This window comes from Ranitomeya variabilis, chromosome 1, assembly GCF_051348905.1.
Source record: "Ranitomeya variabilis isolate aRanVar5 chromosome 1, aRanVar5.hap1, whole genome shotgun sequence".
Classification (NCBI taxonomy): Eukaryota; Metazoa; Chordata; class Amphibia; order Anura; family Dendrobatidae; genus Ranitomeya; species Ranitomeya variabilis.
In genome coordinates, this window is record NC_135232.1 from 585,803,533 (window position 1) to 586,040,892 (window position 237,360).

The 237,360-nt window shown below is 46.4% G+C and overlaps 3 protein-coding genes across 3 annotated transcripts; 1 reads left to right on the plus strand and 2 right to left on the minus strand.

Moving 5' to 3' along the window:
- Positions 1 to 47,438: 47,438 nt before the first annotated feature.
- PRPF3 (pre-mRNA processing factor 3) lies at positions 47,439 to 136,752 on the minus strand. Its single transcript, XM_077257803.1, has 16 exons — positions 136,597 to 136,752; positions 97,477 to 97,653; positions 97,254 to 97,384; positions 97,028 to 97,171; positions 96,683 to 96,763; positions 96,097 to 96,317; positions 95,699 to 96,005; positions 95,436 to 95,602; positions 95,283 to 95,365; positions 94,564 to 94,707; positions 93,776 to 93,875; positions 93,493 to 93,606; positions 82,512 to 82,630; positions 49,426 to 49,509; positions 49,200 to 49,261; positions 47,439 to 48,165 (listed from the first exon to the last, which is right to left on the minus strand). Exons 2-16 carry the CDS (start codon positions 97,619 to 97,621, stop codon positions 48,019 to 48,021), a joined length of 2,049 nt encoding a protein of 682 aa, XP_077113918.1. The 5' UTR covers positions 97,622 to 97,653; positions 136,597 to 136,752; the 3' UTR covers positions 47,439 to 48,018.
- A 1,240-nt stretch (positions 136,753 to 137,992) lies between these two features.
- Positions 137,993 to 186,533, minus strand: DCST1 (DC-STAMP domain containing 1). Its single transcript, XM_077287263.1, has 16 exons — positions 186,249 to 186,533; positions 179,278 to 179,403; positions 179,097 to 179,171; positions 177,233 to 177,361; positions 177,012 to 177,151; positions 172,695 to 172,875; positions 172,359 to 172,502; positions 171,827 to 171,948; positions 171,579 to 171,736; positions 168,113 to 168,212; positions 166,203 to 166,298; positions 165,989 to 166,115; positions 165,502 to 165,621; positions 163,381 to 163,523; positions 138,445 to 138,558; positions 137,993 to 138,285 (listed from the first exon to the last, which is right to left on the minus strand). The coding sequence occupies exons 1-16, from the start codon at positions 186,319 to 186,321 to the stop codon at positions 138,043 to 138,045; spliced, it is 2,091 nt and encodes a 696-aa protein (XP_077143378.1). The 5' UTR covers positions 186,322 to 186,533; the 3' UTR covers positions 137,993 to 138,042.
- A 5,934-nt stretch (positions 186,534 to 192,467) lies between these two features.
- On the plus strand, positions 192,468 to 232,527 carry CTSS (cathepsin S). The gene is made up of 8 exons (XM_077257809.1): positions 192,468 to 192,734; positions 222,639 to 222,768; positions 223,094 to 223,216; positions 228,542 to 228,703; positions 229,104 to 229,328; positions 230,047 to 230,212; positions 230,438 to 230,540; positions 231,790 to 232,527. The coding sequence occupies exons 2-8, from the start codon at positions 222,640 to 222,642 to the stop codon at positions 231,887 to 231,889; spliced, it is 1,008 nt and encodes a 335-aa protein (XP_077113924.1). The 5' UTR covers positions 192,468 to 192,734; position 222,639; the 3' UTR covers positions 231,890 to 232,527.
- The last annotated feature ends 4,833 nt before the right edge of the window (positions 232,528 to 237,360 follow it).

Genomic DNA, 237,360 nt, shown 5'->3' on the forward strand with positions numbered 1-237,360 from the left:
AAGTTCTCGGTGATTCACCCGGTTTCTTTTAGGCAGGACGCGCGTGTTATACGGTGGCCTGAGGCGAGTGGGTACTTGTGCAGCAGGGGCCAACAGGCGGAAAACGGTTCTCCGGTCACAGTCTTTGTAGGGAGCAGCCGGGACAATGTAGCGCTGTCACGGTGCTCAGGGGACAGAGCACACAAATTCCCCTGCTGCACGCTGCGTCTTCGCGCCAAGTCTCTCCCCCGTTTCGCGCACTCAGCCCTTTTTATCCTCACTCCACCCCCTGCCATCAAGTGCAAAGGTTGTTCTGGGTCTCTAAGCCTTCCCCTAGGCAACAAAGTTGACAGCCCTGACAGTTCCAGCCCCGGCATGAAAAAGGTACTCCCAATCTGGGCCCTCTTCTTACACTCCCCCTCTCCTTTTGCTCGCCTTTCAATGGGCGAGAGTTCTGGTAGTTTGCGTTGCCAGCTTGTTGGACCTTGGACGACTTGTTGCCAAATAAATTGGTCCTGATTGTATCTATTGGGGGGTATTCCAGATGTGGCCTGCTCAGAGCGCCTTAAGTCAGAAGGAGTAGTTGAATCAGGTTAAGTTGTTGAGTCGGGATGAATAGACGAGGGTGGGGACGCGCCCATTTCCACAGGAACTAACATTTCAGGAGCCTCAGAGGCATCCGGAACCTGTCCTACTTCCGAATCCTCAGACGACTCTTCGTCTTCACACTCAACAACAGGCGAAGGGGGTATTTTAGGAGCACTTTCCTCTTCCTCAATTTGGCTGTGATTTTTTGACATTCAAGGACGTAGCATATTTCGATGGACTACTCGAGTGGGGGCAGCTTTCTCTCCTTCAGGTTGGATTTCATAGGCGGGCCCTTCTGAGCTGATTCTTCGCTTTACTCGATATAGGGTCTTTTCCCAAAGGTATTCCAGCTTATCCTTTGGACGCTTGTCTCGAACCAACACTCAATCTTCGGCCTGGAGAGCTATCCCTCGCTGAGGAGCAGTCTCCGGGTGTTCGAGTTCCTGGAACCTGGTCTGCACCAAGCGATGCAGCATCTGCAGCTGATGTCGATATTCTCGGACCCAGGTGGATCCGTGGGTAGTCCTCCTCTGGGTCCAGTTCTAGCTCAGTGATCTCTCTTCCCAGCCGACCAAACAGTAGGAAATAGGGCATGTGTCCAGTGGTGCGGTGTACTCGGTTGTTATATACCCACACTAATTCAGGCCATCGGGCCTCCGGTCTTCCTCTAGTGTTTTTAACATTTGGATAAGAGTTCAATTGAACCGCTCACAGGCTCCATTTCCCTGAGGGTGATTTGGCGTCGTCCGCGATTTTTCGATCTGGTACAGGCGGTGCAGCTCTTCCATTACTCAACCTAGGAAGCAAGCATCTTGATCAGAGTGGATTCTCTTCGGGCAGCCGTACATTTGGATGAAATTTTTACAGATGACATGTGCGGTGTACTCGGCAGTTTGGTCACGTGTTGGGGTTACAACAGCAAACTTAGTGAAATGGTCCATCATCACTAGACAATGTTTGTATCCCTGGTGGGCCAGACCTATAGTAAAGTATATCAAAACTTGCAGAGGTGCGGAGGTGATGATGGTTTGTGTAGGAGCTCTTTGCTTCAGGGGTTTAGCTAATTCACAGTTTCTGCATTGCCATCAGGCCTCTTCCACGGCGGCTTTTGAACGAGGATGGTAAACCAGCTTCTCTAACCACCGAAAGGTCTCCTGAGCAAAGTTAGCATCTCTTTCGTGTGCCTCCTTAGCTATCTTGGGCAAGTGTGTTTCGGGGAGGACCACCTGCCAGGTGACTCCCAGTTCCCGCTGTAACTGGATCCTCTGGTATAAAAGCCCATTCTTCAATTGAAATCTCTCCCACTGTCGTATGATTTGCAGAGCCCCCGGGGGCAGGGCATTTCTCTCTCTCACTTGAGCAAGCTCCCCATCTTCTTGCTGTAGCCAGACCCGCTCATCCCAGGACTGCCTGAGTGTACTTTCCCGAGTGGCTGCCTGTACCTGATCCTGTGTAGCTGCCAACGTCCTGGCAGTATTACGGAACTCAGAAACTTCCTGTGCCTCCAACTCTTTGTCCCGATTGGGCCTTGGTCCTTCATGAGACACCCTGGACAGGGAGTCAGCATGAGTATTTTCAACCCCCCTCTTGTAAGTGATCTTAGATCGGAATTTCGCCATTCGAGCCACCCAGCACTGCTCTCGGGCCCCAAGTTTTGAGTTTTCTAGATGGGCCAAAGGGTTATTATCGGTGCGGACTAAGACGTCAGAGACGGACAAGTATTCTGCAAACTTCTCAGTCATGGCCCACACTAATGCCAACAGCTCCAGCTTGAACAAACTGTAATTGTCTGGATTCCGTTCGGAGTCATGCAAGGATCCACTCACGTAAGCGATCACCCACTCTTTTCGGTGTTGAATCTGAGATAACACAGCTCCGAGTCCATGCAGGCTTCCATCAGTGTGGAGAATAAACAGCTGGGAGAAATCTGCATAGGCTAACACCGGTGCTTCCGTTAAAGCCATCTTCAGCGCTCGGAACACCTCCTCTTGCCGCTCCCCCCACTGGATAGTCTTATTCTTCGCCCCAGATGGCACCCTTTTCAGTAGTTCCAGCAGCAGGTTCACAATGCGAGTAAAGTTCTTCACGAATTGCTGGTAGTATCCGGTGATGCCCAGGAAGGCCCAGACATCTTTCACGGGTCTTAGGAATGGGCCAATCTTGCACTGTGGCAATTTTCTCATGGGACGGTCTCACCCCTTTTGCAGAAACAACATGCCCCAAGTACTCAATCTGGGTGTGGAATAGATGACATTTCTGCGGCTTTACTTTTAACCCGTGTCATTGAAGACCACTCAGCACCTGTTATATTCTCTGCAGATGTTCCTCAAACGTTGCTGCATACACCATGATATCATCTAGTTAGATAAGAGTGTCCTAGAAGTTTAAATCACCTAGGCACCTTTCCATGAGTCATTGGAACGTACCAGGGGCATTAGCCAGTCCGAACGGCATCCGGCTGAATTCGTGCAGGCCCATAGGGAGTATGAAGGCCATCTTCTCGCAGTCCTGCCCATACATAGGCACTTGCCAATAACCACTGGCGAGATCCTATGATGAGAAGAACTTCGCGCTCCCCAGCACAGAGAACGATTCCTTTATCCTGGGTTAGGGGGTAGGAGTCTCTTACCATGCAGGCATTCTTTTTGGGGTAGTCCACACAGAAATGTTAAGTTCCATCTTTCTTTCGCACCAGCACGATGGGAGCAGCCCATGGGCTCTGACTCTCTCGCATGACACCATTTTGCAGCATCTGTGTCAGCATCCCCTTCACCTCTTGGGACATTTGTGATGGGATTTGTCGGTATTGTCTGATGGGTGAGACATTACCAGTTGGAATCTCACGGATGATTGCCATAGTGCAGCCGAAGTTGTCCTCATGTCATGCAAACACATCTTGGTATTGCCCTAATAAAGCCTCTACTTGTTGGACCTGCTGTGGCATGAGCTCTGTTAGTTCTGCCCACATTTGTTCCAGAATACGGCGTGCCTCTCGTAGGTGTTGAGGTTGTGGTGTCATAGACGTGTCTATGGTCGCAGTCCTTGGATCCCTGTTTCAGTGTCAACTGAATGGCTTGTGGTGGTATCAGTTCTTCGGGCATACCCATAACTTGCACAACTTCACTCTGAGGTGAGAGCGTGAGATTGTCTTCTATTAGATTTACACATTGCACCGGGACTGTCCCATTGAGCACGGTGGCTAATGTCCACGCAACAAGGAGCCCTGGAGGTATTTGCTCCATAGAAGCTGGCTCTATCCGAATCTCTACTCCTTCTAAAGGAGTTTAGGCTTGAATGGGCAGGGTAAGTATGGTCTTTCCTGGAGGAAGTATGAATTTGGCTGCGGCTGGGGCAATCACTCTCCCCAGCATCTTCCCGTCACCAGAGGTTTTTTGAACTTGAGCCGTCCGGATGAGCTGTTGGAACACTCTTTTACGGAGTGTGCAGACTCCATTGTTTAGGGAACACTTCTGGAGACTCATTAATGAGAGGATTTCCAAATTTCTTCAAAATGTTCATCCCCAAAGTGACAGCATGTCTGTTACTAGCGTCTCTGGCAGTTCTCACCACCCCCTTTCGACTCAGATCCTTACAACAGATGGTGATTTGCATTCATACCACCCCTGGGAACGGGATGGGTAGGTGGTTGGCAGCCAACTTTATTACCAGACCCCATTCGGGTCGCATCGCTTCAGGAAAATGACAACAGAAGTACGCCTCAGGCATCGTAGTCACCTGCAAGCCGGTGTCAACCAGACATCGGACGGCCTGACCATCCATCTCAGCCCAGATGAGATGGCACTGGGAAACTAGACTTGTGGGATTTATAACTCTCCTTCTTGACTGTTCAGGCTCCAGGCGGCGTCCCCCAGCCTCGGAGCCCTCTAGTTTAACGGACGGCGCTGCTGAGGTCAGCTTTGTCGTTTACAGCTTCGTGCTATATGTCCCAATTCACTACAGTTTTAGCATGTAGGGGGTTCTGTTCTGGGAGACACCCTAGCTTCACGACGAGATTCAAAAACAGTCCTACCCCCGAGCAGGTTGGAAGCGGCTACTTTCTTCTGAGAATCAGCCAGTTCTTCTCATATCTCCTGGATTTCTTTCTGCAATTCTTCGACCCATCTGGGTTTGGTGGAAGTTATTGCAGATACCTCCCTGCTCTGAACCTTCCCGGCCGGGACTATCACCCCCTGCTCTTGCTCGAACGTGCGTGCTTCACTCCCCACTTCAGAGAAGGTCATACGTGGGTTCACATGTAAGCGCTAACGCAAGGCCTGCTTCAGCAGTACGTCTTGCAAGTTGTCACCAACTGGTCCTGCAACACTATGTCCGGAGACCCTATACCCCTGCCATCTTTCCTAGTAATGGCATTGTGGATTTCTTGAAGCTTGTTCATGTACTAGGTCACTGTCTCCCCCTCCTTTTAAACCCAACAAAATAAACACATGCGTAACTCCCCTACGTCCGTGGGGTCCCCATGTGTCTCCTCCAGTATCAGTAACAACTTTTCAAGAGTATCCCGTTTTCGGGGGGGCCGTAACACGACAGAGTCCCTCGCCTCTCCATCTAAAACCATCATGGCAACCTCCGCCTCTAATGCAGACGTCATGGGGTGCATCCTCATCATTCCTCGAAATCGCTCAGTCCAGCTCCATAGCATGGTGTTATTTCCTGTAAACTTTGGTAGGTTACTTAACATGGCACCTAGAGATATGCTGGAACTTGCCTCCCCCCACTGTGCTGTTGGACTGCATCCTGCCGACTACGCCAAGTGTGAGCAGATTGCTGGATGCAGTAATGGACAGGAGGCAGAGCAAGGGTTAAAATTAACTTTACTAAAAACAGGGATATCCTCCATGCAGAGAAAGGGAACAGTATGGACAAGAGGTATTTACACGCTCGCTACACCAACGGAGAGAGTAAAGGCAAAGGGTATAAACAATGTTCAACAGTAATAAACTTATCGGCCCGACGGCTTTAGAATGAGGAGCCGCGGGTGTACATGATGATGCCGGCACGGTCAGCACGTGGTGGAAACGATGAAGGCTTGTAAGCGTCAGTGCTTTAGTCCTGGGCGATGGCGGAGTGTCCTTGGTGTCTGTTCCGGGGTACGGAGTAACAGGAAGAGAAGAAGTACTGTGCACTGCCAGAGCTGGACAAAGCTTGGCAGAAGTCAGTGGGTAAGGGTAAAGTTCAAGGCACCCCCCAATCTGGGCCCTCTTCTTACAGGTTCATGCCAAACCACCGCACATCCACACCCTGCACAGCCTTATTCAGAGCCATGTCTACAACACAAAGCATAGGAAGATATACGCTTGTTTTGTGGACTTTAAACGGGCCTTCGACTCAGTATGGCATTTGGGCCTGTACCTGAAACTGCTTTAGGGCGAAATAGGAGGAAAGACCTGTCAGCAAAAGCTACAACACCAAGAACAGCTGCAGCGTGAAGGTGAATGGGGAAAGAACGGCTAATTTCCAGCGGAGTCGAGGAGTAAGGCCGGGCTGCAGCCTAAGTCCAACGTACTTCAACATCTACATTGAAGAGCTGGCCACTGCTCTGGAATACTCTGCGGCACCAGGTGTGACCCTCCACGACGCCAAGGTGAAATTCCTGCTGTATGCTGATGACCTACTGCTGCTGTCACCAACTGAGAAAGATCTCCAAGACAACCTGAAAATCTTGGAGAAATTCAGCTCCACATGGGAACTACCCATCAACCCAATGAAAAGCAACATCATGGTGTACCAGAGGAGAAAGATCAGATCAGCACCCTTAATTTGTGCAAAACAACTGTGGTCTTACAGGACTAGACAAATACACCTACCTGGGCCTGGAAAGGCCCCTGTAAGGGAGCTTCAAACAAGCCATAGAAACTCCGAAGGACAAGGTCTGAGGAGGGTGCTGTTCTTCAGGGCTCACTTAAATAGTAGCATTCTGAGCTACCATAATCAAAGTCATGCTATATATAGATGGTCCCCATAAACCAGGACCCCGAAACAGCTCACCCAAACCCAACCATCAACCTGACAAAAGCAAGAATCAGGAAGATCGTAGATGAGGGGCAGGAGAGGTACGTTAGGGACTGGAAGAATGAGATCAGCATCTCACAGAAAATGACAATGTACCAGAGTCTATAGAGAGACTACAGACTGGCTCCATATCTGGAGAAACTCCTGGACCCCAGAGACCGCCAGATCATGACCCCGTATAGACTCAGTGCCCACAATCAGGCCATCAAGGTCGGCCGGCACAGACAGACCTATAAGCCCAGGGAGGACAGACGGTGCCCACACTGACCTGGAGGCCCTTGAAGATGAGCCCACTTCCTGCTATACTGCACCAACTACTCAATTCAGGAAAGTCTCCGATCTATTCTCAGATTTCCACTCTATGAAGGAGAAAGAAAAAATATATATCCTGCTGGCACAAGAGAGTACAGTGGAGATAGCAGTGTAGTATGTGAGCACATGGCATAAACTGATGGAAAGACAACTATGAAATGCCATGGGCTTCAATAGCCTCCACCCTGGATGTACCCCATCCATCGTACCCACAGTCCCCATTCATCATCCCCACAGTCCCTACTCCCTACACTGTGCACGTGGTTTGGCAAAGTTTGGCAAAACTTATTTGGTCGTGCCAATGAAGCTTCTTTGAATTTAAATATGGAGGGGAGGGGAGAAGATAGATAGATAGATAGATAGATAGATAGATAGATAGATAGATAGATAGATAGATAGATATAGATAGATATAGATAGATATAGATAGATAGATAGATAGAGCTCTGGCAAAAATTAAGAGACCACTGCGAAATGTTCAGTTTGTCTGATTTTTCTTTATAGGTATATTTTTGAGTAAAGTGTAAATTGTTAATTTACTCCATAAACTTCTGACATGTCTCCAAATTTCCAAGCAATACATTTTTTATTTTTTTTTCTGAAAAGAAGAAATGGTCAAAATGAAAAAAAAAAAAACACAAAAAACAGTGCTTTCAGACCTCAAATCATGCAAAGAAAACAAGTTCATAATCATTTAGAAACAACAATACTAATGTTTTAAATAAACCCAGGAAGAGTTCAGAAATCAATATTTTGTGGAATAACCATGATTTTTAATCACAGCTTTTATGCGTCTTGGCATGCTTTCCACCAGTCTTTCACACTGCTTCTGGCGCAAAAATTTAAGCAGTTCTTCTTTGTTTGATGGCTTGTGACTATCCATCATCCTCTTGATTACATTCCAGAGGTTTTCAATGGGGTTCAGGTCTGGAGATTGGGCTGCCTATGACAGAGTTTTGATGTGGTGGTCTCTTAATGTTTTCCAGAGCTGTATATTATATACACACATACACACATACTGAATGGAGGAGAGGGTATATATGAGAGGGTATACCGTGGGGAAAATACTGTTTGATACCCTGCCGATTTTGCTAATTTTCCCACCTACAAAGAATGGAGGGGTCTGTAATCTTTATCGTAGCTACACTTCAACTGTGAGAGACAGAATCTAAAAATAATTTAAAAAAAAACAAAAAAAAAAACAGAAAATCTCATTGTATGATTTTTACATAATTAAATTTCATTTTATTAAATGAAATAAGTACATGTGATTCTCACAAAATTAGATCATGAAAAAGTTAATTTATTTAAATTTTTCAATACAAAAAATAAAACTCGTATATTATATAGAGTAATTACAAGCAGAGTGATCTATTTCAAGTGTTTATTTCTAATGTTGATCATTATGGCTTACAGCCAATGAAAACCTTAAAGTCATTTTCTCAGTAATTTAGAAAAAAGGTCCCTTAGTCTGTTTCAGTAGGCTCCATAATCATGGGGAAGACTGCTGACTTGACAGATGTCCAGAAGGCAGTCACTGACACACTCCACAAGGAGGATAAGCCACAAAAGGTCATTGCTAAAGAAGCTGGCTGTTCACAGAGTGCTGTATCCAAGCATATTAATGGAAAGTGGAGTGGAAGGGAAAAAGTGTGGTAGAAAAAGGTGCAGAAGACACCGGGATGACTGCAGCCTTGAAAGGATTGTTAAGAAAAGGCCATTCAAAATTTGGGGGGGATTCACAAGGAGTGGACTGCTGCTGGAGTCATGGCTTCAAGAGCCACCAGACACAGATGTATCCAGGACGTGGGCTACAAGTGTCACATTCCTTGTGTCAAGCCACTCATGGCCAACAGATTACGCCAGAAGCATCTTACCTGGGCCAAGGGAAAAAGAACTTGACTGTTTCTCAGTGGTCCAAGGTGTTGTTTTCAGATGACAGTAAATGTTGCATTTAATCTTTAAATCAAGGTCCCAGCATCTGGAGGAAGAGTGTAGAGGCACACAATCCAAGCTGCTTGAGGTATAGTGTGAAGTTTCCACAATCAGTGATGGTTTGGGGAGCCATGTCATCTGCTGGTGTAGGTCCACTGTGTTTTATCAAGACCAAAGTGGACGCAGCCATTTACCAGGAAATTTTAGAGCACTTCATGCTTCCCTCTGCTTTTTGGAGATGGAAATTTCATTGTCTAGCAGGACTTGGCACCTGTCCAAACTGCCAAAAGTACCAATACCTGGTTTAAAAACAACAGTATCACTGTGCTTGATTGGCCAGAAAACTCGCCTGACCTTACCCCCATAGAGAATTTATGGGGTATTGTCAAGAGGAAGATGAGAGACACCAGACCCAACAATGTAGACGAGCTGAAGACTGTTATCAAAGCAACCTGGGCTTCCATAACACCTCAGCAGTGCCACAGGTTGATCACCTCCATGCCATGCCGCATTGATGCGGTAATTGATGCTAAAGGAGACGAGACCAAGTATTGAGTGCATTTACTGAACATACATTTCAGTAGGCCAACATTTCGGATTTTAAAATCATTTTTCAAGTTGGTGTTATGAAGTATTCTAATTTACTGAGATAATGACTTTTGGGTTTTCATTGGCTGTAAGCCATAATCATCAACATTAACAGAAACAAACACTTGAAATAGATCACTCTGTTTGTAATGACACTATACAATATATGCGTTTCACTTTTTGTATTGAAGAACTGAAATAAATTAACTTTTTGATGATATTCTAATTTTGTGAGAAGCACCAGTAATTGATCAACTACCAACCAGCAAGAATTCTGGCTCTCACAGACCTGTTAGTTTTTCTGTAAGAAGCCTCCTACTCTGCACTCATTACCTGTATTAATTGCACCTGTTTGAAATTTTTACCTGTATAAAAGACACCTATCCATACATTCAGTCAATCACACTCCAACCTCTCCACCATGGCCAAAACCAAAGAGCCGTCTAAGGACATCAGGGACAATATTGTAGACCTACAAAAGGCTGGGATGGGTGGGCTATAGGACAAAAGGCAAGCAGCTTGCTGAGAAGGCAGCAACTGTTGGTGCAATTATTAGAAAGTGGAAGAAACACAAGATGACTATCAATCTTCCTCAGTCTGGGGTTCCATGCAAGATCTCTTCTCGTAGGGTAAGGATAATTCCAAGAAAGGTCAGGAATCAGCCCAGAACTACATGAGAGGCCATGGTTAATGACCTGAAGAAAGCTGGGACCACAGTCTCAAACATTACGGTTAGTAACACACTACCTCTTCATGGATAAAAATCCTGAAGGACATGCAAGGTCCCCCTGCTGATGCCAGCACATGTCAAGGCCCGTTTGAAGTTCACCAATGACCTTCTGGATGATCCAGAAGAGGCATGGGAGAAGGTCATGTGGTCAGAAGAGACCAAAATAGAACTTTTTGGTATCAACTCCACTCGTCGGGTTTGGAGAAGGAGGATGAATACAACCCCAAGAACACCGTCCCAACTGGGAAGCATAGTGGGGAAAATATCAAACTTGGTAGGTGCAAAGGGGACAGGATGACTACTCCGTATATAAGGGAGAATGGATGGGGTCATATATAGTGAAATTTTGGCCAACAACCTCTTCCCCTCAGTAAGGCTACGTTCACATTTGCGTTGCGTCGGGCGCAGCCGCGGCGACGCATGCGTCATGCGCCCCTATATTTAACATAGGGGGCGCATGGACATGCGTTGCACTTGCGTTTTGTGACGCATGCGTCACTGTGGTGCATGCGTCAGGGCGCAGAGGACGCTGCAAGATGCAGTTTTTTCTGCGCCAAAAACCATGCAAAAGTGGACGCATGCGTCACAAAATGCTGCGTTGTGCATGCGTTTACATTTGCGTTGTGCATTGCGTCGCCGACGCAGCACCGCACAACGCAAATGTGAACGTAGCCTAAGAGCATTAAAGATGGGTCATGGCTGGATCTTCCAGCATGACAACTACCCGAAACACATAGCCAGGGCCACTAAGGAGTGGCTCTGCAAGAAGCATTTCATGGTCCTGGAGTGGCGTAGCGAGTCTCCAGACCTGAATGCAATAAAAAATCTTTGGAGGGAGTTGAAACTCACTGATACCCAGAAAATTGAAAGATCTGGAGATCTGTATGGAGGAGTGGGCCCAGAGGCGTAGCTAGAACTTTTGCCGCACGGGGCTGTTCCCGAGTTTGGCGCCCCCCCCCCCCCCCCCGGCTCAATACACACAAAGGTTACCAAAAAAGGTCAGGACAACACGCACAGAAACAAAACTCTTTATTGTTTAACCGAAACTTTAAATTGTCACTTTGGGAGTAAAGTTGATTTTAAATGTTGTAGAATTTTACTTTTCTTGCCTTTCTGTTTGCACAATCGTTGACAACATCATCAAAGTCTATTTCTTCACTCAGCTGATGTTCAATAGACAGAATGGCCATATTTCCTTAACGCATGGCGCTCATTGTGGATCTTAGGTAATTTTTAATCAGCTTTAACTTGGAAAAACTCCTCTCACAAGTAGCAACACTTACAGCAATAGTAAGAAAAATGCGAAGGAGTATGACAATATTTGGAACTGAGTTCTCTAGACCAGAGGTCCCCAACCGCCGGTCCGGACCGGGCCGTTGGGGTTTTTCAGCCGGTCCGCGGCGCCGCTGACAGCTAGCTCCGTGGCCCTGCGCCTGGTCAGAGCTCGCACTGTGTGGATTTATAATGTTTTCTGCCGTAGCCGTGACAGCTCGCAGCTCCCGGCAGAGAACATTATGCAGGACGGGGTGGGGCGTCGGGCGGGTCTTAGTGACGCAGCCCTCCACAGCACAGCGGGGCGGGTCTTGGTGACGCGGCCCTCCTGCGCAGCATGGTGTGTTCCTGACGGGGTGGGCCTCACTGACACGCCCCCGGCAGAACATGTTATGTGGGGCGTGCTGGGGCAGCAGACTGGCTTCAGTGACACGGCTCCCGGTACCGGTGTTCAGTGTGTAGCGCTGCTAAGCAGCAGCGCTATATACACTGACGCTCAATGTACAATGCTGCTACTTAGCAGCGCTGTACACCGAGGTCCCGCCAGCATCCTCCCCATACAGCGCTGTCTGGTGCATATAGCAGTGCTAGTAGCAGTGCTGTACACTGAAACTCAATGTACAGTGCAGCTACTCGCAGAATGTGCTCAGGCAGGAGCAGGGACAAGCAGGTCATGTGTGTCCAGCGCTCCTTCTGCTAGCTGCGAGTTGGAGGGGGAGGGGCCATATGACCAAAGCCCCGCCCCTGCCCCACCGGGCCATGGAAAACTGGTCTTGCTTAAAGTCGGTCCCTGGTGCAAAAAAGGTTGGGGACCTCTGCTCTAGACTGTATTTTACAATAAACTGCAACAGTTCAAGCGGACTATCCTCCTTCCATGTCTCTTTTTTGTCTTGTGTAACAGCAACATTAAGAAAACTTTTAAGCCTTTTTCTCTAAATGAGGAACTCTTCCTTATTAATATCATGGTGATCTTGATTTAGCTGACACTCATACTTCTCGTCCAAAAGGTGTGATGGAGTAAGGAAGGCATATTTTTCAGCAAGAGCATGAAGCTGTTGAAATCTTGTTGTTATTTCCTGGATCACTCTGTCCAACGAAAGCTACATTTCTCTCATCAACTCCGTTTCATATGGCAATTTCTTCTTTCTAGAGCGGCGATCCATATCTATTCCCAAATCTTCACAAATTTCTTTTGCATAAGCTACTGAATGCTTAACTAATTCCTCTCTGTTTTCTGTTAAAAATGCTTTTAATGCTCCAAGTTTTGTGTCACATTGTTGGATATTTAATCCTTTGGTCTGTAGGTAGACCTGTGTGTCATTAATTTCTTTAAGCACAGATTCCCACAGGCCAAGAAAGCACAGGAAGGAAAAAGATTGTAATGCAACAAGCAACACGCCAGCATCTGAATTGGTAACTCTATTTTCTTCTTCACCAGTTAAATGTTCTACAGCCTGTAAAATTTTGGAGTAATTTTTTTCACTGCACTCTGCACTTTCTAATACACGCTTGACACTTTGACCAGTGACTGAAATCAGAACATCCCAGCGATGGGTAGAAGAAGAAAAAAATGTGAACAAACGCTCCACAGTTCCAAAAAATGTAACCGAACTCAGTGCAACAGAAGCTGCATGTACACCTGCCAAATTCAGAGAGTGATTTGTACATGCAACAAATTCAGCTTTTTTGTTTATTTCCTTAATGCGTCTCTGAACGCCAGTATGTTGACCAGCCATTACAGCAGCATTATCATATGCTTGTCCTCTACAATTTTGGATGTCAATTCCGTATTTTTCTAATTGTTGCAAAATCACAGTTGAAATACTCTCTGAAGTTTTACCTTTTATTTCAATAAAATCAACAAATGATTCCACAACCTTAACTTCATTTCCATTGATCATAATGTAGCGTAAAACTTGGCACATTTGATCCTTATGAGAAATATCAGGGGTGCTGTCAAATATCATAGAAAAATACTTTGCTATTTTTACTTGCTCCACAACTTTGCTTCTTACTTTCTCTCCCAAAATTTCTATAAACTCATTCTGAATTGTAGGAGAGAAATATGATGTAGCAAACTTTTTTCCCAACTTGATTCTTAGAATATGTTCACGTAGCACTGGATCATATTTCGCCAACAAATGAACTAATTCTAAAAAATGTCCCTTATTTCCAGTTGATTCAGGTTCGTAATCAGTCTCATGATGGATTACTTCTCTGTGACCCCGTAAAGCCAAATTTTGTTTAGCCAGGAATCGAATGATATCCAACAATCTTGAAAGTATCTCCCTCCACTTCTTCACATTATTTTCTACTTCTTCCTGTACTTTATCAATTGTTACGCCACGTTGGAGTCTAATTTCTAACTCCTTCCATTTTGTGAAACATTCTACATGGGCCACACTAGATTCATGGTTGTATACTTTAGGATTAAGTTTCCACCATGTGTTGAATCCATTCACTGAATCAAAATTAGACTGACTTGTTTCTGCATCTGCAAATAGTCTGCAACAAAAGCAGTAAAGGGCTTTTTTGGAAGGAGAGTACAGCAACTATGACCTCAACATTTTTTCATTATTTGGCAGAGTTTTAAAAAACCAGTTGCGTGTAAGTTTTCTGTTTTGTCCTTTGATTGATGCACCCTCACAAACCACTTCAGCAAAGTCTGAGTCTAGATGCTGAACCACTGATGCACCTTGACGTACCAGTAAGATCCTTGTATCATCATTTATTTTACTTGGCCAAAGACCAACATCCTTTAAATCAATAGCAGGAATATTTTGATCATCACACTCCTCATTGCTTCTTGAATTTGAAGGAGCACTTGGGTCAATGTCTTGGACATCACACTGCTCATTGGTTCCTGAAGTTGAAGGAGCACTTGTGTCTAATGCTGTGAATTTAGGAATCTCCTCAGCAACAGGAGTAGTGGTATCGCGGCTGAGATATTTTAGTAGTGCACCTTCATTTTTTTTCAATTCTTCCTCCTTAGCCTTTTTCTTTTTTCTAAACATTGCACTACTTTCTTTTCTTCACTTCTTTTTATCTAAGCCTAACAAAATAACAAAAAAATAAAGTAAGGTCAGACCAGGGCCCGGGCCACCAGGATGGCACTCCTGTAGCCGGCAAAAGAGCGGGACTGGTTGCAGACACTCCAGCATTCCCAGAATGACGTCACTTTCTGCCTATGTCTGGGTGCTGCTACACACAGTCCCACCCTCCCACCAAATGACCAATCGGCCCGGCAGCGGAGTACTTGGTAAAGCCTGTACGCTGAATTTGAATTCTGCTGCATTTTTTAGAATAAAAAACAATGCAGCAGGAATAAGACCTCAGATGGATCATGGACAAGTTAAATTCTTTCGCCGGTGAATGTTACCATCACATGATCGGGACTGCAAAAAAAACAAGTTCTGCTTACCTGACCGCGCTCCTGCTCTCTCCACGCAGCTGAAGCGTGCACTCGCCGGTGACATCCACGCTAAGACTGACGTCAGCTGCCAGCCTCAGATTGGCTGGCGGCTGTTAACTATTGCGGGCCCGCACGTCAATAGCGTTAAACAGCTGCAGCGTCGGCCGTGGCCCGGTGACCCACCACCCGCATTGTGCTGCCCGGGGCGCCCGCCCCCCCCTTCCTACGCCACTGAGTGGGCCAAAATCCCTGCTGCAGTGCGTGATAACTTGGTCAAAAACTGAAGGAAACGTCTGACCTCTGTAATAGCAAACAAAGGTTTATGTACCTAATATTAAGTTCTATTTTTCTATTGAATCAAATACTTATTTCATGCAATAAAATGCAAATTATGTAAAGATCATACGATGTGATTGTCACAGGTGTGTAGACAGTCGCACTGCATCTAGCTACAGAAGGTCTTTGCATTTGGCCTTGCAGACACCTTCTTAACCAACCTGACTCTTTGACCCAGTCAACCTTTCTCCGGCTCTAATTGACACACCTGGACCGGGGGTGTTTATAGACTCCCAGCCTGCTGCTGGGAGTTGCTGGTGATATTTCCATTTCTCCCTGTTGAGGCTTTGAGTTATAGCAGTCCGTCCGTTATCGTCCTCTTTGGTGTCGCTGGAGGACATCTGTGTTACATCTGAGTTTACTCAAGATAAGTGTTCCCCTTGTTCGTCTATCCCAGTTGTCTTTAGTGGTAGTGGGGATCGACTAGTGCTTACTTCGTCATTCCCCAAGTAGTGCTTATCGCCAGGGTCAGGCAGGAATTAAGTTCCTGCTCGGCAATAGGTGTAGAATCTTTATGACGTTTAGGGCAGACAAGATGACTTTAGATCTGTCTAGAGGTCTCCACTCCCCCCTTCACTAGTGTTGGACTCCCTTCCCCTCGTCCCTTCGTGTTGCACTTAGTCTTTCGTACACTGCGTGTGACAGTGATTTTCTGGATTATTTTTGTAGATTCTGTTTCACAATTGAAGTGTACCTATGATAAAAATTACAGACCTCTCCATTCTTTGTAGGTGGGAAAACTTTCAAAATCGGCAGTGTATCAAATACTTATTTTCTCCACTGTAAAATATATATTACACAAACAAGCACACACTGAAGTGAGGATAACAGTGGTGTGAAAAAGTGTTTGCCCCTTCCTGATTTCCTATTCCTTTTGCATGTTTGTCACACAAATGTTTCATATCAAATAACAAATGTCAATATTAGACAAAGATAACACAAGTAATCACAAAATGCAGTTTTTAAATGATGGTCTTTATTATTAAGGGAAAAAAAATCCAAGCCTACAGGGCCTTGTGTGAAAAATTGATTTCCCCCAAACCTAATAACTGGTTGGCCCACCCTTAGCAGCAACAACTGCAATCAAGCGTTTGTAATAACTGGCAGAGTCTTTTGCAATGCTCTGGAGGGAGTTTTGGCCACTCATCTTTGCAAAATTATTTTAATTCAGCCACATTGGAGGGTTTCCGAGCATGAACCGTCTTTTTAAGGTCATGCCATAGCATCTCAATCCGATTAAGGTCAGGACTTTGACTAGGCCACTCCAAAGTCTTAATTTTGTTTTTCTTAAGCCATTCAGGGGTGGTCGTGCATTTTAGATCATTGACCTGATGCATAACCCAAGTTCGCTTCAGCTTGAGGTCACAAACAGATGGCTGGACATTCTCCTTCAGGGTTTGTTGGTAGACAGCAGAATTCATGGTTCCATTTACCACAAGTCTTCCGGGTCCTGAATCAGCAAAATATCTCCAGGCCATCACACTATCCTCACCATATTTTACTGTTGGTATGATGTTCATTTTCTGAAATGCTGTGTTACTTCTATGCCAGATGTAATGGGACATGCACCTTCCAAAAACGTCAACTTTTGTTTAGTCACTCTACAGGGTTTTCTTCCTAAAGTCTTGGGCATCATCAAGATGTTTTATGGCGAAACTAAGATGAGTCATTAAGTTCTTGTTGCTCAGCAGTGGTTTTCATCTTGGAACTCTGCCATGCAGGCCATTTTTGCCCAATCTCTTTCTTATGGTGGAGTCATGAACACCGACCTTAATTGTGGCAAGTGAGGTCTGCAGTTCTTTGGATGTTGTTGTAAGGTCTTTTGTGAACTCTCGGATGACTCGTCGCTTCGCTCTTGAGGTCAGTTTTATCAGCCGGCCACTCCTGAGAAGGTTCACCACTAGGGTTGAGCGAAACGGATTGGTCAATTTCATAAGTCGCCGACTTTCGGCAAAGTCGGGTTTCGTGAAACCCAAGCCGATCCCAGTGTGGGATCGGCCATGCGGTCGGCGATCTTCGCGCCAAAGTCACGCTTCGTATGACGCTTTAACCGCCATTTTTCAGCCAATGAAGGAGTGTGGGCAGCGTGATGACATAGATCTCGTCTTGCTTTCTGCGGCGTCACAGGGGGTGGGGGTATAAATGGCATCTTACCGTTTTGGATGTAGCAATTTACACTGTCCGGAGAGAGAGAGAGAGAGAAGAAAAAAAAAATATCCCCTTTGACTTGCATTGGGTTTCGTGTTTTGGTCGGCCCCCCCTGACTTTTCACAATAATCGGCCGATTTCACACGATCCGACTTTTGAGAAAGTCGGGTTTCACGAAACCCGACTCGATCCTAAAAAAGTAAAAGTCGCTCAACCCTATTCACCACTATTCCATTATTTTTTCACCATTTGAGGATGATGGCTCTCACTGTGGTTAGCTGGAGTGCCAAAGCTTTAGAAATGGCTTTATAACCTTTTCCAGACTGATAGCCCTCAATTAATTTTTTTTTCACTTGTTCCAAAATTTCATTGGATCGCGGCATGATGTCTAGCTTTTAATGATCTTTTGGTCTACTTCACTTTGTCAGGCAGATCCTATTTAAGTGATTTCTTGGTTGAGAACAGATGTGGCAGTAATCAGGCCTGGGTGTGGCTAGGAAATTTGAGCTCAGCTTCCCAAAAATGTGATAAACCACAGTTAAAATAAATAAATTAAGGAAAGATCATGCTCAGAGCATGATCAGCAACTTTTTCAGTGCAGAGCTGACAGTTTGCATAGCACAGGGATTCTACTGCATCCCCATGCTATACAAGTGATCAGCCTGCAAAATATTAAAGTTCCATAGTGGGACAAAATAAATAAAGTTTTTTTTAAAAATTGTAAAAAAAAAAAAAATAAATCTATATATATTGAATCCCTAAAAAAATTATGAAAAGTAAAATATAAACAATAAAAGTACACATATTTGGTATAGCTGAATCCAGAACAACTCGACCTATGAAACGATCCCACCAGTTAACAGCTTTGGTGAACACCATAAAAAAATGAAAAAGGTAAAAAAAAATAAAATACTTTATTATCATACTGCCGAACAAAAAGTGGAATAAAATGCAGTAAAAAATACATATAAATAAACAAGGTACCGCTGAAAACGTCATCTTGTATCTAAAAAAAAAAAAAAAAAAGCCGCCATTAAGCTCCATCAGTGGAAAAATAAAAAAGCTACAGCTCTCATAATAAAAACATACAAAACTAAATTTTTTTCTATGAAAGTTTTTACTGTGTAAAAGCGACAAAACATAAAAGATATACCGTATATACTCGTGTATAAGCCGAGATTTTCAGCAAATTTTTTTTTGTGCTGAAATGCCCCCCTCGGCTTATACACGAGTCATTATCCAGAAAGCCAGCGGGGGAGGGGAGCGGCGGAGCAACGGCAGGAATCGACGGCTGTGACATCATACTCACCCTCCTTGCTGAACGTCCCTGCATCTCCATTGTACCGATGCGGCAGCACTTCCTGTGCTGAGCGGTCACTTGGTACCGCTCATTAAGGTAATGAATATGCACGCGTCTCAACTCCAATAGGCGTGGAGCGCATATTCATTACCTTAATGAGCAGTACCACGTGACCGATCAGCACAGGAAGCGCTGCCGCATCGGGACAACGGAGATGCAGGCACATGCAGTGACGGCGAGAGGAGGGTGAGTATGACAGGGAGGACAGGGTAGCAAAGGGGGAGTCGAGCTGAGCTATGCATACAAGGATGGGATGGGAGGGAGCCGAGCCATGCATACAAGATGGGATGTGGGGAGCCATGCATACAACAGGGGGAGCCACACAGAGCAGGACAGGATGGGGGAGCCACACAGAGCAGGACAGGGATGAGGGGACAATACATACCCTGCTTACATTTGAGTCAATAAGCTTATTCAGCTTTCCGTGGCAAAATTAAGTGCCTCAGCTTATACTCGGGTCAGTTTATGTTTGAGTATATATGGTAAATGTGGTATCTCTGTAATCATACTGACCTGAAAAATAAAACTGCCTTACCAATTTTACCACACGCGGAATGACAAAAAAAACATACCAGAAGATACAGCCTTACCAACACCAACTCAGATCACAAATGCACAAGCAGGATGCAGCAGACCCCAATTATAAAGGTGGGGAAAGCACAGGTGCTAATTACTGATGAAAGCAGCCACTCACAAGCTTACCAATTTATGGAGGGCGTGGCTACCTAGTAAAAAAAATCCACACAAATGAGGCTTGAATAGAACGCCAGTCACACAGGTACATGTGATGCACAGTGTTCGACTTGAAGCCTATTTTTACTAGGCAAACACCCCCTGCATAAAGTAGCAGGCTTGTGAGTGGCTGCTATCATCAGTAGTTTGCACCTGTGCTACTCCCGCCTTTATAATTGGGGTCTGCTGCATCCTGCTTGTGCATTTGTGATCTGACTTACTGTTTTGTTAAGTGTTTTTTTTCTGGTTTGTTTTTTGAATTTATGTCCACACGCGGAATGACAAATAACAAAAATTCCTGAATTACTGTTTTCTGTTAATTCTGCCTCCCAAAAATCGGAATAGAAAGCAATAAAAAAAAAGTCTAATAAATGGTACTAATAAAAATGTCAGCTCGTCCCACAAAAAAAAACAAGCCTTAGAATGACTGTGGGCTAAAATATGGAAATATTATAGCTCTCAAAATATGGTGATGCTTGCAATAAAAAGCATTTTTTAGTGTGTGACAGCAGCCGAAGAATAAAGTCGTCTAATCACTTATACCGCACAAGGAACGACGTAAAAAATAAATAAACCAATTCTTCACCTGCTGGTGATTTTTTCATTCTGTCTTCCAAAGATCACAGTAAAGCTAGGCGCACATTTGTCCTGCGCTCTGCGCTGAGCGCTTACACTGGGGTTTCTGTGTAAATCTCTGAAATATGTGATTCAGATGGCACCCCCATATGAAGATTCCCTATAATGAGGCAGATGGAGGCACTGTAGACATCATCTGACCTGTGATCCGGCAGTGTCTGTCTTTTTAGGATTGCATAACAGTGCTGTCAGCCAGAGTTTTGTGCACTTCTGAAAATGCTGAACAGAGGCCAGACAGAATCCAGAGTAACTCTGCTGCCTCATTATAGTGAATGGCTCCCTTGGGAGTTTCATCTGAATCACGTCACTCTTAGATTTAGATGGAAACCCCAGAGTAAGTGCTCATTGTAGTACACCAGATAAATGTGATCCTAAATGTTTTGTAAAATGTTCCCAATAAAAGCTTCAGCTCAATCCACAAAAAAAGCAAGTCCCCACTTAGGTCTGTCATCTGTTAATGGAAATATAGGGGACTTCCAAGAAGTAGTAGTAGTAGTAGTAGCAGTTGTAGCAGTAGCAGCAGCACAAAGATTTTGGAAATGGAAATGGTTCTTCACCCTCAAAGAAATTCAGCAAATTCTGCGCTCCCAAATCCCCACTGCCTCCTGAGCCCCACAGTGTACCTAAACCACATATAGCATCCACATGTTTGGCATTTCTGTAGCAAAGAGAGCCCACCTAATTTATGGGTGCACATCTCCAGAAGCATGAGCTGGGCACAACGTACTGGTCACTACAGCGTATTGGTCACTTCAACGGCAGTTTGCAATTTTCACTCTGCAACATTCATCGCTGCTTGTTTCTGGAAAACACCCATGTTCTCAAAATTATCAGTAGACCTGTAGATAAATTCCCAAAGGGGTATAATGTACAAAATGGGGTCACTTGATGGGGATTCTGCTCTTCTAGCACTTAGTGGCTTTGTATATGCAGTCCGCAAACTATTCCAGGTAAATCTGCGCTCCAGGAGGCAAATAGCGCTCTGCCCCTCCAGAGTCTCTCTGTATGGTTAAGCAGCACTGTACAGCCACATATGGGGTATTGCCACGTTCAGTAGAAATTGTGGGACAAATTATGGTGTCATTTTTACCTACTTCTGGTGTGAAAATGTAAAATCTGGGGCTAAAACTAAATTTTGGTGGTAAAAATGTGGTTATTTTGTCTTCACTGCCCAATGGTATAAAATTCAGTGACACACCCGTGTTGTCAATATGATCACTGCACCCCTAGATGAATTAATTGAGAGGTGTAGTATGTAAAATGGGGTCACTTGCGGGCAGTTCTGTTGTTCTGGCACCTCATGGGCTCTACCAGTGGGTCATGGCACCTGCAAACCATAAGAGTAAAATCTGGCGCTCCTTGCCTTCAGAGCTTTGCACTGTGCCTCAAAAATATTTCCCGATTACATGTAGGGTATTGGCACACACAGGAAAAAATGGACCTCCGTTTGTTAAAAAAAAAAAAAAAAAAAAACTCCTATTATTCCTTAGAAAAATGTAAAAACTTCAGGCTAAAAACATTTTAGTGGTAGAAATGTAATTTATTCTTTCTTCACTTCTCAATGGTATAAAATTCTGTGAGGCACAAGTGCTGTCAATGTGATCACTGCACCAGTAGATGAATTAATTGGGGAGTGTAGTTTGTAAAATGAGTTCACATATGAGGGGGGTCCTGCTGTTCTGGCACCTCAGGGGCTCTGCCAATGTGACATGGCTCCCTCAAACCATTCCAGCAAAATCTAAACTCTCTCAAAAGCAGTATTCCCCTACATATGGGATATCAGCCTACTCAGGAGAAATTGCACAACAAATTGTATGGTGCAATTTCTCCTGTTACCCTTATGAAAAAAACAATTGGGGCTAAAAACATTTTTGTGGGGCAAATGTGATTTTTATAATTTTTATTTTCACGGCTCAATGCTAGAAACTTCTATGAAGCACCTGGGGTTCAAGGTGCTCACCACACATCTAAATACTTTCGTTGAGGGGGTCTAGGTTCCACAATGGGATCACTTGTGGGCTGTTTCGGCACATCAGAGGCTCTCCAAATGGGACATGACGTCCCCTAATGATTCCAGGAAATCTAACATTCAAAAAGTCAAATGATGCGCCTTCCCTTCCGAGCCCTGCCGTGTGACAAAGCAGTAGTTTTCTCCTACATATGGGGTAACAGCATACTCAGGAGAAATGGAGAAATTGAGTTACAAATTGTATGGTGCAATTGCTCCTGTTATCCTTATGAAAATGCAAAATTTGGGACAAACTTTTTTTGTGGGGAAAATATATTATTTTTTTTATTTTCACGTTCAATGAGGGGTTTAATTTTGAAAATGGTGTCAATTGTGGGGGATTTTCATTGTTTAGGCACATCAAGGGCTCTCCAAACGCCACATGGTGTCCGCTAATTGTTCCAACAAATTTTGCATTCAAAAAGTCAAGTGGCGCTCCTTCACTTCCGAGATCTGCCGTGCGCCCAAACAATGGTTTTCATCCACATATGGGGTATCAAAAGGGGGTAAAACGAGGATTTAAACTGCGCTGCTGAATGATTCAAGGTCCAAATATGTAGCCATTAGATCGTGGATTTATTCAACGCGTTTCAAAGTACAAGATTTCTTCATCAGGACACCACAATATTGTGGGGTATCGGCATGCTCAGGAAAAATTGCACTACAGATTTTGGAATGCACTGTTTCCCTGTTACCCTTGTGAAAACAAATAAATTGGGGTCTAAAGTAATTTTTTTATGAAAAAAGGTAAATGCTCATTCCCCCCCACATTCCAAAAATTCCTGTAAAGTGGCTGAAGGGTTAAAGGGAACCTGTCACCGCCAAAATCGATGGTGAGCTAAGCCCACCGGCATCAGGGGCTAATCTACAGCATTCTGGAATGCCGTAGATAAGCCTCCGATGTATCCTAAAAGATGAGAAAAAGAGGTTAGATAATACTCACCTGGGCGGGTGGTCCGATCCGATGGGCGTCACGGTCCGGTCCGGGGCCTCCCATCTTCATGGGATGACGTCCTCTTCTTGACTTCATGCTGCGGCTCTGGTGCAGGCGTACTTTGTCTGCCCTGTTGAGGGCAGAGCAAAGTACTGCAGTGCGCAGGCGCTGGGAAAGGTCAGAGAGGCTTGGTGCCTACGCACTGCAGTACTTTGCTCTGCCCTCAACAGGGCAGACAAAGTACCCCTGCGCCGGAGCTGCAGCGTAAAGACAAGAAGAGGGCGTCATCTGATGAAGATAGGAGGTGCTGGACTGGACCGCGACACCCATCGGACCGGACTGGGACTGCCCCTGGGTGAGTATAATCTAACCTGCTTTTCTCATCTTTTAGGATACATCGGGGGCTTAAGGTACCTTCACACTAAGCGACGCTGCAGCGATACAGACAACGATGCCGATCGCTGCAGCATCGCTGTTTAGTCGTTGTGTGGTCGCTGGAGAGCTGTCACACAGACGGCTCTCCAGCGACCAACGATGCCGAAGTCCCCTGGTAACCAGGGTAAACATCGGGTTACTAAGCGCAGGGCCGCGCTTAGTAACCCGATGTTTACCCTGGTTACCAGCGTAAATGTAAAAAAAAACAACACATACTCACATTCCGGTGCCCGGCGTCCGCTTCCCTGCACTCCTCCTGCATCCTGTGTCAGCGCCGAACATCTCCGGCATCTTCCACAGAGCAGAGCGGTGACGTCACCGCTCTGCTTTACGGCCGGCACTTACACAGGATGCAGGAGTGCAGGGAAGCGGACGCCGGGCACCGGAATGTGAGTATGTGTTTTTTTTTTTAACGTTTACGCTGGTAACCAGGGTAAACATCGGGTTACTAAGCGCGGCCCTGCGCTTAGTAACCCGATGTTTACCCTGGTTACCAGTGAAGACATCGCTGGATCGGTGTCACACACACCGATCCAGCGATGTCTACGGGAGATCCAGCGACGAAATAAAGTTCTGGACTTTCTTCTCCGACCAACGATGGCACAGCAGGATCCTGATCGCTGCTGCGTGTCAAACACAACGATATCGCTAGCCAGGACGCTGCAACGTCACGGATCCCTAGCGATATCGTTTAGTGTGAAGGTACCTTTATCTACAGCATTACAGAATGCTGTAGATAAGCCCCTGATGCTAGTGGGCTTAGCTCACCTTCCATTTTGGGGGTGAAAGGTTTCTTTTAATAAACTTTTTGAATGCGATTTTGAGCACCTTGAGGGCTGCAGTTTTTAGAATGGTGTCACGTTTGGGTATTTTCTATCATACAGACCCCTCAAAGTCACTTCAAATGTGAGGTGGTCCCTAAAAAAAAAGATTTTGTAATGTTTGTTGGAAAAAGGAGAAATTGCTGGTCATATTTTAACCCTTAGAACTTTATAATAAAAATTTTGTTTAAAATATGTTGCTGATGTGAAGTAGACATGTGGGAAATGTTATTTATTAACTATTTTGTGTGACATATCTCTCTGATTTAAGGGAATAAGAATTTAAAGTTTGAAAATTGCAAAATGTTCGCCAAATTTTTTTCTTTTTTTCCGCACAAATAAATGCAAGTTATATTGAAGAAATTTTACCACTACCATGAAGTACAATATGTCATAAGAAAACAATCTCCGAATCAGAGGGATCTGTTGAAGCGTTCCAGAGTTATTACATTATAGTGACACTGGTCAGAATTAAAAAAAATTGGCCTGGTCATTAATGTATAAAGCATTAGATAAAGATAACACAAACCCAAAACATAGTTTTTAAATGAAGGTCTTTATTATTAAAGGAAAAAGAAATCAAAACCTACAGGGTCCTGTGTGAAAATGTGATTGCCCCCCCTTAAAAGATAAGCTAACTGTGGTTTATCACATCTTTGGGAAACTGATCTCAATTTCCCTAGTCACACGCAGGCCTGATTACTGCCACACTGATCTCAATCAAGAAATCACTTAAATAGGACCTGCCTGACAATGTGAAGTAGACAGAAAGATTCTCAAAAGCTAGACATCATGCCGTGATGCAAACAAATTCTGGAACAAATGAGAAACAAAGTAATTGAGATCTATCAGTCTGGAAAAGGTTATAAAGCCATTTCTAAAGGTTTGGGACTCCAGCGAACCACAGCCATTACCCACAAATGACAAAAACATGGAACAGTGGTGAATCTTCCCAGTAGTGGCCGGCAAACCAAAATTACCCCAAGAGCGCAGCGATAACTCATCTAAGAGGTCACAAAAGACCTCACACAACATCCAAAGAACTACAGGCCTCACTTGCCTCACCATAAGAAAGAAACTCGGAAAAAATGGCTAGCGTGGCAGAGTTCCAAGACGAAAACCACTGCTGAACAATAAGAACAGAAAGGCTCATCTCATTTTTTGCTAGAAAACATTTTGATGATCTCCAAGACTTTTGGGAGAATAATCTGTGGACTGCCAATACAAAAGTTTAACATTTTGAGTGGCAATGTCGTTCCCAGTGTCAGAAAGCTGGGTTTGCGTCCTAGGTCATGGTTCTTCCAGCAGGACAATAACCCTCAGACATACTTCAAGAAGCCCCCAGAAATGGATGGAAACAAAGTGCTGGAGAGTTCTGAAGAGGCAGCAATAAGTCTGGATCTAAATCCCATTGAACACCTGTGGAGAGATCTTCAAATTGCTGTTGGGAGAGAACGCCTTCAAATATGAGAGACCTGGAGCAGTTCACAAAAGAAGAATGGTCCAAAATTCCAGTTATGCATCTCTCTCCACTCTCATAGGCATGGAGAGAGGTGAATATTCATTCCCTTAATGAGCGGGGACACGTGATCGTTAGGCCACAGGAGCTGCTTGCACTGGAACAAGATGCTATGGAAGGTAAGTAGGGTGTTTTTTTTTTTAATGCAGACAAGGACGGGGATAAGGAGCCATGGAGACAAGAATGGGGAGAAGGAGCCATGGAGACAAGAATGGGGAGAAGGAGCCACGCAGATAAGGATGGGGATAAGGAGCCACGCAGACAGGGATGGGGATAAGGAGCCACGCAGACAAGGACGGGGATAAAGGAGCCACACATACAAGGACGGGGATAATGAACCATGCAGACAAGGATGGGGATAAAGGAGCCATGCATTCAAGGATGGGGATGAGGAACCATACATATAAGGATAGGGATGAGGAACCATACATATCAGGATAGGAATGAGGAGCCATGCATACCAGGATGGGGAAGAGAAGGCCATGCAGACCAGGATAGGTAGGAGGGGACAATGCATACCCAGCTTATACTCAAGTCAATACGTTTTCCCAGTTTTTCGTGGCAAAATTAGGTGCCTCGGCTTATATTCGGGTAGGCGTATACACAAGTATATACGGTACTTCATTTTCTGGGTGCCAACACTTTTGGCCATGACACTATATATACTGAGGGGAGCAGGTGGGTATAAAGCTATACACTATATACACACACACACAAACATACACTGCGGGGAGGAAAGGGGGTATACAGCTATATACTGAGGGAAGGATACAGCTATATACTGAACAGAGGAGAGGCGGTATACTGCTACAATATATATTGAGGGCAGGGGAGAGGGTATAAAGCTATATCCTATCCTATGTCCTCCAGACACTGGGACCTTGATTTCCAAATGAAATGCAAAATTTACTTTCATCTGAAAACAACACCTTGGACCACTGAGCAACAGTCCAGTTCTTTTTCTCCTTGGCCCAAGTAAGATGCTTCTGGCATCATCTATTGGTCATGAGAGGCTTGAAACAAGTAATGCGACACTTGTAGCCCATGTCCTGGATACGTCTGTGTGGTGGCTCTTGAAACAATTACTCCAGCAGCAGTCCACTCCTTGCGAATCTCCCCAAAATTTTTGAATGGCCTTTTCTTAACAATCCTTTCAAGGCTGCAGTTATCCCGGTTGCTTGTGCACCTTTTTCTACCACACTTTTTCCTTCCACTCAACTTTCCATTAATATTCTTGGATACAGCACTCTGAACAGCCAAATTCTTTAGCAATGACCTTTTGTGGCTTGCCCTCCTTGTGGAGTGTGTCAATGACGGCCTTCTGGACATCTGTCAAGTCAGCAGTCTTCCCCATGATTGTGGAGCCTACTGAAACAGACTAAGGGACATTTTGCAGGTGTTTTTTGTTAATTTTTCTAAATTACTGAGAAAATGACATTAGGGTTTTAATTGGCTGTAAGCCATAATCATCAACATTAACAGAAATAAACACTTGAAATAGATCACTCTGGTTGTAATGACTATATAATATACGAGTTTCACTTTTTGTATTGAAGAACTGAAATAAATAAACTTTGATGATATTCTCATTTTGGGAGAAGTACCTGTATATACTGTGTAACGGGCTGGGGGGTGGAACCACTGTGCCAAAGCCCAAGGAGGACCCGGAGGAGTGTGACTAGGAGCCTCACCCAATCCAACCACAGACACAGCAGTTAACGACACCGTAGTCCGTGGAGAGACAAGCAAGGTGATCCAGGTGCAATTCCATGACTGGCCTTGGGAAGATGGCAGCTGACCCCTAGGAACGGATAGCTGGAATGGCCTGGGCAAACGCCTGACAGATGCAGGCAGGCAGAGGTGACAGGAACTGCAGGTGCAGACAGGACAATCTGACGGAGAAAAAGAGGAAGGGTGCGCACAGTGCCTGGAGACCTGCTAGGAGTGCATGCACCCCGGGCAGCAGCAGACCCGGAAGGGGCAGGACAGGAGCCTTGGCAGTGAGTATGCTGATGTCTCTGCAGGGAGAGACTGCAGGCAGAGATGCGGGAGCTACAGTAACCCCCCCTTGCGCCCCCTCTTTTTTCAAGCCTATCAGAAATTTCTCCAGGAGGAGAGGGGCTTGGATGTTCTCCCCGGGCTCTCAGGACCTCTCCTCAGGACCAAACCACTTCCGGTCCACAAGAAAGAAGGTCTTTCCTCTTACCTTCTTGGTGGCCAAAACGTTCTCTACCTCGAAAACGTCCTCAGCACTGACAGGAGTCGGAGTGGCACCAGGAACCTTGAAGAAAGAACGGAGGACAACAGATTTGAGAAGAGACACATGGAAGGAATTGGGGATTCGCAAGGAGTCGAGTCCGGGAGTTTTAGTTTGTAGGCTACTGGATTAATCCGTTTAAACACCTCAAAGGGACCAATGAAGCGAGGACCCAATTTATAGGATGGTGTCTTGAGGCAGATATACTTAGATGATAGCCAGACCTTATCTCCGGGATGAAACAGAGGAGAATCCAGATGTCCCTTATCCACGTGTCTTTTCATCAGTTCACAGGATTTTACCAAAGAAGCTATGGTATCCTCCCAGATCTCAGAAAAGTTCCTGACGAGGGAATCGGCAGCTGGAATATCGGAGGAGACAGCCACAGGGAACGGCAGTTTGGGCTGTTGACCATAGACCACAAAAAACAGATTTGGGCGAAGACTCACTCACGTGGTTATTGTAAGAGAATTTGGCCCAATGCAGGAGTTAAGCCCAGTCACTGTGAGGAGCATTGACAAAAATGCCGGAGAAAATTAGTCAGGTTCTGATTGACTTGTTCTACTTGGCCATTGGACTGAGGATGGTAAGAAGATGAGAAATCCAAAGTAACATTCAGTAGCTTACTCCTGAAACGAGAAGTAAACTGGACACCTCTGTTGGAGACTATGTGAAGCGGTAGGCCACGGAAACGAAAAATGTGAAGAATGAAATCTTTTGCCAGTACTAGTGCAGATGGAAGAACAATCCACCACCATCCAGATTATGGTACATCCAGCCGACACTGTCAGATCCGTGATGAAATCCATGGAGATATGCTGCCAGGGAGCAGACGGCACAGGCAAGGGAAGCAACCAACTGGTCGGACGCTGTTTAGGAGTCTTAGTTCAGGCACATGAAGGAAAAGCACAGACGAAATTCGCAACATCTTTGCGTAGAGTCGACCACCAATAGTGTCAAGAGAGAAGAATAGTCGTCTTCTATCTGTTGTGGTCCGCCACCTTAGAAAAATGTCCCCAGAGAAGAACCTGCTTCCTGTCAGGTTTAGCCACTTAAGTCTTACCGGAGGATGGACAAGATAAGTCTAGCGGAGCGACTGTGATTATTTTGGAGGGCTCAATTATATGTTTATTCTCCTCCTCCTGGTCAGAAGCCAGGAAGGACCTGGAGAGCGCATCCGCCTTAACGTTTTTATTAGCTGGACGAAAGTGGAGTGTGAAGTTGAAGAGAGTGAAGAACAAAGACCACCTGGCTTGACAGGGGTTAAGCCACTGAGCAGACTGCAGATAAGCCAGATTCTTGTGGTCAGTGTAAATTACTAAAGGAAGCAATGCTCCTTCCAGCAAGTACCACCACTCAAGAGCCAACTTGATTGCGAGCAGTTCTCTATCGCCAATAGAGTAATTACTCTCTGGTGCCGAGAAGAGTTTAGAGAAAAAGCCGCAGGACACCATGCGACCGCATGAAGACTTCTGAGTGAGGATGGCTCGGGCCCCTGTGGAAGATGCATCCACCTCCAGGAAGAACTGTTTGTTATGGTATGGGCGATGTAGCACCAGAGCGGAGAATGTCTGCTTGAGGGATACAAATGCTTCTTCTGCTTCAAGAGTCCATTCCGTAGGATTGGCTCCTTTGTGGGTCAGGGCAGAAATAGGAGCAGTCCGGGAAGAAAAATGCAAAATAAATTGGCGATAATTCGCAAACCCGAAAAATCACTGGACAGCCTTAAGACCGTCTCGACAGGGCCACTTTATTATAGCGGATACCTTCTCAGGATCCATCTTCAGACCGGTCTCAGAAACGGAAGGGAGGACTGTTTGAAGACGCACTTTTCATATTTGGCATGGAGACGGTTAGTTCTTAACCTTATTAGAACAAACGAACTTCCCTCCTGTGTGTTGGCAGATCAAGAGAGAATACCAAGATGTTTTCCAGGTATACTACCACAAACGTATAGAGCAGGTCATGGAAGATGTCGTTGACCAGTTCTTGGAAGACGGCTGGAGCATTACAGAGTCCAAACGGCATAACAAGATACTCGTAATGGCTATCGCGGGTGTCGATCAAACAGCTCGGAGATCAGGGGTAGAGGATACTCATTTTTTACGGTGATTTGGTTAAGGCACCCTGTAGTCAATGCAGGGTCGCAGAGAGCCGTCCTTCACAAAGAAAAACCCAGCTCCGGCCCGGAGATGAGGATTTTCGAGTAAACCCCCTAGCGAGGTTCTCTTCTATATACTCGGACAAAGCGCAAGTCTCGGCCTGGGACAGGGGGTAGATTCGGCCTCGTGGAGGGGAGGAACCCAGCAGGTCAATCGGGTCGTCATACGGCCTATGGGGTGGCAAGGTCTCAGCCTCCTTGTCGAAGACGTCGGCATACGTCCAATATGCCACAGGCGGGACAAGCGAATTAGCAGAAGTAGGGAACCAGACAGGACAAACGGGAGAAAGGCACATTTCGTGACATCCTGAGCCCAAACAAAGTACTTCTCCAGACCTCCAATCCAGAACAGGTTCATGTTTTAGCAGCCACGGGAGACCTAGAAGTAGAGGATAAGAGACCAGACAGCACATAAAGAGAAATCTTCTCTGAAAGCAGCATCCCCACCAAAGATTCACAGGCTCCATGATGAACTGGATGGTCTCGGGAAGTGGCTTTCTATCTACTGAAGAAATCAACAACGGATCTGGAAGACGTAGGACCAGAATCTTATGTCGCTCGAGTCTGTTGAACAAAGTAACCCGCGGAGCCGGAGTCCAGGTGGGCCAATTCAACAAAAGTCTTTTTGCCGCAGGAGACAGATACCGTCAGGGTTAAAGATGGAGAGATAGAAGTCTTGCCCAGGGTAGCCTCTCCTACCGACCCTAGGCACTGGCGTTTCCTGGTCTCTCGGGGCAGGATCGATTACGGTGTTTGGAGCTGCCACAGTAGAAGCAGGTCTGTTATGGTTCTCAATGGCAAGAGAACATAGCCCAGCAAACATACGAACTAGCTCTTGGAAGGATGGAAACTAAACTGACCATGAACTAAACCTGCCGCACAACTAACAGTAGCCGGGTAGCGTAGCCTGCGTTTTATCCCTAGACGCCCAGCGCCGGCCGGAGGACTAACTAATCCTGGCAGAGGAAAATATAGTCCTGGCTCACCTCTAGAGAAATTTCCCCGAAAGGCAGACAGAGGCCCCCACAAATATTGGCGGTGATTTTAGATGAAATGACAAACGTAGTATGAAAATAGGTTTAGCAAAATTGAGGTCCGCTTACTAGATAGCAGGAAGACAGAAAGGGCACTTTCATGGTCAGCTGAAAACCCTATCAAAATACCATCCTGAAATTACTTTAAGACTCTAGTATTAACTCATAACATCAGAGTGGCAATTTCAGATCACAAGAGCTTTCCAGACACAGAAACGAAACTACAGCTGTGAACTGGAACAAAATGCAAAAACAAACAAGGACTAAGTCCAACTTAGCTGGGAGTTGTCTAGCAGCAGGAACATGCACAGAAAGGCTTCTGATTACAATGTTGACCGGCATGGAAGTGACAGAGGAGCAAGGCTAAATAGCGACTCCCACATCCTGATGGAAACAGGTGAACAGAGAGGATGATGCACACCAGTTCAATTCCACCAGTGGCCACCGGGGGAGCCCAAAATCCAATTTCACAACAGTACCCCCCCCCTCAAGGAGGGGGCACCGAACCCTCACCAGAACCACCAGGGTGATCAGGATGAGCCCTATGAAAGGCACGGACCAAATCGGAGGCATGAACATCAGAGGCAGTTACCCAAGAATTATCCTCCTGACCGTATCCCTTCCATTTGACCAGATACTGGAGTTTCCGTCTGGAAACACGGGAGTCCAAGATTTTTTCCACAACGTACTCCAACTCGCCCTCAACCAACACCGGAGCAGGAGGCTCAACGGAAGGCACAACCGGTACCTCATACCTGCGCAATAATGACCGATGAAAAACATTATGAATAGAAAAAGATGCAGGGAGGTCCAAACGGAAGGACACAGGGTTAAGAATCTCCAATATCTTGTACGGGCCGATGAACCGAGGCTTAGACTTGGGAGAAGAAACCCTCATAGGGACAAAACGAGAAGACAACCACACCAAGTCCCCAACACAAAGCCGAGGACCAACCCGACGCCGGCGGTTGGCAAAAAGCTGAGTCTTCTCCTGGGACAACTTCAAATTGTCCACTACCTGCCCCCAAATCTGATGCAACCTCTCCACCACAGCATCCACTCCAGGACAATCCGAAGATTCCACCTGACCAGAAGAAAATCGAGGATGAAACCCCGAATTACAGAAAAAGGGAGACACCAAGGTGGCATGACTGGCCCGATTATTGAGGGCAAACTCCGCTAAAGGCAAAAAAGCAACCCAATCATCCTGATCTGCAGACACAAAACACCTCAAATATGTCTCCAAGGTCTGATTCGTCCGCTCGGTCTGGCCATTAGTCTGAGGATGGAAAGCAGACGAGAAAGACAAATCTATGCCCATCCTAGCACAGAATGCTCGCCAAAATCTAGACACGAATTGGGTACCTCTGTCAGAAACGATATTCTCCGGAATACCATGCAAACGGACCACATTTTGAAAAAACAGAGGAACCAACTCGGAAGAAGAAGGCAACTTAGGCAGGGGAACCAAATGGACCATCTTAGAGAAACGATCACACACCACCCAGATGACAGACATCTTCTGAGAAACAGGAAGATCCGAAATAAAATCCATCGAGATGTGCGTCCAGGGCCTCTTCGGGATAGGCAAGGGCAACAACAATCCACTAGCCCGAGAACAACAAGGCTTGGCCCGAGCACAAACGTCACAAGACTGCACGAAGCCTCGCACATCTCGAGACAGGGAAGGCCACCAGAAGGACCTTGCCACCAAATCCCTGGTACCAAAGATTCCAGGATGACCTGCCAACGCAGAAGAATGAACCTCAGAAATGACTTTACTGGTCCAATCATCAGGAACAAACAGTCTACCAGGTGGGCAACGATCAGGTCTATCCGCCTGAAACTCCTGCAAGGCCCGCCGCAGGTCTGGAGAAACGGCAGACAATATCACTCCATCCTTAAGGATACCTGTAGGTTCAGAATTACCAGGGGAGTCAGGCTCAAAACTCCTAGAAAGGGCATCCGCCTTAACATTCTTAGAACCCGGCAGGTAGGACACCACAAAATTAAACCGAGAAAAAAACAACGACCAGCGCGCCTGTCTAGGATTCAGGCGTCTGGCGGACTCAAGATAAATTAGATTTTTGTGGTCAGTCAACACCACCACCTGATGTCTAGCCCCCTCAAGCCAATGACGCCACTCCTCAAAAGCCCACTTCATGGCCAAAAGCTCCCGATTCCCAACATCATAATTCCGCTCGGCGGGCGAAAATTTACGCGAGAAAAAAGCACAAGGTCTCATCACGGAGCAATCGGAACTTCTCTGCGACAAAACCGCCCCAGCTCCGATTTCAGAAGCGTCGACCTCAACCTGAAAAGGCAGAGCAACATCAGGCTGACGCAACACAGGGGCGGAAGAAAAGCGGCGCTTAAGCTCCCGAAAGGCCTCCACAGCAGCAGGGGACCAATCAGCAACATCAGCACCCTTCTTAGTCAAATCAGTCAATGGTTTAACAACATCAGAAAAACCAGCAATAAATCGACGATAAAAGTTAGCAAAGCCCAAAAATTTCTGAAGACTCTTAAGAGAAGAGGGTTGCGTCCAATCACAAATAGCCTGAACCTTGACAGGATCCATCTCGATGGAAGAGGGGGAAAAAATATATCCCAAAAAGGAAATCTTTTGAACCCCAAAAACGCACTTAGAACCCTTCACACACAAGGAATTAGACCGCAAAACCTGAAAAACCCTCCTGACCTGCTGGACATGAGAGTCCCAGTCATCCGAAAAAATCAAAATATCATCCAGATACACAATCATAAATTTATCCAAATAATCACGGAAAATGTCATGCATAAAGGACTGAAAGACTGAAGGGGCATTTGAAAGACCAAAAGGCATCACCAAATACTCAAAGTGGCCCTCGGGCGTATTAAATGCGGTTTTCCACTCATCCCCCTGCTTAATTCGCACCAAATTATACGCCCCACGAAGATCTATCTTAGAGAACCACTTGGCCCCCTTTATGCGAGCAAACAAATCAGTCAGCAGTGGCAACGGATATTGATATTTAACCGTGATTTTATTCAAAAGCCGATAATCAATGCACGGCCTCAAAGAGCCATCTTTCTTAGCCACAAAGAAAAAACCGGCTCCTAAGGGAGATGACGAAGGACGAATATGTCCCTTTTCCAAGGACTCCTTTATATATTCTCGCATAGCAGCATGTTCAGGCACAGACAGATTAAATAAACGACCCTTAGGGTATTTACTACCCGGAATCAAATCTATGGCACAATCGCACTCCCGGTGCGGAGGTAATGAACCAAGCTTAGGTTCTTCAAAAACGTCACGATATTCAGTCAAGAATTCAGGAATCTCAGAGGGAATAGATGATAAAATGGAAACCACAGGTACGTCCCCATGCGTCCCCTTACATCCCCAGCTTAACACAGACATAGCTTTCCAGTCAAGGACTGGGTTATGAGATTGCAGCCATGGCAATCCAAGCACCAACACATCATGTAGGTTATACAGCACAAGAAAGCGAATAATCTCCTGGTGATCCGGATTAATCCGCATAGTTACTTGTGTCCAGTATTGTGGTTTATTGCTAGCCAATGGGGTGGAGTCAATCCCCTTCAGGGGTATAGGAGTTTCAAGAGGCTCCAAATCATACCCACAGCGTTTGGCAAAGGACCAATCCATAAGACTCAAAGCGGCGCCAGAGTCGACATAGGCATCCGCGGTAATAGATGATAAAGAACAAATCAGGGTCACAGATAGAATAAACTTAGACTGTAAAGTGCCAATTGAAACAGACTTATCAAGCTTCTTAGTACGCTTAGAGCATGCTGATATAACATGAGTTGAATCACCGCAATAGAAGCACAACCCATTTTTTCGTCTAAAATTCTGCCGTTCACTTCTGGACAGAATTCTATCACATTGCATATTCTCTGGCGTCTTCTCAGTAGACACCGCCAAATGGTGCACAGGTTTGCGCTCCCGCAGACGCCTATCGATCTGGATAGCCATTGTCATGGACTCATTCAGACCCGCAGGCACAGGGAACCCCACCATAACATCCTTAATGGCATCAGAGAGACCCTCTCTGAAATTCGCCGCCAGGGCGCACTCATTCCACTGAGTAAGCACAGCCCATTTACGGAATTTCTGGCAGTATATTTCAGCTTCGTCTTGCCCCTGAGATAGGGACATCAAGGCCTTTTCCGCCTGAAGTTCTAACTGAGGTTCCTCATAAAGCAACCCCAAGGCCAGAAAAAACGCATCCACATTGAGCAACGCAGGATCCCCTGGAGCCAATGCAAAAGCCCAATCCTGAGGGTCGCCCCGGAGCAAAGAAATCACAATCCTGACCTGCTGAGCAGGATCTCCAGCAGAGCGAGATTTCAGGGACAAAAACAACTTGCAATTATTTTTGAAATTTTGAAAGCAAGATCTATTCCCCGAGAAAAATTCAGGCAAAGGAATTCTAGGTTCAGATATAGGAACATGAACAACAAAATCTGGTAAGTTTTGAACTTTCGTGGTGAGATTATTCAAACCTGCAGCTAAACTCTGAATATCCATTTTAAACAGGTGAACACAGAGCCATTCCAGGATTAGAAGGAGAGAGAGAGAGAGAAAGGCTGCAATATAGGCAGACTTGCAAGAGATTCAATAACAAGCACACTCAGAACTGAAGGAAAAAAATATCTTCAGCAGACTTCTCTTTTCTCTCCTTTCTCTGTCAATTAATTTAACCCTTTGGGGCCGGTCAAACTGTTATGGTTCTCAATGGCAAGAGAACATAGCCCAGCAAACATACGAACTAGCTCTTGGAAGGATGGAAACTAAACTGACCATGAACTAAACCTGCCGCACAACTAACAGTAGCCGGGTAGCGTAGCCTGCGTTTTATCCCTAGACGCCCAGCGCCGGCCGGAGGACTAACTAATCCTGGCAGAGGAAAATATAGTCCTGGCTCACCTCTAGAGAAATTTCCCCGAAAGGCAGACAGAGGCCCCCACAAATATTGGCGGTGATTTTAGATGAAATGACAAACGTAGTATGAAAATAGGTTTAGCAAAATTGAGGTCCGCTTACTAGATAGCAGGAAGACAGAAAGGGCACTTTCATGGTCAGCTGAAAACCCTATCAAAATACCATCCTGAAATTACTTTAAGACTCTAGTATTAACTCATAACATCAGAGTGGCAATTTCAGATCACAAGAGCTTTCCAGACACAGAAACGAAACTACAGCTGTGAACTGGAACAAAATGCAAAAACAAACAAGGACTAAGTCCAACTTAGCTGGGAGTTGTCTAGCAGCAGGAACATGCACAGAAAGGCTTCTGATTACAATGTTGACCGGCATGGAAGTGACAGAGGAGCAAGGCTAAATAGCGACTCCCACATCCTGATGGAAACAGGTGAACAGAGAGGATGATGCACACCAGTTCAATTCCACCAGTGGCCACCGGGGGAGCCCAAAATCCAATTTCACAACACAGGTCCCTTCGGCCCAACAAACAGTTTGGATAGCTTTCACCTGGTCAATCTGCATTATTTCAAGCAAAAAAGTCACCGCAGGAACTTGCTTAACAATCGGTCATTGGAAGGTGGGAGCCAGGCATACCGATCTTCTCTCTCAGTTCACTTCTTTGGTCCGTTCCTGGAATATAATGTCAATTCTGTTTGCGAGAGACACCAGGTCATCCAGAGAGGTGTGTATCTCTCGGCCTGCCAGTTCGTCCTTGATTCGCCCAGAGACCTTCCCAGAAGTTTGCCACCAGAGCCTCATTGTGACAAGCACGTTCTGAAGACAAGGTATGGAAACAGACTGCATAATGGCCCACGGAGGTTACCTTGGCGTTACCAGAGCAGAGAAGAGGCTGCAGAAGAAACGTGAATGGGCTCGACGAAGACCATATGAAAGGCTTCCAGGAAGGACTGTAGGTTCGACACTAGCGGATCCCCTCTTTCCTACAGAGGATTGAGCCATGCTAGGGCCTCACTATAGGTGTGACACGAAGGACACTTTGGCTCGGTCCAAGGTGAACTGATGAGCCAGGAGTTCCAAGTGCAGCGTGCACTGGTTAATGAACCCCCGACACTGGATGGGATCTTCGCCAAAGTGTGGTCCGGAACCTGGTGCATAACTGGCTGCCTGATGGGTCACAGTGGTGGTAACTGCCACCTGACAGGATGTGGTAGTGGCTGGTACTGCCAGTGCATCGAGACGAGTATTCACAGACCGTAGATAGGAAAGAATCTTATCTTCCTGAATCTTCTGGCGGGAGACCTCCTGGTATAGGTCCGAGATGGAAGATGCCTGAGAGCCAGCGGATTCCATGGCGTGTGCAAACTAACGGGCTGGGTGGTGGAACCACTGTGCAAAAGCCCAAGGAAGACCTAGTGGGGCGTGACTAGGAGCCTCACCGAATCCAACCATGGACACGCAGAAGCTAACGACACTGCAGCCATGGAGAGACGAGAGGTGATCCAGGTGCTACTCCAGGACTGACCTTGGGTAGATGGCGGTTGACTCTCGGAGCTGATAGCTGGAATGGCTCGGGGAATGTCTGACATATGCAGGCAGGCGGGAGAAGGTGACAGGAACTGCAGGTGCAGACATGACAGTGACGGAGAGATGAGCACTGGCGGGTGCAGCTGGCTCTGCTGCCATTGAGGTGAGCACTGGCGGGTGCAGCTGGCTCTGCTGCCGTTGAGGTGAGCACTGGCGGGTGCAGCTGGCTCTGCTGCCGTTGAGGTGAGCACTGGCGGGTGCAGCTGGCTCTGCTGCCGTTGAGGTGAGCACTGGCGGGTGCAGCTGGCTCTGCTGCCGTTGAGGTGAGCACTGGCGGGTGCAGCTGGCTCTGCTGCTGTTGAGGTGAGCACTGGCGGGTGCAGCTGGCTCTGCTGCTGTTGAGGTGAGCACTGGCGGTTGCAGCAGACTCAGATGCAGGTAAAGGGACCTGAGAAACTGACAAGCATTTTAGGAACAAACACCGGCACCTGGATGAAGGAGGAGGCGGTTTAAATAGAGAGAGACCTCCTGCTATTGCCTGGGTACACTTTACAGGAACGTGCATGGCCCCTTTAAGAGGAAGGGTGCGCATGGGCTCTAACCACAGTGCCTGGAGACCTGCTAGGAGTGCGCGCACACCAGGCAGCAGCAGACCCAGAAGGGGCAGGACGGGAGCCTTGGCGGTGAGTACGCTGATGTCTCTGCAGCGAGAGAGGGACTGCAGGCAGAGATGTGGGCGCTACATACTGAGGGGAGGCGAGGGCATATGCAGCTCTATACTGAGAGGAGGAAAGGTGCATACACACTTATTTAAGATACAGTTCTATAACCAATCTGGGCTTAACATGGCGCTTCTCAGTTTTAATTTGAGGGTATTTGCATCGTAATTGGGGTAAAGATATAGGAATTACAGCTCTTTAATATATAACTGCCTTTTGTTCAAGGAATCAAAAGTAACTGGGTAATTATCTCAAAAGGTCTTTAATGGGCTGCATGGGCTATTCTCTTGTTAATCTATCATCAATTAAGCCGGCACAAGGGCTAGAGCGGATTCCAGTGTGGCATTTGCATTTGGAAGCTGTTGCGATGAACCCACAACATGCGATCAAAGGAGCGCTCAATGGGAGAGAAACAGACCATCATTAGGCTGGAAAAAAAAAAAATCATGAGAGATGGCAGAAAGGTTACGAGTGGCAAAATAAACAAACATTCTGTATAAAAAAGCGCACTTGTGAATTCAAAAAAGCTTGAACCACAGAAAACAATAGTGTTGGATGATCGCAGAATCCTTTCCACGGTGAAGAAAAATCCCTTCACAACATCCACCCAAGTGAAGAACAGTCTTCAGGAAGTAGGTGTTTCAGTCTCGAAGTCTACCATAAAGAAAAGAATTCATGAGAGCAAATACAGAGGGGTCCACCACAAGGTGAAACCATTAGTCAGCCTTAGAAATAAAAAGGCCAGATTAGATTTTACAGACATAAAAAAACTTCTAAAGAAGCAGCTCAGGTCTGAAAAAGCAAGACTAAGTTCGAACTGTAGAAGAATGATGGGAAGAGGAAAGTATGGAAAAGGCTTGAAGTGGCTCCTGATCCTTGGCACAGCACATCCTCTAACACATAATGGAGATGGGAGTGATGGCTTACAAGTACCTATTACTCTTAGGTGTTTCTACCTTTTTTTTAGCAATGGATTCTTTTCACTCTCGAAGAGATCAATTTTGTTTGTTTTTTTGCTAATTTTTTTTCGTGTTCCGGATAGTTCTTTGGTTCTTGTGTCAGTGTCAGATTTTTCAATTCTGTATTGAATTCTGTATTGAAAAAAAAATAAAAAAATTCCTTTACTGTAATTTGATTTTCCGAAACCCACGACAGTACCATACGAGAGAGGATCTGCCCCCAACTACAGGAAACCTACAGATTTAAAAGGTGGAGCCTCTGTTCCCGCTTCATTGGTTAAATAGCATGAGAGGACTTCTATTTAATTAGTTATTTCTTTTTAGATAATCTGCTGAAAGAGACAGGAGATTCTCTTCTGCCACCATGAGTTTCCCGGTTTCGGCCATCAGCAACCTAGACCTTGTGCCCCCTTTTTTGTTTATATATAACACTGCTGTCCTGTTGTTGCAAACCATACGAGAGAGGATCTGCCCCCAACTACAGGAAACCTACAGATTTAAAAGGTGGAGCCTCTGTTCCCGCTTCATTGGTTAAATAGCATGAGAGGACTTCTATTTAATTAGTTATTTCTTTTTAGATAATCTGCTGAAAGAGACAGGAGATTCTCTTCTGCCACCATGAGTTTCCCGGTTTCGGCCATCAGCAACCTAGACCTTGTGCCCCCTTTTTTGTTTATATATAACACTGCTGTCCTGTTGTTGCAAACAATTTTTAGACCAAGTAATGCTTCTACCAGAGCCAACCTGACTGCTGTCGGTTCCTTAAGATTTGAGGAAGTTTGTCTCAGAGCCAGTGACCTCTGCCCCTGAAACACTGTTGGCCACATGTGCCCACTAAACGAAGGGACTTGCATCCGTGGTTATAAAAGAAAAATTCAAAACTCTCCCACGGAACTCCCTGTAACAGCGTCTCCAATCAGAGCCACCACACTAGGAACTCCAGAGTTGTTTTTGACACCTGTATTCTACTGTCTAGGTGTCCCTAGCATCTTTTCTGCATCCAAAATCTCCAGCTGGAGTGTTCTGAAATGCGCTCATGCCCATGCAACTGCAGGTATGCACAACAATAGGGACCCCAGGATGAACATGGCTCTCTTCAGTAGAGATGAGCGAATATGCTGAGGCTCTCTTATTCGGCACGCTATAGCACTTGCCGAATAAGCTGCAGGGGGAACTCTGCTTCCTGGATCGCACCGGCTGATCGGCGCCACAGCAACATGTGTCGCGGCTGTGTCACAGTCACGACAAATGCAAGGAGAGCCCAGCAAACAGGCTCTCCATGCATGTGTCGTGATTGGCCGGCGCGATCCAGGAAGCCGGGTTCCCTCTGCAGCTTATTCGGCAAGCGCTATAGCTTGTCGAATAAGTGGGAACCCGAGCAGATTCGCTCATCTCTACTCTTCAGTAATACTATTAATTTCTTATCAGACTGGAATATATCACCGTTATTTTGTCTACTTCCTCGTCAGGAAGGAAAAAAAAAAAATCTCTTTTTACATAAATTCACAAGAATTCCCAAAAAGACTTGTCTCTGCTCCAGAATAATTTTTGATTTCCTTGAATTTAAGAGCCACGCCACGAAAGTTAGTTCAGTGGTCACGCGATTTACCGCCTGACTGCAGTTTACTGTCGTTTTTTCCCCACCACCAGGAAGACGTCATCTAAATATGGGATGAACAATAAATTTTCTTCATCTCCGCAATTATTTTTGTGAATATCCTCGGGGTCATGGACAACATGGTCAAGGGAAGAGCTTGAAAATGAAAATGCTGCCAGTTTCCCTGGATGTTTACTGCTACCCTTAAGAATTTGTTATGTTCCTGAAAAATAATAACATTTCAGAGTCCTCGGTTGAAATCAAGGTCCCAGAGTCTGGAGGAAGAGTGGAGAGACAGATAATCCAAGCTGCTTGAGGTCTAGTGTGAAGTTTACCCAATTGGTGATGGTTTGAGGAGCCATGTCATCTGCTGGTGTAGGTCCACTGTGTTTTATCAAGACCAAAGTCAGCGTAGCAGTCTACCAGGGAATTTTAGAGCACTTCATGCTTCCCTCTGCAGACAAGCTTTGTGGAGATGGAAATTTCATTCTCCAGCAGAACTTGGCACCTGTCCACAATGCCAAAAGTACCAATACCTGGTTTAATAACAGTATCACTGTGCTTGATTGGCTAGCAAACTCACCTGACCTTAACCCCATAGATAATCTATGGGGTATTGTAAAGAGGAAGATGAGAGACACCAGACCCCACTATGTAGATGAACTAAAGGCGGTTATCAAAGCAACCTGGGCTTCCATAACACTTCAGCAGTGTCACAGATCGCCTCCATGCCACACCACATTGATGCAATAATAATTGATGCCAAAGGAGCCCCGACCAAGTATTGAGTGCATTTACTGAACATACATTTCAGTAGGCCAACATTTCGGATTTTAAAATAATTTTTCAAGCTGGGGTTATAAAAATATTCTAAATTTCTGAGTTAATGATGTTTGCCTTTTCATTGGCTGTAAGCCATTATCATCAACATTAACAGAAATAAACACTTGAAATACATCAGTTTGTAATAACTCTATATAATATATGAGTTTCACTTTTTGTATTGAACTGAAATAAATTAATTTTGATGATATTCTAATTTTGTGAAATGCACCTGTATATTTTTGAGGTTTCTGATAGATCGGAAAATGGTAAGATGTGTCCTGGAGATCTAATATTGCCATGAAACATTCTGGTAAGAGAAGTTACACCGCTGTTCCTATAGTTTCCATTTTGAAACGCTTGACTTAAAATACAGGAAAGATATATATCTTGGTACCGTGTTAGCCAGTGGAGAGAAAAATATGTAGAATTGAGAGTCCTCAGTGGTTGATACCTTTTAATGGCTAACAAATTGCAAGCTTTCGAGACTCTTCATCAGGCATAGACTAATACAAATTCTGAAGAATCACATATTTATGCACAACATAGCACAGAAGAAAAAAAAAAAAACATGGATAAGACAGGTGACATGAAGCAGAATTACCATGAGTGATAAACAGTTATGTCCATAAAATTGACCAGTTCTTAGATAAGGAATGTTTTATTGTCCTCTGATTGGGGTCTGGGTCTGTTGTGATGACCCCCTCATAGTCTGAGGGGCAAGTTCCTTAGTTGATGTAAAAAGACATAAATCCATGCGACACATTCATTCCTGCACTAAGACCGTCAAAGGTCATCATCAGTTTATATTCCCATATTCTTCTGTCTCTCTGAGATTTGAAGTTACCTTTTAATACAAGTAATTTCATGTCCATAATGTTATGATTTGGGAGACAAAAATGTATTGCCACAGGTAGATCCATTCTTTTTTCTCTTATTGTATGGCGGTGAGAATTCATTCTTGTTCCAAGCTTTTGCCCTGTCTTCCCCACATACAGACCCCAAGTTGGACATTTAGTACAAATAATTAGGTACACCACATTAGAAGTGATGCAGCTAAAAGTACCTGGGATCTTGCAGTCCTGATGTGAATTGGGGATCTTTATGTTGTCCGGGCTTTACATTTTTTCTGGTTGCAAGGAAAGCGACCTGCAGCTGTTGGAGAGGACAGGGAGCTTCTGACAATGATGCTTCTTAGATTTGGGGGCTGCCTAAAACACAGTAGTGGGGGGGGGTCTGGAAAAATGTATTGTAATCGGGCATCTTTTTGTAGTAAAGGTTGCAATTTCCATGCAGCTCCCCTTAGCGCCTCCAGATTTGGATTGTAGGTAACTACTAGAGGTACCCAGTTATTTTTTTCTTTAGCTTTGTAATGTAGCAGGTGATTCCTTGATATTCTGGTGGCTCTTTTGATCTGGTTTTCAACTGTTCTTGGATGGTAGCCTTGATTCAAAAATGTCTTTCTGAGGCGACCAAGGTGTTCATCTCTATCCATTGGGTTGGACCATATAAGACTTGAAATTACTTGTATTAAAAGGTAACTTCAAATCTCAGAGAGACAGAAGAGTATGGGAATATAAACTGATGACAACCTTTGACAGTCTTAATGCAGGAATGATTGTGTTGCATGGATTTATGTCTTTTTACATCAACTAAGGAACTTGCCCCCTCAGACCATATGGGGTCATCACAACATAACCAGACCCCAATCAAAGGACAATAAAAACAATCCTTATCTAAGAACTGGTCCAATATTTACATACATAACTATCACTCATGGTAATTCTGCTCCATGTCACCTGTCTTATCCATGTTTTTTTTTTCCTGTGCTATGTTGTGCATAAATATGTGATTCTTCAGAATTTATTTTAGTCTTTGCCTGATGAAAAGACCTGTGTAGTCTCAAAAGCTTGGAATTTGTTACCATCTTTTCAGTTAGCCATTAAAAGGAATCAACCACTGAGGACTCTCAATTCTACATATTTGACTTAAAATAGTGATTCAAATATTTCAGTTTCACTACGGTTCTTAAGGAGCGGTCTGGATTTTCCAGTTTAAAAAAAAAACCTGTAGAATCTGGTCCCTTTTTCTAGTACCTGAACCTGAGTAAGTACCCCCTTCTGTACTAAGGACAGGGCTTCCTGTTTTAAGGCCTGTAGTTCTGACTTCTTGGACTGGATTTTTGAGACCAAGAACATTCCTGGCAGCCAAGAGCGGAATTCTAGCTTTAACCCCAGCTCTATGTTATCTAATACCCATCTGTTTTTTTTATCTCTACCTAGGCAGGAAGAAACCTTTTTAACCTTCCATCTACCTGGGGTCTGGTGTCATTGTCTCCCAGGTCTCTTTGGAGGATCAGAGGGAAAAGATTCATAATTAAGGCCTTTCCCATTTTCAAGGCCACTGGTCCTTGTAGACGCAAACTCCCTTATTCCAGAAGCACAAAAGAAATTAGCGGGAAATCCTTTCTTGGCATATGCCACCTTCTCCAGTATCTCATCTACGACTGGCCTAAAAAGGAATTCTCCATGGAATGGAATACCGAAAAGTTTACTTTTTGACTGAAGATCGCCTGCCCAATTCTTCAACCTAAGAGCCCGGTGAGCAGAGTACACAAGTGGGCTGGGAGTCTTACTGCGTCAGCTATAAAATCAGCAGCTTCTCGAATGGTGGGAAAACTGGCTAAAATCTGATCCCCCCTGCATTTGATTTTTATCTGAGAGCGCAGTTGATGTAACCATACAATCAGGGGTCTTGCTGTGTGTGTTGCAGCGATATTTGCCTGACTGCCAGGCCCTTTTGAGGAAACTTTCTGCTTTTTATCTAAGGGGTCCTTTAGGGGCCTTTTTCCAAAGCTCAGAAATATGTTTCAAAGGGGTATTTTAACTCCTTTTGGAATGAAATCTCTTATCTGGCTTCTTCCATTCCGTCTTTATCCGGGAGGATAGTTCTTATGTACTGGAAAACATTTCTATTTCCTCACCTCCAACCCCCCCAATAATCATGTCCTGTATGGTTCTGAGTTCTTTAATGTCCTCAACTTTCATTGTTCAACAGCTTTAACTAATTTCTCTGTGTCCTCTGCCAGGAAACAAGGATGTCCTTCGTTATCATCTGAGGATGAGACATTCGAATAAAAGCCTTCTAATTCCCCATCTTCCAAGCCCTCGTCCGTGCTCATATCCTACACCTCTGCAGGAACATAAGGGGTCCTATTCTTATTTCCCTTAAGCCAATTCCTGACCTCCGATTCTACAATAGCCTTCAGGTTATTCATAAGGGATGAGATTCCTCTGCCTCTCTTCTCTATGCAAAGTTGGCACAATTTTTAGTTATAGGATGGCAACAATTTGTCTTTACAAATTGCACATTCCTTATTCTTTGCCTTATTCAGCGCTTTTCAAAGCCTGTTCTACAACAAAACATATTCAAGGGACACAGAATTAGTCTGAAAGTAAAAGAGGTATTGTTATGTAATGTAATGTTAGGGGAAGAGCACCTTTTATAATGAGGTGCCATTTTCGAATTTCCCACCTCTGGGGCAATTGCCCCCTAGGCCATATACCCAGAAGTGAAATCAGACGCCGGCCACTTTCCACTGTACGCATGTGTGCGCGACATACTGCGGCCCTTAGGATGGAAGCAAGAGATGTATCTTCCCCCTAAGCTGCTCAGGTCAGCACCCCTTCACCCCCAGACATTCCCTCAGGAACTCTCCTTCCAAGGACAGGAAACCACTGAAGCAGGAAGCGAGGCGCAGCCCCTTACATGCATAGGAGTTCGGGTCCTTGGGGACGGATCCTCTATCTCTCATGTGGTGCTGTTGTGGGGATGGGAAGTGAGTCTTCGGCTCTCCAAACCATTACATTGTAAAACATGGAGATCGCACCAGCTGATATCCATTTTTTTTTTTTTTTTTTTTTTTTTTTTGGGGGGGGGGGGGGAATGATCACCTGGTCACATGACCCAGAAACAAAAGTAACAGATGGCACATGTACCAAGAAAAACCCTGATTGTTTATGCTCCATCAGCTGTACAGCGCACAGGATTTTTTTCTATATTTTACTACTTTGGTTTTTTAGTATAGGCTTGGGGGAAAAAAAACACAGAAGGATTGTTGCCAGGGGGCATCTAAGGAACCACATAGAGGTGCAGCAAGGATGGTAATTTGTGGCCGTTGAATGGGAATCCTTGCAAACCTGCCAGCATCCACCACATCTATCTCATGGCTTATCAAAACGGGAGCCACAGAGGCCAGAAAGTAGGGTTCTCGTGCAGCGCATGCAGAATATGGACCTAACTGCAGAGAATTGATCAACTCATCTCTAGTAAAAATCATTCTCCGGACATTTTAATTGGAGGACATATGTTGTTTTTACAATATTTTAAAGGGAATCTGTCAGCAGGTGTTTGCTATTTAATGTAGGGACAGAGAGCCTGATTTCAGGGGTGTATCACTTAAGGCGGTGTGCTGTAGTTTCAATACCATCAGCGTTTTCTCAGCAGGAGGTTATCACTGCAGAACTAGGCCATATATGCAGACCAGTCAGGCTAATCTGTGTAACTCCGCCCCCACCATTTATTGGCAGCTTGCTGACAGTCTACACAGGAAGCTGCCAATCAGGGGTGTGGGCGGGGTTATAATGAAGAGAAAACAAGGATTCTATCCAAACTGCACAAGCAGACCGGTAAGTGACATCACTGGAATCAGAATATGTGCCCCTACATCATTCTGCTCTCAGATTACAAAGCAAAAACCTGCTGACAGACTCCCTTTAAGGACTTGGGTTTGTCCATACAGCATGTGTAAACACTGATCAGGAGGAGCTGACACCTTTGGGTTAGTGTCTGCCTCTTAATGACATCCAGAGTGAAGTAACGCCCCCCACCTCCCCAAACGATGATACACCTGAGAAAAAGGGATTTCACAGAAAACTTCGTAATCAGTAAAATCGCTGGCCCGTGGTACCGCAGCAACTAAATAAGAAATATTTAAGGCGAAAGATCAAACCCGTGAAAGTTTACAAGAAAATATATATTTCTAAATATACAACTTAAATAAAGGGAAGATTCATTTACGTACCAATTAATTGTATCAGCGACTCAGGTTTTTTCTTTTTTTTCGTGTTTAATTACTTTGCATAAAAGACAAGATGTTACTTCTAGCAATGCAAATTTAAAAAAAAAAAAAATCCAACCGTGAAAAAAAAATTAGCTGTACGCTAAAAAGGCTTGTCAAAATGTAAAAATAAAAATGTAATTAATGTCTTTTGTTACCAGCGTCCCCAATGTCTGCCCCTCTTCTCTATCACTGTCATTAAGATAGCCCCCTTCTTCTAACGAAAGGGGGCTGGCTTAGTGAATGAGTTGAGCCAGCCATATGGCAACAGGGAAGGAAAGGAGAACAAACATGTTGGTGGCGATCCTCAACCGCGTGGAGGGCAGAACTTACAATATGGGTGCAGTGTCCAGAACAGGAACATTTTATCTCCCCCTTTAGTTACAGTTTGAGATTTTTTCTTCTGCATCTTCTCTCCCCTCATTTCTATGACAGCTCCAAAATTAGAAATTTTTGAATCTCCCATAGAAATTAATGGAAGAAAGCCGTACATCTGATCCCTTTAAATGCTACTGTGGTCTATTCAATAAGCTTTATTAAAACCATCCCTTTACAACATTGCATTTGCACACGGCCGATGCAGACATGTAAATTTGGGCAACACTGCTGCCGCACATAAATGATGTGGTTTTCTGGGATCCTTCCGATATAGGTACGGCTAGACCTACAGACAGCATAGTGTGGGCATATCGCTCTAGGACCTATGAGCTATTAGCAATAAGGCTAAAAAAAACCTTTTCGGAAGGCATCACCCATGTCTTGCCATTGGAAACAACTCTACAGAATATTTGTTTTGAAGAGGAGTAAAAAATAATAAATCACCCATTAAACAAAATTTTCAGGGCTACTCCATTGACCACAGGGGCTACTAGAAAAAAAATTTCAACGCATAGGCGAACCTGTCTAGAGCAGCATGTAAAAAAGTTTTTTATTTTTTTTGGTATTCCGGAAGTGGAACTTGTTCTCTGCTTGTGTCCTGGGTCCAGCGGTGAGGAGTAAAATTATGTAATGTTGTCCAAAATCAAAGGTTTGCGGAAAATACAACCATGGTAGATCTATCTGACATAACCCTCTCTGCCCCAAAAAAATAGATGGAGCTCAGTCTGCAGTTTCCAAAACTGATTGACTCAGTGCCAGGTCCCAGTAGTGCTCAGCCACGTGCTTCTTAAAATGTTCCCGAGCCATGTTTTCTGTGGGGCACTGTTTGAATTTTATGTCACCAAAACTGCGTTCTTTGGCCGTTCCCTAAAAAAAAAAAAAAAAAAAAAATATTGATAATTACGAGGTAATAAAAGGGTTATCTAGGACAACATTTATGCGTCTTGAGTTCTAACCAGGCGATGCAGCACCTTGGTTTTAATGCTGCCAGGGCTTGCTGTGGGCAAGACAAACATGAAGAAATTTAGTTCCCAGGATTCCTCTCTTCTCTTACAGACACTTTCTCGCGACTACAAGAAGTACGGTAGTGCTGTAAGTACTCACTGACAGATCTGCTACTGGTATATTGCTGTGTTGTTCCCTTATGATTTCTCATGCTGGGCACTTCGCCATCTGCTGCCTAGCATGAGAAACACAATTCCTTCAGAAACAGCGAAGGAGAGATGTGACCCAGTGAGCAGAGGTGAAAGGATATGTGATGTAATGACCTATAAGCACACGAGGCAGAGATAAATAGTGGGGGCATGGTCATGTTGCTGTATGAGAGACTGACTTCAAGGGTTTTTTCTCATTTTCATGAATGGGTATTGTTGAATGCTACATGTAAAAATAACAACTTTTGCAATTTACTACTTATTAAAATTTTCTTGAGGTATTTACCTTTTTTTAAGTTTACAGCTTGTTGCCTTGGAGACAGACCACTGCAAGGGCAATGCTTACAAGCCCATTTCTATGGAGCTTGTAAGCTCTATTTAGCAGCTGACCACAATCACTGGAGCTCGCCGTTAGTGCAGTGCTTACAAATGAAAAAGCAGTGGTGATCAGTCTCCTAGGCAACGGGGAAGTAAACAAATGTTAATATCTCAAGAACGGCTTCAAATTTTAACAAGCTGTAAATTGAAAAAGTGCTTGTTTTTACAAGTACTATTCGACTAAATCCATCTATGAACAGGGGGAATAACACCAAAGATCTATCTTAGTTATAGACACTTCAAAAGTAAGTGACAAATCCTACTGCATATAAACCATTTGCACGCAATTTTAAAGACCAGATCACCATTTTAAGGTTTTACAATCCCCACCATAAAGTAGCTGTATAGACAATAATCTCTGGTGCTCACCTCCCACACTAAAGAGCACTTGTTCAACTTTTTTACAGTTTCCTCATCTGACTCATCATCATCTGTAGGGAAAAAAATAGCTGATTATGGATCTTCACCAGAATAAGCGTTTTAGTTCCCGGAGTGTATGGCGAGGCGATATACAAGCTAGGAATGGGCACAAACAGAATAGCAGAGATCCCCGATGGGGTTATTGGGCGTTGCCTATATGAATCCATAAACTTACTGTCAGCCTTTGGATTGGACGTCTGCTCATCCCATTTTATCCGGTTCAGCATCAATCGTTTAAATTTCTTCTGGGCTTTGGGTCCTGCAATTAAAAATCAGTCCTAAACTGTACATTTCCAACAGGCGTTTTTATTTCTTTTTATTACAATTTTTGGTGAGCGGTGTGGTGACTGAAAAAATGAAACAAAAAAAAAGCAATTCTACAATTTTAATTACTTTCTTCAATAAACTTTGGTTATATAATTTAGTATTTTGATAGTTTAAACTGTTGCGTAGAAAGCAGGACTGTATATAATTTTTTTTTTTTTTTACAAATATATATTTTATTTAATATATTTTTGAAAAATAAAATAGGTTTTTAATTTCACACTATTTTTTGGTCCTCTTTGGAGCCTTGATCCTGCGAAAGCTACTAATTTATACTACATACAATAGCTGGTACCCTACACTGCCATACTGCGGTAAATGGTTCACAATCCCTATTCCTTCTGTTCACAATCTACTATTAGCACAGTTCAAAGGAAGGTTGGAAGCCCTTTAACCCCTTAAGCCCCGAGGGTGGTTTGCACGTTAATGACCGGGCCAATTTTTACAATTCTGACCACTGTCCCTTTATGAGGTTATAACTCTGGAACGCTTCAACAGATCTTAACGATTCTGACACTCGTGACATATTGTACTTCATGATAGTGGTAAAATTTCTTCGATATAACTTGCGTTTATTTGTGAAAAAAACGGAAATTTGGCGAAAATTTTGAAAATTTCGCAATTTTCCAACTTTGAATTTTTATGCCCTTAAATCACAGAAATATGTCACACAAAATACTTAATAAGTAACATTTCCCACATGTCTACTTTACATCAGCACAATTTTGGAACCAAATGTTTTTGTTAGGGAGTTATAAGGGTTAAAAGTTGACCAGAAATTTCTCATTTTTACAACACCATTTTTTTTTAGGGACCACATCTCATTTGAAGTCATTTTGAGGGGTCTATATGATAGAAAATACCCAAGTGTGACACCATTCTAAAAACTGCACCCCTCAAGGTGCTCAAAACCACATTTAAGAAGTTTATTAACCCTTCAGGTGTTTCACAGGAATTTTTGGAATGTTTAAATAAAAATGAACATTTAACTTTTTTTCACACAAAATTTAATTGAGCTCCAATTTGTTTTATTTTACCAAGGGTAACAGGAGAAAATGGACCCCAAAAGTTGTTGTACAATTTGTCCTGAGTACGCTGATACCCCATATGTGGGGGGACCACTGTTTGGGCGCATAGCAGAGCTCGGAAAGGAAGGAGCGCCATTTTGAATGCAGACTTAGATGGATTGGTCTGCAGGCGTCACGTTGCATTTGCAGAGCCCATGATGTACCCAAACAGTACAAACCCCCCCCCACAAGTGACCCCATATTGGAAACTAGACCTCCCAAGGAACTTATCTAGATGTGTTGTGAGAACTTTGAACCCCCAAGTATTTCACTACAGTTTACAACGCAGAGCCGTGAAAATAAAAAATCTTTTTTTTCCCCACAAAAATGATTTGTAGCCCCCCAAATTTTTATTTTCCCAAGGGTAACAGGAGAACTTGGACCCCAAAAGTTGATGTCCAATTTGTCCCAAGTATGCGGATACCCCATATGTTGGGGTAAACCCCTGTTTGGGCGCACGGGAGAGCTCGGAAGGGAAGGAGCACTGTTTTACTTTTTCAACGCAGAATTGGCTGGAATTGAGATGGGACGCCATGTCGCGTTTGGAGAGCCCCTGATGTGCCTAAACAGTGGAAACTCCCCAATTCTACCTGAAACCCTAATCCAAACACACCCCTAACCCTAATCCCAACCCTAATCCCAACCGTAAATGTAATCCAAACCCTAACCCTAACTTTAGCCCCAACCCTAACATTAGCCCCAACCCTAACCCTAACTTTAGCTCCAACCCTAGCCACAACCCTAACCCTAGCCCTAATAGGAAAATAGAAATAAATACATTTTTTTAACTTTATTATTTTTCCCTAACTAAGGGGGTGATGAAGGGGGGTTTGATTTACTTTTATAGCGTTTTTTATAGCGGAATTTTATGATTGGCAACTGTCACACACTAAAAGACGCTTTTTATAGCAAAAAAGTTTTTGCGTCTCCACATTTTGAGACGTATAATTTTTCCATATTTTGGTCCACAGAGTCATGTGAGGTCTTGCTTTTTGCGGGATGAGTTGACGTTTTTATTGGTAAAAATTTTTGGACACGTGACAGTTTTTGATTGCTTTTTATTCCGATTTTTGTGAGGCAGAATGACCAAAAACCAGCTATTCATGAATTTCTTTTGGGGGAGGCGTTTATACCGTTCCACATTTGGTAAAATTGATAAAGAAGTTTTATTCTTCGGGTCAGTACGATTACAGCGATATCTCATTTATATAATTTTTTTATGTTTTGGCGCTTTTATACGATAAAACCTATTTTATAGAAAAAATAATTATTTTTGCATCGCTTTATTCTGAGGACTATAACTTTTTTATTTTTTTGCTTATGATGCTGTATGGCGGCTTGTTTTTTTGCGGGACAAGATGACGTTTTCAGTGGTACCATGGTTATTTATATCCGTCTTTTTGATCGCGTGTTATTCCACTTTTTGTTCGGCGGTATGATAATAAAGCGTTGTTTTTTGCCTCGTTTTTTTTTTTTTCTTACGGTGTTCACTGAAGGGGTTAACTAGTGGGACAATTTTATAGGTTGGGTCGTTACGGACACGGCGATACTAAATATGTGTACTTTTATTGTTTGTTTTTTTATTTAGATAAAGAAATGTATTTATGGGAATAATATATATATTTTTTTTCTTTATTTAGGAATTTATTTTTTATTTTTTTATTTTTTTTTTTACACACGTGGAATTTTTTTTTTTTTTTTACTTTGTGCCAGGGGGGACATCACAGATCGCTGATCTGACAGTTTGCACAGCACTCTGTCAGATCAGCGATCTGACTTACAGCGCTGCAGGCTTACCAGCGCCTGCTCTGGACCCGGAAGTAGTCCCTGCAGGACCCGGATGCAGCCCCGTGGCCATTTTGGATCCGGGGCCTGCAAGGATAGGAGGTAAGAGACGCTCGGAGCAACGCGATCACATCGCGTTGCTCCGGGTGTCTCGGGGAAGCACGCAGGGAGCCCCCTCCCTGCGTGATGCTTCCCTATACCGCCGGAACACTGCGATCAAGTTTGATCGCAGTGTGCCGGGGGTTAATGTGCCGGGGGCGGTCCGTGACCGCTCCTGGCACATAGCTGACACCCGGCCGCAATCGGCCACGCTCCCCCCGTGAGCGCGGCCGATCGCATATGACGTACTATCCCGTCGGTCGGAATTAAGGCCCACCTCGACGGGATAGTACATCATATGGGATTAAGGGGTTAACGCCCTTTATTTTCACAAGGGTAACAGGACAAAATGGACCCTAAAATATGTTGTGCAATTTCTCCTGAGCACGCCGATATCCCATATGTGGGGGAAACCACTGTTTGGGCACCCAGAGCTCGGAAGTGGAGCGCCATTGACTTTTTGAATGCAAAATTTGCTGGAATAATTAGCGGACTCAATAGTGGAAAGAACCCACAAGTGACAACATCTTGGAAGCTAGACCCGTCAGGGAACTCATCTAGATATGTGGTGAGCACCATGAACGCCCAGCTATTTCACATGAGTTTATAATGTACAGATGTGAAAATTTATATTTATAAAAATAAATAAAAACACATTTTTCCCACAAAAATGTTGATTTTTTAGCCTCAATATTATTTTTACAAGGACAGCAGGAGAAAGCAGACCTAAAAATGTGTTGTGCAATTTCTCCCGAGTACGCCAATACTCCATAGGCCAGGTTCACATTATGTTTTTGGCGTGTAACGTAGTCCGTTAACGCCAGCATTTAGTCCAATGTCGGACGCATCGCCAGCACACGCCCATTGTGGCGATGTGCCATCATTGAGTGACGGACCCTGGGACACGGGCTGCAGCGTTTCCGGGTCCGTCACCGCTAGTGCAGATAGATTATCTGCTAGCTCTATCTGCGCTAGCGTGACAACATATCGGCACTTGCGTTAACAGCAGCCCGTTAACGCATGTGTTGAACGGGCTGCTGTTAACGCAATGTGAACCTGGCCATATGTGGTCGAAAACTAATTCTGAGGCACAGTGCACAGAGGAGAAGCGAAGAATATATTACAGTGCAGATTTTTCTGCGCTGGATTGAGGGTGCCATGTCACACTAGTAGAGACCATGAGGTGCCAGAACAACAGAACCCCCCATAAGTGACCCCATTTTAAGTACACTTTTTAATGAATTAATCTAGGGGTGCAGTGATCATATTGACACCACAAGCGTGTCACAGAAATTAATACCAATGGGAAATGAAGAAAAATTACATTTTTACTACCAAAACAGGGATTTTGGTGTACTCACCGTAAAATCCTTTTCTCCGAGCCACTCATTGGGGGACACAGGACTAAGGCCATGTGCACATGCTGCGGATTCCATTGCGGATTTTTCCGCAGCGGTTTTGATAAATCCGCAGTGCAAAACCGCTGCGGTTTTTACTGCGGATTTATTGCGGTTTCCGCTGCGGGTTTTCACCTGCAATTTCCTATTGGAGCAGATGAAAAACCGCTGCGGATTCCGCACAAAGAATTGACATGCTGCGGAAAATAAACCGCTGCGTTTCCGCGCGTTTTTTTCCGCAGCATGTGCACTGCAGATTTCATTTCCCATAGCTTTACATGGTACTGTAAATGCATGGGAAACCGCTGCGGATCCGCAGCTGCGGAAACGCTGCGGATCCGCAGCGTGTGCACATACCCTAAGGGTGTTATGCTGCTGCCACTAGGAGGCTGACACTAAGTAGATACAAAATAGATTAGCTCCACCTCTGCAGTATACACCCACACCCTGGCTCCAGCTGAACCAGTTCAGTGAAAAAGCAGGAGAACATGATCATCATACAAAAGGTTCAAAAAACGTCAAACCGAAAAACATACAACAGGGTGGGTGCTGTGTCCCCCAAAGAGTGGCTCAGAGAAAAGGATTTTACAGTGAGTACAAAAAAAATCCCTGTTTCTCCATCGTCTCAATGGGGGACACAGGACAATGGGACATCCTAAAGCAGTCCCTGGGTGGGGAAACGACAGAACAAACCGCCATGCACCAGTTGCCTAGTGTTGCGTTACCGCCGCCTGCAAGATCTTTCTTCCCAGGCCTGCATTGGTGGAAGCCTGAGTGTGAACGTTGTAGTGCTTCGAGAAGGTGTGCAGACTGGACCAAGTTGCCTGGCGGCACCCATCGACCGAGTGGAGTGTGCCTTAATCCCCGCTGGGATAGGTTTGCCTCAGATGCGATAAGGCTACTGAATAGCCGAGCGAATCCACCTGGATATTGTGGACATGGAAGCAGCCAGACCCTTCCTGTGATCTCAAAAAGTATGAAAAAGGTGTCCATCTTGCGTAAGGATGCTGTCTGAGCAATGTATCTTCTGAGAGCCCTTACGAGATCCGGCGTGTGGAGAGCCATCTCAAAACGGTGTATTGGTGCCAGACAAAATGACGGCAGGACAATGTCCTCGTTAAGTTGAAAGGAAGAGACCACCCTGGGTAAGATGGATGTGATGGACGGAGAACCAACTTGCCTTGGTGAAAAATTAGAAAGGAAAGAGCGGCTAGCTCACATACCGGCCTGATCGATGTCACTGCAACCAGGAAGGCGACCTTCCATGAAAGGTGAATCAGAGAGATGACCTGCAGCGGCTCAAACAGAGCCTCCTGTAGAACACCCAGGACCAAGTTAAGTTCCCAGGCATCCAACGGCCTTCTATAGTGGGGAAACACCCTGAATGAAAGTCTTCACCGGCAGCTTATAAGCAATCCGGCGCTGGAACAAAACAGATAAGGCAGCGATCTGGCCTATGAGGGAACTAAGCGCTAGGCCAGTCTGGAGGAACTGCAAAATAGTCGGGATGGATAAATCAAGAGGAGAATATCTGTGTTCCCTGCACCATGCGAAAAACGCTTTCCAAGTGCTGTGATAAATGAACCCCAGGCAGGTTTCCGAGCACTAATCATCGTGGAAACCACTTCTTGGGAGAATCCAGCTTGGGTGAAACACAGGGCCCAAGATCTAGTGGCAAGTCGGGCCCTGGGAGAGTAAATCTGGTCGATCCAGTAGTCGCCAGGGAACGTCGACGACGAGCTTAACCAACTCCGCTTATCACGCCCTGCGAGGCCAGTCAGGAGCGACTAGGATCACCGGAATCCCTTCCACCTTGATCTTCCTGTTAGCCCTCAGAAGTAACAGAAGTGGGGGGGGGGGGGGGAACACGTAAGGAAGGCGAAATTGACGCCATGGAAGGACCAGTACATGGCCTCTGGATCCCGGGACCGAGCTATGAACCTGGGTACCTTGGCGTTTAGCCTCGAGGCCATCAGGTCCAGGCAGAGCAAAGTACTGCAGTGCGCAGGAGCCAGGAAAGATTAGAGAGGTCCGGCGCCTGCACACTGCAGTACTTTGCTCTACCCTCAACAGGGCAGACAAAGTACGCCTGCGCAGGAGCCGTGGCAGGAAGACAAGAAGAGGATGCCATCGTATGAAGATGGGAGGTGCCGGACCCGGACCGTGACGCCCATCGGACCGGACCGCAGCGGGACCGCCCCTGGGTGAGTATAATATAACCTGTCTTTCTTATCTTTCAGGATACATCGGGGGCATATCTACAGCATTAGATAATGCTGTAGATACACCCGATGCCAATGGCCTTAGTTTATAGGCCAATTTTGGGATGACAGATTCCCTTTAAGTTTCATCAGCCAGCCCAGGCGAGAAAGTGTGTCTAAAGTGATACGGACGCACTTCACACAGGCTGGGAAAGACGACCCTTTGATCAGAAGGAAGTCTAGGTATGGCAGAATGACCACGCCCTGCGAGTGCAGAATAGACATGACAACCGCCATGACCTTTGTGAACACTCTGGGAGCAGTGGCGTGACCGAAGGGCAAAGCCGTAAACTGGAATTGTTTCTCTCGGACGGCAAAACACAGGAACCTTTGGTGAGGCGGAAAAATCGGGATATGAAGGCAAGCATCCCGGATGTCGATGGATGCTAGAAACTCCTTCTAATGGTAATGGCATTCGAATCTAGGGATGGGTGCAACAAATATTCCTTGGCCAAGGAAATGTGAATGGCTAATTCTGTTGCTTCCGGGGGATGGTCACTATCCTGAATAGTCCTGGTCAGGGTATCTGCCCAAGAGATCATAGCTTTAGCTACCCACGCCATGGCAAACGAGAGAGAGAATGCCAAGCCCGAGGCTTCAAAAACCGAACGGCAAGGTTCTCTATTTGACGGTCCTTAACAGAGGACCCATCTGGTAAAGACAGAAGGGTTTTGGTGGCCAGGTGGGAGACAGGTGGATCAACTGGAGGGGATTTGGCCCATTCCTTCCGCAGATCCGATGAAAAAGGGTATCTCACCTCAAGAGGCTTCTGACCTGCAAAGCATTTGTCTGGTCGCTCCCTAAGCCGCCGAACTATGTCCTGAAACTTGGGAAGGTTTGAGAAAACCTGATAAGAATGTCTGGACCTTTTAAAGGACACTGCGTGATCTGGGACAGAAGTAGCGTCCTCATCCACCTTTAAAGTCTGGTTGACGGCCTCAATGAGACTGTCCACCATTGCCTGATAATCCGGTGAATCTAGGTCAAAGGGCATCTCACAATCAGAGTCCTGTCCACTGCCAGCACCGGATGAGGGGCAATGGAGGCAGCGGATGTCGAGGCGTGAGAAGGCCCGGGTGAAGGAGTGCTATGGCGCTGTTTTCTAGAAACCTGTGTACTTGTCTGAGAACGGCCCCTGCTAACCGAGGGTTCCTGTGAGGTAGTGGAACGTTCCAAGACAGGCAGACGAAGACCTCGACCAGTAGATGAAGGATCTCTTCCTTCCTGGATGTCTTAGAGTGACATAATGTACCACGGTATGGTCATGATTCTGCCAATAGACTGCAATAGGGAGTGCAGTGACTTGTACACCCCAGTAAATACTGCAGATAAGGACCAATGAGTATCTGCGCAGTCAGGTGCCCAGGCGTGTGCTCAGAGCTTACCCAGGTCCTGTGCAGAGTGAAAGCGGTTCTCCGATTCGCTGTGCCTCTGAAAAGCAGGGCTGTGGAGTCAGAGTCGTGGAGTCGGAGTTAGTTTTGGTTGGAGTCGGTAGAAATGTACCGACTCAGACTCCAGCTTTAAAAAAAATGTATTAATATTTCATAATTGAACTTTCAAATGAATTTTATAAATGTTATTCAAATATATGTGTTCTATCAAACTATGAACAACAGTGATAAGCAGTTCTGCTGGACATAGAGACATTTCTTACTTCTTGTGTGTCACTGTTCTCCACTGCCCTTATCTAATCTTATACTTGGTTAACCTCATGCTGCCCCAACCCCCCTACTTACAATGTATGAAACTGAAAGTGAAAATGTGTTGCAAATTCTTAGTAGTAAAGCTCTTCCTCTAGACTAGATGTTTACTAGGTGTGCGTCTTCCAAGCATCTCACAGCTGCTACTCAGAAGAGGAAGACTGTAAGAAGTATTATCCTTTCAACAAACTTTGCATCAGTTAACTGAGTACATGAGGAGTAACCGTATTACTGACCACTATATCAGTTGTACGACCTGGCAATAATTATGTACAATTGTTTTTAGGAAAAACAATTGTCATTTGGATTGTGAATGCAGAATTAAAAACCTGAGAATGTCAAAGAAGCGTCACATTAAATCAGCTGTATTTGAACATTTCACCATCACTCAAGATAGAAAACATTATGTCTGTCAGTGTATGACAAATGATCCAGATGAAAACAAATGCTGTGAAGCCAAGATCAGTGCATATTCAGGCAAAGATAAAAATGCTCCTACCAGAGCTTCTAATCTAAAGAGACATTTACAGCGCTTTCATCCAGAAGTACTGAAAGCAGTGGATGAGAAAGACTGCATCCAAACCAATGAACCAGTGCCCAGCTCTTCCAGCCAAACAAAGGAGCAGAGAACTTTGCAGCCATCAGTTGCAAGATATTTTGTCAGTGACAAAGTTACTGTGACAATGACAGTAGATACATTTAAAAAACAGATCATAGAGCTTGTTGTAAAGGATAGTGTGCCTATTTCATTATTTTCACGACCAGCTTGTGTGTGTGTCTGAATGGGGAAATGGCCCGAAAGCTTGGTGTTTCTCTAAAAAGAGAGAGTATTAGAAAATTAGTAACCGAAGAAGCTTTTAAACAAAAGGAAGAACTTAAAAAAACTCTCAAGGGATGCTTTCTGTTTCTTAAAATGGATGCCTGCACACGTCACAGAGTGAACTATTTTGCCATCAATGTTCGATTTGTTTGTGACAAAAATTAAATAGTTACCAAGACATTGGCAGTAAAAGACACCAAAGCTCATCACACCAGTGTGTTTCTCCAGGTCTTGGTGGAAAAGGTTCTGCAAGACTATGAACTTAAAAAAGAGCAAGTTCTTTCTGTCGTAACTGACAATGCTTCAAATATAAGTACTATTAAGCTAATGAATGAGAGTAATGATGGTGACCAGCAGCTAGAAGAACATTCTGGGTCCACAGACACAGAAATGTTTGAAATAGAGGAACACAGTTTTGTAACTGAGGAGCAAACTGAATTTGTTTCAGATGAACAGCAACATGATAGTTTAGATGATCTTGTTGAAATTGTGTCAATACGTTCTTTCATTCATCACATGCGGTGTGTTGTGCATACGCCACAGCTGGCTATAAGAGACAGTCTGCAAGAAGGACATGCTGCTGCACTGGTTGGCAAGGTGAGAAAATTGGCTACTGTTGCCAGAACCCCTAAAGTTGACTCAATTTTGAAGAGACGTGCTGGAAAAGGGGCAATTATTGATCAAGCCACACGATGGGGCAGTACTTACTGTATATACTCGAGTATAAGCTGACCCGAGTATAAGCCGACCCCCCTAATTTTGCCACAAAAAACTGGGAAAACTTATTGACTTGAGTATAAGCCTAGGGTAGGAAATGCAGCAGCTACCCCCATAGATGCTCCATTTCAAGCTGTGCCATATATAATGCTCTATAGCGATCATTATTGCCCCATAAGATGCTCCATTTCAAGCTGTGCCATATATAATGCTCTATAGCGTTCATTATTGCCCCATAAGATGCTCCATTTCAAGCTGTGCCATATATAATGCTCTATAGCGATCATTATTGCCCCATAAGATGCTCCATTTTAAGCTGTGCCATATATAATGCTCTATAGCGTTCATTATTGCCCCATAAGATGCTCCATTTCAAGCTGTACCATATATAATGCTGCTGCTGTAATAAAAAAAAAAAACACATACTCACCTCTCTTGCTAACCGCAGCTCCTCAGCGTCCCGTCTCTCCGCACTGACTGTTCAGGCAGAGGGCGGCGCGCGCACACTAGTACGTCATCGCGCCCTCTGACCTGAAAAGTCAATGCAAGAGGACGGGAAGACAGAGCGGCGCCCGGCGGGTGGAACGTGGACAGGTAAATATGACATACTTACCTGCTCCGGCGCGGTCCCTGGCTCCTTCTCCCGGACAGATGGTCTCCGGGCACGGCAGCCTCTTCCTCTGTCAGCGGTCACCGTTACCGCACATTAAAGGGATGAATATGCGGCTCCACCCCTATGGGAGTGGAGTCCATATTCATAACTTTAATGAGCGGTACCACGTGACCGCTGAACAGAGGAAGAGCTGCAGCACCCGAAGACCGTGTGACAGGCAGGGACAGGAGCACCGGGACTAGGTGAGTATATGACAGTCCTCTCTCCCCCTCACCCGCCGACCCCACCACCGATCCCACCACCGATCATGACTCGAGTATAAGCCGAGAGGGGCACTTTCAGCACAAAAATTTGGGCTGAAAATCTTGGCTTATACTCGAGTATATACGGTACTTAATGATTCAGTGCTTGGTTGAACTGAAAACCTTTCTTGTAGACATGGCTAACGCTCAACTGATGCTAAATGAAAGTCAGTGGAATCAGGTGACTGAGCTGGAAAAATTGCTAGAGCACCCATTTACAGTGACTAAAAATTACTAACAGAGGACTTAACTCCAGGTATTTTCTTAAAGGAGTGGAAGAACCTGATGTTTCGCCTGTCCCAAAGAGGAGGGTTAATTGCAAGTGGCATTGCTACATCAATAAAAAGGAGAGAGGAGCTACTATTACAAAATAACATTCTTTTGGCAACTGTTTATGTAGACCCAATGCATCGGATTATTCTAGATGATCAACAGCTAACTAAAGGAAAAGAAGCTCTGTTTGAAATAGCAGTAAGGATGAAAGGGTTGCAGAACAGTCAGGAGGAACAAGAAGAATTTGGTCGTCCTGCCACATCTTCACCCTCATCAACTGATGAAGAATTTAATTTCGAAAAATATTTGGATCACAAGGACCGTGCAAAGCGTTCCCGCATAGAAGACGAGTCATCCCCATCAAAGAACACAGCCAGTACATTTCAGCAGAATTTTTCATGTGCACTAAAAGAAATTGAGAAATTTGACCATTCATCAAAAATAACAGTGCAACAAGCGATTCCTCTGTATCCTGACATTGTCAGAGATGTTGCCTGAGTGGTTACTGCTTTGCCACCAACCCAAGTTAGTGTAGAGAGGTTGTTCTCTGCTCTCAAAATAATTAGGTCAGATTTGAGGGCATCCATGAAGGAGGATCTGACAGAGGCAATACTTTTTCTGAGGACAAATTTATAGATTTCTTCTTAACTGCATAACAGTGTTTATTGCATATTTACTTACAAGAGTTTAGAAAAGTTTATAAAAGTTATTTGCTATATTCTAATTGTATTCTAATACATAGTTTTTGCTCTAAGTGGTCTGATTACTTATATGATGGTGAGAAACTGAATAAGCACGATGTTAATATTTTACAACAGTAAATTTATTGTTACGAATTGGCCATTTATGAAAGAGTCGGAGTCAGAGCCGGCGTCGGAACCTGATAAAATCCAGGAGTCAGAGTCGGAGTCGCAACTGTGGCTTACCGACTCCACAGCCCTGCTGAAAAGCGCCTCTCCACGTGTAAAGTCTGTTGCAAGACCTCCGGAGCCGGCCGGTGGAATAAAAATGGCCACTGTGAAATGCAGAGGGGCGTGATATGCGCCTTTAGAAGTCTCGCACAGAGAGAGAAGCGCGAATTTGTGTGCACCAGAAGGCGGAACTACCAGCGCGGCGTCATGACGTGGGCAGAGCTTTAGAATCTCAGGGACTAGATTTTTGCAGCCGGCTAGAGACTGTACACGGAGGGGACGCCATGGAAGGTAGTACAAGCGTTGTGGAAGCCCTCAGCCACGTCTTACCAGCAGTGTGCCTCCCAGCATGGAGCCGCTGAAGATGGAGATAACGCACAACACCAGGGGTCACTGCCTCTAGGTCAGCTGTTTCGGAATGGATGGTGCAGGGGCCCTCCATCCACCACTCCTTGCATCGACGCTGTTCATCAAAGGTGATGCAGTAGAGAAGGGGTATGTGGGGGCGACACTCCGCGTTCCCATCTGTTGTCTGTGTGGGGAGAGCGGTGCCCTGAAGTGACCCATCGCCCCTAAAGAAGATCTCAGGCATAGTGATCAAAGACGATGCAAGAGGTAGCAATTGGAGGCAACCCGCCACGTTCCTGCCTGTTGAAGGTTTGGGGAGAGCGTGTCCTTAAGGCTACGTTCACATTTGCGGTCGGCGCCGCAGCGTCGGGCGCCGCAGCGTCGCCGCATGCGTCATGCGCCCCTATATTTAACATGGGGGCGCATGGACATGCGTCGCACTTGCGTTTTGCGCCGCATGCATCCCTGCGGCGCCCGCGCGCAGAGGACGCAGCAAGTTGCATTTTTGCTGCGTCCAAAATCAATGAAAAAAAGGACGCATGCGGCGCAAAACGCAGCGTTGTGCATGCGTTTTGCTGCGTTTTTGTTTGCGTTAAATGTGAACGTAGCCTAAGGGATCCGTCGCTCCCTGTAATCCTTTGAAAAAATGTTAAAAATAGCTTAAACTGTAGATGTGGTCTGAAGATCAGAGCACATGTGCCTCCTTGTGACATTAAGCTTGAACTGGTTCGGCTGGAGCCATGGTATGGGTGTATACTGCAGAGCTAATCTTTTTTTGTATCTACTTAGTGTCAGCCTCCTAGTGGCAGCAGCATAACACCCATGGTCCTGTGTACCTCAATGAGGAGATGTGAGAAATTTTGTTTTAGCCCCAGATTTTAGATTTTCACACTGGTAAATAGGTAAAAATGGCACCAAATAGAAATACCCCAATTGTGACTGTACAGCACTCTGTTCCTCCCGAGACTCACCGTATAGCTAAGCATTACCGTTATACAGGAGGAATCATGAAACGCGTAATTTTCTATAATGGTTTGCGGACTCCATATACACTGCCTTGCAAAAGTATTCAGCCCTCTGGAACTTTTCAACCTTTTCCCACATATCATGCTTCAAACAGATACCGCATGTAAATTTTTGGTGAAGAATCAACAACAAGTGGAACACAATTGTGAAGTTGAATGAAATTTATTGGATATTTTACATTTTTGTGGAAATTCAAAAACTGAAAAGTAGGGCGTGCAATATTATTCGGCCCATTTAACTTAATACTTCATTGCGCCACCTTTTGCTGCGATTATAGCTGCAAGTCGCTTGGGGTATGTCTATCAGTTTTGTACATTGAGAGACTGAAATTCTTGACCATTCTTCCTTGGCAAACAGCTCAAGCTCAGTGAGGTTTGATGGAGATCGTTTGTGAACAGCAGTTTTCAGCTCTTTCCATAGATTCTTGACTGGATTCAGGTCTGGACTTTGACTTTGCTATTCTAATACCTGGATACGTCTATTTGTGAACCATTCCATTGTAGATTTTGCTTTAATGTTTGGGATCAATGTCTTGTTGGAAGACAAATCTCCGTCCCAGTCTCAGTTCTTTTGCAGACTCCCAACAGGTATTCTTCAAGAATGGTCCTGTATTTGGCTCCATCCATCTTCCCATCAATTTTAACCATCTTCCCTGTCCCTGCTGAAGAAAAGCAGGCCCAAACCATGATGCTGCCACCACTATGTTTGACAGTGGGGATGGTGTGTTCAGGGTGATGAGCTGTGTTGCCTTTACGCCAAACATATCGTTTGGCATTGTTGCAAAAAGGTTCGATTTTGGTTTCATCTGACCAGAGCACCTTCTTCCACATGTTTGGTGTGTCTCCCAGGTGGCTTGTTGCAAACTTTAAATGACACTTTTTATGGATATCTTTGAGAAATGGCTTTCTTCTTGCCCCTCTTCTATAAAGAAACAAAAACTAATGAAAAGCATTGGTTAGAATTTAATAATACCAAATAGAGAAATAATCAAATTAATAATTAACCAATGTGTCTATGGACTAAATATGGACAATCGTCGCTACGACATGAAAAAACAGAGGCTCAACACCCCACGATAGAAAGCAGTCCAGAAAATATTCAAAATCCGATAGATATTAAAAAAGTATAAATTTTATTAAGGATTACATAGTGCAAGGATAATAGCAGCAACAATGAAAATACAGAGGGTTAAAAAGAAACGCTCTCGGGTCGGCAGAATACTACACGGGCCTGATATAGTAAGCACGTATTTACTAAGATGTCTGTAGTGCAAACACCACCCCATATAGTTGTATCTGCTTGTAATGGATCATAAACACAGGATAAGAACACATAATATGTGACACAAAGTAAGCTGCAGAAAGGTATATAGAATAGGGACATAATAGTCCTACCCCCAGCTCATCAAACAGCTGCGCTGCAGAGAACAAAATATATTTATACACATAGTATGTGACAAAAAATAAGCAGCAAAGAGGTATATAGAAATCAAGACATAATAGTCCTACCCCCAGCTCAAAAATAGTTACGCTGCAGAGGACAAATATATTTATACGACAAAAGATGTAAACCCACTACCTGCAGTGGAGTGATTCTGGTGGCCCAGAGGATCTGCCCGACCGCCCCAACGCGCGTTTCGGTTGGCACCTTCGTCAGGGGGCATGCTAGAGATTCAAAGTGCCGTTTTTTTATTTCAATGCTTCCCGGAAGTGACCCCAGCCGCAAACCGGAAGTGACGCATGCGTCACCACGGCAACCGCGACGCCGGCCGCCACCCGTGTCATGTGATCTCGGGCATCAGGATACACGTAATCCCCACGTGACCCGATGCCCAAGGACACATAAAGATACAGGTAACCGGCAGGCGAAGCGGGAGCGCAGCGCGCATGCGTACTGGCCGCGGAGGGGGTAAAATACTAAGAATATCACATCAAACAAAAGAAAAGAATGAAGCCTGGTCATATAATGAAAGTGCATAACGAAGCCCCACAGATAGAAAGCAATCAGATCTCCTAGGAGATCACCCCAACAATAGAAATAGGAAATTAATACCAATATTATGCATTAAGGTGGGGAGCAAAGTACATACTAAATAGATTTGTGCCCAGCACTTGTGATATGTATAATAATTACAATGTAAATAGATACAAACAAAAAAAACAAAACAAAAAACAGCACTTTGAATCTCTTTGCTGCTTATTTTTTGTCACATACTATGTGTATAAATATATTTTGTTCTCTGCAGCGCAGCTGTTTGATGAGCTGGGGGTAGGACTATTATGTCCCTATTCTACTATATACCTTTCTGCTGCTTACTTTGTGTCACATATTATGTGTTCTCATCCTGTGTTTATGATCCATTACAAGCAGATACAACTATATGGGGTGGTGTTTGCACTATAGACATCTTAGTAAACACGTGCTTACTATATCAGGCCCGTGTAGTATTCTGCCGACCCGAGAGCGTTTCTTTTTAACCCTCTGTATTTTCATTGTTGCTGCTATTATCCTTGCACTATGTAATCCTTAATAAAATTTATACTTTTTTAATATCTATTGGATTTTGAATATTTTCTGGACTGCTTTCTATCGTGGGGTGTTGAGCCTCTGTTTTTTCTTCCCTCTTCCATAAAGGCCAGATTTGTGCAATGCATGATTGATTGTTGTCCTATGGACAGACTGTCCCACCTCAGCTGTAGAGCTCTGCACTTCATCCAGAGTGATCATAGGCCTCTTAGCTGGATCTCTGATCAGTCTTCTCCTTGTTTGAGATGAAAGTTTAGAGGGACGGCCGGGTCTTGGTAGATTTGCAGTGGTATGATACTCCTTCCATTTCAATATGATCACTTGCACAGTGTTCCTTGGGATGTTTAAAGTTTTGAAAATCATTTTGTATCCAAATCCAGCTTTAAACTTCTCCACAACAGTATCACGGACCTGCCTGTTGTGTTCCTTGGTCTTCATGATGCTCTCTGTGCTTCAAACAGAACGCTGAGACAATCACAGAGCAGGTGTATTTATACGGAGACTTGATTACACACAGGTGGATTATATTTATCATCATTAGGCATTTAGGACAACATTGGATCATTCAGAGATCCACAAGGAACGTCTGGAGTGAGTTTGTTGCACTGAAAGTAAAGGGGCAGAATAATATTGTACGCCCCACTTTTCAGTTTTTGAATTTCCACAAAAATGTAAAGTAATCAATAAATTTCGTTCAACTTCACAATTGTGTTCCACTTGTTGATTCTTCACCAAAAATTTACATTTGGTATTTTTATGTTTTTAGCATGATATGTGGGAAAAGGTTGAAAAGTTCCAGAGGGCCGAATACTTTCGCAAGGCACTGTACACAGCCCCTTAGTGCTGGAAGAGCAGAATCCAGAATCAATTGACCCCCTTTGGGAATTTATCTACATATGTAGTGATGATTTTGACTCTGAGTGTTTTCCAGAAATAAGCAGCAGTGGATATTGTGGAGTAAAAATTGCAAACTGTCGTTGTAGTTACCAGTACACTGCGTTCAGCACGTGGTTCTGGAGACACGCACCCGTAAATTAGGCGGGATCTCATCGCTTCAGAAATGCCAAACATGTGGACGCTATATATGTGGGTTAGGCACTCTGTGGGGATTTTCCAGGGCCTTTGCACAACCAGTAACGTGGAAGCCCCCTTTTTTTTTCAATTGACAGATGATGGACCTGAATGGGGACTTTTTTTGTAGATTAATTTGAAGCTTTTATTGGAAACATTTTGCATAACATTTGGGATCACATTTTTCTGGCGCTCTACATCGAGCACTTATATCGGGGTTTCCATCTAAATCTCTGAGTGACATGATACAGCTGAAACCCTGAGGGGTCCATTCACTATAATGAGGCAGCAGAGTTACTCTGAACTCCGTCTGGCCTCTGTTCAGTGTTGTCTTTATTTTTCAGAAATGCACAAAACTGGCTGATGGCACATTTATGCAATCCTAAATAGTCGGAGATCACCGGATCACAGGTCCTACGATGTCCACAGTGCCTTTATCTGCCTCATTATAGGGAATATTCCATTGACATTTGAGTTTTTATCCCGTGTTTCAGAGAATTACACAGAAACCCAGGTTCAAGAGCTCAGCGCAGGATAAATGTGAGCCGAGCCTTACTGCAATCTTTGGGAGGCAGAATGGAAAAATCAACAGCATTTAAAGAATTTGTTTCATTCATTACGCCGTTCCTCGTGTGGTATAAGTGATTAGGAGACTTTATTTTTCACCTTATGTGAGAGATATAATTTTTCCATATTTCGGCCAACAGTCACGTGAGGGCTTGTTTTTTTGAGGGGCAAGTTGACGTTTTCAGGCACATTACTTTGTTATAGCTTTCTATTGGAAGGCAGAATGAAATAACAAGAGGAATTATTTCTTTTATTCTTTGTCGTTCCGCATGTGGCAAAATTGATAAAGGCAATTTTATTATTCGGGTTAGTACGATTACAGCGATACCACATTTATATATTTTTGTTATGTTTTGGCGCTTTTACACAAAAACTGTTTTAGAGAGAAAATAATTACCGTATATACTCGAGTATAAGCCGAACCAAGTAGAAGCCGAGGCACCTACTTTTGCCAAAGAAAACTTGGTAAGCTTATTGACTCGAGTATAAGCCGGGTATGCATTGTCCCCCTCATCCCTGTACTGGTATGTGGCTCCCCTCGTCCTCGTATTTGTGGCTCCCCCGATCCCGCATTGCTCAGCTCCCCAGTCCTGCATGGCTCGGCTCCCCCGGTCCCACATGGCTTGGCTCCCCCCCTTCCCCTGGTTGTATGCATGGGCTCACATTGCCCCCCCCCGTCATACTCACCCGCATCGCACCTGCATCTCTGTCCCTGCGCCAGCGGCTCTCGTCTCCTCAGCAGTCACGTGGTACCGCTCATTAAGGTAATGAATATGCTCTCCACGCCTATGGGAGTGGATATTCATTACCTTAATGGGCGGTACCATGTGACCGTTCAGCACAGGAGAGGAGAGCCGCCGGCGACGGGACAAAGGAAATACAACGACGGAGGGTGAGTATGATGTCTTCTGTTAGCCGGCAGCTGCAGCCGTCACTGTGTCACAGCCGCCGACTCCTGTCTCTGCTACGCCGCTCCCCCTCCCCTGCCATTGTGCTGAAAATCTCGGCTTATACACGAGTATATACGGTATTTTTGCATGACTTTATTCTGAGAGCTATAACTTATTTTACGGCTGATGGAGCTGTATGGAGGTTTGTTTTTAATGGGACAAGATGAAGTTTTCAGCGGTACCATTTTTAGTAACACGTCTTTTTAGCACGTTTTATTCCACTTTTTGTTCTGCGGTATTCTGACAAAGCATTGATTTTTGCCTCGTAAATTTTTTTTTTTTTATTTACGGTGCTCACTAAAAGTGTTAACCAGGTGCACGGTTTTATAGGTCGGATTGTTCCAGACATGGCGATACCAAATGTGTACTTCTATTGTTTTTCTTCATAATATTTGTTTATGGATACAATATATACAGTTGTGCTCAAAAGTTTACATTCCAAGGCAGAATTATTGAAGTGTTGGCATTTTTTAATGTTTATCTTGTTAAATGCTCAATAAGTTTCATGTGTCACATGACCCTCTTCCCATTGAAAAAAATAAAGTTGGATCCAAAATAGACTTCAAAATGGCCGCCATGGTCACCACCCATCTTGAAAAGTTTCCCCCCCACCCATATACTAATGTGCCACAAACAGGAAGTTGACATCACCAACCATTCTCATTTTACTTAGGTGTATCCATATAAATGGCCCACCCTGTACTGTGTTTTCTCTTTTAAAATCATAATGACAACCCAAAAAATCCAAATGACCCTGATCAAAATTTCACATACCCCATTTCTTAATACTATGTATTGCCCCCTCTAATATTAATGACAGCTTGAAGTATTTTGTGGTAATTGTGGATGAGGTTCATTATGGTAAAGCTGCCCATTCTTCTTGGCATTAAGTCTCCAGTTCCTGTAAATTCCTGAGCTGTCTAGCATGAACTGGGATCTCCCAAGAGTGGCTCAATGACAATGAGGTCAGGAGACTGAGATGGCCACTACAGACCCTTCAGTTTGTTCTGCTGTAGCCAATGACAGGCCGACTTGGCCTTGTGTATTGGATCGTTGTCATGTTGGAATGTGCAAGTAGGTCCCATGAGCAGCTTCCAGGCTGATGATTGCAAATTTGCCACCAGTCTTTGGTGATAAAGTGCTGCATTCATCTTTCCTTCAACTTTGACCAAGTTTCCTGTGCCTTTGTAGCTCACACATGCCCAAAACATCAGCGATCCACCTCCATGCTTTACAGTAGGAATGGTGTTCCTTTCATCATAGGCCTTGTAAAGTTTATGGTTGTGGCCAAAAAGTTCAATTTTGGTCTCATCACTCCAAATTACCATGATCCAGAAGTTTTGAGGCTTGTCTCTGTGCTGTTTTGCGTATTGTAGGTGAGATACTTTGTGGCATTTGCGCATTAATGGCTTTCTTCTGGCGACTCGACCATGCAGCCCAGTATTTCAGCTGATGTTATTTATGGGGTTTTCTTTGCATCCCGAACAATTTTCCTGGCAGTTGTGGACATTTTTGTTGGTCTATATGACCGTGGTTTTGTTTTGACAGAGCTCCTGATTTTAAATTTGTTAATCACAGTTTGACCGCTGCTGACTGGCTTTATCAATTCCTTGGATATCTTTTTGTATCCCTTTCCTGTTATATACAGTTCAACTACCTTTTCCCGTAGATCCGTTGACAATTCTTTTGCTTTCCCCATGACTCACAATCCAGAAACGTCAGTTGCTGGATGAAAGATGCAAGAGTCTGTCTGGATCCTAAAAACTCACTAACTCACTCACTCACTCATCTGATGCGGACCTTGTTAATCCGGGCGACGTGCGACCCGGCATGGCTCTCTTTTTTCGTGACTCTCGTGTTTATTGAGGTAGTGAGCACTATAATGTTAGTAGTCTTGCCCAAGTACCACTTGAACCCCAGTCTTTCACATTGGTGGCTGTGTACTTTAACCACTGCCACCTGAGGTAGGTATTATTGTTAGGTGCCTTGATATATAATTTATTTTAATTTATTTTTTCCACAGGGCAGAGCTCGGCCTTGAACACCAGTCTCTCATGTCATAGGCTGTGCACTTAACCACGATATATTTTTTTATTATTATTTTGTGATTTTTGTTAAAGTGTTTTTACAACTTTTTTTACTTTAAAAAAGTAAAAACACTCATTCCCACTATGGATGTTTCACTTTCTGCAGTCTGACTGCAGTTATAAGGTATTGCAATGCAGGGGCATTGCTATACCTTAGAGCTTGTCAGGCCTGCAAGACGCAAGTTAGTTAGCGACAGTGCATGATCTAACTTTCTAGTGCCTGGTGACCAGGATATGGCAACGATCGGGATCCCGAGATGACGTTGCGGGGTCGCCGATCCAAGGCCAGAAAGGCTTTCTACCTCTGTCTGCTCGCTAAGTGCTGTGATAGCATTATGGTTTTTCATCACATATTGTACTTCATGATAGTGGTATCATTTGTTTGATATGACTTGCATATATTTCTGAAACTATCGGAAATTTGAGAAAAATTTAAAAAAAAATAGCAATTTTCAAACTTTGAATTCTTATGCCCCTAAATCAGAGTGAGTTTCAAATTGTTGAAAAAATGAGAAATTGCTGGTCAACTTTTAACCCTTCTAACTTCCTAACAAAAAAAAGTTTAAAAACTGCACTCTAAACTGCACCTTTCAAAGTGCTCAAAACCACATTTAAGAAGTTTATTAACCCTTCAGGTACTTCACAGGAACTGGAGCAATGTGGAAGGAAAAAAAATAACATTTAACTTTTTTTTTAAAATACAAAAACCACTGTTTGTGCGCACTGTAGGGCTATGAAGCGAAGGAGTGCCATTTGACTTTTTGAACACAAAAATTGTTGGAATTGAGAACGGACGCCATGTCGTGTTTGTAGAGCCCCTGATGTACCTAAACAATGGAAACCCCCCCCATAAGTGTCCCCATTTTGGAAACTAGAACATACGTGAGCTCCTTGAAACCCCCGAAGTGGTTCAAAGAAGTTTATAACTAAGCTGTGAAAATAAAAAAAATAAAAATCATATTTAACCCCTTACTGCCATTGGACGTACTATTCCATCCATGTGGGGTGGGCCTCACTTCCCAAGGATGGAATAGTACGTCCAGAGCGATCGCGGCCGGGTATCAGCTGACTATTGCAGCTGACATCCGGCACTATGTGCCAGGAGCGGTCACGGACCGCCCCCGGCACATTAACCCCAGGCACACTGCGATCAAACATGATCGCAGTGTTCCGGCGGAATAGGGAAGCATCGCGCAGGGTGGGGGCTCCCTGCGGGCTTCTCGGAGACCCTCAGAGCAACGCGATGTGATCGCGTTACTGCGAGGGTCTCTTACCTCCTCCTCCCTGCAGGCCCGGATCCAAAATGGCCGCGGGGCTGCATTCGGGTCCTGCAGGGAGGTGGCTTCACAGCGCCTGCTCAGAGCAGGTGCTGGGAAGCGTCCCTGCAGTGCCTGTCAGATCGCTGATCTGACACAATGCACAGCAAAGTGTCAGAACAACGATCTGTCACTTTACTGTGATGTCCCCCCCCTGGGGCAAAGTAAAAAAAAAAAAATATGTGGGGTAAAAAAAAAAATCCTAAATAAATAATAATAAAAAAAATATATTGTTCCAATAAATACATTCCTTTTATCTAAATTAAAAAAATTTTAAAAAACAAACAATAAAAGCACCCATATTTAGTATCGCTGCGTCCGAAACGACCCAACCTATAAAACTGTCCCACTAGTTAACCCCGTCAGTGAACACCGTTAAAAAAAAACAAAAACAACGCTTTATTATCATACCGCCGAAAGGTGAAATAACACGCGATCAAAAAGACGGATATAAAAAACCATGGTACCGCTGAAAACGTCATCTCGTCCCGCAAAAAATGAGCCGCCATACGGCGTCATCTGCGAAAAAATAAAAAAGTTATAGTCCTCAGAATAAAGCGATGCAAAAAATAATTATTTTTTCTATAAAATAGTTTTTATCGTATAAAAGCGCCAAAACATAAAAAAATGATATAAATGAGATATCGCTGTAATCGCACTGACCCGAAGAATAAGACTGCTTTATCCAATTTACCAAATGCGGAACGGTATAAACGCCCCCCCAAAAGAAATTCATAAATAGCTGGTTTTTGGTCATTCTGCCTCACAAAAATCGGAATAAAAAGCGATCAAAAAATGTAACGTGCCCGAAAATGTTACCAATAAAAACGTCAACTCGTCCCGCAAAAAACAAGACCTCACATGACTCTGTGGACCAAAATATGGAAAAATTATAGCTCTCAAAATGTGGTAACGCAAAAAATATTTTTTGCAACATAAAGCGTCTTTTAGTGTGTGACGGCTGCCAATCATAAAAATCCGCTAAAAAACCCGCTATAAAAGTAAATCAAACCTCCCCTTCGTCACCCCCTTAGTTAGGGAAAAATTTAAAAAAATGTATTTATTTCCATTTTCCCATTAGGGTTAGGGCTAGGGTTAAGGTTGGGGCTAGGGATAGGGCTACAGTTAGGGTTGGGGCTAAAGTCAGGGTTGGGGCTAAAGTCAGGGTTGGGGTTTGGATTACATTTACGGTTGGGAATAGGGTTGCGATTAGGGGTGTGTCAGGGTTAGGGGTGTGGAAAGGGTTACCGTTGAGATTAGGGTTAGGGGTGTGTTTGGATTAGGGTTTCGGTTATAATTGGGGGGTTTCCACTGTTTAGGCACATCAGGGGTTCTCCAAACGCGACATGGCGTCCGATCTCAATTCCAGCCAGTTCTGCGTTGAAAAAGTAAAACAGTGCTCCTTCCCTTCCGAGCTCTCCCATGTGCCCAAACAGGGGTTTACCCAAATATATGGGGTATCAGCGTACTCAGGACACATTGGACAACAACTTTTGGGGTCCAATTTCTCCTGTTACCCTTGGGAAAATACAAAACTGGGGGCTAAAAAATAATATTTGTGGAAAAAAAAATTTTTTTTTTATTTTCACGGCTCTGTTATAAACTGTAGTGAAACACCTGGGGGTTCAAAGTTCTCACAACACATCTAGATAAATTCCTTGGGGGGTCTAGTTTCCAATATGGGGTCACTTGTGTGGGGTTTCTACTGTTTAGTTACATCAGGGTCTCTGCGAATGCAACGTGACGCCTGCAGACCAATCCATCTAAGTCTGCATTCCAAATGGCGCTCCTTCCCTTCCGAGCTCGGCCATGCGCCCAAACGGTGGTTCCCCCCCACATATTGGGTATCAGCGTACTCAGGACAAATTGGACAACAACTTTTGGGGTTCAATTTCAACTGTTACCCTTGGGAAAATACAAAACTGGGGGCTAAAAAATAATTTTTGTGGGAAAAAAAAATTTAATTTTATTTTTACGGCTCTACATTATAAACTTCTGTGAAGCACTTGGTGGGTCAAAGTGCTCACCGCACATCTAGATAAGTTCCTTAGGGGGTCTACTTTCCAAAATGGTGTCACTTGTGGGGGGTTTCAATGTTTAGGCACATCAGTGGCTCTCCAAACGCAGCGTGGCGTCCCATCTCAATTCCAGTCAATTTTGCATTGAAAAGTCAAATGGCGCGGGGGGGGCTCCTTCCAGATACACTGGGAGAAGAATGGGATGATATTTTGGAATCTCCAACTAAAGTTTCCCCATCAATCAATAATAGGATGACCCAATTGTACATTATATATCAATCCTATTTGACCCCGACTCGTCTTTTTAAAATGGGTCGTCTCCACTCGTCAAATTGCTTGAGGTGTCACTCCAGCGATGCGGATTTCATTCATATGATCTGGAAATGTCCTGTTATTTTTCATTATTGGAAAGAGGTGACGACATTATTGACATCTTTGTTGTCGATCCCTGTCCCACTTGAGCCATTGATATGTTTATTTGGGGTGTGGGACGCGGAAAGTCTTAGTTACTCACCGGTTAACGGTGTTTTTCGGAGTCCATGACAGCACTACGGAGAGGGGATCCGCCCTTCAGGAACAGGAAACCTACAGATACATAAGGGCGGCACCTCTCCCACGCATCAGTTGGTTTACAGAGCACAAGAGGACCACCAAGGTTAATAGCATACATAATAAACAGTTATACAATAACTAACTATTCACTACCCGTGAATTATATGAATAAAGGAAGAGGTGTACACCCAGAACTTAAGAAGACGGGAGGGTATGTACAGGTGCTGTCATGGACTCCGAAAAACACAGTTAACCGGTGAGTAACTAAGACTTTATCGGTCGTCCATGACAGCACTACGGAGAGAATTACAGAGAGTAACTAACTAGGGAGGGACTACAGCTTGCAGCACCCTTACACCAAAGGAAAGGTCAGAAGAGGCACCCAAGTTCAATCTATAATGGTTATAGAATGTGTTTGGGGAAGACCGACCAAGTAGCAGCCTTACAAATTTGGTCGATCGACACCTCCAATCTTTCCGCCCACGAAGCCGCCATAGCTCTAGTGGAATGCGCTTCCAGACCTTCAGGCGCCGGCTTGCCCTTTGAGATGTATGCCAGCGAGATAGCCTCCCTGATCCATCTAGCTAAAGTAGATTTTGATGCTCTATGACCCTTCCTACTACCCTGATAGGACACGAATAGGGCATTATCTATCTTCCAGGGATCAGTTACTGCTAGATACTCCAGGATACATCTTTTTACATCTAAAGTGTGTAGCTTCCTTTCCTTATCATTAGTAGGATTGGGGAGGAAGGATGGAAGAACTATTTCCTGTGTTCTGTGGAACCTGGACACTACTTTAGGAAGATATGCTGGATCAGGGGATAGTATCACTCTATCATCCCTAAGCTGCATGTAAGGGGGAACCCTAGATAATGCTTGGATGTCGCCTATCCTACGCGCCGATGTTAGGGCCACCAGGAAGGCTACTTTAAGGGATAAATTTTTAATAGAGGCAGATGCAATTGGCTCAAATGGGGCCTCTGTCATAGCTGAGAGGACTAGGTTCAGGTCCCATGGCATGACCCTATTCTTCACCATTGGCCTAGACCGTTTTGTCGCTCTGATGAATCTGCTGACCCAGTGATTCTCAGCAATGTTGCAGCCAAAGAGAGCCCCTAAGGCTGATACCTGCACTTTAAGTGTATTTGGAGATAACCCCATATCTAACCCCTTCTGTAAGAATTCTAAAATCTGGTCTATTGGTATTGACTGACCAGCTATTACTCCCGAGTTTTGAAGGAACCTCTTCCAGATCCTGACATAAATCTTTGTAGTGATCATTTTTCTGCTCTTCAGCAGAGTGTTAATGAGGCCCGGAGAGAACCCCCTATCTTTTAACAGCGCCCGCTCAAAATCCACGCCGTCAGATGAAGGCCAACCGCCCGAGGATGGTAGACTGGGCCCTGGGATAGGAGATCCGGGATGTCTGGCAAGACCCATGGGTTGGATATCGACATAGCCCTCAGGCATGGGAACCACGTCCTTCTGGGCCAGAAGGGGGCAATTATTATCACTGTGGCTTTGTCATTCCTGATTTTCCTCACCACCAGAGGAAGTAGAGACAGGGGAGGAAAGGCGTAGGCTAGCCTGAAGTTCCAGTCTATGAGGAGGGCGTCTACTGACAGAGGATTTTCTCTGGAGTTGAGAGAGCAGAATTGTGCCACTTTCCTGTTTTCTTTTGTGGCAAACAGGTCTACCTCTGGTTGACCCCATCTTTCCACGATGAGGTTGAAGATGGAGTCGTTCAGGGACCATTCTCCCTGCCTCAATGTGTTGCGGCTTAAGAAATCCGCCGCAGTGTTTTCTGCCCCTCTTATGTGAAGAGCCGTCAATGAGAGAAGATGTTGCTCTGCTAGATGGAATAGACGATCTGCTACGCACATTAGGGATTTGGAACGAGTCCCGCCTTGGTGATTTATGTATGCCACGGCGACCCGATTGTCCGAGAATACCCGCACGTGGTGGCCCTGTAGATAGACAAGGAGTGATTTAACTGCCTGTTCCACAGCCGTTATCTCCTTTAGGTTGGAAGACATTTCTATCTGATCCCGATCCCAAAGCCCCTGGACCAACGTATCCCCCATGTGAGCCCCCCACCCAGAAGGGCTAGCGTCCGAGGTGACTATACGAGTTACATTATATTCCCAGGGGACCCCTGTGGACAGGTTCTGTTGGTCTAGCCACCATCCGAGGGACATAATAGCGTCTTGGGATAGGGTCATCAGGCTCTCCAGACATCCCCCCAACCTTTTTTGTTTTAACAGCACCTCGCCCTGAAGTATCCTCGTATGGTACTGGGCCCATCGGACCGCTGGAATACAGGACGAGAGAGAGCCCAACAGAGACATGGCTCTTCTAAGGGACATGGTGGTGTTTTTAGAGGCACTCAGCACCTGAAGGTGCAAGCGATCAATTTTCTCCTGAGGCAAACGGCATTCCTGAACCTGGGAATCCAGGGTCAGGCCTAAAAATCGCTGCACCGTCATGGGCTGTAAGCGTGATTTTTTAACATTTAGCATCCACCCCAGACGCTCCAGAGTAGACATCACTTTATGTAACTGTTCCAGACAGTGATCTGCCGTTTTACCTACGATAAGGAGATCGTCCAGGTAGGGGATTATTAGAATGTTGGACTCATGCAGGTGTGCCATAACCTCCGCCATAACTTTGGTAAACACTCGAGGGGCGACCGATATACCAAAGGGAAGGGCCCTATACTGGAAGTGTCTGATTACCCCATCCAACATTACCGCCACCCTCAGGTATCGTTGGTGACCTGCATAAATAGGGATATGGTAATAGGCGTCCTTCAAATCCAATACTACCATAAAGCAGTTTTTAAACAGCAGCTTTATTGCGGTGTTAATAGTTTCCCATCTTAAATGATTGAACGGTCAGGAAATTATTAAGAGCCCTAAGGTTAATAATTGTTCTGAAGGAGCCGTCAGGTTTACTTATTAGGAATAGAGGAGAGTAGAATCCTCTACCCTGTTCTCCTTCTGGAACCTCTGACAGGACATTCTTATTGAGCAGGTCGTGAACTTCTGCTTCCAGGGCCGCCTGTTCTGCTGGAGAGGACCTGAGTGGGGTAATCCTGAAGAAGTTCTGAGGGATAGAAGAGAACTCTAGCCGCAGACCCGTAGCTATTAACCCCAAAATCCAATCACTACTGGAGATTTTGGACCAGGCCGGGTAGAAGGCAGATAGTCTACCTCCCACCGGGGCGACTAGTCATTGGGGTGGTTTTTTGACCTCACGGGATGGCTCCTGACGTCCTCCACCTCCAAACATAAATCCAGTACCTTTCTTCTTTTTCTCATCCCATCTGCTCTGGTCTCTGGCTGGTCTCCTCCGAAAGAATCTCTTCCCTGCGAAGGGACGCCTGTAAGAGGTAGTTGGAAGATTGGGAAACTTCTTCTTCTCGTCTCCAGCTTTCTCCAGCAGTTCGTCTAGGACTGGACCAAACAGGTATTCCCCTTCGCATGGGATAGAGCACAGACGGGATCTGGATTGAAGGTCACCCGGCCAACATTTCAGCCATAGGGCCCTGCGTGCTGCGTTTGATAGTCCGGCCGCCCTAGCCGCCATTCTTGCCGAATCCGCAGATGCATCCGCGAGAAAGGCAGCGGCATTCTGAATTGTTGGCAGGAATTTCAACATAGAATCTCTGGAAACACCCCCCTTCCAACTTAGACCCTAGCTGATCCAGCCAGACCATCATCGATCTGGCTGCACATGTCGCGGCTACAGCAGGTCTCAGGGCACCCGCCGTCATCTCCCATGTCCCTTTAAGGAATGAGTCAGCCTTCTTATCGAGAGGATCCTTTAGGGAAGCCATGTCGTCGAAGGGGATAGATGATTTTTTAGACGCCTTAGACACCGCTGCGTCCAATTTCGGCGCTTTATCCCATGTGTTCACCATGGGGTCGTCAAAGGGATATCTACGCTTAAAGGGAACCTGTCACCACGTTTTTGGAAGATGGGATAAAAATAGCGTTAAATAGGGGCAGAGGTGGGCGTTACATTAGTGTGTTTGTTATGCGTTTATTACCCACCTAAGTTGCCGAAATACCTTTGCAAAGTCTCCGTTTTCGCCTGTCAATCAGGCTGGTCTGGTCAAAAGGGCGTTGTCTTCCCCCAGATTTTGCGTAGTTTTCCGTTGGTGGCGTAGTGGTGTGCGCATGCCCAAGGTCCCGAATCCACTGCCAGGGGATTTAAAAGAGCGTGCTGTTCGTTATTTCCTTGGTGATCGGTGGGCGCGGCCATCTTCCTTTGGCCGCGCGTGCGCAGAAGCGGCGCTCTGCTGGCCGCGGCTTCAGGAAAATGGCCGCCGCGATATCCATCTGCGCACGCGCGGCATCCCGCAGCCATTTTCCTGAAGCCGCGGCCAGCAGAGCGCCGCTTCTGCGCACGCGCGGCCAAAGGAAGATGGCCGCGCCCACCGATCACCAATGAAATCACGAACAGCGCGCTTTTTTAAATCCCCTGGCAGAGGATTCGGGACCTTGGGCATGCGCACACCACTACGCCACCAATGGAAAACTACGCAAAATCTGGGGGAAGACAAGACGCCCTTTTGACCAGACCAGCCTGATTGACAGGCGAAAACGGAGACTTTGCAAAGGTATTTCGGCAACTTAGGTGGGTAATAAACGCATAACAAACACACTAATGTAATGCCCACCTCTGCCCCTATTTAACGCTATTTTTATCCCATCTTCCAAAAACGTGGTGACAGGTTCCCTTTAAAGGCAGGTGGAAAAGAGCCTTTCTTCTCTGGTTTTTTCCATTACCTTTTGATGAGGTTCTGGACCTTGTCATTGAGCGGAAAAGACCTACGTTTTTTAGGGTCTAGACCGCCAAACATTAGGTCCTGTGCTGAGAGTTCTAGCCTTTCATCAGCCACCCCCATGGTGGATCTAACTGATTTAATTAGTTTGTCCATTTGGTCCAATGGGAAACAGAACCGGTTAGACTCCTCTTCCGAAGAGGACGCTGAGGAGACAGAGGCATCTGACTCATTCTCCCTACTAGGGCCAGCGGACGAATCCGAATCTGAGGCGCTAGGTTCCCTTCTTCTTTTGGAAGGCTCCCGGGACAGGGATTTCAGGGAATCTTTCACCTCCTTCCTGATAATCTCCCTAAGGTTTGATGTGAAATCAGGAGATTCCTCCTCCACCTATGGGAGCGGAGAAAAAAGGCTATGTAAATTATCTGGCGCTACCGCCATCAGAGTTCCCATCAATTTATTTCCTACCGTCTGCCGTACACATGACTGACAAAGTCTCTTAGGGTAGGCGTCTGGCAAAGGGCAAGCGCATAGCGCGCACTCCTTGTTTTTTGTTTTACCAGCGCTTTTTTTCCCCTACGGAAATAAACATAGGAAAAGACTGCATCAGGGTACATTCACGAAGATCTCTTACCCAGGCAGTAGCGGTAGGTACCGGATTACTGGGGGGTCGGTCCAGATCCTTCTGTTTATATCTGCGACCGGGCTGGTTACTGCGTCCGCGGGCTTTCGGCTGGGGGTTTGCATGGGACTTTTCCGAGGATCTGTCCTATTCCTGCTCCAGCAGACCGATGGCAGCTTCCGGCTCATCCATAACTGCAGATGGGCTCACAAGCAGCCCTGCAGCGTTATGCTCGGCTATATATAGCCCACCCCTGAATCCGTAACATGTGCAGGTGTGTGGCCAGAATCTTTTCCTCCACCTGCAAATCCGTGTAACATCCCCCCCCCCCCCCCCCCCCCCGCATGCAGGATAGCGGTGATTTTTGCAAAAAAACGGCTGGCGTCCGACTTCCGGTTTTGGCCCCGCCCCCTGCGCGTCACTTCCGGTATCGGCCTGAGGGCTCAGGAACGCACCCGGAAGCCGGGGAAGCCGGACCCCCTAGCCGCCCGCCGCTACACCACCGCCACCCGTGGCCGCAGCACAGCGGCGAAAGCGGCAGAAGCCAGCGCCCGACCCCCGGCCTGCCGACCAAAAAGGAGCGCACAGGGCGCCGCCACACACCGTACCGCACCGACGGGGACTAGAGGCGGGGAAGACCGAGGCCCAGGAGGGTGAGCGGACCCCGGGGGGGCATACTCACCTCGCTGACCGAGGATGGACCTCCTCCGGACGTCGCTCCACCCTGCACCGCTCACTGTCGTGGAGCCCTACCCGGACCCACCGTGGCGCTTCCAGGGACCTGCACTGCCCGAGGTAGGAGACCCCCTCGCTACCTGGGTCGGACAGCCGGCCTGGGTATTGATAGGAGAAACGAAGTCGTATCTGCAGGGAATCCTGTCCTCCAGGAACAGGAAACCAACTGATGCGTGGGAGAGGTGGAGCTGAAGTAAATTTTTGGTGTAAAAAAGTTAAGTCATTTCTTTTTTAAACATTCCAAAAATTCCTGTGAAACACCTGAAGGGTTAATAAACTTCTTGAATGTGGTTTTGAGCACCTTGAGGGGTGCAGTTTTTACAATGGTGTCACACTTGGTAATTTTTTATCATATAGACCCCTCAAAATGACTTCAAATGTGATGTGGTCCCTAAAAAAATGGTGTTGTAAAAATGAGAAATTGCTGGTCAACTTTTAATCCTTATAACTCCCTAACAAAAAAAAAATTTTGGTTCCAAAATTGTGCTGATGTAAAGTAGACATGTGGGAAATGTTACTTATTAAGTATTTTGTGTGACATATCTCTGTGATTTAAGGGCATAAAAATTCAAAGTTGGAAAATTGCGAAATTTTCAAAATATTTGCCAAATTTCCATTTTTTTCACAAATAAACGCAGTTAATATCAAATAAATTTTACCACTATCATGAAGCCCAATACGTTACGAGAAAACCATGTCAGAATCACCGGGATCCGTTGAAGCATTCCAGAATTATAACCTCATAAAGGGACAGTGGTCAAAATTGTAAAAATTGGCCCGGTCATTAACGTGCAAACCACCCTTGGGGTAAAGGGGTTAAACACAAATTTACTTCTAGCCCCATTTTTTTTTTTTTTTCACAAGGGTAACAGGAGATAAAGGACCGCAAAATTTGTTCTGCATTTTCTCCTGAGTATGCAGATACCCCAGATGTGGAGGAAAACTACTGTTTGGGTGGACGGCAGGGCTCGGACGGGAAGGAGTGATGTTTTGGTACGCAGACTTTGATAGAATGGTCTGCTGGTGTCATATCACGTTTGGAGAGCCGCACATGTGCCTAAACAGTGAAAAAAAAACACAAGTTACCCCATTTTGGAAACAAAACTCCCTCTCAAGGATTTTATGCAGGGGTATAGTGAGCATTGTGAACCCACAGGTATTACACAGAATTTGATAACATTAGGTAGCCATATTGAAAAGTTAGATTTTTTTCACGAAAATGTTGTTTCAGCCCCAAATTTGTAATTTTCATAATGGATAATAGGAGAACACGGACCCCATAATTTGTTGCACAAGTTGTCCTGAACGCAACTCTACCCCATATGTTGTCAAAAACTTCTGCTTAGGCACATGGCAGGGTTGGGAAAATAAAGAGTGCTATTTGCCTTGAATAGATTGTGAATGCCATGTCGCATTTGAAGAGCTCCGGACATGTGAAAACAGCAGAATTCCCCCCCCCCCCCCCCCCCCCCCCCCCCCCCCCACAGGGGACCCCATTTTGGAAACTAGACCCCTCAAGGTATTCATCTAGGGGTGTAGTTATTATTGTGAGCACATAGGTGCCTTACAAAATTTAATAACAGTGAGACATGGAAACAATAGGGTTTTTATTGGTAACATTATGGGGTACATAATATCATTCGATCGCTTCCAGAATAAGGCTGGGATCCCATTCTGGTGTTTTGTGCTGAGCACTTATGTGGGGGTTTCCGCGTGTAAATCACACAAAAATGTGATAGCTGAAACCTCCCAAGGGAACCCACCATGATACAGATGGAGACACTTAGTACTCAGTTTGGTGATGGTTCGGGTGATATTAATAGTTTTAAGCGCGCACAGACCTGCTGTCACCAACACTTGTGCACTAAAAAGATCCTATAAATGATAGGACACCGCTGAAACACAGACCAGTCAAAAGTGACTAAATTTGCCTCATGAGAGAGTGGTTCAGTCCGGGGTTTTGTCAAAAACCACGGTTTTGGGGAATATAGCTGGATCTCACAGGCCACCGTACCCTGGAGCTGTCACATGACTGCAGGGTACCATGGTAACCATCGGGACCTGCAATTCTCATCGCTTGGGACCGATAGTTACTAAGGGAGTCAGAAGACCTCCTTGAAACAACTTAAAATAGCCCTGTTGTGATTGACAACAGTATTTAAGGGGTTAATCGGCCCTGATCGGTCACAAAACCAGCAGAGTCCGATACTGCAGGGTGTCAGCTGAAATATACTGCGGCCCCAGGGGGAATAGCCACCATTGCTCAGCGCCATTAAAAGGAGCATCGGCGGTTAAGGGGTTAAAGAAGGTTGAGTAACTCAACATGCTCCACCTTCTGGAAACTGCAGGCGTTCAGGATAAACCTATCCACCTATCACTTACCTCCTTCCACTACCACCACATTCACATCTCTGTGTAATATAACTACTCCTGTCAGGTACAACTGGTTGGCATTGGCTTCAATCTTGAATTTTTTCGATGGATTGGTTAAATTGCGAATACTGAGAAAAAAAATATACAAAAATTAAAAAAACAGGGAATTTTGTGTACTCACCGTAAAATTCTTTTCTCCGATCTACTCATTGGGGGACCATGGGTGTTATGCTGCTGCCACTAGGAGGCTGACACTAAGTAGATACAAAAAAGATTAGCTCCTCCTCTGCAGTGTACACCCAGACACTGGCTCCAGCGGAACTACTTCTGTGACAAAGCAGTAGGAAATCAAGAAACATTATATGAGAGTATACAAATGTCAAACCAAAGACAATACTAAAGCCTTCAGGCCAACAGGGTGGGTGCTGTGTCCCCCAATGAGTGGCTCAGAGAAAAGGATTTCCCAGTGAGTACACAAAAATCCCTGTTTCTCCTTCATCTCATTGGGGGACACAGGACCAAGGCATGTTCCAAAGCAGTCACAGGGTGGGGAAACGACAGAACAGGAACAATCCCTATGCGCCAGCTGCCTAGAGATGCGCTACCGCCACCTGCAAAGATCCTTATTCCCAGGCCTGCATCTGTGGAAGCCTCAGTGAGAACGTTGTAGTGCTTTGAGAATGTATGCAGACTGGACCAAGTCGCAGCCTTGCAAACCTGTTCTGCCGATGCCTGGTGCCTAATGGCCCAAGAGGCACCCACCGACTGAGTGGAGTGTGCTTTAATCCCCGCCAGCATAGGCCTGTCTCTGACAAGGCAAGACTCCTGAATAGCTGAGCGTATCTACCTGGCTATTGTGGACTTTGAAGCAACACATCCCTTCCTGTGGCCCTAAGGAAGAACGAACAGGGCATCAGTCTTACGGAAGGGGGCCGTCCGTGGGACATACCTGCTGAGAGCCCTCACCAGATCCACAGTGTAAAGAGCCCTCTTAAAACAGTGTACTGGTGCCGGACAAAACGAGGGCAGGACAATGTCTTCATTAAGGTGAAAATAAGAGACCACCTTGGGCAAGAAGGACGGAGGACATCTGAGAACCACCTTGTCCTAGTGAAAAATTAGGAAAGGAGCTTGACACGACAGGGCGACTAGCTCCGATACCCGCCTGATTGACGTCACCGCGACAAGAAAAGAGACCTTCCAAGAAAGCGGATCAAAAGGAGACTCTTGTAGAGCACCCAGGACCAAGTTAAGGTCCCAGGCATCCAAGGACATTCTATAGGGGAACACCACGAGAGACCCCTGAATGAAAGTCTTCACCTGCTGTTTGGAAGCGATCCTGTGCTGGAACAAAACGGATAAGGCACAGATCTGACCTTTGAAGGTACTAAGCGCTAGACCCGATTCTAGACCAGTGTGAAGGAACTCCAAAATGGTGGGAATGGAGAAGACGAGAGGAACATGACCGCGGTCCCTGCACCATGTGAAAAACGTTTTCCAGGTGCGGTGATAGATGTGCCTCAATACCGGTTTCCGAGCACTGATCATGGTGGAAATCACATCTTGAGAGAATCCCGCTTCGGTTAGGACCCAGGATTCAATGGCCAGGCCATTAAACGCAGGGCCCCTGAGTTCTGGTGGCAAATCGGGCCCTGGGAGAGCAAATCTGGTCAATCCGGTAGATACCAACAAAGCAATATCTGTATTTGGGTATAGATCAAACAGATAATCCCAATAACAATTAACAATAATTCAGCAAAATGGGATAATATAAAACGTAACTTTTAATAATTCAAAGTACCTAAAAAACAAATCACCCAGGTGAACAAAACACACAAACTGGGGCAAAGTCTCAACCTTAAGGTGTAATGGTCCCTAGAGACTAATACGCCCCTCACAGGATTAAAAGGATCCCGACTACAATAATGCTGCCGAGATACACATTACTGAGGTATGGTATATAAGAGGATTGTAAAACGGTTTGTACGTTACAATAGCAACAGTATCATACACTCAGACGCATATAAAAACAAGATAACAGTTATGGCATACACTGTAAAACATGCCTGCTGATACTGATAAGCATAATAAAGGAACGGTCTCACCAATTCCACGGGGAGGGCAATGGAACACCGGATATTTCCTTGTTAAGCAGATATCCAGAAGGCGAAGGGAAGACAGCCCCTATGTCAATCCCTATGGGGCTATCAATACACTATCCCCAATGCTCCTGCCCTTACAAGGGCAGTCCACAACTACCCCTGTATATAGAGATGCCCTGCACTCTCCCTATGATTTCGTCCCAACGCGTTTCATCCAAGCAAAATCTTCAGGGGACATGCTTGTGTGCGGGGAAGGAGTGCCTATATGCTAGAAAAGAGGGACATATAATCCTGCCACCCTCTATGCTGTCCTGCAGAGAGTGGCGGGGAAAGGGCTAAAATTAAATAGGAACCGGGATGTGAAAAAAACACAAATCTACCGATTTCCTATAGGGCGAGCAAATAAACATGGCAGCTGTAAGTCAAATAGATGTTGTGAGAGACCTAATGTGGACGCTGTGACTGTGCTCCCATGGACATGGTACGCTTTATGATAATGGTGCCTCCCATGTAAAGGCCCCGTCTCACATAGCGAGATCGCTAGCGAGATCGCTGCTGAGTCACTAGTTTTGTGACGCAACAGCGACCTCCATAGCGATCTCGCTATGTGTGACACGTACCAGCGATCAGGCCCCTGCTGCGAGATCGCTGGTCGTGTCGGAATGGCCTGGACCTTTTTTTGGTCGTTGAGGCCCCGCTGACATCGCTGAATCGGTGTGTGTGACACCGATCCAGCGATGTCTTCACTGGTAACCAGGGTAAACATCGGGTTACTAAGCGCAGGGCCGCGCTTAGTAACCCGATGTTTACCCTGGTTACCAGCGTAAATGTAAAAAAAAACAAACAGTACATACTCGCCTTTCGGTGTCCAGGTCCCTTGCCGTCTGCTTCCTGCTCTCACTGAGCAGCCGTACAGCGAGAGCGCAGCGGTGACGTCACCGCTGCGCTCTGCTCTCAGTGTACGGCGGCTCAGTCAGAGCAGGAAGCAGACGGCAAGGGACCTGGACACCGAAAGGCGAGTATGTAGTGTTTGTTTTTTTTGGTAACCAGGGTAAACATCGGGTTACTAAGCGCGGCCCTGCGCTTAGTAACCCGATGTTTACCCTGGTTACCCGGGTGCTGCAGGGGGACTTCGGCATCGTTGAAGACAGTTTCAACGATGCCGAAGTCGTTCCCCTGATCGTTGGTCGCTGGGGAGAGCGGTCTGTGTGACAGCTCTCCAGCGACCACACAACGACTTACCAACGATCACGGCCAGGTCATATCGCTGGTCGTGATCGTTGGTAAATCGCTATGTGAGACGGGGCCTTAAGACAGATCATTCAAAAACACTGGTCTATCTTACAGATGGATTCAGATGTCTCACAGTACCTTGGTGATACCCCTGCAATCACTTATAAAAAGGCTCGTTCACTCAATGACAGACTGGTTCATAGACACTTTACTAGTCCTGTGAATAACACCTGGTTGAAAAGCAACATAACGGGTTGTTACAAATGTGGACATTGCACTGTTTGTCAATACATCGACACAGGGAGCAATTTTGTAAGCAGTGTCACAGGAAGGAGTTACACTATCAAACAATTCATTAATTGCAGTACCAGGGGAGTTGTTTACAGGGCTCTGTGCTCCTGCGGTATTGAATACATTGGAAAAACCATTAGGGAGTTTAAAAGACGTGTTGGAGAACACATTGGCGATGTCAAACATAGGAGAGATACCCCTATCTCTCGGCATAGTAATCAGAGGCATAATGGTCAATCCAAACAATTGAGATTCATGGCCATCGAGAAGGTAACTAAACCGCTACGGGGGGGGGGGGGGGGGGATTGGGACCAGTTACTTTTGCAGCGAGAAGCAAAGTGGATTTTCTATCTAAATACTGTGAGTCCACATGGCCTTAATGACCAGATTAATTACAGTTGTTTTATCTGAGTATTCTTTCCGATGTCTCCTTTCTGTGGTCATTCTTTCGGTATCACAGTCTTCTATACTTGATTATGCCTAAGTCCTTTGTTACTATCACCCATTTTTGGTCATGGGATTCGCAAGACCTATAATCATTTGCATTTATTGCTCACTAGAGCTATCACGTTATGGGGTGTAGCGTTATTACAGGGTCTTTATCTAATATGTGTATTTTACTAGTACATACTGTTCTAAGTCATAGATATTGTTTCAATCTCGTTACAGATATGGGAGCACATTTTAGAGGTTCTCATATATATGGCAGGTACCTTTGGCTTATTAATCACTGCCGGTTATACTAGGTCATAACAATGGCCTGGTTTTCTTGGTTACATACATTTCCGGCCAGCGTTCTAACCTGATTCAATTATCTGATTAGGTGGTACTTGCTTTTTTATGTGGCATAGGTATTAGGACTGTTTAATCCCCCTTATGAATTCTTGAAGTACTGATTTTTTTGGGACATTATCAGCGCCGCAGTTTTTATTGCTCCCGGTGACGTATAAGCAAGCCAGGGTTGCCTGGCTACAGTCACTTCCGGTTAGCGCTATGTCCAGTATCAGCTAACTCCTATATGGCGCTTGTATTCTATGCACCAGTATGTGGGGCATGTAACTAGTCCTCAAAACCTTTCGCTCTGACTTGAGCGATTAGTACTTTGCACGGCTGGTACTAACGTCTCTCTGTATACAATTTTGGTTGCCCAGCAGCAATAACTTCCGGCCTGAGTGCGCATGACAGGAAGTACCTGTATCGTTTCTGCAATCATGTACTCCACATGGAGATTGGCGTGTGACATCATCGATATGGTGAGTCTTGCCTACCTCATGCATTCCTTAGTATTATGGCGCTACATACGCTCATATTATGCATTATACAGAGCACAGTCACAGCGTCCACATTAGGTCTCTCACAACATCTATTTGACTTACAGCTGCCATGTTTATTTGCTCGCCCTATAGGAAATCGGTAGATTTGTGGTTTTTTTCACATCCCGGTTCCTATTTAATTTTAGCCCTTTCCCCGCCACTCTCTGCAGGACAGCATAGAGGGTGGCAGGATTATATGTCCCTCTTTTCTAGCATATAGGCACTCCTTCCCCGCACACAAGCATGTCCCCTGAAGATTTTGCTTGGATGAAACGCGTTGGGACGAAATCATAGGGAGAGTGCAGGGCATCTCTATATACAGGGGTAGTTGTGGACTGCCCTTGTAAGGGCAGGAGCATTGGGGATAGTGTATTGATAGCCCCATAGGGATTGATATAGGGACTGTCTTCCCTTCGCCTTTTGGATATCTGCTTAACAAGGAAATATCCGGTGTTCCATTGCCCTCCCCGTGGAATTGGTGAGACCGTTCCTTTATTACGCTTATCAGTATCAGCAGGCATGTTTTACAGTGTATGCCATAACTGTTTTCTTGTTTTTATATGCGTCTGAGCGTATGATACTGTTGCTATTGTAACGTACAAACCGTTTTACAATCCTCTTATATACCATACCTCAGTAATGTGTATCTCGTCAGCATTATTGTAGTCAAGATCCTTTTAATCCTGTGAGGGGCGTATTAGTCTCTAGGGACCATTACACCTTAAGGTTGAGACTTTGCCCCAGTTTGTGTGTTTTGTTCACCTGGGTGATTTGTTTTTTTAGGTACTTTGAATTATTAAAAGTTACGTTTTATATCAATCCGGTAGATACCAGGGAACGTCGACGACGAGCTGCACCAACTCCGCATACCATGCCTGGCATGGCCAGTCTGGAGCGACTAGGATCACTGGAACCCCTTCAGTCTTGATCTTCCTGATGACCCTCGGAAGTGGGGGAAACACATACGGAACACTAAACTGATGCCACGGAAGGACCAGTGCATCCGCCCCAATGGCCTCTGGATCCCTGGACCGAGCTATGAACTCGGGCACAATGGCATTTAGTCTTGATGCCAACATGTCTATATCCGGAGTCCCCCAGCGATAACAGATCTGTTGGAAGACCTCCGGATGAACTGACAACCACTCTCCCGAGGTGAGACCCTGATGACTGAGAAAATCTGCAGCCCAGTTTTCCACGACCAGGATGTGAACTGCCGAGACAGTGGTTCAGCTCGGCCCAGTGGAGAATGTGTTCCATCTCACGCATTGCCGCCCTGCTGCAGGTGTTCCCCTGACGGTTGATATATGCCACCGCCGTGGCATTGTCCGATTGTATCCAGACGGAACGCCTTTGAGTGGTGTGGTGACGAAAGACGGCCCCCAGCCAAGAAAACTGGCGTCGGTGGTGACAGCCATTGAACCGGGAGAGAAAAGATTTCATCTAGGTGAGAGGTCACAACGTCCACCACCTGAGGGTCTGCGGGAACAAGCAACACAGCCGGTTGAGAGAGAATGGGTTCCTGTCCCAGGCTGCTAGAAGCGCATGCTGCAGAGGATGGAGGTGTAATTGAGCGAAGGGAACAGCTTCCATCGCTGCCACCATCTTGCCCAGGACACCCATGCCAAAAACGGATGGAGTGAGGATAAGGGCGAAAAGTGCCCGAGCTCTCTGTTGAAGGGCTAAAACAGCCTAGAGGGAGAATCACCAACCCTCGGGAGGTGTCCAGGATCATTTCTAAAAAGGATATCTGCTGTGCTGGAATGAGGAAAGATTTGTTTAAATTTATTAGCCAGCCTAGGCGACAAAATGTATCCAAGGTGATACGGACGCACTCTGTGCAGGATTGGAAAGACGGCCCTTTGATCATAAGGTCGTCTAGGTATGGCAGAACTACCACGTCCTGAGAGTGCAGAGAGGACATAACGGCCGCCATGACCTTTGTGAATACTCTGGGAGCGGTGGCGAGGCCGAAGGGCAAAGCTGTGAACTGGAACTGTTTCTCGAACACAGCTAAGCGTAGGAACTTGTGTGAGGAGAAAAAAAATAAAATAAAAAAAATCGGGATGTGAAGGTAAGAATCCCGGATGTCAATGGATGCTAAGAACTCCCCCTTCTCCATTGAAGTGATGACAGAACGGAGGGATTCCATTCTGAAGTGTCGGACCCTGACAAACTTGTTTAGTAGTTTCAAGTCCAGAATGGGCCGCATCGCTCCGTCCTTTTCTCGGGACCACGAGTACATTCGAGTAGAACCCTTCGAAGTTCTCGTTCTCTGGAACCAGCCCTCGCCTTTGTTTTGGGGAGACTAGAAGGGAAGAACCGTGCCCCGGAGGAAAATTCTATCTTGTATCCGGAGGATACCAGGTCCCTGACCCATTCATCATGAACGATGGAGAGCCAGGCATGATGAAACAGGAGTAGACGGCCGCCTATCCTGCTGGTGTCGACCGTATAATGCCGTGAGTCATTGAGCCGAGAATCTATGGGACCTGGATCCCTTAGATGTAGATTGTGTGGGAGGGCCCTTCAATGACGGATTGGTCTTATACGAGACCCGGGGAGTCCCCTGTCCACATGAGGGAAATGCCCCGATCCGGAAGAGGTGGTTGCATTGGACCAGCCGAGATTGCTGCGAAAGGACCGGAAACGCGTCTGTTGCTGGTGACGGAAGGGTCGTCCAGTCTTCTGCTGGGAATTTAGTTTTTCCTCCTGTGGCGCCAGAGATAAGCTGATCTAGCTTCTCACCTAATAGATGACCACTCTGGTAAGGCAGAGAAGTTACGGATTTTTTGGACACAGAGTCCACTCTCACCATTCCCTGTGCCACAGTGCTCTTCTTATGGTGATGGCGTTAGAGGCTGCAAGTGCAGCACAGTTAGCTGCGTCCAGGGAAGCGTGTACCAAGTAGTCCCCGGCCAGGGAGATCTGATTGGCCAGATCCGCTGCCTCCGGGGGCAGGTCACTATCCTGAATGGATCTGGTCAGGGTATCTGCCCAAGAGACCATCGCTTTAGCTACCCACGCTGTGGCAAAGGAGGGTGAGAATGCCGAGCCCGAAGCTTCAAAAACTGAGCGGGCAAGATTTTCTGACGGTCTGTGGGGTCCTTAATGGAGAATCCGTCAGGTAAATATAAGATGGTCTTGGTGGCCAGGCGAGACACAGGTGGATTAACTGGAGGGGATTCAGACCATTCTTTCCGCAGAAAAAGGGTATCTCACCTCCAGAGGCTTCTGACCTGTGAAGCGGTTGTCCGTTCGCTCCCTATGCCGCCGAATTATGTCCTGAAACTCAAGATGGTTGGAGAAAACCCTGTGCAGGTGTTTGGTCCTCTTGAAGGATAGAGTGATCCAGGACAGCGATAGAGTCCTCGCCAACCTTCAAAGTCTGGTTGACGGCTTCAATGAGACTATCTACCGTCCAGTTTCCTAGATGTCTGTGGAGTGATTGACTGAGGGCGGCCCCTGCTGGCAGACAGTTCCCGATAGGGAGAGGAACCCTCTAAGACAGACAGACGAATGCCCTGACCTGTGGAGGGATCCTGCAGGGACTTAATCGCTCTAGCTAGTGAAGCCATGGACTGTGACAGTGACGAAGCCCACTCGGGGGGGACTAAATACACTGGACTCGGTAGCAGCGAGTTCCTGAACGCATTGGGGATCACAGGCCTTGCAGAGAAGCTTAGTCTGTCCCCGTGGCAACGCTGGGTGAGTGGACAAGTGACCACTCTCTTCCGATGGAGCTGGGATGTGAGGGAAGCTCACCGAGTGCAGTGGAAGCTGGCTGCACGTGTAGAGAGGCAATCCGGTAGAAAAAAAGATGGCCGCCAGGAACATCAGAGAGAATCTTTCCGAGCAAGAAGCACATGACATGGGCTGAGCCTGTTGCCGCCCGTCGTGAAGTGGGTGGAGATTCCGAGTTTCGGCCGGGCATAGGCCAAAGCCGGGGCCTAAATTTCCGACGCCGGCCGGACCGCGCCAGGGAGCATGGGGGATGGCGCTGAAAGCGCTTTTACAGGACCCCTCCACTGTGGTTGCTGACCCTTTCCGGAGCTTGCCTGTTCTGAGCCCTCACTTACCTGCGGTGTGCGCCCGGTATGGAACCACCGCAGGAGAAGATGACTGAAGTGCAGGGCCCAGGCTGTCGTGACAGGTCAGCTGCTGAGGACGGTGCAGGGACCCGCCATCCACCATCCCTTTAACAGAGAGGTGGAGAGGGACTGTCTGCCTCCTTCCATCACCGCTGTTTATCAGTGGTGATGCAGTGGGGGCAGCAAGGACTCCATAAGTGCCTCTGGACATCCTAGGGGTTACCGTAACTCCCCCATGATGGGACAGGGCCATTGTCCGGCTGTAGTAAGCCTGGATGCGGAGGGGGTACATGCAGGCGACACTCCATGATCCCATCTGTTGTTGGTGTGGGGAGAGCGGTGCCCCTAAAAATAGATCTCAGGCATACCTTGGTAAACTATGCAGGAGGGGGTACGTGAAGGCGACACTCGACATTCCCGCCTGTTGTAGGTTTGGGGAGAGCGGAGCCCTTAAGGGATCCGTCGCCCCTTGAAATCCTTACAAAAAAAATTGAAAGCAAAAATAAAAATAGAAAAGGATGTGTTCTCAAAAACACATGTGCCTCCTACGGACACTAAGATTGAACTGGTTCTGCTGGAGCCAGTGTCTGGGTGTATACTGCAGAGGAGGCGCTAATCTTTTTCTGTTTACTTAGTGTCAGCATCCTAGTGGCAGCAGCATAAGGGTACCGTCACACAGTGCCATTTTCATCGCTACGACGGCACGATTCGTGACGTTGCAGCGTCGTATAAGTATCGCTCCAGCGTCGTATACTGCGGTCACATGTTGCAATACACGGCGCTGGAGCGATAATTTCATGACGTATTTGCGATGTAGAAGCCGTTGGTTACTGTGCGCACATCGTATACAACCTGTGTCACACAATGCAATCATGCCGCCACAGCGGGACACTAGACGACGAAAGAAAGTTTCAAACGATCTGCTACGACGTACGATTCTCAGCGGGGATCCGGATCGCAGTAGCGTGTCATACACAGCGATATCGTAAATGCATCGCTGGAACGTCACGAATCGTGCCGTTGTAGCGATCAAAATTGCACTGTGTGACGGTACCCTAACACTCATGGTCCTGTGTCCCCCAATGAGGCGAAGGAGAAATAATAACAATTAGAAGAGAGAGAGAACATAAAGTGGCCATGGAAGACCACTATGACCAACCACAATAGATGCCCCCCAAAAAAGGTAAAAAATGTTATGCCAAATTTAACAGAGTAGTGATCCCGCTTCATGAAGAAGTTCTTGAACCCCTTCTGAACACAGGACGTATATGTGTGCATGGGACTGAACCCGCTCCATACCAAGCAGGTGCAGGTCGTGTTATACAGCTGGCGCTTGCCTCTACCAGCAGCAGCCACTGCTGCAGTCATTCTTCAACATCAGCATTTAGGTGGTGTGCCGCCGATGGAGCGTCCTTAGCAATTCATTTCTCCACATTGTAATTGTAGTGCACCAAGGACTCTCATAGAAGCTTGGAGTCCCCATCTAAAGAGATTGTTCCAACTTCTGAAGTTATCCCCATCCATAAGGCTGGATTTGACTCCCTGACTTCTGGGATCACCACTGATGCCAAGAACCGGGCTCTGGAGAGCATAGTGCAAATGTGGTGGAAGATCAAATGCAGCTCCGCTCCATTAATTCTTAGAGACCACTGGACGCTCGGTTATATGGCAGTCCCATGGAGAATGAATGGGGCAGAGGTGCACATGATTGAACACTGTTCAGAGCCCTGCTTCTCATCGGTGGAGGTCTAAGCGATCAGACTCCAAAAGACTAGGAAACCATCTACGCCAATATTTTTCGGATAGGGAATAACTTCAAAACTTGGTGAAACCCCTTTGTGCTCATTATTTTTCCTATATTTTGCAGATATGTTCAGGTGACCCTATTAAGATAAGGGGATGGCTCATCCAATGTATTTCCTCAATATGAAAAGCCACCAATGAGCCGTATAGCCATTACCTATATACAGCCACGTGGACCCCTTGTGTAATATCTTCCTTTAACTTTTTCACTTTCTTCTCCTTCCTCTGCTCGGTCGTCAGTTTTCTGGCCGCATTTGCCTCTTCGTGGGCCCTGAAACGAAAAGAGCTCTATCAATTCCTAATGAAAGTGGTGCCAAGCTGCCTGACTCATCGTATGGCCGACCCATGAGAGTCTTATTGTTGACTTGTCCACTGACAAGCAGTCAAAGGTACGGATTCAATGTGCAGTCCTATAGCGGCAAAGGTGATTTTTCACTTACTTCTGTCGTTTTGCCATCTGCGCCCGCACGTGGGCCTCTACTTTTGTGGGGTCCTGTATCGCCTCCGTGCCCAACACTCGCATTAAGTTGGATATTCGCACTAAGAGAAAGAAAGTGAAGACAAACAATTAGGAGCGTTAATCCCTTCATTTTCCTTTTTCATTTTTACCTCTCCTCCTTCCAAGAGTCACAAAAAATTGTATTTTTCCATCAGCAAAGGCATACAAGAACATGATTTTTTTGCAGGACTAATTGTATTTTTGAATGACACCATTAATTTTACCATATTATGTAATAGAATAAAAAAAATTCCCATGGGTAGAAATGTTTCAGAGCATTTCATACTCCCACCATGCTCCCATCGTCAGGCAGAAATAGGCTAGGTTCACATTGCGTTAAAGCAGCCCGTTCAACACATGCGTTAAACGGGCTGCGTTAACGCAAGTGCCGCAATGTGATCGCGCTAGCGCAGAAAGAGCTAGCAGATGCTCTGTCTGCGCTAGCGGTGACAGACCCGGAAACGCTGCAGCCTGCGTCCCAGGGTCCGTCACTCAATGACAGCACATCGCTAGCGCACGCCCATTGTGGGCGTGCGCTAGCGATGCGTCCGACATAGGGCTTAATGGCGGCATTAACGGACTACGTTACACCACGTTATGCCGCAGTGTAACGTAGTCCGTCTAACAGACTGCCTATAACGTAATGTGAACCCAGCCTTACCTTCAAGAATTAGTGAGAGCGGGATGACAATATTCATTAAAGACACAAATCTGGGGACATAACCCTACCTTTAGGTTCCGGCGGAGGCATCAGACCTAATCGCACTTTCTCCTGCAGTTCCTTTTGTGCTTCTCTTCTTGTCTGGCGCCGCAGCTTCTTCTGTTCTTTTTGAGTGAGATAAATCCCAAGTGTCACTGGTGCGTCTCTGTCAACTGATAAAAAAAAAAAGCAAAATGAGCATTTCAAAATAGTTAAAAAAAAAAAAAAACATGCAGATCCTGTAGCTGGATCCAGGGGGTGAGTCGCTGACACTTCCTAACTCCCAACCCAACAAAGGACCCCATACTATAAAATCCATAGTCTTCTGCTATTCTGTTAAGACTCTTTCCATATAATGCCTTTTTGGTATTATTTTTCTGTACATTTAATTTTTTTTTAAATATCTTTTTTTTTTTTGCACATTTAATTTGTTTTATTGAATATATTTACATTTGTTTTAAATATTTATTTTAAATATTTTTTTCTTGAATATTCAATTGATATTTTACTTTTTTCTTGAATACTTAAATTTTATTTTTTTTTACTTTTACAAGGGGAAATCAACCTACAATAGTTTGACGTCTCGTATTATATACTGCAATACTTTAGTATTTAGTAAAAATGAAAGGCTTGACAGGAGTATCAAGGTGGTTGTCACAGGAGAACACCAGCGTGCCCTCAGCTGCAATGGTGGGCCATTAACATATAGAGATTATTGGGAAAGAGACACGCTACAAATGTCCTGTACCTGGAGGGCTGAGTTGAGCCGGATGCTCCACCAGATTGGTGATCCCATGAAATTCTTCCCGCACTGCTAAGGCTTCTGGTTTCCTGGGTGGAGAAGGACGTCATTATCACAGCCATGGAAGGGACAGCAGGAGTCAGGGGAAACCATACTCACAGATCAATTCCATTGGGGAGAATAAAGGAGTCCCACCACTCAAAATCAGGTATTTCTCCTTCCCGGATCTCTTTTTTGGGGGCAATAAGTGCCAGTCGGGTGGTGGTCTGGATGCCGGTTTTCTTGGCCGCTTGCGATATTTCAGCTTGTAATTTCTCCAGCTGAGCCTATTCAGTGATACAATTATCTATATTATTACAGAAATCGCCACCATACACAGAGGGTTGGACCCTCTCCGTAAATTACAAAAAAGAAGGTGGCACCTTCGTCCTTAATCTTTGAGCAATTTTCTCAAATTTCCCTTTGTCGTGGAACTTGAAGGAACGTTTTGTCCGTTGTGCGGGGGCAATGGACACACGAGGGTCGAAGAAAGTGTTTGACTCCAAATCCTCTGAGGGCTTTTCCTTCAGCTGTAGCTTGAACTGCTCCCTTTTCACGGCTCGGATGTTGGCTTTCAGTGTGGGCATACGATGTGTCAGCTCGATCTCTTTCCCTGTGGCGTCTACCGTGCGACCCTGGTCGTCCAGAATAAGAGGAGTGGGTTTTGTCTGGTCCTTCAGCTCAACTTTCCTAAAAAGAAAACCAAGAACAAGCATTTAAGCCACCTCACAATTTATTCAAGTAAGAAAACTTGCACAATGCAACATCGCCGCATACTCACGGAGGGGCAATTCCCATGGCGTGAAGGTTGGCCAGTCCAACCACGTTTGTAGTCCCTATAAGCCCTGGCTTCAGGGCGAGCTGAGCTTGAATCCTTGCTTGAAGTTCGGCAGCTTTCCGAGCCTTCTCTATGGCATCATTCATGAAAGTGGCGGCCTGGGAAGGCTGGATCGTGTTCCCGATGGACGATCGGTCGGATTGCGAGGAGGAAACTTTAGATGACTGTAGAAGTTTAAAAAAAAAAAAAAAAATGGTAAAACGAATGAAGGCTCTTACCCCCAGCGCAACAAAGGCCGAATTCAGACTGCCCGAGTCTGAACACGTCGTGGGTCTCCTAACGTGAACTCAACAGCCTATGAAACTGTTAAGTTCGGGTTAGTCCAGACATCACATTCCGTGCTTGTGCCGTGATTCACGGATACCTGAGTTTGGCCCAGGACTGGTTTATGAAATGTCCCCTGGAGGTGACACAGAATAAGTAGTGGGTGTGCAGTTAAAAAAAAAAAAAATATGAAAATTTTGGAAAAAGGAACAATGCTATTGAGAAACTTTTTTTTGTTAATAAGGGTAGTTGCTGTATACCGTACCACAGGAGGAGGACTGACGAAGCTCAGCTGTTTTTTCCTCTCCTCTATCTGGCGGGTGGCAGCTTCCATCATCTGTTTAATCTGGAAAAACAGAATTTGCATATTATTTTACATCCCAGAAAAGCATTTGCCAGACAGATCCATCTACGAGCCATCAGCACTGTCACAAAGGGAGGCAGATGAAGGGCAACACAGCCTTGTGGCATACGGATTGTCTCAAGTTCTGTCTAGTCTCCATGTAAACTTATTAGATACGTCGTCCCCGTACCAATATCAAAGTATGACGAGTATCCTCTGCCTAGAGGTCAGTGGAATCACATGATGAATTTAAAAAAAAAAACCTACCTGCAGCTTGGTCAGCATGCCGGGGCTCTCAGTAGGGGGACCGGGGATCACCTCTGGCTCTTCAACTTCTTCAAAGCGAGGGACACGCTTTTTCTTCGAGTTAGAAGAATCTTTTGCAAGATCTGGATCATCCCCGAACACTTCCTAATGGGGGAGAAAAAAAAAAAGTTGTAGTCAGGATGGTTGTTACGGGTCAAGCTCAGCGTTCACCAGGGAGGATGCTCACCTTAATTTCCCGTTTCCTGCTTTTGTCGCTGCTTGATCTGGAGTGTCGGGAACCTCGATTTTCCCTGATGGCATCGTAAAGCTTGTCAACAAATCGAAATGTGGAGTCATCTAGGAATGGCTTCAGGTGATCTAAAGGAACGTGGCATCAAAGGAAACCCCTTTAAAACACCCCCACACCTATTTGTTATCTTATACAACAGTCAGGATCAGGACCCCCTTACCAGCAGCCTTTTTCTTGTCCATGCCCTTTCCCACGCAGTTCAGGGCAGCGGTGACCACAGTGGGCTCGGAGAAGCCCAACACTCCCTTCACGGTTTTCTCTATCCATGGCTTTAGGTCATCAAGTTCCCGCCTTGAGAGAGACATTGTTACCTGGCGTGGATGCTCTTATCCCACAGCTGGAACAGACAGAAGGTGTCCATATTAATTATCATGTGTGTAGTTCTGAAGTGAAGCACGTAAAGGCGTCTTCCAATTTCAGAGATTAATGATTACCAACTCTGCTTCCTGCATACTCCAGCCAAAATCTGCAGCAAGCAGAATGGGAGCCGGTCGCTGCTGATTAACAATTTAAATGCCGTTGTCAGAGAATTACTGCAGCATTTAAGTGAAGTCATTGCTGGTGCAACCGGGGAAGCTGCTGGTAGGCCACCGTAACCTGCTGGCAGGCCACCGTAACCGCCATCTTGTCCATTCTTCCTGGGCTTCATAGAAAAAAAACTTGATTTCCTTGTCTAATGCAATACTGTAAGAATTGCAGTAAATAGTGTAAGTGATCTAACAATTGCAAACCCCCTAAAAAAGGTAGGAAAAAAATATCTACACGGTATATATGAAATTCTAATCCACTACCTCCATTAAAAAAAAAAAAGTAAAACATATTTGGAAAAAGTCCGATCAAGACCGTAAACTGTTAAAACTGTACTTTACATTCTGAGGGGAAAAAAATTGAAAATCCAGAATGTATTCCCTTTTATTTATTTATTTTACATACCCAATTATATCTTAATTTATGAATTACTGCACCTTGTGCTAATTAATATGGTTGATTACTGAGTGTACCCCATTATTTGAGTATACTTATAAACATTCATGACTTAACACTATTGAACTACAATAGTAAATTTAGAGAGAAGGTGCAATTATACTTGTTACCTACAGTCATGATTTAATCACATCCCTGTATACTATTCGCAGACTCTTTCGGAAATGTATTTATGCTTGATATTAATTGACAACTTTCTGTACAAACAGTGGAGAGAATAAGTATTTCTTTCTCGCTTCATTGGGGACCAGATAACCGTGGGTGTATGCTGCTGTTGCTAGGAGGCTGACACTATGCAAAAAAGGAAGATAGCTCCTCCTCCGCAGTATACACCCACCGACAGGCACAAAGTACCTCAGTTTAAAGGGAACCTGTCACCCCGTTTTTTGAAGATGAGCTAAAAATAGCGTTAAATAGGGGCAGAGCTGGGCATTACATTAGTGTCTTTTGTGTGCCTTTATTACCCACCTATGCTGCCGAAATACCTTTGTAAAGTCGCTGTTTTCTGCTGTCACTCACGCTGGTCTGGTCCTATGGGCGTGGTGACAGCGCTGTTTGTCCCCCAGAATCCTGCTCATCATTACGTTGGTGGCGTAGTGGTGTGCGCATGTCCAAAAGGCTAATCCACTGCCCAGGTGATGAAAAACAGCGCGATCTGCGCTATTCAGCCGTTTACCGGTGGGCGCGGCCATCTTTCCTGTGTCCGCGCGTGCGCAGATGGAGCGTTCTGCTGCCCGGGGCTTCAGGAAAATGGCCGCGGGATTCCGCGCGTGCGCAGATGGAGATCGCGGCGGCCATTTTCCTGAAGCCCCGGGCAGCAGAGCGCTCCATCTGCGGACGTGCGGCCACAGAAAGATGGCCGCGCCCACCGGTAAACGGCTGAATAGCGCAGATCGCGCTCTTTTTCATCTCCTGGGCAGTGGATATTCTCTGTTGGACATGCGCACACCACTACGCCACCAACGGAATGATGAGCCTGATCTGGGGGAGAAACAGCGCTGTCACCACGCCCATAGGACCAGACCAGCGTGAGTGACAGCAGAAAACGGCGACTTTACAAAGGTATTTCGGCAGCATAGGTGGGTAATAAAGGCACACAGACACTAATGTAACGCCCAGCTCTGCCCCTATTTAACGCCATTTTTAGCTCATCTTCAAAAAACAGGGTGACAGGTTCCCTTTAAGCTTAGTGTCTGTAGGAGGCGGACCTGGATCTGATCCCAGATCCGTCTTTTCCTTTTCAGGTCACCTCTTGTGTTTTATTAATCTTTTCCCTTTGTTTTTCAAGTTCTTCAGCTTCAGGGTAAGAGGGTGTAATGTCTCCCCCTGTTTTCCCACACTTATGCGACCGAGAGAGCAGTGTGGTGTCACCCACATCGCCTACTCTCAGACCCGCAGGCAGGACTTTATCCCCTGTCACCTTTACTGGTGTTTCAGGGTGATTACTGGTGGCCGGTCCTTGCCTTTTCCCCTCCTCACCCCTCTCCTCGGAGAGGGCTGAGAGGAAGACGGTGGTCACCAGCGGCGACCTCCCCGCTTCTTGTAAGGGGTTGACGCTGTCTTCTCCACCGTCCGGAGACGACGCGGGAAGGAGGATCCTGGTTTCCAGTGACCCTCACCCACCCTGAGGGCTCCTGATGTGATCCTCCTCAGTGAAGAGGGATTCAGGACTCACCTTTTAGGCTATGTGCATACATTCAGGATTTCTTGCAGAAAATTCCTGAGAAAAACCTGAAATTTTCTGCAAGAAATCTGCATGCGTTTTTGCCGCGTTTTTTGTGCGTTTTTTTCCGGACATTTCCCAATGCATTTTATAATGGGAAATCCGCAAAAAACACGCAAAATTAATAAACATGCTGCGTTTTTTTACTGAGATGCATTTTTTTCGCGAAAAAAAACGCATCATGTGCACAAAAATTGCGGAATTCATTCTAAATGATGGGATGCATATTGTATGCTGTTTTTTTGCGGTTTTATAGCGTTTTTATTGCGAAAAACTTGAAAAAAAGCGAAAAATCAGCAACGTGTGCACACAGCCTTACAGGTATTTCCCTTTCTCTATCCCCGGCAGCTACCCGCCTGCCTCACCGTTTACCCGTGAAGAACTGCGCACAGAATATGGCATCTCTGAAAGACAGCGGCCATCTTTTTCTTCATGCTTGTGCTTCGTTAACGCCCCCGCATTAAGCGCGTGTAATTATTGCGCGCTTTTTTCCCTATCAAGTGGCCTCCTCTTCCTGTCCGATGCACTACTCCAGCGGCACAGCCAATAGGAGGGCCCCTAATCCCCGATACCGTCATACGTGGCCAATTTTCATCCCGGACTAGGACCTTAATTAACGCCATTTTCCGGTCCTGCCATTGCAGATGCCGAGGCATCGCATAATTGCATGTCCTCTGTTAATTTAGCGCCCCGCTTTGGGCCTTCTACAGGACTGTAGCTAGCCACGCGCGCTTACCGGGCCCCGGCTAATAAGGAATCACCATCCGCTTAGCCACGCCCTCTTGCTGGACACTCGGCTAATCAGGGCCCGCCGTACGCTGAGGCCCCATCTCCTGGCCTAATAAGAGTGTGTTTTCTCTATCCCTCTCTCCCGAGACGCCTCCCACAGGGGGGGACATAGTGTATCTCTGCCTGCAAAGTGTTTGAAGATTCGAAAGCCTATGAAGAATCATGCAGTCACTATCGTCTCAAGGGCACAACAGGCGTCCATCACTAACCTGCACTGCAACTGGGGGACACTAAAGCCTGAGCAGTGACAGCGCCGACTGTTATCAGGTAGGACCAGCCCAGACTGGTTATTTTCTCTCTTCATAAGGGCTTAGCTCTCCCCAGCTGTAGCCCTAGTCTATCACTTATGTCCAATCCCAGGGAGGCCCATTCCTGTCCCTATAATCCTGACGCCTGTGCCATCTGTAAAAGAAAAGTGGCATTCAGAGAAACCCTCTAACGCCCACAATGAGAGCACTCCACTCCCTCTGGAGTGGGCTGTTGCCATATTACAGTCGGTCTCAGATCTGACTGAAGTCTCACAGTCCCTGGTCCAGGTCCTGGAGCGACCTCCACGTTTGTTTTCTGCCACCAGTGCTCCGAACACCTCTCACGGTGATTCGCACGCACCTGACCTTGACCTTCACAGGGACGAATCGGGTACAAAGCAAAGGAAGCTGCGGGTTCCTCTTCTTTCTCCTGGATGCATTCCTCATCCCATGCCCCCTCCTTGGAGGCGATTTTTGGGGTCGGATATGGATTCCCAGTTCGAGCGAGTCAGATACGGACCAGACCTGAAAGATGCACGATATGCTCAATAGCCTCATCTTGGCAGATTACCAAAATTCTGAACCTAAGGAAGCATGAGGCACCTGCTCAGGAGCACTCCGTTGCTTTCTAAGGGGTAAAATGTCCGTCCCGGAGTTTTCCCTAATCTCAGTAAAGTTATCATGGTTATTTCTAAACACTGGGAACACCCTGAAAAGCGCTTCCCAGGTAGGAAGAGGCTACACATCCTCTACTCCTTTAGCCCAGACCTTCTTGATAAATGGGCAGAATCCCTAATGTGGATCCGCTGGCTAAGTCAGCCTTTGAAGCAGCTGGCGCCTCTCTCTGTCCCATATTTGCCTACACCTGGGTATCAAAATTCATGTCTGCCGGGGCAAGAATGATTACTGAGGGTATTCTAGCGTCAGCTTCTCCAGATGGGATGCCAGATCTGGTATATCAGATTGCCCATGCCGGCAAATATCTCTTGACCTCTCCCTTTTGGTGCGGCTGATTGTTCCGCCAAGGCTACCAGCAAAATTTTTGCTATACACTTCAAGGCTCTAAACTTTTTGGATCCAAGCTAGATCAAATAATTTTGGATGCCAACGGTGGGGAAAGCACCCCGCTTTCCCAGTCCAAGTCTAAATGTCCTTTTAGTAGGAAAAGGTTTCAATCTCAAGAGAGACAGCGAGTTACGGCTACAAAACCGACTTTTCTTCTGCCCCAGGTAGAAGTTTCCTTCTGTTTCGCCGGTCAAGACATACGTCGCAGGCTACAGGAGATCTTCAGGCCGTCCTTTCCCTACCACGCACAGGAGGGATCGTACCCGCCCCAGAAACATACGTTTTTCGGGGTTCTGCTCTATTCTGTTCATAGTCACGAATGAAGATGGACCACTCCCAACGTTTTTGGACCTCGAGCGGTTTACCTGTCACATCCGGTTCTGTCTTTTCAGGACCGAGTCCCTACGTTCGGTTACCACTTCCATGGACTCAGGAGAATTCTTCACATTCCTGTTTGTGTTTAGCATCAGAGGTTCCTATGGAGTGCGATCCAGGAGGGTCTTTACTAGTTCACGGCCCTTCCTTTCGACCTGGCCTCTGCTCCCAGACTAGTCACGTCATGGCAGCGGTCATGGACATCCTTCTCTCCAGGGGGTTTTTCATATTTCCCTACTTGGACGATTTTCTGATCAAGGAGCCGTCCCGCTGAGACTGCAACCAAAGTCTTCAGTTTACTCTGGATACTCTGGTCCATCTCGGCTACATTATAACAGAGAGAAGTTCTCCCTCACCTTTGCTCAGCATCTGTTTTTCTAGGTATAAGGTTCGACACGACACAAGCCCATGTTTTCTTTCCAACGGAGAGGTTTTTCATCCCTTTGCCTGGGGATCCGTACTCTAAAGCGTCCAGCTCCTCACTTCCTACGGTCCTGCATGAGAGTTCTAGGGGAAAGGGATTGTCTCCATGGAAGCTGTTCCTTTTGCCCAGTTCCATGCCCATCCTCTTCAGCTGGCTATCTGGTCGTCTCCATGGATGATCCCGTGCTTCTACCTCTCAAGGTGAGGCAGTCCCTCACTTGGTGACGCTGTCGGCATCAGTCCTATGAAGGAAGTCCTTCCTTCCTCTCTGGTGGCAGGTCATCACCACCTACGCCAGTCTCCTCATTTGGGGAGCTGCTTTTTTCTTCGTCACAGTGCAAAGCCACTGGAATGCCTAAGAGGCCTCTCTCCCTGTCAATCTCCTGGAGATCAGGGCAATATTTTCTTTGCTCTTCGCCACTGGCATTTTCTCTTTCCAAGCCAGCCGGTCTGCATACAGTTAGTTGGACAACGCCACAGCCGAGGCTTGCATAAACAAGTTATGATAGATGTAACAAGGATTCTGCAATGGGCAGAACATCACATTTCCGCCATGTCAGCCGTGCACATTCTGAGGGTAGAAAGTCGGGCAGCCGATTTTCTGAGCCATCAGGGTCTCGCTTCGGGCAGGAGATTGCTCAGCTCCGCCGTCTTCATCCAGAGAAATGGGGCTCCTCGGACGTCATCCTCATGGCGTCTCGGATAAACCATAAAGTTCCTTGGTTCGTAGCCAGGTCCCGGGATCTGCTAGCCACCTCTTGAGATGTTCTAGTAATATCGTGGTCACAATTCCAACTGACTTATCTTTTTCCGTCTCTCCCCTTGTCCGAGTGTCGTGAAAGGGATAAAGGAAGAAGGGATCCCTATAATCCTGATAGCTCCGGACTGACCAAGAAGGGCCCGGTGAACATGTTCATGACGCCTCTTGGAAGCTTCCAGGCCGTCCAGATTCTCTCTCTCAAGGTTCTGTCTTCCACGAGTTTATAGTCTCGAAGTTTAAGACCGTTGAGACCATAGTCCCGAGGGAGGCTGCTTTTATCCCATCTGGTCATTCAGAACATTATTGGGGCTGGGAAACCAGCTACTACAAATACTGATAGGCCTTCTTCCGGTGGAGTGTGGACAAGGGTTTGGTCCCTATGTCTTTATTTCTTTTCTTTCGATTCTTGGTTTTCTACAAGCGAGTCTTGAATTGGCTCTATCGTTTCTGTCAATTCTTTTCCAACGAAGTCTGGCTTCTCGTTCCCAAGAAAGGAGCTTTCTTCAAGGAGTCGCCCACCTGGTACCTCCTTATCTTCCTATAGATCCATGGGTTTTTAACCTGGTCTTTGGCATGCTGTTGAGCCCATTCAAGACATCACGTTTTTTCTTCTCTCTTGGACAGTGGGCATCTTATTTAAAATTACGTCCATCAGGAGGGTTTCTGAGTTAGCAGCATTGTCCTGCCGTTCCCCGCTCCTGATTCTATATCAGGACAAAGTAGTTCTCAGGCCTGTTCCTTACTTTCTACCCAAGGTGGTCTTGTCATTGCTCATTAATCAAGACATTGTCCTTCCGTGTCTCTCCGGTCCATCTCCTGGAGAAGTCCCTCTACAAGCTGGATCCCGTCACAGCTATCCAAGTCCACCTTTCAAGGACTGCTCCCTTTCGTCAATCTGATGCCCTGTTCATCATCTCTGAGGGTTTTCTTAATGGGCTCCTAGCTTCTAAGTTCACTATTGCTGTGGAGGCATTCCGCGTTCAGGACAAACAGCCTCTTCCGGAGGTTAAGGCTCTTCCGGGAGTGAAGGCTCACTCCGCTCGGCGGTGGGGGCCTCCTGGGCTGTTCGTTACCAGGATTTGGCTTTCCAGATTGTAAGGCCGCAACCTGGTCATCTTTGCACTCCTCTGCGAGTTTTTACGGGGTTCATGCCCATGCCTCGTCTGATGCAGGTCTGGGAAGGAAGGTGCTGCAGGAGGCGGTTTTGCACAGGCTGACCTGAGTCCATTTATTCCTTGAATCTTCCCGTTTCCCATCCTAGGGACTGCTTTGGGACGTCCCATGGTTACCTGTGTCCCCCAATGAAGCGATAAAGAGGGATTTTTGGTACTCGCAGTAAAATCTCTTTCTTGGAGCCTTCATTGGGGGACCCAGCACCCTCCCTAACTGTTACATAGTTATTAACCCCTTCACCCCCAATTTTTACAATTCTGACCACTGTCCCTTTATGAGGTTATAACTCTGGAACGCTTCAACGGATCCTGGTGATTCTGACAGTGTTTTCTCGTGACATATTGTACTTCATGATAGTGGTAAAAATTCTGTGATAGTACCTGCGTTTATTTGTGAAAAAAAACGGAAATTTGGCGAAAATTTTGAAAATTTCGCAATTTTCCAACTTTGAATTTTTATGCAATTAAATCACAGAGATATGTCACACAAAATACTTAATAAGTAACATTTCCCACATGTCTACTTTACATCAGCACAATTTTGGAACCAAAATTTTTTTTTGTTAGGGAGTTATAAGGGTTAAAAGTTGACCAGCAATTTCTCATTTTTACAACACCATTTTTTTTAGGGACCACATCTCATTTGAAGTCATTTTGAGGGGTCTATATGATAGAAAATACCCAAGTGTGACACCATTCTAAAAACTGCACCCCTCAAGGTGCTCAAAACCATATTCAAGAAGTTTATTAACCCTTCTGGTGCTTCACAGGAATTTTTGGAATGTTTAAATAAAAATGAACATTTAACTTTTTTTCACAAAAAATTTACTTCAGCTCCAATTTGTTTTATTTTACCAAGGGTAACAGGAGAAAATGGACCCCAAAAGTTGTTGTACAATTTGTCCTGAGTACGCCGATACCCCATATGTGGGGGTAAACCACTGTTTGGGCGCATGACAGAGCTCGGAAGCGAAGGAGCGCCATTTGACTTTTCAATGCAAAATTGACTGGAATTGAGATGGGACGCCATGTTGCGTTTGGGGAGCCCCTGATGTGCCTAAACATTGAAACCCCCCACAAGTGACACCATTTTGGAAAGTAGACCCCCTAAGGAACTTATCTAGAGGTGTGGTGAGCACTTTGACCCACCAAGTGCTTCACAGAAGTTTATAATGCAGAACCGTAAAAATAAAAAAATCATATTTTTTCACAAAAATTATCTTTTCACCCCCAATTTTTTATTTTCCCAAGGGTAAGAAGAAATTGGACCCCAAAAGTTGTTGTACAATTTGTCCTGAGTACGCTGATACCCCATATGTGGGGGTAAACCACTGTTTGGGCGCATGGGAGACCTCGGAAGGGAAGGAGCGCCGTTTGACTTTTCAATGCAAAATTGACAGGAATTGAGATGGGACGCCATGTTGCGTTTGGAGAGCCACTGATGTGCCTAAACATTGAAACCCCCCACAAGTTACACCATTTTGGAAAGTAGACCCCCTAAGGAACTTATCTATATGTGTTTTGAGCGCTTTGACCCACCAAGGGCTTCACAGAAGTTTATAATGCAGAGCCGTAAAAATAAAACAAAAATTTTTTCCCACAAAAATTAATTTTTTAGCCCCCAGTTTTGTATTTTCCCGAGGGTAACAGGAGAAATTGGACCCCAAAAGTTGTTGTCCAATTTGTCCTGAGTGCGCTGATACCCCATATGTGGGGGGGAACCACCGTTTGGACGCATGGAAGGGCTCGGAAGGGAAGGAGCGCCATTTGGAATGCAGACTTAGATGGATTGGTCTGCAGGCGTCACATTGCGTTTGCAGAGCCCCTAATGTACCTAAACAGTAGAAGCCCCGCACAAGTGACCCCATTTTGGAAACTAGACCCCCCAAGGAACTTATCTAGATGTGTTGTAAGAACTTTGAACCCCCAAGTGTTTCACTACAGTTTATAACGCAGAGCCGTGAAAATAAAAAATCTTTTTTTTTTCCCCCACAAAAATTATTTTTTAGCCCCGTTTTGTATTTTCCCAGGGGTAACAGGAGAAATTGGACCCCAAAGGTTGTTGTCCTATTTGTCCTGAGTACGCTGATACCCCATATGTTGGGGTAAACCCCTGTTTGGGCACTCGGGAGAGCTCGGAAGGGAAGGAGCACTGTTTTACTTTTTCAACGCAGAATTGGCTGGAATTGAGATCGGACGCCATGTCGCGTTTGGAGAGCCCCTGATGTGCCGAAACAGTGGAAAACCCTCAATTATAACTGAAACCCTAATCCAAACACACCCCTAACCCTAATCCCAACAGTAACCCTAACCACACCTCTAACCTTGACACACCCCTAACCCTAATCCCAACCCTATTCCCAACCGTAAATGTAATCTAAACCCTAACCATAACTTTAGCCCCAACCCTAACCCTAACTTTAGCCCCAACCCTAACTGTAGCCTTAACCCTAGCCCCAACCCTTGCCCTAACCCTAGCCCTAATGGGAAAATGGAAATAAATACATTTTTTTTATTTTTCCCTAACTAAGGGGGTGATGAAGGGGGGTTTGATTTACTTTTATAGCGAGTTTTTTAGCGGATTTTTATGATTGGCAGCCGTCACACACTGAAAGACGCTTTTTATTGCAAAAAATATTTTTTGCGTTACCACATTTTGAGAGCTATACATTTTCCATATTTTGGTCCACAGAGTCATGTGAGGTCTTGTTTTTTGCGGGATGAGTTGACGTTTTTATTGGTAACATTTTTGGGCACGTCACATTTTTTGATCGCTTTTTATTCCGATTTTTGTGAGGCAGAATGACCAAAAACCAGCTATTCATGAATTTCTTTTGGGGGAGGCGTTTATATCGTTCCGTGTTTGGTAAAATTGATAAAGCAGTTTTATTCTTCGGGTCAGTACGATTACAGCGATACCTCATTTATATTATTTTTTATGTTTTGGCGCTTTTATACGATAAAAACTATTTTATGGAAAAAATAATTATTTTTGCATCGCTTTATTCTCAGGACTATAACTTTTTTATTTTTTTGCTGATCATGCTGTATGGTGGCTCGTTATTTGCGGGACAAGATGACGCTTTCAGCGGTACCATGGTTATTTATATCTGTCTTTTTGATCGCGTGTTATTCCACTTTTTGTTCGGCGGTATGATAATAAAGCGTTGTTTTTTGCCTCGTTTTTTTTTTTTTTTCCTTACGGTGTTTACTGAAGGGGTTAACTAGTGGGCCAGTTTTATAGGTCGGGTCGTTACGGACGCGGCGATACTAAATATGTGTACTTTTATTGTTTTTTTTTATTATTTAGATAAAGAAATGTATTTATGGGAATAATATATATATTTTTTTTCATTATTTTGGAATTTTTTTTTTTTTATTTTTTATTTTTTTTTTACACATTTGGAAATTTTTTTTTTTACTTTTTTACTTTGCCCCAGGGGGGGACAATACAGATCGGTGATCTGCCAGTTTGCATAGCACTCTGACAGATCACCGATCTGAGAGAAGTGCAGGCTGCTTCACAGTGCCTGCTCTGAGCAGGCTTCTGTGAAGCCACCTCCCTCCCTGCAGGACCCGGATCCGTGGCCATCTTGGATCCGGGTCTGGAGCAGGCAGGGAGGGAGGTAAGACCCTCGCAGCAACGCGATCACATCGCGTTGCTGCGGGGGGCTCAGGGAAGCCCGCAGGGAGCCCCCTCCCTGCGCGATGCTTCCCTGCACCGCCGGCACATCGCGATCATGTTTGATCGCGGTGTGCCGGGGGTTAATGTGCCGGGAGCGGTCCGTGACCGCTCCTGGCACATAGTGCCGGATGTCAGCTGCGATAGTCAGCTGACACCCGGCCGCGATCGGCCGCGCTCCCCCCGTGAGCGCGGCCGATCGCGTATGACGTACTATTCCGTCCTTGGGAAGTAGGGCCCACCCCACATGGACGGAATAGTACGTCTAATGACAGAAAGGGGTTAAGGTTGAAGGAAGACTTTAAGTCCATCTAGTTCAACCCATAGCCTAACCTAACATGCTCTAACATGTTGATCCAGGGGAAGGCAAAAAAAAACCCATGTGGTAAGAGTAAGCTCCACCATGGGGAAAAAAATTCCTTCCCAACCCCACATACGGCAATCAGACTAGTTCCCTGGATGAACGCCTTATCAAGGAATCTAATATATATACCCTGTAACATTATACTTTTCCAGAAAGGTATCCAGTCCCCTCTTAAATTTAAGTAATGAATCACTCATTACAACATCATACGGCAGAGAGTTCCATAGTCTCACTGCTCTTACAGTAAAGAATCCGCGTATGTTCTTATGCTTAAACCTTTTTTCCTCCAGACATAGAGGATGCCCCCTTGTCCCTGTCTCAGGTCTATGATTAAAAAGATCATCAGAAAGGTCTTTGTACTGTCCCCTCATATATTTATACATTAACATAAGATCACCCCTTAGCCTTCGTTTTTCCAAACTAAATAGCCCCAAGTGTAATAACCTATCTTGGTATGGCAGACCCCCCAGTCCTCCAATAACCTTGGTCGCTCTTCTCTGCACCCGCTCCAGTTCAGCTATGTCTTTCTTATACACCGGAGACCAGAACTGTGCACAGTATTCTAAGTGTGGTCGCACTAGTGACTTGTATAGAGGTAAAATTATGTTCTCCTCATGAGCATCTATGCCTCTTTTAATGCATCCCATTATTTTATTTGCCTTTGTAGCAGCTGCCTGACACTGGCCACTGAATATGAGTTTGTCATCCACCCAGGTCTTTTTCATTGACAGTTTTGCCCAGAGTTTTAGAATCAAGCACATAGTTATACATCTTATTACTTCTACCCAAGTGCATGACCTTACATTTATCCCCATTAAAGCTCATTTGCCATTTATCAGCCCAAGCTTCTAGTTTACATAAATCATCCTGTAATATAAAATTGTCCTCCTCTGTATTGATTACCCTGCAGAGTTTAGTGTCATCTGCAAATATTGAAATTCTACTCTGAATGCCCCCTACAAGGTCATTAATAAATATGTTAAAAAGAAGAGGGCCCAATACTGACCCCTGTGGTACCCCACTACTAACCGCGACCCAGTCTGAGTGTGTTCCATTAATAACCACCCTTTGTTTCCTATCCCTGAGCCAGCTCTCAACCCACTTGCACATATTTTCCCCTATCCCCATTATTCTCATTTTATGTATCAACCTTTTATGTGGCACCGTATCAAAAGCTTTTGAAAAGTCCATATACACTACATCTACTGGGTTCCAATCCAGTGACATAATAGATCCTTGCTGTAGTACAAATGTGGGGGTACAGAGCCCATGCAACGCGTTTCGATCGCTCATCACGATCACGATCGAAACGCGTTGCATGGGCTCTGTACCCCCACATTTGTACTACAGCAAGGATCTATTATGTCACTGGATTTTAACCATTAATAAAGAATCTCTTTTATTGGAGCTGGAGCACCTTCTGTTTCTACTTTGTAATTATCCCTCGTCTGGATCCGAGACGAAGCTCCGTGCGCCTGCAAGGATCGGTGAGCTGGCCATGGCTTTTTAGCCATCATCTTATTTTGTTTTTGTATCTACTGGGTTCCCTTGGTCCAGTCCGGAACTTACCTCTTCATAGAAGCTGATCAAATTAGTCTGACATGAACGGTCCATAGTAAACCCGTGCTGATACTGGGTCATGAGGTTATTCCTCTTCAGATACTCCAGTATAGCATCCCTTAGAATGCCCTCCAGGATTTTACCCATAGTAGAGGTTAAGCTTACTGGCCTATAATTTCCGAGTTCAGTTTTTGTCCCCTTTTTGAATATTGGCACCACATTTCCTATACGCCAGTCCTGATGCACAGACCCTATTATGGACTCTTTAAAGATTACAAATAATGGTCTATCAATGACTGTACTTAATTCCTGCAGTACTCGGGGGATGGGCCCGGAGATTTGTCAATTTTTGTGATTTTTAGACGCCGCCGTACTTCCTGCTGGGTTAAGCAGGCAACATTTAATTGGGAATTTTTATCACTAGTCATTTTGTCTGCCATGGGATTTTCTTTTGTAAATACTGATGAAAAAAAGTCATTTAGCATATTGGCTTTTTCCTCCTCCTCATCCACCATTTCACCCAGACTATTTTTAAGGGGGCCAACACTATAATTTTTTAGTTTCTTACGATTTATGTAGTTAAAGAATATTTTGGGGTTATTTTTGCTCTCTCTGGCAATGAGTCTCTCTGTCTCAATCTTTGCTGCCTTGATTTGGTCTATCTGCCTTTGTCGTTGGATTCGTACATATGTTGTACCATTATTTGGTCTATGTGCCTTCGTCGTTGGATTGGTACATATGTTGAGTTTTTTGGTTGCTTCTCTTACTGCTCTAACACTACCTAAGGTACTTTGTGCCTGTCGGTGGGTGTATACTGCGGAGGAGGAGCTATTTTCCTTTTTTTCATAGTGTCCGCCTCCTAGCAACAGCATCATACACCCATGGTTACCTCTGTCCCCCAATGAAGGCTCCAAGAAAGATTTTACGGTGAGTACCAAAAATCCCTCATTGATACACTGCCTATTTTGCAAGTTTTCCCACCTACAAAGAATGGAGAGGTCTGTAATTTTTATCATAGGTACACTTCACCTGTGAGAGACAGAATCTAAACATAAAAGCCAGTAAATCACATTGTATGATTTTTACATAATTAATTTGCATTTTATTGTATGAAATAAGTATTTGATCACCGACCAACCAGCAAGAATTCTGGCTCACACAGACCTGTTAGTTTTTCTGTAAGATGACTCCTACTCTGCACTCATTACCTGTATTAATTGCACCTGTTTGACCTCATTACCTGTATAAAAGACACCTGTTCACACACTCAATCACACTCTAACCTCTCCACAACGGCCAAAACCAAAGAGCTGTCTAAGGACACCGGGGACAAAACTGTAGACCTGCACAAGGCTGAGACGGGCTACAGGACAATAGGCAAGCAGCTTGGTGAGAACACAACAATTGTTGCCACACTTATTAGAAAATGGAAGAACACAAGATGACTGTCAATCTTCCTCAGTCTGGGGCTCCATGCAAGATTTCACTTTCATGGGGTAAGGATGATTCTGAGAAAGGTCAAGAATCAGCCCAGGACTACACAAGAGGACCTGGTCAGTGACCTGAAGAGAGCTGGGACCACAGTCTCAAACATTATCGTTAGTAAAAACACTACAGTCATGGATTAAAATCCTGCAGGCACACAAGCTCCCCCTGCTCTGGCTAGCACATGTCCAGGTCCGATTGCCATTCACCCATGACTATCTGGATGATCCAGAGGAGGCATGGGAGAAGGTCATGTCATCAGACGAGACCAAAATAGAGCTTTTTCAGATTGTAAGCTGGGCATCAGTGTTTCAGGCAATCATTCTTTCTAGATTTATTTAGAAGAAAAAAAAAAAAGAAAAGAAGTTTACACCAAGCACTCACACATCCCAGAATAAAATTTGGTTCACATACAAACACCACATACGTAAAAAAAATGTCCCGCTTGTCCCAATCACAGTGTTTAGTGGAGGAGGCATACACTTTCTTTGCCTCTGACAGCGAACGATAGGTTCCCGCCTTCGTTTATTTTTCATCCTCCTCTTCCTCCAGTGATATCAAACCAACACGCAGATGTCCCAGAACAGAAAATGAACCAGCATCCACCATTACGGATCCCGTATAGACCTCACCCTTAAAGACTATAAGCAAACAATTTCTGATTTTGTGGCGCAATCAGGAATCAAATTTGTTATCATTGGCCTCACAGAAGTAAACTTTTTCAAAGTCTTTTTGTCTAAGGATTTTGCAAGCCTCATGGTGTCCTAGTTAAATTTGTACCCCAGCAATTTTTGCCACAAAACAGCCAGTCATCATTTTCTAACAGGACTCCAGTAGACAGTAGAAATGATGACATTTTGGGGACTTGTCCTTCACGTGAGACTAATGAAGTCAGAACTTCGGCAACATTGGAGTGTTGATGTTTTATATAACACTCCACTGTTCCGCATTGCCATGACCTGGACACACTTCGAGGCCATCCACAAATGTCCTCCCCGAGATGACACCAACTTTGTCCATTTTTTCAAAGTTAGTCCGGTTATTGAGCACATCATCAACAGATTTGCTGAGGTGTACATGCCCCAAAGGGACAACTGCAAGAATGAGTCCCTAATATATTTCAAGAAGAGGCTGAAATTCCAGCAATACCCAGTAAGAAGGCCAGGTACAGAATTACCTCCACAAACTGTGCAGGATACACCCAAAAGTTTAGGGTTTATTAAGGGAATGCCACCCGGATTGAACCCCCTGAATGCCCCCGTCCTGGGAGTGAGTGGGAAAATTGTGTGGGATTTAGTGCACCCACTGCTGATCAAGGTTATCACCTCACTGTAGATAACTTTTATACCAACATCCCTCTGTTCAAGTCCCTCTGAGCAAGCTACCACAGCCTTCGGTACTGTCCACAAAAAACAAAGAGGCCTTCCGAAAACACTAATTGGGCAGCTGCTCAGGAACAGTGAGAGCAGAGCCCAATGTAGCGTCGATATGCTGGTGGTCAAGTACAAGCAGGGTCGGCTTTAGGGGCAGGCAGACCAGGCAGCGGCCTAGGGCCCCTGCTCCTCCAGTGGCCCCCAGCCAGTGGCATGCCGCTAATAGCGGCACACCACGCAGCCGCTATAGGGTCCATAAGAGGGATCCGGCGACGCACGCCCCATCGCACATTCAACTTATAGGCATCATAGATGTTGATACAGTTGAAGGCACTGATGGAGGAGAGTGCGCCAGCTGACGCTCCCTCTTCATAACTCCAGCTCTGCTTGTGACTCAGCGGGCGCATGATCATGTCGCATCATTGTGCAGCACGCTGTGCCAGCTGTGGAGCTGGTGAGAGTGGAGCAGAGCCTGCAGCAGCACAGTGAATAGGCGGAGACGTGAGTACTGTGTGGGCTGCACTACACTGTGTGTGTGTGTATGGGCTGCATTATAGTGTGTCTCTGCATTATACTATGTATGTGGGGGGCTGCATTATACTGTGTGTCCTGGGAGGGGCTGCACTATACTGCGTGTGGGGGAACAGCATTATACTGCGTGTGGGGGGACAGCATTATACTGCGTGTGGGGGGACAGCATTATACTGCGTGTGGGGGGACAGCATTATACTGCGTGTGGGGGGACAGCATTATACTGCGTGTGGGGGGGACAGCATTATACTGCGTGTGGGGGGACAGCATTATTCTGTATTGCGGAATATCTGCCCCATCATCCTTCGTCAGCTGGTGTAAAGAAACTCTGGAGCAAGCTTCAAACGATTTCAATATTGTCGATCATGCTTGTTTAATGGCCTGAACTCAGCACATGTAAATAGAACCAAAATGTTTTTTGTGTGATGGTGCAATACAGTGGGAGAAATAAGTATTTGATCCCTTGCTGATATTGTAAGTTTGCCCACTGACAAAGACATGAACAGTCTATAATTTTAAGGGTGGGTTAATTTTAACATTGAGGGATAGAATTTTAGTTCTATTACAGGAGAACGAGGGCTTCAGTGGAATTAGGCGAGGTTGTAAGTATGGTTTAATTAAGATTATTAAAAGAGTGTCTTTTTAATTAAAGGACTTTATTCTTGGTGTGTGTGTTTTTATACAATGTGACTATGGGGTTAGTAATCTTATTGACACCTGTCTATTACTAACCTCGGGGCTTGATGTCACCTAACACAAAGGTGACAACAACCCCACAAATTTGAACCCCACTTGCCACTGCTACAGAGCAAGTGGGAAGAGCCGGGCAAAGCGCCAGAATTGGCGCATTTAATAAATGTGCCTTTTCTGGGCAGCTGAGGGCTGCTATTTTTAGGCTGGGGGGGGTCAATATCCATGGCACCTTACCAGCCTGAGAATACCAGCCCTCAGCTGTGAGCTTTAGCAAGGCTGGCTGTCAAAAATAGGGGGGACCCCACGCTGTTTATTTTTTTTAAAATGTATTTAAATAATTTTAGAAAACAGCGTGGGGACCCCTCTATTCTTGATAACCAACCTTGCTGAAGCTGACAGCTGAGGGTTACAGCCCCCAGCTTTGAGTTTTGCCTGGCTATAGAAAATACAGGGGTACTCATACCGTTTTTTCTTTATTTATTTATAGTGCAGGCGGCGGCTTATGAATACTTCCATCAGCCACTCCTGTAGTCACTGTTATTAGTAGCTGCCGCCTGCTGTCTCTTTTATTGCTTAAATATAACTCATCATTTTCCCTTGCTCGTGCCGATCGCCGGCAGAGCAGAGCAAAATGATAAAAGCCATATTCAGCACCTGGCGCTGGGGAACAGAACTTACTGTAACACTCTTCCCTGGTGCCCGTCCATGTGGTACTGATGCGGCACACAGTTGCGACACGTATTATTACAAACACGGACATCTCAGACGTGTGAAAGAGGTTATAGCGGGTTTCTACATTTGGCTGCTGTCACACACTACAAGACGCTTTTTATTGCAAAAAATAGTTTTTGCATCACCATATTTTGAGAGCTATAATTTCTCCATATTTTGGCCCAGAGTCATGTGAGGTGTTGTTTTTTTTGCGGGACGAGTTGACGTTTTTATTGGTAACATTTTTTGATTGCTTTCTATTCCAATTTTTGGGAGGTAGAATAGATGAAAGCCGGCAATTCATAATTTATTTATTTTATTTTATTTATTTTTATTTATTTATTTTTTTTTGGGGGGGGGGGGGGGGGGGTTTAGAGTCGCCATTTTGTTTGGTAAAATTGATAGGGCAGTTTTATTTTTCGGGTTAGTACGAGTACAGCGATTCCTCATTTACATCTTTTTATGTTTTTGCGCCTCTAAACAATGAAACCTATTTTATAGAAAACAGTAATTAGACTTACTGGTAATTGTATTTCCAGGAATCCATCCTGACAGCACACTGGAGGACGTCCTTCTTATCCATGATGGGACAGGAAACACGAGAGGTTAAAAGGACCCTCCCCCTACCACCCTTCAGTGTTTTTCCAAAGTAACACATCTGGATGGATGCAAACACAAGTTTTATTACAACAAAATAATCAATCATACAAATGTTACATCACATAAGTATAAAGATCAGACAATAGGGAGGGAACTAATAGTGCTGTCAGGATGGATTCCTGGAAATACAATTACCAGTAAGTCTAATTACTGTTTTCCAGGTCACCACCTGACAGCACACTGGAGAAATACCAAAGGAGAATGGTATTTAGGGTGGGACCACTGCTTGAAGTACCTTTCTACCAAAGGCCAACTGAGGCGAAACTACATCTAGTTTATAGTGTTTAGAAAAGGTACTAAGATTAGACCATGATGCCGCTCTACAGATCTGGTCTGCCGTAGCCCCCCCTTTCTCCGCCCATGATGTGGCCATGGCCCTAGATGAGTGGGCTTTAAGATTAACCGGGGAATTTAGACCTTTAGCTTTGTAGGCTAAATCAATTGTAGACTTTATCCACCGTGCGATAGTCGCTTTAGACGCTTTTTTCCCTTTATTTGAACCCCTGAACTGAACGAACAAGTTATTGTCCTGTCTCCAGGGTCTAGATAGATCAAGGTATCTGAGTACTGACTCTCTTACATCAAGGTTATGAAAAAATCTTTCTTTTTGATTTTTAGGGAATTGGCAAAAAGATGGTAAAACAATCTCCTGATTCATATTAGTATCAGAAACGACTTTAGGGAGAAAGGCCGGATCAAGCCTTAGTACTATTTTATCATCAAAGATCTGTAAATACGGGTTCTGTACCGAAAGAGCCTGTAGTTCCCCCAATCTTTTTGCCGATGTGATCGCAACTAAAAACGCGGTTTTAAGAGAGAGTTTGTTAATGTCTATGTCTCCCGTTATATCCCAGGACTGATCACACAGAAAATTCAGGACCAGATTAAGATCCCACGGCGGGACTGATTTCCTAATGAATGGCCTTAGCCTCTGGACTGCTCTAGAGAATCAACTAATCCAGGGGTGGGTAGATAACGAAAAATCAAAGAATACACTTAGGGCCGCTATCTGGACTCTTAATGTACTTGGTCTAAGGCCTTTTTGAAAACCTGACTGCAAGAAGTCAAGAATTTTTGGGATATCTGGATGGTCAGTATCAACTGTCATCTTCCCACAGAATGTTTTCCATATTTTTGTGTAGATGGCAGATGTCACCGGCTTTCTGCTGGCTTGAAGGGTAGAAATGACGTCATCTGAAAGACCTTTTGCCCTCAAGACCTTCCGTTCAGGATCCAAGCTGCCAACTGAAGCGCTCCTGGGTTCTGGTGTAGTACTGGACCTTGTAGAAGAAGATCCTTTCTCTCTGGTAACAGGAGGGGTTCTTCCACTGATAATCTTCTTAACATTGGAAACCAACTTCGTTTCGGCCAGTGAGGAGCTATGAGGATGACTTTGGCCCCGTCCTCGCAGATTTTCCTGAGTATTCTTGGAATCAAGGCCAGAGGTGGAAACGCATACAGAAGACCGTCGTTCCAGGGTTGTGACAGGGCATCGATCGCGGCTGGGCTCTCCCAGGGATTTAGGGAGTAAAAGGTTTTGACCTTTGCGTTTTGCTTTGTAGCAAATAGATCCACAGTCGGCTTCCCCCAACGATGACAAAGATCCCTGAATACTTCGGCGTTTAGTTCCCACTCTGTAGGGGATACACTTTTCCTGCTCAGGAAATCCGCCAACCGGTTCTTGGATCCCTCCAGATGTACAGCCGAGATTGACCGCACCGACTTCTCTGCCCACTTGAAGATCTGTTCCGCCAGATCTTGTAATGCCAGATGTCTTGGGCCCCCCTGATGTCGAAGGAAGGCTACGGTCGTCGTATTGTCCGAGAAGATTTTTACATGCTTGTTCTTCAGCAAATGTTGTGCCGCCGTTAAGACCTTCCAAACCGCATGCAACTCTCTGTGGTTTGATGATTTCTTGCTGTCCTTCCTTTCCCAACGACCTTGGAAATATCTTCCCAGGACATGACCTCCCCAACCTTCCTGGCTTGCGTCTGTCGTGACTGACACACTCGGGGTTTGAAGCCATGGTACTCCCAGCCGGAGATTTTTGGAGAGAGTCCACCACACCAGAGACCTCTTGATCTGAAAAGAGAGATTCAGTCTTTGATTTAAAGAATTTTGCCTTCTGTTCCAGCTCCTCAGCACTCCCTGCTGAAGCTGCCGGGAATGAAACTGGCTCCATCTCACGCAAGGGATGCAGGCCGTCATTAATCCCAGGATTATCATCCCGTCTCTGATCGTATTTCGGCCTCGGGAGAAATGATGGACCTTTTTTACTATTCCCTTTAGCCTGTCTTCCGGAAGGTAGGACATCCTTGTTTCTGAGTCGAGCATGACTCCTAGGAATTTTATTCTGGATTTCGGTATTAAATCTGACTTCTTCCAATTTATGATCCAACCGAGCCTCTCTAGAGTGGAGATGAGGAACTGACAGTTGATTCTGAGCTGGTTTACTGACTCTGCTGCTACCAAAAAGTCGTCCAGATAAGGGATTACCATCAAATCCTGATTTCTCAGATATGCGACTACTTCTACCATAAGTTTCGTAAAAACCCTGGGAGCCGACGCCAGGCCGAAGGGGAGACAACGAAATTGAAAGTGATAGATCTTCCCCTCCATGTTTACCGCGAACCTCAGGAATTTTTGATGGTTTAAGTAAATGGGAACATGGTAATATGCACTCTTTAGGTCTAGAGTGCACATCACCCTACCCCTTCCCAACAGAGGAATGGTAGACCGAATTGACTCCATTTTGAATCTTTTATATACCACCCAGTTGTTTAGGTGCTTCAGATTTATTATCGTTCTCGACTCTCCCGATGGTTTTGTTATCGCGAAGAGATTCGAGTAATGACCTCTGTACTCTTCTTGAGAGGGGACCGGAACAATTGCCGCCATTTTTAAGAGGTCCTGTATATCCGACCACATGGGGGATGACGATTTTAGATGTGTGCTGGACACTAGAAATCTTTCGGGTGGAAGGGAGGAAAATTCGATTTTGTACCCCTGGGACACCACCTGTAACACCCAAGGACTCGTTGTTATTTCCCTCCAACCTTCTAGGAATCCGGCTAGACGACCCCCTACTCTGATGGCGTCATTTTCTATGGTAGCTAGACCTCTGACCTGAGTAACTCGAGTCTTTGGTTTTGGGTCTACTGTCTCCCCCTTTCTGGTAGCTCCATCTACCTTGCTTCCCTTTACCCCTGTAATCCTGTTTCTGATTATAGCGGGGTCTCCGAAAGGGCTGGAATTTTTTAGGCTTTTCTTCGGGGAACCCCTTTTTTACATCTGAGGCTTTCTCTAAGATATCGTCGAGGACCGGTCCGAAGACCCTGCCCCCAGAGAAGGGTATGGAACATAATTTATTTTTGGAGTGCATATCACCCGACCAGCTTTTGAGCCAAATAGCTCTTCGGGCCGCATTAGAGAGAGATTGACCTCTAGCCGCAAATCTAACCGTTTCCGCGGATGCATCTGCCAAAAAAGCGGTTGCCAATTTTAACAGAGGCAGATTTTTTAGGATAGTATCTCTAGGAGTTTTGGCTATTAATTGATCCTGAAGATCATTTAGCCACAGGTCCATGGAGCGAGCTACTGATGTTGCTGCGATATTAGCTCCGATAACCGCCGAAGAACTCTCCCAGGCCCGTTTCAAAAGTCCATCTGCCTTTCTGTCCATGGGCTCTTTTAAATTGGAAGAGTCCTCAAAGGGGATTGAGGTTCTTTTAGACACTTTAGCCAATGGAATGTCTATTTTAGGAATATCGACCCATTCCTTAACTTCCTCCGGGTCAAACGGCAGGCGGAGACGGAAATCTTTAGGGATAGTCAATCTCTTCTCCGCCTCTTCCCATTCCTCCAGAATCATGGCTCTGATATGGGAATTTACTGGAAACACCTTCGCAGTCTGTGAGCGCAGGCCACCAAACATTTCATCTTGAACCGAACAAGATGGTTGTGGATCCTCTATCTGCATAGTATGCCGCACAGCCTCCAACAGTTCTCCTGTGTCTGCTGCTGAGAATAAGTATTTTCTCCCTCTCTCTGGAGGGTCTCTGCTCTCCTCTTCCTCCTCTATATCCGATACAACAGATAACGAGTCTTCCGAGGAGTAATCAACCCTCTGCCTTTTGCTCGGTCTCTCAGAAGGTGAGGCTTGAGGTAGTACCAGACCTGATACAGAAGCCTGGACCTCCTCTCTTATCATGGCTCTCATATTTGACATAAGAGAAGCCTGCTCCTCTCCTATGATTTTGCAGGTGCATGCTTCACATAGGGGTTTCTGCCAGGTATCTTTCAGCTTGGCTGCACAAATAGGACATTTCCTGCTTTTGCCCAGCTTCTTTAACGATTTTTCTGGTAATGAGGCCGCCTATAGAAAAATAACAAACTCTAGCAAATGCTCCGGGTTTTTTTTTTTTTTTTTTTTTTTTTTTAGTATCCATAATACCGGCCCTGCTCTACTTACTGGCGCTGTGGACTCCTGCCCTTCTCTAGCTGCGTCCTCCATGATGCACCGGAGAACGCTTACTGCACATACCTTATATTTCTGTTCATCTGTTCATCTGTACCGCGCTCCTGCGCTCACTACCGCTTCCTGTTTCGGAGACGCCGCCCGCCCCCCTCAGCCGCAAACCGGAAGTGACGCGCGGCCGGAAAGAGAGGATTGGTGTAGCGAGAATTTCCTTCCCCCATGCCGGCCGCATGGAGACGCCGACATCTGCAGAGGCTACCGGCAGGATCGCATACACCAGGGGGCGTGACGGAAGGATCGAGAGCCCCCGGCAGGGGGAAGCGATCCTCATACCAGGAGCAGCGCTACACTGGTAGGCAGAGGGACCCTCGGGCGGGTGTCAGCCAGCGGGTGCCTCATGGAGGGAAGGGTGAGGCAAAGCCCCCCCGATCCACATCCCCCCGCACAGAACGGTAGCTTCCTCTCGCCGTTCCTATCCATAATGGGACAGGAAAAACACTGAAGGGTGGTAGGGGGAGGGTCCTTTTAACCTCTCGTGTTTCCTGTCCCATCATGGATAAGAAGGACGTCCTCCAGTGTGCTGTCAGGTGGTGACCTGGAAAAACTAATTTTTGCATCACTTTATTCTGAGAGCTAGAGCTATAACTTTTATATTTTTTCGCTGATGACGCTGTATGGCGGCTTGTTTTTTGTGGGAGAAGAAGCCGTTTTCAATGGTACCATGTTTATTTATATCCGTCTTTTGTTCGCGTTTTCTTCCACTTTTTGTTTTCTGCAGTACGATAATAAAGCATTGTTTTTTACCTTGATTTTATGGTGTTTACTAATGGGGTTAACTAGTGGTACAGTTTTATAGGTCGGGTCGTTGCGGACGCGGCGATACCAAATATGTGCACTTTTATTGTTTATATTTTTTTTTCCATTCAAATATTTAGAGATGGAATATAGAGTTTTTAAAACATTTTTCCAATTATTTTAACTTATTTTTTTGCTTTTTTTCTACATTTTTTACTTTGTCCCACTATGGGACAATCATTTTTTGCAGGTTGATCGCCTCTATAGCATGCAGAAGAAGCAGCATCTGCATGACATAGAAGCTGTCAGCGCTGCACTGACAGAGAGGCTTGCTGATCATGCACTGCGCATGATCACCAAGTTTCCTAGCTCTGGTGACCTGGATGTCGTCATGACGACATCAGGTCATCATGGCAACGATTGGGATCTCACGCCGCGGGTTCTCCAATCCAAAGGCAGAGGGGCTGTCTGCCCTCTGTCTGCATCCAGAATGCTGCGATCTTGTTCGATCGCAGTATTTCGGGGGTTAAAGTGCCAGGGGAGGTCACAGGGACAGGAACAACAGGTTTAAATAGCCCTCCCCTTCCCCTAATCCCCAGTGATTTCCAAGGACCACAGAGGGAATGCTTGAATTATTTATTTACACAAAGAATCAAATGCACATATTTTATTGGGGGGGGGTAATTACCCATCCCGTCGTGGAGAGTCTTAGAAACCCAATTACCGGTAAGTGTAATTCTATTTTCTCTAATCCCCTCCACAACAGCACACGGTAGATATACCAAAGAAAGGATGGCTAGGGAGGGAGGACAGCTTGCAGGACGTTCCTGCCAAAGGTTAGATCGCTTACCGACATTAGATCTAATCTATAGTGCCTAGTGAAGGTATGGACCGAGGGACCAGGTAGCAGCTTTCCAAATTGCTCTTTGGACGCATTGGTCTTCTCTGCCCAGGAGACGGAGACAGCTTGAGTTGAGTGGGCTTTCAAGGATTCTGGAGGAGGTAGATCCTGGTTTTTGTGAGTGTCCATGATCGCTTTCTTGATCCAATTTGCTAAAGAAGTTTTGGAAGCTTTCTTCCCTTTGTTTGGTCCACCATACTGAATAAAAAGATTTTGATCTTTCCTCCAAGACTTTGTTTCATTCAAATAGACGAGGACTGTCCGCTGAACGTCCAGAGAGTGGCATCCTGCTTCTCTGTTATCTTTTGGATTGTCACAGGAGAGCAGAATAATTTCCTGGGACCTGTGGAATTCCGATGATACTTTTGGTACAAAGGATGGGTCTAGACGGAATATTATGAAAAGCAAGATAAACGCAGCACTCACCGGCACCGTGGTCAAAATGTTCTCTTTATTGCGACATGTAAGGATAAATCTTCACGGCACGGGGGAGTCTGACAGGTAAGGAGTGTGCAGGACGGGACAACAGCCGTTTCGCGCTGAACAGTAGCGCTTCTACGGGTCCATGTCCAAGAGGAAGTGACGCTGGAAGAAAAAGGTAGGTATCCCCACCCCCTGCGTCGGCCTCCAATCGGACTATGGACAAGGTGCAAAGTGCATAAGAATAATTAAAAACAATTAAAAACAACAATTTACAAACTGACTATTGTGACGGACAGGTATAAATCTTCTCACAACAGTACTCATCGCAGTTTTTACTCTCTATTACATCACAACTATACTTAGTCCGAGACAGCTCTAGCTACGCTGTAATTAACGGCGAGCTATTCATATCTTGCTGGACTCAATTATATCTGGGTACATATTTAATCTGTATATAAACCTGCTGAAATAACAATATTAACCCTATAAGAAAGGACAACTGCATTAAATATTCCAATGCATAATCAAATAGGCAAAATACAGATATACGAAAATTTACATATTCCTGCAGGAGGTAAATAATGGTGACATAGAACGTCATCTTATATAAACAGACAACGAATGTAGTTTTTATCCGGGGTGTCGTAAGTAACTCACAGGAAGACAGACATGTCCACTCTGTCATTGAGGCCAGCAGGGCCAGTAGCTCGTGTCCGCATAATCCACTTGGCCTCTTGTTGCAACAGAATCTTATTTACATCCCCTCCCTGTATCGGTAGAGTGACTTTCTCAATACCTGCATAGGTGAGGACAGTCGGATCTCCTCCATGAGACTCTTTTACATGACTAATAAGTCTAGGCACCCCCTTTCCCGATGAGATCGATTTAAAATGTTCTCTAAAGCGTATGTATAGCTTACGTATTGTTTTCCCTATGTAAAATCGTTTGCAAGGGCAAAAAAGGACGTAAACAACGTATTCAGTCTTACAGGAGATAAATTGCTAGACATTATGCATTATGAGGCCGATGTTTAAAGACTGACCCAAAACATGATACTGGCAGAACTGGCAATGCCCACACCGGTAATTTCCTTTTGCGATAGCCTGGTCTAACCAATTGGTTTTTTCTTTTACAACACGGTTGCTAATCAATACATCTCTAACCCGTGTACTCCTATTAGATACGAGTGGTCCTCCTACAGTTCTACCCACCAGCTCTTTATCTCCTTCCAATACGTGCCAATGTTTACGGATAGTGGAGCGTATCTCCCCATCCATTGGACCGTATTGGAAGCAGAAAGTGAATCTTCGTTTGGAATTGTCTCGGAATATTATCCTGTCGTCCAAGATTCTTAGATAAGATTCTCTGATGGATAGAGCCTGTTTCTCACCCACCCTCCTTGCCGTAGTAATGGCTACAAGAAGTGCTGTTTTCCAGGATAGTCTGTCTATCTGGATCTGGTCTATTGGCTCAAATGATGGGATAGTTAGACCTTTCAGCACTATGTTCAAGTCCCAAGATGGGATCATGTTGGATTTCTTTGGATGGATTCTGGAAGCGGCTGACATGAACCTTCTTATCCATCTATAGTCTGCTAGATTTTGGTCGAAGTAGGAACTCAGGGCAGAAACCTGGACTTTCCATAGTACTTGGTTTTAGTCCCTTAGATAAGCAGTCCTGTAGGAAATCTAGGATTCTTGCTAGGTCTGGGTGGAAAGGATCGATAGAAGTGGATCCATGCTGAGAAGGTTTTCCATATTTTGGAATATATGGCATTGGTGATCGGCTTCCTGCTTTTTTGTAAAGTGGATATAACCGCATCTGAGAGGCCTCTGGCTTTCAGGATTGTGGATTCAGAAGCCAGGCTGCCAAGCTTAGGCTGTGGGGAGGCGGGTGAAAGATGGGACCTTGATGTAGAAGGTCCAGAGGCAGGATCAGAGGTTTCTCTGTGCTCCGTAATTTTAGAGCTCCAAACCATCCCCTTTTTGGCTAGAGAGGGGCGATCAAGATGGTTTTGACCCCGTCTGTCCTGATCTTTTCCAGAGTCCTTGGTAGTAAAGGAATTGGAGGAAATGCGTATGCCAGTCTGAAGTTCCACGTGTGAGAGAAGGCGTCCACCCTTGAATGGGTTTCGTATGGGCCAATGGAGAAGTACTGTTCTGTTTTGGCGTTTCCTCGGTTCGCAAACAGGTCCACTTCTGGGAGACCCCATTTTTTGGTTATGGCCTGGAAAAGTCTCATATTGAGGCTCCATTCCTCTGGATCTATATCTGTTCTGCTCAAGAAGTCTGCTTCGACGTTGTCGGATCCTTTCAGGTGGAGAGCCGATAAGGATAGGAGATGATGCTCTGCCCAGCAAAATATCCTTGTCGAGATCTGTTGCAGACTTTCGTATTTTGTGCTGCCCTGGTGACGTAGATGGGCTGCAGTGATCATGTTGTTGGAGTAAACTCAAACATGGGTTTTTTGGATCAAAGGTTCTGCTGCCTTCAGGGCCTCTTCTACAGCTTTCAATTCTCTGAAATCGGAAGACTGGTTGGTCATCTTCTTGGGCCAGACGCACTGAAAGACTTCCTGAGAAGTCACTGCACCCCAACCACGTTTGCTGGCATCTGTGTAATCGACGTCATAGGATATTGTATCCAGGGTATCCCTTTTACCAGGTTTCCTTGGTTAACCACCAGTTGAGGGATAAATTTACATGCGGAGGTAGAGAGATTCTTGTACTGGGAGTCTGGGTCTTTATTCCAGCATGAAAGGATAAACTTTTGGAGAGTTCTTGAGTGTGCCTGGGCCCAGGGGACTGCCTGGATGCACGAAGTCATTGACCCTGATGCCGACATGGCGAACCTTAGGGTCACTCTTTTCTGTGCTTTTAGTGCCCGAATTTTTGATCTTACTCATAACTGCTTGGTGACCAGGAGAGAAGATTTTAGTTTCTGGGAGTCTAGGAGGATTCCTAGAAATACTTTTTTGGTTGAAGGATTCAGATCTGAGTTTTCTTATTTACAATCCAGCCTAATGATGCCAAGGTATGCAGAACTGATCGGAGTTGTTCTTCTAGAGTGGAGACGGAGGGAGCCATGACGAGAAGGTCGTCCAGGTTGGGGACGATACAGATGTTCTGCTTCCTGAAGAAGGCTACTACTTCTGCCATTATTTTTGTAAATGTTCGGGCTGTCGATGATATCACGAAGGGAAGAACCTTGAACTGGAAATTATGTACTTCTCTTAGAGTAACCGCGAATCTCAGATACTGATGGTAGGCTGGATGGATGGGTACGTGATAACAAGCCTCTTGGAGGTCTATGGGGGCCATGGCAAAGTCTTCCCTGATTAATGGAATTGTACTTTTTATGGACTCCATTTTGAATCGTCGGTACAAGACGCTACCAGGTCAACATGCTCAGGGGAAGGATCGGCAAACCACAAAGAAAGGAAGGTCACAAAAGAGGTGACAAGTGTTACAGAAGGGGGAAACGCAAGGACACCACTTATCAATGTGACACCTGCCCTGACACACCTGGCCTGTTTATGAAAGACTGTACCGCATATTCATGAATAAATTTGTTTCTGACACACACTACACAACTCACGCGGGCCATAAACACCAATAAAGAAGAAAAGGATGGATAAATATATAGTGTATAGCTAAAATAATAATTAGCTCACAATATTACCATATAAGAAATGCATACAAAAATAATAAATTTGTTGAGAAAACACAAAATATTTTATTATGGGTCATATTAACATATAAATACATATAGACAAGGTGAGAGATGAAAAAATTGACAGTAAAAACGTGGTGTGGCTAGATGGCATGAAGCAGCCACGCTAGTGAGAAACACATAGCTGTCCTGAACAACATGCCAGCAGCATATGAAGGAATAGAGTGATCAATGTTACAAGGAGGAGGGCCGTATGAAGTAACTAGACAAGTATAAATCAGCCCGGCAAAGTACGTCCTCTAGGCAGCATGGTCAAAAGTTATTATGAATGTCAATGAGTCCTAGATGTATATAGGTAGTAACTACAAAATCATCATACCTTGGGACATAGTGATACTACGATGCAGGGCAGAAGAGAGCCTCGATGCGCGTTTCACCACCTTGGCTTCGTTAGGAGGCGTAACTCACGCGTGCAAACCTGGAGCACGCTGCACTAAAGCGTGCCAACCTGACGCACGCTGCACTGCTCACGCGTGCCAACCTGACGCACGCTTCACTTCTCACGCGTGCCAACTTGACGCACGCTGCACTACTCACGCGTGCCAACCTGACACGCTGCACTACTCACGCATGCCAACCTGACACACGCTGCACTACTCACGCGTGCCAACCTGACACACGCTGCACTACTCACGCGTGCCAACCTGACACACGCTGCACTACTCACGCGTGCCAACCTGACGCACGCTGCACTACTCACGAGTGCCAACCTGACGCACGCTTCACTTCTCACGCGTGCCAACTTGACGCACGCTTCATTTCTCACGCGTGCCAACTTGACGCACGCTGCACTACTCACGCATGCCAACCTGACACACGCTGCACTACTCACGCGTGCCAACCTGACGCACGCTGCACTGCTCACGCGTGCCAACCTGACGCACGCTTCACTTCTCACGCGTGCCAACTTGACGCACGCTTCACTTCTCACGTGTGCCAACTTGACGCACGCTGCACTACTCACGCGTGCCAACCTGACACACGCTGCACTACTCACGCGTGCCAACCTGACGCATGCTGCACTACTCACGCGTGCCAACCTGACGCATGCTGCACTACTCACGCGTGCCAACCTGACGCACGCTGCACTGCTCACGCGTGCCAACCTGACGCACACTTCACTTCTCACGCGTGCCAACTTGACGCACACTGCACTACTCACGCATGAAAACCTGAGGCAAGCTGCACTACTCACGCGTGCCAACCTGCCGCACGCTGCACTACTCACGCGTGCCAACCTGACGCACGCTGCACTACTCACACGTGCCAACCTGATGCACGCTGCACTACTCACATGTGACAACCTGACGCACACTGCACTACTCACGCGTGCCAACCTGACACATGCTGCACAACTCACGTGTGCCAACCTGCCGCACACTACACAACTCACGTGTGCCAACCTGACGTACGCTACACAACTCACGTATGCTACTACATTACAAAATTCACAAACCAGTAAACAGTAGATCAGTTCCAAAATGGGGTCACTTGTGGGGGGTTTCTACTGTTTAGGCACAATAGGGGCTCTTCAAACGCGACATGCTGTCCACAGACCATTCCATCAAATTAAGCATTCCAAAACGTCACTCCTTCACTTCCGAGCTCTGCCGTGCGCCCAAACAGTAGTTTTCCCCCCACATATAAGCGTACTAAGGAGAAATTGCACAACAGATTTTGGGGTCCATGTTCTCTTGTTATCCTTGTGAAAAAAAAATAGTTTGGGTCTAAAGTACATTTTGTGTGAAATAAGTCAAATGCTCACTTTTTTCCTTGCACATTGCTTCAGTTTTCATGAAACAACTGAAGGGTTAATAAGCTTCTTGAATGTGGTTTTGAGCACCTTGAGGGGAGCAGTTTTTACAATAGTGTCACCTTTGGGTACTTTCTGGGGTTTTGCCAAAATTGCAAGTTATTCGCTAACCAGAAGATGGGGAAAAGCCTGCTGATTTCTGGGGGTCCTCCACCAGCCTGTGACTGGGGCTTTGTAGGGCACGTTGCCCAGCAGAGCAGAGGTGCGCGGGCTCAGGCAGAGCTGCATTCACTGTCTATGGAGCGGCAGGAAATGGAGGGCTGCACTAAGGACATGACTACTTCTAGATTTGGAAGGGTCAGGAGTACTATAACCCGTTAGTAGTGGCTGTGCCTGGTGTTACAGCCGACCATAGCCTCAGATCATTTGTGTAATATCGAGCACAACCACTGCTAAAAATGAACACACGCACTGCTCCACTTAAATGGGTTTTTCATCTCTTGGAAAAACGCTGAAGCCGGCTGCAATTTGTTTTTAATTAACAAGCTATACTTTACTCGCCCTCCCCATGTCTAGTGTCTGCAGAACCGACAGCTAATAACTGAGCTAAGAAGTAATGCTTGAGCCTCTCAGACCTGCAGAGCTCAATGATTGGCTGCAGTGGTCGACAATGTCAGATCTGCTGACAATCACGGATATTGAGAGTAGAAATTTTACGAACCCGGAAAACCCTTTTATTCATTACAAGGGAAAGATCCAAAGAGGTCACAGGGCAACCGACAAACTACCACCTGCAACCAAACCCTGAACCGCGCTGCGGGACTAGATGTGCAGTGTTATGCCCCTCCATCCCAGACAGTAACGGTGTATGTGGAGCCTCCAGTGTCCCGGGTCACATACGGTGTGTGCGGAGCCTCCCGTGTCCCAGGTCGCATACGGTGTGTGCGGAGCCTCCCGTTTCCCAAGTCACATACGGTGGTGTGTGCGGAGCCTCCAGTGTCCCAGGTCACATACGGTGTGTGCGGAGCCTCCAGTGTCCCGGGTCACATACGGTGTGTGCGGAGCCTCCCGTGTCCCGGGTCACATACGGTGTGTGCGGAGCCTCCCGTGTCACATACGGTGTGTGCGGAGCCTCCCGTGTCACATACGGTGTGTGCGGAGCCTCCCGTGTCCCGGGTCACATACGGTGTGTGCGGAGCCTCCAGTGTCCCGGGTCACATACGGTGTGTGCGGATCCTCCCGTGTCCCGGGTCACATACGGTGTGTGCGGATCCTCCCGTGTCCCGGGTCACATACGGTGTGTGCGGAGCCTCTAGTGTCCCAGGTCACATACGGTGTGTGCGGAGCCTCCCGTGTCCCAGGTCACATACGGTGTGTGCGGATCCTCCCGTGTCCCAGGTCACATACGGTGTGTGCGGAGCCTCCCGTGTCCCAGGTCACATACGGTGTGTGCGGAGCCTCCCGTGTCCCAGGTCACATACGGTGTGTGCGGAGCCTCCCGTGTCCCAGGTCACATACGGTGTGTGCGGAGCCTCCCGTGTCCCAGGTCACATACGGTGTGTGCGGAGCCTCCCGTGTCCCAGGTCACATACGGTGTGTGCGGAGCCTCCCGTGTCCCAGGTCACATACGGTGTGTGCGGAGCCTCCCGTGTCCCAGGTCACATACGGTGTGTGCGGAGCCTCCAGTGTCCCAGGTCACATACGGTGTGTGCGGAGCCTCCCGTGTCCCAGGTCACATACGGTGTGTGCGGAGCCTCCCGTGTCCCAGGTCACATACGGTGTGTGCGGAGCCTCCAGTGTCCCAGGTCACATACGGTGTGTGCGGAGCCTCCCGTGTCCCAGGTCACATACGGTGTGTGCGGAGCCTCCCGTGTCCCAGGTCACATACGGTGTGTGCGGAGCCTCCCGTGTCCCAGGTCACATACGGTGTGTGCGGAGCCTCCCGTGTCCCAGGTCACATACGGTGTGTGCGGTGCCTCCCGTGTCCCAGGTCACATACGGTGTGTGCGGAGCCTCCCGTGTCCCAGGTCACATACGGAGTGTGCGGAGTCTCCAGTGTACCGGGTCGCATACGGTGTGTGCGGAGCCTCCCGTGTCCCAGGTCACATACGGTGTATGCGGAGAACACGTGTCCCAGATTACATACGGTGTGTGCGGAGCCTCCAGTGTCCCAGGTCACATACGGTGTGTGCGGAGCCTCCCGTGTCCCAGGTCACATACGGTGTGTGCGGAGCCTCCCGTGTCCCAGGTCACATACGGTGTGTGCGGAGCCTCCCGTGTCCCAGGTCACATACGGTATGTGCGGAGCCTCCAGTGTCCCAGGTCACATACGGTGTGTGCGGAGCCTCCAGTGTCCCAGGTCACATACGGTGTGTGCGGAGCCTCGCGTGTCCCAGGTCACATACGGTGTGTGCGGAGCCTCCCGTGTCCCAGGTCACATACGGTGTGTGCGGAGCCTCCAGTGTCCCAGGTCACATACGGTGTGTGCGGAGCCTCCAGTGTCCCAGGTCACATACGGTGTGTGCGGAGCCTCCAGTGTCCCAGGTCACATACGGTGTGTGCGGAGCCTCCCGTGTCCCAGGTCACATACGGTGTGTGCGGAGCCTCCAGTGTCCCAGGTCACATACGGTGTGTGCGGAGCCTCCCGTGTCCCCGGTCACATACGGTGTGTGCGGAGCCTCCAGTGTCCCAGGTCACATACGGTGTGTGCGGAGCCTCCAGTGTCCCAGGTCACATACGGTGTGTGCGGAGCCTCCAGTGTCCCAGGTCACATACGGTGTGTGCGGAGCCTCGCGTGTCCCAGGTCACATACGGTGTGTGCGGAGCCTCCCGTGTCCCAGGTCACATACGGTGTTTGCGGAGCCTCCAGTGTCCCAGGTCACATACGGTGTGTGCGGAGCCTCCAGTGTCCCAGGTCACATACGGTGTGTGCGGAGCCTCCCGTGTCCCAGGTCACATACGGTGTGTGCGGAGCCTCCCGTGTCCCAGGTCACATACGGTGTGCGGAGCTTCCAGTGTCCCAGGTCAGATATGGTGTGTGCGGAGCCTCCCGTGTCCGAGGTCACATACGGTGTGTGCGGAGCCTCCCGTGTCCCAGGTCACATACGGTGTGTGCGGTGCCTCCAGTGTCCCAGGTCACATACGGTGTGTGCGGAGCCTCCCGTGTCCCAGGTCACATACGGTGTGTGCGGTGCCTCCCGTGTCCCAGGTCACATACGGTGTGTGCGGAGCCTCTAGTGTCCCAGGTCACATACGGAGTGTGCGGAGTCTCCAGTGTACCGGGTCGCATACGGTGTGTGCGGAGCCTCCCGTGTCCCAGGTCACATACGGTGTATGCGGAGAACACGTGTCCCAGATTACATACGGTGTGTGCGGTGCCTCCAGTGTCCCAGGTCACATACGGTGTGTGCGGAGCCTCCCGTGTCCCAGGTCACATACGGTGTGTGCGGAGCCTCTAGTGTCCCAGGTCACATACGGTGTGTGCGGAGTCTCCAGTGTACCGGGTTGCATACGGTGTGTGCGGAGCCTCCCGTGTCCCAGGTCACATACGGTGTATGCGGAGAACACGTGTCCCAGATTACATACGGTGTGTGCGGAGCCTCCAGTGTCCCAGGTCACATACGGTGTGTGCGGAGCCTCCCGTGTCCCAGGTCACATACGGTGTGTGCGGAGCCTCCCGTGTCCCAGGTCACATACGGTGTGTGCGGAGCCTCCCGTGTCCCAGGTCACATACGGTGTGTGCGGAGCCTCCCGTGTCCCAGGTCACATACGGTGTGTGGGGAGCCTCCCGTGTCCCAGGTCACATACGGTGTGTGCGGAGCCTCCCGTGTCCCAGGTCACATACGGTGTGTGCGGAGCCTCTAGTGTCCCAGGTCACATACGGTGTGTGCGGAGCCTCTAGTGTCCCAGGTCACATACGGTGTGTGCGGAGCCTCCCGTGTCCCGGGTCGCATACGGTGTGTGCGGAGCCTCCCGTGTCCCGGGTCGCATACGGTGTGTGCGGAGCCTCCCGTGTCCCAGGTCACATACGTTGTATGCGGAGAACACGTGTCCCAGATTACATACGGTGTGTGCGGAGCCTCCAGTGTCCCAGGTCACATACGGTGTGTGCGGAGCCTCCCGTGTCCCAGGTCACATACGGTGTGTGCGGAGCCTCCAGTGTCCCAGGTCACATACGGTGTGTGCGGAGCCTCCCGTGTCCCAGGTCACATACGGTATGTGCGGAGCCTCCCGTGTCCCAGGTCACATACGATGTGTGCGGAGCCTCCCGTGTCCCAGGTCACATACGGTGTGTGCGGATCCTCCCGTGTCCCAGGTCACATACGGTGTGTGCGGAGCCTCCCGTGTCCCAGGTCACATACGGTGTGTGCGGAGCCTCCCGTGTCCCAGGTCACATACGGTGTGTGCGGAGCCTCCCGTGTCCCAGGTCACATACGGTGTGTGCGGAGCCTCCCGTGTCCCAGGTCACATACGGTGTGTGCGGAGCCTCCCGTGTCCCAGGTCACATACGGTGTGTGCGGAGCCTCCCGTGTCCCAGGTCACATACGGTGTGTGCGGTGCCTCCAGTGTCCCAGGTCACATACGGTGTGTGCGGAGCCTCCCGTGTCCCAGGTCACATACGGTGTGTGCGGTGCCTCCCGTGTCCCAGGTCACATACGGTGTGTGCGGAGCCTCTAGTGTCCCAGGTCACATACGGTGTGTGCGGAGTCTCCAGTGTACCGGGTCGCATACGGTGTGTGCGGAGTCTCCCGTGTCCCAGGTCACATGCGGTGTGTGCGGAGCCTCCCGTGTCCCGGGTCACATACGGTGTGTGCGGAGCCTCCCGTGTCCCGGGTCACATACGGTGTGTGCGGAGCCTCCTGGGTCACATACGGTGTGTGCGGAGCCTCCCGTGTCCCAGGTCACATACGGTGTGTGCGGAGCCTCCCGTGTCCCAGGTCACATACGGTGTGTGCGGAGCCTCCCGTGTCCCAGGTCACACACGGTGTGTGCGGAGCCTCCCGTGTCCCAGGTCACATACGGTGTGTGCGGAGCCTCCAGTGTCCCAGGTCACATACAGTGTGTGCGGAGCCTCCAGTGTCCCAGGTCACATACGGTGTGTGCGGAGCCTCCAGTGTCCCGGGTCACATACGGTGTGTGCGGAGCCTCTAGTGTCCCAGGTCACATACGGTGTGTGCGGAGAACACGTGTCCCAGATTACATACGGTGTGTGCGGAGCCTCCAGTGTCCCAGGTAACATACGGTGTGTGCGGAGCCTCCCGTGTCCCAGGTCACATACGGTGTGTGCGGTGCCTCCAGTGTCCCAGGTCACATACGGTGTGTGCGGAGCCTCCCGTGTCCCAGGTCACATACGGTGTGTGCGGTGCCTCCAGTGTCCCAGGTCACATACGGTGTGTGCGTTGCCTCCAGTGTCCCAGGTCACATACGGTGTGTGCGGAGCCTCCCGTGTCCCAGGTCACATACGGTGTGTGCGGAGCCTCCCGTGTCCCAGGTCACATACGGTGTGTGCGAAGCCTCCCGTGTCCCAGGTCACATACGGTGTGTGCGGAGCCTCCCGTGTCCCAGGTCACATACGGTGTGTGCGGAGCCTCCCGTGTCCCAGGTCACATACGGTGTGTGCGGAGCCTCCCGTGTCCCAGGTCACATACGGTGTGTGCGGAGCCTCCCGTGTCCCAGGTCACATACGGTGTGTGCGGAGCCTCCAGTGTCCCAGGTCACATACGGTCTGTGCGGAGCCTCCCGTGTCCCCGGTCACATACGGTGTGTGCGGAGCCTCGCGTGTCCCAGGTCACATACGGTGTGTGCGGAGCCTCCCGTGTCCCAGGTCACATACGGTGTGTGCGGAGCCTCCCGTGTCCCAGGTCACATACGGTGTGTGCGGAGCCTCCAGTGTCCCAGGTCACATACGGTGTGTGCGGAGCCTCCCGTGTCCCAGGTCACATACGGTGTGTGCGGAGCCTCCCGTGTCCCAGGTCACATACGGTGTGTGCGGAGCCTCTAGTGTCCCAGGTCACATACGGTGTGTGCGGAGTCTCCAGTGTACCGGGTCGCATACGGTGTGTGCGGAGCCTCCCGTGTCCCAGGTCACATACGGTGTGTGCGGAGCCTCTAGTGTCCCAGGTCACATACGGTGTGTGCGGAGCCTCTAGTGTCCCAGGTCACATACGGTGTGTGCGGAGCCTCCCGTGTCGCATACGGTGTGTGCGGAGCCTCCCGTGTCCCGGGTCGCATACGGTGTGTGCGGAGCCTCCCGTGTCCCAGGTCACATACGTTGTATGCGGAGAACACGTGTCCCAGATTACATACGGTGTGTGCGGAGCCTCCAGTGTCCCAGGTCACATACGGTGTGTGCGGAGCCTCCCGTGTCCCAGGTCACATACGGTGTGTGCGGAGCCTCCAGTGTCCCAGGTCACATACGGTGTGTGCGGAGCCTCCCGTGTCCCAGGTCACATACGGTGTGTGCGGAGCCTCCCGTGTCCCAGGTCACATACGATGTGTGCGGAGCCTCCCGTGTCCCAGGTCACATACGGTGTGTGCGGATCCTCCCGTGTCCCAGGTCACATACGGTGTGTGCGGAGCCTCCCGTGTCCCAGGTCACATACGGTGTGTGCGGAGCCTCCCGTGTCCCAGGTCACATACGGTGTGTGCGGAGCCTCCCGTGTCCCAGGTCACATACGGTGTGTGCGGAGCCTCCCGTGTCCCAGGTCACATACGGTGTGTGCGGAGCCTCCCGTGTCCCAGGTCACATACGGTGTGTGCGGAGCCTCCCGTGTCCCAGGTCACATACGGTGTGTGCGGTGCCTCCAGTGTCCCAGGTCACATACGGTGTGTGCGGAGCCTCCCGTGTCCCAGGTCACATACGGTGTGTGCGGTGCCTCCCGTGTCCCAGGTCACATACGGTGTGTGCGGAGCCTCTAGTGTCCCAGGTCACATACGGTGTGTGCGGAGTCTCCAGTGTACCGGGTCGCATACGGTGTGTGCGGAGTCTCCCGTGTCCCAGGTCACATGCGGTGTGTGCGGAGCCTCCCGTGTCCCGGGTCACATACCGTGTGTGCGGAGCCTCCCGTGTCCCGGGTCACATACGGTGTGTGCGGAGCCTCCTGGGTCACATACGGTGTGTGCGGAGCCTCCCGTGTCCCAGGTCACATACGGTGTGTGCGGAGCCTCCCGTGTCCCAGGTCACATACGGTGTGTGCGGTGCCTCCAGTGTCCCAGGTCACATACGGTGTGTGCGGTGCCTCCAGTGTCCCAGGTCACATACGGTGTGTGCGGAGCCTCCCGTGTTCCAGGTCACATACGGTGTGTGCGGTGCCTCCCGTGTCCCAGGTCACATACGGTGTGTGCGGAGCCTCTAGTGTCCCAGGTCACATACGGTGTGTGCGGAGTCTCCAGTGTACCGGGTCGCATACGGTGTGTGCGGAGCCTCCCGTGTCCCGGGTCACATACGGTGTGTGCGGAGCCTCCCGTGTCCCGGGTCACATACGGTGTGTGCGGAGCCTCCCGTGTCCCGGGTCACATACGGTGTGTGCGGAGCCTCCCGGGTCACATACGGTGTGTGCGGAGCCTCCCGTGTCCCAGGTCACATACGGTGTGTGCGGAGCCTCCCGTGTCCCAGGTCACATACGGTGTGTGCGGAGCCTCCCGTGTCCCAGGTCACATACGGTGTGTGCGGAGCCTCCCGTGTCCCAGGTCACATACGGTGTGTGCGGAGCCTCCCGTGTCCCAGGTCACATACGGTGTGTGCGGAGCCTCCCGTGTCCCAGGTCACATACGGTGTGTGCGGAGCCTCCCGTGTCCCAGGTCACATACGGTGTGTGCGGAGCCTCCCGTGTCCCAGGTCACATACGGTGTGTGCGGAGCCTCCCGTGTCCCAGGTCACATACGGTGTGTGCGGAGCCTCCAGTGTCCCAGGTCACATACGGTGTGTGCGGAGCCTCCCGTGTCCCAGGTCACATACGGTGTGTGCGGAGCCTCCCGTGTCCCAGGTCACATACGGTGTGTGCGGAGCCTCCCGTGTCCCAGGTCACATACGGTGTGTGCGGAGCCTCCCGTGTCCCAGGTCACATACGGTGTGTGCGGAGCCTCCCGTGTCCCAGGTCACATACGGTGTGTGCGGTGCCTCCAGTGTCCCAGGTCACATACGGTGTGTGCGGAGCCTCCCGTGTCCCAGGTCACATACGGTGTGTGCGGTGCCTCCAGTGTCCCAGGTCACATACGGTGTGTGCGGTGCCTCCAGTGTCCCAGGTCACATACGGTGTGTGCGGAGCCTCCCGTGTCCCAGGTCACATACGGTGTGTGCGGAGCCTCCCGTGTCCCAGGTCACATACGGTGTGTGCGGAGCCTCCCGTGTCCCAGGTCACATACGGTGTGTGCGGAGCCTCCCGTGTCCCAGGTCACATACGGTGTGTGCGGAGCCTCCCGTTGTCCTCCACCTTCTGGACAGATCCATGTCCCAAACTTTTCCAGCGCCTTGTGCATGCAGAGATGTGGACCGGCCACCAGCACCAGAACTTTACCACAGCTGCCCAAGCTCCACAGCCCTGCAACTTACCAGCCGAATACTAACATCACCCTCTAGCGGCCACATCTCTCAGTTACTCACCTTCCCGCCGTGTGCGACTTTCTCCCGCTTCCGCTATGACTACAGCCCCGGGACTAACGGAGGCCAAACGTCAAACCGGAACCGGAAGCTGAGCGGCCATGCAGCCTGGCGCACTGGCGATGACGCGATCACGTGGTGGACGGCGCAAAGCATCACGGGTAGTGACAGTATCAATAGGCGCCTTTAAATAACTTTATTGACAGCGGCTGAAAATGTCATCCTATATTTGGTATTTCATTATTTATTTTTTGCTGAAGCTGAAGCATATTGAAAGATAATGTTCTGAAAAATCACGAAAGACGCCTGAAAAACTCTGTAATCAGTTACTGAAGTGTTTTCTGTACAGTTTTGTTACTTGTTTCTTTTTATCGACTTTTAAACCTTTTGTGGAGCATTTCCTACCTTTTTTTGAAGCTGCAATTCCAGTGTCAGGTCCCATTCTTTGCAGGCTCAGGAGCTGAGCGTGCATCATGACGGCAGATGGTGGCTGCGTTATTCAGTCATCATCTGCCTCTTCGCCCGTCCCCGCGGAGCCCATAATGCTGCGGCCACCTCTGACAGTGTGCATCCAAGGGTCCTCTAAAGTTCTGGGACATTTACAGGTGTTACAGGCACAATTCTGTATCGGGTCTACAGGTGCCATTGTTGTAGGGGTGACATCCCCTACAATGCTGCTTTCCTAGTTATTACTGCCAGTCCCAGCTCACAGACCCCCTTTTTTTAACGTTGTGCTTTCTTTACTGCCAGGTTCCACCCTGAAAATATCATAAGATCAGCGATGAGTCTGGACGCATGCACACATTTCCAGACTGTGACTTTCCTCTTCACAGATCTAATTGCCATTTACTGATCTTGATTTTTGTTTCCAAATTATTTTTAACTTTTAAAATAAAGTATAGAAAATATATAACTTTGGGGATCACTGTAATCGTACTGATCTGAAGAATCGTGTGACTAGCAATGGTGCGTTTACATTCTTGCCTCTTACCAATGCACAGTAGCCAGAGCCTTCTATGGTCCCATAGGTCCCTGTCTCAAAGGACTATTTGTTTCTGATTTTGCATATTTCCTGATTCTGTCTATCCTGGCCATCTATTTGTGCCTCAACCTTAGTCTATCTAACTATGATTTCTGTCTGCCATACTTTGGTGTCTTCTACACGAGAGATATTGAGGATGGAGTCTACTCTCACGGTAGTTACCTGCACTGGATTCCACTTCTCTATACAGAGCTGACCCGAATACCTTATATTCTGTTCCTCCGTTCAGCCAAGCAGCAAATCGGCAGCTGCGCCATAAAACTCCCAAAATCCCAAGTAGGTCCCACTTGTACTCATTGTGGTATCTAATACTTTGTATTCCAATAAACCAATAAAAGACACTGGAAGAAGACAGAATATTCACGTGGCCAATATAATTCCAAAGAAAAACTAATAACCTGACCACATCAAGTCAAGTTGTATAGGTCTTCAAAGATGGTGTCTAATATGTATTGGTCATATGTGACACACGCCAAGCAGGATTCGTCCAAATTCAACCAGCACTCATTACAATATACAGTGCCGCATCCTGGATTTGGGCATTCATGGAAGTCTGTATTTCTCCTGGCATTACAGACAATGCATCGCTGAGGGAAAATAAATCTTGACCCGGGGAAGGATTTACAGATTGCGCCCAAAATACTCTTCACCTGACCAAAAAAAATGGAAACGCGTGAGGTCTCGAGATTGCCGTTGGATACATGATAATTATACAAGGAGTGGAGAAAATAAAGGGCTCAAGGACAGAAACAAAAGTACAAAAGGTGCTAGGGTTAAGGTCACTGTTTGGGACATTATTAAGCTCTCACCCATTTCCGTTGCCTTTTGGATCTTTTCTTCACCTTCGAGCGCAGGTTGTAGAAGTATAGCCTCTTCTTTTGGACATAATGGTTATAAAGGAAGAGAACCCGGTGTTTCTCTCTCTGAAAAGACAAAGGCTGATGTATAGAAAGGAACTCACAATCCCTCCTCGACCCATCCAATGCCAAATACATTAGCAATCTGTTAGGTTTGTTCCATCCCAGCAAGGCAGGAGATCCTCATTCATCTATGTCCAAAAAAAGTCAAAAAGACAGCGTCACAATGGACAGCGAAAAAGTAGCTTACATTTTATTCTGCCTCCTTCGGCGACGTTTCGGTCAGAAGACCTTTATCAAGCACAGTACATAACATTCTAACCACCATTATATACCCTTAGTACGACCCCCTAGTTAACAAAACACCAATAGGGATACAACACAATAATAGAAAAAACACATTATGACAAGAAAATCACATATAAATATTTAAAAAATTCAATTTGCGTAGCAATCATAACAACACCCAATCTAACATAGATCCACTAACCCCGATTGCTCTTATACCTATATCCCAGCACAGAATAGTATAATAAACTGCCCTCTGTAGAAATGTAAACATACAATGTTCCACCCTTCAGTACAGAGCATTTGCGGTTACCATAGCGATAACCACCCCCATAGGTGTGTCCATGGAAGCCGCAGTTCAATCTGAATGCCGAGCCATATATCATGTGACAGCATCGCCCCAACATGCAGCGCGCATCATTGCGCAAGTCCAGTCAGCTCATACATCATCTGGAGAGTCATCCCAGCTGCGCATGTCCAAAGCCAGGTAATGTCCGCACAGCTCTAAGTCAGAAATGGCAGTGCACATGTCTTGAATCCTCAACCAGCGCCCGCACAGCTAAAAATCAGAGACGGCAACGCGCATGTCTTAAATCCTCATTCAGTGTCCATACAGCTATTTCCTCTGCGCGCGTCACCAGTACTCCCACGGCTTTAGCACAGATAGGCGCAGGCTCCTCCTATGTTCCTCCTATGCTTCCAACCATGGTAGGAAAGTCCAATAATACCGATGATCCAAAAGATAATACGAATACTCAATCAGCCTATACCTGGGGGCTTGTAATAGAGCATTATGCATAGCAGAAAAAATATATAAGAATATGTACAAACAGACCAATATAGGAAATATCCATTGCTCTCAACAAAAGATGGCAAAACACATTCAAATAATGTCTACATCAGACATCCAGATATTATATGCCTACCAATCTTAAATAAACCATATACATAATCCACATCCAACAGACCCAGCACGGACAGATATAAAAAAGTCCCCAATGGGTCCGTAATGGATGTGAACACATCTAATATATAATTGCCTAGAATACTACTTCCTGCAATTTGTGCCAACTTCCGTGGCTTTGTCCGGAGCTAATGTCCGGAGATAATGTCCGGAGCTAATGTCCGGAGCTAATGTCCGGAGCTAATGTCCGGAGATAAGTGACGTCACCAGTGTCCTACACCCAGGCAGAGCACAGTGGCCCCAGGCAGAGCACAGGGGCCCCAGGCAGAACATGGGGCCCCAGGCAGAGCACAGGGGCCCCAGGCAGAGCACAGGGGCCCCAGGCAGCATATGGGGCCCCAGGCAGAGCACAGGGGCCCCAGGCAGCATATGGGGCCCCAGGCAGAACACAGTGGCCCCAGGCAGAGCACACACCAAATCGGAGGCCGAGGGGCCCCGCCAACCAAATCGGAGGCCGAGGGGCCCCGCCAACCAAATCGGAGGCCGAGGAGCCCCGCCCACCAAATCGGAGGCTGAGGGTCCCCGCCCACCAAATCGGAGGCCGAGGGTCCCCGCCCACCAAATCGGAGGCTGAGGGTCCCCGCCCACCAAATCGGAGGCCGAGGGTCCCCGCCCACCAAATCGGAGGCCGAGGGTCCCCGCCCACCAAATCGGAGGCCGAGGGTCCCCGCCCACCAAATTGGAGGCCGAGGGTCCACACCATCCAAATCGGAGGCCGAGGGGCCCCGCCAACCAAATCGGAGGCCGAGGGGCCCCGCCAACCAAATCGGAGGCCGAGGACCCCCCCCCCAACAAATCGGAGGCTGAGGGTCCCCGCCCACCAAATCGGAGGCCGAGGGTCCCCGCCCACCAAATCAGAGGCCGAGGGTCCCCGCCCACCAAATTGGAGGCCGAGGGTCCCCGCCCACCAAATTGGAGGCCGAGGGTCCCCGCCCACCAAATCGGAGGCCGAGGGGCCCCGCCTACCAAATCGGAGGCCGAGGGTCCCCGCCCACCAAATCGGAGGCCGAGGGTCCCCGCCCACCAAATCGGAGGCCGAGGAGCCCCGCCCACCAAATCGTAGGCCGGGGGTCCCCGCCCTCCAAATCGGAGGCCGAGGGGCCCCGCCCACCACATCGGAGGCCGAGGGGCCCCGCCCACCAAATCGGAGGCCGAGGGTCCCCGCCCACCAAATCGGAGGCCGAGGGTCCCCGCCCACCAAATCGGAGGCCGAGGGTCCACACCATCCAAATCGGAGGCCGAGGGGCCCCGCCCACCAAATCGGAGGCCGAGGGGCCCCACCCACCAAAGCGGAGGCCGAGGGTCCCCGCCCACCAAATCGGAGGCCGAGGGTCCCCGCCCACCAAATTGGAGGCCGAGGGGCCCCACAAACCAAATCGGAGGCCGAGGAGCCCCGCCCACCAAATCGAAGGTCGAGGGGCCCCGCCCACGAAAGCGGAGGCCGAGGGTCCCCGCACACCAAATCGGAGGCAAAGGGACCCCGCCCACCAAATCGGAGGCCGAGGGGCCCCGCCCACCAAATCGGAGGCCGAGGGGCCCCGCCCACCAAATCGGAGGCCGAGGGGCCCCGCCCACCAAATCGGAGGCCGAGGGTCCCCGCCCACCAAATCGGAGGCCGAAGGTCCCCACCCACCAAATTGGAGGCCGAGGGTCCCCGCCCACCAAATCGGTGGCCGAGGGTCCCCGCCCACCAAATCGGAGGCCGAGGGGCCCCACCAACCAAATCGGAGGCCGAGGGGCCCCGCCCACCAAATCGGAGGCCGAGGGTCCCTGCCCACCAAATCGGAGGCCGAGGGGCCCCGCCAACCAAATCGGAGGCCGAGGGGCCCCGCCCACCAAATCGGAGGCCGAGGGGCCCCGCCCACCAAATCGGAGGATAAGGGGCCCCGCCAACCAAATCGGAGGCCGAGGGGCCCCGCCAACCAAATCGGAGGCCGAGGAGCCCCGCCCAACAAATCGAAGGCTGAGCGGCCCCGCCCACCAAAGAGGAGGCCGAGGGGCCCGGCCCCGCCCACCAAAGCGGAGGCTGAGGGGCCCCGACCACCACATCGGAGGCCGAGGGTCCCCGCCCACCAAATCGGAGGCCGAGGGTCCCCGCCCACCAAATCGGAGGCCGAGGGTCCCCGCCCACCAAATCGGAGGCCGAGGGTCCCCGCCCACCAAATCGGAGGCCGAGGGTCCCCGCCCACCAAATCGGAGGCCGAGGGGCCTCGCCTACCAAATCGGAGGCCGAGGGTCCCCGCCCACCAAATCGGAGGCCGAGGGTCCCCGCCCGCCAAATCGGAGGCCGAGGGGCCCCGCCCACCAAATCGGAGGCCGAGGGGCCCCGCCCACCAAAGCGGAGGCCGAGGGTCCCCGACCACCAAATCGGAGGCCGAGGGTCCCTGCCCACCAAATCGGAGGCCGAGGGTCCCCGCCCACCAAATCGGAGGCCGAGGGGCCCCGCCCACCAAATCGGAGGCCGAGGGGCTTCGCCAACCAAATCGGAGGCCGAGGAGCCCCGCCCACCAAAGCGGAGGCCGAGGGGCCTGGCCCCGCCCACCAAAGCGGAGGCCGAGGGGCCGCGCCCACCACATCGGAGGCCGAGGGGCCCCGCCCACCAAATCGGAGGCCGAGGGTCCCCGCCCACCAAATCGGAGGCCGAGGGTCCCCGCCCACAAAATCGGAGGCCGAGGGTCCCCGCCCACCAAATCGGAGGATAAGGGGCCCCGCCAACTAAATCGGAGGCCGAGGGGCCCCGCCAACCAAATCGGAGGCCGAGGAGCCCCGCCCAACAAATCGAAGGCCGAGCGGCCCCGCCCACCAAAGAGGAGGCCGAGGGGCCCGGCCCCGCCCACCAAAGCGGAGGCCGAGGGGCCCCGACCACCACATCGGAGGCCGAGGGGCCCCGCCCACCAAATCGGAGGACGAGGGGCCCCGCCCACCAAATCGGAGGCCGAGGGTCCCCGCCCACCAAATCGGAGGCCGAGGGTCCCCGCCCACCAAATTGGAGGCCGAGGGTCCCCGCCCACCAAATCGGAGGCCGAGGGGCCTCGCCTACCAAATCGGAGGCCGAGGGTCCCCGCCCACCAAATCGGAGGCCGAGGGTCCCCGCCCACCAAATCGGAGGGCGGGGGTCCCCGCCCACCACATCAGAGGCCGAGGGGCCCCGCCCACCAAATCGGAGGCTGAGGGTCCCCGCCCACCAAATCGGAGGCCGAGGGTCCCCGCCCACCAAATCGGAGGCCGAGGGTCCCCGCCCACCAAATCGGAGGCCGAGGGTCCCCGCCCACCAAATCAGAGGCCGAGGGTCCACACCAACCAAATCGGAGGCCGAGGGGCCCCGCCCACCAAATCGAAGGCCGAGGGGCCCCGCCCACCAAAGCGGAGGCCGATGGTCCCCGCACACCAAATCGGAGGCAGAGGGACCCCGCCCACCAAATCGGAGGCCGAGGGGCCCCGCCCACCAAAGCAGAGGCCGAGGGTCCCCGACCACCAAATCGAAGGCCGAGGGTCCCCGCCCACCAAATCGGAGGCCGAGGGTCCCCGCCCACCAAATCGGAGGCCGAGAGTCCCCGCCCACCAAATCGGAGGCCGAGGGGCCCCACCAACCAAATCGGAGGCCGAGGGGCCCCGCCAACCAAATCGGAGGCCGAGGGGCCCCACCAACCAAATCGGAGGCCGAGGGGCCCCGCCCACCAAATCGGAGGCCGAGGGTCCCCGCCCACCAAATCGGAGGCCGAGGGGCCCCGCCAACCAAATCGGAGACCGAGGGGCCACGCCCACCAAATCGGAGGCCGACGGTCCCCGCCCACCAAATCGGAGGATAAGGGGCCCCGCCCACCAATTCGGAGGCCGAGGGGCCCCACCAACCAAATCGGAGGCCGAGGAGCACCGCCCACCAAATCGAAGGCCGAGCGGCCCTGCCCACCAAAGCGGAGGCAGAGGGACCCCGCCCACCAAATCGGAGGCCGTGGGGCCCCGCCAATCAAAGCGGAGGCCGAGGGTCCCCGCCCACCAAATCGGAGGCAGAGGGACCCCGCCCACCAAATCGGAGGCCGAGGGGCCCCGCCCACCAAAGCGGAGGCCGAGGGTCCCCGCCCACCAAATCGGAGGTCGAGGGTCCCCGCCCACCAAATCGGAGGCCGAGGGTCCCCGCCCACCAAATCGGAGGCCGGTCCCCGCCCACCAAATCGGAGGCCGAGGGTCCCCACCCACCAAATCGGAGGACGAGGGGCCCCACCAACCAAATCGGAGGCCGAGGAGCCCCGCCCACCAAAAGTAAGTGCGGCCCCAAAAGTAAGTGCGCCCCCGGGTGCAAAAGTAAGTGCGCCCCCGGGTGCAAAAGTAAGTGCGCCCCCGGGTGCAAAAGTAAGTGCGCCCCGGGTGCAAAAGTAAGTGCGCCCCCGGGTGCAAAAGTAAGTGCGTCCCCGGGTGCAAAAGTAAGTGCGCCTCCGGGTGCAAAAGTAAGTGCGCCCCCGGGTGCAAAAGTAAGCGCGCCCCCCAGTCCCGTGTGTGAAAAGTGCTGCTGTAAAGCTGGTAGCGCTGTTCAAGCACCATGTATTTCCTTCAGGAAATGCCCATCTAATATATAATTGCCTAGAATACTACTTCCTGCAATTTGTGCCAACTTCCGTGGCTTTGTCCGGAGCTAATGTCCGGAGATAATGTCCGGAGCTAATGTCCGGAGCTAATGTCCAGAGCTAATGTCCGGAGCTAATGTCCAGAGATAAGTGACGTCACCAGTGTCCTACACCCAGGCAGAGCACAGGGGCCCCAGGCAGCATATGGGGCCCCAGGCAGAGCACAGTGGCCCCAGGCAGAGCACAGGGGCCCCAGGCAGAGCACAGGGGCCCCAGGCAGCATATGGGGCCCCAGGCAGAGCACAGTGGTCCCAGGCAGAGCACAGGGGCCCCAGGCAGCCTATGGGGCCCCAGGCAGAGCACAGTGGCCCCAGGCAGAGCACAGGGGCCCCAGGCAGCATATGGGGCCCCAGGCAGAGCACAGGGGCCCCAGGCAGCATATGGGGCCCCAGGCAGAGCACAGTGGCCCCAGGCAGAGCACAGGGGCCCCAGGCAGAACATGGGGCCCCAGGCAGAGCACAGGGGCCCCAGGCAGAACATGGGGCCCCAGGCAGAGCACAGGGGCCCCAGGCAGAGCACAGGGGCCCCAGGCAGCATATGGGGCCCCAGGCAGAGCACAGGGGCCCCAGGCAGCATATGGGGCCCCAGGCAGAGCACAGTGGCCCCAGGCAGAGCACAGGGGCCCCAGGCAGAACATGGGGCCCCAGGCAGAGCACAGGGGCCCCAGGCAGCATATGGGGCCCCAGGCAGAGCACAGGGGCCCCAGGCAGAACATGGGGCCCCAGGCAGAGCACAGGGGCCCCAGGCAGCATATGGGGCCCCAGGCAGAGCACAGGGGCCCCAGGCAGAATATGGGGCCCCAGGCAGAGCACAGTGGCCCCAGGCAGCATATGGGGCCCCAGGCAGAGCACAGTGGCCCCAAGCAGAGCACAGGGGCCCCAGGCAGAGCACAGTGGTCTCAGGCAGAGCACAGGGGCCCCAGGCAGCTTATGGGGCCCCAGGCAGAGCACAGTGGCCCCAGGCAGAACATGGGGCCCCAGGCAGAGCACAGTGGCCCCAGGCAGAGCACAGGGGCCCCAGGCAGAACATGGGGCCCCAGGCAGAGCACAGGGGCCCCAGGCAGAGCACAGGGGCCCCAGGCAGCATATGGGGCCCCAGGCAGAGCACAGGGGCCCCAGGCAGCATATGGGGCCCCAGGCAGAGCACAGGGGCCCCAGGCAGAGCACAGGGGCCCCAGGCAGCATATGGGGCCCCAGGCAGAGCACAGTGGTCCCAGGCAGAGCACAGGGGCCCCAGGCAGCCTATGGGGCCCCAGGCAGAGCACAGTGGCCCCAGGCAGAACATGGGTCCCCAGGCAGAGCACAGGGGCCCCAGGCAGAGCACAGGGGCCCCAGGCAGCATATGGGGCCCCAGGCAGAGCACAGTGGTCCCAGGTAGAGCACAGGGGCCCCAGGCAGCCTATGGGGCCCCAGGCATAGCACAGGGGCCCCAGGCAGCATATGGGGCCCCAGGCAGAGCACAGGGGCCCCAGGCAGCATATGGGGCCCCAGGCAGAGCACAGTGGCCCCAGGCAGAGCACAGGGGCCCCAGGCAGAACATGGGGCCCCAGGCAGAGCACAGGGGCCCCAGGCAGAGCACAGGGGCCCCAGGCAGCATATGGGGCCCCAGGCAGAGCACAGGGGCCCCAGGCAGCATATGGGGCCCCAGGCAGAGCACAGCGATATTTTGGACCACTGTGCGGTTTTTCAGACCCCCTGTGTGATGTCTGGGGCCCTGTTCTTAAGTATATTAAAGATTAAAGTAACGTATATTAAAGTATATTATAGATCAAATTTGACACGTTTATGAGCACCATTGAGTGATATACTCAAGAATGACATAATTTTTCAACATTTTATGGTTTCAAACTGTAAACACTCAGAGTTTTTTTTACTTCAACCAGAAAACCTTAACGGTTCATAAAAAACTTGACTGTTCAGGATATGATAAAAGTCATAGTATTCTGAATCTTTAACTTATAAAGATACCTTTACATGGGGTGATTATTGGTTCCAGAGAGGCTTTCGGCCGATAATCGTACACATGGCTGGTGACAGGACAATACAATATAAACGTTCAAAGGTAAACACTGATAACATTAAAATCTAATATATAATTGCCTAGAATACTACTTCCGGCAATTTGTGCCAACTTCCGTGGCTTTGTCCGGAGATAATGTCCGGAGATAAGTGACGTCACCAGCGTCCTACACCCGCTCAGGGTGGACAAAGATATATGCCTTCGTGGTGCGCGGCACTTTTCTGATTGGTTGCCGCCTGCCGCGAGCGACCAATCAGAAATGTGCCGTACTGTCAAGAATTGTCAAGAGCTGGTGAGTGCAGCCATTTTTTGTTCTTTCTTACTATTATTTATTAATTGTATTATTCTTACATTTGAATAAATAAAGTATATATGGATTCTAGACTCCCGATTCTTTAGAATCGGGCTGCCATCTAGTCAATACATAAATAGATACTTATTCATCCTATCATATGTAATATAAAAGGCTCACCTATCGTATTATACATTACTACCCATCAATATCATAGAGTACATAATCCCGACATTTAACGGACAAGCTCAACCAGGACATAGAGATAAGGGGATGCAGATTACCAGTCACCAATATGCAGCTCCAAAGGACAATTTATAATGCATATACCTCTCAATCAGAGATTATCTCGGTGATAGTATATGGGACACAAACTAATAGTCAAAAAAATATAGCTATCCCACTATTTAAAAAAAAAAAATCTTATTAGCTCTGCAACAAATTTAAATACACTCACTGGCCACTTTATTAGGTACACCATGCTAGTAACGGGTTGGACCCCTTTTGCCTTCAGAACTGCCTCAATTCTTCGTGGCATAGATTCAACAAGGTGCTGGAAGCATTCCTCAGAGATTTTGGTCCATATTGACATGATGGCATCACACAGTTGCCGCAGATTTGTCGGCTGCACATCCCTGATGCGAATCTCCCGTTCCACCACATCCCAAAGATTTCATGTTGTTTACGCCAAATTCTGACCCTACCATCCGAATGTCGCAGCAGAAATCGAGACTCATCAGACCAAGCAACGTTTTTCCAATCTTCTATTGTCCAATTTCGATGAGCTTGTGCAAATTGTAGCCTCAGTTTCCTGTTCTTAGCTGAAAGGAGTGGTACCCGGTGTGGTCTTCTGCTGCTGTAGCCCATCTGCCTCAAAGTTCGACGCACTGTGCGTTCAGAGATGCTCTTAGGCCTACCTTGGTTGTAACGGGTGACGATTTGAGTCACTGTTGCCTTTCTATCAGCTCGAACCAGTCTGCCCATTCTCCTCTGACCTCTGGCATCAACAAGGCATTTCCGCCCACAGAACTGCCGCTCACTGGATTTTTTTTCTTTTTCGGACCATTCTCTGTAAACCCTAGAGATGGTTGTGCGTGAAAATCCCAGTAGATCAGCAGTTTCTGAAATACTCAGACCAGCCCTTCTGGCACCAACAACCATGCCACGTTCAAAGGCACTCAAATCACCTTTCTTCCCCATACTGATGCTCGGTTTGAACTGCAGGAGATTGTCTTGACCATGTCTACATGCCTAAATGCACTGAGTTGCCGCCATGTGATTGGCTGATTAGAAATTAAGTGTTAACAAGAAGTTGGACAGGTGTACCTAATAAAGTGGCCAGTGAGTGTACATCAATGCAGAGGTCTATAAAGATAGGCATTAATTTACACAAAAAGACAAGAGTGTGTATACAACTACTCACATAAGGAATATGACTCCTAAAATTACCATCATCTAGACAAACAAAAAAGTATATAACACAGTTAAAAACATTATACCAATAAGAAGCCTCAATAAAAACCTACAAGATACTATACGAGACAACTCTGTTGATTTCAATATTCATTCCCTTTGGATAAAGGGTATCAAGCTCAAATATCCATCTTAATTCTTTTTTCTTCAAGAGGGTAATACGATCTCCACCCCGTCTCAAAACAGGCACATCATCTATAACTCTATATCTTAAATGATTGACTGAATGACCCATTTCATGAAAATGTCTCGGTACAGGAAGTTCTATTAGCTTAGTCCTGATCGTGCTCTTATGCTTACTAATCCTTGCTTTAACCTCCATCGTGGTCTCTCCCACATAGAAGAGACCACATGGACAGCTCAGGACATTAACCACAAAACTACTCGTACATGTATACCGTTTCCGTATCTCATATTTCTTTCCTGTATGTGGATGACAAAAAGAAGCTCCCTTAACAATGTTGTTACAACATGCACATCCAAGGCAAGGGAAATTACCAAGACTTGGACGGCTTAGAGTGGTTTGTAGATCTTTCCTAGAGCTGCCAACATCAGACATAACTAGCTCATCTCTCAACTTCCTATGTGTTATGACCCCAATGGCAGAGGGTCTCAGGAATAAATACCAAGTCTGCAAACACAAAAAACCAGCTCATAGGGCAGTGGTAACTGGGCTGACCATATATCTAATCCTAGCACCACAAATAGCAGTAGCCGGGGAACGTGCCTACGTTGGTTCTAGACGTCTCGCGCCAGCCGGAGAACTAACTAACCCTAGAAGGGAAAAGAAAGACCTTTCTTGCCTCCAGAGAAAAGACCCCAAAAGTTGGATACAAGCCCCCAACAAATAATAACGGTGAGGTAAGAGGAAAAGACAAACATAAGAATGAGCTAGGTATTTAGCAAAGAGAGGCCCACTAGCTAATAGCAGAATATAGTAAGATGACTTATATGGTCAGCAAAAACCCTATTAAAATATCCACGCTGGATATTCAAGAACCCCCGAACCGACTAACGGCCGGGGGGAGAACACCAGCCCCCTAGAGCTTCCAGCAAGGTCAGAACTCACATTTAGTACAAGCTGGACAAAAATAGAAGCAAGCAAATAACCCAAAAAACGAAGAAGCAAGACTTAGCTTAATTTTGCAAGAACCAGGGCCAGCAGACAGGAGCAACAGAAGGATCTGATTACAACGATGCCAGGCACTGGACTAAGGATCCAGGAAGTTTATATAGCGACACCCCTGGACTAACGACCCAGGTGAGTGCTGAACTGAAGAAAGACAATCCCAGAGTCATATCACTAGTGACCACAAGAGGGAGCCAAAAAGTCTAATTCACAACAGTACCCCCCCCTTAAGGAGGGGTCACCGAACCCTCACCAAGACCACCAGGATGATCAGGATGAGCAGCGTGAAAGGCACAAACTAAATCGGCCGCATGCACATCAGAGGCAACCACCCAGGAATTATCCTCCTGACCATAGCCCTTCCACTTGACCAGATACTGAAGCCTCCGCCTGGAGAGACCAAGATCTTCTCCACCACGTACTCCAACTCGCCCTCAACCAACACCGGAGCAGGAGGCTCAACAGAAGGAACCACAGGTACAACGTACCGCCGCAACAAAGACCTATGGAACACGTTGTGAATGGCAAACGACACCGGAAGATCCAAGCGAAAGGACACAGGATTAAGGATTTCCAATATTTTGTAAGGACCGATGAAGCGAGGCTTAAATTTAGGAGAGGAGACCTTCATAGGAACAAATCGAGAAGACAGCCATACCAAATCCCCAACACGAAGTCGGGGACCCACACCGCGGCGGCGGTTGGCAAAACGCTGAGCCTTCTCTTGTGACAACTTTAAGTTGTCCACCACATGATTCCAGATCTGCTGCAACCTATCCACCACAGAATCTACCCCAGGACAGTCAGAAGGCTCCACATGTCCCGAGGAAAAACGAGGATGGAAACCAGAGTTGCAGAAAAATGGCGAAACCAATGTAGCGGAACTAGCCCGATTATTAAGGGCAAACTCAGCCAACGGCAAGAAGGTCACCAAATCATCCTGATCCGCAGAAACAAAACACCTCAAATAAGCCTCCAGAGTCTGATTAGTTCACTCCGTTTGTCCATTAGTCTGAGGATGAAAGGCAGACGAAAACGACAACTCAATGCCCATCCTAGCACAAAAGGATCGCCAGAACCTGGAAACAAACTGGGATCCTCTGTCAGACACAATATTCTCAGGAATGCCGAGTAAACGAACCACATTCTGAAAGAACACAGGAACCAGATCGGAAGAGGAAGGCAGCTTAGGCAAAGGCACCAAATGGACCATCTTAGAAAAGCGATCACATACCACCCAGATGACAGACATGCCCTGAGACACCGGGAGATCTGAAATGAAATCCATGGAAATGTGTGTCCAAGGCCTCTTCGGGACAGGCAAGGGCAAGAGCAACCCGCTGGCACGAGAACAGCAAGGCTTAGCTCGAGCACAAGTCCCACAGGACTGCACAAATGACCGCACATCCCGTGACAAGGAAGGCCACCAAAAGGACCTAGCCACCAGATCTCTGGTGCCAAAAATTCCCGGATGCCCTGCCAACACCGAGGAATGAACCTCGGAAATGACTCTGCTGGTCCACTTATCAGGAACAAACAGTCTGTCAGGTGGACAAGAGTCAGGTCTACCAGCCTGAAATCTCTGCAACACACGTCGCAAATCCGGAGAAATGGCTGACAAGATAACTCCCTCTTTAAGAATACCAACCGGTTCTGCGACTCCCGGAGAGTCAGGCACAAAGCTCCTTGAAAGAGCATCAGCCTTCACATTCTTTGAACCTGGTAAATACGAGACCACAAAGTCAAAACGGGAGAAAAACAATGACCAGCGGGCCTGTCTAGGATTCAGGCGTTTAGCAGACTCGAGATACATCAAATTTTTGTGATCAGTCAAGACCACCACACGATGCTTAGCACCCTTGAGCCAATGACGCCACTCCTCAAATGCCCACTTCATGGCCAACAACTCCCGATTGCCAACATCATAATTCCGCTCAGCAGGCGAAAACTTCCTCGAGAAAAAGGCACAAGGTCTCATCACAGAGCAACCAGGGCCTCTCTGCGACAAAACGGCCCCTGCCCCAATCTCAGAAGCATCCACTTCAACCAGAAAGGGAAGTGAGACATCAGGCTGGCACAAAACAGGCGCCGAAGTAAACCGGTGCTTCAACTCCTGGAAAGCCTCCACGGCTGCAGGAGCCCAGTTAGCAACATCAGAACCTTTCTTGGTCATATCCGTCAAAGGTTTAACAATGCTAGAAAAATTAGCAATAAAACGACGGTAGAAGTTAGCAAAACCCAAGAACTTCTGAAGACTCTTAACTGACGTGGGTTGAGTCCAATCATGAATAGCTCGGACCTTGACTGGGTCCATCTCCACCGCAGAAGGGGAAAAAATAAACCCCAAAAAGGGAACCTTCTGTACTCCAAAGAGACACTTTGAGCCCTTAACAAATAAAGCATTCTCACGCAAAACCTGAAACACCATCCTGACCTGCTCTACATGCGAGTCCCAGTCATCAGAAAAAAACAGAATATCATCCAGATAAACGATCATAAATTTATCCAGATACTTCCGGAAAATATCATGCATAAAGGACTGAAACACTGAAGGAGCATTAGAGAGCCCAAAAGGCATCACCAAGTACTCAAAATGACCTTCGGGCGTATTAAATGCGGTTTTCCATTCATCTCCTCGCTTAATGCGCACAAGGTTGTACGCACCACGAAGATCTATCTTGGTGAACCACTTGGCACCTTTAATTCGGGCAAACAAGTCTGACAACAGAGGCAAAGGATACTGAAATTTAACAGTGATTTTATTCAAAAGCCGATAGTCAATACAAGGTCTCAAAGATCCGTCCTTCTTGGCCACAAAAAAGAATCCCGCACCAAGAGGGGAAGAGGAAGGACGGATATGCCCCTTCTCCAGAGATTCCTTGATATACGAACGCATTGCGGTATGCTAAGGTACAGACAGATTAAATAGTCTTCCCTTAGGAAATTTGCTACCTGGAATCAAATCTATGGCACAGTCACAGTCCCTATGAGGAGGCAGAGCACTGGACCTGGACTCGCTGAACACATCCTGATAATCAGACAAATACTCAGGAACTTCCGAAGGAGTAGAGGAAGCAATAGACACCGGTGGGGAATCACCATGAATACCTTGACAGCCCCAACTTGACACAGACATTGCCTTCCAATCCAAGACTGGATTATGAGTCTGTAACCATGGCAAACCCAAAATGACCAAATCATGCATTTTATGCAGAACAAGAAAACGAATCACCTCCCGATGTTCAGGAGTCATGCACATGGTTACCTGTGTCCAAAACTGTGGTTTATTTTCCGCCAATGGCGTAGCATCAATATGCAGCGCCCCAGAGTCCTGGTCGTTGCAGTACTGTGGCTCCGCCACTAAGGGGAGCTGTGGTACGTCTGATGGCACTGAAGGAGTTCATCTGATCAGGTATCACAGACACCAATACATTTCACAGCCGGGCCTCCGGGGGGAGCTAAGGGTTCTATTCACTAGGCCACTCCCCACCATAGTGGGTAAACTGGGGGTCAGGCAGGAAGTTAGTCAGAAAGCTGACTGGGTTGGAACCAGGCAACACCTTGTGGCAGAGGGTGTTGTGGGGGAAGATACAGTAGGGTCTCTGTCAGGGGTGGGATCCTGACAGAGGCTTGGCAACTTGAACGAACGTAACGGGACCGTGCCTGCTCAGCATAGCGGCGGTGCCCAAGGAAGGACTAGAAGCGAGATAGATTGTGCTGAGTGAGAAACAAGATCACGCAGAAGGAGAAATACCAGTAGGGGTCGTGCTGTAAGACCGAGGCAACATCCTACTGAGGCGCACTACCGGTGGCCGGAACGCCGAGGGAGTATTATAACATTCAGCTTCAAGCAATACTTCAAACAGCGGCAGGACAGTCAGTCTAAGGCGGGCTGTCTCACCTAAATCACCTATGCAGTCTTGGGGGGCAACTTGTGGAGAGGGGCGACTCTAGGGTCCCGGAAGAGCTCCGAGCCTACCCGTCAAACGGGTGCCGTTCCAACCAGAACACCAGGGAGGGACGGGGAATTAGCAGAACATCATCTAATCGAGTTGTGAGGGAACTTAAGAAACAGACACAACAGTTGTGGGGACTTTCCGTAAGCACAGCAGGGAAGGACCACAACACATAGCGCTAGAAGGAAGGCACCGATTTCCACCTGTGAAGAGAACTCTGGAGGTGCCATTGGACCGGCCGGACTTGCGCAGCCTGGTGAACCGTATTCTGGACTGAGGACCCAGAGATCTTCAGTAAAGAGGTAAAGAGACTGCAACCTGGTGTCCTCGTTATTTACTGCACTGCACCACTACAGCCTCATCACCATCATCCGTTGTACCTATTTCACTGTGCGCCCCACGGCAGGGTCACGGACCGGGGCCTAGCCGCCGTGACAACCCCAGAGCAGAGACTCAGAGGCCCGGTACCAGGTACCCCTCGGCCCTGCGGCAGTGGGGGCGCTACAACTTGGCGTCACGAACAGGATCTACTTAAGCCTGAAGAATCAGGTCATGTGTGCCTTGGAACTGTGATTTACTGTGCTTGGACTGTGCTTTATTGCAAGGACTGTGTATTGCCATTTACCGCCAAAATCCGCCATTACAGCGCCACGAGGAGCGCAGGAGAAGAAGAAGGGCGTGGAAGTGGGCGTGAACAAACTGAAGAGCGCGAAAGACAATGGCCGCCCAGTCTAAATATTTCAGCACCGTGAGGACGTGTCTGTCAGCAGCCGAGATCCGCCTCCTAATCCTCAATGGAGGGCGGAGACAACGAAAACGAGACTCAGAGGCCTGGTACCGGGTACCCCTCGGCCCTGCGGCAGTGGGGGCGCTACAACTACCCCTCAGAGGGATAGGATTAACCAACGGCTCAAGAACAAAACCACAGCGCTTGGCAAATGACAGATCCATAAGACTCAGGGCAGCACCTGAATCCACAAACGCCATAACAGGGTAAGAGGACAATGAGCAAATTAAAGTCACAGACAAAATAAATTTAGGTTGCAAATTACCAATGGCGACAGGACTAACAACCCTTGTTAGGCGTTTAGAGCATGCTGATATAACATGTGTAGAATCTCCACAGTAAAAACACAACCCATTCTGACGTCTATGATTTTTCCGCTCATTTCTGGTCTGAATTCTGTCACATTGCATCAAATCAAGTGCTTGTTTAGACAACACTACCAGAGGATTAGCGGTTTTGCGCTCCCGCAAACGCCGGTCAATTTGAATAGCCAGCGCCATGGAATCATTCAGACTTGTAGGAATGGAGAAACCCACCATCACTGTTGTGGATTCTGTTTGTGGGCTCCCTCTGGTGGTTACTGCTGGTACTGGGTGACTTTGGTGGGTTGCGGCCTTTGGTTTCCACCTGTCCATCAGAGGCTGGGTGTTTCCTATTTTACCTGGCCTTTCTGTCATTTCCCTTGCCGGCTATCAATGTGTTCAGATGTGCTCAGTTTGGTTCCTGCCTACCTGCTCCCAGATCTTTCAGGATAAGCTAAGTGCTGATTTTCAGTTGTTTGGTTTTTGGTCCAGCTTGCTTAGAATGTCTCTATGCTAGCTGGTTGCTCTAGTGGACTGAGGTTCTCCCCATGTGCCATGAGTTGGCACATGGGTTCTTGTAATCTCAGGATGGTATTTTTGATTAGGGTTTTTTGCTGACCGCTCAGTCCCCTTTTGTATCTTTCTGCTTTCTAGTTTTCAGCGGGCCTCTATTTGCTAAGCTATATACATCATCTCTATGTGTGTGCCTTCCTCTCATTTCACCGTCAATACATGTGGGGGGCAACTATACCTTTGGGGTTAATTCCTCTGGAGGCAAGTGAGGTCTTTGTTTTCTCTGCAGTACTAGTTAGCTCTTAGGCTGGTGCGTGGCGTCTAGAACCAACGTAGGCACGCTCCCTGGCTATCTCTAGTTGCGTTTGTCAGGCTTAGGGCAGCGGTCAGCCCAGGTTCCATCACCCTAGAGCTCGTCCGATATTTGTTATACTTCGCTTGTCCTGTGCTATCCCTCGCCATTGGGGATTCATGACAGTATAGCCGGCCCACAAAGTGTTAATTGTTTGGTCTGAAGCAGGAGAAAAAGAAGTGTTCAAGGGAAATTTTTTTTTTTTTTTTCCCTTCAGAGTTTTGCTGCCTAGCCCTTAATTGCTGTCTAGCTGCTTCTTACCTCCTCTTAACCCTTGAATGGCTCTGATCTTAGCTGTTTATCATGGATGTCCAGAGTTTGGCTTCCAGCCTGAGTAATCTCGCAGCAAAGGTTCAAAACATACAGGATTTCGTGGTTCACACTCCCATGTCTGAACCTAGAATTCCTATTCCAGAGTTTTTTTCTGGAGATAGATCTACTTTCTTGAATTTCAGGAACAATTGTAAATTGTTTCTCTCTTTGAAATCTCGCTCCTCTGGAGACCCTGCTCAACAGGTCAAGATTGTTATATCGTTCCTACGGGGCGACCCTCAGAATTGGGCATTTGCATTGGCACCAGGGGATCCTGCATTGCTCAGTGTGGATGCGTTTTTTCTGGCATTGGGATTGCTCTATGAGGAACCTAACCTAGAGATTCAGGCTGAAAAGGCTTTATTAGCCCTCTCTCAGGGGCATGATGAAGCGGAAATATATTGTCAGAAATTTCGGAAATGGTCGGTGCTTACTCAGTGGAATGAGTGCGCCCTGGCTGCAAACTTCAGAAATGGTCTTTCTGAGGCCATTAAGGATATTATGGTGGGGTTCCCTGCGCCTACAGGTCTGAATGAGTCTATGGCTATGGCCATTCAGATTGATCGGCGTTTACGGGAGCGCAAACCCGTGCACCAGTTGGCGGTGTCTTCTGAACAGGCACCTGAGACTATGCAATGTGATAGAATTCAGTCCAGAAGTGAAAGGCAAAATTATAGGCGGAAAAATGGTTTGTGTTTTTATTGTGGTGATTCAGCTCATGTTATATCAGCATGCTCTAAACGCACAAAAAGGGTTGATAAATCTTTTGCCATTGATACTCTGCAGTCTAAGTTCATTTTGTCTGTGACTCTGATTTTTTCACTGTCTTCCATTTCCGTCGATGCCTATGTGGATTCAGGCGCTGCCCTGAGTCTTATGGATTGGTCATTTGCTAAACGCTGCGGTTTTAGTCTAGAGCCTCTGGAAGTTCCTATTCCTCTGAAGGGAATTGATTCTACACCATTGGCTATGAATAAACCGCAGTATTGGACACAAGTGACCATGCGCATGACTCCCGTTCATCAGGAGGTGATTCGCTTCCTTGTACTGTATAATTTACATGATGTACTAGTGCTTGGTCTGCCATGGTTACAAACTCATAATCCTGTCCTGGACTGGAAAACAATGTCTGTGCTAAGCTGGGGATGTCAGGGGGTTCATGATGATGCACCTCCGATTTCTATCGCTTCATCTACTCCTTCGGAGATCCCTGCGTTTTTGTCGGATTATAGGGATGTTTTTGAGGAGCCTAAGCTCAATTCGCTCCCTCCTCATAGAGAGTGTGACTGTGCGATAGAATTGATTCCTGGCAGTAAGTTCCCTAAGGGTCGTTTATTTAATCTGTCACTGCCAGAGCATACTGCTATGCGGAATTATATTAAGGAGTCCTTGGAAAAGGGACATATTCGTCCATCTTCGTCCCCTCTGGGAGCAGGTTTTTTTTTCGTGGCAAAAAAAGATGGTTCCCTGAGGCCTTGTATAGATTATCGCCTTCTGAATAAGATTACAGTCAAATACCAGTATCCATTGCCTTTATTTACTGATTTGTTTGCTCGCATTAAGGGGGCTAGGTGGTTCACTAAAATAGATCTTCGTGGTGCGTATAATCTGGTGCGGATAAAACAGGGGGATGAGTGGAAAACCGCATTTAATACGCCTGAGGGCCATTTTGAGTATTTGGTAATGCCTTTTGGACTCTCCAATGCTCCGTCAGTCTTTCAGTCCTTTATGCACAATATTTTCCGTGAATATCTGGATAAGTTTATGATTGTGTATTTGGATGATATTTTGGTGTTTTCTGATGACTGGGAGTCTCATGTTCTACAGGTCAGGAAGGTGTTTCAGGTTTTGCGGGCCAATTCTCTGTTTGTGAAGGGCTCAAAGTGTCTCTTCGGAGTCCAGAAGATTTCTTTTCTGGGGTACATTTTTTCTCCTTCTACTATTGAGATGGATCCCGTTAAAGTTCAGGCTATTTGTGACTGGACACAGCCTACATCTGTTAAGAGCCTTCAGAAGTTCTTGGGGTTTGCTAATTTTTATCGTCGGTTCATTGCTAATTTTTCCAGTGTTGTTAAACCTTTGACTGATTTGACTAAAAAGGGTGCTGATGTTGCTGATTGGTCTCCTGCGGCCGTGGAAGCCTTTCGGGAACTTAAGCGCCGGTTTTCTTCTGCTCCTGTGTTGTGTCAACCAGATGTTTCACTTCCTTTTCAGGTGGAGGTTGATGCTTCCGAGATTGGTGCGGGGGCGGTTTTGTCACAGAGAAGTTCTAATGGCTCGGTGATGAAGCCATGTGCTTTCTTCTCTAGAAAATTCTCGCCCGCCGAGCGCAATTATGATGTGGGTAATCGGGAGCTTTTGGCCATGAAGTGGGCATTTGAGGAGTGGCGTCATTGGCTTGAGGGTGCTAGACATCGCGTGGTGGTCTTGACTGATCACAAGAATCTCATTTACCTTGAGTCTGCCAGGCGTTTGAATCCTAGACAGGCTCGTTGGTCGTTATTTTTTTCTCGTTTCAATTTCGTGGTTTCATACCTGCCAGGTTCAAAGAATGTGAAGGCGGATGCTCTTTCCAGGAGCTTTGTGCCTGACTCTCCTGGAGACACTGGGCCTGCTGGTATCCTTAGGGATGGGGTAATGTTGTCCGCCGTATCCCCAGACTTGCGACGCGCATTGCAGGAGTTTCAGGTGGATAAACCGGATCGATGTCCACCAGAAAGACTGTTTGTTCCGGATGATTGGACCAGTAGAGTCATCTCCGAGGTCCATTCTTCTGTGTTGGCTGGTCATCCTGGAATATTTGGTACAAGAGACTTGGTGGCCAGGTCTTTTTGGTGGCCTTCCTTGTCTAGGGATGTGCGTACCTTTGTGCAGTCTTGTGAAGTGTGTGCTCGAGCTAAGCCTTGCTGTTCACGAGCTAGTGGGTTGTTGTTATCATTGCCCATCCCGAAGAGGCCTTGGACGCACATTTCCATGGATTTTATTTCTGATCTCCCGGTTTCACAGAAAATGTCCGTTATCTGGGTTGTGTGTGACCGTTTTTCTAAGATGGTTCATTTGGTGCCCTTGCCTAAGTTGCCCTCCTCCTCTGAGTTGGTTCCTTTGTTTTTTTCAGAACGTGGTTCGTTTGCATGGGATTCCGGAGAATATCGTTTCTGACAGGGGATCCCAGTTTGTGTCTAGATTTTGGCGGACGTTTTGTGCCAAGATGGGCATTGATTTGTCTTTCTCGTCTGCATTCCATCCTCAGACGAATGGCCAGACGGAGCGAACTAATCAGACCTTGGAAACTTATTTGAGGTGTTTTGTTTCGGCTGATCAGGATGACTGGGTTGCTTTTTTGCCACTGGCCGAATTTGCTCTTAATAATCGGGCTAGTTCTGCCACGTTGGTCTCTCCTTTTTTTTGTAATTCGGGGTTTCATCCTCGTTTTTCCTCTGGTCAGGGGGAATCTTCGGATTGTCCTGGAGTGGACGTGGTGGTGGACAGGCTACATCAGATTTGGAATCAGGTGGTGGACAATTTGAAGTTATCTCAGGAGAAGACTCAGCAGTTTGCTAATCGCCGTCGCCGTGTGGGTCCCCGACTTCTTGTTGGGGACTTGGTGTGGTTGTCTTCTCGTTTTGTCCCTATGAAGGTCTCTTCTCCTAAGTTCAAGCCTCGGTTCATCGGTCCTTATAGGATCTCGGAGATTCTTAACCCCGTATCTTTTCGTTTGGATCTCCCAGCATCGTTTGCTATTCATAATGTGTTCCATCGGTCGTTGTTGCGGAGGTATGAGGTGCCCGTTGTTCCTTCGGTCGAGCCTCCTGCTCCGGTGCTGGTGGAGGGAGAATTGGAGTATGTTGTTGAAAAGATCTTGGATTCTCGTGTTTCCAGACACAAACTCCAGTATTTGGTTAAGTGGAAGGGTTATGGTCAGGAGGATAATTCCTGGGTGGTCGCCTCCGATGTTCATGCGACTGATTTGGTCCGCGCCTTCCATAGAGCTCACCCTGATCGCCCTGGGGGTTCTCGTGAGGGTTCGGTGACCCCTCCTCAAGGGGGGGGTACTGTTGTGGATTCTGTTTGTGGGCTCCCTCTGGTGGTTACTGCTGGTACTGGGTGACTTTGGTGGGTTGCGGCCTTTGGTTTCCACCTGTCCATCAGAGGCTGGGTGTTTCCTATTTTACCTGGCCTTTCTGTCATTTCCCTTGCCGGCTATCAATGTGTTCAGATGTGCTCAGTTTGGTTCCTGCCTACCTGCTCCCAGATCTTTCAGGATAAGCTAAGTGCTGATTTTCAGTTGTTTGGTTTTTGGTCCAGCTTGCTTAGAATGTCTCTATGCTAGCTGGTTGCTCTAGTGGACTGAGATTCTCCCCATGTGCCATGAGTTGGCACATGGGTTCTTGTAATCTCAGGATGGTATTTTTGATTAGGGTTTTTTGCTGACCGCTCAGTCCCCTTTTGTATCTTTCTGCTTTCTAGTTTTCAGCGGGCCTCTATTTGCTAAGCTATATACATCATCTCTATGTGTGTGCCTTCCTCTCATTTCACCGTCAATACATGTGGGGGGCAACTATACCTTTGGGGTTAATTCCTCTGGAGGCAAGTGAGGTCTTTGTTTTCTCTGCAGTACTAGTTAGCTCTTAGGCTGGTGCGTGGCGTCTAGAACCAACGTAGGCACGCTCCCTGGCTATCTCTAGTTGCGTTTGTCAGGCTTAGGGCAGCGGTCAGCCCAGGTTCCATCACCCTAGAGCTCGTCCGATATTTGTTATACTTCGCTTGTCCTGTGCTATCCCTCGCCATTGGGGATTCATGACACATCACATTCTTAATGGCTTCAGAAAGGCCATTTCTGAAATTTTTGGCAATACACTTCAGCTTCATCCTGGCCCTGAGAAATAGCCAGCAAGGCTTTTTCTGCCTGAACCTCAAGATTGGGTTCCTCGTAAAGCAATCCGAGCGCCAGAAAAAACGCATCAATATTTGCCAATGCCGGATCTCCTGGCGCTAGCGAGAAAGCCCAATCCTGAGGGTCGCCCCGTAAAAAAGAGATAACAATTTTAACTTGCTGAGCTGAGTCTCCAGATGAACGGGGTCTCAGAGATAGAAACAATTTACAATTATCCCTGAAATTCCTAAACTTAAATCGGTCTCCAGAAAACAGTTCAGGAATAGGTATTTTAGGTTCAGACATAGAACTACTGGTAACAAAATCTTGTATGCTTTGCACACGAGCAGCAAGCTGGTCCACACTTGTAATCAAGGTCTGGACATTCATGTCTGCAGCAAGCTCAAGCCACTCAGAGGTAAAGGGGAGGAAGAGAGGAAAAAAAAAAACTCAGAATTTCCTTTCTTATTATCCCACTTCTGCAATGCATTAAACATTCAATGTCGGCCTGGCATACTGTTATGACCCCAATGGCAGAGGGTCTCAGGAATAAATACCAAGTCTGCAAACACAAAAAATCAGCTCATAGGGCAGTGGTAACTGGGCTGACCATATATCTAATCCTAGCACCACAAATAGCAGTAGCCGGGGAACGTGCCTACGTTGGTTCTAGACGTCTCGCGCCAGCCGGAGAACTAACTAACCCTAGAAGGGAAAAGAAAGACCTTTCTTGCCTCCAGAGAAAAAGTTGGATACAAGCCCCCAACAAATAATAACGGTGAGGTAAGAGGAAAAGACAAACATAAGAATGAGCTAGGTATTTAGCAAAGAGAGGCCCACTAGCTAATAGCAGAATATAGTAAGATGACTTATATGGTCAGCAAAAACCCTATTAAAATATCCACGCTGGATATTCAAGAACCCCCGAACCGACTAACGGCCGGGGGGAGAACACCAGCCCCCTAGAGCTTCCAGCAAGGTCAGAACTCACATTTAGTACAAGCTGGACAAAAATAGAAGCAAGCAAATAACCCAAAAAACGAAGAAGCAAGACTTAGCTTAATTTTGCAAGAACCAGGACCAGCAGACAGGAGCAACAGAAGGATCTGATTACAACGATGCCAGGCACTGGACTAAGGATCCAGGAAGTTTATATAGCGACACCCCTGGACTAACGACCCAGGTGAGTGCCAAACTGAAGAAAGACAATCCCAGAGTCATATCACTAGTGACCACAAGAGGGAGCCAAAAAGTCTAATTCACAACACCTATGCCTCCTATAAGAAAACAATGGAGGTAATTGAAATTCATCAACATCAGTGTGGCGCTTACCCAACAAAGGCCAATGCCTTCGTATGATATCCGAGATTCTTTTACTCATACGATTATATGTTATCACAAACGGTATCCTTTTGCTTGACTCAACAGCCATTTTAGGAGCCAAAAGATCGTCACGTCTCTTAGCCAAGGCCCACCTTTTAAATTCTTCAAAGTCGACCTTTGAATAACCTCTTAATAAAAATTTCCGACACATTTCGTCAAGTCTATCATCAATAAGAGTTTCACAAGAGACAATTCTTCTCACTCTCAGCAGTTGACTCCATGGCAAGGACTCCACCATCCTACGCGGATGCTCACTGGAAAAATGCAATAAATTATTCCTGTTCGTATTTTTGACAAATAAATCCGTATGTAGGAAACCTCCAACCTTATAGATACAGGTGTCAAGAAATTGCATCCTTGTTTGGAAAAAATCCATGGTGAATCCAAGCTCAGAATAAACGTTATTTAGATGCTGGTAAAACAATTCAAGCTCATCCCTGTCACCATCCCATATCAGAAAGATGTTATCGATGTAACGCCGCCAGCCCCTGACATGACTCCAGAACCGTGAACCGTACACATGTTCGTCCTCCAGGACAGCCATATAGATTTTCGCATAAGTGGGGGCCACATTGGACCCCATGGCTGTCCCACGACGCTGCAGGTAGTAATCATCCCTGAAGAGGAAAAAATTCCTCCCCAGGAAGAACTCCAACAGCGTCAGGACAAACCGTGCACAGTCCGGAGCCATATCGGAGCCAGCAAGCATCACACCGACAGCTTGCTGGGAGTACTGGTGACACGCGCAGCGGAAATAGCTGTATGGACACTGAATGAGGATTTAAGACATGCGCGTTGCCGTCTCTGATTTTTAGCTGTGCGGGCGCTGGATGAGGATTCAAGACATGCGCACTGCCGTTCCTGACTTAGAGCTGTGCGGACATTACCTGGCTTTGGACATGCGTAGCTGGGATGGCTCTCCAGATGATGTATGAGCTGACTGGACTTGCGCAACGATGCGCGCTGCATGTTGGGGCGATGCGGTCACATGATATATGGCTCGGCATTCTGATTGAACTGCGGCTTCCATGGACACACCTATGGGGGTGGTTATCGCTATGGTAACCGCAAATGCTCTGTACTGATAGGTGGAACATTGTATGTTTACATTTCTACAGCGGGAAGTTTTTTATACTATTCTGTGCTGGGATATAGGTATAAGAGCAATCGGGGTTAGTGGATCTATGTTAGATTGGGTGTTTTTATGATTGCTACGCAAATTGAATGTTTTTTATGTTTATAAGTGATTTTCTTGTCATAATGTGTTTTTTCTATTATTGTGCTGTATCCCTATTGGTGTTTTGATAACTAGGGGGTCGTACTAAGGGTATATAATGGTGGTTAGAATGTTATGTACTGTGCTTGATAAAGGTCTTCTGACCGAAACGTCGCCGAAGGAGGCAGAATAAAATGTAAGCTACTTTTTCACTGTCCATTGTGGCGCTGTCTTTTTTACTTTTTTTGGATATGGACTTTTATCTGGGATGGACCCCCTGGTGTTGACGTGCGCCCTTATGTCCACAGAGGCTTTATGATTGCAGGGTGCGGTTCAACTTCTTTTTTGTTGGATTGTTGTACCTCATTCATCTATGGTCCTATCAAGGTCAAAAGATGTAACTTTACCTTTGGGAAATAAAAAGAAGCAATTACTCTGCGTAGGCGGTAGCCATACACCTGCAGGAAGCACAATAACAGTAGTCCGATAACCGGAAAAGTGGAATAGATGTAGTTCTTGAAGCTCATGATGACTGGATTCGGAAGGCAGGCTGTGGAAGAGGAGATCTGTGAACCCTAGCTTCACACTATACATTACATAGACTATACTATCCATGCACAAATGTTCGAAAAATCAACTTTATAGGATTTTTCCCTGTCTGCACAGGTGGACGTAGTCAGATAGTGCTTGCAAAAACAAGCACTTTTGCAATTTACTGCTTATTCAAATTTGCAGCTGTTCTTGAGATATTAACACTTTTATTTACATCTCATTTCCTAGGAGACCGACCACCGCTGCTGTCTTGCTTGTAAGTACTGCTCTGAATCTGGCCAGTGTTAAGAACTAACGGCACTCTCCAGGGATCCCGGCCAGCTTCAAAACAATAAAAAAGAGCTGGTCAACCCTGCACATGTTCTACTGTCTAACAGCGGTGATCGGTCTCCAAGGCAACAAGCTGTAAACAAAAGAAAAGTGTTAATATCTCAAGAATAGCAGAAATTTTTAATAAGCAGTAAATTGAAAAATTGCTTGTATTTACAAGCTCTGTCCGATAATATCAATTTATGAAGATGGGAAAAACCCTTTTGTCATGATAATGTAAAAATGCTATATTATGAGTTTAGTTTTAGAAGGTTCCATGGCACAGACATGCGCTGCAGATTCGACCCCCCTTTCTTCACTGCATTCGCTGATACAAAAACAAAGCCCTATGGCAGACATACTCTGTGCAACTTGATACCAATGTGTAGCAGCCCCCACTGAGCAGTTTATGGCTTTCAGCTGCGAAAGCCAGCTTCTGTGTAAATCCCTCATTTCCCCCTCCCACCTGATACCAGCCAAAACTGTTACAAAGTTACATATACTGGCGCCGATCCAGGCTAGAGATATAAGGATTATATATTCTGGATGGCCATCGAGAGATCTATAGCTCACTGAAGTCACTAGGAGCTAAACCCAATGAGTTGCAAAGAGCAGATTTCTCCATAAGTGGGTCATGTAACTATGCCATGTTTACGCTTAAAAGAATCCCCCCGACGTGGTGCACATCCTGATTACTGTGTCGTTCGTATACGAGGTTCATACAGCGAGCTATGTATAAATGGTTTGTCATAACTCTAAGAAAAGGGGAGGATTCAGCCTCTGAGTGAGGTCACCAAAGGGGGAGTACCTTGGTTTTAGACTGGGAAATAAGTGAGTGAAGCAGCAGTCTTCCAGTGTCTTTTGTCCTGAGTCGAGCTGCGAGATAGATGTGTGAGATGCACTGGGATATATGCCCATCCCCCACAGCACATCAACTTTAATCCCATTTTATTTGTAATTGTACTTTACATACACTACTTGTCTACTTTTATAATACCTTTTTATACTTCTGTAAACACTACTTACCTTTTTTGGAGTAAAATATAAAATTAATAGCTTTGTCTCTCCTTGCTCTATGACGAACTGTCACGTCCTATGAAGTGAATTACGCTACTAATTTGGGTTGTCTCTGGACCCGTTACTACGTAAGAAATCGGAGCTGGTGGCAGCGGATTTGTCCTGTGCATTTGGGAGGCTTTGTAGCGACTGGCAGCATTGATAATTATTGTTCCCGCCTGAGTGGGAGTAGTTATATCGCCCTCGTTGCAGCGTGCCCATTAGCATGTACAAAGTAAGGCAGCCTTTCTCGCGACTAATTATCCTAGGTACAGTTCCCTGACTGACCTGAGGGTAAGGGGGGCGCCTGAGAGCTGCAAGTTCCAAACCGGAACTGGGAAGTGGGATATAGATAAATCCCCTTCAGAAAGGAACCAGGAGCAAACAAACAACCCCGCTTCATGACAAATTGGTGTGAGTGGTGGGGATGATAAAGGTATCCCAGTGAACCGTGACACCTTTTAATGAAACCTAAAGGCTTGTCATATGGAGAAGGAGAACAGGGATGTTACATAACTTTAGAAACTACTAAGTCTTGAAACTTTCTATCTTAGAAATATCCTCTATGAAGAGCTCACTTGTAATCCTTCTCTAGAAGTGCACTCACTTACTGTAATTTTTGTTGAGCTCTGCAAAGCTACTGCTTGAGATGTTAAATGCTTTAACTGTGCCCCGCAGAAGCCGGGAAATCATAGTCTCACCTTCCACTATTATTTCTAGCTTGTGATCAACTATGAAGAGATAAGAGAGATTTACGACAGGTCCATGTACAAAAGAAAATATGTTTATAACTTGTGCAAGACTATTCCACCTGTACCTTATACATCTACTGTTCATGTGCAGCTAGCATGTGGTCTAATGGACATGGCTCTTCCATCAATGATATACGGTCAAACCTCCTTAAGGAGATCACCTCAAAATTGCTGTGAAAAGTGTTCATCTATTGGGTGGTCTTCTCAAAGTATCTCAGTATCTAGTTATCAACTGGATAAGTAGATCTTCTTAAAATGGTAATCTTTCGAGCAGGCTTCATAGTAAAACTTTTAGTACATTGATCTTCCAGTAGACCACCAGCAGCTGGACCATAGTGTTACTCACCGGTGAAGATGGTGGGGATGTTAAAATGTTTGTTGAGAGTCCTGAAGATGTGGATAAGAAGACGGTCAAGGCAATTGGTCAAGATGAAGAGGATTAAGTAAGGAAGACACATCACTATCTCCTTCATCTATAAAAGAAAAGAAAGCCCTCCCATGACCACCATGTCCACTCAGCTGTCGTTCACGTTTCCTATGTCTCAGTGTTACCCCCTCACCATAGTGTTTCTCTCAAGTTTCTGCACACAAGGACTGCAGGGAAACACAAAGTCCTTCTTCTCCACTGTCCTCAGTGGCAATAAATGCTTCTTCTTCTGTAAATTACAGATGTTAAGGTGAAGAGCGATGGTTAAAAAACATATTTATGCCTCCAAATATTTTACCAATCGGTGAAAAAGCACCAGACATTGGACAAGGGTGAAACATCTTATCATGCTTAAATTCAGAGGGCTTTTGGGCAGAGAAGTGATTAGGCGCATCCAGAAATCACCATCTTAAACACCAAAAGACCTTGCCCTGTTAGTAACTCACTCTGCCACAAACTCACAATTTTAAATGCCTTGAGATCTATCATCAGGTCAAAAGTAGGCCATTTTTCTTATTTTATGGCCGCTGTTTCCCTGATTATTCCATCTTTCGTATTTTTAACATCCACTATACGGTTCCAGAAATATGGTCCGGTTTATTTAGTGTAGATCAGCCTATAGACACGCCCCAGAGGATCCTGTGAGACACACCTCTTTGATGAAGACAATAAAAGGTAGTGCAGCGCCCCAGAGTCCTGGTCGTTGCAGTAAAGTCGCTCTGCCACTAAGGGGAGTGATGTTAAGTCTGATTGCACTAAAGGAGTTCACCTGACCAGGTATCACGCACACACTACACTTCACACTCCGGCCACCAGGGGGAGTGGTTCTATCTAGTAGGCCACTCCTCACGCTCTGGTAAAACTGGGGGTTGGACAGTAAGTTAGGGAGAAAGCAGCCCGAGAGAGTTCGGGAGAGGGCCTGTCAGGGGTGGGATCCTGACAGCGGTCTAGCGAAAAGGACAGATCGTTACGGAGCCGTGCTTGAGTGATATAGCGGCAGGCTTCTTAGAAAGGACACGAAGCGAGGTTTATTGTGGAGAAGTGAGAAGCGAGATCATAGTACAAAGGAGAATAGAACCAGTAGGAGTCGTGCCTTAAGATCGTGGCAACATCCTACTGAGGCACATAGCCGGTGGCCGGGGCACCGAGGAAGTAACAGACTCTACGCATTACTTCAAACTACGGCAGGACAATTAACTTCCGGTTGGTTGTCTCACCCTTTTACACCTAACGATGACATGGAGGCAACTGTGGGAGAGGGGCGTCTCTAGGGTCCCAGAATAACTCCAGGCCTACCCCGTCATACGGGTGCGTCCTAGCCATATCATCTGAGGGACGGAGAAGAACATCAGAACAGAAACGAGAGTTGTGAGAAAGAACATCAGAAACAGACACAACAGTTGTGAGGACTATCCCGTGGTGCTCAGCAGGGAGGTACTACAACACACAGGCGCTAGAAGGTAGGCACTGATTTCCACCTGCAAAGGGAACTCTGGATGTGCCTTCGGACCGGCCGGTCTCAGCCAGCCCTGTTAGCAGTGCTCTGGATGGCGGACCCTGAAGCCTTCAGTAAAGAGGTAAAGAGACTGCAACCCTGTGTCCTCGTTATTCATCGCGACTTGCACCACGCACCACCATCATACCTTCCATTGGACGCCCCTTAGCAGGGTCACGGACCGGGTCTGGCCACCGTGGCAGCCCCAGGACCGAGACAGAGAGGCCCGGTACCGAGTACCCTGCGGCCCTGCGTCTGGGGGCGCTCCAGTAGCATGAAATATAAAGACTCGTATTTCTTCAATAGTACAGTGCATGTTTGGTGACAGGTCCTCTATAACACCCACATTTATCCACTCCCCTCAGCTTGACAAATTTTGATGGCCATTTCTTTTCTCCCAGACTCCCAAGGCACACTCTACAGGACATCACCTGAAATCCAGAATTGTTTCTCTGGATTTTAGACAGTTGGGAGTTATATCTGTCCTGAGTAGATCAGCTATGTGATACCTCTCACTCAGTATCCTCAGTTATCTCCATGAGACTTACCAGTTTTCTCCTGCGAGCATCAATCTGACGGAAGTAGGTGGTGACATAGTGGTTGTCGTAGAGGATGTTCTTGTTATAGTTGATGGTATAGTTGAAAGCACTAAATAAGAAAAAGCAAAGTTTGGGGAAAACCTTTTAAAGACCATATCACAATGGTAGTTACCTGGGGAAAACCACTAGCCAGACCTACAACAGGTTTCGGAAATGCAATCTATTAATAAGCTCCAGCTGTTTAGTCTACACATCAAGGGGAGTGTAAAATGGAGTTCCATCTTAATGTAGGATCAATTGAGCCATCGTTTATTTATGTTTTGTGATGCTCTTTTTTATAAAATATAATTATATAGATCAGAGCAACAATAACTCAATATCAACTCTAACAGAAAAACTCCCATCAGCATATATATAATTAGAAAATGGAGTCAAAAAACCTGTCTTTTATGTAAAAAGTTGTAACATTTATTTAATATCAAAATCTATCAAATTCACCATATAGAATATTGTAAAAACACACATAGTCATTAAATAGTAACTACACAAGCAAAGGATACAGGTAACACATCCACACTTCCACACTAATGTTACATAGTCCGACCCGAGGTCTCAGTTTCCGGGGCTGGCGTTCCACTTCCACACTACGACCATTATGGGTGAGGTTCAGTCCTATATACATATTTATTACTAGGCGCTCTGGCCGGACATTGAGTGTTTGCTACTATAATATACATTATTGAACCTGAGACCTCGGGTCGGACTATGTAACATTAGTGTGGAAGTGTGGCTGTGTTACCTGTATCCTTTGCTTGTGTAGTGACTATTTAATGACTATGTGTGTTTTTACAATATTCTATATGGTGAATTTGATAGATTTTGATATTAATAATAATAATAATTTTTATTTATATAGCGCCAACATATTCCGCAGCGCTTTACAACTTATAGAGGGGACTTGTACAGACAATAGACATTACAGCATAACAGAAATTACAGTTCAAAACAGATACCAGGAGGAATGAGGGCCCTGCTCGCAAGCTTACAAACTATGAGGAAAAAGGGGAGAAACGAGAGGTGGATGGTAACAATTGCTTTAGTTATTTGGACCAGCCATAGTGTAAGGCTCGGGTGTTCATGTACAGCTGCAGGAACCAGTTAACTGCCTAAGTATGTAGCAGTACAGACACAGAGAGCTATTAACTGCATAAAGTGTATGAGAACATGATGCGAGGAACCTGATTATGTTTTTTTTTTTTTTTTTTAAATAGGCCACACAGGGATAGTTAGGTTAATGCATTGAGGCGGTAGGCCAGTCTGAACAAATGAGTTTTTAGGGCACGCTTAAAACTGTGGGGATTGGGGATTAATTGTATTAACCTAGGTAGTGCATTCCAAAGAATCGGTGCAGCACGTGTGAAGTCTTGGAGACGGGAGTGGGAGGTTCTGATTATTGGGGATGCTAACCTGAGGTCATTAGTGGAGCGGAGGGCACGGGTAGGGTGGTAGACTGAGACCAGAGAGGAGATGTAGGGTGGTGCTGAGCCATGGAGTGCTTTGTGGATGAGGGTAGTAGTTTTGTACTGGATTCTGGAGTGGATGGGAAGGTAGAGGCATCGGTGTAACGGTTGGTGAGGAATATGATCCTGGCAGCAGCATTCAGGACAGATTGGAGCGGGGAGAGTTTGGTAAGAGGGAGGCCGATTAGTAGAGAGTTACAATAGTCCAGACAAGAATGAATAAGTGAGACAGTAAGAGTTTTTGCAAAGTCGAAAGTAAGAAAAGGGCAAATTCTAGAAATGTTTTTGAGATGCAGATAAGAAGAGCGAGCCAGTGATCGGATGTGGGGGGTGAATGAAAGCTCGGAATCAAGGATGACCCCAAGGCAGCGGGCATGTTGCTTTGGAGTAATGGTGGAACCGCACACGGAGATGGCAATGTCAGGCAAAGGTAGGTTAGTAGAGGGAGAGAACACGAGGAGTTCAGTTTTTGACAGGTTCAGTTTCAGATAGAGGGACGACATGATGTTAGAGACAGCGGTAAGACAATCACTGGTGTTTTCTAAAAAGGTCGGCGTGATAACAGGAGAAGAGGTGTATAATTGGGTGTTGTCAGCATAGAGATGGTACTGGAAACCAAATCTGATTGTTTGTCCAATAGGGGCAGTGTACAAAGAGAAGAGGAGGGGGCCTAGGACTGATCCTTGAGGGACCCCAACAGTAAGGGGAAGGTGAGAGGAGGAGGAACCAGCAAAACATACAGTGAAGGATCGGTCAGAGAGATAGGAGGAGAACCAGGAGAGAACGGTGTCCTTGAGGCCGATGGAGCGGAGCATAGTGAGGAGGAGCTGATGATTCACAGTATCGAATGCTGTGGAGAGATCCAAGAGAATTAGCATGGAGTAGTGACCATTAGATTTAGCTGTTAGTAGGTCATTAGAGACTTTAGTGAGGGCAGTTTCAGTAGAGTGTAAAGAGCGGAAGCCAGATTGAAGAGGGTCGAGAAGAGAGTTATCTGAGAGATAGCGGGTAAGACGGGAGTGGACCAGGTGTTTGAGGAGTTTAGAGATGAAGGGAAGATTAGAGACAGGTCTATAATTAGCGGCACAATTTTGGTCGAGGGAGGGTTTTTTAAGTAATGGATGTATGATGGCATGCTTAAATGAGGAGGGAAAAATACCGGAAGTATATTAAATAAATGTTACAACTTTTTACATAAAAGACAGGTTTTTTTACTCCATTTTCTAATTATATATATATTTTTTATAAAATGCATCAAAAATATTTTCATCGCTTATGGAACACTGTTAGTGTTTCTGCCTCTCATACTCCAGATCCTGGGATGAGTTCTGGCAGTGACCAATTGGATAAGAAAAGTTAAACCCCTGCCTGAAATGTGACTTACATGTATGGTATATCACATGAGTGTATGAAACGGCCTATGGAGCTCAGCCAGCATCATACCCGTGTTATAAAGCCAGCATCTGCATGTAACAGCGATCGGAGCCTTGCTCAAATTGCTGCTGCTAAATTAAATATCAATTTTTGACAATAGCATTTAAGGTACGGCCCAGGTGGTGTGCCATTCTGTGCGTCCATCGGCTCCCCCACAACACAATTGCTGGGGTCTGATGAAGGACCCCTTGGCTGTCCCCACAGGTACGGCTTCATAGGAGTCTTTGATTTAAGCTACCGTATTTACTGCGATGTTGCAGTATATAGTAGTGATTAGATGATTGCAGGATTAAGTCCCCTAAAAAGACTTAAAAAATATACAGTATATATATAAAATAAATAAATTCAATTCACCGCATTAAATAGATAAAAGTTATCCATCTCCAATCACCACACTTGGCAAAACTAATGACCCAAGAAGAATATTGACTTCCTACTGAGCTGTAGGTTTTCGCTAAGGACTCCCAACAAAACATATTGTGAAGTCAAGAGTAATGATTGCTTTACTAATGACTGCTTACGAGGTAAAGAGGAAGATGAACATGCAGGACATGATGGTGTTGATGAATGGCAACTTCCTCAGCACCCACACCTGCTTCTTCCTCAAGGTTTCCACAACTTCTTCAGTCATACTGAGGTCAGAGATGTTGATTCCAGCCAACATGTTCATCTCTTCTTTCTGTTTCCATAAGAAGAAAAGAGAATGAAACAAGAGGAAAACAATGACACAAACAAGTATAGGGTTATGATGTTGAGAAGAAACATGGACCCTCATGACTATGGTGCTGGTGAAGTTCTTATCCAGATTGTACACCGTTTCATTAACCAGGTCGAAGATGTGGCCGAAGTTTCCTTCCAGCGGCAGTCTTTTTTTGCACCACTTGTTGATCACTAAAAGAGAGACATTGTCAGTGCCGGTAGCCTGCCGCTCCCATCTGGTCTTTCATGCCAGCTATAATAAGTATTCTACTGAAATGTAAGGATCTGAAAAGGTTAGCTTCTGAGAATTGCAGATGTCTAGCTAGCTTTGCATGACATCCAGGGGTTAGGCTGCATGCAGAAGATTGCAGAGAACATTTAGAGTTGTCATCCTGACAAACCTGGGTACAGAAACTATGCTCTTCATACCACCAGACATATTGACATGAGCTACATGACAACTAAGGCCATATGTCTACATTTGGCATGTGCCGCGTATTGACCAGTAGAACCTACTAGGAAGAGTAACAGTAATGGACCCATTGGACTCCAGACTATTTATGTAGACGATCAGAGAACTAAAGATACTAGTTATTACTCACAGTACATGACATTGCAGAAAAATGTGAATTTCATGGGTAGGCAAAGCAGGTGGTTCAGGACGGGCAGCCAGATGACACGCATGCACTCCTCATGCTTCTGAGCGAACCAATCTTTACATTTGTTTATGCCCTGTTCTACCACATCTGTTCGGAGAGAGAAAACAGCAGCTTATGGGCAGAAGCAGGGCAAAGTAGCTATAACACCCTTATGACCAGTCTAAGAGGACCACCAACTTCGCTAACTCACCACACTGAATGGAAGGTGTCCACAGAGGAACCATCCCTTCATCAACAAGTGTCGTTGTCCAAGAGGTATTGCAGGCTTCATATACTTACACTCGCAACGCAACATGATCTTTAGCTCCATCAACCTCTGCGTGGACAAGGTTTTTTTCTTATTTTGCAGCGGTGCCTCGGTTTCCTTGTTGTATCCCTCAGTGCTTTCCATCTCATTCTCTACATCTTTGAACAGTGATACGATGTTTCTACTTCTATTTTTCAGCTCCCTAGAAGTTCCCTAGAAATTAATGCATCTAATGGAAGTCATCTAGGAATCCATTTCCTGGGCTCAACTTGGGGGTGAGTGGAGTGATTGAAATGGCTCCGGTCTCCTCTAGATTAAGGCAATCCTGGCCTTGCAAGCGAGCTGCAGTGGCATTTAACACATGCACAGTGTTCAGATGAAGCTCAGGTGAAGCTAAGTCCAATACATCTCACTTCACAAATGCCAGGACTAAATGACTCTTTGAACCCTTTAAGTGAACCCTCTGGTTGTTTTCTAAGGTTCCTTCCTTATAGGGCACATATGTCAAACTCTGGTCCGTAGGGTGAGTATATTTGACCCGCAAAGCTGGGCAGATCCCTGAGTATATTTGGCCCGCATCTGAGATGCCGATAAAGTTAAAAGTAATGGTGGAGGAGGTAGTGTCAGCTGGTTCTCCCTCTCCCATTATTCCGCCTCTGCATCTAACGTCTTAGCACAGTATGTGCGACGTCATTACAACGTGGCTGCTGTACTGAGCTATGCAGAGGATCTAAGAACACTATGTGGGTCATTAAACTGTATGGAGCACTAGATGGGGCCATTATACTGTATGGAGCACTATGTGGGGTCATTATACTGTAAATCTATGTGGGGCTGTTATACTGTATGGAGTGCTATGTAGGGCCAGTATACTGTATGGAAGATTATGTGTAGCCATTGTACTGTATGGAGCACTTTTTGTGGCCATTACACTGTAAGGAGCACTATGTGGGGCCACTTTACAGCATGGAGCATGATGTTGGGTACATTATTCTGTATGAAGTGCAATGTGGGGCCATTATACTGCATGAAACTCTATGCACTTTTTGTGGTCATTACACTGTATGGAGCACCAAGCAGGGCCATTATACTGTATGGAGCACGATATGGGAATATTATACTGTATGGTGCACTTTTTGTGGCCATTATACTGTATGTAGAACTACATGGGGCCTATCATACTGTATGGAGCACTATGTGGGGCGATTATATTGTATGAAGCACTTTTTGTGGCCACTATACTGTATGGAGCACTTTTTGGTGCGTTATACTGTATGGAGGACTATGTGAAGCCTATTATACTGTGTGGAGTGCTATGTGGGGCCAGTATACTGTATGGAGCACTATGTGGGTTCATTATACTGTATGCAATTCTATGTGGGGCCTATTATACTGTATGGAGCACCACGTGTGGCCATTATACTGTATAGAAGTCAATGCAGGGCCCCGTTATACTGTATGGAGAACTATGTGGAGCCATTATGCTGTATTGAACACTTTTTGTGGCCATTATACTGTATGCAGTGGCGTAGGAAGGGTGGGGTGGGGGGGCGGTCCGCCCCGGGCGGCACAATGCGGGGGGCGGCGCTGCAGCTGTTTAAAGGCTTGTTTCCATTTGCGAGAAACACGTCCGTATCTCGCATGTGGAAACCAAGCTGTGGCGCCGGCACTGTGGAGCGGAGCGTGCGGCCGCATAGGAACACATGGAGCTGCACAGCTCCGCTCGAAAGTGCCGGCGCCAGAGCTTGGTTTCCACATGCGAGATACGGACGTGTTTCTCGCAAGTGGAAAGGGGCCCTCGCTATTGACGTGAGGGCCCGAGCCCGCACGTCAATAGTTAACAGCCGCCAGCCAATCTGAGGCTGGCAGCTGATGTCAGTCCCAGCGTGCATGTCGCCGGCGTCTGACGTCATTGTCAGTCGCTGGCGAGTGCACGCTTCAGCTGCATGAAGATCAGGAACGCGGCAGGTAAGCAGAACTTGTTTGTTTTTTTTAATTGAGAGCGGCGATAGGGGGGACCCAGGGCAGAAAGCTGGACACTGGGGGGCAGAAAGCTGGACACTGGGGGGCAGAAAGCTGGACACTGGGGGGCAGAAAGCTGGACACAGAGGGGCAGAAAGCTGGACACAGAGGGGGCAGTATGCTGGACACAGAGGGGGCAGTATGCTGGACACAGAGGGGGCAGTATGCTGGACACACAGGGGGCAGTATGCTGGACACAGAGGGGGCAGAAAGCTGGACACTGGGGGGCAGAAAGCTGGACACTGGGGGGCAGAAAGCTGGACACAGAGGGGGCAGTATGCTTGACACAGGGGGCAGTATGCTGGACACTGGGGGGGCAGTATGCTGGACACTGGGGGGGGTCAGTATGCTGGACACTGGGGGGGCAGTATGCTGGACACTGGGTAGGCAGTATGCTGGACACTGGGGGGGCAGTATGCTGGACACTGGGGCGGCAGTATGCTGGACACTGGGGGGGCAGTATGCTGGACACTGGGGCAGGATGACAGACATGGCAGCATGACTGGAGACAGATGGGGCAGGATTGGAAACAGATGGGGCAGGATTGAGACACAGGGGGCATGATTGGAGACGGGGCAGAATGGTGATACAGGCATGATTGGAGACACTGGAGGCAGGATTGGAGACAGATGGGGCAGGCTCATGGGGCAGGATGGATACGATGGAGACAGATGGGGCAGGATGGGGAGATCATATGGGGCAGGATGGATACTCATGAGGGCAGGATGGAGAACATATGGCTGACGCCAGGAATGAGACACACGGGGCCAGGGTGGGGAATATTATTACCATAGGGGCTAATTAAGGGATATTATTACTGCAGTGATGTATTTATTTTATTTTTTGAGTATACTGTTTTAAATGGAGGGGCGGTCCTATTACTGTGTACTGTAGAGTGACACTATGTCGCCTTCTTCATGTGGTGTAATGTAGAAGTTGGGAAAATTATGTAATGTGTTATGCAAGTGGAACTCGAGATAACTGTGTTATTTCCTGCATAGACGAGTCCTGGCTGGATGAAGTGATGGCGGTCTGTGCGGGATGAAAGATGAAGGGCTTTACCTAGAGACGTCACTGGTGAGTCAGTGTGTTACCTATACACTGACACTATACACTGTATACTGTATACAGAGCTCCTGTGTATAATTTCACTAGTGATCACTGTATTACCCGTACACAGACACCGCATACTAAGTACAGATCTCCTGTGTATAATGGCACTTATGGTGATAGTATTGTGGGGTTTTTTTATTATCAGTATTGTAGTATTCAGTCACTATGTGGTGGTAATATGTGGTCTGGTCATGATGTTGTGGTATTTGTTCCTTGTATTTGATATTATTTGATCACTGTGGTGGTAATATGTCATCTGGTCATGGTGTGGCGGTATTTGTGCCTTGTAGATAGTATTATAGGTCACTGTGGTGATATGGTGTCTGGTCATGGTGCTGTGGTATTTGTTCCTTGTATGTGGTATTATAGGTCATTTTAAAAATTGAAAAATAAATAAAAATATACCTAATTTGTATTGCATATTTTAACAAATATTTAATAGGTTACAGTAGAGTAGGGCCCGGCCAAAAGAGTCTACCTTGTCATTTTGGTGGCTTAAAAAAATCTCTTGAGCCGGGGGGGGGGCGCCAAACTCGGGAACAGCCCCGGGCGGCAAAAGCTCTAGCTACGCCTCTGACTGTATGGAGCACTATGTGGGGCCATTATACTGTATGGAGGACTATGTGAGGCCCAATATGTTGTATGGAGAACTTTTTGGGTCCTTTATACTGTATGGAGAGCTGTGTGGCGATTAGAGTTGGAGAATCATACTGTGATGGGGTCATCATTGATTGTTAGGGAGATTGAAGGAAGGGAAGTATAGTAAGGTTATCATACTGTGCGTATGGAGGGTCATGTGGAGGAATTCACTATGGGGGTATCATACTGTGTTTGGGGCCACCACTTTGGTTTGTGGTTTACTTAATTATCTGTATTATTCAAGGTTTTTTTATCTGTTGTTATTACATAGTTATATTAGGCCACTGGGCTTTTTGCTTTTTACTGCTTTTACTTAACAAATTATATTATTCCAATATTTAATTCTAAAATCCACTAATGAAAATGTACTTTGTTCGTGGGACAACCCCTTTAAGTTTGATTCCATATGAAAAATTAATCGTTATATTTAATGATAAGGAAAAACATCCTCAAATGTAGACTTTTTTTTTAATAAATATCAAGGTTCGCAGCAACTTTGTCCAAGCTTTTAATTTTGGCCCCCTGTGTATTTGAGTTTAACATCCCTGCTCTAGGGTATCTATATGCCTGCTCACCAGCAATTCTTTGAAGATCTTCTTCATGGGCCTCGTTATATCCTTCCACATCATTTTAGTGTGGTTTATCTGTTGGTCCACAGTGCAGCTCACTGATCTTGCGATTTCTTCAATATTCTGCTGAAGATTTACAACTGGTCCTAGCAAAAAGTGGCCGTGTCACTGATCAGTGATAGATGTTATTCGATCAGTGGAAATAACGACAAATTTATTTTTTTTACCTGCATAGATTGAGGCCATCACGTTGATAATTACATATGTCCGACCCTCCTTGCCCAGAAGGTTGGGAATAAGAACAAGTGTAGAGCAGCGAAAGTAGGTAGAGGTCGCCCATCCCAAAGCAAATGTCCCTGAGGAATGACAAATCGGAGAAAGAAGAGCAGAACATATATGTACATGAAAAACGAACCCAAAGACATAATGTGTCCGACAAGAAAACTACAACCATGGTGGAGGTCTTCTTCACTTTCTCAGGCCACAAAAGGTTCTCAATCCAGACCACAGTTTCCTCACTGTCTCAGGCCACAGAAGGTTCACAATCTTGGTAACACTTTCCTTGCTGCCTCAGGCCACAGAAGGTTCACAGTCCGGGCAATAATTTACTTGCGTTCTCAGGTCATAGAAGGTCCACAGTCAGCAACACAGTTTCCTCACTTTCTCAGGCCATGGAAGAGCTTGGCGTTACAGGGCGCAGTTTTTATTGTTATCTCAGGCCATGCTGTCACAAAACTGAAGCAGTATTTCCCCTGGGCAATTGGCTCCTTCCCTGTCCCTCAAGCTAGGAGGACCCTTGGCTATCCTTGTACTCCACATTACCCCTCAAGGTGGAGATGCTGGGGTCTCATACCTTGTTATGCTCCTATATGCACTCTGATCTGTTTCCTCCCCTACCCGGGGAGGTATGTAAGAGAATATAGGAAAGCAAAAACCAGACAGACAAGGGAAACAGAGAGGGATAAAAGAAAACTACAATCATACAAATGCACTCACTAAACAACCTAGTGGAAATCAAGGGAACAGTAGAAGGGGTAACCCAAATGGGAGAGGATTAGGATAAACACACAATACCAAATCCACACAGATATCTTCTGTAAACTACACCAACCGACTGCTATTATATTTTAGAATTCTTTATTTCTTCTATTTTAGAATTCTTCTTCACCACCAAACCAGGAAGTTGTAACTATCACTGGCAACTCCCAAGTGCCAGTGAGGAGCATATATACCAGAGGGGAGTGGCCAACACAGAACGGCTGAGACAATTCAGGATGGAGAGCTGCAGGAGATTAACTGAACTGATTAACCCCTGCAGTGGCAGAGCAAGGAAACCTGCACTATTTAATAGGATGGTGAAGAAGTTCTTATCAGTGCAGGAGTTTGTATAACCAGACACCACAATCTTCTGGTCCCTCTCTGTCGTGGTATCCCCATGACATATATTATCGCAACACAGAGGGTCTTAAAGTACATTTGAACTAGCTGATTATCGTGAACTTATTATCTGGAACTTTCCTAAGAACACTTGTTTCCCGTACAGAGAAAATAAGCTTCAATTTGCAGCTAGGATTGAACCATATCTTACCTACCGGATTCCCCGGTGCCTTTTCTTATTTGTAGGCAAAGCCCAACAGCACTTGCCCAAGCTCAATTTTTTAACTCAGGAACTTCTGAAAATGCCAATAGGTTGCAGTTTGGACTTGAATCTCTCTGAACTCTACTTTTGTGTCAGATGCAAGCAGGTCTCTACGCTTTTAACTAACCTGCCATCACGCCATTGGTATAGTTGCGCTCCCTGGCACATTTTATCTAACTACCATCTACTTTGCCTGACCATCAGGCGCCATCAATTGTAGCTTTTGTGGTAGCTTCCTTTGGTGCCCTTTACTGGTGACCTTAATCATACAGGGTACTTAAATGGAAAGTGCTCACGTTACTCTAAGAGGCCATGAACATAACTCAGGTTGGACAACATAACACTACCAGGTTCAACACCGTTATGGCCCAAACAAATAAAAAACATCTCAAAGGAGATGCGGAGTTGAAAGGTGTCATGAGACTCAAGGTATGTCCTGTCACCCAATTTACCTGAAATCCCGTACATGAATTTTATCTTCTGCTGCTCTTCCATATCCATTGGATGCACAAACAACAAGTAGACCCCTGCAGACATAAACATAGAGCGGGCATCACATTAGAAGAAGACATGCACATACATGCTACAATTCCATGGTCAGATGTGTCATCCATACAACATCTTCATCATTACCAAGTCCAAGGATGGATCCGACCGTGGCTCCTAGGAAAAACTTTGAGACCTTAAATTGTTCATCGCTGCTGAACAGGAAGCGGAAACAAGCATCAGGGAGAATGAAGGCACATACCCTCTTCAGAGCTGGAAGACAGAAGGAGCAGAGGGCCATTGACCTTGTGATCCACGTCTAAACATGACCCCATATACAGTACAGACCAAAAGTTTGGATACATCTTCTCATTTATAGATTTTTCTGTATTTTCATGACTATGAAAATTGTACATTAACACTGAAGGCATCAAAACTATGAATTAACATATGTGGAATTATATTCTTGTGGGTAAATATATTTTTATTAAAGAGAAGAGAATTTTACAAGAAAAACAGTAGTTGAAAACTACGACAATGATCAAAGTACTTTTTCTTATAATATACAATTCGAGAAGAGTAACACAAAAAACACTCGTTCACAAACCTTGCATAAATCTTACATAAAAGAAAGAAAAAAAAAAACGGTAACTTTAACATATAAGCAATAACTCCTTGCCCCCGCAACAGGCAAGGACTTTCATTACCGTGAATAAAAGAAAGCATACCTAAAATCAGTTCGCCCATGTCCCCTAGAGCGAGACATGCACGCAAATAGTAACATTATAAAAGTAACTGGTAAATCATGGTACAGACCTATCACACCGAGCTGGTGGAAGGTGAACAGCTCACCCAGGGGGGAGATAGAAAGAAGAAAAAATAGAGGGGGGAGCCCAATTAGGTGGGGCTCAAGAAAAGATATATAAAATGAGAACACGAAAAGAAAAGAAGAGTAGCTTAGTAATCGACTGTAGAATAGACAGGTGAATTTAGGTAAACAGGTCAGGGAAACGAGCAGAATCTTTAAATAGAATCCATTCAGTCCAGATACCTAAAAAGGAGACCCTTGTCTGTGAAAGGTCTGCATCAATTTCCTCCATCCTAAAGATGGTTTCAAATTCTGAAAACCACTCCACAACATCGGGGGGAACCGGGTCTCGCCATCAGCGGGGGATCACCGTCCTAGCAGCCGCTAGGCAAAATTTAAGGATGTCCTTTTTTTGGGATCCCACCGAACCGGGAATCATGGAGAGCAATGCCAACTTCGGAGTACCGGTGATGTGCTTGCCTGTGATCAAACCATAATTTCGGAACACTTGGTCCCAGAATGTTCTAATCAAGGGGCAGCCCCACCAGATATGCAAAAGGGAGCCAATGCCATTTCCACACCTCCAGCAGCAGTTTGAAATTGAGGGAGAAAATTTGTGTAACCTGTCAGGTGTGAGGTACCACCTATATTGCAGTTTATACCCCTTCTCTGAGGCCTCACTGGAACTCGGGAGTTTATGGTTCATCAGGAAGCAACGCTCCCATTCCTCATCCGACAAAGTCCGCCCTAAATCCTTCTCCCAAGCAGACTGGAAATAGAGCCTTGCGTCAGAGTCAGGTGTTGAAAAAATTGAGTAGAGGGAAGAGATTCCCCTGCTCGGGGCGTTTCCACCGGCAAACAACAGTTCCAAGGGAGAGAGTCTACAGTTCGAACCCCTTGGCAAATTCAAAGAGGCCAGGAAGGACCGGACCTGCAAGTACTCCCACCAAAGAAGTTTAGTGGAGGGAGATTGGGTTTGGAGGGAACAGAGGGTGGGAATCTCGCCACACTGTAAGATATCACCAACCCGTATGTCATCCTCAGATTTCCATCCCATGAAGGCTTTTCTGTGAATGCCCGGAGGAAATGCCGGGTTGCAAAAAATAGGTGTAAGAAGGCTGGCCCCAAGAGGAGCGGACCCCTTCACACCACTGCAGTGCCATGCCCTCATAGCCTCTGAGGTTAGGAAGGAAAATCTCCCCCGTTGAAGAGCATATTGCTTTGGGATCCACTGAAGATAATGAAGAGGCAAATCGGACCATTCTTGTTCCAACTCTACCCATTTTTTAAATTTAATTTTATATTTCCAGTCCAAGAGGCGAACTAATATGGCCGCCCTGCAATAGTTTCGAAGGTTGGGTAGACCCACCCCACCAAACTGGCGTGGCCTAGATAAAACCTTGTAACTCATCCTCGGTGTTTTCCCCTTCCAGATAAAACGGGAAATCAAGGACTGTATTTTAATAAAAAACGATTTATGTGGCCAAATGGGAATCGCCTGAAAGATATAAAGAAATCTCGGCAGGATATCCATCTTAACCACCTGAATCCTACCGAGCCACGACAGCCTCAATGGGCCGTAAGACTCCAGAAGGGATCCCACCCTGTTCAAAATGACCTGATGGTTCAAAGAAAATAATTGAAGAGGATCCGAGGTGAGGTTCACCCCGAGATATGAAATCTGATCCTGTTGCCATCTAAAGGGGAAGGCCCGCTTCAAGGAAGCCACCACGGAAGAAGATAGAGAAATGTTTAGGACCTCAGTTTTGGAGTAATTAATCTTGAAGTTACTTAAATCCCCGAAGGATTCGAACTCCTTCATAAGCACTGGAAAAGAGACGACTGGGTTAGAGACGAAGAGGAGGATGTCGTCGGCAAATAGGGCCATTTTATGGTTAGAGTTTCCAACCTGAATCCCTGAGATACTGTCATTAACTCGGATAGCCTTAGCCAAATGCTCAATAACTAAAACATATAATAGGGGCGACAACGGGCAGCCTTGTCTAGTACCGTTCTGAATATAAAAACGATCGGACAAAGATCCATTGACTCTAACACGAGCTGAGGGTTTTGAATATAATGACATAATTTTCCCCAGGAAATTGGATTGTAAGCCAATATGGGTCAGGGTCTCCCGTAAAAAGTCCCAATGGACTCTATCAAAGGCCTTGTCCGTGTCAATCGACAGAAGACAAAGAGGGGACTTTTGCATCTTGGTCCTCTCAATAAGGAGAAGAGACCTGATAATGCTGTCCCGCGCCTCGTGGAATTATATTCTTAACAAAAAAGTGTGAAACAACTGAAATTATGTCTTATATTCTAGGTTCTTCAAAGTAGCCACCTTTTGCTTTGATGACTGCTTTGCACACTCTTGGCATTCTCTTGATGAGCTTCAAGAGGCAGTCACCGGGAATGGTTTTCACTTCACAGGTGTGCCAGGTTTAATAAGTGGGATTTCTTGCCTTATAAATGGGGTTGGGACCATAAGTTGTGTTGTGCAGAAGTCTGGTGGATACACAGCTGATAGTCCTACTGAATAGACTGTTAGAATTTGTGCTATGGCAAGAAAAAAGCAGCTAAGTAAAGAAAAATGAGTGGCCATCATTACTTTAAGAAATGAAGGTCAGTCAGTCCGAAAAATTGGGAAAACTTTGAAAGTGTCCCCAAGTGCAGTGGCAAAAACCATCAGCGCTACAAAGAAACTGGCTTACATGAGGACTGCCCCAAGAAAGGAAGACCAAGAGTCACCTCTGCTTCTGAGGATAAGTCTATCCGAGTCACCAGCCTCAGAAATTGCAGGTTAACAGCAACGCAGATTAGAGATCAGGTCATTGCCACACAGAGTTCTAGCAGCAGACACATCTCTACAACAACTGTTAAGAGGAGACTTTGTGCAGCAGGCCTTCATGGTAAAATAGCTGCTAGGAACCACTGCTAAGGACAGGCAACAAGCAGAAGAGACTTGTTTGGGCTAAAGAACACAAGTAATGGACATTAGACCAGTGGAAGTCTGTGCTTTGGTCTGAAGAGTCCAAATTTGAGATCTTTGGTTCTAACCACCGTCTTTGTGCGATGCAGAAAAGGTGAACGGATGGACTCTACATGCCTGGTTCCCACCGTGAAGCATAGAGGAGAAGGTGTGATGGTGTGGGGGTGATTTGCTGGTGACACTGGTGACACTGTTGGGGATTTATTCAAAATTGAAGGCATACTGAACAAGCATGGCTACCACAGCATCTTGCAGCGGCATGCTATTCCATCCGGTTTGCGTTTAGTTGGACCATCATTTATTTTTCAATGACCCCAAACACACCTCCAGGCTGTGTAAGGGCTATTTGACCAAGAAGGAAAGTGATGGGGTGCACACCAGATGACCTGGCCTCCACAGTCACCAGACCCGAACCTAATCGAGATGGTTTGGTGTGAGCTGGACCGCAGAGTGAAGGCAAAAGGGCCAACAAGTGCTAAGCATCTCTGGGAACTCCTTCAAGATTGTTGGAAGACCATTCCCGGTGACTACCTCTTGAAGCTCATCAAGAGAATGCCAAGATTGTGCAAAGCAGTCATCAAAGCTAGAGGTGGCTACTTTGAAGAACCTATAATATAATACATATTTTCAGTTGTTTCACACTTTTTTGTTAAGTATATAATTCCACATGTGTTAATTCATAGTTTTGATGCCTTCAGTGTGAATGTACAATTTTCATAGTCGGGAAAATACAGAAAAATCTTTAAATGAGAAGGTGTGTCCAAACTTTTGGTCTGTACTGTACATATAATAATAAATAAATAATCTTTATTTTTATATAGCACTAACATATTCCACAGCGCTTTACAGTTTTGCACACATTATCATCGCTGTCCCCGATGGGGCTCACAATCTAAGTTCCCTATCAGTATGTCTTTGGAATGTGGAAGGAAACCGGAGAACCCGGAGGAAACCCACGCAAACATAGGGAGAACATACAAACTCCTTGCAGATGTTGTCCTTGGTGGGATTTGAAACCAGGACTTGAAATAGGTTTGTTTGGAGAGGTGAAGGACAGAGTTGTATGTTTGAAGCATGAAGTTATAATGGATGAAATCTTCGGGTAGATGAGATTTTCTCCAGAGACGTTCGGCGCACCTGGAGCACCGCTGTAGGAGACGTGTTTGCAGCGTGTGCCAGGATTGTCGCCATCATCTGTGCCGAGTTGCTCTATGTATAGGAGGTGCAGCTTCATCCAGGGCACGTTGCAAGGTTTCATTATAATGCTTCAGTGCAGATTCAGTACATAAAAGGGAAGAGATAGGGGCCAATGATGATTGCAAGTCCTTCATAAGTTTCTGGGTGTTAATGGCCTGTATGTTTCTATAAGTGTGGAGAGTGGGGGTGACCTGAGCAGGATGGTAGTTCTTGATAGAGAAAGATAGAAGGTTGTGGTCAGAGAGCGGGAGAGGGGAGTTTGTGAAATCATCCACTGAGCAAAGCCTGGAGAAGACCAAATCGAGGGAGTATCCGTCTTCATGCATGGGAGAGTTAGTAAGCTGCAAAAGACCGAGAGAGGAGGTTAGAGATAAAAGGTGAGAAGCAGATGGGGAGAGAGGAAAAGCAATGGGGATGTTGAAATCACCCATGATGAGGATGGGGATGTCACAGGAGAGAAAGTGTGGAAGCCAGGTGGCAAAGTGATCCAGGAACTGATGGGAGGGGCCCGGAGGACCATACACCACTGCCACTCGCATGGAGAAGGGGATGTAGAGTCTGACAGCATGGACCTCAAAAGTAGGGAAGACAAGTGAGGGTACTTGGGGGATAACTTGGAAGGTACATTTGGTTGATAGGAGCAGACCAACGCTTCCACCTGCTCTGTTGTCCAATCTTGGGGTATGAGAAAAGTGTAGTCCACCATGTGAAAGAACAGCAGCAGCAGCAGCAGCGGTGGTGTATTACTGCTGGATCCAGGTTTCAGTAAGAGCCAGGAGGTTAACAGAATTAGAAAGGAAGAATTCATGGATGAAGGAGAGTTTATTACACACAGAGCGAGAATTCCAAAGGGCACAATTGAAAGAGACAGAAAGCATGCATGGGATATTAATAAGGTTAGAGGGGTTTCTGAGTGTAGCAGTTGGAAGGTTTGACTTGCTATAACATTGGGGGGCTGGGGTTGGGAGAGATGTCTCCAGCGACTAGGAGAAGGAGGATGGAAAAGTGAGCAGATAGTTAAGTGATTTGTGAGAGCGTCTCTTGTGTTGGATGGTGGAACTGAATGGATCTGTGCAGTTTAGCAATGTGAACAGAGCATGAGTGCTATACATAGGAGAGGCAAGGACAGAGGGGCCGATATGGATGGAGTGTAAAGAGTTAATGCAAGGATGGTGGATGTGAGTGAATGCAACAGCCAGGATATAGATTATACAAATGCATATGGTGAATATTTATTGTAGTCCAAGTGTACAGGAAATACGTTTATTTAAATGTCTTACCTGTCTCCTGCCCTGTCTAACTGCCATGGTATAACTGCAGGTACTTTGAAAAATGTACATAAATGCTATCCCCTGCATAAATGCTTCTCCAGGCTATGTCTGAATATATAGGATGCTTCCTCTTAGTTCTATCACTATTTTACCTCGTTAGCAATCAATCAAACTAAGTTAAGACAGCAGGACACAATAAATGTAGTGAACAGATAAATTAGTGTGTAGGCCTACATGGATCATAAACCTCTTTGAAAAAGTTACATGACCTCACAGCGTTAAGGGACAAGCAAAGTAAGATGAATAATCTAGATACAATTACATATGCTTGCTGACATGAATAGAGATGACTGGACATATGCAGGATCTATGTAGAAGTTGAAATGAGCTAGATACCATTACATATGCTTGCTATTATTAAGAGGATTTAGTTTAAGGTCTGTCATTAAGAGTATCTGATCTAGGGTCTGTCATTATTAAGAAGATCTAGTCTGGGGTCTGTCATTTTTAAGAGAGTCTTGTCCCTATCCATAGGATATGGGATAACTTGATCGCTGGGGTTCTGAATCCTGAAAACCAAGCTTTGCAAAGGATAATTTTGGATTCTGGAAATACCCTTTTAGGACAGTCTGGTCTGGGGATCTCTATTTTTTTAGAGGGTCTTTACTTTCTTAGGAAATGTGTATATATTTAGCGACCGGGGGTCAGTATTCCTGAGCTCCTCACATGTTTTCGGGTGGGGAGGATACATCCTATATAAGTGAAAAAAGTCATAAAATAAAAATGTTCCCCTTCTCCCTCATGCCCCCTGTAAGGTTGTCATGTATGCCACAGATAGTCGGCACTTTCTTACTTGTGTTTGGTCTTTTTTCTCTTCGTCTTCTTTTGTTTTCCTCTTTGATGTCTTCACTTGACATTGCGTCCATCCAGTGATCTATCCAGACAATCAAATATGGCTACATGTCACACTTTGGGGGCGCCACACATGGTTGGACCTAAAGTAAAATGGGGCCATGACATCAGTAACGGTGTCTAATCTGATGTGACATCTGCCTGAGATTAAGACGTAATCATAAGTTTTATGGGTTGTAGATGATGGCGGCCATTTTTATTAGCAGTTGAAACTGTTATTACTAATGAATATTCATTAACTAGAAAATATCTCCACCCACTAATGAATATTCATTAAGACAAAGCTCCGCCCACTGATTCATGAGCATGCTCAGTACTATCACACCATGATATATAGGCTCTTGGGCCCCTCTTCCCTTTCAGTGTCCCCTCCTCGCCAATAACATTTTTTTCTTTTTTGGTGTATAGAGTTTTATTGTGTCCTGTTTTTCTTCATTCCGACTTGTAGATTTTAGCATTTCCATCTTGAAGTCCGTATGACTTCCTGATCTCTTTTTCTAAAAAAGAGTTTCCAAAAATTTCCATTATGATATGGTAATAGTTCAGATAGTTACACATTCAGCGATACCAAATATGTAGGTTTTTCATTTTATTTTTTAGATTCAAGTTTCAGAAAAAGGGGTTAATTTTAAATATATTGTTTTTATTTTTGTTGAAATATTTTTGACATTTTTTTTAGTACCCCCACAGGACTTGAACCTGTGGTCACTTGTACAATTCACTTCAATACTTTAGTACTACGGTGTATTGGGAAATTGCCGATCTCACATGAAACCTTCAGTAGGCCATGACAAAGCCATCGGCAACCCATTTTCAACCTCTTAATTGCTGCTGTCACAATTGACAGCTGCATCTAAGGGGATAAGCTGCTGCAATGCAGTTAGACTCAGGTGCCAGCTGTACAACATGGCTGGCACCTGTGCTGTGTGCAGCAGGCTCAGCTCCGTATTCTTGGGGTGGAATGTCTTGTAGTGTGCCCTCTTATTCTGTACACGTATACACCATTATGTATTTGCTGTCAGACCTCACGTTATTTCCATATTCACATTGCACAACTTAGTACGGTACATCATGTGAGCTTCCGCCATTGGTTATTATGAGTATATGTTCCTCTAACTGTCACCAATTTGCAGTTTCATGTCCTTTATAATAAAAGAAATGCTGAATCATAAAGTTGAGTTTTCGTTCCTAAACATCAGTCTTTAGACCACATACTCTCTTTATAAAGGCCTGAATAAACCACTGAAGTCTTTCATTATATCTGAATTTGTATTTTTATGGCAGCACGATTTAATCCACAAACTATCCTTTTATAACGTCACTGTGTGTAGGTATGTGAGCTCTGTGCTGTTATTTACAGTGGGTACAGAAAGTATTCAGACCCCTTTAAATGTTTCACTCTTTGTTTCATTACAGCCATTTTATTCTCATTAATGTACACTCTGCACCCCATCTCGACTGAAAAAAACAGAAATGTAGACATTTTTGCAAATTTATTAAAAAAGAAAACCTGAAATATCACATGATCATAAGTATTCAGACCCTTTGCTCAGTATTGAGTAGAAGAACCGTTTTGAGCTAGTAAAGCCATGAGTCTTCTTGGGAATGATGCAACAAGTTTTTCACACATGGATTTGGGGATCCTCTGCCATTCTTCTTTGCAGATTCTCTCCAGTTCCATCAGGTTGGATGGTGAACGCCATTTTCAGGTCTCTCCAGAGATTCTCAGTTGGGTTTAGGTCAGGGCTCTGGCTCCTTTGCTATTTTAGCTGTGTGCCTAGGGTCATTGTCTTGTTGTAAGGTGAACCTTCGGCCTAGTCTGAGGACCGAGCACTCTGGTAGAGGCTTTCATCCAGGATATCTCTGTACTTGGCCGCATTCATGTTTTCTTCAATGGCAACCATTCGTCCTCTCCCTGCAGCTGAAAAACACCCCATAGCATGATGCTGTCACCACCATGTTTTACTGTTGGGATTGTATTGGGCAGGTGATGAGAAGTGCTTGGTTTTCTCCACACATACCGCTTAGAATTATCACCAAAAAGGTCTATTTTCGCCTCATCAGACCAGATAATCTTATTTCTCATAGTCTGGGAGTCCTTCATGTATTTTTAGCAAACTCTATGCAGGCTTTCATATGTCTTGCGCTAAGGAGAGGTTTCTGTCAGGCCACTCTGCCATAAAGGCCCGACTGGTGGAGGGCTACAGTGATAGTTGACTTTGTGGAACTTACTCCCATCTCTGGCGCTCAGCCACAGTGATCTTGGGTATTTTTCTTTACCTCTCTCACCAAAGCTCTTCTCCCACGATTGCTCAGTTTTGCTGGACGGCCAGGTCTAGGAAGCCTTCTGGTGGTCCCAAACTTCTTCCATTTAAGGATTATGGAGGCCACTGTGCTCTTAAGAACCTTGTGTACTGCAGAAATTCTTTTGTAACCTTGGCCAGATCTGTGCCCTGCCACAATTCTGTCTCTGAGCTCCTTGGCCAGTTCCTTTGACCTCATGATTCTCATTTGGTCTGACATGCACTGTGAGCTGTGAGGTCTTATATAGACAGGTGTGTGCCTTTCCAAATCAAGTCCTATCAGTTTAATTAAACACAGCTGGACTCCAATGAAGGAGTAGAACCATCTCAAGGAGGATCACAAGGAAATGGACAGCATGTGACTTAAACTAGAGTGTCTGAGCAAAGGGTCTGAATACTTATGAAAATATGATATTTCAGTTTTTCTTTTTTAATAAATATGCAAAAATTTCTACATTTCTACTTTTTTTCAGTGAAGATGGGGTGCAGAGAGTACATTAATGAGAAAGAAAATGAACTTTTTTGAATTTACCAAATGGCTGCAATGAAACAAAGAGTGAAACATTTAAAGGGTCTGAATACTTTCCGTACTGACTATAGGCATCAATATATTGTACTGTCATACTCAACTCTTCTGGATCCAGGTTAAGGTGCTGGATCCTCCACTATGGGTCCAGCTGAAATAGCAGCAGCTTTGTACTCTGTGACAATTCCAACTCTCCTCTAATGCTAACCAGTTCTCCTTTAGTTTATGTGAAAAAACCCAGTTCTGGGCTACTCTGCCATACTGCTTTTCATCTCTGTTGACAGACCTAGCTCTGCTATATTACTGGGTAACTCTGCTATATCATTGGCCAATTCCTCTGGACTCTGTGGCAGACATAGCTCTGCTAATTTACTGGGCAACTGTGCTATATCATTGGCCTGTTTTGCTGGACTCTGTGGTAGACCTAGCTCTGCTCCATGACTATGCAACTCTGCTATATCATTGGCCAGTTCTGCTGGACTCTACAAAAGATCTAGCTCTGCTAAATTACTGGGCAAATCTGCTACATCGCTGTCCAGTTCTGCTGGACTCTGTGGCAACCTAGCTCTACTACATCACTGGGCAACTTTGCTATATTTTTGGCCACGTCTGTCTTTGACAAACCCACTTCTGCTATACAGCTTGCGAGTACTGCATTGGACTTTGTGTCAGACCTAGCTCTGCATTATAGCTGGACAACCCCACCATATCACTATGACAGATCTGCCTTGCATTCAGTGACATACCCAGCTTTGTTTTATTGCTGGGAAACTGTGCTATTCTGCTGGCAAATTCTACTTTGACCTCTATGACAAATCTATCCCTGCTTTATCTCTGGACAACTCTGCTATACTGCTGTGCCAATTCTGTCCTGGACTCTGTGACAAACCAAGCTCCACTACATTGCTGGGCCAGTTCTGTGACAATAGGCTCTCTTCTGTCTTGGGTACAGCATATTGTTGTGTTTCTTTGCAGTAAATATAATTATTACACAATGACATTGATCTATATTTTTGGAGGATGTGCTGCTCAGTCTGACTACTGAGTATGACAACAGCATTTTGTGTCATGTGCGTAACCCCACTGACTTCCTGTTGCACTATTATGGTTCTGTGGGAACTTGCCTTTAGGTGAGACACAAGACTCTCGAGTGACCTGATATTCTAGCTCCTAATATTTGATATCGTCCTTACATTCAATATCATATAGTAATTACACAGCCTCCAATGGTGTTCAGTTTCATGCTTCCTTACACTCTTTTGTTAACTACTGGCAACACTATAAGTAAGTAAAAATCAGTTCAGACATCTAGTAATTATTTAACTCCTTCCAGACCGCCTATTGTGAATAGACATTGGGAAGAGAAGAGTATTTTATATTCACAGTTAAAGGGTCATTCCCCAAATCATTATGTGGTCTCGGTTCCCTGTACATGCAGAATAAATTATGTGTGCTAAAACAACCCATTTATAAATCTGCAATGGATTGCAGCAATCACCCCAATAATGATCACCCCTTCCCAAGGTTCTCTTTACCTTACGTCATCCAGTAGTTGTAATGATATTGGTCAAGCATGCTCAAATGCACCTAATGACCCTGTCTAATGCATGGTATGACTGCCGGGTTACAGTACAGTTCAGCCATGTTATGCTGAAGATTGCACTGAAAGCAACTGCACCTATGACCCTGTCTAATAAAACATCGGACAGCCGGAATGTAAACAAGGCTAGATTATTAGACAAGGTCAATACATGCATCTGTAGCTAGTATCGGTGAGATCATCGGAACAACCTAAGTAAAAGATGGACTGCAGAACGGTTCAGCTATGCAAAAGATAGCACTGATACCAGCTGCAGATGTACCTGATGACCGAGTCTAATATAATATCTGATAGCCGGGTTGTAGTACAAGTTAGGCCTGCTATGCTAAAGATAGCACTGATACTTGCTGCATATGCACGGTGTGACTGCCGGGTTACAGTATAGTTCAGCCATGTTATGCTGAAGATTGCACTGAAAGCATATGCACATAATGACCCTGTCTATTAAAACATCTGACAGGTTGTAAGTAGAGCTCAGATCAGCTCTGCTGTAGATGCATTTAGTGTTCTGTCTACTAAAACATCTGACATCCGGGATGTAGTACAAGTCAACTCTGCTGTGCTGCAGATGCATTCAATCTTCTGTGTAATAAAATATCTGACAGCCGGGTTTTAGTACAGGTCAGCTCTGCTATGCTGAAGATCCCACTGATATTAGCTCTGGATGCATGCAATGACACTGTCTTATAAAAACATCTGATAGCCGGGTTGTAAGCACAGCTGAGCTATGCCTAAAATCGCACTGATACCAGCTGCAGAGCCACCCAATGACCCTAATTCATAAAAAAAAGCAGATGCACTCGTGACCTTAATTAAACATACCCAGGCCCACGCACTGCATCCTTCTTGTCTTGACTGTCATGTTGTTGCGTTGCACTACACCGCTCACTATGCTATACTCAGCTCAGCTACAATCGCAGGGGAGATCACGATCATGCTCCGAAGATCTCCATGAACCAACAATGAAAAGTAAATATTGGTCAAATAATTTTGAATGTAGTGACTGAGACCCACCATCAATGGTCATCTCTTCCATAACAATAAATAATGGCCATGATGTGATCCCTCTATCTTTATCAGGAGAGCAGATGGAGGGGCCTGCAGTTCTCAGGAGAAGCAGGGTGCTGCTGGGAAATGTAGTTTTAGCAGATAAGACTATGATGCTGTATGCACAGAAGGGCAGAAAGAAATGAAAAAAGCTGCAAAGGTAAAAAAAATAAACTTTATGCTAGGCCGGTACTGTAAATTAACAATATTCATTGTAGATACTGTGGTTTGTATAAAATAATGACATTTTTGGGAATAACCCTTTTACCGCAAGTTGTGCTTAGTAAAAATATTCAGTTGCTGGTCATAAAACACAATGCTTAACTCCTTCATGCCTCGGCACTTTTTTATGACCTCATTTGGTGGGCTGTAGTTTTTATTGATATTAGACTGGGTGACTTACAACGGTTTTTATTGCAATCAGTGGAGGAGATGCGGCAACCGAAAAACGCGATTCTGTAGTTTGTATTTTTTTACATCTATGACACAGAGTTTATTTGAAATCTCAAGAAATAAATCTGCATGGGAGCTGTATACACTAAACGGAAGGAGATTTTTTTAATCTAGACATTTTACTCCATTTTGTATTTTATTTGAGGTGTATTGGGGAATTAAACAATTGCACGTACTCTGGATTGTCTCCGCCCAGGGGGCAGGAATGCGTGTTTTCCCGTACGTAACTCCATATCAGATGTTTGTCTTTCTGTTCCAAGCTGCAACTTCGGAATGGGAGGAGAAATATGAGAAGGGGAAATAACAGAAATGGAAATGGTGATTGGAGAAGAGGTAGATGACATAAATGAAAGTGAAATCGTGCCATCATTGCACCAAGTTCCTCTTCCTCGTTCACTGAGAAGAAGTGTTCAACCCATAAGTTACCGACTACTTCTTCTCCCCGGTCTCCGTCTCGGCAGGTGAAGGTGGCGGATCGTAGCTGCTGATTGTTGTAAGGTAGGTTCCCAGCGCAGGACACACTATCTGATCTACATGTACCCTGCAGATGAATACGGTTTGTTGTTCTCTGTTATCAGCCATTGAACCTAGATAAATACAGGCAACCTGTAATGTCAGATAGTGAGAAGTCCAGAAAGATCTAGAAATATGTAGAAAAATATTTAGATTTCAGAGTCCTCAGTGGTTGATACCCTTTAATAGCTAGCTGAAAAGATGGTAACAAATTGCAGCTTTCGAAACTACTCAGGTCTGTTCATCAGGCATGGAATATCACAAAATCAGAAAAATCACATATTTATACACAACAGGACACAGGAATAATGCATTATAATGCCCTGTTGGGTATAAATATGTGATTCTTCCGATTTTGTGATAGTCTATGCCTGATGAAGAGACTTGAGTAGCCTTGAAAGCTGCTATTTGTTACCATCTTTTCAGTTAGCCAATAAATGGTATCAACCACTGAGGACTCTGAAATCTTACTGTTTTTCTATCTACTGGCTAACACGGTATAAAGATATATATATTTCCTGTAGAAATATGTACTGTAGTTAAGTGTGAGATAGATAGATACTAGATAGATAATAGATAGATAGATATGGATCATTTGATTGGACACATACTGACATTATTATTATTTATTATTATTATTTATTTATATGGAGCGCCCCCACACCGCCGCAGGGCCTAGGGGTACCCGGAGCCGGGCCTCTGGGTCTCAGTCCTGGGGTTGTCACGGTGGCTAGACCCGGTCCGTGGCCCTGTCTGTCAGTGGGGGACGTCCGGTAGAATAAGTGATGATGATGGTGCAGTAACGGTGGTGTAGCGGTGCAGTTGTGGGGTGCAGGTCGCGGTAAATAACGAGGACACCAGGTTGCAGTCTCTTTACCTCTTTACTGGAGATCTCTCAGTCCGCAGTCCAGAATACGGTTCACCAGGCTGCGCAAGTCCGGTCGGTCCGATGGCACTTCCAGAGTTCTCCTCACAGGTGGAAATCAGTGCCCTCCTTCTTAGCGCTATGTGTTGTAGTCCTTCCCTGCTGTGCTCACGGAAAGTACCCCACAACTGTTGTGTCTGTTTCTTAAGTTCCCTCACAACTCGATTCACTGATGTTCTTCTCGTATTCCATCCCTCCCTGTTATTCAGGTTGGAACGGCATCCATTTGTCAGGTAGGCCTGGAGTTCTTCCGGGACCCTAGAGACGCCCCTCTCCCGCAATTGCCCCCCAAGACTTCATAGGTGATATGTGGTAGACAGCCCGCCTTAAATTGACTGCCCTGCCGCTGTTTGGAGTATGGCTTGAAGCTGTATGCTATTCCACTCCCTCGGCGTTCCGGCCACCGGTAATGCGCCTCAGTAGGATGTTGCTCCGGTCCTACAGCATGACCCCTACTGGTATTCTCCTTTTTGCTTGATCTCGTTTCTCACTCAGCACAATCTATCTCGCTTCTAGTCCTTTCTTGGGCACCGCCGCTATGCTGAGCAGGCACGGTCCCGTTACGTTCTTTCTAATGCCAAGCCTCTGTCAGGATCCCACCCCTGACAGAGACCCTACTGTCTCTTCCTCCACAACACCCTCTGCCACAAGGTGTTGCTTCGTTCAATCCAGTCAGCTTTCTCTACTAACTTCCTGCCTGACCCCCAGTTTACCCACTATGGTGGGGAGTGGCCTAATGAATAGCACCCTTAGCTCCCCCCGGAGGCCCTGCTGTGAAACATATTGGTGTCTGTGATACCTGGTCAGATGAACTCCTTCAGTGCCATCGAACGCACCATGGCTCCCCATAGTGGCAGATCCACAGTACTGCAACGACCAGAACTCTGGGGCGCTGCACTCCCCCCTGGTTAAACACAGTACTCCGGGACTGGGAAGAAAACAACAATACAGGTTAGCAAAAAGACATACAATTTTGTTGAGTGCAAAACAATAAGCATACTTGAACAAGCTTCCCTTTATGGGAGGTGAGGACACTTTAACGTTACAAACATAATTACATATCATAGCAACAGGCTACAATTAACTCTCATTACCCACCCGGGTATTCTACTAGGTGCAAACATTATTGACCAATAATTTAACTTTGCCTTTAAGGATATACACTCTTAATCCGCTAAAGACCTTCCTATAATCACATTATAAGGTATTTTAACTTTGCATTCGCCTTCTTTGGAATCTGCAGGACCGCCTGTCCTAACGGCACCAGACCTACTGCCTCTCCTTTCTATTACAGGACCGCCCCGTTCAGCCAGGGCCTACTGCCTTTTCAACTACTATACACAGTATAGAACATAACTTTTCTTTCAGTTTGAGAACACTGAGCCGGCTCTACTTGGCTCCTATAAGGACTCACTCACTAACCCCTACGGGTTCACTTTCTGTCCTTAGTAACACATTATTAACTTTCTATGGGGACTCAGGGTTTACCTTCTATCCTCACCTTCGTTATTACTTCCTTTCTTCCAACTATGCAGGACTCTAATTCCTCCCCTACGGGCTCTCTGCATCTTTCTTTTTAAAGAACATTATCTAGGTTTCACATTTCAAACAGATTAAACACACATAACTTTTCTTTATGCAAAAACAGTTACATTTCTTCCAGAGCATCATCATATTACTGTTCTAAAACAGTATCACTTTTCAAGTTCAGGTCAAACATCCCCTTTAAGAGGGGATCAAGTCTTTCTGAGGTAGCTCGTCTTCTCAGCCTACCAGTCTTTGCTCAGCAAAGGTTCCAGAACGGTATCTTCACAAAGAGTCTTTAAGTAAAACCAGTAGAAAGCGCCTTTAAGAAGGTGCAAACTATTTACAAGAAAGTTTGGATCATGCACTGTTCATGATTTCTCAGTTTGTAAAACTTGTGCAAAACTGGTAGGAAAAGCAAACAATAGGGATCCCGGGTCAACTAAGGGATCCATAAAGAGTTAACCCTGAGCGGGTTTAGCAGCAAACAGTTCACAAACAGTTAACGGGAAAACTATTTACATTTTCAGGTTTCCGAGGTTTACTCTTGCTCAGGTGGCCTTGGCCCCGGGCTCCCGGCTAATGTCGCGCCAGTGTCACTAGTGGGTCTTCCCGGTGCAGTCAGACCGCTTGATGCCTGAACCTGAAGACGGATCCTAGCTGCCAGCTTAGTTGCTGCAATGACATGTGCGGTGGCAATGTTGGTAAGCTCTGCTACATTTGGTTCAATCACAGCTGAAGTAGTAGATGACACTCTCTCAGGTCCACGTCGGCGAACGTTACGGGCACACCCTTCCTGGGCACTCCGATGGCGGGTATCTCCTGACCGTACAGGCTTCAGACCCTGGTTCACGGCTGATGCGGCGGGGGTTTGTCCCATCTCTTTCCAGTCTTTCCATTGGGAAATCAGGCACTGTTTATATTGCTCCCAAGTGAGCACGGCAATGGCGTGACCTCTTCTCCAAACCCCATTCGGCTCAATCCGGGGGGCCTCCCACCGGAGAATCACTCCCTCCGAGCTCACATCTAGGAACTCTCCCATTGCGGTCGGTGGCGGGGGTACCAGACCCTTCATTACTTCGAGGGATGATGCCACCATTCCCGCCATCAAGAGGCAGCTACTGTTGTGAGGGGGGTCGGTCGCGGGAGCGGGATCGAGCGGGGAGGCAGGGGTATCTTCCGTACCTACACCTGATGTGGTTCCACCGATGTCGATCTGGTCCATTGACGAGAACGCTGGAGTCGGCCGCAGCCCGGACCGCGGCTCCTCCGATGCGGTCCCCGAACGCTGTTCCGCTCGCTGTGGTTCCTCCTCCGCTGACTCCGAGGCCAGGATTGGGGGACTCGGCTCCGCTATCTGTTCCAAAGGCTTCGGATCTGCCGGCTGTAGAGGACACGGGTCCACCTCTAGTGAACGAGGGTAAGCCGGGACTGCTCCTTCCCCGTTCCGGCACTCGCTGTTCTTCATCATGATCTGCTGATCGGTGGCAATGCATGCATCTGACTCCGCCATTTCTCCGAGGTCGGGCTTCTTCATCACCCGCTTCCCGCCGTTGCAAATCAGGAGGTTGTCCTCTGCTTTGGGGCAGGTCATCTCCTTGCAGCCAGAAGCGCAGGGGGCGGTATCCATTTCTCGCGCCATTCTGGTAGTCTCTTCCCATAGCACGCCCTCCTTCTTCTCCGAAGTAGCAATGGCGGCGGCTTTTGGCGGGAACTTCTCTTGGTCAATGGTAGCACACAGTCTTTGCAATAAAGTACAGTTCAAGCACAACAAATCACAGTTCCAAGGCACACATGACCTGATTCTTCAGGCTTAAGTAGATCCTGTTCGTGACGCCAAGTTGGAGCGCCCCCACACCGCCGCAGGGCCTAGGGGTACCCGGAGCCGGGCCTCTGGGTCTCAGTCCTGGGGTTGTCACGGTGGCTAGACCCGGTCCGTGGCCCTGTCTGTCAGTGGGGGACGTCCGGTAGAATAAGTGATGATGATGGTGCAGTAACGGTGGTGTAGCGGTGCAGTTGTGGGGTGCAGGTCGCGGTAAATAACGAGGACACCAGGTTGCAGTCTCTTTACCTCTTTACTGGAGATCTCTCAGTCCGCAGTCCAGAATACGGTTCACCAGGCTGCGCAAGTCCGGTCGGTCCGATGGCACTTCCAGAGTTCTCCTCACAGGTGGAAATCAGTGCCCTCCTTCTTAGCGCTATGTGTTGTAGTCCTTCCCTGCTGTGCTCACGGAAAGTACCCCACAACTGTTGTGTCTGTTTCTTAAGTTCCCTCACAACTCGATTCACTGATGTTCTTCTCGTATTCCATCCCTCCCTGTTATTCAGGTTGGAACGGCACCCGTTTGTCAGGTAGGCCTGGAGTTCTTCCGGGACCCTAGAGACGCCCCTCTCCCGCAATTGCCCCCCAAGACTTCATAGGTGATATGTGGTAGACAGCCCGCCTTAAACTGACTGCCCTGCCGCTGTTTGGAGTATGGCTTGAAGCTGTATGCTATTCCACTCCCTCGGCGTTCCGGCCACCGGTAATGCGCCTCAGTAGGATGTTGCTCCGGTCCTACAGCATGACCCCTACTGGTATTCTCCTTTTTGCTTGATCTCGTTTCTCACTCAGCACAATCTATCTCGCTTCTAGTCCTTTCTTGGGCACCGCCGCTATGCTGAGCAGGCACGGTCCCGTTACGTTCTTTCTAATGCCAAGCCTCTGTCAGGATCCCACCCCTGACAGAGACCCTACTGTCTCTTCCTCCACAACACCCTCTGCCACAAGGTGTTGCTTCGTTCAATCCAGTCAGCTTTCTCTACTAACTTCCTGCCTGACCCCCAGTTTACCCACTATGGTGGGGAGTGGCCTAATGAATAGCACCCTTAGCTCCCCCCGGAGGCCCTGCTGTGAAACATATTGGTGTCTGTGATACCTGGTCAGATGAACTCCTTCAGTGCCATCGAACGCACCATGGCTCCCCATAGTGGCGGATCCACAGTACTGCAACGACCAGAACTCTGGGGCGCTGCATATATAGCACCATTAATTCCATGGTGCTGTACATGAGAAAGGGGTTACATATAGGGTGCAATCAATATTATTGAACGCTGACAGTGGTACAGTTGTGAATAATATGATTGGGTGAGTCATTAGATTAAAATGCAGAGCGAAAACCAATATAGCACATAGAAGGAGCAATGATCAAATATAAATAATAAAACCAGTATTTATTGTATCAAACAACAATATAACATATAAATATTAAAGATACAGATAACATACATGTTAGAGACTAAATACAAAAGGACAAAATGGGTCACACAGATATAAATAACATATAACACTCCCACCAAAGATAGCAACCAAAATCTCTATTAGCATACCATGAGATCAGATAATATATATCCCTCCTTAGTATATGATAAAGATAATCAACCTTGCTTCACTCACATAAGTGCTATCAATACATAATCTTAGGGTAGAAATATCGTGCCAGCCAGCCTCAAAAAGCATAGGTACATGTGCAGTAACTATCTAATGAAGTAAATTAAATGCTACACCTATGATTTTTGGAGCACGGATATCACTCCCACCATGTCGACAGGTAGAGTCTCGGCTGGGCACAATTGTGCATTATTTACCAGACATTAATCATAGTAACTTTATTGGTGTTATTATAAAATGCAGAACGCCCTGGATGAAGCAGCCCCAGCTATACACAGAAAGACCCATCACAGACGACGGCAATCCTGGAACATGCTGCTAATCTGTTTTCTCCAGCGCTGCTCAGGGTGTGCTGAGAGTCTCTGGAGAAAACCACTTTCAGCAGAAGATTTCATCCACTATAAGTTCATGCTCAAAACTTATAACTCTGCTCTCCATCTGGCCAAACAAGTCTACTTCACCACCTTCATCACATCACTAGCCAACTATCAAAAAATACTCTTCAAAACCCTCCACTCCCTCCTGAGCCCTAAAGTACAGGCCCCAATCACCAACCACAGCGCTTATGATCTGGCCACTTATTTCCTACAAAAAAATCAATCACATCCATCAGGACATTTTTGAACAGTCCCCTCAGAGCCTGCATGACCTTCTCACATGCACCTCAAATTCATTTTCCATTTTCGAGCCTGTCACAGAAGAAGTCACCAGGCTCCTTGCTTCTTCTCGCCCTACAACCTGCACCAGTGACCCTATTCCCTCACATCTCCGCCAGTCCCTTTCCCTGGCTGTCACCACTATCCTAACTAAAATATTTAACCTCTCCTTTTCTTCCGGTATCTTTCTTACCTCATTTAAACACGCTACCATAACCACTTTACTTAAAAAAAACCTCCCAACCAGAACTGTGCTGCTAACTACAGACCAATCTCTAATCTTCCCTTCATCTCTAAACTCCTGGAACGCTTGATCCACTCCCGTGTAATCCGCTATCTCTCAGATAACTCTCTTCTGGACCCTTTAAAATCTGGTTTCCGCTCTTTATGCTCTACTGAAACTACCCTCACTAAATTCTCTAATGATCTACTAACAGCTAAATCTAATGGTCACTACTCCATGCTGATCCTACTGGATCTCTGCAGCATTCAACTCTGTGGATCACCAGCTTCTCCTCACTATGCTCCACTCTATCGGGCTCAAGGACACCGTTCTCTCCTGGTTCTGCTCCCACCTGTCTGATCGCTCTCTGTATCTTTTGCCGGCTCCTCATCCTCCCATCTTCCCCTGTTGGGATTCCTCAAGGATCAGTCCTAGGCCCCCTCCTCTTCTCCTTGTGTACTGCCCCTATTGGACAAACAATCAGTAGATTTGGTTTCTGGTACCATCTCTGTGCTGATTATGGATCGCCCCCCCATAGGGTAGTGGGGTACTCGGTACCGGGTCCTTCGGTTCTCAAGGGGGATGTCACGGTGGCTGACCCGGTCCGTGGCCCTAGGGACGTCTGTGTAAAAAGGGGGAAAGGTCTTTAAAGGGGAAATGTTTGTGACGCCACCTGTGGTATTCGGTCAGGGTGACCGACGCTGCGTTAAGGGGTCCCTGGGTTACTGTAATGGCAGCTAGATGGTATATTCCTACAGGTGAAGTGTATCCCCAGGGCTTCCCAGAGTGTAGATGGTGGATGGTGTGAGGCGCAGTGAAGAACGAGGACACAAGGTTGCAGTCTCTTTACCTTTTTACTGAAGGCTTCAGCATTCACAGTCCAGAGCACTAGATCACAGGGCAGGCAGAGTCCGGCCGGTTTGGAGGCAAATCCAGAGTCCCCTTACCCAGGTGGAAATCAGTAGCCTTCCTCTAGCACCTGGGTGTTGTAGTACCTTACTGCTGAGCCTCTCATAAGGTCCTCACAACTGTAGTAGATGTTCTAGATGTTGTGTCTCTCTCTGTCCCCCCGGATGGATAGGACAAACCCGTATGACTGGTGGCCTGAGGCTTTTTACAGGGACTCTAGCACGCCCCGGCCCCCACAAGTTGCCACCGTGCCTCCTGGGTATAGGGTGGATCAGTAACTTGAAATTAGCTGTCCTGCCAGTCTCTGGAGCAAGGCATAAAGGACTGTTGCTCCCTCGGTGTTCCGGCTACCGGATCCTGCACCTCAGAAGGAGGCAGCCTGTGCAGGGCAGAACTCCTTTTGGTTTCCTCTCCTTTTGCTATGACTTCTTCTCACTCTCTACAAGACAGTTCTCCTTCAGTGTCTCTTTCTTAGGGGCTGCCGCACGTCAGGCAGGCGCAGCTCCGTGGCCTTCTGTCTAGGCCTCTGACAGGATCCCTCCCCTGTCAGGGACCCACTAACTGAGTGGAGCTCAGCTAGCAGCTGCCTGAGTCAAGCTCAGTCAGCTTCTTTCTCCCTAACTTTCTATCCAGACCACCAGTTTTACCTAAGTGTGGAGAGTGGCCTAATAAATAGAGCATAGCTCCCCCTGGTGGACTGGAGTATGAAGTGTGTTGTGTGTTGGTGTTACCTGGTGAGGAGATCTCCTTTATTGCCTTCAAATGTAACATCACTCCCCCTAGAGGAGAATGATATTACTGCAATGACCAGGACCCTGGGACGCTGCAGTTACACCAATTATACACATCATCTCCTGACATCACCACTGCATTAATACAAAACACCAGTGATTTTCTGTCAGCTGTCCCTAACATTATGTCTTCCCTCTATCTGATACCGAGTCTCTCCAAAACTGAACTTCTTGTGTTTACTTCCTCTAGTAACCTACCTATGCCCAATATTGCCATTACCTTGGGTGGTTAACCCATCACTCACAAGAGGCATTCTTACTGTCTGGGGATTATATTGAACAGAGAACTTTCCTTTATTCCCTATATGCAATTACTCACTCGCTCTTGTCACCTGCATCTTAAAACATCTCCAGAATTCAACCTTTTCCCACCTTTCAAATTGCAAAACTCTTACTGTAGCTCTTATTCATTCTCGTCTGGACTACTGCAACTCTCTTCTGATTGCTCTCCCTCTAACCCATCGTGAATGCGGCAGCTAGTGTTGTATTTCTGTCCAGCTGCTTCATAGAGGCCTCCACCTTGTGCCAGTCATTACAATGGTTGCCCATCCACTACAGAATACAATATAAATTAATCACCCACCCACAAAGCCCTCCACAGTTCTGCACTGCCCTACATCTCATCATCCATCTGTTTACATCACCCTACCCGTCCCCTCCATTCCATAACTGATCTAAGACTAACATCCTCCATAATACAAACCTCGCACCTCCGTCTCCAAGACTTCTCTTGTGCTGTGAGAGTGTTCTGGAATGCACTACCCCAGACGATCCAACTGATACCTAACCCCTATGTTTCAAAGTACATCTCTTAGAGAGACCTATCACTTCAACTCACTAACCTAACTCCTCCCTGTTCCCCACAAAATGTCAATCATAACCTGCTCCCTCCTATTCATCTGTCTCCACACCCGCCATGCCCCCAATAGCACATGGTAACTGCACTCAGATCCTGGCTATTGACCGAATCCTGCAGCTTTATATGAAAATCCTTATTATGATGGCCGGAACGACACGTTCTACCTATTGCATCCCCCCTATTCCTTATGGATTGTAGATTGCAAGCAGCAGGACCTCGCTCCGCCTGTAACTGGTGAAATATGTGTTACCTTGTATTGTCTTTATTGTCTGTACACGTCCCTGCTTATTGTACAGTGCTGCGAAATATGTTGGCGCTATAGAAATACAATTATTATTATAGATACATACATAATGGTGCTGTATAAACCAGCATGATTAATACATAGCAACCAGATGCATTATGATAGCCATAACGTCTCTTGAGAACTGCCCCTAGACTCCATCAGAGGCCTCTCACCCAGCCAAACCTGTTCTCCTGCTTTGTACTGATAAGGGGCAAACACAATTTGGCAGATAGAATGTCTGGTTTGGCTTTCACCCAAGTTATGTGGCAAGACTCTAAAAAGGTTTTATACTGACTTCTAGGATTACTACTTGCAATAGGGGGCAGTAGAGTTTCCGTTCTCTTCCTCTGTGAAGAGGATCTTTGTATGCAGAGCACCCATCAAAATGAAAAGAGAGAGCCACACATGTGCAGCCACCTGTCTATTCACAGAGGCCAAATGATGGAAGACGAAGACCTCTGGGAAGGACCCTCATGTAGGAAGGAAGTGCCCTGCACATTGTGGCTGCAGAACAATAGTGGTACAGCTGCAGTCCCTGTTGGGGCCCAGGTGCTTCAGGTTACCTCTCAGATCACCACTGGGGCACTCCACCTTTTGCTCTACTTTTAGGAATTATGGAACTGAACAAACAGCTCATAAACACCAGATTATTATCAATAATACTACATGACGTTTCTGATAATCACAAGTCATAGTTACAGAGTTACATAGTTATTAACCCCTTCATGACCCAGCCTATTTTGGCCTTAATGACCTTGCCGTTTTTTGCAATTCTGACCAGTGTCCCTTTATGAGGTAATAACTCAGGAACGCTTCAACGGATCCTAGCGATTCTGAGATTGTTTTTTCGTGACATATTGGGCTTCATGTTAGTGGTAAATTTAGGTCGATAATTTCCGAGTTTATTTGTGAAAAAAATGGAAATTTGGCGAAAATTTTGAAAATTTCGCAATTTTCACATTTTGAATTTTTATTCTGTTAAACCAGAGAGTTATGTGACACAAAATAGTTAATAAATAACATTTCCCACATGTCTACTTTACATCAGCACAATTTTGGAAACAAATTTTTTTTTTGCTAGGAAGTTATAAGGGTTAAAATTTGACCAGTGATTTCTCATTTTTACAACAAAATTTACAAAACCATTTTTTTTAGGGACCACCTCACATTTGAAGTCAGTTTGAGGGTTCTATATGGCTGAAAATACCCAAAAGTGACACCATTCTAAAAACTGCACCCCTCACGGTACTCAAAACCACATTCAAGAAGTTTATTAACCCTTCAGGTGTTTCACAGCAGCAGAAGCAACATGGAAGTAAAAAATGAACATTTAACTTTTTAGTCACAAAAATGATCTTTTAGCAACAATTTTTTTATTTTCCCAAGGGTAAAAGGAGAAACTGGACCACGAACGTTGTTGTCCAATTTGTCCTGAGTACGCTGATACCTCATATGTGGGGGTAAACCACTGTTTGGGCGCACGGCAGGGCTCGGAAGGGAAGGAGCGCCATTTGACTTTTTGAATGAAAAATTGGCTCCACTCTTTAGCGGACACCATGTCGCGTTTGGAGAGCCCCCTTGTGCCTAAACATTGGAGCTCCCCCACAAGTGACCCCATTTTGGAAACTAGACCCCCCAAGGAACTTATCTAGAAGCATAGTGAGCACTTTAAACCCCCAGGTGCTTCACAAATTGATCCGTAAAAATGAAACAGTACTTTATTTTCACAAAAAAATTATTTTAGCCTCAATTTTTTCATTTTCACATGGGCAACAGGATAAAATGGATCCTAAAATATGTTGGACAATTTCTCCTGAGTACACCGATACCTCACATGTGGGGGTAAACCACTGTTTGGGCACTTAGTAAGGCTCGGAAGGGAAGGAGCGCCATTTGACTTTTTGAATGAAAAATTATCTCCATCGATAGCGGACACCATGTCACGTTTGGAGAGCCCCTGTGTGCCTAAACATTGGAGCTCCCCAACAAGTGACCCCATTTTGGAAACTAGACCCCCCAAGGAACTTATCTAGAAGCATAGTGAGCACTTTAAACCCTCAGGTGCTTCACAAATTGATCCGTAAAAATGAAAAAGTACTTTTTTTTCACACAAAATTTTTTTTAGCCTCAATTTTTTCATTTTCACATGGGCAACAGGATAAAATGGATCCTAAAATTTGTTGGGCAATTTCTCCTGAGTACGCCGATACCTCATATGTGGGGGTAAACCACTGTTTGGTTGCACGGCAAGGCTCGGAAGGGGAGGCGTGCCATTTGACTTTTTGAATGGAAAATTAGCTCCAATCGTTAGCGGACACCATGTCGCGTTTGGAGAGCCCCTGTGTGCCTAAACATTGGAGCTCCCCTACAAGTGACCCCATTTTGGAAACTAGACCCCCCAAAGAACTTATCTAGATGCATAGTGAGCACTTTGAACCCCCAAGTGCTTCACAGAAGTTTATAACGCAGAGCCATGAAAATAAAAAATAATTTTTCTTTTCTCAAAAATGATTTTTTAGCCCACAATTTTTTATTTTCCCAAGGGTAACAGGAGAAATTGGACCCCAAAAGTTGTTGTCCAGTTTCTCCTGAGTACACTGATACCCCATATGTGGGGGTAAACCACTGTTTGGGCACATGCCGGGGTTCGGAAGGGAAGTAGTGACGTTTTGAAATGCAGACTTTGATGGAATGCTCTGCGGGCGTCAGGTTGCGTTTGCAGAGCCCCTGATGTGCCTAAACAGTAGGAACTCCCCACAAGTGACTCCATTTTGGAAACTAGACCCCCAAGGGAACTTATCTAGATGTGTGATGAGCACTTTGAACGCCCAAGTGCTTCACAGAAGTTTATAACGCAGAGCCGTGAAAATAATAAATGTATTTCCTTTCCTCAAAAATATTTTTTTAGCCCAGAATTTTTTAATTTTCCCAAGGGTAATAGGAGAAATTTGACCACAAAAGTTGTTGTCCAGTTTCTCCTGAGTACGCTGATACCCCATATGTGGGGGTAAACCACTGTTTGGGCACATGCCGGGGCTCAGAAGGGAAGTAGTGACGTTTTGGAATGCAGACTTTGATGGAATTGTCTGCGGGCATCATGTTACGTTTGCAGAGCCCCTGATATGCCTAAACAGTAGAAACCCCCCACAAGTGACCCCATTTTGGAAACTAGACCCCCCAAGGAACTTATCTAGATGTGTGTTGAGCACGTTCAAGCCCCAAGTGCTTCACAGAAGTTTACAACGCAGAGCCGTGAAAATAAAAAATCATTTTTCTTTCCTCAAAAAAGATGTTTTAGCAAGCAATTTTTTATTTTCACAAGGGTAACAGGAGAAATTGGACCCCAATATTTGTTGCCCAGTTTGTTGTGAGTACGCTGATACCCCATATGTGGGGGTAAACCACTGTTTGGGCACACGTCAGGGCTCGGAAGGGAAGTAGTGACATTTGAAATGCAGACTTTGATGGAATGGTCTGCGGGCATCACGTTGCATTTGCAGAGCCCCTGATGTGCCTAAACAGTAGAAACACCCCACAAGTGACTCCATTTTGGAAACTAGACCCCCCAAGGAACTTATCTAGATGTGTGGTGAGCACTTTCAACCCCCAAGTGCTTCACAGAAGTTTATAACGCAGAGCCGTGAAAATAAAAAATAATTGTTCTTTCCTCAAAAAATTATGTTTTAGCAAGTAATTTTTTATTTTTGCAAGGGTAACAGGAGAAATTGGACCCCAACAGTTGTTGCCCAGTTTGTCCTGAGTACGCTGGTACCCCATATGTGGGGGTAAACCACTGTTTGGGCGCACGTCGGGGCTTGGAAGGGAGGGAGCACCATTTGACTTTTTGAACGCAAGATTGGCTGGAATCAATGGTGGCGCCATGTTGCGTTTGGAGACCCCTGATGTGCCTAAACAGTGGAAACCCCTCAATTCTAACTTCAACACTAAGCCCAACACACCCCTAATCCTAATCCCAACTGTAGCCATAACCCTAATCCCAACCCTAACCCCAACACACCCCTAACCACAACCCTAACCCCAACACACCCGTAACCCTAATTCCAACGCTAACCCTAATCCTAACCCTAATCCCAACCCTAACCCTAATCCCAACCCTAACCACAACTGTAACCCCAACAAACCCCTAACCCTATCCGTAACCATAACCACAAGCCTAATCTTAACACTATTTCCAACCCTAGCCCTAATTCCAACCCTAACTCTAATTCCAACCCTAACCCTAAGGCTATGTGCCCACGTGGCGGATTCGTGTGAGATTTTTCCGCACGATTTTTGAAAAATCTGCAGGTAAAAGGCACTGCGTTTTACCTGCGGATTTACAGCGGATTTCCAGTGTTTTTTTTGTGCGGATTTTACCTGCGGATTCCTATTGAGGAAAAGGTGTAAAACGCTGCGGAATCCGCACAAAGAATTGACATGCTGCGGAAATTACAACGCAGCGTTTCTGCACGGAATTTTCCGCACCATGGGCACAGCGGATTTGGTTTTCCATAGGTGTACATGGTACTGTAAACCTGATGGAAAACTGCTACGAATTCGCAGTGGCCAATCCGCTGCGGATCCGCGGCCAATCCGCGGCGGATCCGCAGCCAAATCCGCACTGTGTGCACATGCCATAACCCTAACCCTACCCCTAACCCTAACCCTACCCCTAACCCTAACCCTACCCCTAGTTCTAACCCTAGTTCTAACCCTAACCCTAGTGGAAAAAGAAAAAAAAAAATTTTCTTTATTTTATTATTGTCCCTACCTATGGGGGTGATAAAGCGGGGGGTTATTTATTATTTTTTTATTTTGATCGCTGTGATAGAACCTATCACAGCGATCAAAATGTACTTGTAACGAATCTGCCGGCCGGCAGATTCGGCGGGCGCACTGCGCATGCGCCCGCCATTTTGGAAGATGGCGGCGCCCATGGAGAAGACAGATGCACACCGGGAGCCTCGGTAAGTATAAGGGGGGGAGATCGGGCCACGGGGGGGGGGCGTCGGAGCACGGGGGGTGGCATAGGTGCACGGGGGGAGCGGACAGGAGGACGTGGGAGCGGAGCACAAGACGGAGGGGAGCGGAGCACAGATCTGTGGCTTGGGGGGGCGATCGGTGGGGTGGGGGGGTCACATAAGTGTTTCCAGCCATGGCCGATGATATTGCAGCATCGGCCATGGCTGGATTGTAATATTTCACCAGTTTTTTAGGTGAAATATTACAAATCGCTCTGATTGGCTGTTTCACTTTCAACAGCCACTCAGAGCGATCGTAGCCACGGGGGGGGGGGTGAAGCCACCCCTCCTGGGCTGAAGTACCACTCCCCCTGTCCCTGCAGATCGGGTGAAATTGGAGTTAACCCTTTCACCCGATCTGCAGGGACGCGATCATTCCATGACGCCACATAGGCGTCACAGGTCGGATTGGCACCGACTTTCATGACGCCTACGTGGCGTCAAAGGTCGGGAAGGGGTTAAGGTTGAAGGAAGACTTTAAGTCCATCTAGTTCAACCCATAGCCTAACCTAACATGCCCTAACATGTTGATCCAGAGAAAGGCAAAAAAAAAAACATGTGGCAATGAGTAAGCTCCACACTGGGGAGAAAAATTCCTTCCCGACTCCACATACGGCAATCAGACTAGTTCCCTGGATCAACACCCTATCAAGGAATCTAGTGTATATACCCTATAACATTATACTTTTCCAGAAAGGTATCCAGTCCCCTCTTAAATTTAAGTAATGAATCACTCATTACAACATCATACGGCAGAGAGTTCCATAATCTCACTGCTCTTACAGTAAAGAATCAGCGCCTGTTATTATGCTTAAACCTTCTTTCCTCAAGACGTAGAGGATGCCCCCTTGTCCCTGTCTCAGGTCTATGATTAAAAAGATCATCAGAAAGGTCTTTGTACTGTCCCCTCATATATTTATACATTAAACTAAGATCACCCCTTAAGGTACTGTCACATTTAGCGACGCTGCAGCGATCTAGACAACGATGCCGATCGCTGCAGCGTCGCTGTGTGGTCGCTGGAGAGCTGTCACACAGACAGCTCTCCAGCGACCAACGATGCCGAAGTCCCCGGGTAACCAGGGTAAACATCGGGGGGGACGCGACAGACACCGGAATGTAAGTATGTAGTGTTTTTTTTTTTTACATTTACACTGGTAACCAGGGTAAATATCGGGTTACTAAGCGTGGCCCTGCGCTTAGTAACCCGATGTTTACCCTGGTTACCAGTGAAGACATCGCTGAATCAGCGTCACACACGCCGACTCAGCGATGTCTGCGGGAGATCCAGCGACGAAACAAGGTGCTGGCCTTCTAGCTCCGACCAACGATGTCACAGCAGGATCCTGATCGCTGCTGCGTGTCAAACTCAACGATATCGCTATCCAGGACGCTGCAACGTCACGGATCGCTAGCGATATCGTTGTTAAGTTGTTCAGTGTGAAGGTACCTTTAGTCTTCGTTTTTCCACACTAAATAGCCCCAAGTGTAATAACCTATCTTGGTATTGCAGACCCCCCAGTCCTCTAATAACCTTGGTCGCTCTTCTCTGCACCCGCTCCAGTTCAGCTATGTCTTTCTTATACACCGGAGACCAGAACTGTGCACAGTATTCTAAGTGTGGTCGAACTAGTGACTTGTATAGAGGTAAAATTATGTTCTCCTCATGAGCATCTATGCCTCTTTTAATACATCCCATTATTTTATTTGCCTTTGTAGCAGCTGCCTGACACTGGCCACTAAATGTGAGTTTGTCATCCACCCATACACCCAGGTCTTTTTCATTGACGGTTTTGCCCTGAGTTTTAGAATTAAGCACATAGTTATGTGCAGCGCCCCAGAGTCCTGGTCGTTGCAGTACTGTGGCTCCGCCACTATGGGGAGCTACGGTGCGTCCGATGGCACTGAAGGAGTTCATCTGATCAGGTATCACAGACACCAATACATTTCACAGCTGGGCCTCCGGGGGGAGCTAAGGGTGCTATTCATTAGGCCACTCCCCACCATAGTGGGTAAACTGGGGGTCAGGCAGGAAGTTAGATCAGAAAGCTGACTGGATTGGACGAAGCAACACCTGGTGGCAGAGGGTGTTGTGGAGGAAGAAACAGTAGGGTCTCTGTCAGGGGTGGGATCCTGACAGAGGCTTGGCATTGGAAAGAACGTAACGGGTCCGCGCCAGCTCCGGGAAGCGGCGGGGCCCAAGAAAGGACTAGAAGCGAGATAGATTGTGCTGAGTGAGAAACGAGATCAAGCAATAGGAGAATACCAGTAGGGGTCGTGCTGTAAGACCGGAGCAACACCCTACTGAGGCGCACTACCGGTGGCCGGAACGCCGAGGGAGTATTATAACATTCAGCTTCAAGCAATACTCTAAACAGCGGCAGGACAGTCAGTCTAAGGCGGGCTGTTTCACACAAATCACCTATGAAGTCTTGGGGGGCACCTTGTGGAGAGGGGCGACTCTAGGGTCCCGGAAGAGCTCCGAGCCTACCCGTCAAACGGGTGCCGTCCCAACCAGAACATCAGGGAGGGACGGAGGATTAGAAGAACATCATTTAATCGAGTTGTGAGGGAACTTAAGAAACAGACACAACGGTTGTGGGGACTTTCCGTAAGCACAGCAGGGAAGGACCGCAACACATAGCGCTAGTAGGAAGGCACCGATTTCCACCTGTGAAGAGAACTCTGGAGGTGCCATTGGACCGGCCGGACTTGCGCAGCCTGGTGAACCGTATTCTGGACTGTGGACTCAGAGATCTTCAGTAAAGAGGTAAAGAGACTGCAACCTGGTGTCCTCGTTATTTACTGCACCGCACCACCACTACCATCATCTACACCTATTATTCACTGTGCGCCCCACGGCAGGGTCCCGGACCGGGGCCTAGCCGCCGTGACAACCCCCAGAAGCAGAGACCCGTAGGCCCGGTACCGGGTACCCCTCGGCCCTGCGGCGGTGGGGGCGCTACAACTTGGCGTCACGAACAGGATCTACTTAAGCCTGAAGAATCAGGTCATGTGTGCCTTGGAACTGTGGTCTACTGTGCTAGGACTGTATTATGTTGCAAAGACTGTGTTCCGACATTCCCCGCCAAAACCGCCGCCATTATAACACTATGTGGCGCGCAGGGAGCATGGGGCATGTCCTCGTGGGCGTAGCTTGGAAGAGTGGCGCGAAGATGGAGCCCGCCCCTCACCGATATTACTATGTCCAGAGGATATGCCCATCAAGGAGAAGGGCCCGCCTCCTAGTGTGGGATGGTGGAGGAGAGAAAGGCCGCCCTCCGGACGGGGAGGGGCAAGAACTTCTGGAGACCACGAGGCAGAATCCGATTGGCAGCATGGAGCGCGGAAGTCATCCCGGGGAGGGAGAGAAGACCTGTGCCAGGTTCTACCAATGGGAGCCGGCGGAGTCCTTACCAGGCTGCGCTAATCAGGAAATCCTCGGCGCAGAAGTGGAGGAGCTGTGCCGGCAGTTCCGGAGTCTGTGCCAGCGAGCAACCACCCCTGGCGAGGAGCCGCACCCGCACCAGGTATCGGTCCTGCAGCCGACAACGGAGGAGGCCGACACCGGAGATGCGTCGGAGGCAGGTAACCGCGCCGATCCCGGCGTGGCGATTGAAGAGCCCCTGCTGGTGGATGTAGACTCACCCCCACCACGACCACCCGGGCGAGTGTGTAGCCGCATCGAGTGCGAGAGGCCCTGGGAAACTCTGCAGACGGCCGATCGCCCCCTACGGCCCATCAAACAACCCACGCAGCTCCAGGGAGAATGGGTAACCTTCAAATGGACCCGCGCGGCCACTACCAATCTGATGGGGTTTCCAGGGGATGCCCAAGAGGAGGGGGAGAGTATCGAAGTCATCCGCCAGAGGGAGTACCGCCAACAGCTGCGCCAGCAAGAAGAAGAGTGGGCCCGCAAGAAGGAGCTCCGGCGTCAGGCTGAGCGAGAGAAGGACCTTCAGAATAAAGCCCAAGTCAGGCAAGTTGCTGAGGAGAACTGGGGGCCGCAGCGCTATGGCGTGATCAATACCTTCCGGCTGCAGGGAGGTTGGGGCTTCATAAAGGAGCCCGGTCTTGCCTTGGAAGTGTTTGTAAACCGGCGGGATGTAGAGGCGCACCTCATTAAAGGACACCCAGGCCGGGATCTTTACCCAGGAGACCGGGTTCGGTATACCCGCCACTGGGGGGATAAGGGGTGGTATGCCCTGCACGTGCGCAAATACAAGCCGGAAGTGACAGTACCATCCTCTGATGATTCATCAAGGCCGGCGGTTATTGCCCCGATCTCCCTGTGCGCCAAATGCCTGCGGGCCATCACTCCAAGGAGAACCGTGAGTACCCAGACCCCTATCCAGGGTGCGGACGCCCTCTACGTGGTGGCGGGGGGAGACCGGTACTCGCGGAAGCCGCCCCCAGACGTGGAAGGCTAAACCTCGATACCATGAATATGTAAATAGTTACTGTTTCCTGTTTGGCTGCTAAACCCGTTCAGGGTAAACTCTTAAAGGGATCCCTTTGTTGACCCGGGATCCCTATTGTTTTCGGTTATTTTCTATTTTTCTACGTTATTTAAAAAACTGCTGAAATCATGAACAGTGCATGATCCGAACTTCTTGTATATAGTTTGCACCTTATTATAGACGCTCCCTACTGGTTTTACTTAAAGAAGGACTCTTTGTGAAGATACCGCACTGGAACCTTTGCTGAGTATGGACTGGTAGCCTGAGAAGATACGCTACCTCATAGAGACTTGGTCCCCTCTTAAAGGGGATGTTCATTTGTTGCGCTTAAACTGTGATATTGCTTTAAGACAGGAAGCAATAATGTCTTGATCAAAGGAAATGATGATAATGCTTATATGAGAAAAGTTATATGTGTTTACTTAGTTAAATGTGAAGAAATACTGATGATGTGCTCTGAGAAGTAAAAAGTGAAAGAAAGAAGAAGGATGCAGTGGACCCGTAGGGATAGACGTGGTGTCCAGCATGCATGATAGAAAGAAAGATAATGAGAAAGCTTAATGTTCAATAGAAAATGTTTTGATAATGCTGATAGATAGTTAGGATAGAAGGTAAACCCTGAGTCCTCATAGGAGCCATGAAGAGATGGCTCAGTGCTCTTGAAATTAAAGTAATGTTATGTTCTATACTGTGTATAGTAGTTGAAAAGGCAGTAGGCCCTGGCTGAACGGGGCGGTCCTGTAACAGAAAGGAGAGGCAGTAGGTCTGGTGCCGATAGGACAGGCGGTCCTGCAGATTTAAAGAAGGAGAATGAAGAAGTTAAAATACCTTATAATGTGATTATAGGAAGGTCTTTAGTGGATTAAGAGTGTATGTCCTTAAAGGCAAAGTTAAACTATTGTTCAACAATTTTTGCACTTAGTAGAATACCCGGTTGGGTAAGAAAAGTTAATTATAGCATGTTGCTATGATATTTTACCATGTTTGTAACGTTCAAGTGTCCTCACCTCCCATAAAGGGAAGCTCTGTTCAAATATGCTTATTGTTATTGCACTCAACAAAATTGTATGTCTTTTTGCTAACTTGTATTGTTGTTTTCTTCCCAGTCCCGGAGTACTGTGTTTAACCAGGGGGGAGTGCAGCGCCCCAGAGTCCTGGTCGTTGCAGTACTATGGCTCCGCCACTATGGGGAGCTACGGTGCGTCCGATGGCACTGAAGGAGTTCATCTGATCAGGTATCCCAGACACCAATACATTTCACAGCTGGGCCTCCGGGGGGAGCTAAGGGTGCTATTCATTAGGCCACTCCCCACCATAGTGGGTAAACTGGGGGTCAGGCAGGAAGTTAGATCAGAAAGCTGACTGGATTGGACGAAGCAACACCTGGTGGCAGAGGGTGTTGTGGAGGAAGAAACAGTAGGGTCTCTGTCAGGGGTGGGATCCTGACAGAGGCTTGGCATTGGAAAGAACGTAACGGGTCCGCGCCAGCTCCGGGAAGCGGCGGGGCCCAAGAAAGGACTAGAAGCGAGATAGATTGTGCTGAGTGAGAAACGAGATCAAGCAATAGGAGAATACCAGTAGGGGTCGTGCTGTAAGACCGGAGCAACACCCTACTGAGGCGCACTACCGGTGGCCGGAACGCCGAGGGAGTATTATAACATTCAGCTTCAAGCAATACTCTAAACAGCGGCAGGACAGTCAGTCTAAGGCGGGCTGTCTCACACAAATCACCTATGAAGTCTTGGGGGGCACTTTGTGGAGAGGGGCGACTCTAGGGTCCCGGAAGAGCTCCGAGCCTACCCGTCAAACGGGTGCCGTCCCAACCAGAACATCAGGGAGGGACGGAGGATTAGAAGAACATCATTTAATCGAGTTGTGAGGGAACTTAAGAAACAGACACAACGGTTGTGGGGACTTTCCGTAAGCACAGCAGGGAAGGACCGCAACACATAGCGCTAGTAGGAAGGCACCGATTTCCACCTGTGAAGAGAACTCTGGAGGTGCCATTGGACCGGCCGGACTTGCGCAGCCTGGTGAACCGTATTCTGGACTGTGGACTCAGAGATCTTCAGTAAAGAGGTAAAGAGACTGCAACCTGGTGTCCTCGTTATTTACTGCACCGCACCACCACTACCATCATCTACACCTATTATTCACTGTGCGCCCCACGGCAGGGTCACGGACCGGGGCCTAGCCGCCGTGACAACCCCCAGAAGCAGAGACCCGTAGGCCCGGTACCGGGTACCCCTCGGCCCTGCGGCGGTGGGGGCGCTACAACTACATCTTATTACTTCTACCCAAGTGCATGACCTTACATTTATCCCCATTAAAGCTCATTTGCCATTTATCAGCCCAAGCTTCTAGTTTACATAAATCATCCTGTAATATAAAATTGTCCTCCCCTGTATTGATTACCCTGCAGAGTTTAGTGTCATCTGCAAATATTGAAATTCTACTCTGAATGCCCCCTACAAGGTCATTAATAAATATGTTAAAAAGAAGAGGGCCCTGTACTGACCTCTGTGGTACCCCACTGCTAACCGCGACCCAGTCCGAGTGTGCTCCCTTAATAACCACCCTTTGTTTCCTATCCCTGAGCCAGCTCTCAAACCACTTACACATATTTTCCCCTATCCCCATCATTCTCATTTTATGTACCAACCTTTTGTGTGGCACCGTATCAAAAGCTTTTGAAAAGTCCATATACACTACATCTACTGGGTTCCCTTGGTCCAGTCCGGAACTTACCTCTTCATAGAAGCTGATCAAATTAGTCTGACATGATCGGTCCCTAGTTAACCCGTGCTGATACTGGGTCATGAGGTTATTCCTCTTCAGATACTCCAGTATAGCATCCCTTAGAATGCCCTCCAGGATTTTACCCACAGTAGAGGTTAAGCTTACTGGCCTATAATTTCCGAGTTCAGTTTTTGTCCCCTTTTTGAATATTGGCACCACATTTGCTATACGCCAGTCCTGTGGTACAGACCCTGTTATTATGGACTCTTTAAAGATTAAAAATAATGGTCTATCAATGACTGTACTTAATTCCTGCAGTACTCGGGGGTGTATCCCATCCGGGCCCGGAGATTTGTAAATTTTAGGGATTTTTAGACGCCGCCGTACTTCCTGCTGGGTTAAGCAGGTGACATTTAATGGGGAATTTTTGTTATCACTGATCATATTGTCTGCCATGGGATTTTCTTGTGTAAATACTGATGAAAAAAAGTCATTTAGCATATTGGCTTTTTCCTCATCCTCATCCACCATTTCCCCCAGACTATTTTTAAGGGGGCCAACACTTTCATTTTTTAGTTTCTTACTATTTATGTAGTTAAAGAATATTTTGGGATTATTTTTACTCTCTCTGGCAAAGAGTCTCTCTGTCTCAATTTTTGCTGCCTTGATTTGCTTTTTACAGAATTTATTTAATTTTCTGTATTTATTTAATGCCTCCTCACTACCTACTTCCTTTAATTCTCTAAATGCTTTCTTTTTGTCACTTATTGCGCCCCTTACAGCTCTATTTAGCCATATTGGTTTCCTCCTATTTCTAGCATGTTTATTCCCATACTGTATATACTGTGCACAGGTCCTATCCAGGATGCTAATAAACGTCTTATTTTCTTTGTGTATTTTTATGTCTCAGGATATCGTCCCAGTTAATTGCACCAAGATCATCTCTCATCCGTTGGAAATTTGCCCTCCTGAAGTTTAGTGTCCTTGTCACCCCTCTACTACACATCTTACTAAAGGATACATGAAAACTTATTATTTTGTGATCACTATTCCCCAAGTGACCCCCAACCCTTATATTTGATATGCGGTCTGGCCTGTTGGTTAGTATTAGGTCTAGCAGTGCCCCCCTTCTTGTTGGGTCCTGAACCAGTTGTGAAAGGTAATTGTCTCTCATAGTTGTCAAAAACCGATTACCTTTGCTGGAACTGCAGGTTTCTGTTCCCCAATCTATTTCAGGGTAGTTGAAGTCCCCCATAATAATGACTTCTCCTTGAGTCGCAGCTTCATCTGTTTGCTTTATGAGGATATTCTCCATTGCTTCCATTATGTTTGGAGATTTATAACAAACCCCTAGCAGTAATTTATTATTTTTTCCCCCTCCCCTTATCTCCACCCACAGGGACTCTACATTTTCATTAAATTCACCTATATTATCATGCCGGATGGATTTTAAGGACGATTTTACATACAGACACACCCCACCCCCTCGCTTATCTGTACGGTCATTTCTGAAAAGGCTATAGCCCTGCAAGTTAACAGCCCAGTCATGGCTCTCGTCCAGCCATGTTTCAGCTATCCCCACCATGTCATAATTATGCTCCAACAACATTAATTCTAATTCGTCCATTTTGTTGGCGAGGCTTCTGGCATTAGTATACATGCACTTGATGTTCCTCTCTGTACCTCTATTCATTCTTAAATTATTAACTGTTCTAACCCCACCCCCCATGCCACCGCCACCCCCAACTTCCTTATTTGTGCCAGGGCTCTATCTGCCCTATCTTCCCCTCCTATAAATTGAATACCCTCCCCCCCAATCCCTAGTCTAAACACTCCTCCAACCTTCTAACCATTTTCTCCCCCAGCACAGCTGCACCTTCCCCATTGAGGTGCAGCCCATCCCTAACGTAGAGCCTGTAGCCCACTGAGAAGTCGGCCCAGTTCTGCAGGAACCCAAACCCCTCCTTCCTACACCAATTCTTGAGCCACTTATTAACCTCCCTAATCTCCCGTTGCCTCTCTGGCGTGGCACGTGGTACAGGCAGTATTTTGGAAAATACCACGTTGGAGGTCCTTGCTTTCAGCTTGCAGCCTAATTCCCTGAAATCATCTTTAAGGACCTTCCACCTACCTCTAACTTTGTCATTTGTGCCAATGTGCACCATGACCGCCGCTGGGTCCTCACCAGCCCCTCCCAGTAATCTGTCAACCCGATCAGCGATGTGTCGGACTCGAGCGCCAGGTAGGCAGCACACCGTCCGACGATCCCTGTCTTTGTGACAGATTGCCCTATCTGTTCCCCTAATAATTGAATCCCCCACTACCAGCACCTGTCTGGCCTGTACTGCTCTCCTATTTCCCTCCTTACTGTAGCAGTCACTCCTCCGGCTTTCAGAGGACATGCCTGGCTGCAGCAGTGCTACCCCTGTACTGACACCCCCCTCATCTGCCAACTTAGCAAACTTATTGGGGTGCGCCAGATCAGGACTAGCCTCCCTGGCACTCTTCCCTCTACCCCACTTCCTAACTGTCACCCAGCTAACTGCCTCACTGTCCTGCAGCTCCATCCTACCATCCCCCCCTCATCTATCCCATTGAGCGTCTGCTCAGTGAGCAGAAGACTCCTCTCCATATTGTCTATGGATCTCAGTGTTGCCAGCTGCACATTTAGATCCAGAATCTGGGTTTCCAAATGCACAACGTGCTCACATCTCACAAGCAGTATGCACCCTCGACCGGCTGATCAAGGACTGCATACATGTGGCAAGATGTGCACTGGATGGCATTAACAATAGTGGAGCACATTACCTAATGGGGATTGCACCACACAGAAACGTTAAATAAAAAATAAATACAAAGTATTAATAAAAAACAGACAGCAATTCCTCCCTTGGAAACTCCCTGATTCCAAAGTCACTGAATCACACTTACCGCCGTCCACACTTACGCTCAGGTCACACTCAGCTCGCTCACACTCGCTAAGCTGAAGATTTATAGATTTTTTTTTTTTCCTTCAGCAACAATCCACCTTGCTGTTCAATGCTCTACCAAAAAGGACTTGAGTCCCAAACAGCTGCCCCTTATAAACCCTTAATTATGAGCCCCCACCCTAAGTTAACCCCTTGTGATTATAGCTACTCCCAATTCAGCAACTCACACCAATTCACACAGGTATTTGTTAAAGGCTTTCCAAATACCTCTTCACTGAATCACAAGTTACACTTACCGCCGTTCACACTTACGCTCAGGTCACACTCAGCTCGCTCACACTCGCTAAGCTGAAGATTTATAGATTTTTTTTTTCCCTTCAGCAACAATCCACCTTGCTGTTCAATGCTCTGCCAAAAAGGCACTTGTAGCTTACTACAGACGAATTTGACAACTTTGGTATATAGTGGGGGAAAAAAGTATTTAGTCAGCCACCAGTTGTGCACGTTCTCTCACTTAAAAAGATGAGAGAGGCCTGTAATTGACATCATAGGTAGACCACAACTATGAGAGTCAAAATGAGAAAACATCCAGAAAATCACCTTGTCCGATTTGGCAATATTTATTTTGCAAATTATGGTGGAAAATAAGTATTTGGTCATGAACAAAAGTTTATCTCAATATTTTGTTATATATCCTTTGTTGACAATGACAGAGGTCAAACGTTTTCTGTAAGTTTTCACAAGGTTGGCACACACTGTTGGTAGTATATTGGCCCATTCCTCCATGCAGATCTCCTCTAGAGCAGTGATGTTTTAGGCCTGTCGCTGGGCAACACGGACTTTCAATTCCCTTCCTAGGTTTTCTATGGGGTTGAGATCTGGAGACTGGCTAGGCCACTACAGGACCTTCATATGCTTCTTACGAAGCCACTCCTTCATTGCCCTGGTGGCGTTGTTGAGATCAATATCATGCTGAAAGACCCATCCACATTTCATCTTCAATGCCCTTGCTGATGGAAGGAGGTTTGCACTCAAAATCTCATGCTACATGGCCCATTCATTCTTTTATGTACACAAATCAGTCGTCCTGGTCCCTTTGCAGAAAAACAGCCCCAAAGCATGATGTTGCCTCCCCCATGCTTCACAGTAGGCATGGTGTTCTTTGGATGCAACTCAGCATTCTGTCTCCGCCAAACACAAAGAGTTTTGTTTCTACCAAACAGTTCTACTTTAGTTTCATTAGACCATACAATGTTCTCCCAATACTCTTCTGAATAATCCAAATGCTCTATAGCAAACTCAGACGGGCCTGGACATGTACTGGCTTAAGCATGGGGACACGTCTGGCACTGCAGGATCTGAGTCCCTGGCGGCGTAGTGTGTTACTGATGGTAGCCTTTGTTACTGGTAGCCCCAGCTCTATACAGGTCATTCACTGGTTCAGGGATTTTTGCTCACCGTTCTTGTGATCATTTTGTCCCCACAGGGTGAGATCTTGCATGGAGCACCAGATCGAGGGAGATTATCAGTGGTCTTGTATGTCTTCCATTTTCTTATTATTGCTCCCATAGTTGATTTCATCACACCAAGCTGCTTGCCTATTGCAGATTCAGTCTTCTCTGCCTCGTGCAGGGCTACAATTTTGTTTCTGGTGTCCTTTGATAGCTCTTTTGTCTTCACCATAGTGGAGTTTGGAGTGTGACTGTTTGAGGTTGTGGACAGGTGTCTTTTATACTAATAAGTTCAAACAGGTGCCATTACTACTGGTAATGAGTGGAGGACAGAGGAGCCTCTTAAAGAAGAAGTTACAGGTCTGTGAGAGCCAGAAATCTTGCATGTTTTTAGGTGACCAAATACTTATTTTCCACCATAATTTGCAAAAGAAATGTTGCCAAATCAGACAAGGTGATTTTCTGGATTTGTTTTCTCATTGACTCTCATAGTTGTGTCTACCTATGATGTCAATTACAGGCCTCTCTCATCTTTTTAAGTGGGAGAACTTGCACAATTGGTGGCTGACTAAATACTTTTTTTCCCCACTGTGTGTGGCACACATTATTTATACTCTTGGGAAGTTTTTAACCACTTCCCTCTTGCCTGCATTCTGGGTAATAATTTAGTAAATTTCTTCAATTGCATGTGTAACAATTTGTAAATAAAGTTGTTGTATTTCCTAATTTTTGGATTTGCTCTTCTTCCAATGATATTAACTATGCTGGTGTGTGTTATTTTTTAGACTGGTCTATGATCTCATATACATTCGTGTTTTTACATTTAAGAGGGAAATTACATTTTTGAAAATTGTCTGACAATACTTTGTAGACCAAAGCAAAAATATAGAGGAAAAATATTTCTAAAGCACATTATTTGCATAACTACATACTCATAATGAAACATACACACATGTGAATATAATTTGTCTTTTGACCCTACCATAGCCCTAACTAAAGCTCCAACCCTAGCTGTAAACTGAGCTCCAACTCTAGCTCTAACCCCAACTCCAGTTCTAACCCTAGTTCTAACCTGAACCCTTACTCTAGCTCTAACCCTAGCCCTAACTCTAGCTCTAACCCTAGCTCAAACCTGAGCTCTAACTCTAGCCATAACTGTAACTATTACCCTAACTTCAGTTTCAACCTGAGCTCTAGCTCTAACCCTAGCTCCAGTTCTAACCCTGGCAACAACCTAAGCCCTTACTCTAGCTCTAACCCTAGCCCTAACTCTAGTTCTAACCCTAGTTCCAACCTGAGCTTCAACTCTAGCTCTAACCCTAGCTCCAGTTCTAACCCTGGCAACAACCGAAGCCTTTACTCTAGCTGTAACCCTAGCACTAACTCTAGTTCTAACCTAAACTTCAGTTCTTTCTAACCCTAGCTCCAACCTGAGCTTCAATTTGAGCTCTAATCCTAGCTCCAGTTCTAACCCTGGTAACAACCTAATCCCTTACTCTAGCTCTAACCCTAGCTCCAGTTCTAACCCTGGCAACAACCTAAGCCCTTACTCTAGCTCTAACCCTAGCTCTAACTCTAGCTCTAACCCTAGCTCCAGTTCTAACCCTGGCAACAACCTAAGCCCTTACTCTAGCTCTAACCCTAGCTCTAACTCTAGCTCTAACCCTAGCTCCAGTTCTAACCCTGGCAACAACCTAAGCCCTTACTCTAGCTCTAACCCTAGCCCCACCTCTAGCTCTAACCCTAGCTCCAGTTCTAACCCTAGTTCTAACCTGAACCCTTACTCTAGCTCTAACCCTAGCCCTAACTCTAGCTCTAACCCTAGCTCAAACCTGATCTCTAACTCTAGCCATAACTATAACTATTACCCTAACTTCAGTTCCAACCTGAGCTTCAACTCTAGCTCTAACCCTAGCTCCAGTTCTAATCCTAGCTACAACCTAAGCCCATAGTCTAGCTCTAACTTTAGCCTTAACTCTAGTTCTAACCCTAGCTCTAACCTGAGCTCCAATTCGAGCTCCAACCCTAGCCCTAACTGTAGCTATTACCCTAACTCCAGTTGCAACCATAGATCCAACCTGATCTCCAACTCTAGCTCTAACCCTAGCTCCAGTTCTAACCCTGGCAACAACCTAAGCCTTTACTCTAGCTGTAACCCTAGCCCTAACTCTAGTTCTAACCTAAACTTCAGTTCTAACCCTAGCTCCAACCTGAGCTCCAATTTGAGCTCTAACCCTAGCTCCAGTTCTAACCCTGGCAACAACCTAAGCCCTTACTCTAGCTCTAACCCTAGCCCTAACTCTAGCTCTAACCCTAGCTCCAGTTCTAACCCTGGCAACAACCGAAGCCTTTACTCTAGCTGTAACCCTAGCCCTAACTCTAGTTCTAACCAAAACTTCAGTTCTAACCCTAGCTCCAACCTGAGCTCCAATTTGAGCTCTAACCCTAGCTCCAGTTCTAACCCTGGCAACAACCTAAGCCCTTACTCTAGCTCTAACCCTAGCCCTAACTCTAGCTCTAACCCTAGCTCCAGTTCTAACCCTGGCAACAACCTAAGCCCTTACTCTAGCTCTAACCATAGCCCTAACTCTAGTTCTAACCCCAGCTCTAGCTCCAATCCTAGCTCCAACCTTGGCCTTAGCCTTAACCCTGGATAGGGTTAGAAAAAGATTGCAAATTGAGGACAACTCTCAGCAAGTCCCTCTCTCTCATATAATTACAAGGAGAGGTAGATAGATGCAGAAGAGCACAGCTAGCTTTTTCCTTTTCCCCAGGGTATGATCTCTGTATAGGGTTACAAGCCTATCACAGGCTGCATCCATGCCCTGGGTGTAAGTCAACAACTGAGTCATGTAGATTTCAGTTCTGCTGGAAGTACATTTAAATGACTGCTTTAAAAGAGTCAAAGGGGTCATTAAGGGGTTAATAAAACTGTAGAAAATTCCACGTATTGATTGCATTCCTTCTGTGATGGAAAACTATAGAAATTGAGCTCCATTCAACGTTTTTGTTTATTTTTAAGTAACTTTTTTTTTGCTTTGTGGTGTTCGTTGACTTTTTGGGGGGGATGTGCTTCAAATTTGGCGCATGTGGTTTGTCAATTTTGTACAAAATAAAAAAATAATCTTTATTCTTGTTCATTACTTCTTGCTAGAGCAAAAATTTCCATGTTTCACTAAAATGTCTCAAAAAAAGTGTCAGGCGTACATAAAATCCCAGTCGGAGGGGGAAACTGGAGCAGATTTTATTAGTGTTAGCTTGACTTATCGTCTTCGAATGCAAAAACTTCTGCTTTTGTCAATCAAGTTGAGCAACATGAGGGAAGTAAATGCATAATCTGTTTGTACATTCAGCATTGCTTAAGATTTATACAGATATATTATCACAATACATAACCTTCCCTAAAACGTTGTGCTTCTCTGCGATAATTAGCCGTTGCTTAGTAGTTAAAACCCCCTTCTGGTCAATATTTTGCATAAATGCCAAAAATTTGTCTGCAGCTGTCAGTAGAGGGAGAATGAAGAAAAAAGATCCCAGAAACAGCACCACTCTTGGCTACAGGCAGGGTCTGGTATTGCAGCTCAGTCTCACTCACATTTCTAAGGATGGAGATTCTTACATGATTGTTAGATGTTGTCTTATCGGACACTCTTCATACTGTACAAATGTAATTTCCTCATGACAGGATGAAGTCCCTAACGTGTGTCTTGTTGGCTGCCTTTGTGGCTGCATCTGTGAATGCCTCCATTGACCCAGCGCTGGATAACCACTGGAAACTATGGAAATTTACATATAACAAAGAATATAATCAAGGGGTAAGTACAGCATTGACATATAATATACCTGTTATCACATACACTATATGGAGAAAAGTATTTGCCCCCTCAACATTTCACAATCTGGAGCTTTTCTGACCTCCCATTCTACATCCTTAAACATTTACATAGAGTTGATCTCCAAAGAGTTCTGGAGTGTTCAATTATTTATACCCTTCATGAATATAGGAGACTATGGTTAAATGTAGGCATTTAATAAGCAAAAATACTCCTTGTGTCCGTCCGGCTTAATCCCACAGCTCAACAGTTCTTTGTTTCAGTGTGTTCTCCTGAGAATTACCAAAAAGTATATATTTTTCTACAGCTAGAAGACATCAAAAGGCGAATGATATGGGAGAAGAATTTAAAGTTTGTGACACTACATAACCTGGAACATGAGCTGGGAGTTCACTCATATACTGTGGGCATGAACCATCTAGCAGATATGGTAGGTATATGATGTTTATGTGGCTAGCAGTCACTCTGTGTTCTTTATATTACCGCCTAACCAGGACGGACTAAGGCAGAAACAAGCACAATCCTTATTTGAGCTTCGCACTGCTGCTACTAAGAAGTGGAGAACGATTACAGCTGAGTGACCAGAAGCTCAAAATTCTCATGGCGACACTTTTTTGTCATGAGTTTTTGTTTTTTTCTTTTCCTTTGCTGCTCTATCATAATAATAATAATAATAATAATAATAATCTTTATTTATATAGCGCCAACATATTCCGCAGCGCTTTACAGTTTAAATAGGATTAATCATTGTAAAATGTAACCCAGGTTAATACTTGTGTTAATGAACAATGGAATCATCAAAAGTACAAGGCTGATAATGCCATGCAGTGACCAAATACTACCACAATGACTGATTATTACCACCATATAGAGACAAATTATTAAAACTGCCATATGCGAACACTGAAAAAGTACCATACAGTGACTAATGCCACCATATAGTGAGTAAATAATACCACCATATAATGACCAAATACCACCACATAGTGACCGAATAATACCACCATATAGTGATGGAATAATACCACCCTATAGTGACGGAATAATACCACCGTATAGTGATGGAATAATATCACCATATAGTGACGGAATAATACCACTATATAGTGACAGAATAATACCAAAATATAGTGACAGAATAATACCACCATATAGTGACCGAATAATACCACCATATAGTGACAGAATAATACCACCATATAGTGACAGAATAATACCACCATATAGTGACCGAATAATACCACCATATAGTGACTGAATAATACCACAATATAGTGTCCAAATAACACCACCATACAGTGACCAAATAATACCACCATATATTGACGGAATAATACCACCATATAGTGACGGAATAATACCACTATATAGTGACCAAATAATACCACCATATAGTGACCGAATAATACCACCATACAGTGACCGAATAATACCACCATATAGTGACCAAATAATACCACCATATACTGACCAAATAATACCACCATATAGTGAATAAATATTACCACAATAGAGCCCACTATATAATACCATTATGCAGCAGCAAAATAATACTGTCATACAATGACAAACAAATACCACCATATAGCTACTAAATACCACCGTACAGTGACCAAAATACTCATCATGACTGATTACTACTATCATATAGGAACCACATAATGCCACCACGAATTAATAATGCTCCCATATACTAATCATGTCATATTATACAATGACTGAATAATACATCCATAGAGTGACTAATACTGCAATATACGACTAATATCACCATAGCACAAGTAAATACCACGATACAGAAAGAAAATACCACCACCATCCAGTAATCAAATCTCACAATGACTATAATAACCAAATAATATGACCAGCCAGTAACTAAATAATTCCACCATATATTGACCAATAATATCACCATACAAAATGCCACCGAAGAATGACTTAATAGCACCAGGCAGTGACTAAATAATGCCACCACAGTTACCAAATAGTGGAATACTACCATACATTGTGCTAACAAATACACCAGTGAGGGAACAGTAGGACCTTAGAGCGAATAAATACCATCACACATTGACTTATCTAATATATAAAGCTGAATGTGTGTGTGTGTGTATGTATGTATGTATGTATGTATGTCCGGGATTGGCATCTGAACCGTAGCAGCTACAGCCACAAAATTTTGCACAGTCACACGTCTGGACCCCGAGAGCGTCATAGGCTATGTTGTGAGGTGAAATTTTAACCCCGCGCTTTCCAATTCACCAAACAATTTTGCCCCTATCTACATAATGGGGAAAAAGTGAAAGGAAAAGTGTTGGAGGCGTCGCAGCTACAGGCACAAAATTTTGCACAGTCACACGTCTGGACCCTGAGAGCGTCAAAGCTATATTGTGAGGTGAAATTTTAACCCCGCGCTTTCCAAGTCACCAAACAATTTTGCCCCTATCTACATAATGGGGAAAAAATGAAAGGAAAAGTGTTGGAGGCAAATTAACAGCTGCCAGATGTGAACAAGGGGGACTTAAAGAATGACAGCGATGGCACCAAAGAGTATATACTGTACAGTTGCTAAGGTGGGGCCCCAACATGGGATAATCACACCACCACGGGGATATGAACACACACACAAAATGCGCCACACACTACCACGTGCTCGAACACATATACCACCCTCAGTGCACATTTCACCACACATACACCAACCTCGCCACATAAAAGTAGAAACACAAAAGTCGCCGCTCAAAACTCGCCACGCGCAAAACTCTCCACATGCAAAACTCGCCACACGTGCAAAACTCGCCACACGCAAAACTTGCACACGCAGAAAAATTGCCACACGCAGAAAAATTGCCACATGCACAAAAGTTGCAACACATGCAAAAGTTGCCTCACACAAAACTTGCACATACTCAAAAGGCACCACACATAAAACTCGCCACGCGCAAAACTCGCCATGCGCAAAACTTGCTGCACACAACTTGCTACACTAACCTGTCACATGCAACTCGACACACAAAAAGTTGCTACACGCATGTCGCCACACAAAACTCATCTCACAAAAGTCCCTACATGCATGTCGCCACACGCAACTCAACACACACAACTTGACACACGAAACTCGCCCTAAAACACACACAAGTCTGGTATCCTTCAAAAATAAAAATCTGATTAATAAGCAGACAAACTACAAGAGCAACAAATGTACCATATAGGAATCCGGCAGCTGTCAGTCACATGACCAGTCTATTATGTGTATGTGTGAGCTAATATATACTGCCAGGGGGTGGGCTTACTGTTGGCTGGGGATTTATCAGGCTGCCATTTTAGCTTACAAATACTGAGGTAAAAATACTGACCAAATAACGTGTGAACGAGGGCTAATACAGGAGGAGATGGCATACAGCTATATACTATATACAGGAGATGACACACAGGTATATACTATTTACAGGGGAGATGACACACAGGTATATACTATATACAGGAGGAGATGACACACAGATATATACTATATACAGGAGAGATGACACACAGGTATATACTATATAGAGGAGGAGATGACATACAGGTACATACTACATACAGGAGGAGATGACATACAGGTATATACTATATACAGGAGGAGATGACACACAGGTATATACTATATACAGGAGCAGATTACCTACAGGTATATAGTATATACAGGAGGAGATGACACAGGTATATGCTATGTATAGGAGGAGATGACATACAGGTATATACTATATACAGGAGATGACACACAGATATATACTATATATAGGTGAGATGACACACAGGTATATACTATATACAGGAGATTACATACAGGTATATCTAATATATAAAGCTGAATGTGTGTATGTATGTATGTGTGTATGTCCGGGATTGGCATCTGAACCGTCGCAGCTACAGCCACAAAATTTTGCACAGTCACACGTCTGGACCCCGAGAGCGTCATAGGCTATGTTGTGAGGTGAAATTTTAACCCCGCGCGTTCCAATTCACCAAACAATTTTGCTCCTATCTACATAATGGGGAAAAAGTGAAGGGAAAAGTGTTGGAGGAAAATTGACAGCTGCCAGATGTGAACAATGAGGACTTAAAGAATGAGAGCGATGGCGACAAAGAGTATATACCGTACAGTTGCTAAGGTGGGGCCCCGACATGGGATACTCACCACACACGGGGATATGAACACAAACACAAAATGCGCCACACACTACCACGTGCTTGAACACATATACCACCCTCAGCACACATTTCACCACACACACACACCAACCTCGCCACATAAAAGTCGAAACACAAAAGTCACCACTCAAAACTCGCTACATGCAAAACTCGCCATATGCAAAACTAGGCTCACGCAAAACTCGCCACACGTGCAAAACTCACCTCATGGAAAACTCACCTCATGCAAAACTTGCACACACAGAAAAATTGCCACATGTACAAAAGTTGCACCACATGCAAAAGTTGCCTCACACAAAACTTGCACATACTCAAAATGCACCACACATAAAACTCGCCACGCGCAAAACTCGCCATGCACAAATCTTGCTGCACACAACTTGCTACACTAACCTGTCACATGCAACTCAACACACAAAATGTTGCTACACGCATGTCGCCACACAAAACTCATCTCACAAAAGTCGCTACATGCATGTCGCCACACGCAACTCAACACACACAACTTGACACATAAAACTCGCCCTAAAACACACACAAGTCTGGTATTGTCCTTCAAAAATAAAAATCTGATTAATAAGCAAACTACAAGAGCAACAAATGTACCATATAGGAAATACGGCAGCTGTCAGTCACATGACCTGTCTATTATGTGTATGTGTGAGCTAATATATACTGCCAGGGGGGAGGGCTTCCTGTTGGCTGGGGATTTATCAGGCTGCCAATAGCAACCAATCACAGCTCAGCTTCTATTTTGCTACAGTTAATTAACCTGAGCTCTGATTGGTTAATATAGGCAACAAAGACATTCTCAGTATAACAAAGCTAATATATGTTGTGAAATGCTTCTATTTGCTTAGTTTTTGCCTTTTAATAATTACATTTCTATCTATTTGTTTTGTGGTTTTTGTGTGCAGAATAAATTTTTGTTAACACATTCTATTTTGCTAACAGCAGTCATTAACCCGGGCGAAGCCGGGTAGTACAGCTAGTATATATATATATATATATATATATATATATATACTGTATATATGTTTTCCCGAACATTTGAGCACATAAATCCATTAGATGTCGGTTTTGCAAGCTTGCGAGAAAATCTCGGCATACGGATGCCATACGGATGTCACACGGATGTCACACGGATCATTTGATGCGAGGAAATTGCATCCTCGCACTGCACACGGATCACTGTTTTTGAAACATTTGTGCGATTCTCGGCCGTGAAAAACAGACCGTTTTTTTATACGTTAAGTGTGTCCCCGGCCTTAAAGTAATTTCTGGATGGTATTTTAATAGGGTTATCAGCTGACCGTGAAGTTCCCTATTGTATCTTCTTACTATCTAGTTATAAATATAACTGAATAATATGATCATACAGTCTTAAAATAATCCCATCATACATTCATTTAACGATAACGCCATAGCGTGATTGAATAATACCGCCATACAATTCAGTGAACACGATACAGAGCTCCCCCATCTTAAAGGAATCCTCCAGCCAAAGATTTTAGGAAAGTTGGATCATGGACACCAGGTTGACCTTCTTTTATTTCCTTAGACCAGTGAGGAGGTAGAAGCCCAGCTGACTGGTTTAATAGTGCCACGACCTGCCGACAGGAAGAGCTATCTCAACAGCAAGTGGAACATTACCAGCACCTCTGCATTGCCAGACTCTGTGGATTGGAGGGCTAAAGGATGTGTCACAGAGGTGAAAAACCAGGTAAGATTATGGGACATGATACCTCCTGCTTGATAAAGGTCTGTTGACCGAAACGTCGCTGCAGGAGGCAGAATAAATGTAAGCTCCTATTTTTTCACCATCCATTGTGGCGCTGTCTTTTTGTTCTTTGTGGTCTTGATACTGGCCGGGATGGGCTCCCTGGTTTTGGACGTGCGCCCTTGTGTCCAATGAGACCTTCAATTTATATATGAAAGGGTGTGGTTTTGACTTTCTATTGTTTTCACCTCCTGATGATCTGTCCCCCATGCTTTATACTGCAGATTTGCCTATATAGAGTTTTAAAGTAAAACATTATATCGTTGTCTGGTGTCATCAACATGGAAAATTGTGTATGTATATGTATCTATATGTGTGTGTGCTTTTTTTGCCCCCTTTGCAGGGTTCCTGCGGATCCTGCTGGGCATTCAGTGCTGTCGGTGCTTTGGAGGGACAGCTGAAATTGAAGACTGGAAAACTGGTTTCACTAAGTCCTCAGAATCTCGTGGATTGCTCCTCGAAGTATGGAAATCAAGGATGTAATGGGGGTTTTATGACCAGAGCCTTTCAATACGTCATAGATAACAATGGTATAGATTCCGACGCCTCGTACCCTTATCATGCCACGGTGAGTAGATGCCAATATGGAACAGAAAAATAGACAACAGAAAATGGTTCATGTTTGGAGTACATTTCTTACTAAGCTTTTTTCGTCACGAAAAGTCTTTCTCCCCTAGCCTTGCCTCCCCTTTCCAGGCTATACCCCCTTTGCAACCACCTCGTTGGAGGAATCTACAAGAAACACTGTCCTCGAAATTCCCATAGGCCATAATTCCAATAACCACATGATATAAGGAACAATTCCCAAATATTTTAGAAATGTTTCCTAAGTGAAGCCAAAAAGTGGACCTATGATCCAATTAAATCTGGTCAGTTTTTTGTTTTCATTTTATTCCCACCTATTTCCAGAGCATAACGCTTTTTGTCTTTTTTAAATCCGCAGTATGGTTCCAGAGATAGGAGCCTTTTTATTCTGTTCTACTTTTATGGCTATTATAAAAGGGGCGTGGTTGACAGATTCTCTGGAGGGTTGTCTCTAGCCTGTTCTGCATAATTGAGCCACGCCTACATAGTAAAGGCCATAAAAAATAGCACTAGATAAAAAGGCTCATAACTCTGGAACCGTATGGCGGATTTAAAAAAAAGCAAACACAGAATACTCAGGGGAACATTGGTAATAAAATCAGAGGAAAAAAATTAACACTTTTGACCTGTTGATAGGTCGCCTTTAAGGTAGCCATAACTATCCCGGATGCGATATTTAATTGATTATAAATCCATTTTAGGCTGGAAATTGCAATTATAACCCATCTACCAAAGCGGCTTCATGTGTTAAGTACACGGAGGTGAATCCGGGAACTGAAGACAATCTGAAGCAAGCCGTAGCCAATGTTGGTCCTGTATCTGTGGCAATCGATGCCAGGCATGCGTCTTTCTATCTGTATAAGAGTGGTAAGAGGCCGCTAAGTAATAGCTGGATTATTTTGCATGATTTTCTGCCTGGCACTGATTATGGGGCGCTCTTTCAGCATGACTGATCTCTTTAAGGCTATCATAGATCAGCGGCTTTGAGCGATCATTAGCCGCATGACCTGTGGCTCGGCCAAAGTCGCCATGTTGCCCCATCCTAATTCACTACTGCGGAAAGACCTATACCAAGCAATATTTCTTCTGTAGGTGTCTATGATGATCCGACTTGCACTCAAGATGTCAACCATGGAGTTCTGGCTGTGGGATATGGAAACCTTAATGGCAAAGACTATTGGCTTATAAAAAACAGGTGAGGTCTGGCTTATAGAAGTATTTACTAAGACTATGCTGAGGAAGAATGAAACTCTCCTCAAATAGGGGCAGCACCATGACCCCATTACAGAATCCTCACCAAAAGGGAGGGAAAACAATCTGTGGGTCTTAAAGAGGTCCTGTCACTTGCCATAAATTTGCAATGATTTTGCCTGGTGTAAATTCCACTGTTCTCCTGAATCCGGTGCTGTTTTTATTTTGCTCCGGCACCTGTTCGTTCCTTAGATATAGCCTCCTATACTCTGATTATAAGGCCGAGGTCACAACTGCGAGTTCAATGCGAGAAACTCATGCGAGTCTCTCTCATCAATTCCCGACACTTCTGCCAGCACTCGGGACCAGAGCATGCGGCCACATAGCAATACATATAGCCGCACACCCTGGTCCCGAGTGCCGGCGGCAGTGGTGGGTATTGATGAGAGAGACTCGCACGAGTTTCTCGCATTGAACTAACAAGTCTGACCTCGGCCTAAACAGAAGGAATCTGATTAGTTGGTCTAATTAACTCTGACACCTTTGTTTGAATGAGGCCATTTTATAGCCTCACAGCCTTAGGGTATGTGCACACGTTGCAGATTCCATTGCAGCTTTTTCCAGGCGGATTCTGCACAATCTGCGTTTTACCTGTGGATTCTCTGTGGGTTTTCTGTGGCTTTTGTGCGGATTTTGTCCAGATTTCACTTGCGTTTTTACACCTGCAGATTCCTTTAATGGAATAGGTGTAAAACGCTGCAGAATCCACACAAAGAATTGACAAGCTGCGGAAAATAAACCGCTGCGTTTCCGCGCAGTATTTTCTGCACCATGTGCACTGCGGATTTGGTTTTCCATGGGTTTACTTGGTACTGTACAACGCATGGAAAACTGCTGCGAATCCGCAGTGTCAAATCCGCAGCCAAATCTGCAATGTGTGCACATACCCTTAGGCTTCAAGAATTAGAGGGATTGTACAAGATTAAAAAAAAACGTGACTGCTTTCTTACAAGAACAGCGACACCCCTGTTCACAGGTGGTGTCTGGTATTGCTGCTCAGAACGATAGAAATGAATAGGCTCATACATATTTCATTACCTAGAAAGAGGAGACAATGGACGAGACTCGTGCTGTGAGGGATCACATTACAGTCCGCGGAGGGAAAATTAACATGTACAGAAATGACAAAGGCAAATGAGCTGGAATATAATGGCTAACCTGTATGTCTGTTTCCCACTTTATTTCTTTTCCAGCTGGGGAGAAAGCTACGGAGATAAAGGCTACGTGTATATGGCAAGGAACCGGGGGAACATGTGCGGCATTGCGGAATATCCTTCCTACCCCCACATGTAAACCAGTCTTTATTAGCCATCAGATGTAGCTGGGGAGGTGCAGAAGCTTCGTAGTCAGACAATGTGTCATACTCCTTCTCCATTCTTGATCCAACCTATGTGGAAATTATAAAAAGAGATTTGGATCTTTTAGAATATTTGCAATTTGCCATGATGCATTTGATCTTTTATAACTACTATCTCCATACTGCAAGTCCCGCCCCTAAATTGTTGGTCATTCCCACTTGTCCTAGGATAACCATTTTTATGTAACTTAGAATAAGCCACATCTACATTTTACTTCTACCTCAAAAGTGTGACCAGGTTGATTCCCAATACAGAGAAGGGCTGATTTGCCACCAATGGCAGCGTAGCATTCATTTCACCAAAAAGCTGAGCTCTGATTGGTCGCATTGTGAATTCTTATAAATGAGGCTGCAGTGTGCTACCAGTAATAAGAAATATCGTAGCCCTGAGGCGTTATACCAGTGATGTCTGAGGATTGAACCGCACACAAAGCGGTCGAGATTTAATTTCTTTCTACCAATCAGAACTTTGCTGTAATGATGATGATTAGACGTTCTAGCCTTTACATTCATCTCTGAACTTTACGTCATTATGTAACTGAGTGATGTTTTAATAAAAATTTATATGACTTGAGCCATTGCTTATTTCTGTGGGGCACTGGTTGAGCGGTAAAAGGTGGGGTCTGGTGTTGGGGTAGATTGGGGGTCTCACAAAGGGATATTTTGAAAAACTAAGATCAAACTGAATATATTATTGAGGTTAATCAGCTCATTAACTCCAGCAGCATATCCTCTCCTTATACCTAATATTCAGTTACAGTTTTTATTTCATTATCAATACTTGTGGGGTAAATGATGCCTTGTGGGGGCATCATTCTGTGTGTGTGGTCCCCATACTCTGTTGGAAGCTGTGTGGGTCATCATATTGTGTATGTGTAATGCAGGTGTCTGGATTCAACGAGCAGAGATCACGAGGCGGAAACAGCCAGGGATGATATATTGATATTTTTATGCAACAATAACTTCTAAACAATTAGTGTTAGTACACATGTAATTTAATAATATACAGAATTATAACAGGTTATAAACAAGCTAGAAAGTCTCTCACTACTTAAAGTTAGTGGTGTGTCCAGTTTTGGGAGACACCATGTGAGTTCTCTCTGAAGCGCTGGCTCTAGCGGGGGTCACCAAGTTTTCCCACTAGGCCGCAAGTCTCTTCTTGACGCAGAGAAGTAGACCATCATACTGTGTAAAGGGACTATGGGGCAATCAATATATATATATATATATACACATACACACACATACACACAACCCCTGGCAAAAATTGTGTAATCACCGGCCTTGGAGGATGTTCATTCAGTTGTTTAATTTTGTAGAAAAAAAGCAGATCACAGACATGGCACAAAACTAAAGACATTTCAAATGGCAACTTTCTGGCTTTAAGAAACACTAAAAGAAATCAATAACAAAAAATGTGGTAGTCAGTAATGGTTCCTTTTTTTAACCAAGCATAGGGGAAAAATTATGGAATCACTCAATTCTGAGGGAAAAAAATATGGAATCTCCCTTTAAATGTTCATTCCCAAAACTAACACCTGCACCACATTAAATCTGCTCGTTAGTCTGCATTTAAAAAGGAGTGATCACACCTTGGAGAGCTGTTGCACCAAGTGGACTGACATGAATCATGGCTCCAACACGAGAGATGTCAATTGAAACGAAGGAGAGGATTATCAAACTCTTAAAAGAGGGTAAATCATCACGCAATGTTGCAAAAGATGTTGGTTGTTCATAGTCAGCTGTGCCTAAAATCTGGACCAAATACAAACAACATGGGAAGGTTGTTAAAGGCAAACATACTGGTAGACCAAAGAAGATATCAAAGCGTCAAGACCGGAAACTTAAAGCAACATATCTCCAAAACAGGAAATGCACAGCAAAACAAATGAGGAACGAATGGGAGGTGTTATGACCTGGTGGTTAAGAGGCCACACTGATATGACCTGGTGGCTAAAACGCAACATGGGACGAGCTCTGAGGAGGTGGTATCTCTACTGACCGCAGTCCCTAATCCTAACAACAACACTAGTAATAGCCGTGGGATGTTCCTGACTCTCCCTAGACACCTCTTCACAACCTAAGAATTAACTACCCCTAAAGAAGGAAATAGAAAGCTATCTTGCCTCAGAGAAAACCCCAAAAGGAAAGATAGCCCCCCACAAATATTGACTGTGAGTGGAGAGGGAAATGACGTACACAGTAATGAAATCAGATTCAGCAAAGGAGGCCAATACTAAACTTGATAGACAGAGAGAAAAGGATACTGTGCGGTCAGTATTAAAAAACTACAAAAATCCACGCAGAGGTTACAAAAATGAACTCCACACTGACTCACGGTGTGGAGGGGCAAATCTGCTACCCCAGAGCTTCCAGCTAGCCTGAATATGACATAGTGACAAGCTGGACAAAAAGAGAAATATTTGCAAAGCAATAGAGTCCAAAACAAATGGACAAACAAGAACTAGCAGAAACTTATCTTTTGCTGACAAGGACAGGCCATATGAGAATTCCAAGGAGCGAACCAAATCCAACCTAAGACATTGACAGCTGGCATGAACTAAAGCCCAGAGCAGGTTTAAATAACAAACCCAGGTAAGGGGATTAGTGAAGGCAGCTGCTACAGCTACCTAACGGAGTAGCAGTTCCACTCGAAACCACCAGAGGGAGCCCAAGGGCAGAACCCACAAAAATACCATTAGCAACCACAGGAGGGAGCTCCAGAATGGAATTCACAACAGTACCCCCCCTTGAGGAGGGGTCACTGAACCCTCACAGAGCTCCCAGGCCGATCAGGACGAGCCAAATGGAAAGCACGAACCAAATCGGCAGCATGAACATCGGAGGAAACAACCCAAGAATTATCCTCCTGGCCATAACCCTTCCACTTGACCAGATACTGAAGCTTCCGTCTCGAAAGACGAGAATCCAAAATCTTCTCCACCACATATTCCAATTCCCCCTCAACCAACACCGGAGCAGGAGGATCAACGGAGGGAACCATAGGTACCACATATCTCCGCAACAAGGATCTATGGAACACATTATGAATGGAAAAAGAAGCTGGAAGGGCCAAACGAAAAGACACCGGATTGATAATTTCAGAAATCTTATAAGGCCCAATAAAGCGAGGCTTGAACTTAGGGGAAGAAACCTTCATAGGAACATGACGAGAAGACAACCAGACCAAATCCCCAACACGAAGCCGAGGACCAACACACCGACGACGGTTAGCAAAACGTTGAGCCTTTTCCTGAGATAACGTCAAATTGTCCACCACATGAGTCCAAATTTGCTGCAACCTGTCCACCACAGAATCCACACCAGGACAGTCAGAAGGCTCAAGCTGCCCTGAAGAAAAACGAGGATGAAAACCAAAGTTACAAAAGAAAGGCGAAACCAAGGTAGCAGAACTAGCCCGATTATTAAGGGCAAACTCGGCCAACGGCAAAAAGGTCACCCAATCATCCTGATCAGCAGACACGAAGCATCTCAAATAGGTTTCCAAGGTCTGATTGGTTCGCTCTGTTTGGACATTTGTCTGAGGATGGAATGCTGAAGAAAAAGACAAATCAATGCCCATTCTAGCACAAAAGGACCGCCAAAACCTAGAAACAAACTGGGAACCTCTGTCAGACACAATATTCTCCGGAATACCATGCAAACGAACCACATGCTGAAAAAATAATGGAACCAAATCAGAGGAGGAAGGCAACTTAGGCAACGGTACCAAATGGACCATCTTAGAAAACCGGTCACAAACCACCCAGATGACAGACATCCTCTGAGAAACAGGAAGATCTGAAATAAAATCCATGGAAATATGCGTCCAGGGCCTCTCAGGAATAGGCAAAGGCAAAAGCAACCCACTGGCACGGGAACAGCAATGCTTAGCCCGAGCACAGGTCCCACAGGACTGCACAAACGAACGCACATCCCGCGACAAGGAAGGCCACCAAAAGGACCTAGCCACCAAATCTCTGGTACCGAAAATCCCAGGGTGACTAGCCAACACCGAACAATGAACCTCAGAAATTACCCTGCTAGTCCATCTATCAGGAACAAACAGTTTCCCCACTGGACAGCGGTCAGGTTTATCAGCCTGAAACTCCTGAAGTACCAGCCGCAAATCAGGGGAGATGGCAGAAAGAATCACCCCCTCCTTGAGGATCCCAGCCGGCTCAAAAACTCCCGGAGAATCAGGCAAAAAACTCCTAGAAAGGGCATCAGCCTTCACATTCTTAGATCCCGGAATATACGAGACCACGAAATCAAAACGTGAGAAAAACAGAGACCACCGAGCCTGTCTAGGATTCAACCGCTTAGCAGACTCGAGGTAAATCAAATTTTTATGATCAGTCAAGACCACCACGCGATGCTTGGCTCCCTCTAGTCAATGTCGCCACTCCTCAAATGCCCACTTCATAGCCAACAACTCCCGATTGCCGACATCATAATTACGCTCAGCAGGCGAAAACTTTCTGGAGAAGAAAGCACATGGTTTCATCAAAGAGCCATCAGAATTTCTCTGAGACAAAACGGCCCCTGCCCCAATCTCAGAAGCATCAACCTCGACCTGAAAAGGGAGAGAAACATCTGGCTGACGCAACACAGGGGCAGAAGTAAAACGACGTTTAAGCTCCTGAAAGGCCTCAACAGCCGCAGAGGACCAATTCATCACATCAGCGCCTTTCTTCGTCAAATCGGTCAGAGGCTTCACCACACTAGAAAAATTAGCAATAAAGCGGCGATAAAAATTAGCAAAGCCTAAAAATTTTTGAAGGCTCTTTACAGATGTGGGTTGAGTCCAATCATGAATGGCCTGGACCTTAACAGGGTCCATTTCAATAGCCGAGGGAGAAAAAATGAAACCCAAAAAAGAAACTTTCTGAACTCCAAAGAGGCACTTAGACCCCTTCACAAACAACGCATTAGCACGAAGGACCTGAAATACCATCCTAACCTGCTTCACATGAGACTCCCAATCATCGGAAAAAAACAAAATATCATCCAAATACACAATCATGAATTTATCCAGGTAATTCCGGAAGATATCATGCATAAAGGACTGAAATACCGATGGAGCATTAGAGAGCCCGAATGGCATCACAAGATATTCAAAATGGCCTTCGGGCGTATTAAATGCTGTTTTCCATTCATCACCTTGTTTAATACGCACGAGATTATACGCCCCTCGAAGGTCGATTTTAGTAAACCAACTGGCACCCTTAATCCGAGCAAACAAATCAAAAAGTAAAGGTAAAGGGTACTGGAATTTGACCGTGACCTTATTGAGAAGGCGATAATCTATACAGGGTCTCAAGGAACCATCCTTCTTGGCAACAACAAAAATCCCGCTCCCAACGGTGACGAAGACGGGCGAATATGCCCCTTCTCCAAGGACTCC

Coding starts and splice junctions, on each gene's coding strand:
- PRPF3 (XM_077257803.1), bottom strand. CDS start 97,621: ATGTCTCTCTCAAGGCGGGAACTTGATGACCTAAAGCCATGGATAGAG. Junction 96,318..96,682: donor TCGTCAGTCCTCCTCCTGTG/GTACGGTATACA, acceptor AAACTTCTACAG/TCATCTAAAGTTTCCTCCTC. Junction 95,366..95,435: donor CTCCCCAATGGAATTGATCT/GTGAGTATGGTT, acceptor TTCTCCACCCAG/GAAACCAGAAGCCTTAGCAG.
- DCST1 (XM_077287263.1), bottom strand. CDS start 186,321: ATGGACGCAATGTCAAGTGAAGACATCAAAGAGGAAAACAAAAGAAGA. Junction 172,503..172,694: donor GATCATGTTGCGTTGCGAGT/GTAAGTATATGA, acceptor CTCTCCGAACAG/ATGTGGTAGAACAGGGCATA. Junction 171,949..172,358: donor TTTCTGCAATGTCATGTACT/GTGAGTAATAAC, acceptor TCTCTCTTTTAG/TGATCAACAAGTGGTGCAAA.
- CTSS (XM_077257809.1), top strand. CDS start 222,640: ATGAAGTCCCTAACGTGTGTCTTGTTGGCTGCCTTTGTGGCTGCATCT. Junction 222,769..223,093: donor ACAAAGAATATAATCAAGGG/GTAAGTACAGCA, acceptor ATTTTTCTACAG/CTAGAAGACATCAAAAGGCG. Junction 229,329..230,046: donor CGTACCCTTATCATGCCACG/GTGAGTAGATGC, acceptor AATCCATTTTAG/GCTGGAAATTGCAATTATAA.